The sequence below is a fragment of the Temnothorax longispinosus genome, chromosome 4 (genome assembly GCF_030848805.1).
Source record: "Temnothorax longispinosus isolate EJ_2023e chromosome 4, Tlon_JGU_v1, whole genome shotgun sequence".
NCBI lineage: Eukaryota > Metazoa > Arthropoda > Insecta > Hymenoptera > Formicidae > Temnothorax > Temnothorax longispinosus.
Genome location: NC_092361.1, coordinates 22,063,057 through 22,349,692, shown reverse-complemented (window position 1 = coordinate 22,349,692; position 286,636 = coordinate 22,063,057). Strand labels below are relative to the sequence as shown.

Sequence of the window (286,636 nt, the reverse complement as noted above, 5' to 3'; positions counted from 1 at the left end):
GTATTTAGCGAAACCTGGATTATCAAAGCTTAAATTATCGGAAATTATCCTTTGTAATCCAGACAAGATATTTTTTATAAGTAGTTCATAAACTAATACCTGCTATTGCGCAAATGCAACTCGGTAGTAGTCGGTGAGGAAAAGTTTCTCACTCATCAGATAGCGTGGCTGGCGTGTCCTCTTAGTTCCCGCACAAAAGCATACAAATTGCCATCTCGCACGGGACAATGCGACAAGCCTGGCACCCTTGGTTCCTCCGGGTGCCCCGCTGTCTCCCGCACGAACGCATAATCCGCGATTCAAGAACATCCATGTGGAATGCGTAGCGATCCAGCGATATATACCCGCACGTACCTACCTGAAAAAGCAACGAAAACTAATGTTACGTAAAAAGAAACTTGAGTATCGGCGAAATAGGGATTTGGCATACACACGGCGACGTGTCTTGAAACAAATTAGAATAATTTCTCTTTTGCAAAAAATATTGGAATACGAATAATTTCGATGTCGTGATTTTAAAAAAGTTGTAAGATACATTGCGCTTCAAAGCTGCAACGTCAGAGAAAAATACAATCTTGTTTTACAATCTTAAACTCTACAACAAGATACAATCTTGTTCTTTTAGCTAATCCTTTACTTAATCCAACTTCAGCGATAACTTCTATGGATTTATTCATCGAAACACATAACATCACACAGCATTATTATGAAATAATGGTCCAGAAGTCCAAATATCGGCAGTTGGTTTCTTCTATACAACTACGTTCAATTTACTTTATTTTCACACGTATATGTCCCTTCTCCGGTGGAAATACACGCTTCATATATCGTAAAACATATGACTTTCGCGGGGTACCACGAAGGAACAGCTGGACGGCTCCTCTTTCGCCCCGAAATCCCATTAATGTCCATAAAGATCCGTCGGATGACCAGCGGCTACAGTAATACGTGAAAATCGGCTCTCTATCGGCACAGATGTCACCGTGTCGCCGGTCAAGCGAGCAAATCGCAAAACCCGATCGGTCCGTGAATCGATTTCACGCTCCTACGATTCTCCATTTTTTCCTAGCTCCTCGCCGTCCAAGCAGTATCATGGAACTCATGGAAGCCGTCCTTGGGAGGTACCATGAATACCGCAGAAGGATTTTGCGGTTACCGAATTCAACGCAACCATTATGTACGCCCTTTAGCGATGTATACTTTGTGATCGGGATGGACGAAGACCTCGTCGAGAATCCTCGCATTTGGATTATCTATAAACGGACTATCCGCAAATCTGATCAGCCATAGTCGGATTTTGGCCGTGCGCATAATGAAATATCCTTTCAACGGTATAAAGCTTAAGTGCATTGATCAGAGATAAGATATTACCTTATCAGAAATCTACTTAAAATTCAAGAATTAATATTATACGATAGTTTAATTATACAATGACGCAACTGCGTAACAGTTTTCTAAAATTTCGCTATCGATTAAAAATATTTATATTTGAATATTGTATCTTTCTTAAAATTATAGAGTACTTATCCAATATCAAGATTGTCAAAAGAAAAGATGTACATCCTTTGATTGCATTATTATTAAAAAAATAAGAACCGCTGCTTGTGTCGCTTCTTTAATTACTTATAGAATTGATTTCACCGCAATTATAGCACTATTAAAATTGATTCCCACATCAATGGCCGTCAACAGTACGGCCGTAGGAAATTATGAATCCTATAATAGTAATCATTAAAGCGCAAAAAAATCACTTTTATTAGACTCGCGCGAAAAGCACCGCTTAATTTTATTACACTATTAATCACACCTATACAAGGCGACTCCTGAACGTTACGTCGTTACGCTCAATTAACGATAACTATTCGATTCTATTAAGTTCTCTTGCCTTTCGACATTCGGATTTCGTGGAAAGTATCCCCAGTAGACCACCACGTATTATGTTGGAGTAACGAATCAACAAATCACTCGTGGGGCAGCAAGCAACCGGTATCTTCGCGGATGCGTCAGCAAGCATAAAATCTTTAATGTTATTGTTATAGCTATGAAAACATACCACGAGGGAATTTGCAAACGGAACTTTCACGCCAGAACGGGATCGCAGGCCCTTTTGAGCGACGGCGGACCGCTTATTTGTCCGCGTCTCGTTTACAAAGTTCTCCCTTCAAATTTCTCAAATGAAAGTCGAGAGCCGCACATTGTTGACGCAACCCTTTGCCCGTCGAGCACCGGCACTCAGGATGGGCGGAGTATTTTCGATCATGACCATACGAAAGGGCCATTCGCCGACGATGACTCGCGATTTTACCGCAGCCCTTTTTTTCGATGCCGCTACGTTGCCGCGCGCACGATCCAAATTAGCCTGCATTTTTAACTCCAAAAAGTCGCGAGCGACGAGAATCAATACAATATAATAATTTCGTGGTATATTCTTCAATATCTCTTCGAAAGTTAGAGTTAAGAGATTGCTTAAAATGCGGAATCGAATTATTAGTATAAAAATGACCAGTATAATGCATCAAATTTTAATGTTCAGTTATAGGTATCAGAAATTAAAAACTTCAACTTAATACTTCGTTAAATTAAAATTTACCTCAAACTGAACAACAAATAATTTTTTTTTTTTTTAGTAGGTATTTATTTCCAACTAATTTTATTTTACTAATTTATAACTCAAGAATTATTATGCCAATATATTTATTAATAAAAATCGATCCTAAACTTTACTTTTGTTCAATTTTATGATAAAGTTTTTATATCTTTTTTTTTTACTTTTTCCACAAAAAAATTGACTCCAAAGTCAAAGAATTGATCAGTGAAATTGATCGTTCTCATTTAGACAAATAAATCGATTATCTTATCTCAATTATTTTTTATTCGCAAGAGAATCAAGGCGCAAATCTTTTCGGTACGACCACGTTGCATTCTCGGAGCCGACTGCAACGGGAACGACTCGGTGTGATCAAAAAGTTCAACGAGGGCTACCTAATTGGAGTGTATCGTTACACATTACATCCGTTAAACGGATCACGCACGCACGCGAGGGTTTTATTTCCCGCTCTCCGACTGTGATTATTACCGATAGCCAGGAGGGCCAGATGTTCCGCCAACGCCGCGCGCCGTCGCCGTCGGTCGCCGTGATCGACGCCGCCGCCGCTGCGCCGCCGAATCGCTGCCATTGCAGCCCGATGACGGCCCCGAAGGATCCTCAATCAGTTTTTATTATGTTTCCGTTGTGGGTCGCGTGGCACTTTCATGATTCGTTCTTTTTCGCCGTTCACCCGTTCCTAATCTCGTCGCCGCCGCCGACGCTACCCCGCCTCTCTCTCTCTCTTTACCATGCACTCCGACCCCCCACTTCGGGGGCCCAATCTTTATCCGTCGACGTATCTTCATATTTCTTGCCGTCTTCTTTTCTCTCGCGCGGGAGAGCCTTCGATCCTTATCCCAGTATCTTTTGGGGGGCCCTACGGAGGATGAACGACTGGACGTGGAAACGAAATGGACAATCGTACAGCTGTTCGCTCTCGGGGGCGCATCTGCCTCGCATCCAACGCGTGCAGTTTAAAAAAAAAGGAAACTACGGAAGGGGCCCCGATTTCATGTTTTCGAGTCGCTCCGATTAAACGCTCGGGAGGCATGTTTGTTATTCGCTATCGAAGCAGAAGAAAGATTAGTTGGTCCACGAATACTGAAATTGATTTCTTATTGGAATCAATTCCCAATTAACCAGATATAATAGCGCGAATGTAATATTTTTTTAACTTTATCACGTTAATTGGGACGGGAAATGTATAATATCAATCTTACCTTCATGCATGACAAAGCAAAGTCTAAAATCCACTACTTTACTTAATATTGGTTTCAATATAAAATGGATTTTTTCATAAGTTATAGTTTTAGCAAAGTAAATAATTTCAACAAAGAGATTCTGCAAGATAGATCCCAAAATGTCACAAAATTTTTTCAGACTATATAAAATGTAGAACTTACTGCAATCGTTAAAGAAAAGCTATTTACTATTATAGAAATAACAAGCTAAATTCATTAATTTTTTTCTAATTATAGCTTCGTAATTTATTTTTTAGCTTACCATTTAAACATTTTGTAAAAAAATTTAATTTTTGTATTAATATTATATTAATATATACATAAAATATTTAGAATAAGAATGAGACTGATACAATTTCTCAAAAGAAAAAAATCATTAATTATTATATTTAATTATTAAAACCTATGTTCAAAACATGTACGTCTTTGCATATAATATAATATAAGGCATATAATATAATGAAAAAAAATTCTTCCCGAACATGGCGCCATGTTTTAGGATACAAACGAAGCGAGAGACACGATCGCGGAGTACCGTTGGGACAATGGCTTTAATTGATGCGACAATATTTGTGTCGACCAAGGCTACTAAAAGTCGTTCGATTTATTTAGGATGAAGTGGGTCGTGTGTACATACATATCTACTTTGTCCCCCGGTAGTACGTACACGTAAAATGAACATCCGTTTTTCGGGTAGCTCCAAAGTCTTTGCTTTTAGGGAGCAGGAATATCCGCGGGAAATTTCAGTCTGTCATGCAAACGTCGTCGCAAAACACACATCTTTAAGAATAAATCAAAATTCTATCAAACAAATCATACATATATCTCTTTCCAAAAATATTAAGCGTATAACTTTATCTATTTCAGATTTTTATTGCAAAATATTGGCTGAATATATATAGCGAGCACATTGGAAAGTAATTATTTTATTTTTGGTTCAATGGTACCGTGAAATTTTATTTCCAGTACTCTTTCGAAATAATTGTGTTTGAAAAATATCACTTAACGAGTTGGTTTCTCTTTCTGCGTAACTGCGACTAATTAATAATTCAAAAAGTTACAAGCAACTTCAGTAAATTGCATCTTCAAATCGAAGAGAATCTCTTCCCTTCTCGACCAAGTATTCAGCCAAAACAGATACTTGGACCCATCAACTCGAACCTTTGTGGTAGCCGACCGTCCGATCGTCCATTAATACAATTAACTCCTAATTAGCGTCGGCCGTTGGAAGAAAGACGAAAGCCAGGCGGCTACCTGTCTTTGAACAGAAGGATCGTAATCGGCCTTAATTCGTGCTAAACCTCGTTCATCGGTGCGATCCATCAAGAAACTCCCGTGTGAAGCGATTCTTTTATAGCTACGAATGTACATCGAAATTGTATAAGAAGCACTGATCAATTAAAACCGGTTAGATTAAAACATATACTTCGCTACGCAACGCTTTTAAAAGCAGCGGTTGAATAGAAACAATTTTTGATGCGGCATCACAATAGTTCTTTCTAAATTATTTCTAACTAGCATAAAAAAACTTGCTTTATTAGACGACGTTGTATTATTATTCATGTAACTTCTGTTTGTTGTGTTTTTTTATGGATTAAAGTAAATTTCTATTCTCTGGAACAAAAAGTTTTTTATAAGTAAAATTATTTTGAAAAATTTCTTTTAAACGAGATATAAATTATTTCGATCCATATAGATAAAAGAAGTCATGTGTATTAGTTAATGTAGTATAACTTGTTCTGTCAATTAATTTGTATAAGTAATGAAGAGTAATACATCTGGTAACATATATGTAAGTAAAACTATAGCTTTTCGAATATCGTAGAGAGAATGCATATCTTGTTTCCGTATAAACAGCTTGTGAACGGATTACGTAATTATCGTCTCGGATATTTCCATAGTTTAAAGAATTTTACAGAAAAAAATGCAACGAATCAGTTGCGTAAGCAATGCGTTTATTTTCGTATCAGCTTTGGAGAAAAATATCATATTACTCCGAAAAACGTGTCAGCGTCAGCGGATGTAAAATACAAAGCGCGTAATGTTTCTGCTTTCAGTATTTGAAAAATGTACTGGGACAAAAAGGGACTGTTTTCAATAGCATTAATTGAAAAACGTAGGTATTCGTAGCGTGCATTCAGCATCGAAATTCGTATTTATGTTTCGCACTATGAGATTTTCTAACATTTCTCATGGCCCTTTGCGTAAAATGCCATTTTTTTGAACAACACATTCATAATTTTGCAGAAATAAAAAACGTAACTGCACGAAATATCCGACCTTCTCTCTTTCCCATCAGCGGAAACGTGTCGACAGACTCAATCTTCTCCCGACAACTCTCCTCGAGACGCCTTTAGCACTCGGAAGTGTACTCGAGGCTTTGAAAGTGGCTGCTTAAAAAAAGATTAAAGAAGAGGCACGATCTCGGAGCTCTCACGACTCCCCCACGATGGAGCCGATGGAGGGCCCATTAAAGCCGACGGGAGTGTCCTTTCTGTCGGAAGTCCCGGAAAATGGACACTTCGTGTGCACAGGACGCGGAAGGGGACGACGCGGTACCACGACGAAATTCGAGCCGCGGATCCGCGGGGACGAAAAACAGATTTCGTGCCTTCTCCCGAGAGAGAAAGAAAGAGAGAGAGAGCGGACGCGGCGCCATGCTCTCGCGCTTCTCTTTGCTCATCCACGCGCGAGTACAATGCACGCACGGGTGCACAATGCGCGTCACGCATGATGGATCGCTATGGATATTAAAGATTGAGATATACCTTCTCTCTACGTGTGCGTGCATCTCGATCGGACGGTCGATTTCGCGGCAGATACATCCTTTTAATATGAAGCAATCTTTCTCTCTTTCTCTCTTCTTGCAATAATTGCAATCATCCAGAAATTATTAAATACCAAAAATTATCAAATAAAATGTTGAAATAGAATGTGATGCAATAAAAAAAAAACAGCTGTTTCAAATAAATAAAACTTTATTAAAGTGATTTTATAGAAGTCAAAGTAAGATATTATTACCCTGTATATAGAACGCTATTATATCGAAAAATCTATTTTATTATTAAGAAAGATATCAAAAGAAAAAAAGGCGTTACCGTCTATTTGGGGATCGTAGAAATGTCTATCGGCGCGAACGCGAGTCGTTCTCGCGTCTTAAATCTCTCGGAAATAGTCAAAAGGTACCGCGGCTCATTTACAAATTTTCAATTCAGCCACTTCGAGCGTCGGAGCAAACGATTTTATTCCCGCCGGATCGGAAACCTCCATAGATTATCGCGTTATTTTCCTATCTATTCTAAAGACGAATAAAAATAAAGAAACGATGCTACATCGGAGTTCAAAGAGCTCCGTGTGCGAGGTAGTAAGGGGCCACGCGACTCTTTCGTGAGGCCCGGTCTGGATACTGCTCATAAATCCAAGGGCGGTCTCGTGGATCAGTACCCTGCTGTACGCTACTTGCCTTCAGGGTTGAATTTAGAGATCGTGGCTATCTCGAGATCCGTGCGTCTCCCTTTGGGTCCAGACAGAACAAAATATGGGCCGGCTTGGTAGCCCCTGATCTTTGTCGATCGTCATATCCTACGCCCTTAATTAAGACACTGAAAATGTATTTAAGTACCATTGGTATTATCTTAATTCTTGGACATAAATATATCCCGATTGTTAAGGAAATTAGAAACAAGTAAAATGTGAGGAGCAAGTATATATGTGAGATTTTCTCTAATGGCCTTGATATATATTTGTTTGCGTCGTTGGAAAGTATACGCTTCATATGTGGAATGTTGCTTTAAAACTAAAATATCGGAGTAATCATATGGTTCTAATAATCTGATATAACAAGATCGAAAGATGCCGATCGTAAATCCGAAGGCAGTTTCGTGAACTACTACCCCGCTCGTTACTTGCCCTCGGGCTCGAATTTAGAGATCATGGATACCCCGAGAAGCCATCATTATTGGTTCCCGTCGAAAAAGTAGCAGAAGGTCCAAGCCTGCGAGATCGTTGTGCGTAGAATTTTTATTTTAATTAATGCGTGCGCGTACATGTAAGTAAACGTTTCTTTTCATTTACTAAATGCCGATCGTTATTTAAAAATACATTGCAATTATTATAACGTCCAGTAGAGTGTGCCCACACGTGTGCTCCACGTGTTTTTCGAACACGTCAGAATTATTTTCCGTTGGGTACATCGATGCAATCTCGATCTGATGTAATAAAACCGCAATGCCGATCATAAATTCGAGGGGCGGCATTGTAGACTGCTACTCCACTCCCAACTTGCCTTTGGGTTCAAATTTGAAGATCACCGATATCCCGTGGAAGCCATCATTACCGGTTATGATCAAAACAATATGGCCCGTATCTACTACCGTAACACGATTTCGCTGCATTTATTTTCGCACGCGTTTACTTCGCAGAACTTCAAACCGATTTACGTTTCTCGATCAAGAAACGACATTTGTAGTTTTACGTTTACAGAATTCTCTACACACACTACAATATCCTACGCCGCGAATGCTTTTTTTATCAAAGCTTATGAAGGGAAGATGCACTTCGAATCTCGGGACTCGCTTCAAAATTTGATCGCTTCTTCCCTTTTTTTAGCTAAATAATAGACGATACCAGTCGGGGTTTACGCCCCGAAAAGTGTCCCATAAACCATCACTAAAACACCGACGGTGAGCTGGCTGCCGCGAAGGATAACGGTTTTACCTGCGCACCAGTATTCGTCGTCCCAATCTAGCCCGCTCGTCGATCACGGATATTTGGGGCAGGACTCCTTTTCTACGCGATATCATTCAACGACTTTTCTACCTGCCTACGTACCGCTCGTCTCTTATTCCATGATGAGCACGTGAAAAGCTCCGATCTGAATACAACGGGTGACTCAAAAGCACAATCAATTCACATAATATAAATTTAAGAAAAAATAAAATTATTTTTGGCAGGTGGAAAAAATATAATGAATAAATTATGTATATACTGTATATATTGAGTATTATAAATTTTATAAAAATAACATATAACACTTTAAATATTTCGTATTTTATAAGTTATAAAAAAGTAGATAATTAATTACAAATCAGTTTTTATATAAGAATTTATTTTTCTATTACAAATATTATAATTATTTTGTCGTAAAAAGCACAAATAAATCCTTATATCTAGAGTGCAAGTAAAACGGTCACCATGTATAGAAGATTCTCGACGGGATCACTAGGCATAACCTACATTTCGAAGAGTAGGGCTGTCTTCTTGACAACTCAGCGAAGTACCGAGCCCAGAAGAGAGAGACAAAAAATCAAGAAAAATACGCGCACGACACACGACAGACTCCCTTTTCACTCTGGAATCATACCGGAGTTAGAATCAAGGCTTAATGCCATTTCAGACGTGGCTCTCGCGTATGTGAACAATACACAACGACAATGATCGCTCTCCCTTCCGACCTGGATCCCAATCCTACACCGAATCTCCATCACAAAATGCCTACCTGCAAACTCAATATTTCGTGACCCTTATTTTTAAAAAGAGACCCGAAAAAAGTGGAAGTATGACGTTGCCTCTCATTGAATGTATGATTTTAATAAACCTTGGACACGACACGTGAATATCTCGATTTGCACGATTCACGACCGATTAGCTATAAACCTACACTCAGTCATTATTGTAACTTTATTTTTAATGTATTATTTATTTCATCGAAATATATATACGTATCTCGTGCGAGTATCTCACATCTTGTGTATTAAAAAATTAATCTGTGATGCTAGGATACAAAAAACTAAACATTTGAATAGAATACATAACGCGACGATATCGAAAGAGTTGAAATGAAGGATGCAGATTCAAGAAGCGCCCTTTCTCACAACAATAAGAACGAGAGCAACGGAAAGATTAATAACAATGCGCAATTTCGGAATCATGAATGGCAAAGCAACCCCCTTCTCGATCTGGATTTTCTTCCAGGTATAACCGTCTCGCCATTTCAGAATTCCGCGACCTTTGGATCAGAAGATGTTGAAGAAGCGAAAGAGGGGCGCATCCGATCGTGGAATGCATAATTACTCGGCAATCAGTTTTTTCGTCACTCCTTACTTCTCGGTAAGGGAACGAGCGATGATGCATTTACATACATCAAACGACATGGGCGTAGCATAAGTAAATGTAAAAGTGTGTCCCTAGACAACTGCAATTTTATGTTCTATTATTAATATAAAAGCATATAAAAATGAATAATGAAATAAGTATGATTGTACGACATATTATTATTTCGTCTATTACAAAAATATTATTATTTTATGTACAGATACATACATTTTGTTCGCAGGAATAAATAAAGCACGACCTGCATTCATATTTATTAAAATGACACAAAATGCAATTTTATCTCAAAGATTAATTCCTAGCTACGTCCTTGCCCGCGATTCTAAAGAGAATCCTGCGACGGAGTCCCGAAAATTTGTCGCGTAATTTGTCCGCCATTAATTCCACCCGATTCTCTCCCGTTGCCGAGCGCTGAATAATTTTCTGTCGTGAGAATTTCGCGCGAGAACGTTTTTCCACCCGACAGTCGAGCATTACGCAGTCAGGAGGGGTGACGCTACGGTTTCCGCTGCCGATTTCGAGATGAGGCCGCTCAAAGAGGTGCAAAAAGTGAGGTAAAAATATTTAGAAAGAGTTAGATGAAAGACGATGTAAACAAGAATAAAAATGGCAGATATAACTCAACCCTTTGTCCGTTTGTGAATCAAACTCGGGTGGGTCGTTTTGAAACAGCCCTTTGTTTGGCGGACTACCCCCTTTGCACTGCTTATTTGCAGAAGACGTTCTCTCGGAAAAGTCGGCGCGCTTGTGAGAAATCCCGGAAATTGAGAATCTGAAGAATTGTTCTGTCTATTGGTTCTTTAGAAGGGTCTTTCCGGTAATCAGGGTTTCAGCGAACGTCGAGACGGAAAAGAGCTTCATTTTCCTGTCAAGAACTTCAGGATAATTACCGCCGATTCCGTGAGAGACACTCGAACGATGAGTATTACGTGAAAATTCGAAGAAGGTCGGCGTTCTTTGAGCTCACTTCTTGTCGATCCGACCTATTTCCGCTGCACTCGAGTTTTATCTAATGAGACATTCAAGTAGTCTCACCATGCGTCTACCATACCTTCTCCACACGACTCCATTATAAAACTCATTTAAGTCGAGCATTTCAAAGGGATTTTCTTGATTGAAAGGATCACTTTTTGTGTAAACAAATTATTTTATATGCGAGTAATTGTTCGGTTTTGAGAGATTGAAGTAATGCGTTATACAAGAGGTTATACAACGTTACCTTGCGGTGTATAATCGATATACGTTGTTTTCTGTGGTCACTACGGTTTCTATTATACCACAGAAGATTGGTATCACATTACTGACATGAATGCCGATGCTAAGACGGCTCTCTCCGCGGATTAGGTAAATTAAGGGAGCGATCCGGAAGAGAGAGCCTCCTGCTTATTGAATCGTCCCAAAGCTGAAGTGGATGGTTCTTTGAAACGACCTGGTTCACATGAAACAACCTGGCGTAAACCACAAGGATAAACAACACCCGACGACACAATGCGAGAAATCGATACTCGGGTATAAAGCGTAACATCGGCATCTTTTGAGAATTAGAAACCCATTTTGAAAATTCGCTCGGCGAATACGTTAGAATTTTGCCGCATCCGTACATTATTTCTTCCTTTTGAAAGCATTAACTTTAACGTGAATAATTTTAAATTAATTCTTACATCGTGTCGATAATTTTGTTCTACGTGACGGTTTAAAATATTAAATTCAGTTACATACTTTACTGTAGGTGACATATAAATGATCACAACATAAATGGTAAATTCAAATAGCCACTGAGTTTGTCGATCGTCATAAGTTTTTTATCAGCTCTGATTTTCAGAAATTTAACACGGCCTCCGCAACGCGAAGTGCATCTGCATATTTCTGGTAACACGATATTTCACACGGTAAAAAAAGAGAGATGGGGAGAGGGGCTAATTTTTTACCGACTATTCGACAAACGACCGGTTCGGTGAAAGCAGAACGAAGTTAAGGATACGTGAAGATCTTTACTGCTTTCAGAAAGTAAAAGCAAAAACTTGTTACGATTCCGTTTGTCAGTATTACATTTATTATTCGCGCATTTTTTACGTCGATCGAAAAGTCATTTTTCTGACATATAAAAGACAAAGTTCATCTCTCATACTGCTTTCTTTCTGCAGACGACAGATTACATTAAATCAATTCGTTTTATTTCACGATCATGGCAATGCAAATGTTATTATTTTGCATCAAAGAGAAGAACATTGGGATTTCAAAACTTTAAACGTTCATTTTCTTGAGAAACAGAGTTCGATTCTTTTGCTTTTTAGTCGGACATCGATACGAAAAATTAAGAGGCAGATCTTGTCGACAATCGACTCAGGAAATCATCGAATCTCTCGATCTTCCCGCGACGACACGGAGAATTTACGAGAGAAAATATTCGAGCTGGCGCGGTTTAACGCGAGGCCCTCGTCATCGTCTCACTTAACAAACCGACTAACGCACGGAGGAGGGGGGGCCAGTTCTTGAATATTTTACGCGTAAGGCAGGCAGCTGCCCCGAGAAGATCGGATCGCTTTCAAATTATCCGGGCGACTTGCTTCAAGTGTCCCCCGCGCCTCGCTTCGTGTTTCGCATGCACACGCGCGCGAGCGCTCCTTCACGCGAGCGAGCGCCTTGGCGGCTCGAGGGACGCGCAACTCTGTTACTTTTCATTATTTTTAACCGACCGCGAGAGGTGTATGTACGTATAAATATTTTACCGGTATCGTAACACGGGTCTTCTTGCTCCGCTTTTTTATTTCAAAACTTATTGGTCGAGGCTTCGGTCGTAAAGTTTGCAACGAAATTCCGTCTACACATTATAGCTCTCGACAAACTTCACGCATCTCATGTTACGCAACGTTTCTCGATTTTGATTACTTCGGAAAATGCGTGCGTGTTTCGCGCCAGGTGCCGATGTAACTGTCCTACGAACCTGAGATTATGGAAGATAACTCAAATTGATTAATCGTTTCCTAATTAATATTATAAAGTAATTTTTTTATATTGATTTTACCATTTGTAATAATAAATACTTTATTAATGTATAAATGCTCCAATAAATGCTAACTAATATTGTAGTCGTAGTATCGTCGTACATTATACATTTCTTATTTTAATCACAATCTCGTGTGTCGTAACGTGCATATTTTACTGTTTCATCAACATTATAAAGTAAATTTATTTTTTTTTAATTGATCGTTGTATCTGAAAGTAATTTTCGAAAGGCACCTTTATCGACGGTATTATAGTAAGGACGATGCATCACAGTTTTTGCGGAACTTAATCTACATCGAGAGCCGCAGGGGAGTGGAGATAATTACTCAGATGAAAAACGCGGGATCGAGAAAGTTGTCGTGCAACGGGCCACGTGCCTGGCATGAGATAATGAAAGGTGCCATTTTTTTATACATTTTATCTCGGACGAGAACTCTTTTGGCCCGCCGGGAGGATAAAAATTTCGCCCGACACCGAAACTGGGAGAGTACGAAATGCGCAATTAATTGCGCGCGACAGTTCATTATTAGTAACCGCCGCGCACAAGTTATTTTGTAAATTAAAGGTGAGTTTTCAAAGGAACCAAACGTTGATTACCGATTAAGAAAAAGGCGAGCCCATGTACCTAATTATGAAGAAGCGAATTTCATCCTGAAGTACACGCAAGAAACATAAAAGTCTCTTATATCAAAAGTGACAACACAAAAGAAGAAGCAATTGTAAGAACTCTGTGAAAATTATTTTTCTCATTTACATTATAAATTTCAGAGCATTACTTTATAAAATAGCATATATCATGATAATCGTAAATGCCATTCATGTTTAATATTTTTTGTAATTAATAAAAAGTTTGGGAGACATTTACAATCGTCGAATAAAGATTCGCTCTTTCTCTCATTTTTCAGTATAATTGAAATACATTGATTAAAAAAATATATATAAACAAAATTAAGACAGAGCTAAATTTTATGCTGGTATCTAGAGCGTCTCGAATAAATAATTACATAAAAGTAATCGGTTCCACCCACGGAGGGTAATTATCAATTTCACTACAGTAAATTTTCTTTTTCTCCACCATAATATTTCTTTTTGTCTCGGTCGATCACGGAAGGTATGCTTGAACTACCTCATCCTCCGTCTTCGTAATTGTACTCGTGTTTCCACGGTCGAGCATTCGGGATCGAGGTCGACTTTCGTTCCTGAAATTCGATCGAGAAACGTCCGCAAAACGGTAACCAGCAAAAAGAACCTTACTCGATGTCGCCGACTTCTTAGTTCGAACACTAACGTGTTCACAATTTGTTACTCTTAATTACTGTTAAGTTGCTCAGCACCGTGACGATGATAATTACAGTAACATTTATGAGATGGTAATAATTTTCCTTGTCCGGGTTCTATTAATTTTCATTTTGTCTACTTCATTGTACTACATATCAAATTATTATAGATATTACGTACAAGTATCAACTTTATATGCATAGTAATTATAATAAAATTTACAAAAAAATAATTATATTTATTAATTTTTTCAAAAATAATAATCTTTATCAATCTTTTGCGAGATTTAAAAAAATAAATACAATATTCTAATTCATGGTAAAATGATATTACTGACAGGTACAAATATGCTGATGCTGAGATTCAATGATCAGAATCAAGTTAATTTGTTATTCAAAAATGTTTCACACGCTACCCTCGATAAAATAGTTTGTTAACGATACCTATTGATACATGTACAATGCTCATATCTTTGGAAATCCAAGCACCGAAAAGAGTTGCGGTTCAGCCAGCTGTACATCCTCGACAAATGGACTCGTTCGACGAATAGATATTTTCGATTTTTCCACGATGGAACGATCGACGATGACTAGGACATTTTTACGTTTTCAATCATTTCTCTCACTTTATCTTTCTAATATATCTACTGTTCAAATAACAGTATCAAAATTTTAAGCAAAATTGTCGATTATAAAAATCATTCGTAATTTGAAAATTCATGCAAAAATGTTATAATTGACGTAAAACAAATGTAAATTATAATAAATATCTAAAAAAGTTCTTTTTCGATAAACATTTATTTTGTACATAATGTCTTCTTTTATAAGAATACATTGTATGTCAACAACAAATAAATGATTAAAAAATAATTTCTCCAAAATAAATAATTCAATTAGCAAGAAAGTATTATTAAGATTTAAGATATAACCAGACAGTGATAAAGAATGGGAACGAGATATCTATAGGAAAGAAATAATATAATCCATTGATGATCATTCAATCGACTAGAATCTGATTCAATCGCTGACTATTCCAAAGCCAGGCGTTACGACGGACGCAATTAATAATAAGTTGTTATTTAACTCAGAATGGAAAAACTCAGAACGCGCGCCGTTCCAGCAGCCTATTAAATCATCTGAGAACGGGTCCATCCGCGGACGACCATAAAGATCCCTTCGATCATCCCGAGGCCTGGCACGGCCGGGGGTGAACGGGCCTAATTATTCACCCGACGAATCGGTTCCTGCCGAAAAGTGGATTACCACATCCTCCCCGGTGAGGAGCGAATAAGACGCGACCATTCGTTAGTATCCATTACACACTCCCCGCCAAGTTTGTATACATATTGCAGCTAACGCGAGTTAACGAGGCGCATTAATTATTTTCACTCGCTGACCAGGAGACACCCCGTCGGGAGAGCCCTCTACACGATTGCGGATCCCTCCGGCCTGGCCCTCATGCCTGTTCGCCCTTTGAAGAAGCGCACGGGAATTACGATTGCCTGAGAAATACAGCTATCCTGGTTATAATTAGTAACTAATGCGTACATACAGGATACTAATGACAATTTTTTCCCCGTTTATATATAATCTTTTATATTACATCGCAATAGATTACGATAACAAAAAATAAATATCGCTAACCTTTCTATTTATAGAAATATCAGTTTAGGGATCTAAAGGGAAGAAAACCACAAAGGGAAGATTCCAGACGTCAATAAAATTGGATCGCTAATGGGCAGATTTTCTAAAAGATTACGAATCGATTCTCGCACACTCAACCGTTAACGGAAGCGCCTATATCATCCTTCCTGTCCCGACCCCTGAAACTGCTGAATCGTTATGTCATGGTCGCGTCAAAGTTTCATCTTCGTAGCTGATCTCACGAGATTCCGATCGCGCGATGCACGCGAGGGACTTATAAAACTTTCGGAAATTTTTTGCCTCTTTCCATCTCTTCTTAAAACCATATATCGTCTCGCTGCAACACAAAGACAGTTCTGATCTACCATCACCCTTTCCGTTATATTCGGTTTGCTTTCAAAATTTTTTGTGCATAAAAAACTTTTTCACAGTAGATTTATCGCAACGTTATGAAAATAAATCGCACATGTATGCTAAAATTAAAATAAAAGCAATGGAAAGAGCTTGAAAAAATACTGTAAAAAATTATATATATATATAAATATATTAAAAATTTCTATGTTTAGAAAGTTTAACTAGATGCCTATTCAAAATTCCTATTCTATTTTTTGACACATTTATCATATAACAATAATTCTGTATATAACGGTAAATAGCAAAAACACCGAACAAAGCTTTGAAATTTCGGCGGAAGGCAGCGTGGAAAATATTTCGAAACGCATTTCACTTTCACATGACGCGCGGATACAGATCCATTTTCAGATTTTCCCACGCGCGCGAAGGCGGTCTTTTCTGCCGCAGGGTGAACCGCCGCAGGCTCCAAAACATTTGCCGTCGAGAAAGAGTATACGACTTCTGGACCACCGGGTGTGCACGGTAGAAGTCCATTTAGTACGAATTTCACACTAACATCAAATACTTATCGCTCACAGGTGCTTTAATAAACAAATATTTAACCGGCTACATTGCCGTCCATCGACCATCGTAAACGTCAAGCCCATTTCGTGGCTTGAAGTAGCGCGGTATGAAAAGTGTCGCTTCCCGAAATGGCGTTAATACGTCGCGGCGACAAGATGTTTATTCGCGTCTGGATGAAGAAACATTGACACAGGGAGATAAGAGGAAAAAGTCTGGCGCGTGGCAAGGTGTCTCCAGCTAGACGAGCGGAGGGCGCAAGCAGGAAGATAAGAAGAGAGGAGAGACCGACGCGCCGGCACAGCGCGTTTATTATTCCCGTTGCATCCACCAGGAAGGATAGACGCACGGGGTGCCGATGGAGACGCAGCCTGCGAGAAGAACTGCGTGGACGATTTACTAATTTCTGGAAGGACGAAAATGGCACACGATACCTCTATCGACGGTCTAGTCACGCGAACGCGATGGAATCCCGATAGCTTCTATTTTCCCGCGCACGTGCTGCTGCATCAAACGTCTCAGTGCACCGGAATGGTGGCACTCGCATGTCCGAGAATAACAACGATCGTCTGTCGGCCGATCGAAATCTGTAATTCAGTTAGCCGGAATTCAGTTTTCCATAAGCTCTTCTTAGCTTCACATAAAAGAATTCTGTAGTTAATCCTTTACTTAAACTGAATTCATTTCTATAAATAAGTCCAACATAAAGCATAATCTCATTATTGTCGTCTAATGTAATTTTATTTAAAGAATTTTTTAAGGAAATCTGAAAGATATATTTTGCTAATTACAATCGTGCAATACTTTGAGCATTTAAAGAGCTATATATACATATATATATATATATATATATATATATTAGGGTGTGTTATTTTGGAGCAACTTTTTATTTCATTTCACGAATAGCATATATACTTGCAGGAAGGTAAAATAAAATACCTGTTAAAATTTTAGCCCTTAATATTAATATTAACAGGTCGCTCATCACATTTTTTATTTTTCATTTAGTAAGATAGAAAAAATTTTATAACTATCTAAACAAAGTATAAACCTTAATATCGTCTAAATGGTTATATTTATGAAAAAAATATAAGAGACCTTTTTTGTAGATCGTTAAATTTTCTACAAAAATATGTATTGATTATTTCACAATTTTTGATAGTCGATATGATACAAAATTCATAAGAAGCAAAAACAAGTTTTATAAAATTTATCAAACTTTAACTTTGAATATCTTTTGAACGGTTGAATTTATGAAAAAATGATAAGAGATATTTTTTGTAGAGCGGTAAATTTACTACAGACAATCTATGTGGCGCAATGCTGTATTACTGTTTGTTAGATAGTTATAAAATTTTTTCTATCTTACTAAATGATAAATAAAAAATCGCGATGAGCGACCTGTTAATATTAATATTAAGGGCTAAAATTTTAACAGGTATCTTATTTTACCTTCCTGCAAGTATATATGCTATTCGTGAAATGAAAAAAAAAAGTTGCTCCAAAATGACACCCTAATATATATAGACAGAGAGAGAGAGAGAGAGAGAAAATTGCACGCAAGTTATGTTGAGTTCACAAGAATAAAATCATAAAAAGTTCGATAAGAGTGAAGTTACACAGCATTTTATAAAGACGAATCAAACTTGCCGATCAACATAACTTTGAAAATTTATAATTCTTGTTATCGGTATTGTACTAAAACAAAGCTTGATCCGCGTATTATCGGAATTTAACTTCGCCGTGCAAGTTGCAGAGCGTGATTTACAAAACGTCGGTATCTCAAATAGGTCTGTCCCCCCGGTATCAGTAAGAACGCGCGCTTAAAATGCTGATGCGGCAGTCTGTGCGCGGAGGACTTGGTAATTTCTGGAAGGACGAGAATCGGCACGAGACCTCCATTGAAGATTCAGTCACGAATGTTCGATGGCATCTCGGTAGTGGCGTCTGACGATAGTGCGAGCGCGCGCTGAAGGCTGAAAAATGCAAATTCAAACGAGTAGAGGAAAAAAAAAGGACGCGAGACGTACGTATAATATAATATACGTATGAATATTTATATGCTCATGAACTTTGTAAACTTCGTAAACGGGCCGCAACAGATATTTCTATTGTTCGCGATACCACACGAAGCTTTCGTGATACACAACATGCAGGCACAAAAATCACTGTTATTAGCGTCAACTTATGACATTCAGAAACTGCATTCCTGCGGAATGCGATATGATATATATATATTCCCAATTTAACAGCTCGCAACGAGTTTCTTCTTCGGGCGAAATCTCTATGCAATATCGCGATTTGGCACGAGACTCCGAGGTTGGATTTGCATAGAGGTAGTAGCCCCCAGCGACGCGCGCATACATGCTGCACAATTATGCACGTCAATATTTTCGGAACAACAATTACATGTAATTTCGGGGAGTTAGCAGCACTAATGCCAGAACCCCATAGGTAATCGAGGGTAGCAACATATACATGGCTAATTCATGTTGGCATATTATTCATGTAAATATCCATTAAGTAGATATTCAGACATTTAAATAAATTATGTTCAATTACTTTCTTATATATATATATATATATGTATATAAATAAAATATGAGGTTTCGTTTATATTTTTCCACTATATTTTAAGTCAAAAATATTCTGCGACGAATATTTCGATCGAAAGACATGTTTTTCCACATAAGGGCCATTGCACATAAAAAAAACTTAAGCAGTAAGACTTAAGCCGTATAAGCAAATTACATTCAAGTATTCTCGAAAACTTATGATAGCTATTGGTCAATTTGCTTACTGCTTAAATCTTACTGCTTAAGTTTTTCTATGTGCCATGCCATGACTTTAATAGTGATATAATAATATAATTTATTTGATACTTCTTGATACAACAGTGGCCTTGTTGATTTAAAAAAGCAGACAAATAACGCGCGTACAATAAAGAAGTGCTTCTAGGAAACTAAGGTGACTGAGATGATTGACTCATTACGTTGTTATTATTATCACTGCCAATCGAGACTGGAAACGAGATTCTTGACTCTCTTTCTCTCGCGCCGGGATTTATTTTTCCGAGGTAAAATGCATAGCCACGAGTTATGATTTGCATGAGGCACGGTCACGGTCAAGAGAGTTTTACTAAGGTACCAATTGTGAGCTGACAGGTCGCGCCTGTAAAAGCACCTTATTAACGTAAAACCTCGAATGAAGAAATTACTCGTGGCCCCGCGAGTAAAAAGCGGCGAGACCGCGTATATAAATGGCGGCACCTTGGTAGCGTGGCTTTGGGGTGAGACCTGTGAAACGCGTTAAGCAATAGAAGCGAGAGCAACGGCAAGTTCAACAGGATTTCTGGCGCCGTGATGCGTTTGCCGATGCAATTAGTACAAGAGAGCGATTTTAATAAACTGTGCGCGCAGTAACGTATGAGATGAAATATAACATTCGATAACAGCAAAATTTTATACCGGCACACCGGTTAGTTACATAGTGCGCGCTTCTGCTTATACGACGTTCAACGGTCTCGTCTTTCGCGCGGTGAGATTCGCGATTGGCTGGAAAGAAGTAAAAATCGAATATGTCTCATGCGACGACAGTCCGTATCGTCCGCATTTCGCGATAAATGTAATCTGACGTTAAGTTCCGTTTAATAAGATAAGTGACGTGCGTTATTGGATGTATCCGTCTCCTTCCGCCTATAGCTGGTCTTTCTCGAAGATACGTTTTGCAAACTGAACGATATAGCGAGTTAGAATCTTCTTTGAACATACTCTTCATGCGATTGCTCGCATAAATCTCCATTCCTCTTATCATTAGTAGATATATTATATATATTTTTCCCCCTTTTTTGATCCGCAATATATGTCGCTTTTAAACTACGCGTCAGCATAGCGTGAAGCTAAAGCGTTATTTAGCGTGTAATTCAGGTGCAACGAATGTCACATCCAACCGGAGAAATACCTCGCTCCTGCTGTTACGTGGCGCCTTATTAATGCATCGCACGTTCCGAATACACATGTTTAGACCTCCGAACAACCTAAAAAGACACTAACTTCTAACCGAATCGGTAGAATTTATTTTGTCATGTTAAATTTACCGCTAATATTCATTCCCTTATTTATGTTTTATATTAATCTGCAATATAATTCTTATGACTTATAAATTTAATAAGAAAACTCTGATCTATCTTTCAGATTACTAATAAATAGGATAAGTAAATTAAATGTGAAAAACGGAATTTTATATGTTTAGTAGCAGAAATAGCTTGCAACTTCGGTAAAAAAATACTTGTGTAGGTACAATTTATTTAGTCTTCCGTTAAATTAAAAATTGTATTTCTTTATGACTAAGCAACTTGATTTCTGACTTATTATTAGCGAACCATATAGTTTCTCTCGTTCAAAACATATATAAAAAGGACGAAAAAAATATCGCGCAGATCCCGGTTTGGCGTCAAACTGAAAATCGCTTTCCGTATATTTGACGCGCGAGGTGTGTACTCTTCTCCACGAGATAACCAGCGAGATAGCCGGCGTTTCCTGCGAGTAACTGAAGAGAGGCGAAACGTTCAAACGTTGGAGAAAGGGAGATATATAACAGAGCCTGATAAAGGAAGCCGGGAGAAAGAAAGAAAGAGAAAAACGCACGCGTGAACAGATAAAAACGCGAGAAAAGGGGCGGTTGAAGGAAGGGTGGCGGTGGCCAACAACGAGACGATTCAGCCGACTCTTTTACCACGTCCTTCCTTTCTCCCCTCGCGGCTCTTCTTTTTTTCCTTCTTTCGGCGAACAAATATCGCGCCGTATCTACACCCGCACCAACATGGCGACAAGTTATGCGTACGAGAGCACGTGCCGCTATACTGGTGTTACGTTGCACTTCGCTCGAGCTATGCTCGGTTGCACCGGTGCTCTATTTAGAGAATGCTGTAAATAAAGTTTTCGTGCAATTTAATTTTCATTTTTAGTTATTCAACCGTTTTCCGTAAAAAATAATCCTAATCAAATACTGCTGCTACTCTATTAAAGCTAAAATAACAATAGCAACAGCTGTTTGTCCTATTCTGAAAATACCTCCCTAAGACTATAAAAATAGGTACAGTAAAAGAGAAAAAATATTATAGCAATATTTCGAGATAATTTAGTAATATGCAGAAACGTAAATGAGGGAAAAAAAAGAAAGATACAGAGAGACCGCAAGTGTTAAGAATGAATAATACTGACAAGGTAACTGGGCGAGTATCTCGTTTCAATCCTGTTACGCATCTGCCAGCGTCTTTTGTTGCGCGTAACACGCGCGGTGAAACGATTTGAAAAGTGAAAGAAGGATCTGCGTGGCGTTAACTCTCGCGTTCCGCGTCGAAACGATCGGTTTCTCGGTTGAACTGATATTTACGGTTCCCCGGCAGTGTCGACGCTAAGTGCATTACCGTGCGCGGTGCGTGAGTGCAAACCATAACCCATCCGCGTGCGATCCCGCGCCGGTGTGGAACGTAAGAGAAGTAATTGAAGGGTGTCAGGATACGCGTCCGTACGCGGGTCAGCCGGTGTTAACGATTTCGACGCCTAATATTACAGGCTGTCTTTCTTCGCTTCCTCGAGACACGAAATTACGCATTCGTTTGACCTTGACACATTAGCGCGGTCCGCCGCAACCCCGTACTTCGAAATCAATTTCGCGTGCCTAATAAGTAACTTTACCCCTTCGTTTGCGCGCGTTATGCTTCAATAAAACACGTTCAGCATTTCTTACTCTCTTCGGCAAAAACGTCGACTTTGTCCGTGAATTGTGAGAGCTTCGACGATTTGATACGAGAGGCCAAAAAAATGACTGCGACGATTCTAAAGTTTGCATTTCAAATATTTCTTCCTCTCATATATGCCACGAGAAAACAGATATGAAGAACGAAATAATTTGATAAAAGGTGGATAAGTTTGGTGACGCTCGAACGATCCTCGGTGTCGTTACACTCCGATGATTTTCATCGACACATTTTTTTTTCTCACTCGGGATCTTTTACACGACAATACGTCTCGATACGTCTGAACGATTCCAAGAGCGATCTCGAGATCTGGGATGTACGTGGGGTAAATTCCGGACCTCCACTGAACGATGATTTTACGGTCGAAGGACGGTACGATACCCGTCGCGCTTGTGACTCGACCTTTCCCGGGGATAATAAAGGATAAGAAAAAAAAAGCCGTCGAATCCTGATCGGCGGAAGCCACTCGTTGTTAAACATTAACTTTCTATGATCCTGCCGCCTCGAATAAATCTTCCCCGATGAAGATCACTCGTCTCTTCCTTCAACATTTTTTTACGTGATCGTTATTTAACTCTCGGAAGAGGTATTCTTCGAAAGACAGTGGCTGGGTCATTTTTCATTCGTATTTTATTAGATAATGAAAAAACTACGCCGCGTATAAATACATAAAACAATAGTAAAAATGCAACAGTTTGCAAGTTTTGGATTTTTTACATCCTTACTATATAAAAGGGATGTATGAATAATTTACAAAAACTAACGAATACCCATCGAGTATGGAATGACCCAGCCACTGCCAGCCAAAGATTATGTACAAGAGGACCTAATAATATGCAGTTGTCCCTTACGGAAATATGAACCTCGCATAATCTCCCAATCGACTGTTGGACAAACCGTTCGTCCTGCGCGAGACCGTAGGAAATACAACGTCCGTAAATACGCGCATAAATATAAAACGCCTCATACCCTGCGAGTGCGACAAACGTTTGGCACGCGAGAGCGCATGTAACGCACGAAATTTCCATATTATCGTCCCGCGAGATACACCAATGCATCGCGATCGAGGGTGTAAAAGTCGGGCGGAATTACTATTATCCAGAATGCCAAAGTCCCTTTTTTATTCCCTCAACGAGGTCGTGTCCATAACTCGTGCAAGCGCTTAAGTAGCGCTCGAGCGGCACGGTCACCTGCCTTTCATGCTGGAGTGACTTGTAAATCACTCCACCGAAACTGGGGTACGTGCCGCCACGGGAGACAAAGGGGGACCAGTCGAGCCGACACGGGGAAAAAGGGCCCAATCTTAATCGAGGCAAAACAACTACGTTCGCACCGGAACGAGATGGTACTTACTCTTTCGCGCGTTTCCACCGATCTCGCGCGGTTCATTTCTCCGACTTTTTTTGCATACGTTAAGAGATCGGCTTCTACATCTGCGGGAAGCGAAAGTAATTCGCTGCGATTGTATATGACTACCCTCACATATACGTACGCTAGACATAAGATTAAAATTAAGAGTTTCATAACTTGATACAAGAGTGTGATTAGGAAACTACAGCGTATAAAACTTATTGCTATTGATATTGGAACGATAGCCATCATTAACAAGCCGTTTTCTCTAAAACTACCTATAATTAATGAAGATAACATTTTTTTTTAGGTGCATCAGTTTCAGGACATTGATATAGTTTATGTGACGATGGAGGAGGGAGAGGCAAAAGATCGAGAGGACCGAATCTAAATGAAGGAAATATACAAAACTCGAGTCCCTTTTTTCAGACGGCGCAGCAAATACACATCGAAAGTTAAATGGGATTTTTAGGTCACACTCGCGGCTCACGCGACGTTGCAATTTCAGGCGCCGAACCGGCCGCGGCTGGACGGCGTTGTTTTTCAGGGCGCAACCGGGGCAAAATAAGACGGTTAACGCAATATAAGGCGCAATGCCGGCCGAGTCACGTCCGCAATGGGGCACGTGCAGCACGCGTGCTTCGGCTTCGCGCACCGACAAAAGAATCCCGAGGGAATAACCTGCACCGGCTCTCTGCGTTCGGAGCACACCGACGGTACTGCAAAAATATATACGTTTGTGTTTGGGAACTCGCGATAATTCGAATATACAGGATGTTATATCATAAGCGTGTCGTATACGTGAGAATATTTCTTCTTTAAAGCTGAAATCATTTTCTCTTTAAAAGAAATAATATCAAGCATTAAAGTTCTTGAACCGCAGGCAAAAAAGAAAACTTTTTTCAAATTAATGTAAAATATTCTTTAATTAATGTTAGATGGATTTCATGTATCAGTTTTGACCTGAGACACAATTATCAAGAAACCTGCTTCTAAATTTCAAGAACTTTGTAAAAGTATCGTTTAAAATAAAATTGTTTATTTAAAAAATAATTATTTCTGTTTCTGATAGAAATATATCAAATTTTCTCAATTTTTTTTAGATAAATTCATGTATATGACTAAGATAACTAATACAATTTTCTTCACTTATTAAGCAATCATCTTGTACAGTCTGTCTTCCTGTTGCTGCTTATCTCTCAAGTCTTAAAGTCGAAGTATCAGGTTTTAATCTTTTTTCGTACGCTCGCTCGGATACTTGCCGTATGCCACGATGGATCACCAGATGGTCCACGATCGTCTGGTTCGCCAGCTCTACCATCTGATGCCGAACTTTCGCATTCTTTCACTTAGGGGTCCAAATCCGTCGCAAAATAAAACAACAATAGCATATATATTTATCCTATTATCCCAAATCTAGCAAACTACACAAGATGACTGCTACAAATTTTGTTAAAAAAGCGAAAAAATTGATGCATGACATAAAGAGATTCTAGTAAAAATCTAACAAAACTAAAAGAGAAATTTTTTTCTAGAATTTTCAGTATTTCACGATCAGGCGAATCGAACGGAATATCTCATACGAATGCGATTAACCCGACCGTCGTGCTTCTGAAAAAAAGAAGCTGCGGGACTTGCGGGAGCGACATGCCGTAATGTCGCGGTTCTTGAGGTCTTGCGTCGTGATGCCGCATCAAACGTGTTGAAAATACGACGATAGGTGCGCGCAGCACGGTGCAACGCAGCGGGGCGTGTGGCGTGTACTAATTCCATCATATTCCGCGTAAAAGTGGGCGCGATACGAAGCGCGCAGCATCTCCAAATTCTCCCGACTCGGGGTATCATTAAGGGCCCGCGCGAGAGGTAGATACCTATTAAAAGGCAGCCAATTTCTATTGCCAAGATAGATAATAATAGCACCGTGGTTCCTCTATGGGTTACGCCATAAAATCTCCCGTAAACCGCAACGGTTTTACTTTCGTGTGCTCGGCCTTCTCTTCTTCTCGGCCTTCCTCGTCTTCCACGCGTCCTTCTCGCTGCTTCTCGTCTATTGCTCGCGCCGGCAAGCTCGTAAACGGTATAAATGTTGCCCGTGAGGTGCTCACCTTCTCCTCCCTTTTCAGTCTTCCTTCTCTCCTTCGTCTCCTTCTTCTTCCTCTTTATTCTCTGTTTCCTCTTCATCTCTTTCTTCTCCTCTGTTCGACGCATTCGTTTTCCCCCCCGAGCGCTTTCGCGCGACTTCTTCGCCAGCAAAAAGTACTCGCACTCTCGGTTTCGACGACCTATTATTTCTCGGTCTCGCGAAGACGCGTATATGTTTCGCAATTCCTCACCGAGCGAACAGACGCGATGACATGTGGTTAGCGACCGTGAAATTGTGTCTCTTTTGTTTCAGCGAGCTTGAGACAAATCCCATTATCAGTTCGACATATTTCTTTCAATACTAATTTGATACATTATTAATTACATAACTATTACATCACTCAATTTAATAATAATCTCCTGTGTATTCTAAATTTTTTTGACTAATAAAAAGTTTATCTTTTCTATTTAAGATTATTGATTATAAAATACGTATAAAATATTTTTTGTATAATCTTCTGTCATAAAACTCGTAAAAATATCACCACAGATATAAATTTCTGATCTAAAAATTATGTAGATAAAATCACAGATACGTATAGCTTACATATTAGAACTTTACTGTCGCCTTTATCGACTACAAATTTTACGAGGCAATTTGCAGTGCTTTATGCTTATGCACAGTCCGATAACATGTGGTTGGCGATCCGGACACCATTTATAGACCTACTGTGATTCTGTGCTTCATGCGTCTAGACTGGATACATTTTCTTATATCATAGAGTCTCATAATTCTCATATTTTATTCGAAATCAACTCCAATCAATACAAAAACAGAATCCATCCATATCTGTATTTTCATAACGGAATGAAGTATTTTTCTTATCATTAAAACATGTGGTTTTTAAAACATTTGTAATCTTTTCCTCGATGACATTATAATAGGGAATATAAGTACTGGAAAAGAGAGCGGAGCAGCTATTTGCTTTCGGTAAATGCGGAAGACAGATTCAGCGAACACGACAGTTGCCAAATAATCTCAACGTAATGTTTTGTTCGTGGGAGCGGTAGGTGTCACATAGCAAAACCGTTGGGCCCTTTCAGGAGGAAGCGCCATATGGCATAAGCAGCGGAATCGCGCCGTCCAGGTAGTTCGCTGTTATTGCCCGGTTTTGCTCTTCGGCGTTTCGAGTCTGGCGACGCGGCCCCCACGCAAAGCTCGATCCCTGGGACCCTTTTTCACATCGGGAGGGCGAGCGAGGCTTGTTGTGGTCAGTGACCGAGGGTAGAATTTTGTGCGTGCTAGGCCGCGCCAACGCAATACGAATTGCGTGGGAATAGGGAGGATTGCTCGTTGCATTATCATTACATCATCCAACGTGCGGTTCGTTGGAAAAAAAGGAGTAATCACGCGCATGTAGATACGTTCGCACGACATAGTAACGATCGCGGCTTAATGACAAATTACATTTCTCGTTTCCGCACCACGTGAGAACTTACGTTATCGCCGAGCAAGCTGCGCTCTTTACCGGTAATTTCGAGTTTTATCGCGACGCACGGATCACGTAATTAAAAAATACTACACCAGTCGTTAAATAAAATATCGATAAAATAATATTATGGCACTGTGTAACGACAAATATTTTAACGCACTCTATTTCGCTGCTGTTCGCAGTATCGATGTATAAATTGCTCTCACCAGCTTCCATATTAAAAAATAAAGTTAAAACTCGAGATAGATGGGCACGCTCACATCGCAAATTCGCATCAGAGAGCAACAGTCAAAAACGAATTAATTCTGTTTTGACACGCACGCAGTCGGCGGTACCGCATCCCCAGGCGGCAAAGCCAAAATCCGGCATCTGCCCCTCAGCTCTCCCACGCTTCGCCGGAGGATCTCGATCCTCGTAATTCACAGTGGCCACTTCTCGAAAGGGTTCCCTGCGGGCACCGAAAAGGCCAACAACAAAACCGAGAACAGAAGAAAGCGTATGCATGTGGAAGGTCGCGTGCCCGCATCACCTGCAGCACGCAAAAATCTGGAAAAACTACGGAAGGCCGTAACGCGCCGTTCTGACAGCTGCGCCCCATCGTCCGGACGTCTTATTCAAACAGGAGCCGGGTGTTTCCGCGAGGAGTGACGGACAATCAAACGAAAGGGATGATTCCGCATTTCGAAGGGATATTTTCCGAGCGAGATCGAAGAAGGGTTGAAGTCCCCGAATCATTTACGATTGATCTGTCGGGACGACAATGAGCACTGAAACTTACAGCGCAGAAAGATATTTGATATTCCTATCGAAGACACTGTTGCACAATATCAATTTTAATATAGCATAATATAAAACGTTAAAAAATTATATATGCTTTTTATATTCCATATATACTTTACTAAATTTTATGACCTAAACTTTACACTCGCAAAGATTTTGTTAATTAGATATATTCCGAATGTAAAAACGCATGAAAAAAATAATTGATAAACATATAAATTTAAAAATACTGAAAAACAATTAATTTAAAATTAATCAGAATATTCCTGATGGCTGAAGTAATTTTTCAACACACAGTCTGCATAACATCAATTTCGTTTAATCCTTTCTCATCCCGATATACGATAAGATAAGATATTTTGTTTTCAGTCATCATGACACGAAAAAAAACTTTCTATAACTTTCTGTAACAGAAAATAAAATAAAACAAAAAATATTTTCAGTGGTTTAACTGAATATTGCATTTTCACGATGAAAATTTCGAATTATTCGTAATTTTTTATTATATTGCAAAAAATTAAAAGTAAAATCGACGTGTAATCGTGCGTTCAGGGATTAAAGAAGGATTGAGTACAGAATTCCACAAAAAACCGATCAACCGTCAACGATACGCATGTCTAGCGAAACCCTAAAATTCGAAAGGGGGGAATATTTCATTCATGTAAAATTCACCGCTCCCACAGGATGAGAGGGATGCATTCGCGGTGTCGTCTGGCTGTTTCTCGCTTTTTCGCGGTAGACCCGTGTGCAAGGGTTGAATACACACCTTCGCTGCATCTATTATTGACGATTATGCGTCGGTCGAAAGAGGCGACGTCGCGCGTATGCGCGTATGGGTGCTCGCCCATCTGCCGCGATCGTTACCTCGGATTTTTCTCCTTCGGAAATGGCGATTGTGGTTGCATGGCGTACCAGCATGCATGCAGACGAGTATCAGGGCTTCGGGAGGATGCCCCGTGGTTTGTTTGCCGATGACTTCTGGCCTCGGCTGTCAGTTGCCGGGCTCTCAGCAGTTTCGCTCGACAGCGCCTCGTTTCCTTCGATTTTGCTGCGATTGTCCGCGAAATGATCTCTCGATGGCTCTCGATAGCACCCAGCTATCGTTATTTATTAACCGGCTATTGTCGACGCGTTAATTGGACAAGAAGCTGCGATAATTAAAAGAAAAGATGTGGGCGGGCCACACACATTCTTATTCACACATAATAATGAATTTCTGCAGCTATTATTTGCGTACCTGTTTTATAAACCGTAATATATCACAGTATTGATGCAATATATTATATATTTTATGATATATTACAAAACGTGATATATATATACTATAATAGTTTATAATGTATTTTTATCAGTAATAAAATTGAGCGAAAGATTATGCAAATAATCATATATGTAGAAATTTAATACACTTCAAATATTTCAACATTGTATTGCCAAATGCAGCACTAAAAATCAAAATGCGTAGATATATATCTAAAAAACCAAACGAGTTAAATAAATTACATCTTTTTAAGCTTTGGCCGTGCAGTTCTGAGAGAGTAATACTTTTTTCGAAGGAAAGCATATGTCGGATTATGTGCGCAAGTATGCACACGTGTGCAAGTATGCATAGATCCCGGCAAGGTGGTCAAAAGGATAAGAACGCGTGCGGGGGTGGCCAGGTGCCTACTCCCGCATAAGTGATTGCTGGGAAAGCGAGGGTGGGTAAAGGGGAAAAATGTGTATATCGGCGTGCGGACCGTTGCGTCGATATAACCGTGGTCAGTGATAAAAGCAGATCAAACAAACTGAAAGAGATATCTTCCTAGAATTCAAAATATTGACACTGGTGTATACACGTTCTTTTTTCGGCCAGTAATATTTAGAAATAATGTCACCATCGTTTAAACTATTATAAACGTGTGGAAAAAAAACATTATTACTTCAGTAAACGATAAAAAATTTCTGTATATATAAAGTGTAATATTTTTAATGATTCGTCTTTATTTAATGAAATGTTCTCTTTTATGTGTTGATAAAATATATTGACAAAATTATAAACTAGCCGCATACGCTATTGCAAAATTATATATATATATATATATATATATATATATATATATATATATATATATATTATATATTCCACTTGCAATTAATCTTAAATTAATATTTATTGGAACAAATATGATACTCCGGAATTACTTTTACACCGCAGCTATGCAAATGAGAGTAATAAGATTGTCGATCGCGTTTTATGAAGTGTGATTATGGGTTGGGCCGCTTACGCGAGTAATACTATCGAAGCATGATTACTGACCAGTTATTCCCTAGTTGTCTACGTTTTTTTACCGATCACGAGCACGAGGATAAATTTCCTTGTATCGTGCGACAAACCGGCCACCTGCGGGGGGGGGAGGACAGGTGTTATCAAACGTAATCAGAACGGGCGCCACAATCCGCGTCACCCTTCCTCAGCACCCTCATCGAATCTCCGACACTCGTTTGTTTTCTACTGCGTCGCAATGCAAGTTGACTCACGGCGTGTAAAACGCACGCCCATAAATTTTATTCAAATAAGGGCTATCACATTTCGATGTATAATTTTAAGAAATATAAAAAAAATATAAATAATATTTGTAATAAAAGAATGGGAACAATTTAAAACAACACTAGTTTTTGAACTGTGACTTATTAAAAAAGATTTTGAAGTAAAACAGGAAAAATACAAGTAAACAAAGATCTTATTTCTCAGCTAATTTCAGGCTCTATTTAATAGAAAATCTCGCTAATAGTTATCTAGATGATCTAGACATTTAATTACAAAATTTCAGTTTCAAAATATATAAAATTTAATTGAAACTTAATCATCTTTTATCTTAATCTTTTATGTTGATTAAAAATGAACTAATCGTCAGTTAAGCCACGAAACGGAAAATAGCTAAAGCCGAGAATTGTAATCAACGAATTGAGCGTTCCTCCACGTACCACACGTCTCGTCCGGCAAGAAGAAGGGGAATCCTCGAGACGGCAGACTACAGCTAGACGTCTCTAGACCGGTCGCGAAGAAAAACTCTACTAGTCTCCAGCTCATGCAGCCAGACATCGCGTTCAGTAGGTTAGTACTGCCGACGTATAGTCGTGTCTTATCACCAACCCCACGTATCCCCCCGTTCCTTGTTTCCTATTCCTTCGGTTCAATCATATAGGCATCATCGACTCATATTCATTAGCCAACACAGACTGGTCTGGTCTCACTTCGTTTTTTTTTTCTTTTCTTTCTTTACATTGACTTATCTACGCAAGTTCCTGCCATAGATATCTTTTTAAGAAATACGATTGATCCCTCGATTCTTAACTCTTTGATCTGTGCGAAACGTGACGATTTAAAAAACAATAACGAACGAGAAAAATGACTGGGTAATACGATTTTTTTAGTTATCAGTGACAATATATGTATCAAATGCAAGTGCCAAACTCGCAAGGTCACGTAAGTGTATTTTCCGTTACTCAAATTTCTCGAAATAAAGAAGAGATAAAATCATGATTGCACGTTTTCCGGATAAGGTGACACACATTCGCTTAGCTATTTAGACCCAGTTTCACAAGTGTCGGTTAACTTTTAACCTTAGAGATTAAGTCACTTAATGTCCCCCTTAGAAAGAGAGGAAGAGTGAGTTAATCTCAGATTAAAAGTTAACCGACACTTGTGAAACTGGGCCTTACCCGATCAAAATAAACCAAATAATTTCCGCTCGCTGAATGAGGATACGTCGTCTTCGTCTTTGACTGTGCGATTCCTCCGCGACCGTTATCGCTGCCCGAGAGAATACGACGAGGCGAGACGATGGTGACGATGGTCAGGATGGGTGAGGGTCGAGGGAGCGGGGAGGAGCGCGGAGCTTTTGAGAGGTAAGGAATACTAGTTAATGACTCGGCTACTTTATGCGACAGGTACACGTGTGTCGCGCTCTTTTCTTTCTCTAGCCGATGATTTTTCGTGGTGAGCAGAGATGTGGGCATAGGGGCCCGACCGGGCAGACGGCCGGGACCAGGCGCTATGAGCGATCGCGGTCCGACACCGTGCGCCCGCGGCAGGTGCTTGCCTCTTATACAGCCTTTCTCGCTGGTGCCGGCGCTCCTCTCTCGTGCCTTCAATGCCGCCTTGGGTAAGAGGCAGATCCGAAAGAAGCACCATGGCATCTGCCTCCCTCTCGTTGTCTCTCTCTCTCTCTCTCCCTATCACTCTCTATCTCTCCTTCTCTTCATCTATCTCCGTCTCCTTCGGAACAGTCGCGCAAGTCGGCGATCGGCGGACGAGTCAAGGGACCAGGGGGGACGATCGGAGCCACGCGCCAACGATCCCCTCTACTCACGTCGTCGGCGCTCTGTTCACGCTGCTGCTCCTTTCGCTCTTCTTCACGTATATATCCACGTTCTACTTAAGCCGATCGCGCACTTAACCGCGCCTGGGAATCTTATGGTGCGAGCCGCAGTAAGTAGCATGGTATACACTCGAATTGAAGTACACGAATGTGTATACTTCATTTATCTAACGATGTCAGGAGTCCTAGTTCTTTCAAGCACTAATAATGACTAATACGCAGGTATAGCATGTATCAATTTTACAATCATTTCGGAAAACGTAGCAAGATAAGAAATAAAAAATCGAATTTATGAAGCTTCCACGGAATTAACTTAAATAACCGTTGACCCACCCGAGGAATATTTTCCAAATCTTTTCTCGTCTGGCTTAACGAAAGAATGTTGTAAAAACGATATTTTTACAAGGTAGGGTGAATCGAATAGAAGATTACTCGCGAGGCGATTTCATTCCTTTAATTCTTCAATGGTTATTCCTTAATATACGGCGACTTTACCGCTACGGAAACAATCTTGCCAATGTCTTTGAACCGATTCGGGTTCTCGCTGCAGGTCGCCGCTGGAAATATACTGCGCGCGATGTTGACACAAGAACACTTCGCAACAACTTCGCACGCTACTTTGCATAAGCGAGAGAATCGTTGGGCAACGCCCGTAACCAATTCTGCATAATAAAATTACTTTTGTACTGCTCTCGCAGATAAAAATCCATGTTAATACGAATCCCGCGATCTGGGGACCATATTAGCTCCTGTCGACATTTTTACAACAAGCAAAAGCGCTACGTTTCTTAATATATGAAGGGCTTGAACGGCGCACGAGTTTCGGCGCGGACAGATCTACCTTTGCAGTTTTGTTGGAAGAAAGAAACAAGGAGAGGCTTAAACTTGTAAAAAAAATAATGAGACAATAAAATTTCCTTATATGGTGACTAATATTTCTGGAGGGACTTAATTCCCAGAATCTTACTTAGAAGATTCCACCTGCGAAATTATATAAAACTACTAAAATATGATTTCTCTAATATTTCTCTCCCGGCGCATCAATGATTAAACAAATATTCTTTTTCTAACGTGAACATTCTTTCTCCACTTGATTTTCGTTAAGGTCAGACGATCGTCCATTCAAGCGGTTCCTCCTCGAGTTTGACCGAGGAATCGGCATACTGCTCGGTCATGTCAGAAATGCGGGGGAGGTTCGTAAAGAAGCATGAGTGAACAATACCCACCCCGCTATTATTTTCAATTCCTCGCCATTGAGCCTCAGCCATTGAGCCGACGAGACCGGATCGTTATTGCCACGGTTAGCACCGGCTTTATTACCGGACACTTGTGTGCACGTACGCGAAACTCCCGTCATCATTATTCGTATTGATAAACGATCGTCGCCACGTCACGAGGGATAATGTCGTAAAAAGTGTTCTGCTCGCCGATCACAATCGGTCGGTGCGAGGCAAGGGGTAGCAAAGCCGAAGAAGTCTGTCTTGTGAAATCGCAATCGCCACTCTTGACTCACTTTTCAACTTAAAAAAAATATATTTAAATAATAAATAATAAATAATATTTAGGACGAAACTTTGGGACGTATTTTGAGATTATCGAATAATAATCGAAAAGTATATAGGATGTATTTACAAAGCGCCATGTCTCTTAATTTTATGGATTATTCTTGAATGATTTCCGGAATTTTGTGAAAGTTGCCACCAGTAATATAGCGGCAGCCGCTTCTAGCCTAATAGTAAAAATTATTTAGTTGGACAGATGTATGATTTTAATATTCCCGGCGACAGCTCGTTTTTTCCCTCTCGTCATGACCCGGACCGAAAGTTTTTACATTTATAATTAATATGAACCCAAAAATGTCTCACTGTTACTTGCGTAATGTCGTAAAAAGTGTTCTGCTCGCCGATCACAATCGGTCGGTGCGAGGCAAGGGGTAGCAAAGCCGAAAAAGTCTGTCTTGTGAAATCGCAATCGCCACTCTTGACTCACTTTTCAACTTAAAAAAATATATTTAAATAATAAATAATAAATAATATTTAGGACGAAACTTTGGGACGTATTTTGAGATTATCGAATAATAATCGAAAAGTATATAGGATGTATTTACAAAGCGTCATGTCTCTTAATTTTATGGATTATTCTTGAATGATTTCCGGAATTTTGTGAAAGTTGCCACTAGTAATATAGCGGCAGCCGCTTCTAGCCTAATAGTAAATATTATTTAGTTGGACAGATGTATGATTTTAATATTCCCGGCGACAGCTCGTTTTTTCCCTCTCGTCATGACCCGGACCGAAAGTTTTTACATTTATAATTAATATGAACCCAAAAATGTCTCACTGTTACTTGCGCATTGACGAATCAAAAGTATGTTACCACATGTATTAGAATTTATGATTTCAATATGCGAAAATAATTACCGGAAACTATATATATATATATATATATATATATATATAAATACAAAACTACACACTTACTATAACGTTATAAAAAATAGTCTCCCTCATCGAATGAGGTATGACTCACACGGGCATCGATGACTCACGTCACGTCGGTTTTATCGATACGTCTAACCAGTAAAGACTAGGGTTAAAAGTTCCCCGACGGCATTCTAATTAGCAATGACTACACGATATTTAGTAGCTGGTTTATTCGTATATCCTATGAAATTCAAGATCGAAGCCGTCGGGATCGTAGCTCTCGGCAAGGATTCGTTTCTGATTCGCTAGGGCTTTGCCGAGAACCTTCGATCCTCCGATGCGAAATATAAGATCTTTTATTTACAACCGTGATCCACACACGCGCGTGACACGCACGCGCTGTTCACGGAAGGCGAAAGACCGCCGAACTCTGGCTGGCGGCAAAGCTAAGTTTCAACTAATTTAACCGAGGGACACGGGAGGTTACGAGCGTTTTGATAGGATGTTAACGTTGCACACCGCTAATTTGCCAGTTAACTTCCCGTCCTCTCAGCGTGAGCGGTGAATAAAAGCCGCCAGAAGCTGCCGGCTCTTATCTCGAGAAAAACGGGGTGTACCCCCTGTGCCGAAATTAATGCAACAGTCTATAACTTTTATACTATATTACATTTTGATCCGATGTTCTGTTATTATACTCTTCGTAGATACCTAGTTAATACTATTCCGTCCTAATATCCATGTCCCGCGGTGGGCCTCTACGATCGTGAATTTTTTTTCGCTACGGAAATGTAAATGTTTCCCTTTGGGCATCTCGTTTATATGTCAACGGTTCCATTCAACCAAAAAGTTATTGATCCGGCGAAATGCATTTTAAATATTGCTTTAAATACGAAATGAATTTTTGCCTCGAAACAAATTCGGAAATGCCAGCTTGACGAAGCAAACAGTTGTAATGACGGCCAAGCATGAGCATGCATGCTGTATGTGAATCGGCATGACGTTACAAATGAAAGCGCATAATCGTGTACGCGCCACATCGGACCAAATAATTACATGAAAAGATTTAAAATCTCCTTATATAAGATGCCGCGTGATCAAGATTACACATACAGACATATGCATCTCCGCCGCTTCGTCTTAATTAAAGCGTCCTCATGAAAAGTTTCTCTGTCCAGCTATGCCATGTATTTCCACCGAAACGGTATCTTTACAATATTTCACTTTTCTCCCGGTTTAAAGACGCTTGCTTCTTTCAATAATCATCGACTCTGTCTATCGATCTATCATTCCGAACATTCTCCTTTTTTATATGAAATTATTTTTAGAAATGTCAGATATATCAACGACAGCGCACATTATGGAACGTATAAAATAGCTCGGGAACTTGTAATGGAGTAATACTTTCCAAATTATTATTTATATCTGATTATATCTTGAGAAATGTTTAAATGTTACACTATATTACTTATCTTTTAATAATATATCAATTAATTCGTATTAATTACTTTTACCAATCATTTTCACACAAGGATATAAATTTTGACGATATTTTTTTTATCTCCGTGATTGCATTATTACGAAATACAGCAATTTTCAAGATATCGGCAACACTTCATAAAATTGTAACACATTAAGACGCTCACCTGGCACGCATTGCCAAATACTTTCGAGTTATTACAAAATTCATCAAGCAACATATCGGGATGGCCCGTCTTAATTAAGCTACCGTTATAAAAAACAGTTGTCGATCGTTGAAATCTCGATTGCGGTTGATGCAGCGGAACCAGACTGCGCAGGAATGCGTATACCACGTAATCACGAAACTTATCGTCGTTCAAGCATGCTTGACGTTATCCTTAGTTACACACGCCGCGGAATTAACAATATAATATCGCCGAATGGCGAATATACACGAAAGACACGCGTCACATAATTATCGCGATTCATTAATAATCTCCCTTTATATATTTACCGATACGCGTAATTCAACGATTATATGACCGCTCATTAAGACGTCGTATTAAGCCATGCGATTTTTGCCATTTGCAAATTAATATCGTATATTAATCCCAAGTCAATGAAGAATGAGCGAGGTGAGAAGCGAAAGGCGAACGCGTCTCCGTCGCGCGTATCCGCGCGAAAGTACGCGCGCCGCGCCGCGCCGCTGCAGTTTCGCGTTAATGAGTGTTGGCGCGCGCCACGGCACCGGCGTGCGGGCGAGCACGCGCGCGTAAGACCCGGCCGGAAAGGAGAGACCGAGAGAGATAGATAGAGAGAAAGGGACCGAGAGCGAGAGAAAGAGAGAAAGAGGGCCATGAGAAAGAGAACGCGCCAACGTCGGGCCCCGCGCGCGCGCGCCCGTGGTCCCCTCGCGCACATGCGGACGACGAAAACGGCAGCTGCAGCTGGGCGCTGCCACGCGCCCTCCGCCGCGGCCGCCTCGGCTCTCTTCGTACACCATTTTACAGGTTCGGTTCCACGGCGCTCGTTCCTGTTCCCCGAGCCCCCTCCCTCCCGCCCTCCCCGCGCGTCTTGCAACTTCGCGTACCCTTTTCCCTTTCTCTCTCCCTCTGTCGCGCGAGTCCGAATATTACTGTCCCTTTTCGTCTCCTGTCCATCTTGCTCTCTTTCTTCCTCGCGCCGATAAGTCGGGCACTCTACCGTCATCCTTCTTCATGTACGGTGACACGCATGCACGCACGCACACCGAAGCCGAGTCGTGCGCCAAAGAGGACCACCGGACTCGTCACCTGCAGCTTGGCAGACTCCCAACGTTCCTACGGCCACCGTCGACACCTTGCCTAACTTCTTGAACTCAGTGGCGAGAAGAGGAGGAAGAGAAAGAAACAGAGAGGGGCAGTAAAATTCCAAAATTGAAATTGCTCCCAGTTAGATAAATTTTTAACTGAATTATCACCGTTTGCACCGGTCATTTACATTAACACGTAATATCAAATATCGGGTGTGTATTATGGAGAACACAATCTAATTATCTTGAAAGAGATCGAAAATTAATTCGACGCAGGTGCACAATGTAAATTGAATATGGAAATCGTTAATTTTCATTTAATTAGTTTATTCTAAAATAATTATTTTATATCTTGCGCTTTCACTCAGATATCGATTCCTCTTTCAGAAAAACAAGCAATATTAAAATATCAAGAAAATATATTTTTTTTAGACATGCCATGTTTTATGCGGCTTAAATAATGCTATTAATATTGACAGAACTAATGCCAATTTATGAGTTTTAGTTTCACTCCCCTCTCCTCCTCTTTCCCTTCGTAAAGAGAATAACCATTTACACGTGTCGTTCCTTTCCTCGGCGAGGAGAACCTCGCTCAAAGTCTCGCTCTGACGTAACGCGCGACATTAAATGAGCTCCTGGGCCATAGGCAGGTGCAGATGCATCGCGCAAAGACGAATCCTGATGTACGAAGTTTCTTTCGCGTATGTGCATGCGTGATCTTGATGAAGCACGCGCTCGCGCGCGCAGAATCGTGTGTCGCGAGAGTGCGTGTCATCAATATATCTTTGAATTTTACGTATGGCAGTTCTTTCCTCTTCTGTTTGGGTTACACGAAATTGCATTAAACCAGGTGTCGCTGGTATAAAAATTACGAACCAGATTAAGCGAATGATATATTTAACAAGAAAAATTATAATACAAATATCTTTTTCGCATGCCTAACCTACGCAAAAATTAAATGCGTATTTATTTATAAATATTTGTGCATGCTTAAATGTACATATTTACTGATTAACATTTAGAATCAGATAACAATTAGATCTATTAGTATATATAAATGATTTTCTTATTCAGCATTATGATTATCAAGAATTTATATACTTAATGTATGTAATACAACGTAATTTGCGTATCTCCTATAACGGCAATAAAATGAATCTCCCTAGCTCGATATTGATAAAAAAAAGAAGTACCAAAGAATCTCTAGGAATACTCTGTCGAATTTTTTACCCAATTCCGAAAACATCAAGAAATTCTAAGCGCAGCCCAAATCTTGATAAATGGTAAAGATAATTCGAAAATAGCTTCCGAAGGTATGTATATGTTAATAAATGAACCCTCTAATTGCTTCACATCTTACGGCTTATCACTCGATATTCACGTTCATTTATCTATATTACGATTAAAGACTGTTAACAAAATGGAATACTGACTTGTTTTTCATCATCACTCTCCTACCGTTAAATGCAAATTAACATTTGAAAAGCTAACACGTACGCACGTGTTTCTGCAGGTGTACCTGTAGTAAGCGACATTTCTTAAGATCGAAGGTCCTCCGACATAGAATATCGAGAAAGTCGATTGGACCGTAGTCAAATATCGATATCATTCAGTCCGAATCACATGAATATCAGGTTATATTCGAGACGGCAGCTGCCATCGTAATTGGTAGCCTCGGAGGCCCGCATCCTCAAAGTGTCGTCTCGTATCTCTCATTATAATCGACGTAAAAGTTTCTTGATCGTGAAAAGCGACGGAAGAAGCCGCGGCACGCGTCTTATATATAGCATCGTCGACACGCCGCTTAAATTAAATAAAATAGAAGAATTCTCGGAACGTCACCGATAGCTTTCCGTGTTACACGCGAGCCTCCCTTCCGAAGGAAAACATTGTTTATCGCAATACCTATATCTATGTCTCACGACCCCGTCGCCCTAACGATATCCGACTGGATATTGGCAAATTAACGCTTCCGTGATTTCGGAAATTATTCAACAAAAAGTGCAATAACGCCGCAATCTGTTATTCGCGCGAACATATAAAACAGGTTTTGAAATATATGTAAATCCGTGGCATGCGGGCACTTTTTGTTCGTAGAAGCGAAAGCTCCGCGAAATACAAACAATACAAACAATATATATGAAAAATTATTAGCAGGCGTCCTTGCATATATCGGAGAATTATCGTCTCTCGTCACGTTGGAAGTTGGAATCCGCATAGATATATCGATCGAGTTATTGCCAAGGCAACTGAGACGAAAACATTTTATTATTGCACGCAATTCGACCCCCATAAAAATTAGCTCCCTTCTTCTCTTCACCGCGCGTATCGTACTGCGTGCCTCTCGCGTAATACGTCGCGCGGCCAATCGCGAGTAAATTTCGTGCGAATTCCACCTGCCGTTTCGTTTCCAGGCCGACTTTTTGCTTTCTCATCTCCTCCCTTCTTATGACGTCTTCCCTCATCTTCTATTCTCACGCATACCCAAAGTACATAACCGCGTAGCTTATATATAAAATTACTGTTTCGTTGACAAAGTAGCGCTATAATTTTTGTCAAAAATTTTTGTTACAACAGCGTGCGAGGTTTCGAAAAATGCTCTAAGCAAAAAGCTAGAGAAATCTCTCTATAAATCTCTTTGTCGATTAAGAGTTCTCAAAAATATGTGGAATAAGCGTTTCTCTTTTTTATAATGGCTTGATAATTAGTATTGGTAATAAAAAACATAGAAAAACTCACGAAGGAACAACCATTTTTCCAAAAATTTTATGATAGAAAGCCGATCGGTTTTTCATTCAATATGCCGTCTTAGTAATCGACTCATTATCTTACCGGAGATAATTATAATTGGACGATATATAATTAACGGAGCATTGGCGCTAAGAGAAGCGAAAGAAGAAAAAGCGCATGCCATACTCGTTATCTTCAAAATCTCTCTGCTAGTCTCTCTTTCTTGTCCTTCTTCCCCACGCCTTCCCCCTTCCCCTACGGGGCTCGTACTTATCCTTTTTCCCCTTTTCGAGTCCTGCCCCGCACTTTGGTATCTTTTTTGGCACGCCCCTTTCGGGGATCCTTTTTGAGGTTTGTCCTTCGTTATTACTCGCCGAGATTATCGAGGTTTTTAGCACCTCGGAACAGTGGGCACCCTCTTCGGGGCCGACTTTTTTACGTGCGACTCGTGGATCGATCGTGCCTTCTACGCGAATGAGCATTGTAACGTTTCGGGGTGACGCAGCAATAAAGTTAATTATATTGGAACACAAAGTTTATAAGTAGTCCCTGAATTTTTGCCGCGATCTAAAATATCGTTTTAGGTAATTATTATACTGAAGAAGGCAAAACATGCTATGCAAGCTATTTGTTTAAGATATTAAAATTATACTAGCAAAATAGGGATAACAAAGAAATTTTTTAAATTATTTTTATGCACAATTCTATGAAAAAAAAACCGTTTTCAAAAACTGATTTTTATGTTTAATTCAAATTTTTTATTCACGTTTCGTTTGGTATATTGTAAAAAAACAACGATTAAATACAAGTACGCTTTCACTAAAAAAAAATCCAAAGAATTTTTGTCATATGAATATTAAGACAAATCATGATTATGCAGCTAAGTACTATGACAAATCTTTGTCAAAATTTCCGAAAGCTACTTATCATTAATAATAATAGACGATATCTTTCAGAAATTTTGACATAACTTTACTCGACTTCATAAGCGATATTACCATATCGCTTATGACCTGCAATATTATTATATCGTGAGTCAAATTATTTCATCTTCTATAAAATCCCTTCATGTCACAATGTTCATATAGTTTATAGTTAATTAGCGGTTATTCGAGTTCAACTCGGTGACGCGAGACATGATTATCCGTCGATAATGATTACAAGGGAACAGCCTCCAGGAAAGCAAGATTCCTATACGTATTTTTCCGCGCGCCTTCATATACACACACACTCGCATTCGAGTATTTTATTATTAACCACGATCGCGCCGCTTATTCGCACGGGAGGCGGCGGCAGCGAAAGAGAAGAGATATTTAAGCGTTTTATTTCCCCCCGATCGTCTCTCTTCGTCGGTGGTGCCCCAAGTCGTGCCGTGGCAGACTGGCGCGACGGGATCCCGGGGCCCCGAGGCCCCGGAGCTCTCGCGGGTCACAGGTAAACGAGCGGGCTCGCGTGCGTGCGTCCTTGACCGCGAGACCTTGACATCCGAGCGATTGCATCCGACCTCTCAGGGTAGACCACGTCATTTCGTGAAAGTGGAAACGTGCCGCGCCGCACCGCGCGCGCGACACTACCACACGCACATGCATATGATACGCGTGTAGTCTTGTTGCATCCCTCGCACCCGACTGCGAGAATCACCACGGCCGTCATCAGCTGCCTGATATTTGCATGTCAACGAGGCACGCGTGGAATCGCGTGCCGAGAGCTCACAATAGAAGCCAGACGGAAAATTGTAGGTGGTATAAGCGGCGCGCGTGTTTACCTTGTTCCAGGAGCTACTACACTGCAATTTGCTTTCGCAGTATTTTCCCTTGTGCAATTCTCGAGATTAATCGACACATTAGGAATGTCTATATTTAGGTAAATATTTCATGATTAAGAAGACGATATGATTTTGTCGATTTGCACTGATGAAAGTAATAATGATTTTGTTCAATCAATCAATTGCGGTCATCGAAATTTCAATTATAATTTTCAACTGTTGAAAAATATATCCCTCCTCTTGTGTTATACTATCTGTTTAATAAATGGACCAGTAATGTGTAAATAAATTTAATATTGAATAAAAACGTTCAAGACAAATGTAGACAAAAAAATAAATTGATTCGTTTCCCGACGCTGCCGGCTACATGGACAGTGTGAATGAGGCTCCAATCGGCGAGTGCATCTCCATGATATTTCATCATTGCCGGTATCCGCCGCCGTGGTTCAAGGAGAAAGGTCTACCGCAGTTTCTTATTTCTCGCACGGCGTCTTGTTCTTCGACTAATGTATTCAAGGACCCACGAGATTTAATCGATTAATGCGTAAGGACACGATTCGATCCTCAACGTGGGCCACCACCGCGCAGGGAAAAGGATTTTACGATGGTCTTTCTGCTCAATCCTCCGACGCTTGTAATTAAGGCTATCTCGGAATATCTGAACATTCTTCGGCGTCCGATCGCACACGGTGACAATTTAGATAACGTCGTCAAAAACCAACCCTCCGCTATAACGCGGTGTATATGCGGTAGCAGGTAGGTGTACCGAAAAATATATTTTTTCCTCGCGCGATGGAAGACACACTCTCCAGCGTTCCGAAAAATCTGAGAGATCAAGCGACTCAAAATAACTGCAGTCATTGTTTGCGATAGAATCTTGCGATAGAAGAAATCGACGGAAAAAAAGAGGCAGGTTGTTTTCATAGAGAAGCTTGGAAGTTTTGAAAATTGCGAGCAATAAAATGATTTTGCGTTTTAAATTTGATGTTCGACCTTATTTTCTCTCTCTCTCTCTCTCTCTCTCTCTCTCTCTCTCTCTCTCTCTCTCTCTCTCTCTCTCTCCCTCTCTCTCTCTCTCTCTCTCTCTCTCTCTCTCTCTCTCTCTCTCTCTCTCCTCTCTCCCCCCCCCCCCCCCCCTAATCTTGTATATATAACAACGTGCAAACTGGATTTAATATTAGCCAGCGATAAAATGTGACGCGATAGAAAGCTGAATGGAATCATTGTCGAACGGTAACCACGTGATGATACAGAACGTAGTACCATGACGCAACATCGTAGACTGTAGGGCAATTTCTAAACGGCAAGAGAAACACATACAGCTATCAGTATCCTTTACGTATCCTTTTCAAGGTTTTATCTCTATAAAAGACGCTACAAAGAATAGTCGGAATTAAATGATGTATTCATCATTTAATATTCTTGACATAAATATGGCCAATCAAAGTTCCCTTGTAAATCGACTCGCGTAGCAGCATTTGGTAGCCGGGATTCTCATATTCTCTCCGACAGATATTGCCGCCTCGAATCATCGGTGACGATCAACGGTAGCTCTCGATCGGCCTTTCAACGGCTGGCCGAAACTCGTGGAGGATCGTGATTCCGCCTTTTGTCGGGCACGAAGAATTCCTATGAGACGTTCGTCGACGGTGTACAGATAGTCTAACCAGATAGTTCTGCAAGCGCGCGCCGTCTCCTCCCCCGGATGGCGTTCCCTTTGTGCGTTCACGTGAAAAATGACTCGTCGAATGATCCGCCGCAGAAGGACGCGGGTCCACCTCAGGGATTATGCCAAGGTACACAGGACCGCTCGCACGATAAATCTTTACCGAGGAGAATCGTCGTGTCAATCGTCGATCCACGATCTTCGATCCTGCGACTACGCCGTTTTTACGCATTGAATCGACGGAGATGAGGGATACCGCGATTAAAGTGGCCGGATTAAAGTGTACCAGCAAATTCGACATATAGGTACATAATAAGATAAAAAAGCGAAGAGGTACTACATGTTGTAATCTTGAGAACGAGGCCTGAAATATAATTATAATAAATTAACAAATAATATAGGTATTGAGACAAAAATGAAAAATCCAACGTGCGCACGAAAGCTTAAAAGAGAAAAATATTTGATATGGTCATCACGAAAAATTGTAAATTATCTATACGGGTCAAGATGCGGGTAGTTGAACGATATTGTTAATGCAAGTTTACCATTTCAGGACTTCACATAAGTATATGATTCTTATATCGATTAGCTATCTCATTCTCCATCGAGCAAGGCGACGAGTTTCAGAAATATCTTATAATTAGCAATTTTAACATCTCGCACAGGATTGAAATTGTAACCTACCGAAAGCCTAACTTTTCTTACGCTTCATCCTTATACGTCGCGCGCGGTATGTGCCGGTTTTGCGAAAAAGACATTTCCAGTGATAAAACCGGCAAGGTTGCTCGCGTGAGGCATGCATGGAAAACCGCAACCGAGCGGTTCGCGTGGAACGTGTCGTGGATCATTAATCAGAGTGGCGATGCGCTCACGGCGGCCGATGGAGCTGTAAAGCCTTTGTCGTTTTATGCTTAAACGAGGGGGGATTATGCATCGGTCGTCACGGCAATTGCGTTCGCGCGGACATCCGTCGCGTCGGCGTAATTACAACGTTTCACGCGTACGCAATTCGCCGGGTGCCGGTAAGCAAATAACGTATTTGCCTCAACGTGACAAATCCAGAATGTAGTGGATTCTAGAATCCCACCCTTCGGTCAACAAAAGTGATGAGACGATTCTCAATTTACCTCGAGGACCTCCCGCAGAGTAAACGCGAAATTCCGGAATCAAGGCTAGCAAACGAATATGATGAATAATGAATAATGTGAAGAATAAAACGAAACGATAAAACGAATTTTTATGTACGTATGTATATATGCAGTATATGCAGATGCAATGACTGTCACGTGCTTTAATATACCGCATCTTTTCGTCTTGAAAATTAATTTCATAACATTAATATAACAGTATTGCCGAAGATACACATGTTGCTAAAATGTTCTCTTTTTCTATAAACTTATTAAAATGTATTTATTTACTGGTTTATCTTGATAAAAGCACACATCCGAGTGGCATCTCATACGAATTAATTCGTCGCGGCGAAACTCGCCGACCATTCTTTTTTTCTTTTCCTCTGTGAGATGGGATTCAGGAAGGATGAGTTGGAAAGATAAATTCCGATAAGTACCTCCTTGTCAAAAATTTTTACGTGTCTTTTAAATAAAGTGCGTATCGTCCATTAATGCACGCGCGTGCTGGGATGCAAAGAGCGGTTTAATTACGCCGACATGATAAGTGCATATGCATATGCGCTTCTCAATGGTAATTGGCGCCATCTTAATAACGTGCACCGTTTATTCGAACAATTAATATTCTTCGATACGATTATTTTATATACTGATCGAGTTTTCTTTTATATTTCTTATAAATTGTTAAACAATTGTCTTATAAACTAATTATTACACATTACAGTGTCTTTTTTCACACGCCGCACATTCATAATTAATTAATTGTTAATATTTAATTGATTCAAAAATTAATTTAGATATTTTCTAACTACTGCACAATGTCCCTAACGATCATATAGAATTTTCCTAATCTCCATTATTATTAAAGGCTTAAAAAATCTTCGGGATATTGATACGAATGAATTAATCAGCAATGTCGGTATCCGGCCAACCTGCTGCGACATATGTTAGGTACGTTGGCTCACGCACCAATACGCACTGCCTACATGCGTTTGCACGCCATATGTGTCGCCGATTATATTCTGTGTTCGGCAACCCCACATGACCCTTCACGAAATAGACGTATGCATGAGTAAATTCTCTCCCTCGAACTGCCCTCCTCGTCTCCCTGCACATTCCAGAACACTGAAGTATTTGTACATTACATATGCGAGCCGGTGTCGACCTGCCGACACGTGAAAACACGTATTTTTCTGGCAAACCTGTGTGTTGCACATGTCATCTATCTAATTTTTTACAAATTTGATTACGACAATGTTAAGTTTACTGTTACGGTAAGAAACACGGCATTTTCATGAGCATAATTAATAATCCTTATAAAAAGTCGTAAAGATCATAAACTTATTCAAAGTTAATTAGCTGTTGTTAATTAATTATTATAATTATTACATATATTGTGCCCCCACATTCAATGTTACATTCATCACAACACTTGAGATTTGTAAGAAAATAAAAACACAGACTGTCATATATCCACGATGAAATTCGTTACTTTCTCTCTCGATATCTTTATTATTATAAATGATCTTGGTGACGATGCGTTTTGCTTTATAGTCGACGCAATTTTTCGAGGACGATCATTATCGGCCTTGTCGCCGTTATAAAGCGTCTGCAGTTAATAAGGGATCTAAAAAAATTCTCTTTACGCGTGACGTATCTGAATAAAGCACTTTACAAAGTGATTAATTTCACAATATCAAAAAATAATGATATAGACAAGTTAGATATACGTACATATAATATATATATACGTATTTATATATACCTGACAAAAATTATTTAATGTAGGAGAACAAACCATAACTATTATTATCATTTATACTTAGATACTTGTTAAACTGTTTATAGTACCGTGTAATAGACACAAATCAACACCGGTATATTATTACAACAACGTATTATAAAACTAAACTGCTCTAAACGCCTCCGTCGTGAAAATGATGGAGAACAAAAGGGCTGAGAGAAATTGTAACAACTGCATAGCGCTGCATCCACGGTCCATACTTCATCCGGCCAACCAGAAAGCCCCTAATCTCTATGATCGCGCGGGACAATGATCCGAACGATCTAACATCTAAGACCGTGCCCGAGGCGCGAGACGACTGCAACGCGCGTTTCGGATCGCAGTTGCATCGGAGTCGACGTACCCTGCAAGGGTTGACTTGGAGAATACAAACGTGGCATCGTTCATCTCACCACTCGACACGGTAATTAATTCCACGGTAATTAACGGCAAAGTGTTTGGCAAGAGAGAATCGAGAGGCCCCCGAGGAATATAATTACGGAATAAATTCTAATTCGGAGGTTTAAAGTAATAAGGCTATCACGAATTTACTTTCGTTCTTTCTTTCCCTCTATTTCTCTCGCACTCGAAAAATCTCCGCCCCGCCTCCATTCTTTATGTATACGATCACTCCGGTTCCTCTTTGACACCGCCGCGCGCCTAGTGATGCTTTTGAATTCCTTACTCTTTTCAGATTAAATAACACTTGTAATTTTTTCATTGGCCGTATGTGTACATGTTAAATACGTAGCAATTATTGACCATACCAATTGTATACAATAAAGAATATTCATGTAATATTTAACATGACGCAAATAATATTCGAATGTCATTTATATGATCAACGCTATGAAAAAGATGTACTTTTAATATCGATAAATTCCATTGAAACAAATTCAATGAAGACAAATGTAAAATTAATATTAACATAAATTTTGCAGCTCTGTAGTACCGCACATTAAATATTGCGTGTTTTATGTTATTATTTTACTGATTCGCGCTTCAACATTCGCATCGAGACGCGTTATCTCTTCCCGCGTTCCTACACATCCTTATCGAAGGCTTCAAAGCGCGCATCTATTATCTATCCAAACCGTCGGGCGTCCGCCTGACGTTTATTTATTCACGTAGGAATGTCCAGCGGGACCCTACCGCCCTATAACGCTCCCTCACGCGTCGCCTTTTCGACAAGAAGAAAGACAGACCCGCGAAGAGAGAGACGGGAAGAACCGCCAGAATCGAAAGGGAGAAAAAAAAGAAACGAGGAGAGCATATACCTGTTCCACGCGCGAGCACGCACATGCACAGACGTGTACGCGTACAGGAACGCGACTCCTCACGCACATCCCCCACACAAACGCCCTTAAGCACGAGGCCTGAGCAAGAACGCGTGCGCCCTCATACACGCATGCACGCACGCATGCAGACGCACGCTCCGTTCGGTGAGGATAAAACCGGACGAATGGGGAGAGGGAGAGTCGGTGGATGGGAGTAGGCGCGCGCCACGAATGTGAGGAAGGGAGGACGGCTCGCGTCTCTTCCCCTTCCTCTTTGTCGTCATACATGTCTTCTTTACTAGTGACGGCAGTGAACCGATATCATTGGTTCCATTTCTTTCAGACAACTTGGTATATCAAAAATAAAATTTTTTTCTAAGGCCTGTATATCATGGCCTATGCATCACCTGCTACCCCTTTCACGGTTTTCAATGTTTCGCGAAGAAACTGAACTTTTCTTTCGTATAGCTCTGCACTTTTATATACATTTCCAATTCGGTAATAAATTAGCAATATATTAGCTACTAAAATTTTCAAAATATTCTTCATCTTTTCCAATGTTTTGTAATGGGCTTATATCAAAATATGTGCTATATAAGATAAAGACACGTGCCGCAGTCGTGCCCATCGCTATACTCTTCTGCCGCTGCTTCTCCCCACTGTTGCAGTCGTCTCGGGTACTCGTATGTTCCGTGCCACCGGGCTCCCTTACCCTCCTCCGATGCCTCTTCGTCTTCTGCACAGCTTCTCTACAGCCGCGGACCTCTCCATCTCCTCCCACTCCTTGTTCCTCATCATTCTTCTTCTTCTTCTTCTTCTGCAGCTTCTGTCCTCGTCGTATATTCTACACTTCGCTCTTTCGCCATCTCACTCAGTCAACTTACCCGGGCCCCCGGACCAGCTTTTCTTTCTCCCGGTAACTGTTCAAATTTCGATCCCCGAGACACCGCGAGGCCGGTGGGGATGTGGACCCTTCATATGTGCACGCCAGTGTTTCTCACACGAGAATCGCGAAACGATTGGATATATAGACATTGGGCCTTATTTTACTTCAACTATTAATTAAGAAATTATTTATAAATAGATTTTGTGTAGATTGCAAATTAATTCTTATCTGTAGACAATTTGTAAAAATGTTCTTTAAAATAGTAACTATAGTATCAAAATTTTTATTCTATCTCTTTCCTTTCATAATCTCTCTAACTTTTTCCAATAATATCGTACCTGTACATTTTTTTATCAGTATTTTTGGTCCAAAAGCAAATTATTTGTTTTTTTCTTGCAAGATACATTTTTCCAAATCAGATTTTAGTGCACGTAACACATGCACATTTTGTTTGTTGTGTGGATATGAAGAGGGACAAGTAAAATATAGAAGAAAATGTAATTACTATTTATACACACAAGAGTTAATTGTCTAGTCATGTACAAACGTAATAAAAAAAAGAGTATATAAGCCACATCTTTTTCGATTTATCTTTTTCTAGCATTAACGTTAGCTTATCAATTCGTCAACTACTTTGACGGCACACGCCGACGATAAGTCCTATCATATTGATAACAGCGCGGCGTGCTCCAAAAGGTAAATCGGTAAACAGATCAGGATAGTAGCGGCGTACTAGGACGATCGAAGATGAGAATCTCGGGCAGCGTAGGGCCTTTGGGACCGCAGTAGTGGGGAATCACGGGGGTATGAGGCGCTGCGGGCCGGTAAAACGGGGGAAGGGGAGAAGACGGGGGTTTAGGACCCGAGATCGAGAGTGCGTGGGGATAGGCGCGTGCCCGCCCCGGCTATATAAGGCCCCGAACCCTCATTGGCTAAGCATTTCGGGAGCCAGAATCGTACCGAGAGCATCGAGGGTGCGGATTAATTTTTCTTCCCACGCTTTTCTTTTCGGTCGGTCGAGTAAACCACACGCTTTTGGTCTGTTTTTTTTTTCATTTTCACGATACGCGCGTACTACGAGGTGTTAACGAGTCGCATCGACCTCACCTCGGCAAAGTTTCTCTTCGATACGTCGAGCAGTGTACGTCGCACGAAGGTCGCCTGGCACGCGCTGCTACAATTCCTGCTCCCGGGTGGTGGGGGGATTCGTGATATGACCTTAGTGGGTTCCAAGGAGGAGAGCATCCTGCCCATCATGCTGAGTGTGCAGCAGCAGCATCATCACCACGGCCTTCACGCCACTTCGAGCGCGCAGACCCATCGCGGCAACGTGATTGTCTCCACTAATAGCATGCCAACCAATAACAGTACTCTACAACACGGGTGCAAGCGATCCAAGATCTACGGACAAGCGACTGGACCTTACGGCACGGTACCGCATCAGCCCGCCTCGGTGGCTAGGCGAAATGCGCGTGAACGCAACAGGGTGAAGCAGGTGAACAACGGATTCGCTACTCTGAGACAACACATACCGCAGACAGTGGCGCAGGCATTGGGAAGTAGTACTGCTGGGACTCATGGAGGATCCAGAGCCGGCAGCAAGAAACTATCCAAAGTGGAAACCCTGAGGATGGCGGTGGAATACATCAGGAGTCTTCAACGTCTTCTGGAAGAGCACGACGGTAGTTCCGAGTCCAGCGGGTCCACTTCTTCAACGTCCTCCAACTCATCCGAAAATGGAGTTAGTTCCGACTCTAATTCGGCAGAACTGAGACTACGCGGTGGCATCAATGAAATCCATCATCACGGTAGTCCACATGCATCTGACCTTCGGCATCAACACCTCAGGCAGAATTCGAGTCCAACGACTTTTGTCCCGACGACATGCTCAGAGGCGTCAAGTTCACCAACGCCAAGCTTCGTCTCTGAAACCTCGTCGGCCGGAAGTCAAGGTTACGGCACGCCTGGCACCCTTTACACGACGCATTCCGATAGTTACGACAATTACGAACCGATGAGCCCGGAAGATGAGGAATTGTTGGATGTCATCTCCTGGTGGCAGCAGAGTCAGTGAAGATATCGATATCGATTGGCTAGGCCCCTGCGTTCTTCTGAAGGTTAGTGTCGTGATCTGATGTTTTTCTTTTGTAGTTGTAACTCGGTCATTCACATTGCAAGATCTTACGGCCTTAGAGAGTTGCATCGCGTGTCATAATTGTGAATGTCAGTCTTATGTCGTCTTACTCAAAGATTTTTTGTGACTCAATTGACTGTGAATCTCACTTGTGATGTTGCATCAAAAGTAACTTCACTGCAATTTCTAATCAGCATATTTTTAATTTTCTGGATTATTTTTAGATAAAACTCTTCGGATAACATTATTGTCAAAATTTACTTCAGAACAATTGATTTAAGAATTGATAATTGATATTGATACATTGATATTGGATCTCAATTTCTCAAAAAATAGTTTTTTTGTGCTTGCCACCTTCACACCAGTTGACAAATATTCCGTCTACGGGAAATATCTCGCTACGTTACCGGGAAGCTTAAAGAAATTTCCGAGTAAATTTGTGACCTTGCCCCCTCACAATGGCGCGCACGAACCCTCGCTGAAACCATTCAAATCGCAGACTCCATTCAGAGGGGCACCGCGTATACATTCGAAGAGCGACGCTTTTGTACCGCGATTTCTTTCACAGTACGTTAATGCACATACGTGTGTGCGTGAGTGTCGGTCCCTCTTCTACCGTTTTTTTCCCGACTCCACCCCGCCCCTCGTCCTTCAGCGGCGTTTCCAAGTCGCTCGATCCGATCACCGGGGAACACCTTTTTTCGGTTGGATATGTACATTGTATAAAGTAAGCTCGAAAACATCGTCGTTTAATAAAAGTGACATAACATAAAGATCATTTCAATTTCTCACATCATAGTATTGCTCGAATATTAAAATTATTAAATGTAGCAAATAAAAAATATGTGAATATGATAATCCGAAGCCAAGCGTATATGTCAAAGAACTCTTAAGAGTTTTCTTAAGAATTTTCTTCGAGAAAGACTCTTCGTGAGTTCTTTTCCTAGTTCAAAGACCTCAACGACTCGCAAATACAGAAGGATTGCCTTCCTTCGCATTTAGCTCTAATCTTGACGGACGTAACTTTCGGATCTCTCGTCATATTTCTCTGTATGTGTGTAATCTTACCCATCTCTCACTTTTCCCCTGTCGCCATCTTTCTTTATCCACCTCCCGTTTCACCTCTCTTTTTCACGAGGACGATTTCGTCTGCCGCGTTTAACCTGAATGCATCTTTCAAGATATTCCCGTCCCTCGTTTGTCGGTTTTTGAACCGGTACGTTCTCTCTCTCTTCTCCACTCCTTTCCACTTTTTCTCTCGCTTTTGCCCACGAAGAGCGTGCAGGACTCCTTTGCAGTAAAACCGCCCTTACCTGAAATCATCCCCTGCTTCTTCCATCTCGCATACCTGCAGGACTTCTTTTTTATCATCCTCTACCAACAAGAAACCCACGATCTATTCGGAAGAATCGATATCACACTGAAAGCGCAAGCATTGAATGTCGCCTTTGAGTCGCATTATTCGCGTAAAGTTTCATGTATAACGTTCAGTATATATTCCATTAATTTCTTTATTCGAATAAAAATCATTATTTCATTTTATGAAATAATATTAATAATATTGGGTACGCTTATTGTAGGATCTCAACGTGATACGCTTTATCTCTCTTCGCATCGGCGAAATGTTCGAGCATGTTCAAGCGGGCTGTATGTGTTTATAATCGGTAATGTTATTGTCCTTGCATATGTTTGTCTTGTCGACGGGCGAGAGTTCGACCCGGTGACGGCGGGCGACGAGTCGTTGAAAAGCCCCGAAAGCGAAAAGATCGACCAAGCGAGTCGTGCGGAATATCGAAAGAGACGCGGTTCATCCGAATAAGATCCGAGACCCTTTTGTAACAATAAACTATTAACTTTATATTATACTTATTATCTTGTTTAATATAAAACCTTACATTATCTAATAAATCCCTTCCCATTTTCTGTTACAGCAACGACCAAATGCAAAGGCACGCGTGAGTCAAAAAACAAAAACAATACGAGCAAGGGAAATAAAGGTAACGAAGAAAGCGGCTGTTGCATTAACTATAATCTAGTCATATTACTTTGCACTTCGTCTAAACTATGTGTAATACGTTAGCCTCTTTTGTACAAATGCGAAAGACCTTTGAAAATATATTATCTCTAGAATTATGTGTCGCATTGATATCGAATAATTTTAAAACGTCAATTAGAAGTGGTACTTCAAAAGTACATGACAAATACATTGCAATTTCTAATTATGTTATTTTTCTATTTCATAATTTATTACGGCAAAAATATTTTCTCGTATTTCATTATATCCAAAAGTAAACCTATAAAATAGGGCGTGCATATACAATTATTTATTCAGGATGGCTCACCCATCTTAACGTCCTCAAATTATTTTTTAACTATTTATCGCGTAACACATAAAATATTTTAAGCAAAAGCGTAGTTTCAAGAAAAACACATAAATATATCCGAAGAAATGTAGAGATATAACATGTACATTCATGTGAGTACATTCAGTTCTCTTACTTTTACATGTAAAATATGAAAAATTGAATTATACAAAAAGTTACATGATTTCACTTAATAATTGAAAACAAGTCCATGCTATAAGATATTTCCCTCGAAATCATGTAATTTTCATTTAAAACGTGTCAACGAATAGTTCACTAATAATTTGAGGTTGTTCTTAAAATGAGATCCGTCGACAGGTATTACGATTATTATTGTGTATATTGAAACAATTATAATAATAATTTTATATATATTATATATCATATTATATATATTAGATTTACATTTATATATTATGTTGTATTATATATTGTATTGCATTATATTATTATTACACAATAATAATTATATATATATATGTGTATATATATTAAAGTGATTCATTCGCGGTAATTCTATAAAATCTGTAACGATTCTATAGAATCACTGACTGTATCAGCAAATGTAAGCGTTAGGGCTGTCAATATTCAGGTATCCGGATATTTCGGACGTTACCCGGTTATCCGTGTACTCGATTAATTAAGAATGTTACTCATTTCTTTCATAACTTCATTACATACTTATGTAATATTATATTTATATTATGATAATTATAATTATCATGTTATACTATTATGTAATAATTATTTACAGTGCTGTTAGTATGAATCGAGTAATCTCTATACCGAGTATCTACCCATCTCGAATTCAAAAAATTACATGTGTATTCGGATACATTATATTAAGTTACTTTTTTGGACAGAACTTCGGTATTTAAATTAAGTCCAGTTCCTATTTCTTTATCTTTATAGATATTTATTCAATGTATCCCAACTACACACAAATTGGTAATAATAATACACTAGAAGCGATATATGTTATGACATTATATTTAAGATCATTTATGTTCATATAGACTTATGTGTTTTAGGAATTGAATAGCATTATCTATAAAAAAAAAACGTTCAGGGAGTAATGCTATATATTATTTATATTTATTAAAATATAACATTATTCTCTGATTGGGCGTGTCTTTTCATGAATTGTCTTTCTTAAAGATATAAATGTATACATACATAAAAGATGTGATCGAGACATTATTTCGTTGTTTAGCATTTGTCTCCTAATCATTTTAAATAAATCTGGTGTTCCGAAGTAATACGCGGATATCCGAGTAATATCCAGAATACTTGCGTACTTGACTATTGACAGCACTTGTACACTGCGCCGTAAGTTATGTAATGTATGAAAATTTTGTATGAAAGAATAACGGATGAATCACACAATCGAGCAGACTTGTGTACTTGAGCGAAGCGAATCGATCGACGATGTTTCATGATCGGCAGTGCCTTTTTATAAATAAAAGAAACATTGTAATAATACGATTTGTTAAATATAACGAATGACGTTACAAATAATTTTACTAAACTGTTATTTATCAAGCTACCCTAATTCCAACTCCTTGAAAAATATTTTTAATTTATTGGTATCTACTTATTTCATCTCTATTTATTTATAAAATATATTTAAAACTATTCATTTGAAGTAAAAAAGTTCAGATAATCTTAATTTTAATCTTAAAGGCAAGAAGAAAAAGAAGAGCCAGGTGAAAAAAGGGAGATCAGAATCAATCATGAATATGTATAGAGGTACAATGTAATTACACATTTTGCATTTTTGATGCATTCGCAATATTTGTAATTTTAGTAAGTCTCGTAAGTACCAGCACGCACACACTTTACTGTAGTAAATACTTTTTACTGTGACAAGATTAAAACGGGTAAAGATAATAATACACGTATAATTTCAAACGCTGTTTGAATTCGTGACAAAATTATACGTGTATTATTATCTTAAGTACACCCCGTATTCCATTGTAAATTACGTACGATTACTAGTATCCAATTCAGCAGGTGCAGAAAAAACAACAAAATGTCACTATATACTACTGTCAATTTCTTTCAGTTCAATAAAATACTAATATTAATTATAGGAGTAAAAATTTTTTAAATTATTTCCTTTTTCCAAAGAAGTTGATGATATCATAGCAAAAAAAACAGGTCTAAGGTCGAGAGTTTAGTCTCGATTATTCTTGTCAGTGTCTCTCTCTCTATGGTCCCTGAGTAAATAATACGTGGGAATAACAGTAATTTTCTTGTCATATATACATCCCTCTGACTGTCTCACGATTTTCAAAACCGCAAACCGACTGAATTAGCATTAAAGATTTCGATGTGCCACAAATGACTTGCAAAATGCAACGTGTCAATCTAGCATAATACGGATAATACCGTGAACCATATAAATAATACATTAAAAAATAAAAATATTCTGTTTACTATAGAAATGTATCTGGATTTTAAATACAATATATCGATTGTACATATGAGCATTCAAAATATATCACTCTTATAAAATATATAAATTAATAATCAGTTATATTAGATTCATTATTCTTGGTTTTTGTCACATATATAATGATTTTTTAAAATTTATTAAATGTGTCTTAGTATAGTTACTATAGTTCAGATTTAATATATCAAGAGGCAGATTTGATGCAACTACAACTGTGTACTGCCCTTATATTCTCTTATCTCTCTTATCTATCTCGACAAACCGTGCGAGAGCGCAAAGAAGAAGGATAATCGAGGTTCAAGAGAATATACGGGGCCGATCGGATTGTGGGCCAGTTTTACTGGTGCAACGAAAGTTAAAAAGACGCAAGCTACCCCAATGACGAATTAAACGATGACGAATCCGGATCCGTTTAGCCGGTGAGAATCCTCGTCAAAAACAACTAGCAACTGGTCTTCGTTGTTGCATAGTAGGTCCTTTTAGAGACTCTTTCAAATTGGATTTTAAAGTTCAAGGATGGAACTTATTGTACATATCGCTGTTCCATGAGATCGACAAATAATTCTTTATTATTAAATTTAACTTTGTTAATATAATTTTCTACATGTAAACGAGAAACTTAAAATCTCTCATTGCGAAATTGATGAAATTTGTTATTTATATTAACCTCCATTTAATAAATTTTTCTATACTTTAATTTTCTAATAAATGGGGAAAATAAATAGTCTTATATATTGTTATTATTCAATTCACTAAAATTATAATTACGATATTCTACGTAACTGTCGCGTAAAAATCAATAATACTCCTCGCAATTTCCTGTCTACGTTTTTCAACGTTGCGATTTGCTCTGACTCCGCGATGTGACCATTTGCTCACCCTTAAGAACGCAGACCGATAGTACCAAATAATTCGTATCAATCCATAATCCACTTCCGGATGGATCGCATAAAAAAAGGGGAAAAAAGATTGACCGTTAAGAGGTCAACTGGAAGAAGAGGCAACCGCGTGTATGCGGCATACGTACGGCGCGCTCTCCCACAAAGTCCGTTTCAGGGACACTTAAGTTAACACGAAACCCAGAGCGAGATTTCAGCCCGGCGCGGCGCAAGTCGAAAGGAACGAGTCTATAATATATTCTGTTGCCGCCCTTCTCCTTGAAGTCCGGTCCTCCTCTCGATCGCGCGTCAGCGTTATACCCGTACGCACGCACGCACGAACGCACGAATGCACGCACGCACTCACGTACGTGGCGCAGCGCACGCGTGCATTCACGCGGCTACTATATGGCCCCAACAGGATAATTAGAGGCAAGTTTCCTTTCCAACTCTTCCACAGGTCAGTCGGGATCCGGCGCGTTCCGATGCGCTGTACCACGTTCTGTTCCGTTAGAAAGAGAGAGTGTGAGAAAGGACGCCGGGGGCTGTGCCATGGAAAGCATTATACCACCCCGGCGTGGTATCGTTTTCTTCGATTTTGCTTCCGGACGCACACTCCGCACACCGCTCCATACGTAATAAGAGATGCCACGGGGTAATGGGCGAAAAGATGACAGAGGAACACCCCGCGCGAACTATTAACCCTTTCACAAATTGCTTCGAAAAAGATGTCCAAATATCTTACGAGATTACGTATAGATAGTAAATATAATAAGCGTAATAATCATTGATTAATCATTGATTAGTCAAAAGACTCTCAAGAAGAAAATTTTTAATGCCCTCCCACGAACATTATTATTTACGATCATCGAAATCGACGTTTCATTAAAATTTATAATGCTTAAAAATTGGATTTGCACAGCATATACATAATTTTTAGAATAAACACGCTGTTCAAATGATATAATGTGTATATGCAGGTAATGTTATTTGTTAACACCTATATATTACTAAATTCGTGATCAGTAGCCATTAAAGATATCAAATTATGCGAATACACGCATGCATACATTAATGTAGCATGATAATAAAATAATATGCTGTGTCAGTAATAGAGACAATTTAACCCGCGCATTTCGACTGCTGCCAAGTCATTCAGCGAGAAAGAGTATTCAGTGCTCTTAGCATAATTATGGCCGCATGACAGCCAGAAAGGCTTAAGTCACGAAAGTCATCGGCACCGTCGCGTTTCGTCGCCGGGAATCATCGTTCCGGACCGGCTTTTCGGGAGCCACGAGAAGCGAGACGTGACACACGAATGTGAATGACACACGGGCGGTCGTTCCATTTCACTTCGATTCCATTTAGTCATTCAAGCGAGGCTTCTCGAGCCCGAGATGAGGATCCGGGGAGATGTCGTGTCGAGTGAAGGACGAGAAGAGAAAAAAAAAGTGAAACGGGAGAACTCGTGCCCGCTCGCGTCTCACGGATTCGCCACATTCGAGTGTCGTGGGTGGTCGTAGTGCCCGGCCGAATAGCGTCCCGGGAAACGCGTTTTGGATGTTGCGTTCTCTTCAGGGAAGAATTCACGTGCGACCGCAGAAGATGGGGGAGTGAGATACCGCCCGGGATGAAATCAACGATCGCGCGCCAATCGCTCTCGGCGAACCCGCCCAGCAGTCGTCCTGGCTGCCATTAAGACGTCTACGATCTCACGTTGATGCGCTTACTTGCATCGTCACGACGAATTCAAGTATATAATAATTTTTTCGCGATAATACTTTCCAACGTATTTAATTAATCGACAGATAAAAAAGTCAACAATTCAAAAATATATATGTGATATATGTATCTAATAGTAAAAGTAATATGTACGCCTATATATCTATACATTTAAATGCATAATTAGTTTTATTATCTAGTTTTGTTTCTAGTTAAATTTCTGTATATAGAACATCGGCATGGAAAGAGTTATTATCTTGACTGGACTCTCTCTTCAGGTGACTCTATCTATCTTGTCTACAACGTGACACATGAGATACGCGGGGTGTTAACGAGAAACAGGTTCGACTATTTGAAAATATATGAGAGCTCTTTTATATGATAAATAAGTAAACGACAGAGAGTCCGCTCCTCCTGAGCGTCCGGACCGATGTCTTTCGCGGAGGATCATCGATTATTTCCCCAAAATACGATCAGCCGCTGCGCGCTCTCCACGAATCTCACTTTTGTTTCGACGATAAGCAGGAAAGAGTTGTGAAAGATTCAAGATTTCAATCTCGGCGTCGCAGTGAGTTTACAGCTTCCAGGAGATCGCAACGGGAGATCTCTCTGGCCACCACTGAGAACAAGAAAATCAATCTTGTAATCCTTCGTTCGGTGTCATAACTGATCTGTGGAAAAATCTGCTCGCGACAAAGAAGGTATGATATCTTAGGTCATCTCTACTCTTAGCGCTCTCGGCTCTCTTGGTTCTCTCTTTTATGACTTTTAAAACAGTGGAAGGAATAATGCATCTTCCTGGCGTGCATGGCATGCATATACTCATATACTATCCGCCAGTTTCACATTTGTATTATTAATCCGATTCGCATTTACATGATTTCACTGCACGCATTGTAACGATGAATAAGTATCGATGTTTATGCAAGAGTATTGGTTCGTTACATGGTTGAAAAAAATGCCAGATAGGTAAACCGTGCTTGTCGAGTATAAATCGATCACAAATTGATTTTGTACATTCCTCTTATCGATTAAAGATACGCGATATGCGCAGATTCTAACAACTATATAATGATATAAGAAATATATTTCTTTGCAAATGATGCTAATTGCAAATTAAATCTAATCTTTTATTTCAGATTTGAGAAGAAAGATATGATTGTAAGGGCAAAGTGCTTCTAAAAATTAAAGATTTCCGTATATCTTTATTTTCCACGATTATTATAACTTTATCGCCAATCTTATATATTTTTTATATATCTTAATAAAAAAAAACGCATTTTAAAATTCCTCAAAGATTGCAACTTAATCCGTTTTCTATATAAATCCCTCGCAATAGATTGATCAGTTCCTAAGAACGTGACGAAAATCACTGTCAAAGCATTTCTTTCTGAACTTCAGCTCCGCGCGGTGAACGAACTGAGGTCGGGGCGAAACTGCAGCATGAATCGGCCAGGCGACTTTGTGAACGACGAGCCTCGAAGAACTTCACGCGGTACCTTCATCGACATCGGCAGAAAACTACCAGGACGGCCACAATATTACGGCATAACTCCTCGACGCGGTGTAAACTCCAGCGGAGCCATTGTCTGTCGCCCGAAGCGTCCGTTCAACCAAGAGCCAGCTTCATTGTCACGATCCCGTAACCCATGAATGGCCGGCTATCTCGTTTAACTTCAATTACCGTGCCTTCCCTTTCATTTCGCTGGTGGTAGTACCGGGAGAGACGGCCACGCATGAATGTCCTCCCTCCCCCCTTTTCCCTTTTCCCTTTTTCTTCTCGCGCCGTCACTATGTAACCTACGCCTTTGTCGCGGAAAAACCATATCCCGGCCTCGTTAGCCTGTACATTAACCGAGGAGAACATAATGCAATGTGTGCTTAGCCAAGTAAATCCATCCGTCTGCGATTCTCACAGACGATTGCATGCGACAGTCTCGAGGCACTCTGGGATTTGTTTGAAGGAAAACAGAGATACAGTGTTACAATGTTGCGTCCTTGGTCACAAGATCGTTGCACGAGACCGCCTGTGGCTTTGCGACCGGTATGCAAACCGATTTGGTTTTTCTTAAAATATTTATCTTGCCTGAAATTGTCCGAAACGAGAATGAGAGTGAGATACAGCGATTTCATTGTTATTTTGGCTGTCAGCAGATAAGATTCGCGACTCAATCGCTCTAGAAAGAAGAAGAACAAGTTTTGTGAGCAAAGCAATCTCAGGATAAAAGTAATTTTATAACCGGAGCAACGTTGTGCATATCGTCATAGCAAATGAATTTCTTATAGTAACGCAAGATAGTTAATGGCAACGCTTAGCAACGTGAGAAAGTGCTCAATGGAAAACAATAGATCCCTACTCCGAGGTATTGAACATCCGGTACGAGATGAGTAGGAACCGCAGGGGTTTGATCTAAGGATTGGCAATTATCGGGGCGCTAATTACTTTCTAATCGCTCATCGATGCAACAACGAAAACGACGGATGGGCACGATGTGACTTTGCCAAAAAACGATTGTTTACGCTTTGTATCCTGCCCGCCTTATCATCCCTTATTGATCAGTGCTCTTCGATATGAAGCAAACGCATCATCGAGAGCAGCCGCAAGAAGTCCTGCATCTTCAGACCACCTGGTGAACTTCAGAGAAAAAAAAAATTAAAAAGTCAGATAAATCTCTAACAAAGAAATATAAATGTCTCCTTCTAATTTTAACGAACTTTGGATACGTAATAAAAGTTAAAAATGCACGATATATATTTCTTTAAGTATTTAGTCGCACGTTTAGGAATAGAAACAATTCTTTAAAGTGTAAAGTCTATTATTGACTAAAGTTAACTTTTAATTGAAAGAAAGAGTTAGTTAAGGTATAATTAAAGATTAGACTATTTTAACTAAAAAAATTTTCTTTTCCTTTCCTCTCTCTTCTTTCCGATAATTTTTATTAGATTTGTTATATTTGCTAAAGAAACCAATCTCTTCTAGAATAGAATTCAACTAGTCTCTGTGAGAGAGCTCCAGAACCGGAAGTGACAAATATTTGCCAAACTAACTTTCGTTCACGACTGTATCTCGATTCCGACTGGAGGCCGATTGTGTTCGAATGACGTAACATGTGTGCTAATGCTAGTATAAACTTCAGGACAAGGCTGCATTCAGTAACATTAAACTTCGCACTATTAATTTAATCATGACAACGTGGTAGTTTCAAAGTAATCGCAAAAAATTCACAATCGAAAAAAAACTTTCGTCGTTATGTATTTTAATCATCTACATGCTCATCGCGACGGCCAAAGATCCATCGTGGTCATCATTGCCAATCACGGCTGCGAATTAGTCGCGATGCGATATCGTAGAATTAGGAACCCCTCGCCGCACCCAAGGGAAGGCAGCGGTAGGCAAAAAGGAGGCAAACATAGGGGAGGCGTTGCAGTTGTTGGTCGCATTATGGGAGGCAATATGCCGAAGAAGAGTTAATAAGCAGCCGCCTAGGAGCCGGGACGGACTAATGCTAGCCTAAATATACACGTTGCGAGCGACGTTGGTAGGCACCACCGGGTGCAGGGACCCCGCAAAAAGTCCACGTGGATTAAAAAAGCACGGAAGCCGGCTCCTCATGCGAATTAAGAAGATCTTTATATCCCGGCAACAACACGCGGCGATTCGCGACGAGCTCCTCTTTCTTTCTCCCTCTCTCTTTCTCTCTCTTCTCTCATTTTCTATCTATCTTTCTCCCTCCCCTTTGCCAGACTAGCGCGATCATCCTTCGTTTATCGCGCACGGACACGTGTCGAAACCACGAACGGATCATCCTGCATGTCGGCATCGTGCGGAAAGCGTAACGACTTGATTAAAGGATTCGGCGATGCTGCGGGCGCGCCGCTGACTATTTTCGTTAGTATACTAAAATTATTCATTAGCCGAACGTGCGAGATGCTCTCATTTGCCGATCGGTGCGTGTTACCTGATCAACCGACGCGGTTGCAACACGTTTACCACTCATTATTGCTTATCCTTTTATCGGTCTTATCTTCCGAGGTCGTCCTATACGCCTCTGGTATATGTTAATCAGTATACAATTAGCATGAATTATATATATTCTGTGGATATATATAGCGAAATCAACAAAACAAAATGGAGGACTTGCAACTGGATTCTTTGTATGACTTGTCTTTGTACGAATTTACGGATCAATGGATCGGAAATTGAAATTGCCACGAAGATATCGGTTCATTAACAAAACAAGCGTTCCTATCGCTCGTGAAGCGGTATAAGGAAACTGTAATGGTGTCTCAAAAAAGGAAAACTCAACGCGGCACGCAGTTGAATGAGAAGACAAACAGACAAGCTCGAGGACGTATCCGTTCTCGAATCGGATCCTTTCACGGTTACAATTCGTGCCTCGGTAATCCGACCGCGAGAGAAGAACGGTGGCCGGGGAAGATGAGATCGAAGGATGGATCGCCGTCCCGGTGGCTGCAAACGCGAGTATCGAGTTTTTCTAGGATCCTAGAAAAATATTATCGCAGTACCCCGAGCCGCGATTTTTCTGAGCCGCCAGGAGGGGCGTTTTTATGACGAGAAATCCTCGTCGATCTTCGCCGCCGCGCCGCGCGCCGCACCGTTTCCATATCACCGTCGTCGGTGCAACCGCAGTAGGGTCGACTAACTTCGCCTCGTTTGGCCACCATTCTTCCCCATTCAGTATTCGCGTTTTCTTCCGAGGACAATCCATGGTGTCCCGGGGTCTCACGCCTCGACATTGACCGTCGCCATACAGTCTGCCATTCTCTTTCTTCGACAGCGACTCTTTGTCACCCCCCTGCGAGAGAGACGTGGGCATACAGAGGAAGGGAGCTAGTGGCTCGCCGAAGAAATTGTAATGCGGAACGGGCGCGAAGAGGCGAGATGAGAGATGACCCGACCCGCGGAATTACCGACCGCTTGTGGTCCGGATTCAATAGAATGCGAGATCGGTATGCTATTTTTCTGGCCACTTTGCCGAAATCACGCCTTCGGCTCGACTGGCATAATGTCACCTATGATTTTGCCGAGAGGCCTTGAATCGTTCTCGAACAAACGGGGGACTCCCGTAAGAAATTATTGGAGAATTGAAGATGAACGTTGGAGACTGAGAGGACAACGTCCGCACGCGCCCATATCGATATATATACCTACTGAATCAGAAGGGACAAAACGATATAAAAATCTGGGGACAGGTTTTGGAATTTCGATTAACTAAACCTTAAATATAATAGATGTGTGTGTGAAGACAGTTTCTCTATATTTTATAACTTCGTGCAAATGTTATCGATAAAGTAGATGTAAATCTAAATAGAGATCATCTTTAGTAAAGTATATAATTTTATATAATATACCAAAAAAAAATTACTGATATATCTAAGTAACTAAAAATTACAATCTGAATAAAAAATGAGAATATGAATAAAAATGTGATTGTTAGAATAACATAAAACCAATATAAAAACCTGGTATAATTTTTTCTAAAGTGACACAAATAAGAGCAGGTAATTTCACGGAAAGAGTTTTACGTGCAATATCAATGATTTTTCGAACATCCTGTACACACGCACACACACATACACACACGTGCGGTGGTCGGATTTACGCAATGTAATTCAAAATTCTGTGTCTCGACTGGACAGTCATGTACGGCCCTCGTAGAAAGCACGTGCTCGATTTTCGGCGGTCAAGCCGAATAAGCTGAACCAATTCCGAGCGAATTTCGGCGGTGAAACCAGCGCGGAGTGTTGCGGTCGATCTGTGTGGTATCGGAGCTCTCCAGCAACAGCGGACCCACGACGAGCCAAACGGAGCGGATCTAACGAGGACCCGAAAGAGAGGCTCCGACAATTACCAGTACCTCAGACGAGCGGCAACGAGCAGGTCCGCATGCTACTCCTCCCTTTGCACTCCGGCCGAGTATAAACCGGACAGGTTTCGACGGTGCAATTATTAATGTGAGAAAGAGAAAGCTGAAGAAAGAAGATAGAACAAGATAAGGAGGGAGCAAAAGAGAACGAGAGGAAAAACGACGAAAAGTGAGAGAAGAGAGAAAAAGAGTAAAATAGAAATAGGAAAATGAAGAAAGAAAGAGAGAGTGCGCGTACGTGCGTGCGTGTGTGGAACAAAAGGAAAAAAAATACTAATTATAATAAATAAATTGATGTTATAATATCCTAAGTATAACAATATTTTTTGTAAAACTTTTTTTTTGTATATATGTTCGTGTTTTTTTCTCATTTTGACAAATTTTTTTGAAAAAACGAAATAAAAATATTTATTCAATATGAGTATAGGAATTATACGACGATAAAAAAAGGAGTTACTTATTGGAAGCTGACATTATTCTTATGCTTCATCTCCGTCCAATGACCCCGGTACGCAATTTGGATCAACGCGAATTAAAACCGAAGCGCGGCTCGTGCTCGCGGACCCAGTCGGATGCACACACGTGCTCACGGCCTGTCGACGGGAGCCTACTGGCCCCGTGGCATACGAACCTACAAACCGAGCCAAGTGCTCCCAATCATTTCGGGGCCCGAGCGGAACAAACGCCGCGGTCCGATGCCTTTTTTCGTCCTTCGAACTTATACGTTCGCGCGCGGCGAGTGCGTGCGCGGCGCGCGTGTGCATGGATAAACAACGGCGATCCCGGCGAGTTAGGTCCCAGTAACGAGACCTCGACGAACATTCGGCGCACCTTAGGCTGCAACGGGCATTAAAAATCGAAATTACACCCGGGAGCACCGAGTTGACCTTGGAAATAAGCACGACGAGCGCTCCCGAAGGGATTTAAAACGCTATTACGATCTCGCGAAAAAGCGTCTGCCGTATATACACGTATATATTATTTTCATGGAGATACTTAAGATCCACGGGTCGATTCTTGTGAGTGCGATAATGAAGATGTCGCCGGTAATTACGACTCGTCAAATCGCCTCGTATTACGAGTAACAAAAAAGTCGGATCGTTATCTCCCGCCTGCGTCTGTCTTTTTCATCGCTTGATACATCACTACAAAAATTGGTAATATTCTCGTTAGACTCGCTTTGCTGCCATCGCGCGTAAATTGTATCGGTATCGCGAGCAGGAAGTAATCTCCCAGGCAAAGTTTACGGATTCTATGGCATCTCTTTAAAAGCACGCCGCGGCGCCGCCTAGGTATTGCGAACCGGACGACTTTGGTGATTAATTTTTATACGAGTTTAACGTTGTCCTCAATCTTTACGAGTACATGGTAACTTTGCAAAGAGGAGATGTCGAACGGGAAGAAAAACGCCCACGACCTAGAAGCCGAAGGAGCCACGCATTCCTTCTCGACGATGCAAAAAAAAAGAGAGGTCGCCAATATATTTTATATCGTCGTATACTTGAACCGAATATCAAAACAAGTATTTTATAATGATATCAAGAGCATTATTTCTGCTCCGGCTATGATTAAACGAGAGGTAGTGAAATTAAAGAAGAGATTGGTGCACGATAAAAGCAAGATAAAAGCTCCCTCTTATTTAAATCCAATTTAGATGAGACATAAATGTCGCTAGAGAAAAACGGTCCCATAATTTTTGTTCACAAAATTTATAGATGAAAGCGCTGGAATCCCCTGGTGATTAAGTATGTGTGCCACATATTTTTGGGACACTGCACGCGACGCGCGAATGGAAAGACGAAGAGTGAGATGTCGAAGAATGCAATTAGTGTGAAATTGAACCATACATTGAATTAACTGAGAAATGTCATGGTATTACTAATGTTGGCGGAGGGCAACTCTCCCGTTTGTCGAAATGAGTTTCGATATACCGGCTGATAAACTACCCAACTGCAACGGAATAAACATCGTGATGAGTCTCTCGTGCACACGCGCGCGCCCGCGCCTCTGCCGGCCACGCGACCGCCACGTTCGCTCTATCTCGAGGCTTCATCTTTCTCTCTTTCTCTCTTTCTCTTCTTCTCATCTTCCCGCCATTCCCGCCATCTTCCTGCGCTTTCCTTCCACGGAATGCCGATGGCTATCTCACATCACTTCCACCCCCTTTCAAAAGAGAATCTCTTCTTCGTCTTCTCCTGATCTCTTCGGGGCGCTCGCGCGATTCCCCTTTCTCATCACTTCGAGTTGCTTCTTTTAGAGTCTGTTTATAATAGCCGAGATAATCGTATGGGATGGGTGCAGCCCGTCCGATCATCCACTCTTGTTTCTACAGTGACGGCAAGATACGTGGCAATTGCGAATCGACACTCGAATCTTACGTAATTGACGGAATAATACATTTTTTGCCGATGATATGCAGCGAGAGTGAGAGGATCGCACATTGATGCTGTGCGCTTGCGGTCGGTAATTGTTACTTAATACATTGTGGTTGTGAAGAGAAACGAGCTTCGGCGCGAGTAAATTTAGGACTACGCTCTACACGCCGCTATTTTTTACCGCTCCCAGTAATCAGGTGCGAAGGAAACTTTAGCCTTTAGACTTTAACATAGCAAGCGAAAAGTTTGATGCTCTATATATATAGTTAGCAACAGACCATTCAAAAATGACTTTTGTTTAGTAACTTCTATACAAATTTGTATAAATTGATAGTAATAATAATTGTTAAAACGCTAAATGTATTAAATTAATATATCAGGTAAAGCAAAAGTATTAAATTAACATTTGAAGAATTATTACTATTATTTTCATTTTCTTATTGAAGCTATAACTCAAAAGTGTCTCAATCATTTTAGCGCCGGATTTTTAATAAACACTCGTTTCTTTGGAGAAACAGAAAAAGTTATCAATCTTAAATAGATTAAGTAATCGAGAGTAAACGCGGCGGTAATGTCCGGTGTGTCGTTTCAAACTTTCCGTTAAAAAAAACTAGGAGTCAAGTGGTCGAGCGCGATTGGTTCCCATCGCTAGGAGCGGCAACGGCAGCGGGACCGGCAGCAACTTCTTGGGTTCCCACCGAACTCGGGTTCTTCATCTTTGTCCAACCCGCCGTGTGGTCGATCCCTTTCTCGGGCAGAGCGGCGTATCGTGAAATGCGCTCCCGGGGCAGTGGCGGTGTTTTATTTTCTCGACGTGCGTGCGCGCCGCGCGCGCCTTGCACCGACTCCACCGACTGCAACAGTGTTGCCCGCCGAAGAAGGAGGGATCGCGTACGTCGGGATGGACGGGAAAGTGAGAACTCGGTAAATGCCATGCCGCATGAGTTATATAATAAATATGCGACACATACCTAGTATAATATACGATGCGCGAATCGGAAATTAGATCGCTCGAAATATACGTTCCGAAAATCAATGTCTATAGCAATTAACGATTATGAGGTCGTAAGATTATTTTGTGAGTATGTATGTAACATGTAAATTTAGGTTGTGCTAGATCATACCGTTTCTCAATTTATTAAGTTGATATAAACAATGTATTTGTCAAATTAAAAAAAAATTGCACAATATCGAAATAATACTTTATTATTAATTAAAAAAAAAAAAACAGCTTAATCATTGACTTGCATTCTTTCGATCTAGTGAGTTTTCCACACTTCTTTTACGAAACTGAAGTTAGTATTATAATACATATTTTATTTAAATAGAAATTTATTAAAAAGAATCTTATTAAAAAGAAAGCATTATGGCGTTTCATAAACGTAAATATATCAGCAAATATCGAATCTTGTTTTTCAAACCAATAAAAAAAATACAACGCATTTTTTTATTTAATTAGCATTAGGTCTCTGTTTACAATTATACATTATTTAAATTCAACGACTTTATTGTATTTCAATTGTATTCAGTCATGACGCAAATACGACGAATAATTTTGCATAAATTTTCTTAAAGTTTTAAAATGACAGTCATGACCGGCGCAAACCGGTGCTAATGTTTCATATTCGATCTATTGAATGGAAAATAACGATATGTTTCAAAGTCATGTATGTTAAGTGCGTCAGTGTTGTATTTTGCTTACCCAGGAATCTTGCACCAGTACAATTACATTTTCCGTAGCACGCAATTGCGTTACACTCGTACATACAATTCTCTCGATCGCTAAAAAACACAGTATCGGAAATCGGCTGAGAGACCGTCAGTTATCTCTTTGTCTCTGCCGATATCTTCGCTCATGTTGCTCGTTTTTTTCTTTCTTTTCGTCCATCCCGCAATACTGTTTCATTCACGAAACTGGTTGTGGACACGTTGGTCCATTAAGAACGCGACCGCAACCGCACGCACGCGTATCAAAATTGCGGCATTCTTAGAAGCGCGGTAATTGGCAAAGTCGCGCTAAATTACCGGCCACGTTTATCTCCCGATAATTTACCGAAGCTGCATCATCTCTCGCGCCCGCGTGCTTCCTTCGTACCTTCCACAGTTATCCGGCGCATTACATGAATTACGATAACTTTTACTGCTACCCAACTTCGTCCTGCTCGCGAAATTTTCAACACAAATGTTTTACTTGTCGTCCGTTGTCGCGAGGGAAGAGATACAGGTAGGTATAAATTGCTACCTGAACGGTCAAATAAATTGCTATATACCTCTTCTTCGCCTAGCGAAGATTCGCTCTTTCTCGCTTTCTCTCTCTCTCTCTCTCTGCTCTCTCCGACTCTTCACGCGGAATCCAATTTGTGATAAAGGCGGCGCTCGGCCGAAAACACAACAACGTGGAATTTAAGATCTGCAAAAACAGGACTGCCTGACGCGAGGCGTTACGCGCATGGCGTCCGACGTGAAATTACATCTTGTCTCTACCTCTTGCACGCGATAAATACTTTAATATCGCGCGGCCGCATTAACCCATCGAACGTTGCCTGCCGACGACGCGTAATTACGTTCGCAGCGCATTTTCTGCTTGTTGAGAGAGCGGAATCTGTAACAAATGGAGAACACGTATGTACGCGCCTCTCCCCCTTATCACGTGTTACCCTTCGTTACATCTCCTCCCCGCCCTTTTGACGCACAGCGGCGCGCAGCGTTCCGACCGAGAAAGAACAGGTCACGTACATACGCATTCCCGCTTCGGATCCCGCTGAAACGTTGCCGTTTGCAACTTGCATTTGGAAATTGTAGCATTCGCGGAATTATGATAATTGACGACTTCCCTGAGAGAGTCAAATTATCTTCGTTTATCCGTCGACAATTTGTACGCCGTGTACGTAATTCCGGCGCGATACAATGTGCGACTGCATATGCACCCATCCCAACGGTGCCCCTTTCTCGCGTGATCATCGACGAATACCTGAAAATTTTCTCGAGCCGTTATTCCAGAAAATCGTAAATGATCATTCATGGTAACCATCGTATTTAACGCACACAATTTTTCAACGAAACGCATTGCTTCAAGTTCTATCGGTCCTACCAGTCTCCTTATAGATTTTATTCTTTCATATTTTGAATAATACGTTGTGCAGCGTAATAAACGATAGCACCTACATGCGACGCGATCTAATAAGTGAGCGAGTGCAACGCCATTCATGTCTGACTGACTGATACACATTAACCGCATCGAAATCGACGTGACGAGTGCATCCTCATATGGCTGCAGAAAGTCGAGCGAAAGGATGAAATGAATTTTGCCGGCGGGCGATTTCCCCGTCGCGTCCGAAAAGCTTTCACACGAGTGAATGATCGATCAGGGCGCGCGATCGAAGACGTTGAAGCTAAATTGATTGCCGCGATCCTGTTACAACGATATATCCCCCAACTCGTTCCCTTAAAGAGATCAAAGACGCCCTTTTTCGAATCGCGTGGCTTTCGACGAAGATTTTGCGGCTTTCTGGAGACAATTGATTGATTTTACAACAGTGAATCCATTGAATTCGCGAAGACGTCGACTCCGTCGAGCTTCGTCTTTTGGATCGACAAAATAATCTACGCTTCAGCGATCAATCCCGCTTCCATTAACGGCCACAATCTACTTTAGCGAGAATTGTTACTATTATGGACGAGAGGATACAATGCCGAATAGTGAAGCCGTAGAGTGCTTCTTTGAGAGCGGCCAGAATACTTCTAATTTACCACAGCCGTAAATTGAAAACGTTTTTTTCCCCCATCACGTTGGCGATCAGTGACGCGAGACGCAGGGTCGAATTGATTTTCTTTGGAGCCCACAAAATTTTTGTAGAATCTTCTACAAATGACATTAATATTGAATAACAAGCGTATTAATATTTCAAAAACTTAATAAAATCTATAGTTATCTATATATTTTTATCCGTATATAGTTTTAATTTTTACTTCATATTATTTTTTTATTTCTGTAAATAGCTTTTGAGAACTTTGGGCTTGTTTTTTCGGGGCGATTCCCCGATCTGATCGGTTCAACACTGGCGAGTACGTAATTCTGCACGCGAAATTCCGCTCGCTCGCGCCAGAGAGTGTCCACTCTCTTTTTCCATCGAGCTGGTCGCGAGCTCTATCCCTCCTTTCGGCGTATCATTACGGACTCGCGTGCGCTGCCCCCGGTCATTCTCGTCTCATCTCGAGCAGGATTCCCCATCTTTCTCCCTCTTTCGCTCGCTTCCGAGACCACGGGCACGCGTGTGAGTGCGTGCGTGCGTGAATGCGTGCGTGCATGCATGCATGCGTGCATGCGTACGTGCGTGCGCCCGTCCGGTCCTCTTTTTTTCGGCACCCGTGGCGAACGCAGCCGACGTTCGCCGACGACGCGGATATCGGGGCAGGTATCGAATGCACCACGTCTGATCGAACGATCACCCATAACGCCGATCGATCTTCCCGTCGCGGCGACCGCCGCGGCGCGGGCGCTCCTCTTTCGATAGCGCCGTGAAAATTGATACGATACACTTCCGTTGAGTTAATCGCGTTCTATCCTGGGTAATGGGCCGCATAAAGATCGAAGTGTGACGAATAGCGTTTGCAATACTAAACGTTACTTTGTTACGATACCGGCGTTTTAATATTTGGGAGCTCTTTAAATTCGTTTCATGTCCTTGCTAGAAATCTCTCAAAGACTGAAAGACAGAAAGAAAAGATCTCTTCTCACAAAGAATTGTACTCGTATAGAAAATTTGGACTGCCATAATCCCTTTAATAATATTGCAAATTTCTTTGCAAGTACTTGTTCTGCTCATTACTACCTCGTGTACTTCAAATATCTACCATATACATATTTGATTTTACTGTTTATTACTGGTTGTTTTAATAAATAAAGAAATATACGAAATACACACATAATCTTTAATTGTAACTCTATAAATTTTCGTGCATAAGAAATAATACTTAAATCTAATACTTGTAATTTCGAAAACAGATATCGATAGCACCGCTGGTCTTACATCGAAATCGTCAGGGGATGACGTTAGATTTCGACGAAAATTTTTGTCGGGGTGCCGTTGTAGATTTAAACTGCGATCGCGAATGATAAACGCGCCCGATTCATCGAAAGTCGCAAGGATGAGGGACCGACTCTAGAGGGACTCGTTTGGATAGGAAATAATGGGGGTCCATTCCTTCCCTTTATGTACCCTATTTGTAAAATGCACTGTTGCGCGCTCGGTCTCAATGTTAGATCGATATACATCTCTCTCTCTCTCTCTCTCTCTCTCTCTCTCTCTCTCTCTCTCTCTCTCTCTCTCTCTCTCTCTCTCTCTCTCTCTCTCTCTCTCTCTCTCTCTCTCTCTCTCTCTCTCTCTCTCTCTCTCTCTCTCTCCCCCTCCTTTTTTCTTTCTATGTCTCTCCGATCTCATAGATCCTCTATCCTTCAATCCTCGATAAATACATCCGGATCTTATTGGCGGACGTGTTTCAATCTACTCTGCCATTTCGAAAATCGATCTTGCCGCTATTCCCGATCTACAATGACCGACAAAGTCAATCGACTCGCTCTGCATTCATGATTTCTTTGTAAATTGTATTAAAATCTTATATTAGCATTGATTAAGTCACAACTTGCAACATTTTAAGTTAAGCGTACTGCATTAGAAACATGGGAAAATGTAACTTATTAAAATGAAAATAGCATTTTGTATATGCATTGACCTGAATGATATCGTTCCTCTCTTTATTCCTATGACATAAAAAATAAATTTACTGCACGTGCAATTTTTTCTTTTTTTAAATGCAAGTATATATGTGTATAGAAAAATATTAGAGCCATATATTTTCGTTTGCTTAATATATTATATATCTTTAAAAACGATAGAATACTTTTATAAAATTGTACTAGTACGTTCAAGTGTGTTTTCTATTCCGTTAAAGCAAGAGAAGTTCGGAGTAATGTTCTTCCTGAAAGAACTAATTTGGTTATCAAAGAACCCCGGTTTTCGAATTGACAATCGAATTAGGTAAGGTCGTCGAGAGATTTACCGTGGAGAATAATTATCGAGCGCCGCCGTTTTAGGGACTGACGATCGAATTAATTTCGGTCGATCCTGCATTAACCACGCGAAAGAGCGATGCCCCTTTGGCCCTCGTTAACAACTCCGAAATGATGCTAGATGCTCGGATGGGAAGCGCAGGAACACGTCCGAGATCGTTTTCAGCGATAAATCGAGTGCGCCCCGGCAGCGTGCGCGCCGAGAAAAGATGATCGCTGCCTCCGACGATACATAGCGCACACAACCGGACTATACCATCTTGATAATAACCGCCATCCCGCTGTTAGACAATTTGACAACGAATTCGTCTTCCAACCCCCGCGCAAGCTGGCTTCTTCTTTTCGAATCGTTAGCTACCCTAACGAGTTTTACGAACTGCCTATATGTTAAAATTGAAGTTCGATTCAACACCTTTATATCAGACTTGTGTGCTACTTTACGCTTTTATAATAAGACAACTTAGTTGGAAGAACGTAAATGTAACTGTGATAAATAAATTTTATTAACAAATAATTTATAAGTACGACAAATACGACAAGTAAAATATCTTTCAAACTAATTGTAAGATAAATATTGAAATATGTTCAAAATGTTTTTTTAGTGGAGAAGGATGTTCTACTTTTATCACTTCTAGCCGTTAAAAGTTAGCAAAAATTATTAATTTAACAGAGGTATACATATGTATAGGGATTAAAAAAATTATAGTTCTTACGAATTTCTTTCTTTATGAGTATTCATTTTATGTGTTTAATAATAATAGTAGTATTATTATTATTATTGCGTCCGATCTATGAAAAGAAAGCTTCAGATTAGCGAAAAAATTTCAACAGTAGTAATAACTGGTCAAGAATTCAGAAGAGTCTGAATTCTTTGTTACGTAATTACACAAAAGAATGAAAGATAGCCACGTCGCGTCGTAAATGACGGGTATCCTAGCACGTGATTAAGATTTTCTTGAAATTATGAAGCCGTAAAATTCAGTTACTTTATGATGCTCCTTCTTCCAACGTCCACCGTGCCGGAAGGCTTCGAAAAGTCTCGAAGACCCGCCGAAAAAGAAAGAAATATATAAGGCTCGAGCAAAGTTATAAATGTAAAACCAGGTTTACGCATTGTCATGCTAACCGATGTATTAGAATTCATGCGTAAGTTAAATCACGCTAGTGCAATTATATATACGCTTGCGTGTATTATCGTGGCAAACGGCATAATCGATCGAATCACATTTATTATCGCATAAAATTACCACGCTACTTTGCGACGTTATTTCGAGGTTTATATTTAAGTAACAGGTTTATATTTGAGCAACCATGCAGATCGATATCGCTTTAATTACGATGAGATTTATTCAAGGTTTCTTCAAAACAGCGACGTGCGTAATTAAATTCCCAAAAATGACGAATTTTTATTCTCACACGGATGCAACATATATTAAACGAGCCAGGAGCCACGTTATTGACTACCGACTTGTTTACGAAGTTGACTCGATTAGAGAGAGAGAGGGCTCGAGACCAAGATTAAAGAAACGGTCCATCGGGGCCCACCGAGACCGATCGCGTCACGCTGCCGGTGCATAAAATGATAAAAATGACGCGGCAGGAGCAAGATCGAACGCACGCTAACGCATGCGAGTCAGCAGGCAATTTGCGTATACGTGAAGAAAATAATGTCGGCGTGGCCATTTAATCACGATACTTTCTGCCCGTATACGATTGTCCTTTTTGTGGCTCGCGCCGCGCCGCGCCGGCACGACCGACACGCACACCCGAGACTAATTATCACGTTTTCAATTAACAGGCGCGCCGCGGTTGTTAAAGCCGCCCGAGATTTCCAGGCGCGCAAACGTTTTCTCGTTAATTTTCTCTCGGTCCAGGGCGATCCAGATCGCCCCATCGATACCACTTTTCGACAATGGCGAAAAAATATTTGAAAATAATTTATGGAACGTCAGTTAATAAGCACGCTCCGCAATGGCGTAAAACAGTAGCTTGAAAATCATGATGAGTCGCTCGTATTATAAAGAGGCAAACCAGTTGAATATCGAGAATTCGAGAATGACTGCAAAATATATTCACTCCATACATTTTAATGACTCATTGTCTTTGTGTGATTGTCGCAGTTATTTCAAATATATCTAAATATTTCAAACATATTGTTTTAGTTTATTAACATTGTAATTGTAAATAACGACGTTGCACGAAACTATCTCTCTACCGCCTGCGTAAGAGAAATATTTTCTCCACAGACGTATTGCGGTGCGGCCTAGTATCAGGCGTAAGTATCATCTCTCACAAAAGCTCACAAGAGTTTCATTACAATCGGAGGAATTTTGCTATAGTTATACACAACTAAATACTTTAATTCTTATTAATTATATTAACTATTACCACAGAATAAATTTCTCAGTAAAGTATGTAGTAACATAATTACTATTTTTTTCTTTTAACGCTTTAAACATGTCAATATACAAACATACATATATACATATGTTAATATTCAACAGCACGATTATTGGAAAGCGAGAATTTTAACGAAAGAATTCGTCGTTCGTCCGCTCTATCATCTGACTTATTCGTTTCACGCTCGCGCACGAAACATACAGCGTCATTATCATATTACTCGGCCGTTATCGCGTTACGGTGCTCGCGGGATCGAGTGTATCGGCTCTCGCCGATTTCTCCGGCGTGTTCTTTCTTTCTCGGGAACGCGCGGGAGCGCTTCCCGCAATTATTTCGATGCCACGTGCCCCGTCCCACCGACATGTCTCTTATTATCGGAGAAGGGCCGACGAGGACGGACGAACGCCGGCCGCCGTACGAAGACGGCGATACGAGATCGCACCTGTCGCCCCGTCGCGAGAAAGCAAGGTGCAAGAGCGAAGGTAACACTCGCGCCGTCCGCGCGATATCGGGCTAATGAGCTCTCGCGCGCGCGCTCGTACACGAGCGTTTCTGAGAACGCGTGCGACGCACGTGCGTCTACAAACGTACAAATGTATACCGATATCCCCGAGAAAACCGTTGGAAAATTAGTCGAAAGAAATTCGGTCACGGTTACGCCATCGAAATTTATAAACCACGATCACGCGCGCCAGTTCTCCCGCTCTTTGTGTGCGATCGTAAACATTTTTTTTTAATATTCCCGTAACTTTTAAAACCCGTATTTATAGTCGTTGCTACAAATCTCATATCAAGAGAAGCGTATCTATAAAAGCGATCGTAAAATATTTTTATCTTGAAATATATATAAAGACGGGTCGACACAGTCACATTTATTTGGATTAAAGACTGAGACTGTGCTCGTTCGATTGTGATGACACTAAAATATTCGGACGACACTTGTAACATGCCGCAATTTTAAGGAATAATTACACTTACCTCGTAATTGCTCCGTCGTCGCCCGATGCCGTCCGAGGCCTCCTCCTCCTCTCAGAATGAGCTCGTTCGATTGTGACACCACTGAAATATTCCAACGACTGTTTTGTAATGTATGTACTTCGCAATTGTTAAGAAATAAATAAACAAATAATTAAGTAGGTACACACTTACCTCGTAGTCGCTCCGCCGTTGCCCGATGCCGCCCCAGGCCTGCTCCTCCTCTCAGATCTCCTCGTCGCACTCGCACAATGATCACTCGCGGAATCGCGGAAGACGATTTTAATTCGCGCGACACTTTGCGAAGCACTCCCGTACCGCCCGTACGCGATACCGCGGAACACGCGAAACTTTACTGATAAACGAACGATTTTGCGTCGCTTGAGTCACTCGAGGCGGTCTTATTCGCGTTTTACCGCGAGATACGTATCGCACTCTCAATCCGAAAATCATAATGAACAGGTAACAATTTGTCAGAGAATCGTTCAAAGCGCGATGTGAAATACGTATCGAGTCGAAGAGTCGTTGTAAACAGGTTAACGTTCGGGAAGAATTCTCGCTCGGCCGGCTCGGCAAACTTCGCGACGCGACGGTGCGGTACCTTGTCGTTACCTGCCACTTCTATCTTGCGTTTAAATGAATAACGTGAGCGAGGCATCCACTTGGAGCAGTCGTTAATCGCGAACGTTCGTTAGGAGCACGGAGTAACAATGATTTTTCATACGGGATGATCGCGCTCCGAAAATACAGCGACGACGCACGAACGACGAAGACTACCCATAAGGGTCGCGGCATCTCGACAAACATGATTGGTGGGGTTGGAGGGGGTGGGGTGACTAGGCGCGGCGCGCCGGGCGCGCGTTCAGGTTGTCTAGTTACTTTACCACCACTCCGTCCCCACCAATCATGTTGCCGAGAAGCCGCGGCCCTGTTCAAACACCGACCGTTCGTTTGAATCTCGCGGCGCCTACGGCAGTGCGGCAACCTTTATGCGAGTAAAAAGAGCACGCTAAACGCCAGGCGTATTTAGGAAAAATACCTGACTTACAAGCTTTTGAGATTTATGTTTCTTGTTCTTTCCTTCAATTTGTAAGTAATGAATATCTCGCGGATTTCTGCTGGATAAGCTGGATTATTCGATTCGGCTATTCATATATGTATACTGTCATACTCTTAATCCGAAAAGAATGGGCAGATTACGTAAACCGTGAAAAGATTCTCAAAGCGCGACGCGAGATACATTCGAATTTCGATATCATGAAAATAATTATATTCTCTCGTAAATATTAAGAAGCGAATTTCCATTACCAATCGCTCCGATTCGATAACTTATTTCGTCTTTCTTCTCTTTACCTTTATCGAAACGAAGTACCGTAACTAATTAAATTCGCACTTTAATCTAGCAAATCACGCGTAGTATCTCCATAATAAAGAACCGTTACTTCGATATGCTTACGAATCGCTTCTCGTTGTAGAAATTTGTTAATTGCGAGCGATACTTGTCCATAAGTCGCGTCTCGATAACGATAATAGCACGACGACGATGCGAGATACGACGCACGAACGACGAACGACAACCATCCTCTTGAATCTCGCTGGGCGTATGACAGTGCGGCAACTTTATGTAAGCAAAAAGAGACGCGTTGAACGCCGCGACACAAATACCAACCGCCGCGTGTTTGGGAAATATTTAACTTACAAACTTTTCAGAAATTTACGTTTCTTGTATTTTACTTTAATTTGTAATGAATATTTCGCGGATTCCTGTCGGATTATTCGATTCGGGATTCGGCTACTCATACATACTGTCATATTTTTGATCCAAGAAGAATGAACAGTTTAAACTGCAAAAAGATTCTCTCAAAGCGCGACGCTAGATATATTAATTCGAATCTAACAATAAGTATCATGGAAATAGTTATAGCTCTCATAAATATCGAGAAACAAATTTCTATTATCTTCCATTCGATCGTCTTTCTTTTCTAAGCTTCGTTTTATCGAAACGAAATACCATAAATAATTAAATTCCTACTTTAATCTAGTAAATCATGCGAAGACCATCACCTCGGTAAGCTTATTACGAATCGCTTCTTGTTGTAGAAATTTATTAAATACTTGTTGATAATCACATCGCAACCGATGGTCCAATGAGAGAATTTCTTTTTCGAAAACGAATTTTCCTCATTGGACGATTGGCTGCGTTCCGACATCCGACTGATTGTAGAACCTTAAATGAATATTCGATTTATCACAGTCTTCTGTAATCTGAATAATCGGACCTGGGGCGATTCGTATATTATTCCGCGATGCGATCCGCGAGCAACAACATCAGAAATCAGAACGGGCCGCGAGCGCCACAGTAACAAGAACAGTGGGGATAGAGAGAGGGGTAGGCTTTATATACGCATATCCGGCATACCGAACTAACCGACCGCGCACCGTGTGTAGTCACCTTACCCCTTACCCCCACTCTGTCCCCACTACTCATGTTTACCACGACGCCCGTGGCCCGTTCTGACGTCATTACTCGATCCCGCGCTCCCGTTCCTGTAGGAATCGCATATATCGCGGAGTAAATACACGAATCGCCGCGCCGCGGCGCCGGGTCCAATTGTTTAGCTTGCGAAAAACTGATATATCGAAAGTTTATTTAATTCGTGTGCTTCGAGGAATTTAAACGGATACCGAGGTATATCGCATTCGATTACATTTTTTCAGATAATCGGTTTCGCTTTTCTCAACCGTCAACTTGACTCGCGTCTCACGTTGTATCGCGCAGCTTCAGAATAAAGTTTTCATTGTTTTCGGAACGGATAAAGGACCCGAAATCGAGGCCATCACATATAAAATGCATAACTTGCAATTATCATAAGCGTAGCATAAGACCAATGAGCATCCAGCATAAAGTCGCTATATATATTGATTTATGTAAGATGCAAGATGTTCATTGGTCCAGCGCGGCGGTTTTATGCTATGCTTATGCAGCCTAAGCAACTTTGTGCGATAGCCCTAATATATCGATTTTATTTACTACGCATGTGCTTCGCGGAATTGATACGGATTCCGAGGAATGTCGCATTCGATAATAGTGACTTTCTATATTACGTTCTTTCGGACGATTGATTTCGCTTTTCTTAATTAACTTGATTCGCGTCTCGCTCGCGTCGTGTCGCGCGATTTCAGAATGAAGTGGCCGTCGTCCATCGTTTTCGGAACACGGATAAAGAATACGAGTGGACCCCGAATCGAGTGAAGCCGCAAGCCGCGAGCCGCGACGTGTTTAATTAGCGACAGTATCTATTAACGATTTAACCTCATATTTAATCGTGTTTGACGGATTTGGCGATCGTGGAGGACAGATAATGTTCTAAAAAATTGATGATTTAATTGCACGTAATTTTAATCAAAGTCGCGTAATCGCGTTCTCGCGACAGTTGCTCCTGGCGAGTGAAGTTGGCCGTGCGCGATTTACGAAACTCCCTCCGCCACCTTCGTTTCACTTGTCGCGTCTACCTGCGCGCGGATCGTATAGTTTCGTTCGTAGTTTCTTCGACCGCGACGTAATTCTTCCGTCGCCGTGTAATTGTGCGCGCCGCGTCGCGAGATTAATACCGGGAGTGCCGTGCCTTTTAATGTCGCGCGATCATAAGAGACGATATCGTCAATTTTCGCTCGTGACCGTCGTCGCGTCGTGAGTGAGTGCGACAATGGACCAACGGAGGAGGATCGAGGAGAGGAGGAGGGGGCCTGGGAGGCATCGGGCGACAGCGGAGCAACCGTGGGGTGAGTAGTGTTGTTGTCCATTTATTATTTCGCTGTCCTGTCAGTCCTGTGACGGATGGCAGATTCCGCCAACTTCTCAAGCGCGACTTCGTCCATTACATGATACTCATTAACTCGTACGATACCGTTTAACTCCGGCGCAATTTCGGAGTTCGATCTAGCTCCGGGATATGCAAGAAGAGACATTGCGAACGTCGCGTCTCTCTTATTCGCACGGTCTTATAATATTACTTGCGCTCATTAATTATGCGAACGAGTTAATAAGCCAGCGGAAATATGAAACCGCTGGCGCGATAATTATATGATGGCTTTAATGTAAAAATATTTTTTATGTTACAGATCGACGCAGGGGATCAACAACTACTCCGCTGTTGCGCATCGGCCGGTGAGTTATTTTTTAATTTCAATGCGAGGCAATAAATTTGTAAAAATTTTTTTTGCAAACGTAAATAAAATAAACGTAACGTAAAAGATAATTAACGTAACGTAACGTATATTACAAATGAACAAATTCATTATATTATCTATTGCCTTGAAATGAATAGCGCGCTCCGCGCGAACGCACCCGAAATATGAAAAGCCTGGCGAAAGTGCAATTTGGGAGCAAACAGGCAAATATAGCACGACGACACCGTCTCGCAATCTCGCCGTACTAATGGTAATTTATACCCACAATCATACGCTACGCCTGAGTGGTAAATATAAGCGAATACTATTCTTTTTGTTTCTTTTGTTAATTAAATCTCCGCTCAAAGTGTCATCGTCGAATCGTTTATGTGCGTCTTGAGATATAAAATTCCGATCGGGATATCTCACTTGATACGCCCTTGAGACGAGATTCAAGTAACGAGTATAAATACGGCCTTTAGTGGCGTGCGAACAGCAGGTGCACGACCTCTTCTTCATGATCGTAGCCGCTGCGCAAAACTCTTCTTCCTGCGGCCGCGCCTTCTTCGTCCCTCTCGGACACGTCCCCCCTCGCGAATCCACGGGCTCAACGTCGGTCCCGTAGGGCCCCTCGGGTCCACTTCCGAATCTCGTGATAATTAAAGGCTGCCCGGCGGAGCTGCCAGCGGTGACATACACGCCCAAGATTTAATGCTCGGCCATTATTGTCGTTAAATGTTGCGGTGCGCCGTGCGTACCGTCACCGCGCGCCGTTTACCGAGATAAAATATGAAAATCGACCACTCGCGAGGCCCGTCTGTCTGTCAATTACGCGGGCATCTGGATCGCGTTAAAGCGAATTTACACGGCCGAATCGTCCCTGAGAATCTTTCCGCGCTCCCCTTCGTTGGCCGGCCAAGTTTTTTTTCTATAAATGTACATATGTGTCGCCAGAAATGGATGGCTCGAGTCAAGGTAAGTCTCGTAATTACCGACTTTTTAGAAACATTTAGTTTTCTCTAAAAACAACGCAGCGAATGACGCCGCCGCGCCACGGAGTACAGCAGTGAATCATCCAAAATAACATTCGTCGGAAGTAATATTAACATCGCCATTATTTGATAGGATGCACATGCTATTACATCAGTTTTGTTTCCCCATAATTATGTAAATTCTCTATTAAGTTCGCGTAAATCACATGGCAAATGGAGTTATGCGATGCATCGTCTCGCGGCGCACCGTTCTTTTTCTCGCTCAAAAAGTACCACCATTACTTTCTTCCTCTCCAGTATCCCGTCTATCCTCTCTTCCGTCTACTCTCCCCCGCTCTCGCTGGGGCCCTCAATCTTCCCCCTTCCTCGTTGCTCTCGCTTTCCCCCCTTTTCTCCTTCTCGCACGTGCGTATGTGCGCGCGCCTTCGGACTTTTTTCCTGTTTTTACGCACCGCTCGTTTTTTCCCTTCCGAAATATAATTGGCAGTGCGATGCACCTGTCTCCCTTTCCCTCTCCGCCCTCTGGCCCCCCTCGCTCGCCTGCTTCTCTCTTGGCGAGGACCGTGCGGCCCCGCTCGCTCACCCCGCGAGTCTGACTTCGGCGAATCCTGGACGCGTGCCGGCAACTCGCTAACTCGCGGTTGCCGCATCAGACAGGAAGCGCTAATCGTCCGATATCTCCGAGGCTTACTCCTTAAACCTTATAGCAGACCCGAATCTCCGATTGCAACATAGTGGTCCGAGAGTCAATTATTATCAAGCCATTACGTTGCATTTTGAAAGAAAGTAGATTGGTATAAAGATTATTTTGTGAATTATTTGTCAAAAGTGCTTCGTGATTTTGACCAATATATTGTGATAAATGTAATTAATTTTTGTCCATATTCTACTTTCCTACTTATTAAAAATGTAGAACAAAGTATAATTAGAGTATTGTTACGTTGAACGTTTCAGTTTACATCCCGTAAGTATACGCTTTTATTTTCTTTACAACAGAAGTATGAAATTAAGACACAAATTATTAAAGTAATATTGCGTTATACGAAAGAAAAAATTATTTCCATTTATCGTGTTTAAATTTTTTAAAATAAATATTTTTGGTTAAAAACGAAAGTGACAAACAGTGAAGGAAACCGAAGGAAAGAATTACACATGTTCAAGTCCGATTTCCTGTCTACTTTGTAGGATTTTTAGGTTTGTAGGTGAGTCAACAAATCAGTAGCCAGCGGATGGAAGTTGGCACAGCTACGCAAGCAACGTCTTTGCGGATTAAAAGGGACAAAAGAACCTGATCGGCGACCAAACCGAGCCTGTACATTGACCTTAGAGGGTCTCTCTTTTGCTGTCTGCTACCGAGTCCCACCATTGTACGAACGCGATTTGTCATAGAAGTAAGAAGGATAGGAAGAGTAGAATTTATAAAAATTAATTGCGACCAATTCTGTTCGATCAATCTTCCAACTCGACCAATTAAATTATCTGCTTCTACCAATATTATTTTTGCTAATTCCAGAAAAATAATGACAGTTTTATTAATTTGAAGCAAACGTTATTTCGCATTTCTGAATTTCGCATTTTCAGTAGCAATTTATCAATGATATTAATGGTGCGATTTGTCATAAAAGTAAGAAGGATAGAAAGAGTAGAATTTATAAAAATTAATTGCGACCAATTCTGTTCGATCAATCTTCCAACTCGACCAATTAAATTATCTGCTTCTACCAATATTATTTTTGCTAATTCCAGAAAAATAATGACAGTTTTATTAATTTGAAGCAAACGTTATTTCGCATTTCTGAATTTCGCATTTTCAGTAGCAATTTATCAATGATATTAATGGTGCCATCCCTTTCCTACATCAAAACTCGAAAAAAAGACTGGCGAGAGAATGCACGAAGAAGAAGAGACTGTACCGCTACGAGAAAACTTCTTCAAAGAAACGGATTTGAGACGGTCCCCGTGCCATCGGAGGACGGGTCCATTTCTTCATCCAGTCTTCATCTTCCTTTCATTCTTCTTTTTATCTATCCTTCTCGTGCGTTTATCCCCCGGACCCATCCTCTTGGTAGTCCGCAACTTCTTTCATAGCGAAGTAGAAATCATCGGGTTCCTTTTTCCGCGCTTCGCCCCACCCTCTCTGTCTCCTCCGGCGGGGATATTCATCCGTGGCTTACAGTAGAAAAGTGCCAAAGTGTTCCATTTCGTGTCAGATATGGAGATTTATTTCCACGTGGATTGGAATGTGTCTTTCTTTTTCTTTCTTTTCCTCTTTCTTCCGTCCTGCTCTTTTTCATCTACGTCTCTCCCGCGTCGAAGGATCTTTATTCTAAAGAATTGATCGTGTCATACCGATATCTACTTCTTACGAGTTGCTTTCATCGACGTCAGACAGTGAAAATTTTTCCCTGGCTTCTTCTCGTTCTTTCTCTTTCGCGCTCCATGCACCTCTTCCGAACCGGGCATTGCGCAACGACAAGCTTGCGTTTCATTAAGCGGCAAAAAGTAATAACCGCATTTTTATGTGTAAATTGATTTCCTTTATCCGCTCGGGAAAGGACTAGCGGCATGCTCCAAGTGAAGAATGAAAGTCGTTTTTCGATCTTTTTTTTTACGTCTTGAACATTGTGGCAATCAATATTTGATTTCGAAATCGATATGTGAAATCGTTTTAAGTAATTGTTATCCAACTGAGTCCGAAATCGATTACGTTATTCAGTTTGTGATTCCAATATCGAAATCAATGCATATATTCGGTTCTAGATATTAACCGTATGAAGCAATCGATTTCAAAATCAATGTATCAATTCATAAAACAAAAACAATTTCAATTATATATGTCAAAGAAATTTAAACTATACACATATCTCCAAAAATTACTTTAATTTTTTTAAATATATCGTAGCTTTTTTGGTGGACAAATTCACAACAAAATTATTAGAAAATATATGGATCTCTAACGATAACTTTACAATACACTGCATAATATAGTAATTTGTTTTAGACATTTTCGAATACCTAAAACATGTTAGACGTCTAATATAATTTGCAATACTAGGCGAACACACGGCAATAAAATATACAATGGATGCAAAAAGTAACAATGGCACAATGCTAGTGCAGTCGTTATTGTGCACCTAGCGTATTACATATACCCTCTTCTTTTACCCCCCTCCCCCCCTGAGTGGACCGGTGCATACAGTATCAAAAAAAACACCAAATTTGCAATTTATGCGTCTATGTGCGTGTGCGATGCGCCGTAACAATTGTGTCGAAGTGGCCACCGCGTTCTTTAACAATAACAGACGCCAGACCCCGTATCGATGCGTGGCGCGATAAATTATGTATGCATATATACGCGACTAATGCAGACGCACGCACGCACGTATAACGCACGCACGTACGTATGTAGGGGTAAGCCGGCGCGGCGCGGCGCGGTGTGTCGGCAATGGCTAATCTCTATTTGCATCCCCGAATTTCGACTCGATCCAGAAACCTGACTGCTCCCCCTGATTTTCGGCATTCAGGTGGCATATGTCGCCCCTGCCCAGGACTCCGGGACCGATACGTACAGACCGTGATCCGGAATAACTGCACTGATATCGCGTAGCGACACTAGAGGTTCTCAATGGAATACGCGGTCTCTCTCCGACTATCCGGAATTATCAGAATTGTCGACAGCCTCCTGACCTTTTAAAAATAAGGAATTGGCTAAACGTGTAACAAAACGGTGTTGGGATACAACTGAACTCAGTTTACAAAACACGACAAACGTTAAAATCTTGATGAAGAAAGGGTTTTATGCGTGAAAAGAAAAATGTAAATCAAAATACATAAGCTGCTTCTCTAAATTATATTTATTTATCTCGTATATAAGATTTGCATCCTTTTTTTCCTGCGTCAAGTGTTCGCCGTAGCAACGACGACAAGAGGAAAGTACGGGGTCTCTCTCGGCGATGGCGATAAATCACAGACACTCGTTAGCACGCCGCGAATACATTAAGCGACACGACAGTTTTACTCGCGCGCTTTCCCGACGTGAAATACAATATGAGATCCGTTGTCCTCGCGTGCGAACACGCATGTGCAGGCGCTTGCCCTGATAGACGGAGGGTTGCGGGGCACCCCTCGCGCACGAGCGCGGTCACGGCAGGGGCGAAGGGACGAAGGGAAGAAAGGAGGTGTACGCCGCGGCAATCGAAAGGAGGAAAGGAGAAAGAAAGAGAGAAACGAGAGGCAGTGTCGGCCTCGCTGGGGTCGAAGGCACAAAAGAATAGCGTCGCATGCCACGGAGCTGAATCCACCCCTAAAATTCACTCTCCTGCGCCACTCTCTCTCACGTGTGCAAGGTTGCCCGAACCTTACAAAACGCTCTTCTCGACAGAAGACGTGACGTGGCGACGAGTGAATCGATTCCCGAGTCAGGTCTCGACGGCAGTCGGAACTTGGCGTATCCAACTGCTATTGTGACATGTCGTGGAATACGATGGACGTTAATTGTTAATATAGATTTTGCTCAAACATTGATTACGCTGAAAGAGAAATCTACGATGGTTCTCCATAAATCAATATAGATAATTTGTTTAAGAATATTAGACAAATGAAGATAAAATATATGTATTTTCTGTTACTGAAATTAGTATCCCGTTATTGTCATCAGCGGAAACTCCACAAGTGGTTGACGAGTCGGGGGGAGAACCACTGCGCACGTTATTGATGAGTGCCGCGCAGGGTGGTTGGATGAGTCTTGGGATATTTTTGGGGTGGGCAACAGGCAAGAGCACTCGCGCGCTCGTAGAGGGTGCCCCGAGCTTTTTCGGCTCGGGTCGCCGCTCAGACGCGATGCAGCACGAAGAGGGGAGACCAGAAATCGAATGTACCGGGAAGGGAGTCGGTGCGGGGAGGTACAGAGAGAGAGAGAAAGAGAGAGGGTAGGTGGGGTACGGAGGGGGACAGAAACCATCTGCCCGCATATGTTATGCCCCGCGTATGTCGGAGCCGCAAGCCGTAAGAGAGAGAATCGCTCGTCCGAGACCAGGAACCGACTGTCTGCCCGATGAGAGGAAGTCGGAAACGAACCCCGTCACCTCCCCCCGAAATGTCCGAGGAAACGAGTGTTTTCGTAATTAGGAAATGTAGTAGGGAGGAAAATCGAGCCCGAGGGGTTGGCTCGTGTCGGCGCGGACGCAACCCGGCACGTTTTGATTTTGTTCGGGTACCCTGCCTCGGTAGCGCACGACTGCTCACGCGTTTCAATTTTTATTTGTACAGACAGACTTCTAACACATGATCTCAGTTACTAAAAATTTATCCGTATACGGAAAAAAATGCCTAATCGCATATTTTCTAATCTATCGATATATTTTATTCCTATATTTTATCTAATTAAATAAATTCTTGCAAAGACTTCGTGTGCGTCGTATCTTAATATTGTGAATGTATTGAAAGATTTTCAAGAAAGTCATACCGAACAATGTGTAACATTGTGACATGAGAAAGTCATCAGAGCGTAACTCGCTAGTTCATTAATTAATTAATTAATCATTTCGACTTACATTGTTGCAACAAATGTCGAGACGCTGTCGACGGTATACGATCGATATTTCATGTTGCTCAATTTCGCGATGCCTCCAGGTGCAAAATCGGTTACTCTCACCTGCGTTGCATCGCGTCGCGAGATCTGCAAGTCACAACGTAAATGCATTTCATTAACGATGTCGACTGGTTGTGTAAAAAAAATTTCGGAATCACTGTCAATCAACCGTTCCCATTCTGTTCGATATTAATTTCTCAAAGCTTTGTCTGTCCTGCCGGTGTGTGGCATTAATATATTTTTTGCTTCTTCGTAATTATCTGTCTCAAAGTATCCTGCTCGATTATGTCGAAACATCAACTTGCACTCTCTGCGAAAGAGGATGAAAATACTTGCAAATTGATTGGAGAACCTGCCCGCCTCTGAAATGATACTCGCCGGTCGCCGGCTCTCAGGCGCAACCTATATATCGTTTTTCATATACCAAACGTAATCTCGCTGACAGCGAAATTGCGAATCCCGCGGGAGACGGGGTTAAAGAACGCGTGTGCCCCGATTGGCCTGAATGGCCAGAAAAAGAGAGAAAGAGCGTCGGTCGTCTCCGGAAGATTGTCTCGTTCCCTTTAAAGCGGGAGAGGAAAACACGACACGTCGGCGATCGTTGCATTGTGACGCAGACCGAACGAACGAGATCCCGTTCGCGCGCGAGCACGAAGCGGACGAAGCGGGCACCCCAAAGCGCAGCTGGTCCCACGTCACTCGTTCCGGGCACACGAACGAAGTGCGCCTCTCATCGGTCGTCCCGCTCGCACCGTCGCTCGCGCGTATCTGCCGTCCCCTTCCCGTCATCCGGTTCCTTCCAACCGGCAGGATGAACGAGGACGGTAAGTCGCAGCCACGCTTCGGCCACGCGACTTCGAGCCGCACAGAAGCCTCCTTCTTGCACTCTCTATGCCTGTAGGTCGGAGGTTGTAAGTTATAACACACATGCACGCGCGTCTCGATAACAATCGAAACGAGTCCGACGCCGCGATGCGACGTTACATGCATCGGTAATTATCTTTATTTTTTTTTTTTTTTTTTTTGCTTCAAACAAGTTACCGTTTGTAATAATAATACACAATTATAACGTGTAATAAGCAATGGGTTTCAGCTATGATGACTGTAGGTGGACTGTGGGAAAAGTAGTTTAAATGACGTTTAACGTATTCCATTATATTTTTTAAACACATTACTCTAAAAGTACAAATAACATTTTTCGTACTTTTTAAAGTTGTTTTCATGTGTAGAATGTATATGTAGAAGAGCGTAGACAAGAAACGATCAAATTAGAATAATTTGCCTTTGTACTGTTTCTAATCATACAAATTATTGTATAGCGATTTAAAATGAGGCGAATTTATCGGTTCGCTGCGATCAAGGGTCGGTAATAAAAACATTAATGCATACACAACCACATGGTTTCTCTGAACAGTGAAGACATTTGCAATCGACGCGACATCAACGCGAGACAAGAGCATATCGCGAGCGGGATGCATATGGTTGCTTCCGGGAGGAAACCGCCGACCGCCATTTGATTACTATCATCGCTGCGTATCCTTGGATGACACGACTGACGACAGTTGGCTTCTTGTCGCGAGCGGCCGCGTCATACGCCTTCGGCGAAGCGACGCGTAAGATCGTCGCGGTGGCATTTTCGCCGAGGGTCGGCAAAAAAAGAGGAGCGTGAGATCCATTGGCGCTACGGATTAGTCTCCGCGCGAGTTGAACGGACTACGTGTGGCAAAAAAAAGGGAGAAAAGAGAGAAAGAGAAAAAAAGGAGCGATTTCTTCTCGGCTCTTTTCTGCGCCCTCTCTTACCAGCCACCGAATCCTGGAGCAGGAAACGGCTTGAACTTTTTGCGCCTTCGAATCTTTTATCATCGAAACGGTCTGGATTATCTTAACTTTTAATGGCGCAAGAAGAGAACTGTCTTCCAAATATTCGCGCGTAAGGAGGGGGGAGGAAGAATTTTTTTTTACTTTTGTTATCTTGAAGCGCAAAGGTACCGCTAAGAGATTGCGCGAATATTTGGAAGACAGTTCTCTTCTTGCACTATTAAAAGTTGAGATAATCCAGACAGCTGCAGACTGTTTCCGTACTCTGAAGATTTAGTAATCGCGTGAAGGTGACAGAATCAATAAAGCAATTAACTATTTTAATTTCCGTATAATTCAAAAACATTTACATGACGTAATGTAATTAACATTGACATGCACGTCTTTGATTCAAATACGTTTTTATATGCAATCGAATAATAGTAGGAAAAAATATTTTAATATGTCACAGAAGCATAATATTTGAATCAATGAGTATAATAAGGATTTTTATTGTCTTTACAGGGTGAAATTGATGAAAAATTCTGCACTTAATCATAATAATACTCAGACTTTTTTATTTTTATAACAAGTACATATTTAATAATGAAAATGTCTTTTTTACAATTGATACATTCATCATTACGTCATTTTAATGCCACTTCTTTGACGAAAAGGTCGTGTGTTCGTCGCTATACAAAATTTGATGCCAAAAATTTTCGTGTTATGTTGCACAAAACGTACGAGTATCATTTACAATCGACAAATTCAAGCAAAGTCAGCGTGAAACGCAGGAGAGGGGGAGAGTAGATCGAGCAGCCTGATCGTATAATTTTGCACATTGTAAAGCTCAGCCCGTGGCAGGGTGGGCTCGATAGAGAAAAGGGGAGTAGAATTACCTTTCGTAGTTGAATAGAACGCACCTACGTAGGCACGTAGGACGAGTTGTATAGCGGAGCGTAAGTGCGCCTCGAATCAGGGTCGGGGCGAGAAACAAGGAATCGACTATTTCACGTAATATATCTTGCGTGTCATGAAAACAACACGATGATATCGCAATTTCTTCCTTGCTTCTATCCAATGCACATTCCCTAAATTACAATTAAAATTTTTTTCGGCTAAAATATCTTTTAATGTAATTAATTAGATCTATCCTTACAATTAATTAAAATATTCTTAAATAGTGTTTTTCTTGTTATGATTAGATTTTATTATTTAAAGATAATATTAATAATAAATTTAGATGTTATTGTTACATTGTGATTTCATAGACTTTTTTAAATGAAAGCAAAAATTTGTATTCACTTTTGATTAATTCGACTGCACGATAATAATTAAATTGCAGGCAGAACGGAAGTGCAACTCATTCCTCCGAAGCACCGTCGCGCCGTTCGAATTTATCGCTTCGAAATCCGCCCCTGCAACGAAGCATGGTGCGTAACAGAAGTGCGTAGGCATTGGTCGTGCACACGTGCAGGGGCACGCGTCGTGACAAAGGGCCCGCACTGATCCACCCCCTTTCTGCCTCGTTTTACTCCCTACTTCCCCGTCACCACCACCACCTCTCCTTCTCATTCCATCCCTCTTGCCTCTTGCTTTCTGCCGCGGCTGTCGACCGCTTCGGCCGCTTAACGCAGACGAAGTCTGAAGCACTCGTCGTGTTATTAGCGCTTTTTAACCACGTGGGCCCCCGCGGCGCATCAGGCTGCACGAATTTTACACGTTGAACTTGCGCTCGTGCTGGCATGACTTGAGCGATAATCGTGAGTCGAGGGACTTATTACTCCACCCCGTCGCACCGGAAGAACGAGTCATGTTCGTGCCAGGCGGTGACGATCGTCAATACGAACGAACCTACAACGAAGCTAGCACTTTACGATCAATACTTAAATATAGTCAATAACGTTTATTTCGTTACTACGAATCTTTATGATAGTGTTCAGCAAGAGAACGGCGAGATCTTTAAAAGCGAAAATATATAGATTCGAAACATTCGAATTTAAATGAAATGTAAACTTAAAGGGTGCGCGCGCCGTATGTTGCGTGCAAGACGAAAGAGCTTACGTTCCGCCACGGCAATGTGATCAAATAGGCATCGCATTGTCACAATAATACGGTCATCAATAACCTCGACGGTTATCCCTTTAACAATAAATACGGGAAATTAGCGGGGGGACTGTCGGGGATGGTGCCACGCTCGCGTCCATATATAGAGCGCGACCGGCACTGCCAATACTATAAGCCGCGGTGAACGAGAATCGCAGCCGAATTTATAACGAAATATATAGAGCGGCGACCCTCGCGAGAGGAACTTTAATCTCCCGGTGCCGAGGGGCACCGAGGGGGCGCACACGCCTCGGCGGAATCCCACGAGAGAGAAGTGCTCGTGGGGATTATGCGCGAGAACCGGGGGACCGCCGTGGGGCCCCACCGAGTCTCCCATTGTTGGAGAATCTTCTCCGACGCATAATGCCCCCGGATGAGCCTGTAAACTTATCAGTCGGACGGTCGCGAGCGGCATCGATGCGCCGCTCGATAATACCGAAACTCCGTGATATACAGAGTGCCGTGGCGGGAACGAGGCCGATCGGGGGATATTACGATCGCGCCGCCTCGTCTGGATACGTAAATCAGGATCAGATCACTTTGTGCTCCGACGTGCACGTTTTTCCCTCTTCTCGCGCGCACGCAAAAAGCTCGGCTTCGCCGAGGCCGCGTATACGCCTTTGAAAATATTTGAGTCTGTTTGCGCGCAACTACCGGATCAACATATCCGGGGACTTTATGGGGCATGGTAGGTACCGCGATTTCGGACTCCACCTGGTTTGACATCGGTTTTAAATGGCAAGCGCTCGATATATGTTACTCTCGCAATGATAATCGCTGAATTACGCACATTTAACGCGCGATAAGACACGACGCTTAGGAGCTGCGGTCGTGCAACAACGAACATATATGCACATATATGCACATATGTGCCGTTTTATATTCCTTGCGTGACGTCCTTACATACGTATTTTTCTTATATACCACGTCATATAAATTCTCAATTGTGCGTTACGCGAAAAGCAAACCCGCATCGAATGGCCGCCTTCATCAATTTACTCGAGAAGGAAATATCCCATCGTCGTTAACGAGTATCATATGTGAGGATTGATCCTTTCCCGTTTTCAATGAAAATAATGAGGAAGCGAGAAGAGAAAGCATCATCCTCGAGAAAGATTTCATAAATCATCGTCTTAACCGCTAAGGACTAATCGGTGTCACGTGAAAACCGTTCGCGCACGAATTGCGTTAATCCCCTTACGGAAGGAGAGGATTTTTCTCGCATATGGGAAAACGACAGCACCATACGCGTTATTCCTATAAACAGATTTTTCCCAGCTGTTATGGAACGGAAAGTCAGTGTTCATTTCGTCCTGCTATACCATAAAAACTGCTAACTGAGAACTACTGATTATCAATAAAATATCAATTCAGATTTATGAGACATAAATATCTTGGACTCTAGACATTTATCGCATTTTAATAAATAATATTATCGCTTTGCAAATCTAAAATTAAAATTCTGCGCATGAGGTTTTGTAGGCACACAGCCCCAGTTTACATAATGTATTATATTATAAATTCGGGCCTCCGTTTTAATCGTACGGTCGGTTTAGGGGCTCTCAGGTTTGGGTGCACAAATGCAGACTAGATCTAGGTCGAATCCTACTGAACCCTCCGATCCCTTAGGCATAATCAGCACAGCCCTCGGCATGAAAAGCTTTTTATCGCGGTTGCTTTCTAAATTATAATTTACGTATGCGCATAAAAATTACAGTTAGGTACGCTCTAATTCAATATTCAACTCAATCACCATTTTGCAACTACAGCAATTCCTGATTATTTAATAAGAATCTTTAGGCGTTTTGAACCAATTTTTCTCACTTTTTTCTATCTTTTTATTTTAAGATAAGTAGATACCTTTAAAAATAATTGCTAATAAAACAAAGTCTTGAGACAATTTTTTTATGAAATAAAGCATGAAGCTTTTAAATAATGATATGTCCGCCAGTAGACAATTTTAGAACCGGTCTTTTTTATTTTCCCGAACAAAAATTATATTTCGCATTTGGTATGTCGTTCTCACGAGCGGTACGCCCCGAAACACGAAACTTCCGCGGCGCGACGAGCGAGTGTGCTTCTTCCTGTCTTTTGCCGCAGTAGGAAATATGCCAGGTGGAATTGAATTATTTTTTTTTTCAAAAATTTTTTTTATACAGTTGAAAGATTTGAGATGCAGTTCAATACTATTTGCAAGTAAAAGTGTACGAAGTCACTAAAAGCTACATTAAATTCTTATTATTTCGTCTCTCAAGTGCTATCATAATATACAAAATTTATGGAGTATTTTTCTCATGTTACATTCTATGCCGTACTTACAAAGTGAAAATTAAAATCTGACCGTAAAAAATAGAAATACAAGAACGAATTGCATTTGTTTGATACACATATCCATTATGTAATCTTTGATCACTATTATGAAGTTCGCAATATTCCAACAAAAGTAGTTCTTTATTAAATAAGTAATAGTTGTGATAAAATCAAGTATATATATTCTATATTGACCACGAAAATATTCTGAAATTAAAAAAATTCTATATAATAATGATATTGATTAAAATGCATAGGCAACTTAATGCCTCTCGATGACGAACCTCTAGCATAATATATTGTATGCAAGTAGGATAGGACATGCCGGGTAGAGACAGGCGCTAAGTAGACTAACAATATAAACATGACTACATAATAATAATATTACTTCGCCGTCGGCACGTGTATCATCGTAGGCCAATAAGGGCTAAAGTACATAATAATACAGATCCCTTTAATCGCGTATCGACCGCCGTTCAATTACACATTAGATTACCAAGATCACTTTGTCTTTCGTACAGTCTTCTACGGCCGGTACAAGAAGCGGTAATTGCGGGCAAGGTACGTACGCACGCACGCACGCTCGCACGCACGTACGCACGCACCAATATGCGCCACGCATTTATTGCTGGGCCGTAGACCCACACACGTAGTGGCACAACCGGCACACGCTCTCTCTCTACCCGGGCATATGGCGCGCACGGTCCCCCTTTTTCAGTTCCGGGGGAGAAGAAACGAGGGGCTGCGGCGCGTGCTGAAAATCCCCACCATTTCTTTCTCTCTCTCTTCCTCTCTTCCCTTTCACGGCTTTCGCTCCCTCTCGCGCACGGGCGCCCTTCTCCCTTCTCGCTCCAACCCCGCGATTCAACTCGGCGCGGCACGGCAAAATGCTGAAACGTAACCCATCTATCGATGTCCGCGCTCATTCTCGAAGCGGACGCCATGTAGTGCATACCACGGAGGCATGATCGGCGAACAGAGGTGCTGGTGATACGCGATCGTGAAGATCTCCCTTCCAGCGACGGTAAACGCGAGCTTCCAGCTAGTCCCAGGGGTCTTTGTACTCTTAAGGGCACCCTCGATATTTCCGTTCCGTTACCGCTCCGTTTCGTAAATCAACGTGGACCAGATTGCTCGCCACACGATCCATGTGGATCGTCGTAAGTGAAGAGTGAAGAGTGGTGATGAATGAAGATTTTCAATCGAACGGATTACTTGAGTGCGTATAGTTAAAGTTTCAAGAGAATCTTTTTCTCGTATATATTGGACATCAAAAATGTCTTTTTATAGAAAAGAAATACGTGTTAAATGTGTTTCGTGTGTGCCGGCGACTTAAAATACAAAACAGATCGATCCTGACAAATCTACATTAATATTACACCGTGCCAAAATAATTCAAATACGAATTACGGAGCTATATACTGTTTGTTTGGGAACATTAGATCAATATTGATCTCTAATTATTTGAATGTCCACGGTGTGTTCAATAATTTACAGTGGGTGACATAGTGACTGCTGCGATTTTGAGGTCGAAAGCTGGATTGTAATTCAATATTTGTGCCCATCGTAAGTGCAACATGCAGTACATCGATCAACGTTCTAATAAAGAAGAAAAGTGCGCTAATCGATAACATTGCGCGAAAAGATATCAATGAGAGACACATGAACGGATAAAATATCAAAATCTAAATGTCTTCAATTTTTCTCTCTCTTCAGTTTCCTATTTCATAACGACTGTTATTATTCATTTGTATAAACATTTGATGATCAAACGTGTGTTGTGTATGAAATCGTCAAACGATTTGTGTTCATGGCAAACGTTAGAGAGTATATTCATCAAGCGTCACCTTGATCTGCGGTAAGTATTCAACTGAGTAGCCATATCGCTTTAAAAATATAACGTCTTTATAGTGCGCTTAATAGCAATTGGCACAATAACAGCAATAACTTGTACTACACAAGTAAATTATTTTCAATTAAAAGTAAATTAAAATTATAAATAAATTTTATAATCGGACCCACCGTTTTAATTCAATTTTATTAAAAAATTAAATTAATTTAAATTAAACCCGCAATGATTCGGCGAGTGCTCAGTCGTGAGCGAACGATATGTGCACAGAACGAAATTTATAATATTTGATATTAGATAGAAATAAATTTTCCATCAAAATATACTGATAACGTGCGTTAAGACAGATTTGTTTTGAAAGATCTCGATAATAGTTTCCGAGGAGTCGACGACCGTCGCGTCGTGGAGAAGAATAGACGGTGACCTCATGCTTTACTTAAGCTGTGGCGACCGGCAGCGAGACAATTAGATCTCGGTTTGGGTCATCAGCTTCATGAGTTAGTAAAGGAAGAAGCTATAAGCTCTTGTAAAAGACTACAGTAAAAATTCACGCATTTTTATCTCGAATCGTCAGCTTTCGGGAAGAATAAAAGTATATATAAGATAGAAAATTAGATGTATAATATACTATTTCTTTACAAATAAACATTTAAGAATATCTCATTAATCACAATTTGAAAGTGTTATGTCTTCATATAAAATAATTATAATGCTTTTTTGCGAACACGAAAAGGGTCTGACCCAGATTTGAATTGATACCCAATCGTGGCGTCGTCGAACGGTCTACGTCGATAATCGCCTTTGTCTCCGAGAAGAGGACACGTTTTATTTATAAGCTCGGCAATTAGATTCGTCCTCGACAAGCATTAGTGTCGTTTATCGACCGCTGTGTCTCCTAACGCAACTCGTTTAATCAACATTATTGTGGAAATTACGCGGTACAATATTCAAAGCACAATAGTTCGTGGAATCCATAATTTATCGCGATACTGCATAATTTTTAACGTAGATGTAAAATTTATTATTAATTATATTCCATTTTTATTATACACATTAATTATTCTCATTAGATTTATTTATTATTCAATAAAAACGATAAAGATTCTTGATAACATTCGATAAATCACTTTAAAAAATTACTTACAACGTTAAAACTTTACGAAAGGAATTAACTTTTTCAGCTTGGAACAATATCGCGGTCGACTTCGCTGATAGTTCACACATTCTAAGGCCTTACGTTGATTCGTGTCACCGAAAAGAACTCGTTGAAACGAGCACAATGGCGACCATGGGGGTAACGGTGTTTTGCAATAGAGTACAGATAAACGGCAACGATCAAGAACAATTGATGTTGCTGCGAACGTTACAAGATAACGAGAACAATATCATCGGTAATCAACCAACGTTGATAGTCCCGAAAAACAACACCAGCAGTAACGCAACAAATTCCACGACAGTGTTACCCCCGTACGATCCCTCCAGATTGAAGAAGCACGGCAAGAATGGACAACCACCGCCTGTTGCTGTTGCTCGAAGAAATGCCAGGGAGAGGAATCGCGTGAAACAAGTGAACAATGGATTTGCTACATTGCGACAACACATTCCGAGCCACATTGCCGCGGGTTATGGTGACAGGGGTAAAAAGTTGTCGAAGGTAGAGACTCTCAGGATGGCAGTGGAGTACATCAGAGGCCTTCAGAGGCTCCTGGCCGAAGCCGATGGCGTGGAATATGATTCCAAGACTGCTGTCGGTGTACAATGCGCGCCTTCTCCGACCAGCAGCGTCATCTCTTCGACTCACAATGGCTCTGGCGAGAGACTTGTTCTCGAGGATGATGTACTAGCCGCGGAAGACGACGAGGGGGAACATGTGGATGAAGAAGAAGATGAAAGTGCTACCAAATCGAAAATTACATTATCCAGGTAAATTTTGAATGTTAAGATGAAACAATTGAAAGAAGACAGAAATTTGGAGAAAGACGTGCGCTTCTATTTTATTACTTATATCTTTAAAAAATAATTATGGATGATCACATTAATTATAACTTAATAATGTAATTAAAGCGCTTGAGTATAAAGAGCTAAAAGCATGCTTTTCTTTAAACATATTAATTTTATTTCTTTTTCTCACAGATTATCCCCCAATCGGACGGCTATTCCATCCCCACGTGACTACTACGCATCCTCGGCAGGCGATGAAGAAAACTTGGAACCGCGAACTATGACCGGTGGACAGAATTTCTCCAGACTATCGCCAAATTCGGTGGCCTCGCCGCCCTCGGAGTATTACGCTCAGAACGAGGAGAATCTGGAGCCGCAGATTCTGTCACCCTACAGCGGTGCCGGGGACAGCGAAGAGGGTGCGACGACCGTCTACGCGACCAGCCCGGAAACCTTCGCCGGGGCCCTCTACTACAAGCAAGAGATCACCGAGACGGGGGAATTCATGGATGTCGTCAGCTGGTGGGAACAAGAACAGGGAAGACTCGTCCATCAACAACACACGCAACGGCTGACGCACGTGTAACCATAGGTAAGTTTCCGACGAGTTTATAACTCAAGTTGTCTGTTCAAGTTGGGAGTCCGGCCGATAACAATAAATTACATAAAAACTCGCGTACCCTTTTAAACGCAAGAGTAATGGTCATAATTCGATAGCCATGTAGGTAGGTCTTTTAAATATTATTACATCGTATTATTTTATCATAAAAACTGTATTATTATTTAATGAAAAATTACATTATTATGACATATCTTTTACTTTTTTACTGTCGATCTCGAGTGGATGAAAAGGCGAATACTTAATGAAGACTACTCGATTTTGACGCAATCGATGATATACAAGTTTTTCGCAAAAAAGACGAACGTGATAAAGATAGAGGTGTTCGTTTGGGTGTCGCGAGTTACGTGTCCGATGCACACGTTCAGGATGCACACGTGATACCCGCGTCGCGGAAATGCCGCCAAGTGGAAACTCGTGTTCGACGCTTCGTCCCGAACACGTGCTATGTCGAGCTCGAAAATAAACTTTACGCATCGAACCACTTTGCGAAGTACGTGCCGACGTGACACTTGGATGTCACGGTCCCTCCTACGTTTTTGTCGCATCGTGAACCCCTCTCCTTCAAAGAATATTTATACTAAAGAGCATATCTTGCTATCGAAAAGGATATCAAATTTTTATAATGCTTTAATAATGCATAAAAATGTTGTTTCTTCTATTTAACAATCTCTCATTTATCATTTTTATAATTATCTTTACTTAACCCTAGCAATGATGATAAGAAAAGAACTTTCTTATAAAATGTCATTTCCGGAATTATTCAAAAAAAGTGATAATTTATGTTTAAATACCTAGATTTTCCTTCGACAATAAAAAGTTTCAATTGATTTACTTTTGCAATTCCAAATTTCGTTTCTCTGTCATATTTGTGCATCGAAGGTCAGCGTAACCTTAATGGTCGGCAGTATGCAATTTGGGGGACACATGGCTGGTGGATCATGGTGTGTCATCTTAAAAGCGTGCAACCACGAACGGAAGTGGCGGAACGTCTAGCCATATGTTGGATATTCTTCTTGAAATATCTCGCAACCAGACCTTCCTCAATCTTCTTGGTTTCCAATTGCTGGTCATCAATTCCCATGGATATCTGACACATGTTCGCTTCACGACCGAGCTACTTCTTTCAAATCCACTTATGTTAGAGGAACTTTAAATTGATATCCGTATGAGCATGTATAAATCATCTTATAAATACTTACCGATATTTTTGTAAAATATCTGTGTGAGTGTTTAAAAAACAAAATCAACGTTAAGAAGAGATTCATTTTCATTAATTTCGTTTAAATTCACTTATATTAGGCAATTTATTTAACACGCGTAAAAACACATAACATAAACAAATTTAAACAATAATAAAGAAAATGAAATTTCTTGGAAGATTCGCCAGAGAGTCTCGTTACATTTCTTTTCTATATTTTTACGACTTTTATAAGACTTATTTCAATTTCTGTATGGTAAATTTTAAATGAGTATATTTCTTAGAGGGAAGAAAGGTGACCGTTGTGTAGCGATAACCGATGCATTCGATTCCGGACGGGGGAAAAAAATCAGCTGGCGGGCGGTGCCAGTCGCCGTGCCACAAATAGAAGTCGCGGTTTCCTTAGAAACGTGCGTAGCGCCCACGTGCCGTACATGTAGCAAGCCGACATGTAGCGCTGGATGCACATACGTTGATCGACTGAAGGGCGACGGAAGCTGACTTGCTGCTCCCACTGACATATGCGCGGCATAACGATTTAAAAAAGTCGAGTCATAGGCCGTGAAACGCCTCGTACGGAATTGTTGCTTTCAAAGTCATTAACTCTATCATCATTATTGCATGAGAAAATTTTATTCTTCTATTTTTTCTAAGAAAATAGAAGAAATTATACGTTACGTAATAAACTTCGCGAAATTTTAGTTTGTCAAAAATATTCCTAATTTATGGATTTATCTTAATTATTTCTTTAGAATCTTTCAAATTTTACCATAAAATTTCATTTATCTTTCTCTTAACAAACGCGCCGCGCTTTTTTCATATATACATTTTCTCTCAGTGGAAATATATAGTTATCACAGAAACATATCGCGATACGACAAGAAGCGCAGGGAGTAAAAGGAGCTTTAGACTTTAGGCTCGCGAGGGCCTGGAATGAGCGGCCAGCAAGTAATTCTCGACAATTATAAAGTGAGGTCATCTACGAAGTTTACGAGATGCGTCGTCGCGTCAAATTAATTTAATAAATTCCTTACTCGGCTCCCGGTCACGTATATTGGTGTGTGCGACCACTGCGCCGGTTTTCTTCCTCGCATTTAATTCGCTTCTCGCGCGGGGGACAGCACCGCGAGGGGTACACGAGGCCCAGGTTTTAACACCGCGTTATTCCGCGAGGTGAAAGCCCGGATCTCTCCGTCCTCTCTCATCCGAGCCGCGGTCAGTCCAATTAAATCTCTTTTTTGGAATAACATATTATACCGATAACGGAAATGCGTTATGCGCGAATTAAGCGCGAGATAATCCACGGTAATCAAGATAATTAATCGAAGTGGCGTAACGTCGCGTCGGACACGGCAGTTTCTTGGTAGGAGCGTGTGCAGGGGTGGCCGGAAAGAGCCGTAGGCTAAAAGTTGCAGTAAATAATGGCCGCGTCTCGCTTTAGTAATTGAAACGTATTATAGAGATTAAATATGGTATGAGATACGGTCGTGCTGCGACCATGTAATCGTGAGAATTTTTCTTGAGGGCCCTTCGATGGCAGAAGAAGTCCATAAATTCGCTACACAAAAAAAGAAAATAGAAGAAGAAAAGTAGCTTTTCCTGTACTTACGCGGATTCTTCATATATATAAGATTACAGCAACCAAAAAAAAATTTTAAAAATCACCTATTTTTTATATATAACGAGCTTCTAATATATTTTACAGTAAAAAGAAATAAATCCTTTCTTTTATATAATAATTTGTCTTTTAATTTTTAAATGACAATGTAATATTTGTATTTAGCAGAAATTAGCTATTATATTTTATTAAAAAATATCAAAAAGTATATTCTCTGTTTTTTCTTAAAAAGAAATTAGTTTTAAAAAATAATATATAACTCAAATAGAGACTATTAATAAATTAGCGCAAACTGTGTTGTGAAATAAGCACGCGACGAAGTTTATGGCGATCGTCATAGTCGTTTTCCGCCTTCGACTTATTCCACAGACATTCAATACGTAGAACAAAGAATCCAACGAACAATATGCTGGTGGAACCCGCATGTTGGTTATCTTATCAATAAACATTACCAGCATGGCAGCGCGACAACTTTAAAACGACGGTGACGGTTTGGAGCCGATTTTAGTACTGCTAAATTCTTGATTTTTTAAATTAATTCTAGTGCGAAAATACAGGCATTTTGTTTCTATTTAATTATATACTTTTTTATATTTTGTTATTTTTATGATTATAATTCGATAAATTTTTCAATATTCTAAAAAAATATTAGATATCTAATTATTTTTTATTTTTATATATAATGACAGCTTAATTAAACTCTATATAGTGTTTAAGTTCTTTTAATATTGTCAAGAAAATATCCAACTGCATAAATCAATGCAGATAATTCTGTACTTTCTTTAATAGCTGAAATTCAGTTGCAGTTTAAAAAATACGTTTTTCTTTCGGTTATCGAGACGCAATATCGACGTGCGCCAGATAAGAAGGAATGAGTCTGAGGGTTTCCAGATTCGGGAGACAACGAATACTTCGCCAAAGAACACTTCACGTCGGTTCTTAGGATCTTAAAAGTACAGGCGTGGCAGATTCTCTAATTTATCTCTCGCCACTTATGTATACCATACACGCTTTCCTCAAACTTTTTTTATCGGCGTCTTTGCGGTTACGCAGAGAAAGATATTTCTTCACCGAACTCTTTACGAGACACCGTCCGCTTCAAAACGGATAACGATATATGCAGAGTTTCCTCGAAATTTATTTAAATTTCTGTTTTTGTTATTAAAAATCGCTATTTTTCTCTATAAAATTTACGTTGCTCGATAGCTTAATTAATACAATGTACATTCCTATAACACCTTTCTTAAAAGATATCCATTAAGATCAATGGTTATATAATTTACTGTTTAATTTTGTATGATAATTCAAATTGCATCACGTTATAAATTGACTCATAATACTGCTATATATTTATATTATTTTTTGAATATAATATTTAGAATCACAATTTGAATTATAAATTGCGTTGCATCTATTATTAATTATACGTTTCCATTTCAGGTCACTTTTTTTACAGCGCTTTTTAATTCAATGTGTAACATGAAAAGCAGGGATCTCTGACAGCTTTTTTTCTCATACCGAAACTATCCTCCTGTTCCTCCTTTGCCCCCTGATGCTTTCTTCCAAAGAAAAATGAGAATTTGCCACATTATTTGTACGTGCGTTTTTTCCCACGATATATCCGGAATCTACGGGATGTCCGCGACGTTTCGTCCGTCCGTTTCCGAATTTAATTCTTCCCCAATACAGCTAAACGAGGATCCGCGCGATCCAGTGACGGAACACAATAGCGAGACGGGACAAAAGATCTCTCGAGGATAGACGGGATCTTTTTTCCCTCCCTTACTCCCAGGATCACGAAATTGTGATGGAAACTGTTTTCTTTCGATATAAATCTTCGACAAGGGTTCGTGGATATTTCGGATAGTAACGGTTGTCGCGAGGAAGACAATTTTCGTACGTTCGCAGAATTTCACAATAAAAGGAAAAGGACTCGATTTCTATCGTAAAAATACACAGAATGAGCCATGTGAAATATTACGAAACTGTGAAAATTAATTCTCACAACAGAAAGTAATTAGAACATGGACCACTCTGTGTGTAACAAAATTAGTTCTATTTACATACCAATTTAATGTCTACACATTTAATTGCCTGCCTCACACACATAGAATGTTAATATTTCTTTGTGATTTTTTTCAGTTACAGGTTTCAATTAGGAAAGATCAATATTTGCAACAAAATTCGAAGCCTACTATATATAATATAATACGCCTCGATCGAATTTCGCATGATCTCACTAGACCTGGATGAGAAGATCCTCTCAACAATCTATCGACACGATATCATAAACACGAGTGTGTGTATTGTGGTTGATAACAAAAGTTGGAAAATCGTACTTACTGTTGTGAATACTTGTCCGCTGAGCAGATCTGTTCATTATTATACCTCGTCTTTCGGATTATCAACAGAATGTAAAGAATGTATCTTAATTTAACATTTTTATTTAATTAGAATAGATTTATTAAAAACAAATTAAATCTCGATATTACGTCGCCTTATCTCATATTTATGAACGGTTGCTTATTTTCATTGCAGTGTACCTTAAATCTTCTTTAAGCTTTGAAAATTATTTTATTTACAATACATACCAATACATATTAATTACGTTAATTTCATGAATTAGCGTACCGTTGCCCATATTCTCGACTGTACTAATCAATCGTCTCTTTTTTTAGACAATAGAGAAAAATATTTTAATTCTCTTTAACAATAACGTTTTGCGCTTCCAGAAAGAAAATACTTATTTTCTCGGCTCTTTATATTCCAAGAAGTACAATTAATTTAATTATATTATAAACATGATTGTATTTATACGAAACTGTTTGCCGCGAAAATGTAAAATTGAGATAAATGCGCATAACATCTGTTAATGCCATGCTATAGAATATAAACAATGATTCTTGTTGTATTAATATCATCATCGATCGTTGATACGCTATTTTATTAAACTTTTACAGTACACGTGTTTAAGATTTGAAAGATTAAATTATGACATTCTTATTTATAAAGACAATGTTTATAAAATATTTATTACGCCGTGTGTTTATTATTGCACAATTTAACATGTTATATATTTAAGATAATAAAAATTTAAAAAACAGTATAATGTAGGGTGTATCTATAGAAATGAGTTAACCAACGAGGAAATGATGCAGAGAACTACGTAATTATATTTGCTGTATAAATTATATTATTTTTATATTGGCTGTAATACTCCTGCAAATATTTTTTATGATGGACTATGAGTCTCATTGAAAATTCTAATTATCTACGTAAATATCAGAATATACAAAAATATACAAATATATAACTATATAAATAATAATTAATATGTTATATATATTAAATATGTGTATATATTCTAATATTTATGTGTAATAAGTATATATATATATATATATATATATATATATATATATATATATATACATATAAAGCAATCTACAATATATATATAGAAATATTTTATATGCATCACTCTGTATGTCCTCTATCATTTCCTCGTGTTTAGCTTTGTTAAGTATTTGATACACCCTGTATGGAAATAATCTGTGAATCGACTTAAATGCAGCGCGAGACACAATCAAAATTTGTACATAAAAGTGCCTTAACTAATCGTAGGCGGTAAGTTATATTAATATTTATATCTTTTTTATACTCGAAATTTTTGACGGATTTAAGGTACTAACGTATAAGAGTTACTGTTACATTTTTCTATACATGATGTCGTGCTACTTGTTTGCGATATTACGATCTATCCAAGAACGAAAGTAGTCATTCGTCATTATATTATATATGACGTTGCAGCAATCAAATAAACATTAGATATTTTTTAATGAATTTTTTAAGAGAATATTTAACAGCGTGATAGAAAAATGTGTATGTACACGTGCCTTAAATATGTGAAATAAAGCAATGCGAACAGGTTTTTAATTGTCACTATTATAATTAATTATTATTCATCAAGAGATACAATTCCTTCTCCCTCAAATACATAGAAATATTATTTAATATTTACAATATAAGCGTGATTCTCTTACCATCTAACAGAAACGATGAAATTGTTGCGAATGTATATTAATTTATGCGATTATATTTATCATAATACACGCTTCGTAATATATAATACGGTTTTATTGTATACATTTCTACAAGAGCGATGTCGATTATAAAAAATATTATATATTTTTGTTGTAAATTTTATATTACTTACAAATGCGTTACAATACTCGATCGTTCTTTCGTCTCGAGTTGAATCAAAGTATTATGAAAATGTCGAAAGTGTCATTTTAGAATTAGAACTTCCTGTAAATTATATACGGACGTAGACGATATTTCCATCGTCACTAGTGCTATCAACGTTCTTGTAAATATCAGTGCCTTGATTAAGCTTAAAATAAATATTCTACGATCTTGTACTTGATATATCTTTTTACGAAATATTTAAAATACATTTTACTCATTATACACACGTTGTTTAATTTAACATTCTATACTATAATAATTACTTATAAAATTAATCAAGTTTATTGAAAGATTCATAAAGATTTTTAATATTAAAAGAAAAACGGAAAATGCATTGCAAATTAAATACAATTTATAACATCTCGTTCATTGAATATAATTAAATAATATTACTTAATTTCACACTCTTTACGCGTATATGATAGTCCTCACCACCTCTTTCCGAATAATTTGATGTTTGGATGAGGAAAATGTTTTATATTCAAGTACATTGCAATTCAAATAGTCTGAATTTATTATACGTTTTATTTATTGTTTTTAATTATAATATAATACCGTAATAAATATTCTGCTTTATTATACAAAAAAGCGATTTGTATTAATTTAAAATTAAAATTGAAATTAACAATGACACGTCAATAATTACGATATACCAATAATTTCGTTACTTTATCATATGCCACAAAAATCTTTTTATACTTTTCAAGTTTCTAATGCTTCTTTTATAATGTTGACAGGTCGATTTCCGGTCGTTTATTAAAAAAATTGCGCTTACGGCTATTGCATTTCTAATGCTTCTTTTATAATGTTGGCAGGTCGATTTCCGGTCGTTTATTAAAAAGCGTTGCACTTACGATTATGTCACGTCTGGGGCAATGTTTCCACACTGACGAACTAACTTACGCTCGAAATCGAACGCGTGATGCTACACTGCGCTATAACAAAAATGCTTCCTTCGGAAACAATATCAGCCAATTTTTACTAATTTGGAGTCACTAAATCCGAATATGTTAGTAAAAAATTTTAATTAGTTGTAATTTCTATAATATATAGAGGGTTGAAAGTTGAAACCTCCAAAACCGCTTGTTTAGCTATATTTGATCATGAAAAAACTGTAACTGTAACTTTTCAACGAAACATGATAAATAATTCGGAAATGTCTTAAAAGGAAGCTCATATCTTCTTTATAAAAAAAAAATTCCAAATTTTTGCAAATATAATAATTGCATTCCTGGGGTGATTTTTAACTTTATTATTTGCAGTGGTTTGTGTACACTTGTCAGCTATCTATATCCGCTGCAATTTCCTAACGGGTCGAGTGCAATTTTGATATTAGATTCGTATTCAGAGACCTCAACAACTTATTTTATATAACAATTAAATAATTTAAATCGACTGACTGGCAATATATAACGTCTTTTCGATGTGAACATTGAAAAAACTGTGAGCCAACTCGTTTGTCGGATTCACACAGCACTTTTTCGAATCAATCATCGAGACATTAGATATTAATTTTGACCAAGGCTTTTGGTCAGATGATGTAATTTCTAAATTAAATAGTTTCAAATTTTATTGCGAAAAATATTACCCCAGCCAGAGTTTGAACCTGGAACCTCCCGTATACCGTGCGGGTGTCGTGCCAATTCGACCACTGGGGCACAGTGCCCCAGTGGTCGATTTGGCACGACACCCGCACGGTATACGGGAGGTTCCAGGTTCAAACTCTGGCTGGGGTAATATTTTTCGCAATAAAATTTGAAACTATTTAATTTAGAAATTACATCATCTGACCAAAAGCCTTGGTCAAAATTAATATCTAATGTCTCGATGATTGATTCGAAAAAGTGCTGTGTGAATCCGACAAAGCGAGTTGGCTCACAGTTTTTTCAATGTTCACATCGAAAAGACGTTATATATTGCCAGTCAGTCGATTTAAATTATTTAATTGTTATTCTATATACTGGCGAAGAAAATTCATTATTCTGTTTATTTTATATACATCTCATTCAGACACTTGATATTATAGGTTACTATTTCTCACCATAATGAGGTTCATTTTTAGGAGTATAGTTTGAAAAAGTTCAGAGTTGTAGCAAGGATAAAATTAATTTTTTCAATATTGCCAAAATATCTCATTAATGAATGACTAATATGATCCGTTAGGAAATTGCGCTGGATGTAGACAGGCAGACAAGTATACATAAACGCCTGCAAATAAAATTAAAAACTATCCCAAGAAAGCAAATGTTATATTTGCAAAAATTTGAATTTTTTCTTAATAAATTCTAAATTATAATAAGAATGTTAGACTCGTGAAAAGGTCAAAAACAAATAGGAAACGGCTAATGCGAGTCAGCGCGGGACTTGGTGCGCGATAAAAACAAATAATTTAAAACAAAGTTAATTTAAACGAACGTTTCGACTCTGCATCGAGTCATCTTCAGCGTTTATTAGGCAGATCTCTGCAAACCTCGGGGCCAAAGAGCTCCCTTTCCTAGGAGTTGTCAAGAGCGAGCTGAGAAGCAAACTCTGTGGACATAACCACTGTAAAAAAAACCGCATTAATTTAGAGAACGGTAAAATCCGGGGGAGTGGGCTTACCTCAAGATTTGCAGAAGTCAAAAATACAGAAAATCGTAGTCATGGTGGTATCGTAGTTACATTAAGGTGCACATCTCAGACAGATGCGGAAATTCTAAATTATTTGTCATGTTTTGATAAAAAATTATAATCGACCAAAAAGTGGTTTTTGGGTGTTCCAATCTCCTATATCATCGAAACTAGAGCTAATTAAAATTTTTTACTAACTGTTTGAGACCGTGATTGACTTCGAGCATTACATGTATCATGATTTTCGCGTTAATCATCTACGATTGTTATGACAAGGGTCTTTCGTCAAATGAGTCGTTCTGGAAAGTTCGTCTAACTTTCTCTTGACCAAATAAACAGCAAATTTATGAGACAACCGCGGTTCTATAGGACAAAAATAATCACCATGTCACAAACAGGTTTCGCCAAGTAACGACCATGAATTAACATAGGAAACTAACGAAGCAAAGGCCTTCCTTCTCGCGACAAGGACGTTTCGTTGCGAGAGACGAATAACTCAGGATTCTAACTCGTATTTCAATCGCTGATTCCGCTTTCAACCGCTTATTCGATCGCTCTATCAGTCGAATTCTCGCGTAAAAACTTTTGTGCGCGCGCCCGCTTTGCGGTATCTATCCGAGAACCTGAAATTCAGAGACTGTACATTCATTGTAAATAATTTTTGTAAGTATATTTTGTGCTTTATTTTTGGAACGTTGCTTGTGATAAACTCGTCTTAGTAATTGTCCTTGCCATCTTGCGCTCCTCTAATAAATATTAGCTGATTTTATTTTTGAAGCAGAAAATGAGTTTAATTTTGTAGAATAGTGTTATTTGCGTAATGAATATAGGTAGACATGAAAATGAGCAAGCAATAAGATTGCGAGGTCATTGTATAATTAAAAAGTAACATATACGTAAATTTGTCTAAACTACCAGCTTATAAAATATATCGGTCAGGACTGCGAGCGAGTTAGAGACGCATTTACCGTTGACAAGTGATTAACCCTTCGTGTGTAACGTCGGGTCACTCGTGCCCTGGCGAAAGTGACTGTCCCCTGTAGCTCGAAGGGAGGGGAGGCGGGACCAAACTATACTGAAAAAAATTGTATACTACTAAGCTACTAGCTTAGTAGTATATAAGCTATTCCCCAAGCGCCGACGGTCTAGTGCGTAAATAGCCATTGTGAGAGCCAGACGAAATTTTGAAAGTGCACGAGTGACTCGACATTACACGTTACAGGTGCCGAAAAAGACGTTACACACGAAGGGTTAATAACATGGCTTCTTCAGTCGTCAATAACGAATAAAATATTTCTATTAAAGCACTGTTATAGTACTATGATTCTTTTTGAATCTTGTATTTTTTTTCAATATCGGCACTAGTCGCTACGTCACTATCACGAGACAGTACTTTTCCTTAAATCACAATGGACACGGATCCAATTACGACATCTTATACGTCAATTGTAACTTTTTCTCTGTTGACGCTCGTTGCAGTGTTAATTGCAGTGTACTATTACATCGAAACCTCTCGAGCAGTTCGTCTAATAAAGAAACTACCAGGTATACGTATATATTAATAATAAAAAATAAATTTTAACTTTTTACTCGGCAAATATGTTTTTAGCGAATAATCTTCATCAATATTGATTATTATTCACTTATTAAATTATCCTACAACAAATCTTTTCTTCATTTAGGTCCACCATCCATACCTATTATAGGACATGGATTATTACCTCTGACATGTCCTCCCGAATTAATGGTAGAGAAAGCTATTGAACTTTATGAAAAGTATGGAAGTACAGGAGGTGTGTATTTCGGTACAAAAGCAGTAGCCTTTATATCAGATCCACAAGATATTGAAATAATCTTGAGTAGTTCGACGCATATCGACAAATCCGTGGAATACAAGTGAGATGTCGAATTAATAATTAATAAAATCACTAAAATGTATATTGCGCTTTGTTATAGTAATATGTAAAACAAGAGGTGTAAATTTTATTCTGGATATTTTGTCATTTATTATATATGTATAAGATATTGCTTACTAATATTACCTAAAATAATCCTCTTTATTTTCCATTGTAGATTCTTCAAACCGTGGCTTGGAGACGGTTTGCTGATCACAAAAGGCGACAAATGGCGCAGACACAGAAAAGTGATTGCGCCTACGTTTCACATGAATATCTTGAAGACGTTTGTACCTTTATTTTATGAAAACAGCATAGATCTCGTGAACCGGCTTCGCGATAAAGTTGGAAAGGAATTCGATTGCCACGATTATCTGTCAGCCGTAACGGTTGATATTTTAACGGAAACAGCGATGGGAGTTAGGAAGGAAAGAAGACAGAAAACCGGATTTGAATATGCTATGGCCGTGATGAAGTACACATTGTTTTTTTCTTGAAATTACACGTAGCGTTATTTTTTTATTATTTGCTTATCACATAGAAAACGCACTCACCATGATTTGAATATTGTAGACTGAGCGATATCATACACCGAAGACATTATAATATATTGTTACGATACGACATGCTTTTCAAATATTCGAAGCTTGCCAAGGTCCAGGAAAAACTGCTCCGTATTGTTCATACTTTGACAGAACATGTGATCAAAGAGAAAGCAAAGGACTTCGAAGAAAAACTTGTAAAAGATCAACAAGTAAAGGAAGCGCAGAACGGTAAACCAATGGAAAAATCAAATTCGACCGAAAATACAAAAAATGCTAAAAACAAGGCCGCTAATATGCATAACGTAAGAGATGACCTCAATGATATCGATGAGAACGACGTAGGTGAGAAAAAGCGACATGCTTTTTTAGAAATGATGTTCGAATTGAAGAAGAATGGGCAAATGACTGACGAGGAGATCTGGGAGGAAGTAAACACCATCATGTTTGAAGTATGACAATTTATTTTTGAGAATAAATGTAATTTTATCATGAATCTTTGGAACATCTACATTAACTTTATAATTTAAACTTTTTTTAACTTTTTTTTCTACAAAATATCTTATGCATCGCAAACTGCATTGCTATAATAAATCACGTTATTATTTTATACATCAAAAAGAAATTCATTGATTTATTACAGGGTCATGATACCACGGCGGCTGGCTCGAGTTTTGCACTTTGTGTCTTAGGAAATCATCCAGATGTTCAGGTATATTCATTATTACTATTTTCGATGATTGATTACAATAATTACATAATTAATAACATAGCCCCATGGTTATTTTGCAGGTTGCATTTGTGCAGCAAAATTGCTACATACTGTTTTATTAAAAAACGCGGTTATTTCAAAGTAGCTAAAAAAGTGATCAAATCTCTTCGATCTTCGGCCTTCTTAACGCCATACTATTTTTGTTCCCAGGATAAATTTTTTGGGAAATTCGAGGTAGTCGTTTAAGGTCTTCTCATCCCATACAATAACTCTTTCCTTCATATAGCTTCCATGAAATTAAATTCCGGAATAGCTAGAAAAACTTAATTAGTTAAAGCAATATAAAGGATTATATATACATATTTACGCATAAATATTATTATTATTATTAAACGATTGTTAAAACAATTTTTTTAAATTTATTTTTATTAAATTTTTTTCCCGATTAAGATTAGAAATTAAATCTAAAGTAGTAATTTAACATTATATTGCATCTTTACGATCTTCAATCTCTATATCGTTCCTGAGGAAAGTCGATTTATTGCTTGATTTCGATATAACAATTGTAATAATTTAATCTTTTTTTTCCTTTTCTTTTTAATTCAATTATTCTCATCGTGCAGGCTCGCGTACATGAAGAATTGGACACGATTTTTGGTGATAGCAACAGACAATGCACTTTCCAAGATACTTTAAAGATGAAATATCTCGAGAGAGTTATTATGGAAACTTTGAGACTTTTCCCACCGGTACCTTTAATTGCCAGACATCTAAACGAGGATGTAAAAATAGGTAAGTCATCTAATTAAATGCATTACTATAACAGTAATGTTAATCGGGTTATAGTAAGTATTTACTTAAAAAATGTGTGTTTATAAATTAAATAAAATACATTTAATATGTTATATATTAAAGTTACAGGTGATTATATTCTTCCAAAGTCTACCACAGTACTGATCGTACAGTTCATAACGCATCGGTTGGAGAAATATTATCCAAATCCAACAGTTTTCAATCCAGATAACTTTTTACCGGAAATAATGCAGCAAAGACATTATTATGCTTACATTCCTTTCAGTGCTGGGCCAAGGTATTTAATAATTAATAATATTTTTTAGTAGCAATTATTTTCTATTATCTCTAAGGATTTTTCTAAACTATAAGAGTTATATTTAAAAAATTACGTTTAAGTTTAATAAAATAAATATTTGTTCTTAAAACATCGATATCTACAAAATTTCTCGCGAATATTGTTACAATATATTTGTTGACAATAACACTTTTCAAAGGTCATGCGTGGGGCGGAAATATGCTGTGTTGAAACTGAAGGTTTTGTTATCGACGATACTGAGAAATTACCGTATTATTTCTGATACGCCGGACAAAGATTTCCACCTGCGAGGTGATATCATTCTGAAAAGACATGATGGATTCAAGATCAAAGTCGAGCCGCGTGAACCAGCATAATCTAATCAAATATAAATATAAACAAAAATTTTATTCTTTTTATTTAATAAACTTTCTTGAGTAAATACATTTCTCTAATAATTTGCTATTTGTTTATCTAGAATAATGAAATATTTTAGACAAAGAAGAAAATCAATTTTTGTAACTCACTTACATATAAGATATAGTTTATATTGCTAATATTAAAGTTTGAATTATTTTATTAATTATTAAGAGTTAATAATTAAAAGTTAATAATTGATAAAATAAAGTTACTACTTAAGATTAATCTACTTTATATAATTTGAAACAAATAAAACACTTAACAAAAATTACATCGTTGTTCTAGTTTATATAACCTTATATAACCTAAGTATTTGCTCGCAAATATTCTGTTATGTGCCTTTATGCATATTAGTATTGTGTTGTAATTTCAGTTTTTTACTGTTAATATTAATGAAACCATCGTTAGTTGAATCGATTTTCCACCGTAGTAAGTAGCGCGATCATATATTACGACCTACGTAAAATGATTACTGTAAAGAGTGTAAGAGGTTTAATGGTTATTTCATGATACATAAGTGTAAAGGGATAGTAAATGATAGAATACAACAAAATATAAATGCATAGCTCTTGTATTCTTTGTTTAGCTTGATATTTTGTATATCCCACCTGTTTAGGATATAGATGGCATTCAAATTTTTGCAAATATAATATTTGCATTTCTGGGGTAATTTTTAACTTTATTTGCAAGGGTTTGTGTACATTTGTCAGCGTATCTATATCCACTGCAATTTCTTAACGGGTCGATTGCAATTTTGATATTAGATTCGTATTTAAAGACCTCAAAAACTTCTTCTATAGACATCTCATTCAAACACTTGATTGGTTACTATTTTTGACCATAACGAGGTTCATTTTTAGGGGTATACGCCGTAATCGGTCAGGACTGGATCTTGCTTGTCCGAATAATATATATTAATTCTTGAGTGACTTTTTTACGTACAATTCTTTTGCCCTGGCAGACCACGCGCCGTTACTTCCGGACATAACGCAGTCTCAACCAAAGCCAGAACGGATACAATCACACGATTACATTGATATCAATTTAATCATATTAAAACATTATACATCACAAGAAATTTGGCAAAAGAATTGTACGTAAATAAGTCACTCAAAAATTAATATATATTATTCGGACAAGCAAGATCCAGTCCTGACCGATTACGGTGTTTTCCTCTTGTTTGATTGTATATCTTACACGGTCGTATAATCTCATACTTATTATTTAGGGATATAGTTCGAAAAAGTTCAGAGTTGTACCAAGGATAAAATTAATTTTTTCAATATTGCCAAAATATCTCATTAATGAATGACTAATATGATCCGTTAGGAAATTGCGCTGGATGTAGACAGGCAGACAAGTATACATAAACGCCTGCAAATAAAATTAAAAACTATCCCAAGAAAGCAAATATTATATTTGCAAAAATTTGAATTTTTTCTTAATAAATTCTAAATTATTTGTCATGTTTCGATAAAAAATTATAATCGACCAAAAAGTGGTTTTTGGGTGTTCCAATCTCCTACATATATCATCGAAACTAGAGCTAATTAAAATTTTTTACTAATTGTTTGAGACCGTGATTGACTTCGAGCATTACATGTATCATGATTTCGCGTTAATCATCTACGATTGTTATGACAAGGGTCTTTCGTCAAATGAGTCGTTCTGGAAAGTTCGTCTAACTTTCTCTTGACCAAATAAACGGCAATTTTATGAGATAACCGCGGTTCTATAGGACAAAAACAACCACACCCATGTCACAAACAGGTTTCGCCAAGTAACGACCATGAATTAACATAGGCAATTAACGAAGCAAAGGCCTTCCTTCCCGCAACAAGGACGTTTCGTTGCGAGAGACGAATAACTCAGGATTCTCACACGTATTTCAATCGCTGATTCCGCTTTCAACCGCTAATTCGATCGCTCTATCAGTCGAATTCTTGCGTAAAAACTTTTTGTGCGCGCGCCCGCTTTACGGTATCTATCCGAGAACTTGAAATTCAGAGACTGTACATTCATTGTAAATAATTTTTGTAAGTATATTTTGTGCTTTATTTTTTGGAACGTTGCTTGTGATAAACTCGTCTTAGTAATTGTCCTTGCCATCTTGCGCTCCTCTAATAAAGATTAGCTGATTTTATTTTTGAAGCAGAAAATGAGTTTAATTTTGTAGAATAGTGTTATTTGCGTAATGAATATAGGTAGACATGAAAATGAGCAAGCAATAAGATTGCGAGGTCATTGTATAATTAAAAAGTAACATATACGTAAATTTGTCTAAACTACCAGCTTATAAAATATATCGGTCAGGACTGCGAGCGAGTTAGAGACGCATTTACCGTTGACAAGTGATTAACCCTTCGTGTGTAACGTCGGGTCACTCGTGCCCTGGCGAAAGTGACTGTCCCCTGTAGCTCGAAGGGAGGAAGGGGGCGGGACCAAACTATACTAAAAAAAATTGTATACTACTAAGCTACTAACTCCCCAAGCGCCGACGGTCTAGTGCGTAAATAGCCGTTGTGAGAGCCAGACGAAATTTTGAAAGTGCACGAGTGACCCGACATTACACGTTACGTTGATTAAAAATAGCAGGTGAGTAAAATGTTTATTTTAATTTGGATGTTTTTTTTTACTAAAAATTCATGTTCTTTCATTGGGAATTGATAGATTAATCTTAGTTATCGATAAATAATATGTTTTGACTGTACACAATAATTTAGCCTCGATATAATTTTTTCATATTTTTGTACTTTTTTATAATTTTGTAATAAATAATTGTGATTGATTACATTTTCATGAATAAAATTGACTAAAAATGAATAAAATGTGTATTTTACTGTAATTTGTACCTATTTACGTACTTTCAAAAAACGTGATTTTGATGCTCAAAACTTAAGCATCCCATTAATTTATACATACTTCTAATATTTTTTTCTTTAAAGTACTATTCTTAAACTTTAATTTTTTTTTAAATATATTAATTTTTGCCAAAGTTACGATTTTTTGAAAAAAATGGTCCATTCTTCACGTTTTTATTTGTTTATATAAATATATTGTTTAAACAAATGAACAAATCGGCAATATAGCGATTGATCCTTAAAGTAGGATAGTTAATAAGGTAACATGAATTTTTTCAGATTTTTTTAGAACACTTTAAAGTATTTTTTAGGCGTCGTTTTTTTAAGGGTTAATAACATGGCTTCTTTAGTCGTCAATAACGAATAAAATATTTCTATTAAAGCACTGTTATAGTACTATAATTCTTTTTAAATCTTGTATTTTTTTCAATATCGGCACTAGTCGCCACGTCACTATCACGAGACAGTACTTTTCCTTAAATCACAATGGACACGGATCCAATTACGACATCTTATACGTCAATCGTAACTTTTTTTCTGCTGACGCTCGTTGCAGTGTTAATTGCAGCGTACTATTACATCGAAACCTCTCGAGCAGTTCGTTTCATAAAAAAACTACCAGGTATACGTATATATTAATAATAAAAAATAAATTTTAATTTTTTACTCGGCAAATAAGTTTTTAGCGAATAATCTTCATCAATATTGATTATTATTCACTTATTAAATTATCATACAACAAATCTTTTCTTCATTTAGGTCCACCATCCATACCTATTATAGGACATGGATTATTACCTCTGACATGTCCTCCCGAATTAATGGTAGAGAAAGCTATTGAACTTTATGAAAAGTATGGAAGTACAGGAGGCGTGTATTTCGGTACAAAGACAGTAGCCTTTATATCAGATCCACGAGATATTGAAATAATCTTGAGTAGTTCGACGCATATCGACAAATCCGAGGAATACAAGTGAGATGTCGAATTAATAATTAATAAAATCACTAAAATGTATATTGCGCTTTGTTATAGTAACATGTAAAACAAGAGGTGTAAATTTTATTCTGGATATTTTGTCATTCATTATATATGTATAAGATATTGCTTACTAATATTACCTAAAATAATCCTCTTTATTTTCCATTGTAGATTCTTCAAACCGTGGCTTGGAGACGGTTTGCTGATCACAAAAGGCGACAAATGGCGCAGACACAGAAAAGTGATTGCGCCTACGTTTCACATGAATATCTTGAAGACGTTTGTACCTTTATTTTATGAAAACAGCATAGATCTCGTGAACCGGCTTCGCTATAAAGTTGGAAAGGAATTCGATTGCCACGATTATCTGTCAGCCGTAACGGTTGATATTTTAACGGAAACAGCGATGGGAGTTAAAAAAGAAAAAAGGCAGAAAACCGGATATGAATATGCTATGGCCGTGATGAAGTACACATTGTTTTTTTCTCGAAATTACACGTAGCGTTATTTTTTTATTATTTGCTTATCACATAGAAAACGCACTCACTATAATTTGAATATTGTAGACTGAGCGATATCATACACCGAAGACATTATAATATATTGTTACGATACGACATGCTTTTCAAATATTCGAAGCTTGCCAAGGTCCAGGAAAAACTGCTCCGTATTGTTCATACTTTGACAGAACATGTGATCAAAGAGAAAGCAAAGGACTTCGAAGAAAAACTTGTAAAAGATCAACAAGTAAAGGAAGTGCAGAACGTTAAACCAATGGAAAAATCAAATCCGACCGAAAATACGGAACATGCTAAAAACAAAGCCGCTAATTATATGCATTACGTAAGAGATAACCTCGATGAGAACGACGTAGGTGAGAAAAAGCGACATGCTTTTTTAGAAATGATGTTCGAATTGAAGAAGAATGGGCAAATGACTGACGAGGAGATCTGGGAGGAAGTAAACACCATCATGTTTGAAGTATGACAAACCCGTTGAAGTCACACCTCCTAAAAGTAACGTAGAGGTCACATGGGTCCAATGGACCCCACAACAGTTTCCATTTGCGTTCTTTTTGATGTATCGACTCAAACGGGTTAAACTTTTTTTAACTTTTTCTTCTACAAAATATCTTATGCATTGCAAACTGCATTGCTATAATAAATCACGTTATTATTTTATACATCAAAAAGAAATGTATTGATTTATTACAGGGTCATGATACCACGGCGGCTGGCTCGAGTTTTGCACTTTGTGTCTTAGGAAATCATCCAGATGTTCAGGTATATTCATTATTACTATTTTCGATTATTGATTACAATAATTACATAATTAATAACATAGCGGAATAGCTAGAAAAACTTAATTAGTTAAAGCAATATAAAGCATTATATATACATATTTACGCATAAATATTATTATTATTATTAAACAATTCTTAAAATAATTTTTTTCTGAAATTATTTTTATTAAATTTTTTTCCCGATTAAGATTAGAAATTAAATCTAAAGTAGTAATTTAACAATATATTGCATATTTATGATCTTTAATCTCTATCGTTCCTGAGGAAATTCGATTTATTGCTTGATTTCGATATAACAATTGTAATAATTTAATCGTTTTTTTCTTTTTCTTTTTAATTCAATTATTCTCATCGTGCAGGCTCGCGTACATGAAGAATTGGACACGATTTTTGGTGATAGCAACAGACAATGCACTTTCCAAGATACTTTAAAGATGAAATATCTCGAGAGAGTTATTATGGAAACTTTGAGACTTTTCCCACCGGTACCTTTAATTGCCAGACATCTAAACGAGGATGTAAAAATAGGTAAGTTATCTAATTAAATGCATTACTATAACAGTAATGTTAATCGGGTTATAGTAAGTATTTATAGTAAGTATTTTTTACTTAAAAAATTTGTGTTTATAAATTAAATAAAATACATTTAATATGTTATATATTAAAGTTACAGGTGATTATATTCTTCCAAAGTCTACCACAGTACTGATCGTACAGTTCATAACGCATCGGTTGGAGAAATATTATCCAAATCCAACAGTTTTCAATCCAGATAACTTTTTACCGGAAAGAACGCAGCAAAGACATTCTTATGCTTACATTCCTTTCAGCGCTGGGCCAAGGTATTTAATAATTAGTAAAACTTTTTAGTAACAACTGTTTTCTACTATCTCTAAAAATTTTTGCTAAATTATGAGATATCTATATATGTATTTAAAAAATTACATTTAAGTTTAATGAAATGTTTGTTCTTGAAACGTCGATATCTGCCAAATTTCTCGCGTATATTGTTACATTTGTTGACAATACCTATTTTTCAAAGATCCTGCATAGGGCGGAAATATGCTTTGTTAAAACTGAAGGTTTTGTTATCGACGATACTGAGAAATTACCGTATGATTTCTGATACGCCGGACAAAGATTTCCACCTGCGAGGTGATATCATTCTGAAAAGACATGATGGATTCAAGATCAAAGTCGAGCCGCGTGAACCAGCATAATCTAATCAAATATAAATATATCGATGGATGTACTTTAAGGTAGTTTGATGATGAAGGGCTGAAGTTGAAACAATGTTTATAATTTTTTTATTTTAATGATTATAAAAAAAATAGAATAACGCATCGCAAAGCTTCGTAACGACGTAAAAAGACCATTAGTAAATAATTTTTACGTTGTAGAATAATATTTTGCCTGAAATAGATTATTAAGTGTGTTTTAACGCGTCGCTTGACTATAGTTTTCAACTTTAATTATTAATTTAAAAAAAACTGTACAGTGGATCGTGTTCACCTTCAACTATAGGCTTCCTCACAGTGTCCTCTTTCCATCGATATATATTGTTCGGACATTTTTGGCAAAAGATTTTTCGCAAACTCGTGTTATTCATAGGAAAATAACCTCTTTCCCTATTAGACCAATGTTAAAATCATTAAAATCACCTAATTTTAAAATTAAATATCTTGAGAACGGGACGGTGAATTATCTTTTTTCTGGGCTTAATCGATTCAAGAAAGTTCCTTTTTTCGATATAAAAAATGCAACCTATCATTTTTGGCAAAAGTTGTTTCATCATCGAACTACCTTAACAAGAATTTTATTCTTTTTTATAATAAACTTTCTTGAGTAAATACATTTCTCTAATAATTTGCTATTTGTTTATCTAGAATAATGAAATATTTTAGACAAAGAAGAAAATCAATTTTTGCAACTCACTTACATATAAGATATAAAGTTTATACTGCTAATATTAAAGTTTGAATTATTTTATTAATTATTAAGAGTTAATAATTAAAAGTTAATAATTGATAATAAAGTTACTACTTAAGATTAATCTACTTTATATAATTTGAAACAAATAAAACACTTAACAAAAATTACATCGTTGTTCTAGTTTATATAACCTTATATAACCTAAGTATTTGCTCGCAAATATTCTGTTATGTGCCTTTATGCATATTAGTATTGTGTTGTAATTTCAGTTCTTTACTGTTAATATTAATGAAACCATCGTTAGTTGAATCGATTTTCCACCGTAGTAAGTAGCGCGATCATATATTACGACCTACGTAAAATGATTACTGTAAAGAGTGTAAGAGGTTTAATGGTTATTTCATGATACATAAGTGTAAAGGGATAGTAAATGATAGAATACAACAAAATATAAATGCATAGCACTTGTATTCTTTGTTTAGCTTGATATTTTGTATATCCCACCTGTTTAGGATATAGATGGCATTCAAATTTTTGCAAATATAATATTTGCATTTCTGGGGTAATTTTTAACTTTATTTGCAAGGGTTTGTGTACATTTGTCAGCGTATCTATATCCACTGCAATTTCCTAACGGGTCGATTGCAATTTTGATATTAGATTCGTATTTAAATTGATATCAATTTAATTGTGTGATTGTATCGTTCTGGCTTTGGTTGAGACTGCGTTATGTCCGGAAGTAACGGCGCGTGGTCTGCCACGGCAAAAAAATTGTACGTAAATAAGTCACTCAGAAATTAATATATATTATTCGGACAAGCAAAATCCAGTCCTGACCGATTACGGTGTTTTCCTCTTGTTTGATTGTATATCTTACACGGTCGTATAATCTCATACTTATTGCAAATAAAATTAAAAACCATCCCAAGAAAGCAAATATTATATTTGCCAAAATTTGAATTTTTTTCTTGATAAAGTAGGAAATATAAATACTTTCTCTCTTGAGACGTTTCTAAATTATTTGTCATGTTTCGACAAAAAGTTATAAAATCGACCAAAAAAGCGGTTTTTGAGTGTTCCAATCTTCTATATCATAAAAACTAGAGCTAGTTAAAATGTTTTACTAACATATTCAAATTTAGCAACCCAAATTAATAAAGATTAGCTGATTTCGTTTTTGAAGCAAAAAATGAGTTTAATTTTGTAGAATAGTGTTATTTGCGTAATGGATATAGGTTAGACATGGAAATGAGCAAGCAATAAAATTGCGAGGTCGTTGTATAATTAAAAAGTGAGACCGAATACGTAAATTTTTCTGGACTAAAGCTTATAAAATATTGGTCACGACTGCGAGCGAGTTAGAGACGCATTTACCGTTGACAAGTGATTAATAACGTGGCTTCTTTAGTCGTCAATAACAAATAAAATATTTCTATTAAAGCACTGTTATAGTACTTTGATTGCTATCACGAGACAGTACTTTTCCTTAAATCACAATGGACACGGATCCAATTACGACATCTTATACGTCAACCGTAACTTTTTCTCTGCTGATGCTCGTTGCAATGTTAATTGCAGCGTACTATTACATCGAAACCTCTCGAGCAGTTCGTCTAATAAAGAAACTACCAACAGGTATATATTATATATACATAATATATATATATATATATAAAAAAAAAACAAGTTTAATTTCTTACTCGACGAGAAATAATTTTGGCGAGTAGTCTTCGTCAATATTGATTATTATTTACTCATTATATTATCCTATAACAAATTTTTTCTTTTTTTAGGCCCACCATCCGTACCTATACTAGGTCATTCATTAATACCTCTTACATGGCCTCCCGAATTAATGGTAGAGAAAGTTATTGAATTTTATGAAAAGTATGGAGGTACAGGAGGCGCGTATTTCGGTACAAAAACAGTAGCCTTTATAACAGATCCACAAGATATTGAAATAATCTTGAGTAGTTCTGTGCATATCGACAAAGCCAAGGAATATGAGTAAGATGTCAAATTTATAATTAATTAGATTATTAAAATGTATATTGTGCTTTGTTACAGTAATATGTAAAACTAGAGGTGCAAATTTTATTCTGGATGTTTTGTCATTTATTATATAAGCCATTGCTTACTAATATTGGCTAAAATAATCTTCTTCATCTCCATTGCAGATACTTCAAACCGTGGCTTGGAGACGGTTTGCTGATCACAAAAGGCGACAAATGGCGCAGACATAGAAAGGTGATTGCGTCCACGTTTCATATGAACATCTTGAAGACGTTTGTGCCTTTATTTTATGAAAACAGCATAGATCTCGTGAACCGGCTTCGGGATAAAGTTGGGAAGAAATTCGATTGCCACGATTATCTGTCAGCCGTAACGGTTGATATTTTGACAGAAACAGCGATGGGAGTTAAAAAAGAAAAAAGACAGAAAACCGGATATGAATATGCTATGGCTGTGATGAAGTACACATTGTTTCTTTCTTATAATTACACGTAACGGTTTTTTTTTTATTATTTGCTCATCACATAGAAAACGCACTCACCATAATTTGAATATTGTAGACTGAGCGATATCATACATCGAAGACAGTATAATGTATTGTTACGATATGACATGCTTTACAAATACTCGAAGTTTGCAAAACTCCAGGAGAAACTGCTTAATATTGTTCATACATTGACAGAACATGTGATCAAAGAGAAAGCAAAGGACTTCGAAGAAAAACTTGTAAAAGATCAACAAGTAAAGGAAGTGCAGAACGTTAAACCAATGGAAAAATCAAATCCAACCGAAAATACGGAACATGCTAAAAACAAAGCCGCTAATTATATGCATTACGTAAGAGATGACCTCGATGATATCGATGAGAATGACGTAGGTGAGAAAAAGCGACATGCTTTTCTAGAAATGATGTTAGAATTGAAGAAAAATGGGCAAATGACTGACGAGGAGATCTGGGAGGAAGTGAACACCATCATGTTTGAAGTATGACAATTTCTTTTTGAGAATAAATAAAATCTTATCATGAATCTTTAAACGTGCACATGAATTTTTATAATTTAAACTTTTCTTAAATTTTTTTTTACATCAAAATGCCACGTTTATTGCAAGTTATTATTTTATGCTTCAAAAAAAAATTAATTATTGACTTATTACAGGGTCATGATACCACGGCGGCTGGCTCGAGTTTTGCACTTTGTGTCTTAGGAAACCATCCAGATATTCAGGTACACTTTATTTTCAATAATTAATAACATTAATTAATTAATAACACGATCAATAACATACCCCAATGGTTATTTTGTATGTTGCATTTGAGTTACAAAACTGTTACATATTGTTTTATTAAAACGCAGTTACTTCAAAACAGCTAAGAAGGATCAAATCTCTTCGATCTTCAGCCTTCTTGACGCCGTAGAATACCATTTTTGTTTCCGGAATAAATTTTTTGGGAAATTTGAAGTAGTCGTTTAGGGTCTTCTCTTCGTATACAAAATAACACTTTCCTTCATATAATTTTTAAGAAATCCCGGAATAGTTAGAAAAAATTAATTAGTTACATATAAATTACACTATTATTCAATAGCTTTATAGGTATGTTTATTTAGGCATAAATATTATTATTATTAAACGATTGTTAAAGCAATCTTATTTTAGCTGAATTTATTTATTTTTATTAAATTTTTTATTACATTTTTTTATTAAATAATTTTTCTGATTAAGATATTGTCTAGATAGGGCATTTAATACACCTACTTTCACAAGTTTTGCCCATAATGCCGTGCAGATTAAAATCTATCTTATATTTTCCACCTTTTCCGTGATATGACATGAAGCGCACAACTTCATAAATAATTTCTTACCATTATTGCTGATCGCGTCATCCACCCTAACAGGTTATTTATTGGTTTCTTGCTAATTACGTTTATATTTAAATTAAATTAAGACTAAAATAGTAATTCAATAATATTGCATCTTACGATCTTCAGTCTCTATCATTTCTGAGGAAAGTCAATACATTACTTAATTTCGATATAACAATCATAATAATTTAATTCTATTCTTTCTTTTTTAATTTATGATTCTTATCGTACAGGCTCGCGTGCACGAAGAATTGGACACGATTTTTGGTGATAGCGACAGACAATGTACTTTCCAAGATACTTTAAAGATGAAATATCTCGAGAGAGTTATTATGGAAACTTTGAGACTTTTCCCACCGGTACCTGCGATTGCCAGGTATCTTAACGAGGATGTAAAAATAGGTAGATTATCTAATTAAATGCATTACTATAACAATAATATTAATCGCGTTAATACTTAAAAAAGTTGTTTATAAATTAAATAAAATACATTTAATATGTTATATATTAAAGTTACAGGTGATTATATTCTTCCAAAGTCTACCACAGTACTGATCGTACAGTTCATAACGCATCGGTTGGAGAAATATTATCCAAATCCAACAGTTTTCAATCCAGATAACTTTTTACCGGAAATAATGCAGCAAAGACATTATTATGCTTACATTCCTTTCAGTGCTGGGCCAAGGTATTTAATAATTAATAATATTTTTTAGTAGCAATTATTTTCTATTATCTCTAAGGATTTTTCTAAACTATAAGAGTTATATTTTAAAAATTACGTTTAAGTTTAATAAAATAAATATTTGTTCTTAAAACATCGATATCTACAAAATTTCTCGCGTATATTGTTACATTTGTTGACAATAACCCATTTTTTAAAGGTCCTGCGTAGGGCGAAAATATGCTATGTTAAAACTGAAGGTTTTGTTATCGACGATACTGAGGAATTACCGTATTATTTCTGATACGCCCGACAAAGATTTCCACCTGCGAGGTGATATTATTCTGAAAAGACATGATGGATTCAAGATCAAAGTCGAGCCGCGTGAACCAGCATCTCGTAAAGAAGAATAACCGAGAATTAACAATCCCATTATCCGCGCAAAGCATAATCTAATCAAATATAAATATATCGATAAATGTACTTTAGCAACAATTTTATTCTTTTTATTTAATAAACTTTCTTGAGTAAATACATTTCTCTAATAATTTGATATTTGTTTGTCTAGAATAATGAAATATTTTAGACAAAGAAGAAAATCAATAGATATTATTATATTTAAAATACCAAAAATATCTTCAAGACTATTTTTTGCAAATTATTTACATATAAAATATAAGTTTATATGACTAATATTAAAGTTTGAATTATTTTATTAATTATTAAGAGTTAATAATTAAAAGTTAATAATTGATAATAAAGTTACTACTTAAGATTAATCTACTTTATATAATTTTGAACAAATAAAACACTTAACAAAAATTACATCGTTGTTCTAGTTTATATAACCTTATATAATCTAAGTATTTTCTCGCAAATATTTTGTTATGTGCCTTTATGCCCTATTAGTATTGTGTTGTAATTTCAGTTCTTTACTGTTAATATTAACGAAACCATCGTTAGTTGAATCGATTTTTCACCGTAGTAAGTAGCGCGATCATATATTACGACCTACGTAAAATGATTACTGTAAAGAGTGTTAGAGGTTTAATGGTTATTTCATGATACATAAGTGTAAAGGGATAGTAAATGATGGAATACAACAAAATACAAATGCATAGCTCTTGTATTCTTTGTTTAGCTTGATATCTTGTATATCCCACCTGTTTAGGATATAGATGGCATTTTTAGCATGCGGGATTTATGCCATAGTACAAACACTATAAAAATCAAAATCTTTTATGTGTTCTTTTTCCTTCTTTTTTTTTTATCATATAACAATAACCTTTAATGCATCTATCGTTCGTCTATTTTCTTTTTAAATTTTTTCAATTTTATAATTTGTTTATCATTTTTACACATAGGATATATGGCAAAAATGCAAGGGTCTCTGAAAGTTTTTTTTTGTTAAGTACAAAGAATAAAAATTTCATAAAGTTTTTATTGGTATAATTTATTTGCCTTTAACATTTTAAATAGTACTTAATGAATTAAGTTTTCCTTAGGTGCGGCGTATATACCGGAGAGAGGGAGAGAGAGAGAGAGAGAGAGAGAGAGAGAGAGAGAGAGACGGAGAGAGAGAGAGAGAGACGGAGAGAGAGAAAGAGAGAGTTACCCTAATAATTACTTATAAAGTTAATAAAGAGTATTGAAATATTTATAAAGATTTTTAATATTACAAGAAAAATTAAAAATGCATTGCAAATTAAATACAATTTTTAATATCTCGTTCATTGAATACAATTAATAATATCACTATCTCTCTTGTTCTTAACGCGGATATGATTGTCCCCACCATCTTTTTTCGAATAATTTGATGTTTGCACGAGGAAAATATTTTATATTTAAGTATAGGTTGCAATTCAAATAGCCTTAATTTACTTTACGTTTTATTTATTGTTTTTAATTATAATGCCCCCCCCCCCTCTCCTAATAAATATTTTGCTTCATTATATAAGAGAGGGATTTATATTAATTCGAAATTAAAAGTGAAATCAACAATGACACACCATAATTACGATATACCAATAATTTCGTTACTTGCTGTATGCAACAAAAGTCTTTTTTATATTTTTCGCGCTTTCAATGCTTCCTTTATAATGTCGACAGGTCGATTTCCGGTTGTTTATTAAAAAGGTTGCGCTTACGGCTGTGTCACGTCTGGGGCAATATTGCCACATTGATGAATTAACTTACATTTGAAATCAAATGCGTGACGCAATTTTCTCATCCGGTCTGCGATTATTTGCGTAGTGGAAATGAACAAGCAATGCGATATTGACGAGGTCATTGTATAATTAAAAAGTGAGACCGAATACGTAAATTCCTCTGGACTAAAGCTTATAAAATATCGGTCACTACTGCGAGCTAGTTAAAGACGTATTTACCGTTGACAAGTGATTTCAGTCGCCAACGACAAGTAAAGTATTTCTATTACTGTTACAGTACTTTAATATCTTGAATCTTGTGTCTTTCAATGTCGACACTATAATTAGTAAGTTGCAAGAAAGAAGTGAGAAATAAGTGACTATTACGAGACAGTACTTTTTTTTAAATCATGATGGATGCGGATCCAGTAACAACATCCTATATGTCAACTTTAACTTTTTCTCTGCTGACTACGCTTCTTGCAGTGTTAGCTGCAGCGTACTATTACATCGAAACCTCTCGAGCAGTTCGTCTTGTGAAGAAACTACCAGGTATATTTACATATTAATAATAAGAAATAAGTTTAACTTTTTACTCGACGAATATGTTTTTGGCGAGTAGTCTTCTCATCAATATTGATTATTATTTACTCATATTATCCTACAACAAATTTTTTCTTCTTTTAGGCCCACCATCCGTACCTATACTAGGTCATTCATTAATAACTCTTAAAGCGCCTCCCGAAGCATTAATAGAGATAGGTCTTGATTTTTTTGAAAAGTATGGAAGTGTAGTAGGCGCGTATTTAGGTTCAAAAGTAGTAGTCTTCTTGGCAGATCCACAAGATGTTGAAATAATCTTGAGTAGTTCTGTGCATATCGACAAAGCCGAAGAATATGCGTAAGAAGTTAAATTAACAATTAATAAATTCATTAAAATATATATGTGCTTCGTTCCTATATTATATGTAAAACTAGAGGTGCAAATTTTGTGCTGGATGTTTTGTCACTTTTTATACGTAAGATATTGCTTAAAATAATTTCCTTTATCTCCATCGTAGATTGTTCAAACCGTGGCTTGGAGACGGTTTGCTAATCACAAAAGGCGACAAATGGCGCAGACATAGAAAAGTGATTGCGCCTACGTTTCACATGAATATCTTGAAGACGTTTGTACCTTTATTTTACGAAAACAGCATAGATCTCGTGAACCGGCTTCGCGATAAAGTTGGAAAGGAATTCGATTGCCACGATTATCTGTCAGCCGTAACGGTTGATATTTTAACGGAAACAGCGATGGGAGTTAGGAAGGAAAGAAGACAGAAAACCGGATTTGAATATGCCATGGCAGTGATGAAGTATATATTTTTTTTTCTTCTTAAAATTACACGTAGCATTTTTTTTATTATTTACTTATCATATAGAAAACGCACTCACCATAATATGAATATTGTAGACTGAGCGATATTATACACCGAAGACATTATGATATATCACTACGATTGGACATGTTTTTCAAATATTCGAAGCTTGCCAAAGTTCAGGAGAAACTGCTCAATATTGTTCATACATTGACAGAACATGTGATCAAAGAGAAAGCAAAGGATGTCGAAGAAAAACTTGTGAAAGATCAACAAGTAAAAGAAGTGCAAAACGATAAACCAATGGAAAATTTGAATGTGACCGAAAATACGAAAAATGCTAATAATAGACCCGCTAATTATATGCATTACGTAAGAGATGACCTCGATGATATTGATGAGAACGACGTAGGTGAGAAAAAGCGACATGCTTTTCTAGAAATGATGTTCGAACTGAAGAAGAATGGGCAAATGACTGACGAGGAGATCTGGGAGGAAGTGAACACCATCATGTTTGAAGTATGACAATTTCTTTTTGAGAATAAATGTAATCTTATCATGAATTTTTGAGAACGTGTACATGAACTTTATAATTTAAACTTTTTTTAACTTTTTCTTCTACAAAATACCTTATGCATCGCAAACTGTATTGCTATAATAAATCACGTTATTATTTTATACATCAAAAAGAAATTCATTGATTTATTACAGGGTCATGATACCACGGCGGCTGGCTCGAGTTTTGCACTTTGTGTCTTAGGAAATCATCCAGATGTTCAGGTATATTCATTATTACTATTTTCGATGATTCATTACAATAATTACATAATTAATAACATAACCCCATGGTTATTTTGCATGTTGCATTTGTGCAGCAAAATTGCTACATACTGTTTATTAAAACGCGGTTATTTCAAAGTAGCTAAGAAAGCGATCAAATCTCTTCGATCTTCGGCCTTCTTGACACCGTAGAATGCCATTTTTGTTCCCGGGATAAATTTTTTGGGAATTTCGAGGTAGTCGTTTAAAGTCTTCTCATCCCATACAATAGCTTTTTCCTTCAGAGTTTCCGTGAAATTAAATCCCGGAATAGCTAGAAAAAATTAATAGTTACATATAAATTGTCATACTATTATTCAATATATAGCATTATATACATATTTACGCATAAATACTACTATATAACTATTAAATAACTGTTAAAACAATTTTTTTCTGAATTTATTTTTGATTAAATTATTTTCCTGAGATATTGTCTATATATATTAAATTATTTTCCTGAGATATCGTGTATAATATGACATTGGGGCATTAGTACACCTACTTCCGCAAGTTTTGCCCATGATGTCATGCAGGTTAGGACCTATCTTATGTTTTCCACCCTTTTCCGTGGTATGACATGAAGCGCACAACTTCATAAATAATTTTTTGCCATTGATCGCGTCACCCATCCTAACGGGTTATTTATTTGTTTCTCTCGCTAATTACATTTATATTTAAATTAAATCGAAATTAAAATAGTAACTCCATAAGTAATTCAACGATATTGCATTTTACGATCTTCATCAATCTCTGTCGTTCCTGAGAAAAGTCGATATATTGCTTGATTTCGATATAACAATCGTAATAATTTAACTCTTTCCTTTTCTTTATAATTTAATGATTTTCATCGTGCAGGCTCGTGTGCACGAAGAATTGGATACGATTTTTGGTGATAGCGACAGACAATGCACTTTCCAAGATACTTTAGAGATGAAATATCTCGAGAGAGTTATTATGGAAACTTTGAGACTTTTCCCACCGGTACCTTTGATTGCCAGGCATCTTAACGAAGATGTGAAAATAGGTAAATTATCTAATTAAATGCATTACTATAACAATAATATTAATCGCGTTATAGTACATATTTAAAAGAACTCATTTATAAATTAAAAAAAAATACATTTAATATGTTTTATATTAACAGTTACGGGCAATTATGTTCTTCCAAAGTCTGCCACGGTACTGGTCGTACAATTTATGACGCATCGGTTGGAGAAATATTATCCAAATCCAACAGTTTTTGATCCAGACAACTTTTTACCGGAAAGAATGCAACAAAGACATTATTATGCTTACATTCCTTTCAGTGCTGGACCGAGGTATTTAATAATTAATAATATTTTTTAGTAATAATTTTTTCCTATTATCTCTAGGGATTTTTCTAAACTATGAGGTTGAAGAAGACATTTCTCGCCAATATTGTTACAATATACATTTTTCAAAGGTCTTGCGTGGGACGCAAATATGCTATGTTGAAACTGAAAGTTTTGTTATCGACGATACTGAGGAATTACCGTATTGTTTCTGATACGCCCGACAAAGATTTCCAACTGCGAGCTGATATTATTTTGAAAAGACATGATGGATTCAAGATCAAAGTCGAGCCGCGCAAACCAGCATCGCGTAAAGAAGAATAACCGGGAATTAACAATCCCATTATCGGCGCAAAGCATAATAATCTAATCAAATATAAATATATATATGGATGTACTTTAGTAAGAATTTTATTTTTTGTTTATTAATCTTGTTTGAGTAAATATATTTCTCTAATAATTTATCTAAAATTTCTCTAAAAAGCTATTTAATTTTTCTAAAGTAATACAATATTTTAGACGAAGAAGAAAATTAATACATTGTATTTAATGTACCATCAAAAATATCTTCAAGGCTATATTTTACAACTCATATATAAGATATAAGTTTATATTAAATTTTCAATTATTTTATTAATTATTAAGAGTTAATAATTAAAAGTTAATAATTGATAATAAAATTACTAATTAAGATTAATCTACTAATGTATAATTTTGAGCAAATAAAACGCTTAACAAAAATGATGTTGTTCGATCTTACTTACATAAACTCATTAATATATTTTATATTCATGAGTTCATTAATTTTCTGTAAAAAAATGTAAACAATTTGTGTGTTTTTTGTATAAGAATTTAAATCAAATTTATTTAAATGTATTTATTTGTATGTACAAAAAATTCAATATTTATTATAAAATATAAAATTTTCTATATTATAACCAGCAGATAGCTATTTTACATACATAAAAATTAACTTGCTTCATGTATGTACACCAAGAATAACTAAGAATACTAAACATTTTAATAAAGAAACAGCAAGAATGCAATTTGATAAGTGGATCAGTAATAGTCACTAATTCTCGAGATGTTCTACATCTCTTCATTCCCATCGACAGTCGATAGATTTTGTGTTAGTTTCTTGCGCGCGTTGCTTTCGCCATTTTCTGAAGTCTACAAAGATGAATTGCAAAGCCCAAGGTAAAATAAAAACACTATTTAACACTAGTAAAGAAATTTGATACATTTTGTAACTACCAGTCCAATCCTTAATAATTCCTGCAACAATATACACATATGTAGTTATATGTATTACGAATCAAAACTTAATACGGTCTTTCTCAACTTACCTACGATGGCGCCGAAAATTATCGTGACTAAAGTGCAGATGGCAGCGTTGAGGCCATAAGCCGAGGCAAATTTTTCTATTTGGAGATCTTCTATGATAACTAGAGGCTGCGGGACCAGCAGCCACGATCGCACGGCTCCAATTAACATTATTGTAATTAACGCGCCTTTTATCGTACCCTCATATAGCAGGAATCCTATACATATCGTGATTTTTATTAGACATTTCAGAAACTAAAAATTTGCGATAATTTATTTATTCAATTATAAAATTGATTGTACTCACCTATTCTTGCGAATCCCATCAAGATTGTGGCAATAAAGAATATATACTTTGATTTTACGTTTATTATTAGTGTAAAAATTGACAGTAAAATTTTCGACGCCAGCTCGGCTATTCCACTGATTGTGACGCTCAGTGCGGCATAGGCTTTCGGGTATCCCGCATCGGTCATCATAAGAGGAAGTAGAGAAGAGAAACCAAAGTCGGCAGTACACACGAAACTGACGCCGAAGCACAAATTTATGAAACAGATATTCTTCACCAGAGACATATCCACTAGATCTCTCAGAATGATTTTATACCTTTGGTATTGACAAAATAAATCGGAGCGTAAATTATATGAAGATATAGAATTATATATTATGATATTATTAAATATATAATAGCAGGACTATCAAAGTTTTACAGTCTTAAGATATATTAACCATAAATTATATAATTCAATTACACAAATAACTGAACCGTATACTTACTTTATTGCCTTTTGTTCTTTCTCAATGTCTTGTTTTTCTCCTTTCTCTTGGATTTCCTTATCTTGTTTCTCTTCCTTCTCCTGGGTTTCCTTTTCTTGTTTCTCTTCCTCCTCCTGAATTTCTTTATTTTCTTTCTCTTCCTTTTCCTGGATTTCCTTTTTTTGTTTCTCTTCCTTCTCCTGCGTTTCTTTATCTGTTCGTCTTTCACTATACTTCTTTTCTAGATGAAGCCGTATGTCGCTTAGTACATAAGTCGTGCGAGTCGCCAAATTAACTAAGCTAGAGGCCGAGATAGCCGATGTACGCCTCGATAAACTTTCCCATATAGATCCTGATTTCGCTCTCCAACGCATTCCGCTCTCAATTGCTGAGACTGACGCAACTCTTTGTGCAGAAGGCTAAACAAAGTCAATGTAAATATGAACGGACAAATATAATTAAATGGAAAAAAATTTTAATTTAATTGACAAAGAAATGACATAATCTTATCATCGAATTTCATGTCACCTTAAAAACTTCATTCAGCAATGGTGTATTTGTGTCCCTTTCTTCCTTGAGACTACGAAGACTGCTCCATTTAGTCTTGGAAGATGAGTGGATCACGTGGATGGTTGAACGACGATTCGATAGTGCCAATTCTCGAAAGACTTTTTGTTCCTTTTCGCGCGCTCTTTCAGCACGAACCTCTGCCGGATTTTTAGCGTGCCATTCCACGGGATGCATCATTGTCATTCCAACGACGCTATTAAGGCTTAGAGCACCTATGATTGCCGCAGTACCTATAACACAAACGACAAACAAAAATAAGTTGTAAATATCTGGAACTTTGCCTTTGCGACACTTACCGCGAAAACCGTACAACGCCAACATCCTTTCGCACAACATAGGATAAACAATTCCGCCTAACGCAACAATGACTTGCGACGCGTACATCACCTAAATAAGAAAGAGAAAATTTTTTTTAATAAACTGAGAATTCAGCGTTTTTAAACAGACCTGAGCATTAGCCATAATTGCTTTACTTTCGCTCTTTTCTTCACGAAGTACGAGTTGAAAACCGTATTAGTAATTGTCATAATCAAGCCCAATCCAAAACCTTGTAGAAAATAAATAAAAGCCATGTCATATATATTTCTAACGAAGACCAGGGCGATGTTCGATAACGCGAAGAAGAGTGCACCCACAGTTCCGACCGGTCTTGTAGAATATCTCTTCAACAGTGTATTGGTGAGCAAACCTGCACAAGAAATATTTTTTTGTGTTCAATGCATAAGTGGAAAAAGAAAAATTATGTTATTAGTTAGAATAAAATACTGTTTAACAAATGTAATCTTCCAAATACTAAAAACTTTGTGTTTAAATCATTTTTATAATAAGATCTGTTGTCTATTATTTATATTTTACTATCTATTAATTATCTTTAAGATACAAACATCTGTGTTTTGCAAAATATATTATTTTTAAATATTATTACATCACGGTATTCTATAATAGTAATATTAAATATTATAAATAAAATTGTGCGTATTTAAATTAAATTAAAAATATTATTTATTATGTAACGATAACAAAAGATGAATATAAAATTCTATTTAATTTCTTATTCAAGGATCGTTATTTAATTCATAGTAAAATTTATTATCTTCGCATTCGAGTGACAGTAAAAGCGCATTTTTTTCACTAGAAATAATGCTCTAATCTGATAATTGTGATATGTTCCAAGAATATGTGATAACGAAATGTAGCGTACGTTTTTTCGTAAACAAGAATTCGATTATAGTTAGATTCGAATAATCTATGCCGTGAGACTTTCATGTATCGGAAACGTATTAGGATTGCATACGTCGCAAATATGTGCCGGATCGAAACTTCAGTACACACGTTATTCGATTTTAATCCTTCGTGCAAAATGTCGACGACAGAAGCTGCAAATTTACAGCAAGAAGCTGATGGCTTAACTGACAACGTCGATAAGAGCAGAAAAATTACGCTTTGGGGACGTCACTTAATCTTCTTATCATGTGGATGCAAATGCAAATTTCTTCTTCCGAGAAAAGTTTCATACCAAGGAAAAAAGTGCGAAGATCACATATGTCTTTGCAAACACACTATTTAAAAATTGTTGCTAATAAATTTGTATAGAAATCTTTGATTGATAACTGTGCAAATATAATTTAGTGTATCACCATTTTTTTTCTTTAATTTTGATTATTAAACACATGTCACATGCGCGCTTACTGGCAATAGAATAATTGATCATAAAGACGGAATTGAAGAGACTTGATGCCATGCCTGCCTGGCCGGAATCTTCAAGGAAATCGCCAAAGATTATAGCAAAACACGATCCTGGGCCTATCGTGGTAAACTAAAACAGCAGGAAAGAAGTTGTTAATTACACGTCATACCTATATTTACATACAAACTCGCTCATGTTTGTATTGGGAAAGATTTCGAAATAATTTTTAAGTAAATATTATTATATTAAGAGTGATATAGCTGTTTCAATAGCTTTGAGCACTATTTTATCATTTATTATGCATTATTATTATTACTAACGAGAATTAATATCATTGCCAATGCAATCATCCATCCCCAGCCACCATCTGGCGCCAAATCTTCCAGAGTAATTTCATCCTCTTCATTAATCAGTTCTTCTATCTTTGCGGTTGCATTCTTCTTTTCACTTTCGACAGCGTTGTTCAAATTGGGCGCATTTATCGTCGTACCGTTGACTTCTGTCACCGTCATATTACGATAAATCGCGTCCCTGATTTATTTGAACACATTAAATAGCGTCACGTTTTTTCACAAAATAAGAAAGAATTATAAAAAAGTATTTAATAAAAGATAAATATATGCCAATACGAAAATAGTATTTTCATATAAATATATTCTACTTTAATTATTATTAAAAACAGTAGACATTAAAATAATAAAAAGTGATGTTTTACATTCAGTTTCTGCAATAACGTCTGACAGAGGTAATTCATTTATCCATAGAAAACACAAAAAGTTTTTTTTTAAATATTAATTTATTTTATTGGATTTAGTTTTTCCTTCCATTAATAAATACAAAAGTAAAAATTCTCCAAATAATAGTCAATTTATTGACATGAAATATAATTAAACAATAATTTTTTGAACAGAAACAGTTTTACATAAAATTATTTGTATTTTCGTTAAGCATTTACATGTAATTAATTTAAGACAGCACATTTTCCACACCAGATTTATTAGATAAAATTATATTTTTGCTATTTTCATTGCACCGGATTTGAAGATAAGATTTAAGTATTTACCTAGCAGAATATTGATAGATAAATTTAATGCAAACGTGAACGATTCCGATACACTTCCACGATAATCGAAGGTAGACAATTTCCGACTAAGCAGGGCATGCGACAAACGAGATTTTGAAGTTTCTCTTATCTTTGTACGAAGTGTCATCATACTAAACACCTATTCTTAGGCCAGAATGAAATATTAGCACTGTAGGATCCGTAATTACGGAATTGCGGAGAGAGAAGATCCGAATGTAAACTTGCCTCGTATACTCTCTGATTTACAAATGCTTCAATTCAGTTGTTAATCAGTTTATTATAAAAGAACATTCTTTAATTAGCATTCTTTATATCTAATCTAATAGATGATAAATATGAGTATCTTAATATGGATTTACCACTTCAAACATGACGATTTTTTAATAAAATGCAAATTAACAAAAATTTAAAAGTTAAACAATGATTCGTAATATAAATTATAAATTTTCTTTGATTTTTCCATAAAAAAAAACGAGATCAGTATATTTATAAAAGAAAAATACCGGTCGACGGATTTTAATAAAATTATTATAGAGGAGGACATACACTTTTTTTATGCTACTCTATTTGTGTGCAAAATTTAAACCCGGTATCTAAAAAATTGTAGAAGTAGATACGTGTACAAAAAATCCGTACACACACACACGCATACATACTTCCGGACATTTTCTACTAATATGATTTCTCGACATTTTGGAACATTCTAAACCTATTTCTTTTAAAATCTTGAAAAAATTTTTTTTTACCATCACAAAGCTTCTATGAAAAAGCAATATAATAACCAATGTTTTTATTGTAATAATTTTATAGAAAAGTTTGTGAAGATTGTGTGTAGAAAAATTGTGACAAAATAAAGGGTAAAATATAATCCATTTAATAATTATTAATAACATTAAAAAGAATAAGATAATATGCGTACATACTTTGATTTTTATTGTAATGTGATACGTTACAATTTCGGTTCTTATTAACTATTACTGGTTTACAAAAGCATGTAATAATTTTATATGTTTCAACAAAATAATATTTAACAAAGTGATATGTACATATAACGGTAATTTATTTTAAAATAAAAAAAATACTGTTTTATTAAAACGCGGTTATTTCAAAGTAGCTAAGAAAGCGATCAAATCTCTTCGATCTTCGGCCTTCTTGACACCGTAGAATGCCATTTTTGTTCCCGGGATAAATTTTTTGGGAATTTCGAGGTAGTCGTTTAAAGTCTTCTCATCCCATACAATAGCTTTTTCCTTCAGAGTTTCCGTGAAATTAAATCCCGGAATAGCTAGAAAAAATTAATAGTTACATATAAATTGTCATACTATTATTCAATATACATATATAGCATTATATACATATTTACGCATAAATATTACTATATAACTATTAAATGACTGTTAAAACAATTTTTTTTCTGAATTTATATTTTCGATTAAATTATTTTCCTGAGATATTGTCTATATATATATATAAGACATTGGGGCATTAGTACACCTACTTCCGCAAGTTTTGCCCATGATGTCATGCAGGTTAGGACCTATCTTATGTTTTCCACCCTTTTCCGTGGTATGACATGAAGCGCACAACTTCATAAATAATTTCTTACCATTGATCGCGTCACCCATCCTAACAGGTTATTTATTTGTTTCTCTTGCTAATTACATTTATATTTAAATTTAAATCGAAATTAAAATAGTAATTCCATGAATAATTCAACGATATTGCATTTTACGATCTTCATCAGTCTCTGTCGTTCTTGAGAAAAGTCGATACATTGCTTGATTTCGATATAATAATCGTAATAATTTAACTCTTTTCTTTTCTTTATAATTTAATGATTTTCATCGTGCAGGCTCGTGTGCACGAAGAATTGGATACGATTTTTGGTGATAGCGACAGACAATGCACTTTCCAAGATACTTTAGAGATGAAATATCTCGAGAGAGTTATTATGGAAACTTTGAGACTTTTCCCACCGCATCGGTACCTTTGATTGCCAGGCATCTTAACGAAGATGTGACAATAGGTATCTAATTATCTAATAAAATGCATTACTATAACAATAACATTAATCGCGTTATAGTACATATTTAAAAGAACTCATTTATAAATTTAAAAAAAAATACATTTAATATGTTTTATATTAACAGTTACAGGCAATTATGTTCTTCCAAAGTCTGCCACGGTACTGGTCGTACAATTTATGACGCATCGGTTGGAGAAATATTATCCAAATCCAACAGTTTTTGATCCAGACAACTTTTTACCGGAAAGAATGCAACAAAGACATTATTATGCTTACATTCCTTTCAGTGCTGGACCGAGGTATTTAATAACTAAACAAAACAATTTCAGTCGCCAGCAAATAATTCAAAATAAGTCGGTTTATTTTGACCCAACTGGCCAATTGATACAGGAATTGCACGACGTTTCGACCGAATTCCGGTCCTTATCGAGTGCCTTTGTTCGAGTTACACCGATCCGCATAACAAAATTAATTGCATCGTTGATGTGGTGTCCTGACTACATCAAGATAAACGCAAAGCTAAACACAAGAGAAAGAATTTATACATTTAACAATAGAAAAACTCTACAAAATTATTACAATATCGCGATAGTCAAAAACAATAAAGTCAATTAACATTATAAAATTAATTAAAGCTTACAATTCTTATGCGTTCCAAGACAAACGGTGATACATGAGATTAAAAACGTCACCAGCCATATCGAGGCAACAACGTCCGAACAGTAAGGGCTCAGTCACAATGAGAAAAATAAGGAATAAGATAAAGGAATAAGGAATAAGGGAATGTCGCATCTCACTTCAGTACACGTACAATAAAGTGAGATGCAATATGCCTTATTCCTAATTCCTTTATCTTATTCCTTATTCCTCTCATTGTGACTGAGCCTTAAGATAGTCAAAGTCGAACTAAAGTTGTCAAAGTAATCCGCGAATGACAAACAGCGCTCTGGTGGAAAAACGAGCAGAACCGAAATATGAAGAGCAAACTAAGTAATACCAATGACACGGTTATAAATAGATGGCAGGCTCTCAGTATCAGTTGTAAATTGATTGTGCAATCATGTTTTTTAATGAAAAACATTTCGAATATTTCTCTTTTTTTGAAATACTTTTCTCTATATAAAATTTCAGGATGCTGCCACTTGAAATCATGATTGTGTGCAAGCCGGTGCTTACTCACAACAGATTAACGAGATTCCCACTGTCCCTATCTATACTATCTAGCGAAACCACTGCCAAGGGAACGGGCTTGGAAAAATTAGCGGGGAAAGAAGACCCTGTTGAGCTTGACTTTAGTCTGGCACAGGATCTAAATCGTCTACAGACGATTCCGAGTCTCGGCATCGAACTCGCGAAACTCATGTTCGACCGTTAGACGCCGTGCCGTCGTAAGCGGTGAGATCCCGACAACGGGCAGAGGCGCCGTACGGCAAACCGGGCCGGGCCGTACGGCAAATCATACAATATTTTAGACGAAGAAGAAAATCAATACATTGTCTTTAATATACTAAAAATATCTTCAAGGCTATATTTTACAACTCATATATAAGATATAAGTTTATATTATTAATTGTAAGTTATATTAAATTTTTAATTATCTTATTAATTATTAAGAGTTAATAATTAAAAGTTAATAATTGATAATAAAATTACTAATTAAGATTAATCTACTAATGTATAATTTTGAGCAAATAAAGCGCTTAACGAAAATGATGTGTTGTTTGATCTTACTTATATAAACTCATTAATATATTTTTTATTCATGAGTTCAGTAATTTTCTGTAAAAAAATGTAAACAATTCGTCTGTTTTTTGTATAAGAATTTAAATCAAATTTATTTAAATGTATTTATTTGTATGTACAAAAAATTCAATATTTATTATAAAATATAAAATTTTCTATATTATAACCAGCAGATAGCTATTTTACATACATAAAAATTAACTTGCTCCATGTATGTACACCAAGAATAACTAAGAATACTAAACATTTTAATAAAGAATGAGCAAGAATGCAATTTGATAAGTATTAGTCACTAATTCTCGAGATGTTCTACATCTCTTCATTCCCATCGACAGTCGATAAATTTTGTGTTAGTTTCTTGCGCGCGTTGCTTCCGCCATTTTCTGAAGTCTACAAAGATGAATTGCAAAACCCAAGGTAAAATAAATACACTATTTAACACTAGTAAAGAAATTTGATATATTTCGTAGCTACCAGTCCAATCCTTAATAATTCCTGCAACAATATACACATAGGTAGTTATATGTATTACAAATCAAAACTTAATACGGTCTTTCATCTCAACTTACCTACGATGGCGCCGAAAATTATTGTAACTAAAGTGCTGATGACAGCGCCGAGGCCATAAGCCGAGGCAAATTTTTCTATGTTGAGATCTTCTATGATAACTAAAGGCAGCGTGACCAGCAGCCACGATCGCACGGCTCCAATTAACATTATCGTAATTAACGCGCCTTTTATCGTACCCTCATATAGCAGGAATCCTGTACATATCGTGATTTTTATTAGCTATTTCAGAAACTAAAAATTTACGATAATTTATTTACTCAATTATAAAATTGAATGTACTCACCCATTCTTGCGAATCCCATCAAGATTGTGGCAATAAAGAATATATACTTTGATTTTACGTTTATTATTAGTGTAAAAATTGACAGTAAAATTTTCGACGCCAGCTCGGCTATTCCACTGATTGTGACGCTCAGTGCGGCATAGGCTTTCGAGTGTCCCGCATCGGTCATTATAAGAGGAAGGAGAGAAGAGAAACAAAAGTCGGCAGTACCCACGAAATGGACGCCGAAGCACAAATTTATGAAACAGATATTCTTCACCAGAGACATATCCACTAGATCTCTCAGAATGATTTTATACCTTTGGTATTGACAAAATAAATCAGAGCGTAAATTATATGAAGATATAGAATTATATATTATATTATTAAACATATATATATATATAAAAATAATTATCAAATTGTATCAAATGTAGGAAAACACATCAATTAATAGCAGAACTATCAGAGTCTTTAAGTTTATAGTAAAAAAGACTATCAGAGTCTTATAGTCTTAAGATATATTAACCATAAATTAATAATTCAATTACACAAAAAAAACTGAACCGTATACTTACTTTATTGCCTTTTGTTCTTTCTCAATGTCTTGTTTTTCTCCTTTCTCTTGGATTTCCTTATCTGGTTTTTCTTCCTTCTCCTGGGTTTCCTTTTTTTGTTTCTCTTCCTCCTCCTGGATTTCTTTATTTTCTTCCTCTTTCTTTTTCTGGATTTCCTTTTTTTGTTTCTCTTCCTTCTCCTGCGTTTCTTTATCTGTTCGTCTTTCACTATACTTCTTTTCTAGATGAAGCCGTATGTCGCTTAGTACATAAGTCGTGCGAGTCGCCAAATTAACTAAGCTAGAGGCCGAGATAGCCGATGTACGCCTCGATAAACTTTCCCATATAGATCCTGATTTCGCTCTCCAACGCATTTCGCTCTCAATTGTTGAGACTGACGCAACTCTTTGTGCAGAAGGCTAAACAAAATTAATGTAAATATGAACGGACAAATATAATTAAATAGAAAAAATTTTTAATTTAATTGACAAAAAAATGAGAGAATCTTATCATCGAATTTTATGTTACCTTAAAAACTTCATTTAGCAATGGTGTATTTGTGCCCCTTTCTTCCTTGAGACTACGAAGACTGCTCCATTTAGTTTTGGAAGATGAGTGAATTACGTCGATGGTTGAACGACGATTCGATAGTGCCAATTTTCGAAAGACTTGTTCCTTTTCGCGCGCTCTTTCAGCACGAACTTCTGCCGGATTTTTGGCGTGCCATTCCACGGGATGCATCATTGTCATTCCAACGACGCTATTAAGGCTTAGAGCACCTATGATTGCCGCAGTACCTATAACACAAACGACAAACAAAAATAAGTTGTAAATATCTGGAACTTTGCCTTTGCGACACTTACCGCGAAAACCGTACAACGGCACCATCCTTTCGCACAACATAGGATAAACAATTCCGCCTAATGCAATAATGGCTTGCGACGCATACATCACCTAAATAAGAAAGAGAAAATGTTTTTTAATAAGCTGAGAATTGAGCTTTTTTATTAGACCTGAGCATTAGCCATAACTGCTTTACTTTCGCTCTTTTCTTTACGAAGTACGAGTTGAAAACCGTATTAGTAATTGTATGAATCAAGCCCGATCCAAAACCTTGTAGAAAACAAATAAAAGCCATGTCGTATATATTTCTAACAAAGGCCAGGGCTATGTTAGGTAACGCGAAGAAGAGTGCACCCACAGTTCCAACCGGTCTTGTAGAATATCTTTTCATCAATGTATTGGTGAGCAAACCTGCACAAGAAATATTTCTTTGTGTTCAATGCATAAGTGGAAAAAGAAAAATTATGTTATTAGTTAGAATAAAATACTGTTTAACGAATAATCTTCTAAATACTAAAAACTTTGTGTTTAAATCATTTTTATAATAAGATTTGTTATCTATTATTTATATTTTACTATCTGTTAATTATCTTTAAGTTACAAACTTCTGTGTTTTGCAAAATATATTATTTTTAAATATTATTATAATAGTAATATTAAATATTATAAATAAAATTGTGCGTATTTAAATTAAATTTAAAATATTATTATTTATTATGTAACGATAACAAAAGATAAATATAAAATTCTATTTAATTTCTTATTCGAGGATTGTTATTTAATTCATATATAGTAAAATTTATTATCTTCGCACTTGAGTGATAGTAAAAGCACATTTTTTTCACTAGAAATAATGCTCTAATCTGATAATTGTGATATGTTCTAAGAATATGTGATAACAAAATGTAGCGTACGTTTTTTCGTAAACAAGAATTCGATTATAGTTAGATTCGAATAATGCGCCGTGAGACTTTCATGTATCAGAAACGTATTAGGATCGCATACGTCGCAAATATGTGCCGGATCAAAACTTCTGTACACACGCTATTTGATTTTAATCCTTTGTGCAAAATGTCGACGAGAGAAGCTGCAAATTTACAGCAAGAACCTGATGGCTTCACGGAGAGAAATCGTTAGTAAACGTACATAGTTGCTAAGTAAAATTTACTAAAAAAGTTGCGCTGGACTGGCTAACAATAAGCTGTATTTACCAACAGGGTTACGTAAAAATTACTGAACGAATTGATAATTTTTACTTGATTAGTTAAGCTGCAGTAGTATATTTGGTACATTTTGCTTAATTTGTCAGTTACATTTTACTTAACTCAAATTCTGCAAAATTTGCTTAGCGAACTTAAGTAAAATTTGCTAACAATTTCTCTCCGTGTTAACTGACAACGTCGATAAGAGCAGAAAAATTACGCTTTGGATGTCACTTAATCTTCTTATCGCGCAAATACAAATGCAAATTTCTACTTCCGAGAAAAGTTTTATACCAAGAAAAAAAAGTGCGAAGACCACACATTTCTTTGCAAACACACTATTTTCAAATTGTTACTAATAAATTTGTATAGAAATCTTCGATTGATAACTGTGCAAATATAATTTAGTGTATCATCATTTTTTTCTTCCATTTTGATTATTAAACACATGTCACATGCGCGCTTACTGGCAATAGAATAATTGATCATAAAGACGGAATTGAAGAGACTCGATGCCATGCCTGCCTGGCCGGAATCTTCAAGAAAATCGCCAAAAATTATAGCAAATGATGATGATGGGCCTGTCGTAGTAAACTAAAACAGCAGGAAAGAAGTTGTTAATTACGTATTATATAACTCGCTCATGTTTGTGTTGGGAAAGATTTCGAAATAATTTTTAAGTAAATGTTATTAGATAAGAGTGATATAGCTGTTGCAATAGCTTTAAGCACTATTTTATCATTATTATTATTACTAACGAGAATTAATATCATTGCCAATGCAATCATCCATCCCCAGCCACCATCTGGCGCTAAATCTTCCAGAGTAATTTCATTCTCTTCATTAATCAGTTTTTCTATCTTTGCGATTGCATTCTTCTTTTCACTTTCGACAGCGTTGTTAATATTGGGCGCATTTATCGTCGTACCGTTGACTTTTGTCACCGTCATATTACGATAAATCGCGTCCCTGATTTATTTGAACACATTAAATAGCGTCACGTTTTTTTCACAAAATAAGAAAAAATTATGGAAAAAGTATTTAATAAAAGATAAATATATCCCAATACGAAAATAATATTTACATATAAATATATTCTATTTTAATTATTAGATATTAAAAACAGTAGACATTAAAATAATAAAAAGTGATGTTTTACATTCAGTTTCTGCAATAACGTCTGACAGAGGTAATTTATTTATTTATAGAAAACACAAAAAGTTATTTTTAAAAATATTAATTTATTTTATTGGATTCAGTTTTGCCTCTTGCATTAAATAAATTACAAAAGTAAAACTTCTCCAAGTGATAGTCAATTTATTGACATGAAATATAATTAAACAATAATTTTTTGAACAGAAACAGTTTTACATAAAATTATTTGTATTTTCGTTAAGCATTTACATGTAATTAATTTAAGACAGCACATTTTCCACACCAGATTAATTAGATAAAATTATATTTTTGCTATTTTTATTGCACCGGATTTGAAGATTTAAGTATTTACCTAGCAGAATAATGATAGATAAATTTAATGCAAACGTCAACGATTCCGATACACTTCCACGATAATCGAAGGTAGACGGTTTCCGACTAAGCAGGGCATGCCACAAACGAGATTTCGAAGTTTCTCTTATCTTTGTACGAAGTGTCATCATACTAAACACCTATTCTTAGGCCAGAATGAAATATTAGCACTGTAGGATCCGTAATTACGGAATTGCGGAGAGAGAAGATCCAAATGTAAACTTGCCTCGTATACTCTCTGATTTACAAATGCTCCAATTCAGTTAACCAGTTCATTATAAAAGAAGATTTTTTAATTAGCATTCTTTATATCTAATCTAATAGATGATAAATTTGAGTATCTTAATATGGATTTTCCACTTCAAACATGACAATTTTTTAATAAAATGCAAATTAACAAAAATTTAAAAGTTGAACAATGATTCGTGATATAAATTATAAATTTTCTTCAATTTTTCCATTAAAAAAAACGAGATCAGTATATTTAGAAGAGAAAAATATAATAACCAAGGTTTTTATTGTAATAATTTTATAGAAAAGTTTGTGAAGATTGTGTGTAGAAAAATCGTGACAAAATAAAGGGTAAAATATAATCTATTTAATAATTATTAATAACATTAAAAAGAATAAGATAATATGCGTACATACTTTGATTTTTATTGTAATGTGATACGTTACAATTTCGGTTCTTATTAACTATTACTGGTTTACGAAAGCATGTAATAATTTTATATGTTTCAACAAAATAATATTTAACAAAGTGATATGTACATATAACGGTAATTTATTTTAAAATAAAAAAAATAATTAACTACAAAAAAACTATCTTTATAAGTAAACTGGACCTAAGCAACGTTTACCCAGTTTGCACATATAACTTGCAGTTGCATAAATTAAGGCGCTATATCAGTGAATGTTATAACGTAATAGTAACATACTTATCTACGTACTTATCTACATACTTATCTATTCTACTTATAGTATCGATTGCGGCGTATTAGCACAGAGTACCAAATACATTGAATATAATATAATATTAAAGATTAAATTTTATTGTGATTCATAGCAATTAATTTTATTATCGGACAAGATTATAATGTGAAAAACACAATTATCGCATTGTATATTCCATCGTGAAATATTGTGAAAACTTTATTGCAATTATTGAAGCAATATTATTGATAAAAGCATAGGTAACGTTTTATATATATAACCTATCGCCTGGTGAGTGCTATCTATATATATGTATGTGCAATGTGGGCACAGATAAAACGTCCAACCAACGAAGGTCGGCCAGTGTTGCAAACGATTCGCATGTGACCACAGTGGACACTGGCGTTAACAATTATTGGCTAATTATATCAATCGTCTCCAATTGCTCGCCAAACAAACTACAAAAACATTTGTGTTGCTGACTAATAAGAAAGAAGTAAGGAGTGAATAATGTACGAATCGGGACAAATTAACTAACAATAAGTTGTTCGAAGCATTTTATAGAAAGATCAATTTTTTTTTATTAATGGTAAGTTTTATTATATTTATTATTTACATATCATGTGTCAAGTAATAATTTTGTATAGTTTCTACAGAGGCATTAAACATTGTGACACTATATAGTATAACACATACTTAATCGATAACGTAAAATAATGTAAATTTATGTATAGCTGTCACGTTATCATTTATTTAATAAAATTTATTTATAATCATTAATATATACGAACAATATTCAATTATAATTTTTTGCATATGTTATCTTTTATTCCAGATAATATCAAAAGATAAAAAGCGAGAATGATAATGTATTACTTGCAACTAAAGATAACTTATCGATATTAGAAGACAGAAAATTTACTAGACAAATTACGTGTACTTTTCCATCGACATGTGACACAGCATAGTAGTTATTTTCTTCGTCATGTTCGCCAAATACGGATTGACTACACCTTATATGTCATGTAACTCCCTCCATTTGCTAAATGCCAAAATAATTTGTCTTTGCTGTTACGTAACATATGCCTATTATATGTAACATTATTTATTGCTTTGTAGATTTTGAAGTAGGTATACGATTCGATCGACATCGCTACGCACACGTATTGATCATTTGTACTAAATCCCCTTCTTGACCGATGTGTTTTTCCACAGGAGTAGGAGTAGAAACAAGTGGAGAGGAGCAATAGGCAGCTTATATTATTCGATGCTTAGTCTGAAAGTCACACAGTAGTGGGCAAGCACGTGATTGGCATTTTTAGCGAGCGGTATCGGTATCGATTAGAAAGAGTTCATGTGACGATGTGATTTAAAGAAGATCGTTAGCAACTTAACTCATCTCGGTAGTATTTTTCAGCAATAATAATTTATAATAAGCCACATGAAAAATCGTTTTTGTAAATAATGACAGAAAACAAGAAAAATGATACTAAAGGACAAGCTCCAGATGGTGGCTGGGGTTGGTTTGTTTGTCTTGGAAGCAGTCTAATTGCGGTAAATGTTTACAAAGTTATTATGAACGCTGTTATATATAGCTTGAATTATTAATTTACATTCCTGAATAAAAATGCTGTAAAGAAAATGACGCAACATAAAGCTACTGTGATAAAAGATGGTATTATATACCGATGGAAATGGTAATACAAAAAATTATTTTTGCGGAACTTTGTATTCTTCAAAGTTCCTACTTCACAAAACCTATTATTTTATCTTTAGAATAATATATTATTGACTATTAAATGTTCAAGTTTTATTGATGTTACATGGTAAAAACAAAGTAGCGTGGAAGGTCATTTTCTTTATTTGCGATAATATAATTATTATATATAATATTAGAAAAAATTTTACTTGTTATCCCAACGCACATTGTAGCTCTCTTTGCGATCCTTGGATCCATCATTCGGATTGCTTTTCAAAGATCTATTAGAGGATCTCAATGTCGACTCCACAGGAACATCAGTTATAATGAGCGTCTTAGATGCCATTGTCAATTTTTCTGGTAAACATTATACAAAACTTATACTTATGTTACTTTAAAAGAAAAAATTATTTGTTCTTATCAAATCATAAATTTACAGGTTTCCTAGTCGGTCCATTACTAAAAAGATATTCTTACCGACAAGTAGCATTTTTTGGATCTTTATTAAGCTGCAGTGGTTTAATAATTACATCGCAAGCTGATAGTATGCTGTATATTATTTGTTCCTATAGCGTGTTAGGAGGTATACATATATAGAATCTGTTTATTACAAATTATATAATTTTGCTGTCTTGATATTAAATACATGTATTATTATAAATAATATTTCAGTGTCTTATAGATATAAATTTATTCTACAACAGGTCTAGGTACTGGCCTTGCCATGGCTTGCTCCTTCATCGCCTTGAATACGTTCTTCGACAAAAAACGTGGACAAGCAGTGGGTTTTTCCATGGCGGGAACGGCGTTGGCAATGATGGTCGTACCGTTGGTAAGTGGTATATTTGTAAAAAAAAAAAAAAAAAGAGAGAGAAATGTTATAAATAGCAATTCATTTATGCAGTTAATACATATGCTGCTGGACATATACGGATTTCGCGGCACAACGCTCATCGTCGGAGGATGGGCATTACATTCTGTGATAGGATCATGTTTGTTACGTCCACTTGAAGAACGACCATCGCCACCGCCAGTCAAAGTAATTATTTTATATATAATCCACAAAATATCGAATTATCACATAACTTGGAATTTTTAACATCTCGAATTTTTATATTAAACGAAATTATTAAGGTATACATTTTTTTTTTTTTTTTTTAGAAAAAGCCTGATAAAGACCGAGAGCACGAAGCTTTATTAATAAAACCAAATCCTTCTGGAGCACGAAGGATGTCAAATGGATCAATGTGGACCAAGGATCAAGATACAGAAAATGGATCAATCTCACCTAAGAAGGAATCGTTCATGACGAAGATAAAAGCAACTTTTGACTTGGATCTTCTAAAAAATTTCACGTACTTAAATGTCGTTTTAGGCTGCAGCTTCGTTTACGTGGCTGAGTCAAACTTCAAACTGATGACTCCTTTCTTTCTCTCGGATATCGGTGAGAGAATATGAGTTGTACAACTTAAACGTAATCAGTACCGTAGCAAAGGATGTCTATTACTTCGCTGTTGAAAGAGCTCCCGTCTCTCTGTTCTAAACATGAAAAGTTGTCCGCGCCTCGCATACATACAAATCTGTTTAGAACAATATTATGGAGACCTCGATGATCGATAAACACACCGATCTCAGCAAACATCCTCGCTACGGCACTGCTCGGGAGTTACATAAACTGCTCGTAGGAACTTGACGATCGGCAGGAATGACGAAAGCGGAGGTCGCCTTTTGCCTGTCCCTGACTGCGTTCACCGATATCCTCGCTAGACTTCTGTTGCCGACGCTATTCGACAAATTCGGCTGGAAAAAGCGCATAGTCTTTTGGATTTCCAGCCTCTTTATTGGGATCACGCGCTCCAGTAAGTCTCTAATTGAATTTAAAAAGAGCTATTGAAAGAAATTAAAAATTCTTTTTTTTTTACACAGTATTAGCGGAACAATCGGAAAGAACACCATTGATTGTCATGTTCGTAATAGCTGGATTTTTGCGTGGCGCTACATTAGTGAATTTAAATCTCTGTATATCCGAGTGTTGTACTTTGAAGAGGCTACCAAGTGCATTTGGAATATTTATGGTGTTTAAGGGCTTATGCGTAGTCACCATGAGTCCTTTAATTGGTACGTTTTTATACAATACGAGACAATAATGTTTCTTGCATTGTATTAAAATAAAACAGCATGCAAATTAATCCTTCGTATATTTATTTTCTGTTGAAAAAGGATACATCAGAGATGTCAGTGATAGCTACAAGATCTGTATTCACGTGATGACCGGCATGATACTTACCACATTTATCGTGTGGAGCATTGAATTTTTATATGGTATCTTTTATAGACAACTTATCATAGTTAAGAAATTGCAACAGCAAGTTGTAGCAGAATAGTATTTTAAATTTAATATAGTAAAACAAGTCCAATGTATTTATATTAAACACATGCGTCAAATTCTTACGATTTAGTACGTCACGAATACTAATCAAATAAATCATTCTTTTTCAAAATAATTTTTTCGTCAATTAATAATTCTCATATAATTAACAAACTAACAATTGCAAAACGACGATCAGTTATGCGTTAAAATTTTTGTCGTAACGCAATTATTTTCCTGATACTCAAAAAAATAATCCTTGTGCATTAAATCAGATCAAATTCTCAATGACTTCATAATTTGTAATCTTTCCGATGTACTGATATCTTATCTACTACAGATGCAGCGCTATATTGGTATTTTCACAGGTGCAAAAAACTCATTTCTCGTCTGTTTATCCAAAAAACTTCCTTGTCAAATCAGTTATCATTCTGCGTACAAATAAAAAATCTGATCATTGTTTTCAAAAAGCAGTTGTCGGAAAAGATTATCAAATTGGACGGGTCTGATAAATATTGACTCCTAATGTAATTGGAGTATTTATTTGCACATCTGTTTATGCTTCTTTTAAAACTGCGTTTTATATCAAATTGCAAGGTATTTGCGCGATAGAATCACAGCTGATGTAACATGATATAGCATAAGTCATCACTCGTGTCGTTGCACTTACGCGAGATGATAAGGTGCGTTTATTAATTTGCATTGAATCACATAAAAGTGACTATAAATTAAATACCCCGAGCGCAGCGCTGCATGAGCGCCTGTATTCAGGCTCGCGAGTGAAAAGATTACGAACGATCGCGCTTGGTCTCGGATGGAGTAGCGGAGCCGGTTTTCATCGCGCTTCCTCCTCTTCGGCCAGTCTCGGATCGTCCGCAGCTCGCGTCGGAGCATATCTGCCCTGGCTTTATATGCCAAACATTCATATTGGAGCATCTCAAGAAATCCCGTTGGGCATTTCAATGAATTTCCAAAATTGACACGCGTGAGTGTTAACGTTGTGATATTTATACTGCGGCGTTGAAAAACTTTCCGACTGTACTTAACATTAAATAATGTACTCCGATAACTGTTTGCCAACGCGGAGGCTTGACGACTCGATTAAACATTTTTACTTGATTACAAAGTAAGCAGTTGTCGCGGAAAGAAGGGAGAACGACTGAGTCATTAATACAGATAGCGCTGATGAAGAGCAAATAAAGAAACAAAGTTGTTACTTGAGATAATTATTTTTGTGCCGTTTAAATAACTGGTCGATCAAACCAGCATTCGTTTTCGTCACTTCATTTTAATCATTATGGATCTGTAAGAAACGTAAATAACTCGGGACAAGGTTAATCCAGTTGTCGACTTACAAGCAAAGTAAACTTGCAAAAACTATTAGGAGTTATTCTAGAAACTCTTTTATCAGTAAAGTTTTATTAGTTGGACCTACAACGTTTACAATTTTGTCAAGGTAATTGCTTTATTTTTTGTTATAAGATATAATTAAGATTGATATAATTAATTGAACTGAATTGCGACGAAGTTTGTTCTTGTTAGTAAACATCACTATTTTATTAATTAATTAATTGAAGAAGTATATGATAGTTCATACGGTTATTACAAAAAGTGTAAATATGTGAATATATAATAGAAGATGCAGCTGTTTCTAATATAAAAAAATATATACGATTCATACGTATGTATAAATTATATGCAAATGCATAATGCATAAGAGCCGAATCGAAATGAGGAGCCTTATCCGCAGCGCGTAGCTTATCACTTGCTCGATCTAAATTTGTGATCGTACGTTGTCCGAACGATTAGATTTGCAGTCTGCTGATGGTACGAGCACGGAATACAACTGGAAATCTTTAGGAACGTATTACTCCCATGAGACACTTGCGGAACGGTGATTGATACGATTGATAGAATGACACGTGGCGTAGTAGATCGGGGCTGGGCATGGGCGATCGTTATCGGCGTGACTGTTATTAATGTAAGTCTTTTTTAATTATAATCGCTTTTAGAAATTTAAAGTAATTAATTCCTATTGTTATGAGTGAGTTTTAATCTCCGATTGTAATTCTAATCAAAATTTTTCTTTAATATAATTTAAAGTTTCTTCTAACGAAAAATGGACTGAAAATTTATGACGGAAATCTTTCAAGGTCAAAGATTTTAAGATATATTCTGTTCATATTTGTAGTATTTATGATGATAATTGGGCAATTTAATTCTTCATACGGCATAAAAATCCAATGTTAATAAAAATTTGAACATTTCATGAAACCTATCAAATTTATATTTTTTATCTACTTAAAATGATGATCTTCTCATCTGGAGAATTCTGTAAAAACGTGAACGATGTTCAAAAAGATGCGAATATTTGAACAATATAAAATTTGAGCAATATATTCTCGTAAGATTAACTGTAATTTCCTTCATCACAGCTAGCCGTGCTCCCGGTCCAGCAATGTTTCGGCCTTATTTTCGCGGAACGTTTCGCAAGCCTCGGCATCACTGCGACGCAAACAAGTCTGATTCTTCATCTTAATGGAACAATAACATGCAGCCTCGGCCTGATAAGCGGTCCGATGATGAAGAGATTCGCCTTTCGTCAGGTCGCATATTTCGGCAGCCTAACAGTCGTCCTCGGAATCTGCGCCGCTGCCTTCGCCGTGTCTCTCTCGACTCTTATTATCACTTATTGCGTTATCATTGGTAAATAATTCACGCTACAGGATACCCGAATGAGAGCCGTAATATGACGAGCCGCTTGATCATTTGTGCTGAGCGCCACTGAACTCTAGAGCACAGTAGACTGATAAAAAGTAAGACATAGTGGTAGTACACGCACACAATGTGAAAGAACTTTCAGAATAGTTTAGAGCATGGGTTGCCGCGACGCACTCTTTGTTCGGCACTCAGCGGCGCTCAACGTTATAGCTCTCATCCGAGCTCCAGTCATTTCAATTAATAGAACAGACAATGATGTAATTGCATTCTCGAAGATCTTCAAGATTGCTCTGTAATTGAGAGATCTAAGACTCTTATGTATTAACTACGCTATTGTATCTTAAAAAGATGATAATTAATTACATTAATTACAAAACGTTTATGTTTAACAGGCATAGGCCAAGGAATCATTTTTCCAGCGACAACGTTAGCTTTGAACACATACTTCCGCAAGAAACGCAACGTGGCCATGGGTTTTTCAGTTACGTTAACCGGTCTGGGCCCGATCTTAATGCCCCTTTTGATAGACGTACTTCTCGGGAATTTTGCCACGACTGGCGCTCTCCTGATCCTTGGTGGAATCGCCTTGCACTCTCTCATTGGTGCGTCGCTATTAAGACCGTTCGGAAAGCAGAAAGAGGTGAGTTAAAGGTACGTGAGAAAAAGCGCAATCTTATTTCCGATCCTCTCCATTTTTCATTTTATGTATTTCAGTCACCTCATTGTATCACATCAACAATATGCGAAATGTAGATTATATTTGGAAGACTCTCTTTTTCTCTCTCTCTCTCTCTCTCTTCTCCCATTTTTAGCAGATTGTTCTGGTAGACAAAATTACCGATATATCGAAAGAGGAAAGTTCACGTGTTGATAATGAGGCAAATGTAGAAAATAACGCCGTTCAAAACCGGTTATTAAGTGACGAGAACAATGAAGAGGAAAGACAACCGAATCATCGGCCAAAGAATAGCGAGACTGAAGTGAAAAGTAGACATACCTCGTTCCTTAGAAAAATTGTTGCGAACATGGATCTCGATCTTCTTCGTGATAATCGTTATATAGCGATAGTTCTAGGTAGATTACGAACTACTGAATTCACAGGTCTTGCCGAAGTAGAATTAAAATTTTGAGAGATGCATGTAACGCGTGCCTAAAAAAAACAGGTATGGGCGTCTCGTTGGTGGCCGAAACGAACTTCAACGCAACGATACCTTTCGTCCTGGCCGAATTGGCGAATCTCGACCGAACGTCGATCGCTACAGTGATGTCGATTCAAGCCGCCGCGGACATCACGGGGCGCCTTTGCGTACCGTTGCTGGCGCAAAAAACCGGCTGGACATGCAGGAATCTTTATGTGATGTCCCTGCTGGGATCGATCCTCGGAAGGACTAGTACGTACCGCCACACATAAGGTATACGAACACGAGGGATCTCTTCACGAGGTGATATCTTTGGGGTGGGTTGATTAGCTGGCATATCGTAAGACAATCGATACCATCCGCAAATCGTTGATCGTAATATTTGACAATTATCAAACCGCGGCTGAAATTATGTTATCGCAATACACATCTCGATATTGTAATGTATTTTAACACTATGATATATTTTGATTAATAATATTATACGATATATCTTTTTGTATTCATTCACACTCTTATTGATCTTCGCGTTCCCGATGTTTTATGTAAACTTCTGTACAAAATCAATTCTCATGTTAATTTCTTGGCAGTTTTGTCGACGTGGGGTGATACCTACGTCATCGTGATCGGAGTAGCTCTGATCGTCGGAATGGCAAAGGGAACCAAAGCTGTCTTCCAAGCTCTAATCATTCCCGATTACGTACCATTGGAGAGGCTGCCGGCTGCATCCGGTATTCAGATGGTTTGTAACGGCATCCTGTCTATCAGCGTGGGACCAATTATCGGTAAGGAGAAATTCTAAGTGTACAATGAAAGCAGCCTGTAATTTTCTTGAATATTTAATTTCAATCGTACCCAGATAACCATAATGTTTAACAGAACTGTATCGTTATCATCTATCTAATCTATTTTATCATTATTTTCTATCTTATCTATTTTAATCGACATTGAATATTTTTTAGGTTTGGTGCACGATTCAACAGATAGTTACGTGGGTGCGCTTTATTTCACATCCTTTCTCAGCCTGTCCTGTGTCTTCCTGTGGTCGATAGGTGGACTATGGGCTCTCGGTAGAAATACTCTAAAGTTGAATCAGCGAAATCCATCGGGAGAACAAGAAAATTCTCACGAAAATACGTAAATCATTAATTTAGCGATTTAATATTTTCAATCTATGAATGCATGAAACATTGATGATTATAGAGTTTTTGATATGTTATATATACTTTTATACTGAGAATTGAATGTGGTAATTCTATGAAATCTCTCTGGCAATATTGTATAGAATTATTTATTATATTGATAAATGTAAAAAATTTAAAGTTTCTCTCGTATCAATAATTTTAATTCATCGATGATGTCATAAAAGTAAATATATGAAGCATATTATCACTTTAATTTTATGAAATTATCAATAAAAATGTACTTAATTTCAAGTTTCCATTAAAGTCATTAATGTACCTAATAATTCTATAAAATTATTTATATAAATATCAATTAATCACTTTTACCGTAATGTGTATATTGCGCAAGCATATACATTATTTTACCTAAATGTATTTAATAACCCAAGATTACTCGAATCTAAATAAGAGCCTTTTTTGACACACGCATTAATAATTGCTTATCAACGAAGAAGTTGATACGCGTAACAACAAGGCGACTCACTTGTACAAGAGATATGAAAGCATGTACACATACGAGCATATATTCGCACACATTCGAATATATAAATCATCACTTAATCACATATCATCGATTCCTCCTACTTTTCCTTCCTCTTCCTGCTTCTTCCTCGCCCGTCTTGCAATATATGCTGTTATAATAATCTGATAAGGATTAAATTACTATCTAAGTGTATTTGAAGTCAAAATTTTGCATCTATTATCTATTTTTATGTGTATTAGGTACAACAAAATCGAGTAGAATTCTGTGTAATCTTTAATTGTAATTTAATCACTATAATTTAAAAAATGCAATACGCAGTAATGAAAATGAGACTAAAGCCATTGATCAAATTGTAATATTCTGTGCTACGTAATATCATTGATTAGAATACGAAATTAAAAATTGATTATTCCCATGATATGAGATCTTTTTAATACGCACATAAGATTAATATAATGTAACTTTTTTTATATATAATAATTTATAAAGCAATTGATAATTGAGCAATCAATTAATATAATAAATGTAAATGTATATTACATTTCCATGGATTATACTTTACAATTATATATATTATATATAATTATATATAATTATATATATATATTTACGAGTATGTATACATTACATAATACTCATCTTATGGCAATGACCTTCCTATAAAGGTATTTCCTATTTAGTTTCATCTAACAATGTTCTCTCTTATTATCAAAGCAATCGTGCTCCGATAATGCATTGAACATCCATGGACTAAAGTGATCAGATTAGATTAATAGTAAGCTTAAGCACTTTCTTATCTTTCATGAAAGTGATGTCCAACGGCAGTGTAGCCTTTATCATTTCGCGAGACGCAATACTATTATCGGACTAGAAGAATATGCTAAGTTTTGTGCTATTTGCTTATGTGTGTTATAATTACTGATTCATTAGTGTTAGACCAATTAAATCTGTGAGTCAATGTACAAAAAGGGAGATAAGTGTAACAACTTATTTTTACATGCATAATATTTTGTAATCTAATAGAGGAAAAGAGAGAGAAAGAGAGAGAGAGAAAGGAGAAGAGATAGGAGAAAAAGCTTTTCTTACTATTATTAAAAATATATATCAAAAACTTAACTATAACCTTAATTTTATCAAAGATAATAATATATTGTATTAATAGAGTCTTGTAGAACTTATTTATTTATCACAAATAAAATAAGATTAATTGTAATTAAAAATTGTACTTTTCCGAATGGAATTATCAATGAATTTAAATAATCGCGGTATCGATCGATGCAGATAAGATTGACTACCTGACATCATCGGAAACTGCAAGTCATTATTACATAAAATCAGTATTATTACAGAATGATTAATCCACGAGACGTTGCAAGTTTTGACGTTTTAGTGAATAAAGTGTGCTGTTCACAATTGTGTTCAAGTAATTGTTGATACAACTGCTCACAAAAACGGACGTGAATAAGTGTGAAAGCAAGACTCCGTGCAAATTTTTATTTTACAAAGTGAATTTTTATTCTTGTTGCAAGTTATATTTCTATTATTTTTAGACAATTAATCAATATTATACTAAATTTTATTATACAATTTGACTTTATATTAAAAAATGTTTACAAAAGTGCCGCCGAATGGGGGGTGGGGATGGATCATTGTGTTAGCTGGAGCACTGAGTGGCGTAAGTTATCAACATCAAAACCCGAAAAATGTGTCAAAATAAATCAATATCTGTTCAAATATCAAAATTCTCACTCGAGAACCGAGATTAATTCGAATAAAAATTTTATAGCTATCAACTATCCCAATTTTGCAAGTATTCGGATTGATATTTAAAGATTCTTTTGCCACGCTTAATCTGACTGCAACAGACACGTCAGTTATAATCAATGTAAATTTGGCATTCGGTATGATACTCGGCTTAATCAATGGGCCTCTCTTGAAGATCTACGGTTATAGAAGAGTGGCGCTGACCGGAAGTATAATGTATGCAGTTGGTGTAATACTGACGGCATTTGCCAACAGCTTTGCTCTTATTATTATTTGTTATGGAGTGCTAGCCTGTAAGTAAAACAGAATCGTTCATCGGTCATTATTAATAACATTTTATATATATATATAGCAATTATATTGTGACAGAGAATATTATATTTTTTACTTTCAAAGTAAATACTTCAATTACAATTATAAACAAATATTTATTATTATGTAAATAAATTAAAACAATTATATTATTATTATATAAATTAATTACGAAGTTTGTCTACATAGCTATTGGTATAAGTATGTCGATGTCTGCATTCTCTCTGGCGACTAATAGTTACTTTACTACGAAACGATCACGAGCTGTAGGCATGGGAATGACTGTCACAGGGCTGGGTCCAATTCTTATGCCTCAAATAGCATCTTTCTTACTTTCATATTATGGTATTCAGGTATCGTAAAAGTTACGTTTTTTGGTAAAAAAGAATAAGTTTAACTAAATGAAGAACGCAATGTATTGAAGAAATTTAACGTTTTTTCAATATTCTCGACATGTATGAAATGAAAACATCGTGCAACTTGCAGAATTAATTCGGTCATATAAAAAATATAATCTATGTAAATACAGATTATAATATAAATTTATAGTTAAAAATATTTTGATAAGAGGCATCTCCTCCGATGCAGCTTTACTTTCAACGAATGTTGCCGATCGTAAAGTACAATGGCAACTGCTTATCGATGTGGGTCGGACGATGAACGTCTGTTTATTTGCAATTGTTAGTTGTGCAATCTATAGCTAACATTGAACTGATGTGATCTTCTATGCATTGTCGATCTGTAACATCAATAAGGCGTTTAGTGAAACCAACTTTTTTAATTCCCAATTAATTTGTCGAGAGTTACAACTACTTATGAATTACTGCTAAAACAAAAATTATTATAGATTTTATTAAACAAACATATATAGTACAAAAGATATAATTATAAACAGGGAACCATCTTGATACTTGGCGCTTACAGTTTTCACTCGATGATAGGCGCATTATTGCTACATCCGATCAAATGGCATATGAAAAACGCACCCATTTGCTTAGAGACAATCCCTGAAAATCCTAAGACTTTGACTGACATAAATGATAAACAAGGTATCTGCTAATAAATAAAAAAATATATATATATACATGGTAAAAAAAATATATACATGGTAGCAATATTTTGATTCTTTGTCAGCAATTTGGAATTGTTTGCAGATACATTGAATTGTTACGAGGAAGATGAAAGTATACACTCTTCGATGCCGGCAATAAATTATCAGAGAAAAAGAAGACTAACCGTATCCAGCATTGATCACGATGTCGAAGTTGGAAGCATTTATGGATTCGATACACCATTACCCCGACAAATTTCTACAGACGGAACCAGTAGGAGCCGACTTAATCGTAGGTTATTACAAATTGATAATAAATAAATTAGTTAACAATTGATTGGGACAAAAGCGATTCTAAGAATACAAATTTCATATTTCAGTATCGTACGACCCAAATTACGACACCGAAATGTTGATGATGAACGGTACATCAAAAACGAATTTACCAAAATATCCATGGTGGAATTTATGTAACTATGCCAAGAAGATTGTGTTGATTGAAACTAATTTTTACAAATGCGACAGATATTGAATACAAATGCAGATTTGTAATTAGATGCGTTGAAAATAATATACGTATTTTTTTATAGCAAGAAGCGTAGATAGTGTTCATCTCGGTAGTAGCATAAAAATTTTCGACGAGCCTATTCCAATAACGAAAAAATTGACATTTGTCGATAATGATGTAAGCAAAAATAATGGTACAAGTCAGAACGTTGTGGAAAAGGATTCGCTATTAGAAAAAGAGGCAGATAAATGTTCAATCAACGAAAATAATGACAGCAGGTAGGTATGAAAATATATCCATGATATAATAGTAAATAATAAATAAAATAAAAAAATATTTCATATATCTATTTTTACCCATCTTCTTAATGTTGACGTTAAATTATCACCTGCATCACAGAAATGCGCGATTACAATATATGGCTGTATTTATAATTACATAATAGAAGTTTTAAAGAAAATATATTAAGATACTGTTTTTGAATTAACAAATAATAGAACAATCACGTTGTAGCGACAAAAATAATTCGGCCTGTCACCGAATTCTACAACGAGTGTCTGACCTTTACGACTTCGATCTTCTGCGCGACCCGATTTACGTGAACATCATGTTGGGGATGTCAATCGCGATTTTCGCCGAGATAAACTTCTCCATGCTGACGCCGTTCATCCTCGCTGACATGGGCTTGACAACGGCAAAAATTGCCAACGTCATGAGTATCATCGCGATAGTTGATCTCGTTCTCAGAGGCGCGGCACCCTATCTGGGGGAGTGGCTGCGTCTATCGTCCAGGATGATGTACATGCTCAGCTTGTTTCTTCTGATAATTAGCAGAACCTGTAACGTATATTGATTATCTTTCATTATTGAGTTTTGACAAATGAAAACAAGATAATGTATAAGAAAAGCTAAAATTTTAATATAGCAATAGATTAATCTCTAGATAGATTAATTATTTTTTGGCGCAGCGCTGATATTTGCGAATAGCTACGCTACGATGGTGGCCGTCGCGATCGGTTTGGGAGCAGCGAAAGGAATTCGATCGGTGTATATGGTCTTGGTCGTACCCAGCTACGTTCCCATTCAAAAGTTACCCAACGCATCAGGAATTCAGATGCTGACCAACGGACTGTTCCTCATGAGCGCTGGTCCTATGCTCGGTTCGTAAACAATAATATTATATATAAAATGGCTAAATATACAACCACTGTTCTTCAGATATAATTTGTTAAATGTTGTTAAAGGAAACCTAAATAATAAATAGTCGATTTGTTTACAGGTTTATTACGGGATAATACTGGAAATTACACCATCTGTATTATCCTACTCAACTGCGTGACCGCTATTACGTTATGTATTTGGACAATAGAGATGCTTATTCGAAGGAAATCTCTTGCCCGGCAAAAATCACAATTATCCGGAACATCTTAGTAAACTCAATATAATTATGTATCTGTAAATAAATTATTTCCAATTGTACGTAAGTTCCAAATACGGTAAAAGCGTGAATAGTAAATATGCAGCCTAAATACACTTTGAACGTAAGAGAAATTGATTATATGCGGCAATTTTCGATTTCACGAATCATGAAAGGGAATTAAAAATTCCTCCGCGTTTCCTCCAAGCGGCACAGCCTATCAGCACGGTCGCAATTAAGGTCGGGTCCTTGTTCGATACCATTTACCATGGAAATGGATCTAATTAAAGCGTTAGTCCTCTCCAGACACGACTGAAGCCTTTAAGACAAACAACGGCGTACCGCCGTTGTAGACACAATGGTAACATCTTTTCCCACTATCTTCCGGTCGGAGTTCTCACGTTTCGCTGCGCGACAGGCAACGTGTGATCTTCCCGAAGAGACCTGAAAAGGAAGTTCGAAGGTCAATGAATTGTAGATATTGTTGCATCAAGCAAGTTAATCTATTCGACGCTGTTAGTTTTATTTTCTCCCGCATCAAGTTCTTGCTCATTAAGTGTAACACCTCTTTCATGACATCGAATGGTTATAATATACGCACGATATCACCTAATTTTCCTGTGACGAGCCTGTAGCACGGAAGTAATGTCGTTTCTTTTTTATCAAGGAAGAATCTAAATAAAGGAAAACTTAGAAACACTGAATGTTTTTGTTAAATATATTTTTAACACAATAGTAATTTAATAGTAATTTAACAATATAAAATATCGTATATATTTTTAAACGTTGATCGAATTATCTTTTCGTACGATTTTGCTTGATGTGAATGAAAGGACGAGCTCGGAATTCCCGACACAAAGTCCCGTTTCACCGTACAATTGGAAGAAACTGACTTACGCGATATGCATATAAGCGTATCACGTACGAATGTATATTTGGATGCAGCCGTACTCAGATAGTCGTGACACTTCTTGGCGGACGTCCAGCTTTACGAAATCGGCGAAAGTGATCGAACGCGTGGTTGGCAAATGCATAAAAGACGAGTTTTAAGTGACGTATAAACGCGACGGGATTTCGAAACAACCACGCCCGCAGTTTTCTAAAGTCGAGGTAATAAGACGTGTGATGCTTTTTAATTAAATAATTTATCACGCCACGTGAGTATGATTTAATATATTAATAGTCAAGAATATTGTATTGCATCGTATATGGAAAAATATGTGACATGATTCGCAAGAGTTAGAAATATTTTCTTAATTTGTTGAAGAAATATAAACTTATACTAATTCTTTTTATGTGCGAAATATTAAGTCATCCATTATTCATGATTTATTATTTCCTATCCGTTTTCTATTATTCATTATTTCTCATTGTTTTTTATGTCGCGCTAGAATTTATTCTTTTAGCGTTAAACAGAATATAGACTGGAAACAACGAAAGCTACTCCATTGGAAAGCGCTTAATATGCACGATAGACTCTGAGAACATCGACTCGAAGCCGGCTTAGATTTGGCTTACAGAATTGACGAAAGTGCTCCAGGAAACAACAGCGTGTTCACTTAAAATCCGGTTCGTGTAACGCGGACTGACCTGATTGATCAATACGCTTATATGTTGTCATCGGTCCGCTTTCAGCTAAAATGTATTTTTTTTGTAGCAAAACGCTTTTCCGTTAAAAAATCAGATTTCAATCTTTTAAAACTAACAATTAGTAAGAAATTTTCTGCAAATTATTTTCACTTCAAAATAATAAAAAAGTAAATTTCTCAACATGGGAATATAATTTAAAAAAAAATGCAATGTATGTGTGTGTGTGTGTGTGTGTTTTATATATAAAATATAAATATACATATATAGTTATAAAAATAACTCATTTTAATTCAAACAGTTTAAATGTGACTGAACTGCAAAATATACCGTATAATTCTTTCGGATTATTGAGATAAATTATTACTTTAATTTGTTTATGTATAAAAATTTATATTTTATATTTAAAATATTTATTAATGCAAATTTTATTAGGACAACTTAAATTTGCAAGTCACAATGCGATAATATAATGCAACCATATGCCAGGTTGTCTTTAGTTTCTTGCAATTTTTCATCTTATTTTTAAACTTATTAAAAAAGTATATAAAAAAACTTATAAAACTTATAAAATACATACGTCCGGACTATAAAATACATATTATCCGGTGCACTGGCCACGATAATCACTTACGCACGTACGTAGAATCGAAACAGTTCAACCGTTTGTATTAAAGATTATTAAGTTAAAAAGTTCGTTTGAGAATGAGGTCAAAGACTACTATTTTAATATAATTGTTCACATCGTTCACAGAAACACACTATCAAAATTATCTGCACGGGCACAAATAATCGTCTTGAGCATTTTCCACACTTGATCCGTCATCATTTGGCACGTGACCCCTGCAAAAATATTAAGCAGAAAAATATTAAACATTATTTAAAAAGTTTTAAATATTTTTATTATATCTTATATAATTATATAGAAGGTATATTTTTAAATTTAATATCGGGTATCATTGAAAGTTTTTGTTATATCTATGTTTACTAATTTTTTGAAGAAATTATGTATGGCCTTTTTTTTTTTTTTTTTTTTTTCAAATTATATTTTGTTTTAAAAGACATATTAGAAAATTTCTAACTAAATTTTGTAGAATATTAAATTAAAAATGTAATTTTATGAAATAAAAAGTGAATTAAAACAGGAATTATTTATATAAGTAATCTAATTATAAGTGCAAAATCAATAATGATATACGTGCTTTTGTAAGTGTTGAGTACAGCATGCAACGTTCGGAGGTTTCGGATGTGCATCTAGTCCCGGGAAATGTCTATATATCTCCTCGGGCAATACGTTCCACAAAGAACCGCTCTCAGGACCTGTGGAAGCCACAGCCAAATTGTTCACAGCCTGAGGCAACACTTGATAGGCTTTCTCGATCGACTCGAATGTATTAGACTTGTTCGTTTCCTTCGTGTCCGTTTGCGATGCTTTCTTCGATTCCTCCGTATTGCTACCTGCGTTCTCCAACGCTTTCTGTTTTCTATTCTCGGGATTCGATCTAGGAGTAGTTTGTGGCTGAGGTGTCACTATATAGACGCGTTCCTTGTTCACTGAAGAAACTCCCACGGGGAAGGCTCGCCACATATCCTTCTCGGATGTGGTGGAAGCATTGATGGAGCTTTCGGTCGAATTTTGAACTTGTATCATCTTAAATAGAAAATAGGAAAAAGAGATAAGATATTCGTTTTTGTTATTGATATGTCCTTGAAATTTTTATTAATTACTTGTATTTGTCGAGCTTCCATGCGGTGATTAACTAATTTTGGACGTTCTTTATATTCTTTATGTTCTTCATCATTGAAGTTGAATCCGTCCAAAATCTCAGCATTGTCCTTGAAAAGTTCAGCTACACGACTAATAGGCTTGGGGGTCGTAAAGTACTCTTTGGGAATCGCCTTTGGAACCGGTACCGTAACGTAATGGTTTGGGCTCTTTGAAAATTTCTAAATTGAATACAAATAATCATCATTATTATTATCGCATTTACTATAAATATGCTACAATCAACATTAAAATTTTCGACATTGATAAACTTTACCGTTTAGTAACAAGTTAATGAGATAATTTTGTAGTACAAAATTAGAATTAAATCTGTCAATAATATTTGATTTTTTAAATATATTGTAAAAAAGAAAAATTACAATATTATCTATACATATAATTACTTTGCACACTTGTAAAACTTTATATTGCATTATGTTTACTTGTTAAAAAAAATAGTAAAAAAAATATTATTTATCTGTAAAATTAATGTTTCTCTATATTGCAAGTTACCAGTTTATTCAACCAATCGGCATCCTACAGGATTGAAAGTTCCATTCATTGTAATCCATTGTAATCCAAAAAAAAACAAAAAAAATTATTTACAAACGCACACACTTATTTTAAAAAAACAAGACATACCTCTATCGTCCAATTGTCGATATTCTTTTGAAATCTCTCTAAGTTTATGGAATTGTTCGCTTTAGTATCTGGTTTCCTTTCGTAATATACCGGTGATTTAGTTGGTTGTTTCGTTTTGTAATATACGTATGGTGATTTAGTTGATGGTTGTCGGTTAGTAGTCGGTTGAGGAAAATCATCTAACACTTTCGGAGGTCTAACTATGTTGGGTCTGTTTTTTGATTCTGCGATGTCATAAGTATCATGATTAGATTCACCCATGTCAGAAAGCTTTCTTTCGTGCGACGGCTGGAACGGAAGTGGCGTGTATTGAATCGTATAGGGAATGATAAGCTGTACCTAAACATTTAAATCACAGAAATACAGTAAGTGATTTCTCTCGGAAAGATGTATTTTTCTATTCGAGAGAAACATCACCTGCGGATTCCTCTTCCGATCTTGCTGCCCGGACGTTCCGTAGTTCAAATTAACATTAATGTTGTCATGCAATATGTCTTCCGTTAGATCATCATCGGGATTCAACATCGAGTTCAACATGCTGTTTCGAATCGGTTCTCTAACTGTACTCGTTGAAGGGGTCGCAAAAATATTCCATAAAGACTCTACCTTATCAGATGGCGGAATATTTTCTTTCTCAGGAGTGCTATTAGTGATCTTCGATTCATTTGGCACGGGATCCAAAATGTCGTAATAATCCGTCGTATGGGAGTGAGACTCCGTTGAAGCGTCTTGACGCGGTCCGAAAATCTCGTCAACAGATGCCACGGCTGTCTTGACGTTCTCAAAGTCTGCGAACACGTTAGAGGTCGGTGGTATCGAGGACGACTGCGTCCGACTTTCATTCTTATGCGTGAAATCACTGAAATCTATCAACGGTGACTCCTCAATAAATATTGTATCTCCAATCTTCCCGGAAGATCCATCGGAGACCGGTAGATGATTTACGGAATCTAATGAACCTATACTAGTGCCTTCGAGCCCTTGCTCATCTAATATAGGATTAATATTACCTTTAGTCACTTGACTACTACTGGGGAGTAGATCGGGATTGATATGTTCTGGTTCTTGAGAGACAACTCCTGTGTAATAATCATATACAGATCCATCATTGGAAGTGGACCCCGTCGTATCTGGAAAAGAGACTGTAGATCCGGGAGCAACTTGTTCAGGTTTATTGAAATCTTCTGGTTTGAAGAGCGGCGGCATTACTCCGAGATACAAATGCGGGTTTGGCAACGGGCTGATGATGCTCTCTTGTCCGGGCAATGGCGGCGCGTAAGAGAAGTCCGGAGTTCTGATTTCTTGCGAGGCAGCGGAATGAACGTCATAGGGGGCTTCGGGATTTCTAGGTGGATATCCGCCATTCGAAGGATATGTCAAACGTGCGGGTTCACCTTGTTTTAACGGCATCCAAGGTTCTTTGTTGCAAGGATTACAATTTTTAGTGTTAGTCGAGGCAGGATATTCCGAATTACTGTTGATGGAGGACGGAGGTGGTGTCTCATAAATTGAAACGGAAGGACTATTATAAGTTGCCGCGGGCAGAGGAGCGGATTCAAGTGGTAGCGGCAACGGCAGTGACGGTGGCGAGTAAAAGGGATTCAACATCTGCATGAATCGCATGAAGTATCCTGGTTCATTGGATTGATCGTTCGCCAATCTTGGGATTCTGTTTGATGGATGGGACCTTGGCGGCGGCGAAGGTGGGACGAGGTACTCGCTGATTCTGCGAACGCGTCTAACGTTGTTCGGTCCGCCCCGGCCATTGTGAATGGAAAAAGCGTTGATTGTGCAGATCACCAGCAGCAAGAATGGCAAGGCCTGGAATATGAAAGCATTGCTAGCAAGAGTGCTTAAGAATGCTAATTAGTCTAATTACTAACTGAAAATAGTTTTGTTCCATCTGTACGTTATTTACACAATCAAGGAACTGTGGTATTGGAAGCGAAACCTTTGCTTAAAAATAATTAAACAAAATAATCACCAGTGATCCAAATTTTCACTACATAGTCCTAAATAAGAATGAGAGACTCAAAATGCTTTGTTATTAAAGTCGTTGGGTGCATGCTAAGCTAACAATTGTTTTTCTCTTTCTCAATATTGCAGCTATCATTTGTCCAACGAAATCTCGTGCGCATTACATTATTATGTACACTTTTTGCAACAGTCAATGACGTGACGGAGAATAACGTGCGGTGAAGCGAACTGGGTCGCGCCATGAGAATCATTCTACGCCGCCGAGAATTATGTATGCCGTGCGTGAAACTAGACGCCTTCTCCCTTGTTATTCCAGAATGGAGTCCTCGTTGGACTCGGTTTTCCTCTCCTTAGTCCTAAATTCAGCTGATTACCCCGCTTTAATGCGCCGCTTGCAATTTACGCACGTGCAAGGAACGAACAATATTGCCGCGCCGCAAAAATCATTCGGTCGCGAAACGGCTAACAATTGGTTTTCCGGCTGTGTTTCAACTACCACAAATCATACGCTCGTCGAGTTAGTTATTCTCAGGTTTCACATTCGCTTAATATTATTAAACTAAACTGTTATTAGATTTTGCACGGCGCTCTTCACATATCCCTAATTTCGAAATTGACTTTCAAACCGAGTGAAAAGTACTCGCGCAATTGTCGTTCGACGCTCCGTGATTCTTCGACCTCTTTAACCGACACTACAATCATCATTCTCCTAAAAATACAATATTCTGAGTCAATCAGTCATTACCGTCGGTAAAAGGTCATAAGCTATACCATAAGGAATGTGATATATAAGATCAAGAATGTGCCACGAGAAAGGGTCACGAATTCAATTCCATGCAGTAGAATTACTTCGATCTCCCTTATTCAATTGTTTGTATAGAATCATTATTTAATAGTTACATTTATTTAAAAATTTCAAGCATACATTTTACGTATTTTGTACATGATTTCTATATTTTTAATTTTGACATCAATTAACATTTATTATATATGTAACGCATTTACATTTTAGATTTTTAGAACATTATAACTTCTGTAATATAATATTTGAGTCATTTCTCATAAACAAATATTTGTCACTGAACTAATAACAAATTATAATTATTAAATTATAATTATTATAGTAAAATAAAAATATATCAATATATTAAAGACTGAAACATGTAACACTTGCTGTAATTTTAATTTTACTTTTTCTTTATTTGCTTAAAATAATTTCTGCAGCCAGATTTTTGTATTATTAACACAATCAAGTTAAACTCGATATAAATTCAAGTTTTGTTTCCGATATATGTTCCAAGGATTTCAAGGTTTTCTTTGAATCTTCACAAAATTCACGGTGAATTATTCTTTCAAAGGCAGGAAATTCATACTAGGAAGCCTTCATCACGGAAGGCCGCGACGAAAATGAAGGAAATGTCGAAGAAAGGCCGGGAAATTATCGCGATTCGCAGCACCCGCGACGACGACGGGTTGAGATTCTCCCACGTCGATTGAATTGCGGGGGAGAAAGAGCTCTCCACGTGCCAGTTCTTCGAGTACGTGCGCGTGCGGCCGCGGCCGCGGCGCCGTTCTCGTGAGAGAGAACGAGAGTAAGTCGACGGGTGACCGTGTTTGTCCCGCGAAACCGGAAGCCGCATAGGAAAGTGAAGAAACGGAAGAAAAGAGGAGGAGGCACGCGCTCGCGGGTTTCTCGTGCGCGCGCGCGCGCTACAGCGCGAGAAACGCGCCTCTAATAATGCGTTATGACGATTTTACGCGCGCACGGGGGCACGTTATGCAAATTGCTTCCCGACCCAGGTCGCGCTGCAAGTTGCGCTCTACGCGCAATACGCAATTCGCGACGCGATGTTTCGCGCGCACGGTTTCGTTTACGGCGCGCAGGTGTTCGACGTAAGGTAGTTTCTCGCCTGATGACTCTGACTGTAACGCGCGAATCGAAATTGTCACGCTTATCCCACGGAGATACTTCACGCAGTAGTTAGAAAATTTTCCCCCAACACTTACGTATGTATATGATTACTCTCGATGAGAATTTAAAAAAAATACCGAACCGGACACGACGGCATTAAAGCTCAGTATTTTAAATTTTCATTGAGGTATAACGTAAGTGTTAAATATAAAGAAAAATTTTCTAACTACGATTCTAAATTTTTTATGATTTCACGATTTCTATCGCGAGATATTTTACATTTGTATATATTTCGATTAAATTCAGCGCGCGCAAATAAACCTACTTCCTGCATTCTTTCGAATTTTATCTTCATCTATGAAACGATGTGGCACGACGCTATTTCCTAAGACGGACGTTAATGAGAAGTCAGTAGGCTAGCGAATACCCAGCAGGTATTAATCAAGCATGGATCGAGAATAATGGTGACTCCGCGCTCTTAAGTCAAGGATGGAATTAAGGATAGAAGAACGGGTCGAAATCTGCTAAGAAGCGGATAGGTCCGATTTCTCGGCTAGAGATCGTCCGGAACATCTGGAGAGCATCTATTTGGCGCACACAGGTCGATCGTTTACGACTGTATACGATCGAGGATACCGATGTATATCGATTCTCTCCTTCTTCCGTTTCAACAGTCACGTTTGAACGGGAGATTATATGGCTCTATTCGGATGCGCGGCAAATATACCGGCCTCGACCGCAACCCGGTGGGGTCTCGACCCAGAAGTGCAAGGTGAGAGGACGCGAATGTGAGAAGGCATCAGCGTAACTAGGATATTGAAGACCGGCGATGCACTCCGTTATAAATTCGCTCTCGAGGTATAGCAAACTCTTTAGCGCAAACAGAATCGATAAAATTCAAAAGCTGAAATAAAAATGCATATACAAAGTTACAATATAATTATATAATTATAAACATATTCCGTTATACACCTATATTTTATAAGTACTTTGAATTTGCAAAGACAATTTATCCCAGATACAAATAATAAACTTTCGTTTCGATGAACGCGCGCGTTCTCTTGTAGTTGCATAAATCATCAACTCGTAACAACAGTGTGCTTGCTAATAACGCGGGGTCGGTAAATTCTAATAATCGTTCCGCCCCAAGGCGGCGATGAAGTCGAAACATCTGCACAGCGCAGAAGTCGCCCGCGTGCTTTCTCATTAAGAACGTCCCACGCTGACGCAGATATTAATTATCAAAACGTCCGATTATTAAAATTGATTACGCCACTGTGCTCGCGCGCGTGTACAAACTCGTCACCGAAGATGCGAAGACGTAGCGCCCGCGCACACATAAAACGAGTAATGTAGGTAAGTGGGCTGTGGGTATTACGACGAGCTGGGACCTACAGCGAGAGAAGACGATGTAACGCGCGGGGTCGTATCACGTGCAATTCTGACGGCGCGCTCCGCGCGTGTGTGCGTGTCCCATACGGGCGCGTGCGTGTGTTGGAAAATAAATGTCGGCGCTAATCGAGACGAACCGCCGCGCGCCGCCGATAATGAGGCTGCGCTCTCATTACGGGATAATGTCGCCCGAAATGAAACGATCATCGCGTACGAGAAATTCTGCTTGATATCACCGTGAAATCGAGACCGAACGTCAACGAGATCGATATTCACAGGCGAAACTTTCGATGTTGCTCGGCAAAGGCCGTTGCTCTCTTTGATAATACAAAATAAAAGTTCATAATTATACCATTTTATTAAAACGTGTGTAATAATTTTTTCTTGAATGTACGCGAAATGCATTTTGAGAAACGTCTACGTAAAAATGTTAAAAACGTATTTTGCACGAAATTATAGAATGGCATTATCCTGTCACTTTCTAAGACAGAGTCTAAATTCCCGTGGGAATAGTCGGGTGAAAATCGGGAGATCTCAACGATCTTCTCGAGAAAAGACGAGCCCTAACGGTGCTTCAGCGGCGCAGAAGACAATTACAGGCGCGTCGAGACAGAGAGAGTTAACTATCGTATTTACATCGCGGGCTGCTCCAGTTCGACGTACGTAAAAAAAATACGGCATAATAAAGCATATTCGCGTCGTGACCTCTCATATGGACTTCTTCAGAAATCGCGATGTTTGACATTTCGCTGCGATTATTTGAAATCGTGATTTCGCCGAAGAAACTTATCTCGAGCAAATTATCGTCTCGTTTTAGAAAATGACAGAGATAGTATTGTGAATCTTTCCGTAGCAAGCATTCGCGATTATAATTCAGATCGTACGTGATAATATATTAAGCGAAAGTATATGTAAACCGAAAAAGGAACATACAAATTGATTAAAAAATGTACAAACATAATATTTGAAAATATCTCGCAAAGAAAGGAAGCACAATGTACATTTGCACAACGTCATTATTGACAATTCAATTTCATGAATTCCTAACAAACGGAAGGAGATTCCACCTTTATTTTGTCAATGCAAATGAATCTGTTAACTAGCACTCCTAACTCTTACTTATTGCATATTCAAATCGTTACTATAAAATAGATGTTAAAATATAAATTACACGCAAGTATATATTTATTTTGATTTTTAATATTAATAGATTATGAGAACCTTGCGCATCCATCAAAACAAGATACTACTAAATTATTAGAACTAATGTGACGCACGCATCTCGAATAGAAAAGCTTCATGTTTGCATGGATATCGCGTGCTCATAAAGATTCAGACATATTGACACTTTTCAAAAGAACTGATAAAGCGTGTAAATGGAAAACGACATTCCATTGTGTTTCTTCTGAAAAGATAATTTCTCACACGTTATCAGCGCTATGCATGTTTGCAGATAAGTTTAAACGGGTATTATCTAAAACTGAGAATTCCTCTGATACCTCTTAATTAAGTCTTAAATTAAAGTAATAACTATTTTGTGCAAAAATAATTCTTTCACTGTCTATTTTTTGTACTTTGCAGTTCAATCAAAAAAGTTACAACAGAATTTATCAGCATTTCTACGTTTTTGTCCTAAAAATCGACAAGTTTCACAGGCATGCAGTAACGCTGATATCGAACGCCGATGTCTTCTTTCTATTAATTACAAAGTATCCCGTATAACGCTCTTGATAATTGTAACCTGAAAAGAACTAATTGGGAAACATCTGCGCTACTGTATATATTTTTGTAATCGGGACTAGGTGAGACACGTGCAAACGGAAAGCGATAGATTTAGGTCGGTCGAAACATCGAAAGAGTTTCCCTCTTCGATGTGCCGAACGGCCTGATCGTTCGTCTCGAAAGCGGCTTATATGCCTTCGTCACTTATTCGTCGTTCTGACACGCGCTATCGTCGATTCACGATGTGCATAAATCAATCGTGACTCTCGAGACACAACGCGGGCGCTACATTAACATATTGCTCCGACGGTACTCTTCTGGCTAATTAAAGAACGTGACTGTGGCACGGATTTGCACAAACACCTTGTTCACAAAAATTATAATTTTGTAACTGAAACTCGACTATTAATTTTGGTAATTGAAATAATGAAAAACAAGAGGGGAAGGCTTCTCCTTGTTTTCAATAAATTATACTTGAAGGTATAAAAATACAAAATTACATATTTGCCAAAAATAGGCTGATAAAATAATAAGAAAAAATCAATATGTGTACGCATACGCACGGTATAATTTCCCAACGACAAAATAACTTGTGCAGTAGAAATGCGACTATATTTGAAAAGTATTGTTTAGTTTCTTGTTATTTCTTACTTTTTTACAATAGTGCATATTACAAAGTATATTAATTACTGACGAAATAATGTTTGATATTAACGTGGAGAATTCTCGCGTATTTATTTCATCCATATGTAATATAAATTAGACTCGAAAGCGGTGCACGTCTTTTCTATGTCGTCAAGGCTCTCACGTTTCTCGGTACATCATAATCGCGCGGCCCACACGATTCGCCTCGTTATCGATATCACGAGTAGAGAGAATTATAGCGCATTAAAATGATCCATCATTAAATTCACTAGAACGATCTAATACGCAAGGGCAACGATTTGCATTTTCTCAGCCGGAAGCTATTGCACACGATGAAGGTAATGAAGAATCGCCTATTAATAACGAATATTCTGCGTTGATTATTAACGTAATAAACTTATAGTTATTAGTATAATAAGCTTATTAAAGTATAATAAAAATTACTATTAAAATATTTATTGCACGAAAATATACGCTACCAAAAAATTTCTATGATTATTTTTTTTATAATTAATTTCTAATTAATATAATAAACGTAAGAAAAAATTGCTATCTTCGACTATCTATTGAATACTTTATATACATATCGAAAACATAATTTGATAATAATTTGGTAACAATTTAATAGCTGGTACCATGCAACATCAATCAATTAAATTTTGATCGAAAAGCTCTGAAACCTCCTAATTTAACGGCAATAACAATACCACAATTGCTCGGTGACTTTGTTAAATAATAATCTCTCGTTACCAATGTTACTCACTCTTCGAACATCCATTTCTCCTATAGTCAGGATCTCTCCGCCAAGAACATGTCACATGCACGCAAAAACCAAAATCACACTCGTCCTGAATCTTCTAAAGCAAATTGAATTTTCGCTGGCTTTCAGCCTCGTGCCATCGTCACGGCGCGTAATACAATCGAACGGACGCGAGAACCCAGTTCTCTTCCTCGCCGCGTGAAGGTGAAGGTTGAAGTGGAAGGACGCAGGATCGGGACGGCACGACCATGCATGGAAAGGGAGGTGGGAAGAAGAGAAAAAGATGGAAGGAAAGATGCGCACTTGACCAGGGTCAAAGAGAGAGTCCATTGGAGCGTCTTCAACCAAAGTTTCTTATATACATTTGCGCTTCTCTCCTTCCTTCTTGACACTTCTCTCTCTCTCTCTCTCTCTCTCTCCCTTCCGTAACACCTTTCCCTCGCTCCAGAACAAGGATTCCTCCGTGCGTATATTCTAACCGATCTCTCTCTTTTAGTCGGCAGTTGAATGCATCGTTTAGATGGAGGGTTTTCCGTATCTATTCAAGGAAATCTCTGCTTTTGATGACCCCCTACTAATGGACAGCGAGAAAAGTTATCTGGACCCTTAAGGGTCGTAGATTGGAATGTCGTAACGCAGGTCCTAATGCTCCTTTGTCCGGCGATATAGCTGCGACTTCTTCGTTTCAAATAATATTTTCTATTCTACATAATATAACGTTTTATATCTTACATCTTGTAAAATAAATTATTATTATTAACGATATTATACATCAAAGTTTATTAAAATTTATTTAATATATAAAAAACATATAAATAAATAATATAATTTTATTATGATAAAAAATAAATCTTTAATCTAATGGCAAGATGAAAAATAAATGTTTGATACGAACAAGGTATGCAAAATAAAATCTATTTTGATATAGATACAAGATGTGCATGCATAATTGATGCATAACGCCAGCACGCACGAGCCGACAGAATATTACGTGCGGACATTAAATCCAGTTGCAACTTTCTCGTCGCTTTCTGGCGATTTTGTATTCCGTAGACTTCACCCTCGATTTCCTCGTCGTAAGGCCGTCGCGTTAAAAAAAACGCGCATTCTGAATGTCGCGTCCGACATTTCACCTGGAAAGAATCATCGGGGATGCAGATGCCGTCCTGACTTTTCAAACGACTTCGTAAAAACGCGCACTGTTATATTTTAATCCCGTCGCATTTAACTTTCGATAATTACGTAACCTAATAGCGTTGATAAATTATGTATTAACTCCTTGAATTAGAAAATTGACGAATGATAAGAAGAATAAATGTCGAAAAATTAAATTTGTACGAGAATATTATTATCGATAAAATTAAAATTAGAGATTTGAAATTCCGAGAAAATGCACTAATTCGTGACAAGGCTATGGAGCCTTCACTTTATCTCGCTTTACATACTGATAAGTGAGGGTATAATTAACATAATAAAACCATAAACCTCTTCGCTATAAATAAAGCTGCACTCGCGTCGACCGGATATTTCAATCGCACGTAGCAATGGATCGTTTCTCGATAGTCGTTCTTTTGTGCCTCTGCTCTTCTCTCAAAATCGCCGAAGGTCAGACCACGGCAAAACCTACCTGCACGGAAATAGGCGCTTTTGAAATTAACGATGGGACTTGCAAGAACTATTATATTTGTGTGAACGACGGCGAGACCCTCAACCCGGTAATCCTGTCCTGCGCCAGTTCTGCCATATTCGACCCTTCTCAGGGTATATGCGTATCTCAGAACACGGCTACGTGTCAACAAACGACGACAATGGCACCGTCGACCACCTCAGCACCATTCTGCCTTCGCTACGGCAGGTTTCCGATACAGGATGTGGAATGTAAAAAATATTACTTGTGTTATTGGAACGGCACCCGCTACGCCATAATGGGCAATCTTACGTGCCCGAATACTCTGGTATTCTACCCATTAGCGGAAAAATGTGTATCGCCACGGACGTACAATTGTTCAGGAACAACCAAGTCGGGATAATGGAACAGTATACGACTATTGCATACGTCTATAAAATGTTTGTGTAATTCTACAGAATCATATATAATTAATCATTATAAATATTAAGAATTTTATTAAATTGTTTATTGAAATAGAAATAAATATTTGTTGCCATAAATAATATTTTCTCTGATTATAACGAATACGTGTTTACTGATTAATAGATAATTAATTGAAAACAATGAAAGGAAATATATGCCAAATAAATAAAAAATACTATATCAATTAATAACATTCGATAAAAAGAGGGAAGGAAAAAGTGCGAATGTAATTATCTATGATTATAAATTATATACGGATTTCCAACATGAGACAGATGTTATAGGCTGATAGAGAAATAATAAGGGGGCCTTTGAATACCGCGTGCTTAATAGTTATGTTTATCACCCGACGCATTATTTTCAACTTAATGGAAACAATAAAAGTGCGTAACAATTCCTCGTTAGCACGATTCATTATAAGCGCGATTCGGCCAATGCGATTGTGATTGCCGATGCCGGTGTTCATGATTAATTATTTTCTAACGTTATGAACGCGCAAGCTATAACCGTTCGCACGATAATCAAGCTCGTTTACAACTTTAAAGATTATTAAACGTCGTAAATATCAATTTCTCTTGCGGCACGAATGCGGCAGACATATATGTGTATTAAACTCAGCGTTGCAAAAATAATCAGTAAAAATTAATCCAATATACGGAAGAATAAATTTTTATTTCATATTAAAATAATTTTATTTCTTTTCTCCTATATTATATTTATCTGTAAATTCGTAAATACATTTATATAAATAAAAAACATATTCCTTTTTTTATAATCTCTCATCTGTTGTATTTTGAAAGACAAAAATTTAATACATATGTGAAGCTTCTTTTGATAATTTGTATGATTGAATTATAATGTACAATAAGATTCCTACACACAACACATAATCCCTCATTTCAGCTTCATTAAAAGTATCTTTTGACATTAAAAAATAGCAAAATGGAATTTAATCTTGCCGTACATCTAATACTCAAGGAACGACTTTGTATAGTGTGAATTCAGTGAGACTTCTAAGATTGCCACCCATGGGTGCCTCCTTGATTCTTTCGTTCGACCAGTGTCCGACCTCTTCCGCGGCCGCTCTTCTTCTTCTCGAGTGAACTCTGGTATCTTTGGGGTCCGCCAAAATACCCAATAAATTTGTTTTAACGGTTTCTGGAATGTTCTTTATCGAAGTCAGATTACCTTGTGCCAATTGCGACACCATATGCTGCAATCCGACCACAACATCCTGCTGTATTCCTGGTAACGTTTCTCGCACGACCTCCATTTTTGTTTCGTTGCTGATGTTCTCCTTCGTCAAAGATCTTGCGCTTTCATTTCTTTCGTTGGTTATATTTTTTTCACTTCCTATGTATACAGCATTGCTCGTTTCCTCTTCGGGTTTAATTGTAGTGGTTAACTGTATGTTCTCCTTCGTCTGATTAGCCTCGTGAGATTCCGAAGCATTTGAGAGATCAATGATGCTCATTGTTGTCGAAGGTAACGTCGTCGTGCTCTCATCTCTTTCCTTAGTTGTGTTTCTTTCATTTTCCGTTGTTTCCTCCTCGGTGTAATTTGTCGTTGTCGAAAGTTGCAAGTTGTCCTTTGTTAATTCAGTCTGCTGAGATTTTGAAACATTAAGAGAAGTGTTAAAAGAATCAGCCACAGAATCGGTGGGATCATAAAGACTTCGTCTAACAAATCTATTTAGCTCTTTCATTGGATTAACAAGACTTCTTCGTCTTCGTCTTCTTCGAGATGATACCTCGTGCTCTTCATATTCCGAATAATCGCTTTTAGCATCGACGTATCCAGAAGCGAACGGCTCTGAGATCGAATCCTCATCAGGATCAATATCCGAAAATTCCAATTCTTCGTCATTACCGTCAACAGCATCACCCGGTTCTCCGCTGACGAAATTCGAATCCCTTGTCAAATTTCCCAAGCTAGTACAATTCAGCAGTGCGCTTATGGTCTCCATATTGACGGAATCGTTCAGGGATTTCAATTGCTCGAGTAACTCGGGATTATCGTGCTGTCCCGGATTCTCGTCCAGCGACAAATGTTTCTCCACCTCGACCAAGTTCTGTTTCTCCTTGTTTTCGTTGATGTGCTCCAGGAGAACTTTGACTTTCAGAGTCAGCTTGTGCCGCGGCGTGCTTGTAGTCGTGCTCCTTCGGGTGTCCATCGTGACGGGAATGTTGACAGCCGTCGAAGTGTTCTCTCGAGATGTTAACACGGTCGTCGCGACATTCGCAACAGTCGTGTGCTGAGTCTCGATCATACCTGATTCCTCAGACGATCGCGAACTAGTCGCGGACGGTGGAACTTTCGTCATTATTAACGGAGGACTCGTATCAAATTTTGATTGATCCTCCGTGATCCCCTCCTTGGAACATTCCCCTGAATCGCACCTAGTGGTCGTCTCGCCACAATTTCCGGACGCGTCGCAGGCTTCCGAACTAGCGATGTGTTCGCACTCCTCGGAGTTTTCGCACGAATGGTCCACCTCGCTGCTTATCGCCGGTGACAAAGTCGTCGATCTGACCTCCTTCGGCAACGTTCTTGTAGACATCGAAACGAATTTTCCTTCGCTAGAGGTCTTTGGTCCTCCAACCAACGCCGTCCCTTCGATTGCAGATGTTTCGCTTTCCTCGCTTTCCTCGGAGGGCACTTCTTCGGACGTCGATGAGGACTCGCTAATTATAGGACCGGTTACACTCTCAGTCGAGATTGGCGATTCGGATAATTTATCCAAGCCCTGACCAGGTTTATCGGGTCCTTTCGTGAATTCGATAAATTCAACCGGTATCGCGGTCGTAATATCTGGTTCAGTTTCAACTTTGCCTGAAGTCACTTTACTCGTGACTTTACTTGAAGATGGAACATGGTCAATTTTATCTAAGTCTTCGCTTGTCATAATCTTCGTTTCCAATGAAATAGTACTACTATCATCGACAGATACTTGATCCGTTGACTGAGATGCATGTGCTTCTGTAGACTCCATGGAAATATCTGTTACAATTGTCTCTTCAGTTACTAAATCAGAAGTTACTTTTTTCTCTTCTCTAGACGTAAATGAAGATTGCGTGGTCTCCTTCAGTCTCCCCTCTTCTTTCGCAGTTATTTCTTTATCGCGTCCGATTGGAATTGACGTTTCGGCTTCCGTCGTAGAAACTTCAGCTGATAGTTCAGGAAATAATTGTCCCGGAGAAGGTGTATCATATTTACTATATTTTTCCGTTAAACACGCTGGATCTGACGAATTCTCCTCGCAGTCTATCTTCTCCTGATATTCCTGAATCGTAGTCGATATTTTAGGAAAGGCACTCGTCGATCTTCTGGATACCTCTTCATCAGGCAACGTTAATGACTTCGTAACAGGGGGCAAACTATAATCTTCTTCGCTCTCGCTCTCGGTTTTGCTCTGCAGCTTAGTAACCGTTTCTTCAGCTGTGCTGACTTTACCGTTTTTTGTTGAAATGCTTGGGGAGGTCACGGTTGTTTCGCAAACGCCATTCTCGCAGGATAGTCCAGTAGCGTGTTCAGTAGATTCGGTGAGTGTGCTGCTCTCTTCAGTTTCCTCGGAACTTTCCGTGCAGGGTTCCTCCTCGGTTGTCGTCGCCGTCAGTTGATGCATCTTGGGACTAACTTTGATCTCCACTCTTTTCTTCGGGTTCTTCGAGCCGTCGTTCAGTTCCACGATATTCTTACTGACCACCGGACCGACCCCGCATTTCACCTTTTTGTGTTGCCAAGTAGTGACATTACCAGCATGATTGACCGAGGTGAAATTGACGACCCTGCTGACCATCGTGTCTTCGTCTATGACTTCAAACAGGGCCGTCTTGCCGATATCGGGATCGTTCGCCGTCAGTTCGCCCTCGTACCTTTTACATTCGAGGTACCTTTCCGGTATAGTTACCGAGTTCTCAAAGGAGATCGTGTATTCGCGAATAACCAGTCTCTTCGGCGGCTGAGTGGTCTTGTCCTCCTTGATAGTCGTCATTTCGATCCAGCACAGAGTGATGTCCTCGCCCTCGTGAACGCTACCAGATTTCTTCACTTTGGAATTGTTGCCGACCACGTCGTGGAACTCCTTTTCCACGGTCAGCGCGTTGTCCGTCGTATTCTCGTAAAAGCTACTCGAGTACCTCTGGTTCATCCTTCTGGCGTTTCCACAATTCGTTGCTTCTTCCCTGGCTATTTCTTCCAATGTCCCGTATTCTGTGACCGTTGTAGTATCTTCCGTCGTCGTGGTTTGCTTATGACGCTCGCCGTTACGCGTAATGCGATGACGCTCACCGCGATTGAAGACATTCGTATTCATATTCATATTCATATTCTGATTTACATTGCTGGTGCTGTGCAGAAAAAATAAAAAATCAAATAGTTAACAATGGTAATGCAGACATTGCAATATAATTTAAGTTAATAAAATAATTATGTATCTTTCGAAATTCTACTTGACATTATTTTTTGTTATTTTTAGTATTATTGCAAATTGTATATATTATGTATTTTATTATATAGAGATTTGTTTTATTGATTATACTTTACTTTGAAATTTCGTCATTTTCGTCATCTTCATCAGTTTCTTCATGTTCGTCGTGTTTATCATCCTCGGATGTGTCTTCCAATGTTTTCGTCTCCCTCATGGAACCAGAATCCAAGGAATTATCATCCGAATCAGATTGGGAATCTGTTTTTTTCTCTTTGAATGCATCCTGCATCTAAAGAATTAAACAGGTGCCAAAGAACAGTTGACTACAAGATTAAACTGATTTGAAAAAAAAGCTCATTGTCAAATGCATGTAAAAGTTTTTGTGTTTAACATAATAGATCTTTATTAACGAAACTGTTAATATAAATACCCCAGAATGAGAAATAATTAGAATTTATCTGCAAAATCCACTTACGCTAAGCCAATGAATCCGAATCAAAGTATTGTAGTTTGCATGAAGCGTGATTGATGAAGAAATATTCGATGCATCGTTTTATGAAAGTAGTGATCATGATAAATGATATAATATATCAAAACTGCTGCATCCATAAAATTGTGAAGAAATAAGAAAATCTAAATAAATTATAATTACAGAAATATAAAAATTTTATAGCCATTTTTCTATATTAACCTGAAAAGAAAAAAGTTCAACAAAAATTTATATTTTATGACATAAGATATTCCAGATAACACAATATAAGAAAGATTTTTTAAAACGTATAAAAATATGAAAAGTGCGTATAAAATATTTCAAAAGTGTAATAATAAGAAAGATAAATTGAAAAGAAAATATTGGCATAAAGTAAGCAAAAACAGATATTGTATATTAAATTTATATTAAGTAAAAATAATTATATATAATGTGTGCAACACGCATAAATACAAATAAATTTTAACATAAAAAAATATACATTGTATATTTAATCTACATACTTGATTTGATGAATGAGAGGCAAGTGGAACTGCAGCATTATATCTAAACCAACTGCAGACCTGCTTCAATCAAACATAATATTACGTCGATAAAAATTACCATTGATAACATTACTGAAGTAAGTATCTATTAATGTTAATAATTTAATGTTAATAATACGCGTAAATAATTGAAATTGAAAATAATACACGTTTGTACGAGCCAACAAATAGTTTTCCAGAGATACATGGGAAAGTTTCGTGAAGACGCGTTCGATATCGTCTAGCGGCGATCATGTATACGATTTAATTTAGAAAATGTCGGTTTCACAATTGGTCTCCGATCAAACCATGCAAGCCCGACGATATCTCGGCACGCGAGATTAACCAGCGAAACAACTGCACAGTGCGTCGGCACGAAAGTGAGAATAGTCAAGGAATAAAATATATGTATGTTACAGCACGATAAGAACGGCGATATTTCATTGAATTAACAAATAATTTAACACTGACGTATTTAGAGCATCGAAGTGAAAAAATATAATTATAGTTACGATACATCTAATTAATACGACGAAATAAAAAGAGAAATTCATTGAAAGTGAAATGCGATGCTCTTGATTAAAAATACTTTTTATTCTTTACTTTAATAATACTTTTTTATTTTAATAATACTTTTCGTTTTTATATATATGCATATAAGAAGAATTCTATGCAATTCCTTCAAATATTGTATAAAAATTATTTTTGTGTTTAGTCTATTACTAGTTTTTTAAATTAAATGATATTATTTGTGAAGTAAACAAAATATTACTGTAAATTTAATTTCATAGTAGCTTCGAAATAATACAATTAAGTAGAATACGAGAAAAAGGAACCTACCGCAAGAATGAAAAGGAAGGAGTATGGCGCGCGAACCAGCATCGCCGCCAGAATGTCACTTCTTTGTTCTTTTCAGATCTTCTTCTTTGCTTTGCGGGCAGTAAACACGGCCTACATCCAATACCGGATCAGAACTCTTCGTCTTATCAACGAAATTCCAAATCCGTCACTGTATACTAATCTACCTGACAGGGCCAAATATTTAATTTCCAATTAAGAAATATAATCATCCAACAACTGTATCATGTTTCCAGAAAAGATCGAGCCGCTGTTTGTCATTGGTACTGACCACGATAAGTAATCGAAAGTCCCGATGGTGTTCCACGCTGACGGCAGCACCCGCCTGATGTCGAATCGAAGTCTGTTCTTATCGAATGCCAACTCGGCTGGACCTAGCGCCTTCGGTAAATGCGAGTCACCGCCGCCCCCCACCTATCATCAAATCCCTCCAACCCCCCGCTTCTTTTTAAGACCCCCCGACCCAGCATCTCGATTTTCCGGACTCGTTATCAGCAGCAGCAACGTCTCTTCTCCTTATTCCGCGTCTTAATTTCCCTAGCCGGTATTTTCCTCATCATCTCAATGATGGATTGATGAATTGATCAGTCGATTAAATACATCTCACTCGCCTATGCGAAAGTCGTTTGCTACCGTCGGAATAATTACCTCATCAAAAAGTCTTACGTGACTGAGCGACGAGTGTTTCGTATGATCGAATTAATTCGACACTTCGTACGATCTGTTAACAATTGTCAGACAATTAGCGTCTCGGATAATGAAAACATTATTTGCCATCATCGTACTTCTTATACAATACTTAAGTAACTTTAAGCAAATATCTGAAACTTTTTCTTATATTAAACTTTTTTAATATTTAAATGCAATTATTATCAAAAGTTATATTTAAAAATCTTTTGAAGTTTTGGAAGACCAATGCGTTGGTTTCCTTGGACTTAAGAGATTCTACATTTGGCTATATTGATTTCAATTTAACAGGCAATCGATAATTGACCGTGAAACATTTAATTTCAATGTCTTCGTTCGTTATGCACGATAAAGTCCTGTCGCTTTGTTCGGCTCTGTTCTCTATGTCAAGAAGGATATTTCGCTCGCGCCGCATTTAAAAGTTTAATGAATTACAGTTGTTCCGCGTCCTTGAATTATGATAATGTGAGTGCACACTCAAAAAAGATTCACGTTTTATTTTATCTCATAATTGCATTTGGTACCTTACTTGAATATGTATTACTTTTGTGATAAGAATGCCAAAATCTTTAAAGTCAATTTTTATTTATGCACATATTGTTTCAGAATTTCATTACAACCGATAACGTATTTGAAAAAGAAGCAGTTGCAAAATCTCATTCTTATGATTAAGAAAACGATTGCGTAATATTTCATCGCGCTTAAATAGATTTTCCCCAACAGAAATTTCATAATTTTTTATTGCAGCATTCTCTCAAGTTTTTAATATGAAAAAAAGCAGATTATCAACTCTCGTCCAACGTTTCGGCGAATAAGCATGGGAAAATTAAAAATCGCTCTTTTTCTAGTGATAATTAACGTTTATTCCCTCTTCTTCTCTTTTCTCTCCTTACGTTGCTACCATCAACTCGTGACGAGGCGATTGCTCGTTACCTGTATGTTACGCAGCTTCATCTATTGTGCATCGAAGGAAGTAAGGCTCGCTTTATATGTTCCTTTGTCTCTGGCTGATCGTTTTATCGCTACTGACGCCGAGATGCAATAATTTACGGACCATCACGCGCGGATGCTGTGATCTCTGGTCCCCAGAATCGTTGATGGCAGTCGTTTCCAATTTTACAACGTCGTTTCACCTTGCAGCGGAAGTTCTTCCGAGAGAAAAGCTCCAAAAGCAAAATATATTTCAAATAATGGTAAATTTTATTAAAATCTTTTTTTAACTATTTATATTTACAATAAAAAATCCTCTTAATCTGTTCAGAACTGTTATACTTATGAGATGAAAAATTAAGTAAGAAATAATTCTAATTTTGATATGTGTGGATATATAAGTTTAAAATTTTTATTTTGTTTTTAACTTTGTATCTCATTTTTTATCTTTTCCTGTACTACTGTAGCAATATCATGGATAGAAGAAACAGTTAAAACATTTTTTAAATCCTCGCATTTCTACCTTTACATCTAATTATTCTAATTATTTTTATTTAATAAGTGCCAACCAACGTCGCGCCACAGCTGTTGCACAAAGAGAAATAGTTTATTAACAATAATTATAACAGTGTCAATAACCTACGTATACTACGAACGATTCGGCAATTCAACCGGATAATCGCGGTCGGATTAACTCGATGATTTTAAGTGGTTCGCGGCGATCTTTATTACGTCGGGCCGCCTGCTCGATCGTTCTCATTTCGATTTGACGTTGCGCGCTAAGCGGAAGAGGCCGGTGGAAGACGGTTGTCGACGTGGGCCCGGGGAATAGAAGAGGAAAGGTGTGTAGGATCGCGTGCGAGCGCGAAATCGTAAACGCAATTGCGCAAGGTGTTAGCTGGACCACGAACGCCCGAAATGGCGAACGGGGATAGCGCGCGCTTTGATGTGAGCGCGATTGATTGGAATTGCGAATTTACGATTCCCACATCTGCCGCTTATAACTTCTGTGATTACCTCGCACCACTATATAATCGTCGATATTAGCAATGACCCAACGGCCGCGCACTTCGTCGTATATTCTCGTCCCCTAAGAAACACGCGTCCCTGCTTCCATATGGAGCGTCTTAAATCATTTCTTCATATCTCTAATCAGCTTTCTATCCTACATTGCAAAATAATTAACACATAAAAGTTAACATACATTCTCTCTTTCTGCTTATAATCCATAGGTATACAATAAACACAAATTATTCATAACAAACTTTTCATTACTTGTAACAAATTGTTTTGCCAAAACCGTAAGAAGATATTAGCTAATGAAACATTGATGCGTTCGTTGGAAGGATGTTGCATAACGTGTTATTGGAAACGGTTCGATGTCGCAGCTGTCGCAAAGCATTTTGTAGTAAAATGAAATTTAATGTAAGGACCGATGTGGAATAAGAGGTAGACTGTCGCGTGCATGCCTGCAGCAGCATATACAGATATATTCGACCACAGCTGAAACCTTGAGCCAAAATCCTCTTGCCTAATATCCCAGTGAAAGGAGGTGTTTCTCTCATATAACAGAATTTCCACGAGACTGATGCAGTTTCGATTAGTATCGCTTGCCGCGAATGACACTTTGATGCAGTCGATAAACTACATAGAAAATTTAATAAAATACCATATAGTCAATTAATAGTATTTATTACGTGCGAGATTTACTGATTCGTGGTAACATCCTCTTTGGATTTCTTTCTAGAAGATATAAAAGGTTCCTTTAAAATGTAAAAGAATTCCACAGTAAAACAAATTACTTAGAATATTTCTACCTTATTTTTATGATATTTCTCTATTGCCATTAAATAACAAATAAATAATGTGGTTTATAATAATTTGCCTGGCGATAACATTCACGATAAAGATTCTGTACGACTGGCGCCGACCATCAATGTTTCCTCCAGGTAAACTATATCGCAATTGTTTTCAAAAAGTCAGATTTATTCGAAAACGATTTGCTCCATAAATCCAAAAATATTTTTATTTTTATGTTGTAATTGTTACGATCTCACACATATGCGATAAATTTTAAAGAGTAATAATTAATTATTAGAACAAAATGGAGTAAGTTATTTTTATTAAAGTAAATAGATTATTGATATTTATCCTGCAAAATGTAACACGAAAAATGCTTTCATTTTATGCTTTTGCTTTAAAAAACACTTTTGCTTCTACTTTTTAAGAACATTTACTTCACTTTGACACACACACTACTCAATATTTTATATTATCGCACAATTTACATAAATATATAAGATATTCGCGAAATATTCTATTCGAGGACCTCGCGGCTTGCCGATCGTGGGAAACATATTGGATGTGAAACGTCTGGTCGATGAAACGAAGTTCTATTCTCATGCCTGGTGTCGGTTAGCCGACATTTACGGACCCATCGTCGGCTTGAAGCTCGGCATAGCCGAACCGTTGATCATTGTTTCCGGTAAGGATGCGGTGATCGAGATGATGAGTCGACCTCAGTTTGACGGCAGACCTAATGGATTTGTACATAGACTTCGGACGGGGGGTGAACGGAGGGGTGTACTATTCACCGATGGCGATGTCTGGCGAGACCAAAGAAGGTATTTTGCAAGGAATTATTATATACCTAAAGCTTCTTAAAAATCATACAATTTAATCTAAATGCACGAAACGCATCTTTGACCTAAATATAAATTAACGAAAAAAACTTCAATTTATATTCGATTTTTTTTTTAAATAATTATTACATAATTTCTCGATATTTTTAATAAAATTTTCTAAGATTAAATCTTTGAAATGTTGCTGTTACGTTATTTTCTTCGTGTATTAGAGAAAGATCAGATCAGATTAAGATTGATTACAAATTATTCAGATTTGCTCTGAGAACGTTGAAGGAATTTGGATTCGGAAATGGTACAATGGAGGATATAATATTAAACGACGCGGTTTCCTTAACGACCACGATTGAATCGCTGAGTAAATCGGGACCAATTACCAACTTGTACAATATTACCTCCATAGCTGTTCTCAATAGTTTATGGACATTAGTCGCTGGAGCCAGGTACATCGCAAAGCTATTACAAATTACATGCAATTAATCGCGTAACCGAAAATAACATCGGGATATATTGTTGTAGATTTGACTTGGAGAATCCGAAACTGACAGAGATTTTATCAGTGGTAAACGGGATTATCAGAAATAGCAACGTCACCGGCGGCATATTGACCCACTTGCCGTTTTTAAGATACATTATCCCAGGGTTAACCGGGTTTACTGTACTAAATCAAAGACTGACACGAATGTGGCAATTCATCGGGGTAACGCGATATATACCTCCATTAGCGATATAATTTCTATCTATAGATAGAAATAAGATATCCTTGTACATAAAATAAGATATCCTCTTTCAGTCTGAAATAGCGAGGCACAAACAAACTAGAACACACGGCGAGTTCAGAGACTTTATCGATGTTTACCTAGCGGAAATGGAAACCAAGCAATCAAGCTCAACCATATCGTCTTTTGACGGTACACAATGCTTCGTAATGTACATAATTACATAAATGAGAATTTTTTTTAACGTGTGGTGAGAAACGCAAGTTCAAATTTATATTACATTTTCTGCCAGTTGTTATTAGATTCTTAGATTAAATTTGTAGATTTCTATACATTATAATTCGTAAAAATAAAAAAATAGCATTGTGCAAAAACAAGAAAGCATTATTATTTAAGACTATTTTATTATAATAATACTGTAATTAATCCGTATCGCTATATCGTGTATTAAATTCTCATGATAAAAATAATTGCACAAATAATTTTTGACACATGATGGATAATACAGAATATTTCCAGAAGAGCAATTAATTAGCGTTGTGAAAGACCTCTTCAGCGCCGGTGTGGAAACGACAAACAATACAATTGGCTTCATTATCACGTATCTCATAGTGAAACAGGATGTGCAAAGAAAAGTGCACGAGGAAATCGACAGGGTGCTAGGCAAGGATCTCCTACCTCGTATAGTGTACAAAAATCGGTACAAACTTGAAAATATTGCTCAATACGCTATTAATATTATTTAATTCGCAAATTATCGCTCCAGAATTATGATTTATACGACCGACAATTTTCAGATTGCCATACTTGAACGCGACGATAGCGGAAGTAACGAGGCTGGCGAACGTCGGGCCTACTTCAATCCCTCATCGGGCGATGACTGACTCCATTCTACTGGGCTACGAGATAAAAAAGAATTATTCCTTGCTGGCTAACTTGCGAAGCGTACATATGGACGAGCAGCATTGGGGAGATCCGAAGGTGTTTCGACCTGAGAGATTTATTAATGACGAAGGAGAATTCGTCGAGGATCCGTGGTTAATACCGTTCGGCTTAGGTATGAAGAACAATATAAATCCATTTAAATGTACAAAGCTGAAAATCGTAACATTAACGATTTAACAGGTCATAGAAAGTGCCTGGGCGAGACCTTGGCAAGGAACAGCGTATTCCTGTTTGTCGCATGTCTACTGCAGAAATTTCAGTTTGTGTTACCTCCGGGACATCCTGACCTCTTTTTAGACGGTGTCGACGGCTTTACGATCGCACCACCTGATATAAGTGTCGTTGCTATCAAAAGAATATGACTGCTTAATTATTAACGTACGCGGCGCATAAACGCGTGCGAGATAACATAAAATTTGTATACAAGACAACATTTTATATATGGCAAGGAAATAATTGTAGTATTTTATAACAGTTATCTACGAAAATATAAAAATAATAAAATGCTATCTTTCAAAGGGATTGCGATAATTAGGCATCATATTTTTTTTACAATGGCGATTATCTTTATTTCGTTTTTAAATACAAGTTTCTATCTCAAATAATGTTAGAAGACTCTATTTACATTTGATATACAATTTAACATGTTTTCTATTCACAAGAGAAATGCTTACAAGAAGTCTTTTTATTACGTCCCGTAACACTCAAGGGAACGTTATTCGTTTTCGTCGTTGGCCACATGTTGTTTGGCATAATTCGATAAATGGCGACCCAATCACATAATTACTTTCTTTCGTACGTTTCATATCGAACGCGATAAATGACGGAAGATAACAGAATCGAGATAAAAGTCTTACCAAGTATATTTACGATACCGAAATAACTATCTATCGGACACTTGGAGTTTCTATGTTTGAGTCATTGAACGAATTAACCAGAAAATTATTGCGGAGATTATTTATCTCGAAAAAAAAAATTAATTAGCATATCATGAGTCGAAATTTAGAGTAAAAGTATTAAGAATATTTTTTTCGCAGTAAACAAAATATATATTCGTATATACAACCAGGAGATACATGACTGACACAAATGCCAGTTTTGATTGCAATACGTCAGACTAATATTTATAGAGTAGAAACGAATATGCTCCGTATAACCGGATGCATTATGATATAGACGTATAGAATCGTTACATGTCATGAGAAGTTTCGAGAAGTTCTATTTACACTAAGAATTTGGAGATTCATATGGTTCACACAGATGCAGGAGCACAGATGCTCCTCTCTATGAGTGATAATGTCGAGGTATACATAGTCATCGTGAGTCAACAATAAATTAATCGGAAGTTTAGATGATAATTTTATGTTCTCGAGTTTTGGTGGCACGGTACGAACACTTTAGAATTCCAATAAATTTATACGATCAATGGTATATTTAATGGAAGCCATTATTCAGATTAACAATTAACACAACGTATAATATATATCGATAAATTATAGACAACGAAACAACAAAAATCACTACGACTCGACACGTGACGGCAAATAAAAAAAACTGATCTGTAACAAAAACACAAATATAAATAATTAGCTAAACACGATTTTTCTTCTGTTCGGTGTTAATACCAAACCACGACATGAAGTGATCTCATATATATAATATGATTGATAACTATCTCATGGAATCAACGGCTCCATTGTCACAATTCGCATGAGTCTAACAATAAGTTCATTGAACTTCAGAAAACATGACACAATATCTCAAAAATCTTTCCTATTATTTACATTCCTCGTTTAGGAGAGCCATCGACAATGTCTGATCCGCATGTCAAGATCATTCACAGCCTTGTAATCAGCTTCATTGTCATCTTACAACTTGTTCGCAAATAATTAAATCTAGAATCTGCCATATGCGGCACTATTTCGGCAATATCTCAAAAAAAATTACGTGCGAAAAATTGACGTTTTACTGCAAAATTAATATCAAATTTAATCCTGAGTAGTTTTATATTTTATTTTAAAAAAGTAGAAAAATAAGTTGGTGTATATAAATTAATGTTATTAATCACACTGTAAAATATTCTTAATCAAAAGATGGAAGATCTGTTGTCAATAAATTATACTTCCTTTTTACGGTCATACAATACAGTTTTCTGAATGGCACGTAAATTTTTTAGAAATATTATTATATTATTATCAGAATTACTTAACAGAATTAGAGAGACTTCAAATATATATATCTGAAAGATATATATTGCAACATTGCACCCTCCCCTTCGCTGCACAAAGGCCGATAATCGACGAGAGCGTCGCTAAATTATTCTGCATAATTCACAGATTTCTATTTTCAAACAATGAACCCCTAGCTCGAAATGACTCGAGACTAGATGACATCCCGCCTACGCGAACCTCAAGACGACAATGCCAGACCCAACCGTGCAAAAACCATTTCCTTTCTCAGCCGCGTGATCTCCCAGTAAACGTCGTGAACTGCAGATTAATAAATTCCATTATTAATAGAAAAATAGAAATTATATACTTCCAATTTTAATATTTCCTTATAATTTTCAATATTTAATCCAAAGAACTATACATCGAAGCCATATTTGTTTTAAACTATTTTTGCAAATATTTAAGGGCATTATAAATATAAAAAATAAATTATTAAAAAATATATATAATTTTCTAATAAATTATATTAAACTATGGTTTATTATGTAACATACCTGAGCTCTTGACGAGACCACGCTCGACGTATCTCAGATAATTGAGAAAGTCACACACTGCTATAATCTGCAAAGGAACACACAATTCCTTACAAAACAGAATTTTTTAAGGTTTTTGAAATAAATTTAAATAATGATTACATGACTTACTCGATTGCGACAGATCTGCGAAATGCAATGCCATTGATTTTCTTGATCACCAAGCCGCATACGATAGTGACATTGCCGTGGTGCCTCCAACAGTGCACATTTCCTTAAATCGAAATATTTTATTGCTGTTTCATATATAAAAATTTTATAGAAACGTCAGTTTTATAAATAACAACCCAATCATAAAAATAATAGCATATAATCTTCCAGCTATTGTGTCAGCAACTTCGCGATCTTGCGAATTACAATGCAGTGACAATACAGTATTGCAGAAACATAGAATTGCAAAATTCCACGAATATTAGCGCATTAGAAACATTATGAAAATATTACAATGTAATAATTATAAAATGTATAATATTTGATTGTCCACTAAACGGCACATAAAAATATTTTTCTTTTACAATATGAAAAAATATTGAGTATTTTAAATATAATGAGAAACTTTAAGAACGTACTTGGGAAAAGCGAGTTTCGTTTTGTCGCTGACCGCCTCGATAAATATGATGCCATCCAGAACAGCTTGCCTGACCTTGGTTCCCAATTCCTTATTCGGGAAATCCAAGCAGAGATCGATATCCTCTTTAAATACCCTCGCAACGAAGGGATCGCTTTTGTCGACGCAAGGGTTCGTTTTCCATCTGAGAAACTCCGTATGCACCCTCGGGTCGACTTCCAGACCGAAGTCCTTGCACTCCCTCTCTTTCTCCTTCTCACGCTCACGCTTCCAATCCCTCTCGAGGGCTTCCTTATCGGTGGGCAAAGGTGGCCTCTGTTCCTTTACAGGCGAATCAGGCGGCGAGTTCTCTCGACCGTATTTTAAATTAAAGTGCGACGGCGACCTGCATCAGAATTACAAATTTTTAAATATATTATTAATTTAGCTTGCAAAAATAAACGCAACGACTTTTTTATATCTCTTTTAATTTAAAATCATTTCTATTTTTTATTCCGTATTTTTAAACATTTTTATTTTTATTTTTAAATCGACAAAATACATTGTAAACTACAGTCCTTTCTAGTACTTTGTAACACGTAAGAATACTTGTTCGAAATTATCGACAAACAATGTAGAAATGTATAGATATTATAAAATATTGTTTAAATTTATTATTTCCATATTCAAGAAGCACTCGGCAGTTTTAAAAACTTATAAATCTAATAGAAAATTGTCCATTACCTTCGGTGTTTCTTCGTAAAAAGTCCCTGCTGACTGTCCTCCCCATTGCTAACGCGTCCCTTCGTGTCGATTTGAGGATGCAAATGGGGATTGGGCCTTGACGGTGTAGATGTGAGCACCAAAGTTTTCAAAGCCGCTACTTCAGCTGCGAGCACTTCCGATTTCATTCGGCTCTCCTCCAGGAGACGCTCCGCCGTCGCCTGACGTACATTAGCTTCTCGAACCATGTTATGTGCCTCCTGAATATACATTTTATAAATAATATAATATTCTTTACAAAATTTATTTAATTTCTTTGCAAAATTATATCTAATACACTTTGATAAAATATCATTAAACGCATTAATTCAAATCCGAGACATCAAAAATTACGTTTTTCTTCTGTTAAGTTTTTGACAACTTCTGAAACCCTACATAAACATTATATAATTTTTTTTTATATTTTAACATTATACTTTTTAAATTAAATTTATACTTTTGTAACAAGTAAGAAATTGGTGACTAACTTGAAAGAGGCTGGCAGTGAGGTCCTCGAGCTCAGTCTCTACATCCTGCCTGATCCGCGAAAGTCTTGCCACTTCCTCGTCCTTTAATTTTAATTCTTCATGAGCCCTTTTAAGTTCCTCCTGTAACTTCGCCACTGCGTGTTCCTTCACCTCAGCCACTGCTCTTCCCCATTGCAGGGTAGTAGGCGATGGCGGGCTGTTGGTTTTTTTAGGAACACCCAGTAATTCTTGCTTTGATGGTTCTTTCGGCTGAAATAATTTTCAAAAACATCACGTAAGTATTAGTAAAATTTATATTTCTAATACAATCTATATTCAACGCATATGTATATATTTATAGTTATTATTTTTATATTCATTTCTTATTTCCATGAGATGTCTTATCAAAATCTGATAAACCGAAGACTGAAATTACCGGCGTATCTTTAGGAAGGGAGAGTCTCTTCGATGATTCGAGAGAATTGTCCTTCTTCGAGTCGACCGTATCGGGTTTCTCATCGCTGGCTTTTCCCGCAGACTCAGCTTCATTCAACCTAAAATCCAAAGGTTTCGCACGTTGAGCTTGAGATTCCGAGACTTCCAGCTCGTGAGATTTCAGCTTTTCGCAGGGCTTCACGGGCTTCTTCTCTTCCGATGGATTTCGATGTCGCGACAGGACACCTTGCAATTTTTCGTTGTACGTGAACAGTGGAGCGGTTTTGGTTGAGCTGGAACTAAAATATGCAAATCTCATTATAATTATTATATTATATATAAATATATACAATAATAATACAGTTAATAACTGGCAGTCTCGAACATCGATTGAAAATCTTGAATATGACACTCGTGTAGTTTTTTACCCAAAAAAGAGAATTTTACAGTCGCAGCAAAACCATTGCTGTTGCAATATTCGATGAAAGGGTGACTAAACTTCGTTACCAATTATTGGATATTATAGTTAAATCTTTTTTTTTTAATAGAATTATATTTTTTGTTGATTGTAAGTCAATCTCTCAATTAGAAACACGGATTTGCTGCTACAACAAATCAGTTTAGGAAATACATTTTGTAGCGAAATAATCTCTGCTTTGATGGGATAAAACAAGAATTAATTTGTTATTGTAACAAAATGCTTCTCATGTATAAGCAATTAAAATTTGTTTTAATAGAATAAAATACGTCAATCTTCTTTGTGCAACACACATATGAATTTCAATTCTTTGTTTAAATTGATATAAATTATTAATACAGAATATATTAATATTAATTTTTAATATTATATATTACTAAATTAATGTAATATTTATTAATTGAAATAAAGATTCCATCGCAATAAGTTCTATACATTTTAGCGAGCGCCCGTCCAAAAAGTTAATTAAATATCTACTTCGTAAGGAAGCGATTTCGATGGGAAAGTAGGAAAAAATCAATACACACCTATCATCTAGGAACTTGGTGTCGTCCTCGTCGAATAGACTAGTGGGCTCTTCATCCTCGTCCTCGCATTTCGTAGCATATCCAAAGAGATCCGTAGCTGCCCTCGCGAGGTCCGATTTAAGAATAGGATGCGGTGGATGTAGCGTGGCGCAATCAGTCTCATCCGTGTACAGCTCATCCTCGTCCGTGGTGTATTCCTCATCGCCAGTGGTTCCGGTACTCCCAGCTCTTCTGTGCTTCGTCGTGAGCGGTCGATAGGCGTATTCATTCGAACCGGAAACCGACTCGTTGGATTCCATTGACTCAGGCTGCTGCTGCTCCTGGACTTCCTTCATGGCGCCTCACTGTGACCGGATGTAGTCTTCAAGCTTGCTACAACATTTGATACCTCGATTACTTCAGGAGTAAAATTTTCCTTTTATTATATCATGGAAAGAGATAATGCGCTCTATCTCTTATATTCCTTTTAGGAACGCTTCAATATTTACGAATATTAATACTATAAATTCATCTTGCGGAAAATAATCAATTTTGTGCGTTAAGCAATCGATAAATTCCATTAAGCCAAATAATTGTAAAGGAAATAAATGTCCAAATTAATAGAAAAAAGATTTAAAAAAATATATATGGATAAAATAATATTTTTTTATCTTCAAAAAGTTGAATGTATGAAATATACTTTGAATGATTAATTATATTCTTACTTAATATACAATTTTTATTATTACTGCTCGCAAAATGGTGTTTATTGAATTTTCTTGCTGACAATATGTGTGTGATATACAATTGTGCGATTTGTAAAAAAATTGGCGGAGATCTGGCTTGTGCTAGAAACTATGCAAAAATCTTTGTTTTATAAATAACTCGCGAATTCCATGCATTCCTCGCATGTGAAGGGATGGGCATTAGCACGGACATGCGTGTTACACGCACGCATATGTCTCTATATACTTATTATGTAAACATACCGCAGGAAATTTAAGCTTATTAACACTCCGGCCACGTCAATTAAGCCCATTACTCGCCACGATCATTACGCAATCGCCGTAAACTTTATACGTGCAAAAATTTAACTGGCAACGGCCAAATTCAGCGTCTCGCTCTTTAATAAAAGATCGCCGTGTAGTGTTAATTGTTTTAATTATATTTATCAAATCAGGTTAAATAAATACGAAATACTACGCGTTACGCATTCAGCCACGAGACTGGTATAGAATCCTATTTTTACCGAATTATCTCTCCTGACACTGTTTCGTCTAACTACTCTAATAACTTCCAACTACCCTAATGCTTGCAGATACAATACAACTTGAGATAATGAAAAGGAACGAACGCGCGCTATCGTGTTGCACGCATATCCTTACGTCATCCTGCCATATCGTGCACGTGATACTTAAAAGGATATATCCACTCACACACCCTACTGTAAATCAGGAACAATTAGGAAACTCGGCGAGTTTCCGTTCTCGTCGCAGATCGTTAATATAACTTGTCTCAGGTTGTCTCAGGTGACACTGAAAACGCGACGATGATATCGTTCTAATTAAACGTAAGTATGTTATTAATTCTATCGTTGAATCTCCGATGGATATAATGCTAATTAAAACTCCCGACTGTGTTAATAATACGCTCAGTTTTAAAAGATAAACCGTTTTTTTTTCCCCTGGTAATTCAGAATATGGGTAAACTTCCGACTCTCTTAATTCCGCGGAATAGCGCTAATTGGCGTGTAAAGTATGCGGAAGAGCACTTTACAACTCAATTTGCATACACTCATCCAGTTGCTTCCATCGCTGCAAGAGGTCTATTATTTTCTGAGCCTGGTGAATTTTGAAATTATTCCATCACGACACGGCGACACACGGATAATGAATTCGTTACGATGTTATTTTACTACAAATCTTTACAATCGCCAATTAAAATATTGTACGCAATTTCAACGTATGTACCTCGCTTGTTTCTTCGTTTTCTTACACGACTGTGATAGGTGCTGATAGACAGACCATAATTTCTGCGATCGGAGACGCGGGACGACGCTAATGACTCGTCCGATATTCGAGGATATCGCGAGGATTGTTTTCTACGTATTCTCACGAGGCAGGCCATTAACAATGTAACAGGCGGTACCGCGGGATCCACGAAGATGATTTCCTTGGGGGCTATATAAGGGACGCGCGGGGGATTGCGTCACGGTTAAATCGTGATCGCGCGAGAAGGCGGCGAGTGGTACAGCCGGGCACACGCTATGCTTCTCTCTCTCTTTCTCTCGAAGATCATCGCGGGGCAGAACCACGCGATAAGCGTAAACCAAGGACGTAGTGTTTTTTATTTTTATTACTGAGAAGATTCCAAATCGTTTTTAAAATTGAAGAAGCAATACATATTGGTATTCAAATACAAAAGTTTAAGCTGCATCCTGTCTCTAATTATAGCTCGATTTTATCAGTTTCTTTATTACATAGGTATACAAGTCAGCAATAGAAATTGCAAAAGCGTAGAGGAAATACGTGCAGATCGACATCATGTGTTCGTATTTATAATTTAATAAGCAACGAGCACATGGAAGCCCGAACCCTGTTTCGCGTTAGTGAAAGCGTTAGCGAAGGTAATCCTGCGGCTAATTAACACGAAAGGGATTAGGGGGTGCGATTATTAACATTCAGAGAGGAAACATCGCGTTTCCTGCGAGAAACGCCAGGGTCCGCGATACTCCCTGGGTATACAGTCCTGGCCTTGCGCGCTCTCTAGCTCTCACGGCTCGCGTGTGCTAGTTAGCGTAACGTACACGCGAGTTCTGAATTGACAGCATCTCGATGGTGTGGGTGCGTGTGTGCGTTTACCGTTTCGAGCGTGTGTAAGCCGCGTGCGACCGCGTACCAGTCGCAGACACATTCTATGAACGGCGCACCATGACACACGCGACAGCGAAGGATAGGACTCTGTGCCTGCCACGCTTTCATTCGTTTGCCGAATGTGTTCCGAGCGAGAAAAAAACCTTCTCTATTTTGATGTGAGATCATCGGGGATAAGAACACGAGAAGCAGAAGTTGAAACCTCGATGTAACTTCGCTGAATTCAAGTTTCTATTCGCGATAAAAGTCGCGACGATTTAAAAGTCCTCTCTCGCTCGTAAAACTTTCTTGAGATTTAATTTTTGAAATCATACCGGTTTGAATTATTGGTTTCTCGGAGCAAGTTTCTCGGGGATAGTGAGTCAGAATTTTCGAATAAACTTCGCGTGGGTATCAGCAAAAAAAATGCCAGATATAAGTCAAGATTCTCCTCATAGTCCTCATATATGCCGTAGTATGTTCTCACCTGATTTCCTATCTTGACTCTTCTATCCGCGTTCTTCTATCGAGTATAATGTTTTATTCACGAGATAAATCCTAGTTATTGAATAAATATACTTGCTCTCTTTCTCACTTTACAATCGACAAAGAGAAAAAAGAAAACAGTACAAGTTTTACACGAATAAGTTACAATTCTTTGTTGAAGCTATAGTCAAGACTCTTGTGATCTAAACAGATGTGTCTATAAAAACAAGATGCAGCGAGATTCAATTTCACAGTGTGAACAATAAAGTACAAGGTGAAGTAATAATCCGAAAAATTGATAGCTAGAGAATCGATCGTGCAAGCTTGTCAATCAATGGATCAAGGTTTCAAATAATACCGGTGTAATATTAAAGATACTTCTGCCTTGAGAATTATATAGCCAATAGACCTCAATTCGTATGACCTAGATGCATGTAAGAGGGACGTAATTTAATTTCTCGCTCAGTGTAGTCATGCCTATTAGTAGTTAAGCCTATTAACGAAATTCGCAGTATGAAATTTCCGATTTGCCTAATTATCATTTATTCTTATTTTCTGCTATATTTAGCACTGTAATATAATCATGTAAACGCACCTATCAAGTTCACGGAATCTAGCACGAAATGTGTTATTCTAATTAAATGTGTTATTCACAAGAAAGAAAGATAATTAAAATTCTTTCGTAAAAAGATATGTGCGTAGGAAGTCGCGGGAACATAATGCATTTTGCCTTCGTGATGGCATTCTCTGATACAATATAACGTCGTCAGGATTGCTGTCGAAGCGGGTGTGCGAATGTGTGCAGAAAAATTTAGAGGCGAAATCGAAGCGTGTCGTTTTACACGCCGTTGCGCGATTTGACAGTTCGGGCAGGTGCGTCTTAATCTCGTCGCGCGTCTTCTTTCGTACTGAATAATTATCCGTGCGTTGATTGCGAGAGACATATGTATGTATAACTCCACCGCTGATACACATGTAACCTTCAGCGCGCGAAGTATATACATAGCTGCACCTTTCTTTATTGATAACGTATGGAGTTCGGGACCGATTTGCACAATTCGCGCAGCATTTATCGCGTGACGCACGGACGTGCGTAATGCCATTATTTTGCTTCTTTTTCCGTACACAGCACGACAAACACGTTTTCACGAGCGCACACCGCGCTGAGCGTACTCTTTTTGTTATTCTGTGATTCATAGATCGCCGCGGCACGGAAGCTACAATATAGAACTATTGTGTAGCTTCCTATTGTAGGATTGACACACCGCGCGTATTATAAATGATAGAGACAATGGCACGGGGTTAATCCAGCAGTGTTTCATTTCGCACCCTATAATACCTGGTGCGGTTGACTAACAGTATATCGGCTCACCGAGTAATTCATACGACATTCATATCCTCGAGATGAGCCACGCTTGCGAGAGCAATGATGCATAATTCAACGTAAGCAACAATGATAACGGGAATAATACGAGACATAAAATTTTCAGTTCTTTGCTAATGCATTGACTAATGCAAATTTACTCTATTCTTATATTATACAATATGGCGTATATACAAAATAAAAGAATATGTGTACGTGTGTATAATATTCAAAATATAAACAGAAAATATATATCATATATATATTGTGATGAAATTCATGACAGGAATAACTAAAGAAAAAGAAAGGGCTTCAAATCAACACAGAGAAATCATGCTTAACTTTTCCAACACTTGACCTTTGAAAAAGAGGCTGCTAAAGGTAAGTAGAAAGACAGAATGCTTATGCAAGGTGAATATATATAAAGGCCACAACGATGATATGGCTAACAACATAACTATAGCAGGAGAATTACGAGGAGACGGGAATATAAAAAGAAATGTAGAAGTTGTTTCCCACGTATGTTAGGACAATGCATTCGCTACTAAATCAACATTAACGATGCCTGCGGAACCTGCAAAACATCCCGAAGGTCGTAATGTTCTATCTAGATATACGAATTGAAGATCTGCAAATGCCCTAGTTCTTATTAGACGAACTAATCGAATTTGTGATATATGATAATTGAGCTTCTCGCGAATTGAAGCTACAAATATATATAGTAGTAATTGAAGGTATAAAATGGTCGTTTGGTGTTTTCTAACTTTTTAATATTTACTTTAAAATCTTATTCATTTTATTCCATATCAAATTTGATTTCTTTATTGCAATTCATCACTCAATTCATCAATCAAATTAATCACAATTTAATGAAAGCTTATTAATTCTGATCGGAATTGCTTTATTAATATTATTGGAATAAATATTAATTCGATATATTCGGAAGCACATACCGTAACCTGTCATACGTATATTTCGATCGAGCAATTATTTAAACCCGGTAAAACCCACATTTTACCTCGCCGCAACGACGGCGTTCACCGCAATCGGTTATTCAACGATTACAAGGCTTACGTATAGAACAAATGAGAGAGGAGGATAAATCGGAAGTGCGTTATCGCGCGACCAATCTCTGGTTTCCATTTGATAACGAAGCACCTGCTCAACACACAATGCGATCCCAAACAGATATATACCTCGAAATAGAGGACGAGCGGAGGAACCAGCGAAACGGGAACGAATAAATCGCGCGTATCCAGTGATTAAAATGTCCGGCAGCAATACGTATATTTAAAACGTGCGTCGACTCATCCCAATATCTCTCCTTTCTCCCTCTGTCGATACTTTCCAAATACTCTAAATCATCGTCCGGCAACGAGAGAACGCTGCGTTGCGTATTTCACTCCGCTTGACGCAATTTCAATCCGCGGCGACGCAAATGGAAAAAAATATTCCGGGAAAGTGCGCCGGAGTAATTTTCTACGATACGCTCCGTCAATCAAACCGCCCGGCCAATCTCGGAGCGAATTGCTATCGAGAGTCGAAGGTCGGGTTTCGCCAGATTCGACGTTTGACGCAAATTACGGGCGAGCTGGGGAAAAACTGAAATTAATATACGCGCATAATATATACGGCTGCCTTTCGAAAAATATGCGCCTGTATACCCCATTCTTTCCCCACCTTGATCGCAATAAATAAAATTATACGATCGACAATAGCATTGAATGCCAAACTCGTTGTCATTGCACTCGCTTGTATGTCGCTGTGCTCGCGTCCAATCCACTCTGCAAAATCCAATTTACGCTCCTCTGACGCACGATCAACGCAAAGGTCGAACAATCGCGATTCTATCCGCGTACTGCTCGCACGATTACATTTCTCTCGTAAAACTAGAATCGGGGAGAAGACTCGTGTCGCGCAGGTACGACAGGTGCGAGATGAGAATCAGGTTCTCGTGCGGTTATGCTAAAAAGAAACGTCAGGCGCGGAAAATCTAAGAAATATCAGCCGATATTGCTACAAGCAGAAGCCGAAGTGACAGCCGAGTTTCCGGCAGGGCGACCTACCTGTCAAGTGAAATTTTCTCGTGGCGCGTTCCGAAATCGGCGACATTCGTCACGTCGGTTCGCGTGGTGGATTATGGATAACGATCGATCACGACGCGGACGTCGCGAATGCGAAGTCAACGATAGACAAAGGCAGAACTGGTCGAACAGAGTGAGTCACTGAATCCGCGCTTCGCGGGCGGCGGTTCGGCGCGGACTGAACCTGCTATACTCTCCCACTCACACTCTCTCTCTTTCTTGCCCTCGGAGTCTGCCAATGATCTCTCCCCCCTTCGGCATCGCCGCGATCATCATCCTCCTCGCCGTACATCATCAACCTGCCGTGGCGATCCAAGAGGAATTACGTTGTGCAACCACCACCAACTGCGATGCACGAGTGGTGGTGTCGTATATAATAGAGCGTTTCAAATAGAATCGTAGAGCGAATTGAAGACTCTCTCGAACGCAAGAATGAGGAAGTTCGCAATTTGCAATTTTAGACACGACGTCACGTTCGAATCAAGCTCTAAAAATCGTGTATTTATCTCGTTGAGTTCTTCGATTCTTTAACCTTGACTAAACGTTACACAAGAAAAACGTGTAGTAAAGAAAAATCATTTTTAAAGACCATTTACTGTCCATGCTGTTAATCTAATAACAATATTTCTGTGTCAATTTTGTACACTCTTTTCCAAACTCAATAAACTGCGCGCCGATCTTTTGTCTTTAAAACACAGCTCTTTGTTGGAACAATAAAATCCCTCTCTACTTAAATCGATAATCGATTTCACTTTTGATGCTAAACATCCTTATTAAATCACTGTAAAAAGTTTATTGCGAGAAGTGTCACCCCAGCCAGGGTTCGAACACCTGGACCTCCCTACATTATCATCGATTTATTCGCATCTTGTAGAAAAGATCATCGACAGCTATCCGGTTCCACTTGCATCACGGATCGTCTTCAGCTGTCTTTTTCTACTTGTTCGAGTAACACTCGCCAGCCGTCTGTTTCTACTCGCGGAACGACAAGCACGCCATTGACTGGCCGCATCTTTGTCTGGCGGTCCGTCGGTTAGCTGCGCATTTTCGCTTATATATTTGCATTTAATACGTGACTCTCCTTACACGGATCCCCATTCCCGACCACTTGTCCGCTTGAGAGCTCTCCCTCCCACGCGAGATTTTCGATAATAATAACATCCCTCTCCCGTACCTATCAATGTTCAGTGTGCCTCGAGTAGGCCAACTAGCTGGAACGTTAATTATAGCGTCCGTAATTGAGTTTGATAGGGCTCAATGAGATAAGTGTGACCCTTGATGCAAGGCGGCCCCTCTGTACTACGTCTGGGGTCTGGGAGTAATAACACTAACCATCTACTGGTTTCTTCCTACGTGCGTATCTGCTATTAAAGTCATCCGACGTAATTTCCTTTTTCCAGGAAGTACGAAAATAGTTATTCCTGCTATAAGTCTACGTCGCAATCAATCATCTCCCCACCAGCAGGATTAGCTTTGTTGACACCAAATAATAGAAGGATTTTATTCGATCTCTCATTCGTGTGCAAATTTCTAAACGGGCGCACTTACTCCTTTACTTTGTAGCACAATTAGAGCTGGAAGCATTAGAACATTAAAAGCTTCTATCGTATCTCCCGGACGATTCTATCCGCTTGCAACGTGAATGTAACTGAAAACTCTTCTTACAACGCAACCGCGTTGTATTGTTCGTTGCGTTGTGCTGCAATTCCGCTGCTAAACAAACGTCAGCTTCGTGAAATCTCAGCTGTATCCTGCCCCGTGGCCGATAATAAAACTTCACCCGTCAATATAAAGTTTATCGTAGCATTCTTAATTTGTTATTTACAAATCGAGTTATTATCGAAGTTCTAATTGTTTGTTTCGAAAGAACTGACGCAAAAATAAATGTAACAACCCTGAAAAGAGGTGTTTGTTGGGGAAGAACATTTTTGTTTTCTACTCTGTAAAATTTAGCCAATTTTTCAAAGAAAAATTTTGCTATTAATATTTAATAATTAAACCGTTAAATACAAAACATGGAAAAATTTTAAGAATAATGATTTTTAACAAACAAGAGACCAGGAAAAATTCAGATCTTTTTACGAGTTATTTTCGATGGTATGCTTTTAAGGAATTAAATGTTTTTACAAAGGAAACAAAGGCGAGGAAACCTTACCAGAAAATTCTTTTCGTGTCACAATTGCAGAACGATTCAAGGTTTTTAAATGCCTTTTAAATGTCAGTTACCGCAAACGAGAACTAATGTCGAGAAATTCTTTAAGACGTTTGAGAAATTCGAAGGAACCATGAAAGTCACTATTCTTTGCGATCAACTCACACACACACTTATACGTCACGTCTAGATGTATAGCGCGCGTGAGACGTTATTCTCGGCTATTTGCGTGCGATTTCGTCACTTTCTGCGCCGATTTCACCTCGTCGAACAAATACGCAAACATACATGCGGATATACGAAATGGCTTAGAGAATGCGACGTGATGGAATTGGCAAATAAAATTTTTATCGAAAAACATTTTCAAATTTTGCTGAACTCCAGGGAATATTTATCGCGCGACGCCCCCGTAATAAAGTTTCAAAAATTCATATTTTGAGGTACGCGAACTACGCGGCGTCTGAGTTGCCATTAATATTTCAACAGCGGCTGCTGTCTATTAAATTACATCTTTCAATATTCACTATGCTGTGCAACGTCGAAATTCCAGACGATGAAAAACGTAGTTTTATTAACATTCTATACATTTTTTTCTTTTCTATTAAGCTCAAAGAAGTCACAATTTTTAATCAAAATATACTATTATAAAGTTTGCATGCGTATCTTCTATTTGCTTTAAAGTACCTAAATAGTTTTATATTTCAAATTGTAAAAATTTATTTTTAGATGTTTGCAGACGTATGAATAAATGTTTTCATATATCTATAATTCTTTTTCATATATCTATATTTCAGTGTTATCGATATCGTAAAACGCCGCATGTAAGTTGCACAAGAAGAAATAAATTTCTCTTGTATGACACAGGACATTATGAATGAATGATTAGGCAAATGTATGGGATAACAGGCTAACGTTTTACGCTGAGATCTTCCTGTGCCAACCAATTATCTGACTATTCATGTCAAATCAAGTCTCTTTTATCAAATAACAAATTCTTAAGATTCTCGAATTAAGTGCGATACAAGTGTATGCAAACTTATAAAAAATATAATGATGGAATTTATTTTGAGACGTAAAGCAAAAATTAATTAGATCATTGAATTCTTGCAAATATCACGTAATGTCGTTGAAAGGAACGGCTTGACGAGCAATCACTTATATAGCCGCATATATCCCTTTATTACCTATATTAAATCAGCAGACTGAGCAATTATCGATCTCGCAGACGTTTCCAACCCTAATTTTTCCCAACTTCCACTTTGCTATATGAGCCGGCATAATCGTGCGTAAACAGGGGTCGGAATGGGAACAAGACGGAGTACTCTATCCCTCGTGCAGTTTCCCAAGCTTATTTTTAAACGTGCAGTCGATGCACCTAGGCCTGCGCCAGCGTCTCGTTGCAGGAATTCCATACGCATACACGATATTACGTACGTCGCGTATAGGTATACCTATATGCCTATACCTTCGCGACAGTATCGCGCAGATCATGTGTAGATACGTGCTCTCACGTTCCCCTCGGGCCGTGACCCGACTGCGCACGAGCCGTGGTGAATTCCATCGTGCAAAAGGGCCGGCGGGGCCCCACGTAGAAGCCGATGCACGTGTGATGCGGAGTCGCGTTGTTAGATGGGTCACAAAGAGCAACTGCCCAGACAATGGGCCGGCGTTATAATGGGTTCGTTATTTTATTATAGCGGCGTCGCGCGTCTATCGACGTCAACGAACTCACGTAAGGTACTTCACTCCGTATACAGCGAGCCACAAAAGTATTTGTATACAATTCAATTTACGATTTCACGCACGTCACATATCCACAGAAGAGAAAATATGAAATACTTTTATTGACAGAGATATATGATCAACTTTCTTAAATCAAATTACGAATTTATTATTTTAGTTTGTAAAGGCCGAAGGAAATAAAAAATAATGGACAAAATTACATAGACATTATACATGTATATAAGATATTGTAAAATTGATGGGAAATAAGTTGTTTGTTGCAGATTACTCTTCGTTAAATTTTTCTCAGCGAAAACATCACGAAAAGTCTCATTGTTTTGGTCACAATTCAAATATCGATTTCAGAAACTTTTATTCAAATTATATACGTCAGAAATGATATATTATTATTCATTCATGTTTTTCAAGTGTAATTCACGAAAAACTGTTCATTTTTAACGTGGAAACTCGACAGCTTGCCCGAGAGAAAAAGACTAACGCTGTATGTTCGTTTCCGACACTTTGTATAATGTAACGTTATGAAAAATAGCAAAAAATATATCTTCAAGGTACACCGACTTATGTGTACGGTGCATTACATTGCACATATGATACACTGGTTTAAAGATCATATAGATCGATTGGAATAAATTCCTCTGAGAAAGTGCACTCAAGCGGATCTATTCCGCTTCAAAGAGCGTAAACGCCATACGGCGCACGAGATTCCACACGCGCAACCGTGGGATCGTAACACGTCCTCGTAAGATAGTTCTTGAAATCGCGTAATTGCCTTTGATTTATGCAGCATTAACCGGAACTGTCTGTTACAGACTTCGCGGTCTAAGTTAAACATAACTATCAGATGTAGGATAGAACACAGAATCTAACACTATTAATTATACAACTTATCACATTTACGAATATAAATTGAGAATATATTTGCGATAAATAAATTATTTTAACTGATCATAATATATTATCTCGAATGGGCGAATATGATCCAGAAATTTTTTGGTCGACAACTCTCAGTATACCATCATTAGTTTGATAATTGCATTAAAACGGATGTCAATATTATCAATACAAAATTATCAAACGTGATAATTCTAATCGAAAGAATAATGGTGGTTCCGCAGTGCTCGATATTTTTCGAATGCTCGATGTGGAATTGAAAAAAAACACTTCTTTTATGTCGAATAATATTTTTCTACGATCGAAGAAAATATCAACAGAAAAATAACGCTGTGAATTGTCGAGGATCAATTTATTAACTCGCAATACCTAGCTTCGTTTCAGCGACATAAAGACTCGATCTGTAGTGGTACAAGACAAATATCTAAAAGCTTCAGAGATATATCACGAACACGCGCCGCTTCCGACTGGATGCGATAAAACTTGTGAGATTTATGCAGCCAACAGTATCCTCTCTAATGTTGTAGTCGCGGTTTTTAGTTATCTCCACGGCGCGAACGCATGACGTTGCACGTGCACACATATGTAGCACGCATTCACTTTATCTCGAACGGGATAGGGATGCGCACCTTGCAAAGGAATCTCTGCAAAGCTATACTGAAATTGAAATGGAATCTACAACCGTAGCAATCTAATTGGACGATAAAAACCCGTAAACTCGTACAGCATAATAAAAGCAGCATGAGATGCTTCAGAATGGAAAGCGTCGTCGGATGTATCCATCGCATAGCTCGTTTTCTTTCAAGAAAGACGCTTTCAAGAAATACATTTTTATTTTTTATTATATACTTAACTTTGTTATCTTAATATACCGCAGTATTTTAAAATATTAACAGATATTATTCATTGATTGATTTGAAACTAAACTTCTCCAAGACTTTCTGTAATACACTATACATATATTAAATTCTGTATAAAATGAGAAAATTGTAGATGTAAAAAATCATGTTAAAAATATAGTAATATTCAAATTTTATTTGGAAGAAATTGATTGCAAATAAATTAAAGAACACATCTTCGCTTATCAATTTCTTCCTCTTTTCTATTTTCTTTTACATAAGTATGACTCTCTGAAAGGAAATGACTCGCATTGCGATCGACGATTTTCAGCTTTCCAAACTTTATGCTGATCGACGGAGAATGTTCAGGTCCAAGTGTAAGATTATCTAAATTTATACGTACGCGACCTGGTTAAATAAATGACGGGTGCACCGACGTGAAATCGTGGTCGGATGCTTCAGGGCTGCCTCGAGGGCAGGGATCGCCCCGTCCACGACGTCTTCCCGGTGCCGTCGAACCGGCGCGGACTCCGGAATCCAGCGGAAACCGGTACGACGGGTTCCACGGTCGACGGGTACCTCGGCCGATGCGCGCGCGGTGCACGACTTCCCGTACTTCTAACTCATAAACGAGACAGCTCTCGTGTACTTGCTCGTAAAAATTCTTACGGCGATCGTGGGCGCTACTCGTCGAGCGCGCTAACGCGAATACACGTGCGTGAGTGCACGTGCACTTTCGTGCGTGCATCCTTCACTCAACCCGGACACTCCAGCCCAAGCGATCCCGCTTATTAACCCATTGGATCCATCGTGTTACCGTCCATGAACGGGTTGTAACTTTCTTTCGCGTGAATGTAGGAAGTAGGCTTTTTTTTTAAGTGGATAAAGTATATCGTAACGGAAAAGTCTGCGTGAATGCGAAATGAAAGAAGACTAGTAATTAGCGCGGGCAATAGAACAGTGGGAGTAATACCGAAATGTGAGACGTCGTCGGCCAAAAGTTCGATGTTGGGACTCAAACGTTAATAATTATAAAACAACGCGATGGGAATCATAATCTTCTCTTTCTATTTTAATCATTCAATAAGAAAATGTTACGATATTAATGAAAAAGCAAAAATTAATTGATTTAATCAGTTAATGCAAGAGGCTGACTCGTCATTAAACTGAATCACGTAAATGCGTTTATTATTGTGCCAATAAAACAATTGCGGGGTTCATGTAAAGAATAGAAAAGAATAAGAAAGAAGATGCGTTAATATAGAGTGCAGTAATGCCAAGGAAAAACTCGTAACGGGGTTACACACCATGCGGAAGTAGAATAAATATATCTGCAACGCCAGTGGAAGAAGTGATTAGTTCCGCTTATCTAACTAACGACCGGTTTGCGCTCGAATGATACATTTGGAAATTCCTACTTCAATTAAAGCGCATTGCGCGTATTGTGTACACCGCGGTATATTAAAAGTTATGCACGTATTTAATTACTTTAATAAAAAGGAATGCACGCGCGTTGCACAAATCCCCGTCACGTGCCCCTCCCGTTCGTGCTTCAAAAAGCGGGAACGCCGCGTATATGTACAGCTGGGGACTAAAAGCCTTTTAACATTAATTGTAATCATCGTTCCAATAACCAGCGTTCCAAAACCCGGTTTTCCGTCGGATCGCTTTATAAACGCAAGCACGTTGACTTTATTGATTAAAAAAAAAAAAAAAAAAAAAAACGCAAGGACGCATCGAACCTTTATTACGCGCAACGTATGATAATTACGTGCACTTCATCATCGATTCCGTCGTTCGTGCGATTCCGTTATCGTCAACAATCCACGGCGGGAGAGCCCCGGCGCGGAGACCGGTTTCTCTCCACACGACCGGTTTTCGAAAATTGCAACGTGGACGTAAAACCGGTTGACGGAACAAAACACAATCGCGGATCGTAATCACTTTTTTGCCCCCGATGAAAAGTGAATGAACAGCGTCCTGAGGAACAGAGAGCGTCCGCGAGAAGTCCGCCGCTCAACCCGCGCGTTCGCGGTAAGAAACTTCGGGGCTCGGACTGATAACTGTAATTGCTTAATTACCGCAAAGCGTCGGCACGAGATGCAATTAACTCTTTCTCTCTCTCTCTCTTTTCCCTTCCGGATGCTCGAATAGGTATACAAAGCGAATTAATTGGACATCGGCGTGCACACGTCGTGTGCACGCGCCTCTCCATTGTGTTCTCTCATCCCACTTTTTATCCATTATGCAGCCGCTGCGGTACGTGCCGCGTCGCGAGTTTTCGTGATTACAACAGACGCCTGACTCTTTTCTATTCTCCTCGTGCCACTCCTGTATCGCGATACGAAAGATCCGTGACATTTTAGTAGAATTGACGCGTCCGCATACCGTTTTACCACGGTCCGAGATTTCTCTCGTTGTGAACCGCGAAGACAAAGTAATGTTCGCTCTTGTTTTATAAATTAATAATTTAAGAAATTAAAATTTTTTATTTATTATTAATTTTTTTCGTTTTCTTTGCATTTATAGATGCGTTTTTCGCAAAAATGATAAATGAAAATAGAAAAATGAGAAATAATTCACATTTTGCGACGCGCGACAGATCACTTCGAACGATCAATTCTTCATTTGTGTTTATTACGGGGATGACTAAAAGAATAGATAATAATATAATTGTATCGTTTGGGGTGTTATTTACATTGAATTTATAAAGCATGCTTATTTCCGACGCGCTTTCAAGGAGAATTGAGAGACGAAGATATTTTATAGTCCGTTGCCCTTAGAGGCAAACTTTATCGTACACCGCCAAGATGATTTGCGGATGCCTCGAGAATATTTCACCAGACCCGGGACTCTCAAGCGGCGCTTTAGAAAGGCTGACAAAGTCTCGCTCGGCACGAGAGCAAGTAGAACGGCCTGCTCGAATAACGGCATCCGGGGAATTCAGGGCCGTACATTGATAAGAAAAAAAAAATGATCCTCCGGTTCGAAACACCTGCGCTATCATTTTCACCGGCGGGCAACGCCGCGCGATAGAGCTGGCTGCCCTTCCGCGCGCTAATGGGATTACCGCATCCGACAATGGAAAAGAAGGAAGATGCGTCTTTCCGTAATTTTCTGTTGCCGTAGGTTACGTATCCTTTGTGTCTTGCCTTTCGTAAACGTTCCAGTGCTTTTACAGTTATCTTACAGCGACATTGAATTAAATCAACGCTAATTGGGAAACTAACGATATCATTTCCAGACGTGAAATTCACGTGTGTGAAAGAGATGAACTTGCGACATTTTATGCGAGTACAAACGCCTGACGTGCGTAACATTTTCCTAGCTGGATACACGCGCGAGAATAACTAAACAAAGGAACACAAACTTAATAAAACAGTTTCCTACGGCTTTCACGTAATTGCGGTCCACCTCACAATCAGATTTCGCCTCGCTATGATAACCGCTTATTATTAACAGAGCTATATTTCAGACTATCAAATGAATAATCAAACGCAATTCTTTTTCGGATTCTTTTGAGAGCCTGCTCATCAGCTATTACGCATCTTTATTGTGCGCCGCACGTACGATAATGGCTGCCTCCGAGATACTAATTTGTGGTGACCATTACGCGCGAAATAACAGCAATTACGCCGCCTATTAAAGACAAATGAGTGCAATGACTTCTGCGAATTGACTTTTGTCGCACTAGTACTTCATCGACATTACGTGGACATTAATTGCTTTTTATGCGAGCTTACCTAAGCGCAATTTTAAAACAACAGTTGAGTAAGTAATAACTAAATTAATAAAACATTTTGCATTTTAATTGAATTTAAAAATACTTTAGTTGGATTTAAATATTATTTCAATATTGCGCCATGTGTGATGCGAACTGAGTTACAATAAATGTTATTGTTTTAATTTAAAAGCTGCTTTATCCTGTCGAATTTCCATTATTTCTATGAAAAATATTATAAAAGTAATATTTATTTTGTTATGTATGCTTCGAAAAAATGTTTACATTAGATTTGCGTAAGTTCGTAAATAATATACTTTCTTCTTGACGATTAAAATTCACTAAGATTCAACGAATGTAACTAAACTTGATTCCACCGTATTAGTTTACTTTATATTCGTTATTCGTTAATCTATTTGTTTCCAGCTTCATGCTCCGGTAGCCACGTGTATCAAGATAGAGATCCAAAAGATACATTGCATTCCGATAATGCTTTGGATCAACGTTAACTCGATTTCTCACCGAAATGTTACGTTTCTTCGAATGATTTTCACATCGAGCCGTTTCTCGCTAAACGGCCGTTCTAACTTCTTCTGAAAAAATGATTAATGGCACACTCGGTAGAGAGCAATCAACAATTTTCAGCGATAAGACAGATATACCACGGTAAATACTCGATCGAGACACTTTGCACGCTCGCTGCACAATAAGTCAACTTTCACCTCGAGTAGAGCTAGTGCTTTCGCATTAAGAGAGAAATCTACGGGTATAACGAGATCGTGCTTTAGACCTTCGCCTCGCCTTTGTTCCGCTTCGCAAAATTTGAAGCGCAGACACTCGCCTTCGCGTGGCTTAAAATATTCGTAAACTGGACGTCCGATCGCGCAGGTGTTAGGAATCTCATTCGCACGTGCAGAACACCGCATAACTTGCGAATAAAATTAGACAACAGGTCTCCTCGTCTGGTTCTCTCCAATTTTGTTATTATGTAACAGCAAGAAGCAAGCAGTTTCTGCTGATCGTAGTTATGAAAATGCATTTGCATTAAGAGATCCATTTTTTATACATGTATCTGAACAAAAGTAAATAAAGATTTGTCAGGTCTCCGCATTTTTAATTAATTTTTCCGTTTTTGCTTTCTCTCACAAAATCTGTTAAAAAACACGCTGTGTTGGAAAAATTTTATTTCACACTTTTTACTTATTTTTTCACGTAAAATCATCAGTTTCCTGTATAGTTGGTACCATCAATAACGGACCACTTTATATGTCACATGCCATCACGCGACGCTTTCGTTTCATAAAAAGCGCATTTCCGAGTTCTTTTGCAGGTGCCATCGATCAAATGGTGCTCTCACGATCCAACATTCGCTCGATATAATTAAAATGTCACCGAAGATGTTAAATTACTCCCGAGAACTGTCGATTACTTCGCGGCGGGATTTCTTATAATTGATCCTATTAGTCTGCCAGATTTCATTTCTCATGCGTCGAACATCGCACTTTCTCTTTCATTTCCTGCAGCTAAATTAAAAAAACCGGAACTCCCGCGCATGGAACTTCTTCGCGATTTCCAGATACTTGCGGCTTACCGTCCACAAGTGCCATTAAATCTTTTAATTTGCTCGGAAATAGCGGAAATAGCGAAAACAGCGTGATAAATATATTCAATCGTTAGCTAAATTAAAAAATTCATTCCGCTCTACAAGCTATCGATTAAATTGCTTTTCTATTTTTATTTATTTCGTGCAAATATTTCAAATTTAATTAACACACAAAGGACGCATGAATGTGAAGAATGTAGGAAATATTCACGCATCGTGCGCAAAATGTATGCAACTCATATATATGCAAGTTCATGCGGTTCTCGTATCGGACATTGCGTAAATACATGTCGTTGTACATTGATGCCGAAGCACATTGGGAACCACGGATGCGTGTACTTCATCAGATTACATTTAAAGTTCGATGAACCGCATTCGCCATTCATGCTCGATGCAAAGATCATCGATACAGTTCACGAAATAGAGTTCGGAGAAATCGAACGCTTGTAAGAGATTCCATCCAGATTATCTACCGATAAATTGAAAAACATTTATTCGATTTTATAAAGGTAATAACTATATGCATCTTTATGACCGTACCTACACTTTATATCTGTATATGTCTGTATATCTTCGCTGACAAACAATGCAAAATTCACTATCGTGTGCACGACGTCATGACAGGATATATTTCACGTAACTGTATCAACAATTTTCAACAATTTTGTGCACCAGTGCACGCGGCGTAAGTATAACACTCATGAAATTGTTGCACGAATATACCGAGATATTAAAACCTGTTATATGCAAATTCAATTATCTCAACTCCCCTCGTCGCAAACGCAATAACACCTCGTAGAAAGGTAATTTTTAATTATTCAAAACACGGTTGCTTTTTTCCTTATCATGCAATTAGAAAGCGCGGAGAAACTTCCACGATGCTTGCGCGAACGGTGTTACATTTAAAGGTTTCGTCGGCGAAATATATTCAGAAAAATCGTGTGTAAACACGAACGTGTTGCGCATCGGGTGCAAGGACCTTGCCTCACTATAATGGATAACAGGCTCCGCCGCGTATCCATTTTTCTATGCACGGTCCACGTCTACGCCTCTCGTCACGCCTACGTACGATAAATCGCGATTTTATTCCGCGCTTTTAGATATCATAAAAAATTTTTATAAAAATTCACACGGAAGGATTTTACGAGTAGCTGGCGATTTGTTACGCAAATCACGTAATAACGTAATTACCGTTTAGATTTTTCGAGCAATCCGCACGCGGGTATTCGGTCCTCTTGCAGTTTCTCGCTTCTTTTCTGCCATTTAAAAAGTAGGATACTCCAGTGACACGTGAGAAATCCACGTAGATATAGTTATAAACGTTAATTTGCAGGTACGGCGACCAGGGATGCGTAAAATTTCTACGTTACACGAAATCATAAAGCAATATAGGCTCTTTAATTTTCTTTCAATCGCATGTCGAAAAAAAGTTTCGTAAGTATTAACACTTTCAATTGATTTAAATTTATTTTTTAGTTATGATATTAAATTTATTTATTTATTTGCCTTATATTGAAACAAATATAGGCAAGATGCATTATCATGCTGTTGAAATTCCTTGCTCGATAAATAAGTTTAAATTAATTCCAAAAATATATTTTCGGTAGTCTTAAAATGACTATTTGCGTTAAAAAATTAAGAATTAAAAGAAGAACGGCGTTTCGTATATATACTTTTATTTAATAGTTAAATGAGTTCAATCGTTGCGAGTTAACTCGCAATCAATACAATGAGCCCGTAATGCTCTTATCGGTTAGTAATAAACTCCTTCGTACCGAGACCCACCAATCGCAGGCGATTTCGCGATTGCCAATAACCGATAGCCCGCGCGTACATTAGCATAATTTTGCACGCATTGCGCCGCGACGATAGACGCGGGACCGGATGCAACGGGAAAAAAACGGCATATTGCGTCTTACGTAAGGCGCGCTGAAGGAAGCGAAAAAAAAAGAACGCTGAATCCTCATTGAAATTCCCGGGACAGCGCATTGCTCAAGGCGGTACACCACGGCATACCACCGCTCGGCGAGGACCTACTTTTTAAACGGCCACACGTGATATTTTCTCTCCCACATATATCTTTGCGAAATCTTTGCAACCGCGAAATCCCGAAATTCAACTTCGCGCACGACACGACGCGGAATCGGATGGCTAAATTGCTGGTTTCACACGTGAACTCGCTGATCGCCGCGGACAGGAAGAGGATATTGCATCTCCATCTCTAAACTTTCCAGATAAATAATTCCTGTCGCTTATTCACGCGTTATAACACGTAGACATAAATTCCAACATAGTTTCAGCTATTCCACATCATTTTTTTTTTCATCCTGATTCTTCGAAAATATAAAATAAAATTTATTGAAGAACTTGTTTCAAACAATACCAAAATTCCAAATTTTCAAAAGAAAAGAAGGAAATTCAATATGTGACTTGTTCCTTATGACACTTTTTTAACTTTTTCTTCTACAATAATTCATACTGTAAAATATATTTTTAAGATGTAAAATATCTTAAAATGTTTTTTATTATTTATTTAAAAAAAAAATTAATTTAAAAAAAAAAAGATTTTAATGACTGCCAATAATAAGAATTGAATTTCAAACTCCAAACAAGCTAACTCCAAGACGATCAATATTAAGTTATTTCTGCATTATAATCTCTTCAGAGCCTTAGAGATGCAGCATCACTATTATATAATGCCACAGAAATAATCTTGCGTGTGACAAATGACAAGTGCCATTTCTTAGTCCACCGCTTCATCCGAAACCGCACGCTCGTCAAAAAGAGCGCGTCACCGCCGGGATTTAATGCTGCTGAGAACACGAGTCGACGCGTCGATTGCGTCGGGGTGTATAAAATTTTTCCGCGACCACCCTCATCCGCACGTCAGACAGAAAATCTCTCGCCGCAGCATCCGTCGCGCGCGGTATCCGTCGTCGCCGTGAGAGACGACAGAGAATCAGTATCGATCCGGAGCACGGTACGATTCTAATAATGGGAGCAACCAGGTGTGTGTATAGGTACTTACCCGCGTGTAAGCCGCACGCACCTCTTTGCCATTCGCGCGAGAAGAGAAGAGTAGGAAGAGGATGGAAAAATCGGGGAGATCCGCGAAGCGACGCCAGGCGACTGCGGCCACGCTTCCGGTTCTCGTCCTCGGTGCACTCGCGACTGTCACACCGACCATATACAGGGCGACGCGAATCTACCCGATCCAAACATTCGCACGCCGCGGCACAGACCGCTACTGAAGCCTCTCGGGATGCAGGGTCGCGTCGTAGCCTCGTGATCCACCTGTTGGAGACGTCCTCAACTAAGGGAAACCCCTCTCGGGTGCGGTTGCAGAGTCCGGCGATGGGCATTCAATTCTTCCAATTGCAGGTCTTCCAGTTTTCGTTCAGTTCACTGGTTTCGCGATACACTGCACATTCGAAATACAATTCTTGTTCAGTCTCTACGATCGAACTAAACTGTTCGTTTAGCTGATGAACTAAAATGACGATGTTTAGAAGAAACTGTTTACTTCAAGTGTCGAAAGACTATTTGTTAACATTTGGAAAATATTTGGAAGGCCACCTATAATATATTCTTCTTCTTTTCGTTTGCTTTTATCGTTAAATGTTATTTATAGTCACTTGTCTAATTTAAAATTGAAATGTCTCTCGATTGATATAGTGTTCAAAATATTTCTACATTTTCTTTCACATTCAAAGAATATAAAAGAAGAATAGATCAGTAGAGAAGAAGGCAATATTAACATTTCAACATAGAGCTAAAAAAGAGAGACATTTTAAATAGAAATATTCGATTTTATTTCTATAAAAAGAATTTATAATCTCAATATGCATCAGAATATATTTATAAGATATCAGAGAAATATTATTGTATCGTGTAATAATAATAAAAACGCGATCCTAAAGAAAATGTAATATTTAATTACTTTTATAAGCATATTTTTATCGAAACAATTCACATTTATCATTAAAATTTCTTACCATTATATTATATAAAATTATAGATTATCAATTATGTTTTTCTAATATTAATTTTAAAATAAAAGAGTATTGTTTACATTATGTCATTTTAAATTTTTGCATATATTCTAATTACGTTATAAAATATTATATTTCAATCATCAGTGACTATCTAATTAAGCGAATTAATTATTTCGTATATCTCATAATTTTTTATCCTTGAATTACTTAAAACTCAAATTATACGCAAAACATTTTTAAAATTACACAGGTATACCAGATATTCTTAAGATAAGTATTTTATAATTGAAGCTACTGAAGCTCTGTTGAATTTCGAATTCTAAATCAGGATAAAACAGAAATTCGGAGTAAGTCTTTGTAGAAATTTTGAAATTTTTTCTTGATGCATTTGAAATCATGTTGCAACGTTTGAATTTAAATGTTTGCTTCGGCTTACCGTTCTTTCCGGCTGCAATATTTTTCAAAGCTGCGCAACTCTCGTAAAACGAACGGTCTTTATATCATCCGTCGGTGCTCGTATCGATCCTTCAAGATCCGGAATGAGGTAATGGTTTAAAATTGCAGGCATTATATCGTTCATGTAACATTTAAATAATTTTACAATTAGTCTTCATATTTTGTAATCATTTTATACACATTTTTTCCACGATATATTATATAATTTTACACAATTATATATTTTTCAGTTGTTATCATTCATGTTCATTTGGCTTATATAGGTTCTTTTATCTTCCACAAGTTTGTCAAGAGGTCGTTAGAGTACGCCAGTACGGGAAAGGCGGCTAATGATAAAATAACTGTTAAAAAATATCACTGAGAAGCCTCGTTAGAAATAATTTATTATAGATATTATCAACTATTGATATAAAAATTTTCAACCATCGCGCACCGGCATAAATACCTAAACAACTTTTTAAATTTTAGCAGTTACACGAACTTTCATAAGATTGTCGGTCTTTAGTACCTTGTCGGCTACTCAACTCCCGTCGATGATTTTATCAACGGTGCTGAGAAGTTCCGGAGAACAGAAATCAACCTAGGTGACGTTTCGCACAAACAAATGCATCAAACCGTAATATCTTACATTTCTACAAATATTTATAAAATTGTTTATACATATAAAAGGAAAATCCAAAAAAGATGCAGTAGAAAGCATCGTATTGTATCCTAAAAAGGATATGTATTCAAAAGGAAAAGAAAAGAAGAAGAAATGATAGAAGATAATAATGATAATGTGATAAGTGATAATATAATGATGATGAAGATAAATGATGACGATAACGGTAATGAAGAAAAAGGAGATATCTCATTTTCTCTGCAGTGATATCGAACATCGTCTACTATGAGGCTTGGAAAATGCAATTTCTCACAGAGCTGTACCACAAGCATATATAACACTTACACTTCTCCATGTGTATACTATAGACTCACGGGAGAGCGACGATATCGATTTGCCCTCCTTCCTAGTTGCGTATTTCCCTTCCGCTTGTGTCGATACAGATTAGCGTAGCTGCAAAGCGCATCACAGTGCCTTGTTTCTCGTAAAAATTTTATTCGAAACGAGGAAAAAACCTAACAGCAACAATTTATTTCATCTACGAGCATAAACAAATATTATTAAAATGAATAGGACACCCGGTTCTCTCGCTCAAATACAATTTATTTGCTGATATAGTTCATTCGCTATTTATTATTTAACAAAAAATCTCTATAATATAAACGCTTGTTCCGCAATCACATCCCTTCTTCTTCTTTTTTTTTTCACCGAGACAATTATGCCCGAAAGTCACAAGAGAAGAGGTACTTATATTAAATTCTATTCTATGCAAAATAGTTTGGCGATAGTGCATAGAAAGTTAGAAAGAGAGGCGTAGGTGTGTCAATGGCAAGCGGCGTGGAATGGTGCTGGTAGGTCAAAGTTTAAATTGACACACAGACTCGGCGCGGAGCGCGACGGCATCCCGACAGACAGCTCCGTTGTCGGGCAAAACCGATCGGGAACAACGGCCAGCTCTCGTTATCTAACGCAGCCACACTTGCGGACGCGACGTTAAGTAGTAACAACGTAGGCAGGATAATGGCATTCAAAGGGCTGTTTGCAGTTCAGTGGAGGGATGTGCGTCGTATGCAGTTACGTGGACAAGTGGAGTGGTATTTATACGCGTCTCTCGAGGCGAATGAGAGAATAGATTTATACGGAAACTGGTGCACAGCAAAATACGATCCCAATGAAACCTGCGGTGGCTGCAAAGGATATCTCATATTTAGATATTTTTGAATGTTCAAATTTTCACATATAAAGGAGGAATAAGTTTCAAATATATCCGAGATAATTAATAGTTCACTTGTTTCAAGATTTTTAGTTAAATTTTTGCAAACATTGCTTTCTTCTACGAAGAGAAAAGAAAAGAGAAGATTAAAAGAAGAAAACCAAGTTTAAATTGGACACACGTCTAAAATACCGGCCACGCGTTCTAGATATACTCTACATGATATATGAACAAAAATCAAGCTAGAGGCAGCTGTCAGATAAACGACCGAAATTATAGAGAAGCCTTCGAAGCGAGAAGCAAATGTTTCGCTCCAGTTCCCAATCATCCGGCGCCGCGCTCCGGGCCTACATTCTACATGGAAAATACAGAGTTCCTCGTACAACTTACGAAAACAGTATATGCCAAATAGTGGATAACAGTAAAAAAAAAAAAACGGGAACGAGCTGAAAGAACAACGTGGATTATTCAAATCGATAACTATATGCAAGTTTGCTTCTACGTTTTTGTAGAACGTGTTTGGATCGTTGTTCCAAGTTTTTACGTAGATTAAAAAAAAGAAAGGCTAAAAGAAAAACAGAATCCTTCGTCTAAAATGCTATCTCACATTATCAAACATTTCATTTTATATGTTGTAGATATCTTTCGTTAAATAATTTTTTTTCTTAGTTGGTTAAAAGTAGATTCTCTCAGTTAGATGTAAATCATTTGATTGCTTTTTCAAACATTAATTTTTGTTTAATCGCCGAAAATATTTGCACATATTGAGAGACATTACTTTTCATTCCGTTTAGTTAAGGGACGTGCAACAGCATAACAGGGGATGAAACAATAATCACTTTGTTACCTGTAGCTTGACAATTATCGGGATTGCTGCTGTAACATTATTCCATTAACCTGAAAATGGCTAATTTCCTTAACGAATCACGTTATGAGATTGATGAATTATTATTACAAACAGGATTATAAATCTGTGTTACATAAAGCGATATATTTTCACCTTTAGACCATGAAAAGAGCATCAGAAATACGATTAAAAACAGTAAAAATTGTAAAAATGTACAAAAATAATTTCATAAATGTTTTAAAAAATACATATTAGATAAAATAACTGAAAAAATATTGTTAATCTACATCTATTTTAGTATCTGTAAAAAGGGTTCGAGGTACGTACCACATATTGACTCCGAAATCCCCTAAATTTATGTAAATAATTAATAATTATCGTGTAAATATCATTAAACATTAAAAGTTATTAAAGTGTGAAACATTTCATAATTAAACACATTTATTGAATTTTTTATTGGTACGAGTAATACATCGCCGCGTCGACCAGCGCGAGACGAATATACAACATATGTATTTGGTTACGCATTTAACTGCATATAGACATTTACACAATCTATAATTTCATTCATACAGCCACGCACACAAGAGACTTGCACGACTCATGAGAACGATCGAAAATACTGTTCTCCAATCAGTAAGTTGCGCAGAACACATGGTTGACTAAACTATTTCCTGTATATTTTAATAGTAAAATTTTTTTTATGACTTTGAATAATCATCACTTTTAACAAACATTTTTATTAGTTAATAACTTGTACTCCAACTTTTGTATCTGCCGTATATAATTATACAGCAGCGATATTAATTGACATGTAAACTAAAATTACATCACACGTGCTAATCTTTAATCTTTAATGATCAGTCAACGATCAGTTTTTTATGATCAGTTAACGTGCGAAACTAGCAATCAAGATTTGGTAATCACAATATCTTTATGTGACGTCAATTCATCGACACATAGAAAGAAAAAGATTCGCTATTTTTGTTAATATACAACTTCAATTTATATCTTATGCTTTTGTAATTAGTTGTTCAAAGCATTTGATAACTACGATCATTAGGCGTGGACATTGAAGCAGAAGACAGCTATTGATTTCCTTGCAAACGTTGGATAACATAATTAGCGTTACATAATCAGTTTGACTACTAATAAGAGACACTAATAATCTGCCATTTACAAATGCAAAAGCAAGGAAAATTTTCAACAACTTGATGTACATTATGTACAATATGCCTTCAACTTTAAACATTTGTTAAATGATGTCAAAAACTAAAAAAGAACGACATCCAATATAACTTTTGTTTTTAATTTTTTTTATTCAACTGGGTATTTTTAATTTTAAATCACTCAACTCCAAAAATTCTGGAAAATCATAAATTTCCCAGAATTCTTTAAGAAAATTATAGTAAGTGATTATATGCGCGCATGTGATATGGGGATTCTCCTCATGAGTTATATAATACGAAGCGAAAGTTTGGTATTCTTTAATATAATGTAAAATTCTGTCACATACCTAGATAAAGATATACCCGATTGTAAATAATTGTCTATGTTGGAATTGGCACATGGTTTGAAATTCAAATCTTCAATTGATTGTAAAATCCTCCGGAGAAGGATAAACTTTTCCTCTTATTTTCCTCTTAAGGGAAAAGTTCCGTCTTATATCCAATGACGGTGTCGTAAACGCACGTGTAGTAACGTAAAAGAGACGTATCGGATTCTTCGATCGTGAGCATCATACTGATAGGCGTTTGAACAGACTTCGACCTTTCCCTCAGCCGTTTGCGACAGGTCAATCGTAAACGACAAATAGGTATGTATGATATAGTCATGTAAACAACGTTTCGCAGGCCAAAATCCACGGGCCCGTCTAGAAAAATATAGATATAGATATACATGTACAGGGTGGTCCAATAGACTTTCGACAGCAGCGGCCACGGTCGGCCGCACCATTTCTCGTCTTGTATTAGAAAATGGAAAACTTCTCAAGAGCGCACGCGGAAGCTCCCTGCAATCTTTCCGTCATCGCGGAACTTTCCTTATAACATAATAGTATTAAAAGATTGCTAGGATTGGATACCAACGATCTCTTCATCCATTTTGATCAACGTTACTTCCAACGTGCTCGTAATCAATCTCGTTCGTTTAATAAATGAGGGAATAACGACTGAGTCGCGAGTTACGGATTTAAATATTTTTCTCTGCCGTGCGCGCGTACGCGCGAAATTATGCTAATATTTTCCAATAAATATTAATATTTCCTACTTTCCTCTAACACAGAGACATATCATTGCCAATGCCACAAGGCAAGATTCGATCTCTACACTTTTTGTTTCCTCATTTATTTTTACGACTGATCGACCTAGTTGCTACATTCTTCAGAGCTTAAAGGAGTCGAACTAGACTGGAGGAATTTTACGAAACGGCGCCGTAGCCCGGTGCCGTTTTACCTAATCTAAAGTTGGTCGCTGTCGCGGCGAGATTAAAACTTTTTTGACTTGCTCATCCAACTTTTATCCAATTTTTATCCTTTTATTCAGATAAAGCTTCAATCTCAATTTCGTCGCGAGGGAATCTCCTGACAAACACCGTTCCCAATATGTGTAAAAAATATGAAAGACCATTGGAGATATTAAAAGTCCACATTAAATATTTCTTTTATATCGTCAGTCATTACGGCAAATTACCGAGGGGCTATTAATTTAAATTTATATTATATTCATATTTCGTATAAACAATATATATATATAAGTGCATTTAAAGAATAAGTGGAAACTACAATATACATAATCCTTTGCACAGTCTCGCTCTCGAGACGGTTAAATCTGTGAAAATTGAGAAATTGGAAAATACCTTTTCACTATTTCAACTAGATGAATTCAGATGTATGTACGATGGATTCGACAGCGTCGGTCTGTATTCTGTAACGTAATCAGACTCGCGATTCACTTGTCGCGGATATGTCATTAAATTTAGCCGCGCGTCCGCCGTCTCGCAATTCCAGAGAAGGATCGATCGCGCGGCGAATCTCACGAAGCGCCAGCGAACGCTTATGTTCCACTAATTCGATTGACCGCGCACTAACGTCAGGCTTGCACAGAGCCGATAGGGAGACAAGTCGAGCAGCAAGATATTTTCTTAGGTCTCCCAACAAAGAGTCTGAGAAAACTGAAAGAGGAATGGAAGCGATAGTGAAAGAAAGCCGAGGGCTTTCGAGTCCGCGATATCTCGAAAAGTGTCCGTTCCATATGTGAGTCACACAATTTTATATTTTTCTTCCCACCACTCTTTTTCTCTTCTTTTTCTCTAGCCTTTTTATTTTGTTTATTTACTTCTTCTACTTCTTTTACTATATTGCGATTCCTTTTCTATTTCTCGATTCTAAAAGTATTCTCTTTCAAACAATCAATCAGTAATTCGATACTATGACAAGATAAACAATTAACGACCTGACTTGCTTCCTTATTAGCTCTGCGTATTCGTGACATTAATAATTGCAGTCAAGCACGGACCCCTCCGCGAATCGTAACATTTAGGATCAAGTAGGGAAATTGAAAACCTTACCTGACTTTTCGATAATTTAATTTTATCACCAAGAAAAAAAATCACTGCGTTATTTCACTCATCCGGAGAGAACTTGTAGAAAAAAAGTTTATAATTACATTACCGTAACGACGTATATATCCTTGCCGTCAAAAGAATGTATCCCCTTAAAAAAAAAAGAGTTAACCTGATAGTCTAAAATTAAGATGGAAAAATGTCATTGGACTCGTTGGTAATATTGATTTTGCCTCTCTCCATTGGCATTTAATAGCCGTTTATTAACCATTGGCCCTCGATTTACCCAACGGCTTCAATTACTACTCCGCTTACATCCTTCTATATCTTCGCACAGATAAGATAAACCTTTGTCGAGTTTCTCCGTGTCGAAATTCAAAGACAAAGCGGGAAGACGAAATGGACCTGTCGTGATATGTTTTGGACTTTGACGAAGGATGCGGGACATTATTTTCGTGGGATGGAAGATCGATCGATTCAGGCAAGACGTAGATACTCGACGTCATTAACGTCTTGCAGTTTCATTTAATTATTTCCGGATAGAACACATTATATCTAGATATTCCCGTCCGTATATTATTCAGTTAATTGATTTAATGCTTTATTTATTTTTAGCTTTGGGTTTCATTTTCCAAAATTTAACGATGTCAAACTGTCGAACACAGCTCTGATTCATGCTGCGTGGATATTTAGATACAAAGCGTTCGATTGGGAAATACCTAATAGTGAGGAAATGGAAGGTATGACGCCGTTAATGTATTTAAACGAGAGATGAGCTCCCCAAGAGAAGAACGCTTATCGCATTATTGTAAGATTACACATTGACACATCCAGGATTAACTGTCACTAAGTTATTATTAATTATCGGTTATAAATAGGCATTCTCAATTATATGCCAAACGCAATTCACCGACGAATTGTTTCGACTGCTGCATCGAATGTATAGAGAAAACGCAAATATGCGTCGGAATGCAAAAGTGCGATGCGGAAAAATTATTTCGTCGAAAATCTATCGAGAATGTTATTGTTTTTCCCGGAGGTTCAAACCGAAATAATTTCAGGCAAGTTCACGCCTCGACGCTGCAAACGCACACGAAAATAACTTTCTCCTTACTCAGAATGACGTAAGATTCTTTTGTACTCTTACAGAGCGTCGAAAAGTGAGTCGCCGTAACCGCGCGCCGGTTTCAACTCCCGGTTTTAGAGAAGCAAAACGCGGCTAATTGGCACGCGCGTGTCGTTATTTAACAAAACGGAGGAGAGCCGTCGTCGTAATTGTCGTCGGAGGTGAATGACGTATTTTGCGTTTGACATCGGACACAGGTACAAGTGCGCCATCGTCGATCTGCTCCATTATGGAAAGAAATACTTAAGCTTTTCCGCAAAACGTTAACCCAACGTTCCGTGGAATTGAATCCCTGAATTGGTGTCGTAGCGATAATAGTCGATCGAATAAGTCCTCGGAGAGAAACGTTGAAAACGTCAATGCCTAGGACAGCTTCACAAAATCTCGATAGCAACACTTATTTCGACAAAATATATAATAATATAGACATTACATTTTAGATATAACATTTTAATATAAACTACTCTACTTTTTTATATCTTTATCTTACATTCTGATAGAGAGCTATATATTTAGTTACGTCTTTTCATTTAAAACATCATATCTAGTGAAAACTCGACGTTTGCAACGTTTGTGGTCCGGGATTTCGATTCAGTCGTTTTGCAATTCCGGTCGTCCAATTTTGTAACCGCACTGTGCATACACGACATTTAAAGTCGATGTCTTTAAAGTCGACGAAGCGTAAGTTACTCCCGTAAGCGTATCGTAAGCGACGGTCGCCTATTTAATCTTGCGATGAAAACCAATTATACATTGATTAATACTTGAATTGCCGATAATCATGACGATGAAATTCCGTCCGTGGATTCACGAAAAGCAGTCTTTCCTTTAGCAGACGCTCAAGTATTTCCTACCAATGTGTTTACGATTGAAACGACCAGTTAACCACTAGCGGAAAATTCATTCGCGGGATCACAGATAAAACTATACTGTCCTTGACACTACACCGTTTAACTTCTGTCGCTAAACATCTCGTAAGATCAAGAGACACACATAGAATGCGCGATCGAGAGAGACTCGACTTACACATTATTTCCAACCGGTCAGTCGGACGTTTAATCGGGAGACTTCAGAAAGGGAGTTTAAAATAATATCAAACGTCCTCTTCCCGCGTTCCTCGATCCCTTTCCTCTCGTCGTGCTTAGTATAGTATAACAAAATATAAATCTGAAGGCGACATATACGTGCGCGCGATCGCGAGCACGTACACGTGTTCCAGGGCGGTTTGTTGAATCGAATTGACATGCATCGTGAACGATGAAGAAATAATCGAACGACGAAGCGCTTTTCCAAGATGGAGAACATCAATACAAACGTTTATTACGCGAAGTTTTTTCGAAGAAATATATACGATCGTTCAATCGTTTTGTCGAAGCTACATCGATGATAGACCGTCACGTCCGCAACTTAATACGTGGTGACGCAAACAATAAAGGTCTCTTGATGCGAAGTTGCATGTAAACGGGAAGGTAGAAAACATAACAAATTGCTCGACGGCGAGCGATGAAATTCACGCGTCTCTCTCTCTCTCTCTCTCTCACCTCGCCATTTTACGAAGTACGCGAATGTGCTGTACACGCCAATGCGACTCGACCAACGCCCCGTACACTCATATACAGGTGGTAGATATTTGTCTAATGCAACATGTTCCTGTTGTCATAAGGGCATCCGGTACAATGGAGTCGGTTCCGGTGAGAATTACGCTGGGGACCTTTTAAATTTCGTAATTGCGAAACTTACTGACGACCTCGTTGGACTCCTGGTAGAATGGGACGCCGTGGCCCGAACGGTAGTAGAGATTCGTGGCACCACCCTCCGAAGCCCTCCTGTGCGCATTTGTAGGATGACCTTTGAGGTGAGCTGGTGAACCACCTGCCTCTTCGGTCGTATCCGGCAGCATTCTGTCCTTTGTCTTCGGCGTGCTCCAGTGCATGGTCTGCGAACAGAACGAGATTCGGTTAACTTCACAGAATAGGTAACATGAAATTATAGGCCTTTGGACCCTTATTATTGTTACATAGCAGTGCTTCTATTTTCAGTGGAAGAGAATCTATTACAAATTAGTAAAATAATCTACAATTTGAGGAAGAAATGCTCAGGAAGAGACTGCAGATTCGTACAATAAACTCGCATCTTCCGCTATATATGAGATAAATTATTACGATCGATATAATAGATTATCAAAATATGTTTTAAAAACTCCTCTTTTTTGTCTTTATCAATATAAAACTAATTAATATAATTTTACTTTTCTGCATTTCAAACGAGTTTTATAACAGCTATTTAAAGTTATGAATTTGTAAAAGAGAATCGTCAACACGTTTTGTAAGCTCGCTCCATTAAACATGACTGCGCGTGTAAACAAATTTAACTTTTTCCAACGTGCGTTGAAAAAGAAAAAATTACACTGTAATAAACTGCAGCTTATCGTTCAAAATTGACAATAGCTGCATCAATTATTGCGCCTCACCTGCTGCACATGCTCCTTCATGCCGAGCCATTGTTTGTAACTGATCTTGATACCACTATTCCGCCATTTATCGTAATTGGTCCTCTTTTCGGGATCGCATAAAACCTCTTTTGCGTACTACGATATAAACAAACCATCAAAGTTCTCCCTCTGCTTACGCACATTTCAAGCGAAATTAATTAGACTCAAAATTAATTAAAATCAATTAACTTTTGCCTGTGCGAGAAGCTTACCTTTAGTTGTTGAAATTTCTTTTCGGCCTCCTTGTCACCGTCGTTCTTGTCCGGATGATACTGAAGAGCTAATACCTTATACTCCGCCGTAATTTGCTCGACCTAATTTTTAAAATGGAATGTAAACTATCTACAGCATTCAATTACGAGAATGGAGATTAATCTTTCATTTCGGAATTATGTATTCTCCTGTTATTCTGTTATCCTTTCGATTTAAATACGCATTATATAGTTAAATGTCAAATCTGAGAGAGAGGCACAACATATTAAACTTATTAAACTTTAAATTGATTAATTTACTTTTTACAGCGAGATGACAGAATAAACTTTAAACTTTAATTAACTTTAATTACAAATATAAAAGACTTATGAAGAAAGAAGAGGGCACGGTTTTCGACATTCTCGAATCTAATCATTTTCGCTGTACTTAATACTTTGATATTTAATTAATTTTTCTCAACCATCTCAGCTGTCTGCAATAACACAACGTAGTATCTTGCCGATGAAAACGATATATCATGAAGACGCTAACGCGATATATCGCGACCAGGGATGACATTTTCTTATCGAAAATTCTCGATGGAGATAACAAAACGTAAACTAAAGAGGAGAAAGGCAAACGACCTATCCATCATAATATCTTTACTGAACTTCTCGATATCTACTTACGTATTGCTAATAAAATGGTGCAGAATCAAATAAATACAAAAAAATTGTGTTAAAAAATTTATAAACCGTAATTTTTCAATAAGCTCGAATTATATTGAAACGAATATAATTTTCTCGTGCATCTCCAATGTTTCATTGTAATTGGTTTGGAGAAAACGATGTATAAAATAACACACGTAGGCGTTTAAACCTATCAAGACAATCTCACGCTCCATGTATCACGAAGATGTGATTTGATTTCGGCACGAATATTGTTGTGCGCAACTTTAGCATACCGTAAACTAGAAGCAGATGAGAGACTACGCCTAATTGTGTCGATCGAGAATTCAATTAATGGAGAGTTTAAATTGCAGATTCCTACTGGGATTTAATTATTACAGAAGCATCTCGACATTTAATTTAATCATCTCAGGACAGATGTAGAAAATTAGTTTTATATACATGTACATCGTTAAAAGACCACGGTAAATGCGTTAAAACACATAAAACTTTCACAATTAAAACTTTTAGATGTTAAAATTGTGAATTTTATATTTTGACTTGTAAATTGTATATTTTGATGATATTAGATCTTGAATTAAACTGTAAAGACATTTGTGATATAGATAATAGATAGAAATATAACAGTTATAATTAAAAATTAAATTCCTATCAATAAGCAAAGTAAGTAATTGTTGCACAACGTGTTCAACAACATTTTTAATTAAAACTAATTATGTAATTGACTTTTTTAATTACTTCAATTAATTAAGATGTCAAATTATCAAACAGTATTTTTCTGAACGTATGATCTTTACATTTTCTCTTATTACATTTCATATCAAATGTACCAGACCATTTATCTGACTTTTACTTTGTAAATACAATTTTCGCGATAGACTCGTTTCTCGATACGGATATTTCGAGCGTAAAAGCTTGATTGGTCGACGCCTACATTACGTGTGCGATTTGATCGACAGAAGTAATAATGCATTCATTTCATAGTGAATTAAGAAGTGAAAATTATCTTTGGTTCCCTATTTGAAAGACATTTCACCTGAAATAAGTTCTTCGAATTGCAGCTATAATACTCCGAATGCACTAATAACTGACGCACGCTAATTAATTTAAAGTTTCCTGTTTGTATGTAGGAAAGCGAACAGAAACGATTAACTTGACTTAATTATCCAATAATCTACGATGCAACGTGGCCTGAATAATTCAGAAGCAAACGTTTCTCGCAAGACAACAAACCGCTCCACAAGATGCGCAGATTTAATTCCATTTAAACAATAATGATTGATCTAACAGAACCAACATAAAGGTAAAGAATATCTCTAATTCTAACGAGGTTTGATTTCGCCTTGCTACCGCATATTAAGTAATCCTCTCCTTTGTTGAGTTTTATTTTTTTAATATTATGAACTATGTATCTCAAATGTCAACGTGGCATGTAATTTAAATGCTACATTATCACAGCGATCAGTTCATATCGGGGACACAAATTTTAGTTCGCAACAAATTCGCTTCAACGTGCTAAAATCTCACCGTGGAAGACTCGTCGCAGGACAATAGAGCGTAATAGTCCTCGTCCTCGCTGGGCGAGTAATTGATGGCGTCCTCGACACTCATTTTGACGACTCCTTGCAACCCCTTTGGCGTATCCCTTCCCACCCTGTTCCTTCGGGGATCCCACGAGATCGTCTACACGCAAAAAGAGGTCGCAGCCGCTATACTCGGTGCTCCTCGTCGAAGATCTCTCGCCTTTTAAACCCGGTCAGTCGAGATTCCGTCACCTGTTGCGAGAGAACGAGCGAGCTAGTCCGTGAGTGTCGGCGTCGCGTTGTCGACTACAGCACGGGCGCCAAAGTGAACCGAGTAAGGGAAAACCGTGTCGCAGACCCGGAAAGACCCGATTCCCGGGGAATCCCGCGCGACTGCGTACTCGCCATTCCGGCGAGCCGGCACCCTCTTTACGAAACGCGCAATTCGTATCATTGCGCAGTTGCGGCTCGCGATTCACCCTTGTCCCCGTCGCCGTCGCCTCGCCCCGTAAAAGGACCTAAATCGTATCCCCCTTGATCTTGATATAATTCACTGTTCAACTCCAAAATTCACATCCCATTCTTTGAAACGAATTGAATTTAAAGCAATCTTTTTCTGAGTCTCGCGGTCGCAAGGATTATACGGAGTCGACGTTAGAAAAGCGAGATTATCGTGAAAAATTACGTGGAATCTCTCTTTCGATGTACATTGAAATAAATGAGGCTTCTTGTGTCCCGTTGCTCGTTTCTTCTAACTAGACTAGATTAGACCCGAAGGATATAAAGCAAAACTCCATTTTCTTCTCGATATTGAGTTAAGAGTGCGATTTAATTCTGCGCCTCGCGCCACGCACCTAGCCGTCTCTGCACAGAGCGAAGGTCATTTCGTGCAAATGCATAAATTTGAAAAAGTAATTACGAACGCTACGGACATACAATCGCAGTTGTTCACCGCGTCATTCTTCGATGAAAAATCTTTAAAATTAAAAGAAACGTGTTTCAGTAGATGAAGTATTTAAAAGATTAACTTTTAACGATTTATCGTCAACTGCAATCATCATGTCATTATGTCGTAAAAGTGATCGTGATAGTGATATTGGCAGAAAAGGGCTTGTAGAAAGCTTAAACCTTTTTAATACGCTAGTAGAAGAATTTTTGGTATGAGAATTTAATTTCATTTTCCCGTCTCTATTTTTTTTCCAGAAAAAAAAAGAAAAAGAGAGAAAGCGTGACAAAGAGAGTTAAAAATTGTTACCGAAACCAGAAAATTACATTCACGCGCGCATATTTGTTTGAGAATATTTTAAATATCAAATCGACTCAGCACAAAATGCGTTTATCCAATGTCTGTCAACAAACTGTGCCGACGGCATAACAATCTGTGCATTTGTGCTCTTACGTAAGCACCGTTATCGCCGAGATTCTTGACGCGTTGAAATCGCATTCGAGACTAACGACTATCGCTCTGCGGAATCGCCTTTGCTTTCGAGAAACCGCGTGTGGAAATCGCGGAGGAGCACTTACGAACAGGAAGATCAGTCCTGACGATCCTCCGCAGCGAGACTACAGTGACGTTTCGCCTCGAAATATGCGGTCGTACGTGTGGCAAGGAGCACCGCATGAGACATTGTGCTCCATGTCCCACCGCAAGACTCCAGAGACTCGTGGCTTTCACTCGCGGTTAAACAACCTTGAGCCTCTTTTATATACCGCGACTTTACCGACCGTGGAAGCGGGATTAGTGCGGCTTATTCGTTCTCCGCGATTTTTAATCGCGAAAACATAGTTGTTTATGGAATTTTATCGAGCGCGGTCGAGCCAGAGATGCGCCCCGCATCTCTCTGACGCTCTAAGAGTCGCGCATGATATACTAATATTATTCATTCATATACTAATATTATTCTCATAGAATAATATTAGAAAAATATTATGTTAAACGCGTCAAATCTGTTAAATCTGATAGATTTTCCTATACATTTCTGCTGTCTGATAGATTCGTCACCCAAAGAGATTCGATTTGCGAGACAACGCTAAGCATGAATGCTTGTCGTGCCTGGGACGCGGAAACTTGATTGGAAATTCAAATTTTCTGAGGAATCGACGAGAAGAGACGAACGGGAGACAGACATCAAAACGTGAATGAATGTGTGGCATAAATTATGCATGCCTCTTGCTTCTGCGTGGAGACGACAGTTATCGCCGGCACTTTCATTTACAACTGCTGCTGCCACTGTACCAACTCTCTGGCGTATCCTCTACGGACAACGATATAAATAATAAAGTTCCACAATTTTACATATGCATATGCATGAATTAGAAGTAATTTTATATGCAATGTTCATTTTGATATTTATGTACAAATAAACGTTTTCTTGCCTCGAGAGAATATTTATTCGCGAGATGGTTGTGTAAAAAAAAATATATTAAAAATTTAAATTTATTAAATATATATAAAAGTATATTAAACATTAAAAATTATATTAATGTATATATTATTGTATATTAATATTATAAAAATATATATCCCAAACTTATTTTATAACAAAATTTATAATAAATTATTATCGAATTTAAGAATGACCCAAGAAATAAACAGTGACCATTAAAATTATAATTTTAATAATGTGTTTAATATTTTGATTGCCGAAGTAGGAATAGTTTTACGATATTTATTCCCTGACATGTTATTTAACATTTAATCCTATCTCATTACACTGCATATTGTGTTGACCTGTCAATAAAGTTTGTATCTAAATCGAAAGATTAATTAGCACACGATCTATACATTTTTTAAATCAAAGATCCTGTAACGTTTCTCTTACAAAATATCAGTAGTTTAGAATCAACATTGAGAGAACACAAATACTTTTGTAATTTACTATGAATTCGCAGAAATAGGTCATGTCTCTGGAAATTCACTGGGTGCACTACGCCACTACGAGCATGTCACGCGAAAAAGAAACGAAAAATATGGACGTCGGATGTAGCAGCACCATTCAACAGTTTATCATGAAAAGACGTATGACCATTTGGCCGACACGTGTCAGGCGCCTATATATTACGAAGTCGCTTACATATACCTAAGGTTCCTCACAAATAAGACCGTCGAATTTGGGAAGAATATTTTCTCGACCTTCAATTTCTCCGCGGCGGAATAAAAATATTCTTTGATAAAATGACAAAATATCAAAGAAAATATAAGTCGATTAAAAAGAAACTTAAGCGTTTGAAATGTTTTTCCGACGAAAATGGCTTACAGGTATAGACGGTGTATTAGTGTTTGATTCTTGCTGGCAGGAGATCGCGGTAATTGCGGAATTATAATTTCCGCTTTATGAATATCGTTAATTTGATCAGATCCGATCAAGATGTTGCAGCACGTGTTCCTTCCGTGCGGTTAAATCGAGCAATCACTGTCGGTGAATTACGGTACAGTAATCACTCAAAGGGTATCACGAGACACACGGCTGCAGGGAGAAACGTGTCGAAAGGGTCGAACCCTTTCGCCGACTCAAGGAGACGTATATACATATGCTTTCCGAGGGCAGGAAATACATGCTCCGCTCGGCTTCCGCACGCATATGCGTGACAGACACGCAAGCGTGCGCGCGTGGCGCTATTCTTACCTCAACAGAAATTGAGGTAAGGCATCGAGATACACATGCGTGTACATATACATACATTTTAGTTATCACAGAAATATTCCCTCCCAATTGTTGACAGTTAAAGTCCTAAAAATGATATCTTTTAGGAATATTACGAAATCTTTATCGGATGAAGAAACGAAATCTTGTACGAGTTTTAAGAGAAGCACACGTTATAATCTATCTTTCTTTATTCTAAATTGTCTTAGGTATTTCTTTCAATATTTCAAGAAGATAAACTAATTTTTAAAAATTTTATTAATTTTCTACACGTTGCGTTAGGGTTCTAAAGGGTTTTGCTTTCGTACCTCTGTAATCCATTCCCCAAAAAAGGTCTACCGAATAAATAGGCAGAACTTGCACAGATTGCACAAACGTGGTGGATTTTCCCTTCAAATCCAAGGGAAAAACTCGTGCGAGGGTTACTTAAGGAGGACGCACGTGAGTCCGTTTTTCTTTACCGTCGATGAGCCGTCCTTCGACGTCTCAGCTCTACCGTCCTTGTCTATCCCGAAATAACGTTTCATACGAAGCATACATGGGCGTTCCTTTCGCACCACTGCCAGATGCGTGGGTGGTGGTAGTGAAGAAGAGAAGGAGAATGTGAGGCGAACGAGCGAGCGAGCGAGCGAGCGAGCAATCATATGGTAGCGCCGACGACAGGGCTCCCTCCTGGTCTGGCTTGTCAGTGCTTCATGAAGTGTTGCGCCGTACCCGTGTACGATCCCTGACCGAGCATGACCCTGACGGAGTCGAAACCTTCGGATCCCTAAGTAATAACTGGGAAATCTCGGAAAAGATCACGTGGCCACTTTCCAGCGCGTTCCTCTTCGTGATACGGATACGGTAGAGATGATAACAATGTTCGAAGTGTGAAGAAGAAGAAGAAGAAGAAGAAGAATTAAGAGAAAACTGTTATCTTAATGTTTCGATCTTAATTGCTTCGTGATCGAGTGGAACAGCAGTAATCGTGATGATCGATTGTCGTCGGTGATTTCGCGAATCGCAATTAACTATGTCAATTAAGTGTCAACAAACATACGGATGCGTCAAATAATTTTAGTAAACAGCATCTACTCTTATACTAATTAGACATTCTTATACAGTAAAAAACTCTTGAAGCTATCCTGATGCAATCACCGATCAGCTTGACATGTGACATGTAAAATAATTTGTGTGTAATTTATATTCGAGCTGTCTTACCATGATCAATGAATAAGACTGGCTTGAATCTGCGATCTTCGCAAAGAAACCTTTTTTTGAACATACTAGAAAGCATTGAAGAATATTAAAGTCCTGAATAAATACAAAGATGATTGAAATAATTATGGATTACAAAACGCAGATCAGTTGTGCGAAGGAGGTATTATGGATTACGAGCAATTCAGGAAAAAAAGAAGAAAAACGAGAAGAAGCAAATGGGAATTGGCAATTTTTCACGAAAGATACGTTTACATCGTTTATTCGGTAGTGTTAAAATGATGTGGCTCGTAGTTCATTGCAAATATCAGCTCTCAAGGATCATCCCAAGCGAATTATAGAACAACCAGAAATTGAATAATGAAAGGCTGTATTAACGGTGAAACACTGAAGGTGAGTTCGCAGGCCGCGTGAGATAAATCGATTAGACTTGTATTTGCATATCCGTACTCTCCGGCGTACTATGCAAAATTGATTTACGTCGAAGGGATAAATCTGTCTCACGAAAATTTCCACTTTTATACCGACTACTTCTCCTTTACATTTTAGCAATGAATATTTTTAGGACGTCCGTACAGAACGGGTTTATATATAAACGGATATTTGATTAGCGATATATATATATAAAGCAATCTGCGTACAGCATAAATCGATACGCGTGGATATAGGGTTTATTAAAACATGCCTCTTCTATCTTTTTTATTATTTCTTATTTAACATTAATTTAACGATATTGCGATTAATAAGGATTTTAGATTGGTTTGTTTATATGTATATTATAAGTATATAATATAATTCATAAAATGAAAAATATATCGATGGGAATGTTTTAATAAATATCCAAATAAAAATCTTCTTTCAAAATTTGTAAAAATACACATTTTCTAAACCTCTACATATTTCTTAAATCTACAAAAATCGTTTTCTCCCATCTATCTGTACACAATCTCTTTCTTATATCTTTTTTTATTTTTTCTTATCTTATAGACACAAATTACCCGAAATAATCTTGCGATAGCAAGTTAAGTTATCGTTTTCCTAAAAAGATACAAATTCGAGAAACAAATAAGACGATAAAAACGGGATGAAGCAGAAGTATAAAAAAATAACCAAGAGAGGAGTCAAGCCGTTTTTCCAAGGCAAGAGCCCCTTGATTACGCTCGCGCTAAGTCGCGTCTTTATGGTCTCGAACAACGCGGTACATTCTGGATATAGCGTGTGCCGCACATGTGCACGTTTACAGGGGCACGTGCACATCGCCGGATACAGGCTTCTTTTTATCAGACGACCATGCGTCGTTGCAGGTGCAGATGCACGGCGCGACGCAGCGCGGCGTTCTTCGCGACGACGCGTCGGTCGCAGGAACAGATCTCTATTAATAGCAACGAATGTGCGTGATTTGTTCGGGAAACCGTGTTTAACTTTAGGAGCGGTGCTATTTGAACTTTTGCAAAATATGACGAGCCTTCGGCATTTTTAAGAATTTTGTGAATCAAGCGAACGCGATGCAATGTGTAGTTTGAGAGATGCGAAATTATCCGTGGTATTTATGTTAGAGAGATAATCGATAAAGAACAATTGAAATAAAAGACATTATCGCGCTTAATAGATTTCTTATTTGCGAGATGTGTCATTACCCACACACACAGCAGTCATTTGTAATATATTATTTCCGTTTCAATTATTTCTTTCAAAATAAACAGGCTATATAAGAAGCAATTAATTGCGTCTTCCAATGTCAACCTGAGATTATAATTTTGTAAATTTTTTTTATAACTGCATTGAAGATTAACAAGTAAATTTTTAATGTAATTAACGATTTGTACGTCTTTTACCCTAATATTAATTTAAAAATGTATATTTTTGCATTAATTAGTAATAATTGTTTGTCACGTCATTTTACAAACATATTACAAATTAATATTTAATTCTGTTAAAAACAAATATTTAAAATTTTCTACTTTTTATTTTTATAAGTAATAAAAAAATTATTGCTTTTATCTTAAAAATATTACATCTTGATCCTATTAATGCATACTGATCATAATATTGATCATAATAATTTCATTTCTTCAGGCGCACAATTTGGCAAAAAGAATATATCGAAACTCGAAACATTCGACTTTTCATGGGTACAATCACCTTATTTCCCTCTCTTTCAATCTCTTGCTACCCTTCTCCCTCTCTCTCTCTCTCCCCTCCCCCCTCTCTCTCTCACCCTTTCTATTTATCTCTACCTCTACCAGGCACACGTTCTGCCTCTCCTGATCGTACGAAAATAGTAACTGTTGCGGCAACTATGAGAGCAGAAAATTGTCGCTACATCGCGCATTTGCTGAACTAAATTCGAGGAAATGCACAGATTCTCAGCTAATACTATCAGTCATAGTCACATGAATTGACAAAAATAATTATTATATAAATCTAACAGAATGCAGGGAAGAATAGATTACTAATTTTGCATGAAAATAAAGATTATAACTGTATCAAAACTGTATTATAAGTTTCGTATAGTTTGGATGAAATAATTATACGTCGGGTAAAAGAAATAAATATTGTGTTACTTTATAGGTAATAAGATTTCAATTATTATGCACGTGCATGGGAAATCCTTTCATAAAGGGGAGATTTTCTCGTAAAGCAACTTGATAGGCACCATTGTACGGATAATAGCGGCGGATGCGAGATACGCGGAGGACAACATGATAATGTCGCGTGCATATAGCACGTGAATGAATCGCATTTGCACTCGACCCCCATTTCTTCGTTCACCACCCCCTTCTGCGCGCAAATGTAAACGGGTCGCGTTCCCCGTGCGCGCAATGCGCGGTGTCTCTCACCGTGCTAAATATAATATTCGCGTGTATTTTCAGCGATGAATGAAAGTGTCCGACACTTTCCCGCGTGAGATTTTCTGAATTAGGAGAGAAAGGGTTCGCGATCGCGGTAACGAACTCTCTGTCATCGAAATTTCAATACGAGTATGCATCAGCAAACGGGATAAAACGCGCGAAAAATGTTATGAATAAAATCTGTACCTGAAAAGTAGAAGAATCTAAAAATTTAATATTATTAGAAGTCTGTAAGAAGATTGTCGCATTATCGATCAGTATTTCCTTCTTTTTATTAAGTTAAATAATGACTATATTATTTCTAATTGAACACAGAAAAAAAGATTAGCTATACTATAGCTAGTTGTAAAATAGAGACAGCTAACATTTTTTTGCAACGAGAGCAAAAGGTTTTGCTACTATTGCTAAATTATAGCTCTCGCTGCAAAAAAATGTTGGGTGTCACTAAATTTACTTTTCAGCAGCTAATCTCTTTTTCCCGTGAAGCAATAAAAAATAGACATCATCGTCGACTGGTTTTGAATTATTTTTAAAATAATTTTGTGAACATTCAATATAAAAATTGTTCGCGTTTATTTTTCTGCTTGTCAGATATAGAAATATTTGTGTAATAATAATACGAAAACAAATACTATAGTACATATTTTGTATTGCAGGTATCCTTGGCATTCAATTGAGTCCTTTTACAGAGAAAGTCATCATCATGGCACTCGGTGAGTTTTATTCTCTCCCGGTGCAATCGCAGCGGAGATCGCAAAGATCGCATACAGATTTCAGAGACGCGCTCGGCACGCGAAGCACGTAGTTCACGCATAATCGCGCGTCCCTCACATCTCTCTCTCATTTTCATTCACAGACAAGCAGTAGCTTGCTCACGACATTCGTTGGTCGAAATTGCGAATGTAATCCGCAATGCAGTTTGTCGGTGCAGTATCGGATTTAAATTTGCGAAACACAAGCAACAATATAATTTGAATATTTCTCCGCGCTTCAAAACCTGGTTGTGATAAAATTTTTTAGCTAAAATTAAAAATAAATTTATACATCTGTAGGTATTTTTCCTAAAGATTTTGAGATTTACTTACAGAAAAAAAAAATTTGCTCTAGATTATTAAATTCTTAAATAATCCCGAAGTGTCAGAAGACAATGAATGAAAACAATTAATGTTAATAATGAATAATGTGAATAACGGATAAAATTTCTTAACCGAACAGCAAGCTACATAAATTTATCCGGGTTAATGCCCATCTTTGTCGGACTCAGTAAAGCGGCTCGCGAATTGAGGTGGTGCATTTCCGGCGCAGCTACCGCGTATTCCTACCGGTTCGCCGGGTGGGGGGAACAATGCAACGTCCGGTCCGATGTATCCCCCCACTGTGGCCAAACCCAATGGTCGGAAGGCTCGTCCATGGTGTCCCATCAACATAACACAGCTCCCACAGTCACAGGTGGACTCGCTATTAGCCTAGTCGCGACTGTGGCACAAACTCGGGTCGTGATAAGAGCAAATGTCACTTCGAATGACGTTTTAATCTCACAATCAGATTAGACGAGCGCCTCCTTCGCAATTCCGTGCGCGATGTCGCGGCGGTGCACAGATCGAACGGTATTTGACGTCTAGATTTTCATTTAGATTCTGATTCGCGGTGGAAAATCGAAAATCAAACTCGGAGATTTTTAATGAGACAATAAAGAGTGCTACATTGGACTAATTAATTAATTATTTATACTTTATTAGTTACTCCTTCCTATTAGTGATTTGAATGTGGTAAAAGTGATGTTGAAAAATGTTCCTCGATTAATGTAACAGTATGAACTGTACCAATACAGAACAGACATCCTTGGTGTTAATTGTACAAGTTAATGATGAACATGCAATGGGAATTCGCGCAATCTCGTACCTTTTGCAACGCCGATTCACCGCGAAGTAGTGTTGACTGTAACAACTGTACGAAGATTACATCACGACGATAATCTAATAAATTTCGTAGTAGACCACTGAAGAAGGGAGTATCCAGTGAGTGAATTAAGCTCGTGACCCGGATCCGTTCGATACGTATGTTTACAGATAACCCGTCGTACTTCTCGATCGTCGGGACGTCATCGTCGAAAGCGACAGCGACGACGACGATATCGGCATCCCCGACGTCGCCTAGGGGTTTCTCCGCTTTATTTCGCCGAAGAGCATGCAAGATGGGCGCGGCAGCTTCGTCCCAGGGTGGCATCCTGATCTCGGGATCCACGTCCAGCGTGCACCACGGTAACGCGTCAGGCACGTCGGCGCCGTCGACGCCGACGGAGGAGCGCGTCCCGATGCTGTCGCGGAACGGCGCGATCCAACCCGGATGCAACAAGAGGAGGAGCTTCCGCAATCTTTTCCGGTCCGTGAGCGCGAACGCGGAACACGAGAGGAATCAGAAGTTCCTCAAAGGCGACCCGAGACCGTCCGACGTTGCGCCGCCATCGCCGTACCTTCCTCATAGGTAAAAGTCGTTTCTTTTTCCACGTATATCGAAACGCACAATCCAAATAAATTTAATTTATTCAGCTGACTAGCGTTTCAATTCAGTTATTAGATGTACTTATTATGGATTGTCTTGCAGGTCGCATTCGCACTCCGAGAAAGATCGACGTCATCTTGGTCGGACCAGGAGAGTCTTAAAATCTGCCGGTGAACTTCTATCCAATGATATGATCTATTGCGGTGTAGAAGGAGGTAATTCCAAGGATCACAACGGTAACGAGGACAACAGCAATGACAATACCGCAGAAGTCTTCTTCGATGAGGACGATAAGAGGTGAGTGATAAAATTATCGTTTTTTTTTTTCTTGAATGAGATTGTTATTTATATCAACTTTAATCTCATATCTTTGTAATTAAGCTTCAAATTTCGTTCATCTACAATTTTATTACCAAATGCCGTTAAAAAATAATTTGTGACAAATGGGTCATCCTGTATACGTTAAATATAATCAGAAGGATATTTAAAGGGAGGAAAGCTATATGGGGGGGAATAATGGGAAATCTTTTCCAGATATTATAACGTTTCCTCCACTCTTCCCACAACCGCCAGTCGAAGGAGGCACTCGATCGGCACTTTTCTCGGAAAAGAAACAGGCGGTAATATAACGGCTCCTGGACGACAAACAGGAAGATCTAAGAATCTGTTGGAAGCAGATACGGTGGCAGCCTCGATACCGCTCGACGATATCGATGGCATGCATTGCAATGAGAGCAAACAACCGTCTTGCAACAGAACTAAGCGAAGAAGACATAAGAATTCATCCAATAGAGGTGAGTACCGATCAACGTAGATTCTCTTCATTGAATGCTCGTGAAATTATCGTTAATCCTTATTATTGAACGTGATACGCTTAATAATTGCTTTTAGATTGTCAGGATCATAATTATAGGAATGAAATCAAGTTTAATACGAATCCGAATCAATCAAATTCTAACTCAGGTTTCACTTGAAAGTTCCTTTCGTTTTCTGCAAGCGTTCATAATAAGTTCGTAGATATCTTTTGTAAGCTCGAGTTTACATGGAAGTGTTTTCATTTCTTGAAACAGTCATAAGAAGATTGAAGTTATCGTGAAAGTTCGAGTCTAGCTGTGAGATGTTCGATTTTATCTTTAGTCCTGTGACGTAATTCTAGTTTCTTAATTGATAATCTCCTATTCAGTAATCAGGTAAGTTTCCCCTTCTAGTACTTTTCCCCGATCGAAGATGTCCTTTCAAATCTCGAAATGACGTAGAATCGCTGGGGAGAATCACCGAGTTGCGCGAGTCGCACGAATTCTTTTTCTATCATGAAAATTGATAGTCATTTCTATGAGGATAGCGCACTCGATTGAAGAGTTCTCGCATTCCCACGTCCCGTTTGTCGCACGCCCGCATGAAGCGCGAATCACGCCTGCTGTGTTATAAAAGTCGGAGCACTGCGACACAATTTCGATCGCTACACAGCATCGATTGTTCTCCAATTTCTATTCATATGACACTTTTGGGCCGCTCCGGCTTTAATTACAGCGCTGAGGAGTGACAATTGTAGACAGTGTCGTATTTATTGGACGAATTTCACGCGAAAAGAGCTAAGTGCCTCTATAATATGTATACAAAAAGTATAAAATTATCTTTATTGCATTTAAATTGATTTCACTAATTGACTTTAACTTTTGGTTAAGATTAAGTATCAAATCTCTTATTGGTGAAAAAATTAATATTACAAAAATATTATTTCAACAAGGCGTCAATAATGTGCTTAACGTTCGACAAAAGTGATCAATATAAAGTAAAAAATTTTCTTTATAAAAGAAGACATTTTCTGACCTAAAAATAATTCAAATTTATTTATAATTATATAAACTTTCAAATTGTGTTTAAAGAATTTGAAGAGGAATGTGTTATCGATGATAATGATATAATGTTATTATTAATTTAATCATACACACATATCCTATCTAAGAACAGACACACGAGATGTTGCTGTAAATTACTTTATTAAACGAACTTTTCTAAAATTTAAATTAAAGTTAACATAAATAGCCTATAAAGGATATCCGGCGATCTCGCGATCACGTAACGGATAAAATCCGGGACCGGTTCGCAGATGAACGCGTACGTAAGTCAGATGAAGTCCGCCCCGGAAGTTAACAACCTTTAGTATTCGGCGAGCGACTTCGTCGTTTTCCAATGGTCGATCGTGCCGGTTGCCACATACGCGATCATAAAACTCCCGAAATTTACGATGTTACGTGAACATGAACAGCGGAAGATTCTCCGATGCATGTAAAACTCATTTTTTTCTCAATAAAAAAGTCGGAGCCTTAACTTTATAATAATAACATTACATATAAATTTGTAATAAATAAGCGATTGTAAATGCGAATAAATTTACAAATCAAGCTTCTAAACAGCAATCAAATAAAAGATCTCATTGCTCAAATCCCAATAAACTTAACTTTCTTAATAGCAACAAATGAGTGAATAAAAAGCCTAAATGTGTTAAATATTAATATATAAAACAAAGCCTAAGTAAAGTAGTGCGATTAACATTATTCCATCGTAAATCTATTAATTGCAACGAATCATATATCGTGTTGTTGTGCGATACGAGAAGTTTACTAAACTTTATAATAGTTATTAAAGAGGGTTAACATTTCGATTACCATTCGATTAGACAAAGAATATCTATAAATAAAAGCATGAGCTGCTGAGCAGTCTCTTAATTAAGAAAGTCAAGCAGGCGACGTTGTAGCACATGTGCATTTAACAGCGAAAATATGACCTCAGCCAGCATCCGGCCGTGCTCTAATTAAAACCGGTAATGAATCGTAGATATTCACGCAAAAGTCAAAATTAACAATTCCATCTGCGATACCGGCAATAAAATTTATACATGTATATAAAATAAGTAAGACAAAGATCTGTGGTAAATATAGTAAGCACAATCATCTTCGTTATCTGATCGTTAATTGACTTTACAACTAACTAGGCCACATCAGTACATCCGGTCGAGAATTTTTTTTACGTTCTCTGCGGATCAAATATAATTTTCGAACTGCCAACTATTCTGAAACGATATGGAGGCAACGTAAAACAATTTTGATTCAATATATAAAGTGCGAGAAACTTTTATATCGCAAGAGAAACAGATAGAATCGAATCTCGTGAAATTGTTTTTACGACTACTGTCCAAAGTTGGGCGTCGGAAAACTTTGTGCAATTTAAAGAAATAACATTTTATACGAGTGTCCGTCCGAGAAAGCAATATGTCCAACGACAGAACGTTAATTTGTTCTTCCAATGAATCCGTCGTTTACGACGTGTCGCGAAAGGTGCGGAGAATAGATAAAATGTATTTGTGAAACTTAGATTCGTTTCTGGAATGTGTTTTCACATGTCTTCCGTTGCGAGCGTCGCGCAGCGTGTCCCTACCAACACGAAACGGAAATATCCGTCCATATGTTGACACGAGGTTGCAGGCAGTTGTATTGGCGCACATCCTACGACCTCATCGAAAGAATACGCTCCCCCATGCCATAAATTTCTTCCCTCCCGTCTTCCCGTCTGGAGCAAAGACCGTTTCAGAAGAAAAATCACATCTTGCTTCGCAGTCTGCATTAGCAAACACTATTCAGTATCATTAAAAAAACTTCATCAATTATTTGATTGTCAAAATTGATTTCTGTTAAAGAAAGCTTCCCACGAGAAGATTTTTTTGTTTCTATCTTATTCTTTTACGTCAGATAAGTATCTTTTGGCCGTAGCATCAAAATAACGCGAACCTATATTATATTTAAAAAAAGCTTATAGTTACATCGTATCGTACATCAATGTAATATAGATATACATCATGTAATGTGTTTTATATCGATTTATGTTGCGTAAATCTGCGGAAATGCACATGTCAAAAAGATCAACTTGCAGCGCGATATCAACAAACAGGGTGCGTCGAGCGATAAACCGAGCTCACATAAATCTAGTGAAAGACGGAGGTCAATAACCGCGGGATTAAGCATTCTGTCTGCATATTTGATTCTATCCTCATATTATTTACCGGTCGTACTTCCTGGTGTTACACCAGCACAGATCTAGCGCTTCCGGCGCTGACAGTTAGTTTCCGTGGGGCGTCTCGTATCGATCTCCCCGACGCAATAATAAATCAAGAAGCGTGAGGAAAAGTGAAACGTAAAGGCAGCTAGTCTTAACTAATCAAACAGAAAATTACAATAATTAAATTAATCTGAATTGAAATCGTTCTCCATTGGAAAATAAAAGATTAACAATACATAGTGCACATTTTAATAAACAATATCGTGATCTTGAATCAGATTTTTCCATATTCTTCTTTATCTTTTGTTTGTTGTGATTTTTAATATACGCATAGAGATAATAACATTATTTAATAATGTATCTTTAGAATTAATCATTATTATTCCTTCTTTCAAGCTACAAATTCAGAAGTTGTCTTGATTAAGTTGCATTCGAATCGCAACAACCACAACCACCATAATTAGTGCAATTAGTGACCGAGTCTGTGTATATTGAACCGTGTTCCACTTGCATCCACGCATGCTTCTACTTTGTTCGGATTTACTACAGATTATCATGGAGTCATGCACGTCTCGCTATTCGAGGAACGACAAAAACATCCGGGAAAAAGGAAGGGCTATCCTTTTGCTTTGATATTTATTCGTGCTATAAATATTTACGCTTTGAGATTTTGTCCAGAAACTGGGATGAAACGGAGCTTCTGTAAACTGCCTGAAAGCTCGCAACTGCTAATTGTTTACGTCTTTCATTCCCGATGTATGATGATGAAATGGAAAAAGAAATCAGTGCAATTTATCATTTTAATAAAAAATTAAGATCCATTACGAAACATTCCACTAAACTTTCTCAAACATTACATAATATTACATAAAATAGTTATGTAATTTTACCATTAACAAACGTGTAAATATTTTAATAGCGTTAGCATTAAGTTCAAATAAGAAAGGATGTTAATAACACATTACATTTAATCCATGATTAATATAAAAATATTTTTACAAACTGGGCTATCACAATAATGTCTACAGTGTTCGAAAGGGTTCAAGTATAATTAACTGATTAGTATGATGTGTTTTAGTTCGGAAGGGTAATACCGGAAATTTCTCTCACGAAAATACATGTCGGTTTCGCTCGATTCGAAACGTCAATTTAGATTCATGCTCGAAAAGGGATTTGAGAGGCGCGATCGGAGTTGGAACGACCATCAAGTACATAAACGAGCTTTGATTGGTCAATACGCGATGTCCGGTATAACTACGATTTATCCAGCGAACCAAAAGTCAAGTCCGTTTCTCTTCGATAATTCTCCCTCGCTTATCGATCCCGCCGATCGTCCGCGAATCAACTGAACTGCATTTGTCGTCGAATTACATACATCTTATTGTTAGTATTTGTAAAATGGGTCTTCTCTCAGACTCTATGCATATATTTTATCAGAGTTCTTACTTTTTACTAACTGAAACAAGAATCAGGCTACAGATATTGTTATTATAATTCTACTATTGATATTTTACATGAAACGTATCTATGATTTTTACATCCTTACAAGAAAATAGTCTGGTTTATAATTAAAAAAAAAAACAGAGTTCCCCTTAATCATGTTTAACTTAAACCAATTCACTTTTAATTTAACTTTCAGTTTCATAGAAAATCTTTATCTTAGAACGAAGCGTAAATAATAAAAATTCACAGAAAACTTCTGCACGCCATATTTCGCGTATAACAGGATCTATAAATCTGAGCTACTGCTTCGTAAATGAAGTTGTTTACAAGATGTATCGATAACATAACGTGGGTGTGCATTTATAATAATTCGCATTTATAATAACGGCAAGTGATTTCGCGATACTTCTCACAGATTCGCGATTCGCTCAAAAGCAGATATATATAAAAACATGTCAAACTGAGAAAAATTCGAAAGAAAAGTCTTTTCGTCTTATTAAATATTAAATATGTGAAAGGTTAAAGAAGGCATATCGTCATGGTATTTTGTAAAATTTTAAACATTTTCCTGAAGCGGAATTCTTTCGTAGAATCTGACGACAAAAAACACCACATTCCTCTTTTATTATTTAATATTCCTTTTGTTTTCAATAATAATTAAAATTTTATTTGACATTTTTATTATATTTTGTATTTTACTACAAAAATAGACACGATATTTAAATACAAATTATGAATATTTCATCTCGACTTTTCGAGATTAACCATTTACGACGATTTTCTGTTACATCGTCGAAAGTATAAGGCTGAGAGAAGATATAACTGAACTATATTTAGCATTTTATTAGATAGAAAGATACTATTTGCTTTCAGAAAAACTTTGATAGCGTATCTCGTGACATGACAGTTATATCTACGAATCATCCTTTTAAGAGAGACTTCTCATGTTCCAAGTAAAAAAAAGAAAGAAAAAAGACTTTAAAATTACTTCCAAATAATTTCTTATAAAGATCCTCTTTATTCACGGATCTAATTTCGTACTAACTTTTCCTTAACCAAAACTATCGAAAGAAATGGATAATCTATAAATTACCAGAAATTAAAAAACAAAAAACAATATTTCTTAATTTCTTTAAAAGTGCAATATATATGTGCATTATTTTTACAATTACAGTATTATAATAATTTTCTGTTTGTACAATTATACATCTGAAGAGATTAGATAGAGACAAGACATGTCTGAATCATTCTGGCGCCGGATATATCTGCAGACTTATAGGATTTTCGAGAGCGGATATCTAGTTAGAAGTTCTAATAAGCTTACAGAGATTTTATCTTTCAATAGACTTGATCATGGCCCAAAACAATGATGCAATAGAATTCGAGAAGAATAGCTTATTATCCCTGACCACTAATGTTACTCTTCTCCTTACTCTTTCAACTTCTATTAATGTGTTTATTAACCTGATGCGTGTTTATTACTGATTCTTTCGTAAAAACTCTAAGTTTTTTATTTAATATTTCCATTACTTCTAATTTCAAAATTATCCTCCTTATTCTTAGTAAAAAAAAATTTCAAGTTAGTCAAGAAACTCGTGAACAAAAAGTAAAAAGTGGTTTAACTGATCTGGAACACCCTATATAAACCGTAAATTATAATTCAACGAAAAAATTTTATCGGTCATTATTCCCCGTATAACGGCTAATGATTCTCTTGTCAGTCGAGATTTCCGAGAAAGCGGAGAACCTATAAATGCCACCGACTACTTATCATCTTCTGTCCCTCCGAGAAATTTATAAACAGCACATATGCCCCGAATGCAACCGTTATGTGCACCGCGCTGCGTTGGCGTAAGCACATATGATTTCTTACCCGCCTTGCATTCCCGCAATATCCGTCACGTTTCCCGTGACAGAAATATCCTCAACATTCGTCATTTCACATTGTTATTTCTGGGGTCGGTGGAATAAATGCGCTCATGAATAGTCAATAAAAAAAATATCATTAGATAATTTGATTTTCTGGTTAAATAAAAGCATTTTCGTTGCCCTTTTGACTTGCACAGATTGCTTATTATGCTATCGTAGTTACTAATTAATCTGATTTTTTTCTTCTTTACAAATGTCATTTATCGTAGATAAATACAAATTGGATAAGAGAGAGTTCAATTCCCTAGTTCTGTCAGATTTAGAATAAAACGTTGTCCATCCTACTCTCGACATATCAATGGACCGTGTCCCACAATATATGCAAGTGCGATAGACATAGTCTCGAGTGTAAGATACGAGGAACTGCTCTCGTGAACCTCAAGATGATTATTATTCCCTCGTCCGAGGGACCGAGTGACTCAGTCTCCTCTTCTGATCTGATTAATTGAAGCAGCCTAATTTCTGTATCAAATACAATGGTTAGATATGCGGCGCACATGTTACTAAAAACAAACGAATAAATGTGAAATATTGTGGGTGATTCTGTATACATGGTATACAGCTGTATATATTTTTTTCTTCAAGTTACATTCAAAAACATGTGGAATATCTTAGAAATATTCTCTATATATAATTTATAAATAAAAATTAATATATTTTTTCAAAGGTGAGCGCTCGGTTGCAAAAAATAAAGACAAAAGGAATGGATTAACGCTAGCTCGAATAATGAGATGTAGCGAAATAAAATACTTCTCTATTCTTCAGATAAAAATACTTGTTTAATTCTATTATGGAAAAAATCATCAATATAGTATAGAAGATGATTAAATGATTAGAATGGTAAAGGAAAGAGTAAAAGGGCAGCGGAAATAAAAGATCCAATAAATGACCGGCGTTCTTTAAAAGCCGCGTTACGCCAGCGGAATTTCGATTCATCGTGAATGGGGTCCCTGTTTTACGTCTCCGCATTTAGGAAACTATATGAGATCCAGAATAGACGATAAAAGCGTCGAAAGCCTTTCGCTGGCAAATATTACATACTTGAACAGATAAAATCCTTTCTACTTCAATTAATCGTTATTTTTCATTTACTAATTATTGAGAGATTTTAATATTAAACTGTCAAGTGTCGGTAGCTCTTTGTATAATCTATAAGCAAAAAATGGAAAAATTAAAAACAAGCTATGAGAAACAAAAAATGCATGACATGCTTCGGTTAAGACTTTCTCAAGAACTTTTAGTCAGTTAATTGCGCGATAATTACAACAGTTATGGTTTTATAGTTATAAAAAGCTTTTTACTGATTCCGTCACGATAATGATCAACGGATCGCCACGTGAATCCAGAAAATCTCTCACTATAATACGAGCGATGCCGTCTTCGCGACGCGCCTGCGCCGAGCACGAACATCGCGATGGTCGGTTTATCCCCGAGAAATATTCGAATGTCCGCTCAGTTCCATCGCGCCTCACGCTAGAGATCGGTTTTACACTCGTCGACTCCCGTGTACTTCTTTCTTTTTAATTTCTCAACTAGATACCGGCACAATGTCGATAAATGTAAAGAAATAACATCTCTGTCGCGTTTCTATTAAAAAATAGTATTTTTAATATATCGAAAAGTGTCATTTATATATTAAAATTTAACATTATTATTATTACATCAGTTTTGATTTGTGTTCTTAAGCGGAAAGCGCCTCAACGAATCGATCATGTATTAATTGGTCGTTTATTTCAACAGCGATAATAGTGGTTCGAGATGAACGGATGGAGCCGATGAGTGCATAGATCGTAGTAGCGAAGTGAAAATGAGGATAAAAGCGGAAGATTATTATGCCAAACGGAGCGCCGAATATTTCGGTAATTATCTTCCGACATTCTCATCTTTCTCAGTCGCAATGATAAAGTTAAATGGTTGATTAAGGGAATGAATATAATAAACCGATCTTTTGGTTTAGAAACTTCTTTTTCTAATAAAAAACCGATCTGGTTGTTATTCCGAATAAATAAAAATAAAATCGATGAAGCACCGTACAAATTTTGCAAAACATTCCATATATTGCGTAATTAATACCTAATATGTACGACAATAAAAATGTAGAATTTCTAATCTTCTACATTTTCAAAAATGTTTCTTTGCGACGCGCCCTCGTTTGCATCTTTCACAGATTCTTTATGAAGGCGTCAGCTATTGCATCCAAATGTATCCCGATGCAGGATACGTGGTATGTTAATGAAATGCAAAACCAGTTGTGTGTGAGTCGAATACAGATGATATTGAAGTAGCGTCAGATTTATACGGACTTTTTGTCAATTCTTTGTTCAGAAATTACTTTATTGGAACTTTAGGAGTTTAAAATTAAAATAACTTAATTATCTTTTATTAATTATTCTGTTCCTTTAATATAAAATTCGTATATAAGATCTTGTAAATTATTATTTGAGACTTTCTAAATAAAAAATCAAATTTATTTATCGGTATTACACTGTTAAAACTTTTACTCTTAAAAATCCTTAAAATAACCTTTAATCCAAATATTAATGTAAATTATATAATTAATAATGACAAATATATATGTTAATTTTGACATCTCTAATTTTTTTTCTTTACTAAAAAACTTTACTAAACTTTTATTCAAAATTATTTATAATATAAATAGAAAATAAGAAAAAAATAATAAATATCTTTAGAATTCTCTTCATAAAAATAAATTATTTATAAAATTAATTAAGGAGCATCTACCTCAATATAATTTCAAATATTTCCTGTATAAATCGTGACACGAAGGACCTAGACGCGATATCAATAAATTATATTCTAAATTATACAAATACAAATAGTGCAAACGGATTATACTGGCGAAACATAATGAAGATTTAATTCAGTCGCGCATATTTGGCCCACAGTTGTATAATACCGTCATTGTTTGACGTAGTCGGCGCGGAAACGGACGATTCGGATGGAAAACTCGGAACTTGGCATGCATCACGCGTACAGGAAAAATTATGGGCATGACTTAATTCGTCTTGCCGAAGCCGAGCGTGAAAACAATGCGCGCGGGGTGGGGCTTCGAAATAAACGGTACGATTTCCTTTGCCGAGTGGCTTCGAGCAGTCGTGCTTCGACACCCGTGGGATCGTCCTCGTTGAAAGTCGTCCTCGATTGGGAAAGGCAAAGTTCTAGCCAGGAAAAAAAAATGTTATCAAAGTGCGCGAGGGTCGTACAACCGCCAGCAGCGACACTCAGCCGCGATCGCGAATAAATAGAAGATTGGATTTTAGACTCTGTTACTCAAACGGAAACAAGAAACAAGAGGGGTGCGCGTCTCTCCAACGATTCGTCTTTTGAATACAATCGAATGCGTTCACAGGAGAGAATGATCGATATCTGTGTCAGTCCTCGACCGCGAAGACGAGTCCGGCCAAATTTTTTAGATCTTTCCGCGATAACACGTAAGTCGAAGCGAGAGAATGTGAAATTGTGAACTCTTGAGAATGCGAATGAGAGTCGCGAAAGAGCGTTGCGTCTCGGCATAATCTTACGTGCGCCTCTTCGAGTGCGTTGATCTTTTTGCAGCAATTATCATCATTCAGGAGCGACCCGCGGGCCGCGACCCACGTGCGTTACAAACCGACTGTATTTCCCGCGATATTATCGCCGCAGTTTCTCGCTGTGGTTGTCGGCCATCAGTGACAGTTAAAATTGAAATCCACGAAATATTTTATAATATAATAATTATAATTATTATATAAAACGATAGTGCGACATAATAATTAAATATAATATATGTAATAAAATATTTCTAGTAACATAACAAACTTAATTGAAGGATAAATTTGAGATAATATTAAGATTATTTTTCGCTACGCGATTAGGATAATGAAAATACTAGAATTTCAGAAATTTTGGAGAAAACAAACAAATAGTGTTATGAATATCAGTAAATAAGACAAAAAGGGCGGACATTGCGTGCGAAGGATGTTGGAGCAAGTAATATTAACGCCGTCAGTTAAGTAATTAAAACTCTATGTAGGGACTATGTGACATACATGAAATTTATTTCGAGTCTAAATAGGTTTAACTTAGCATGAGTAATGAATCCAATTTAAAACCGGAAACACCAAAAACGGAAGCCACGCGCCTCACGTATTATACCTTAAGTAAAAGTTGTCGCGACAGTCCCTCCGTTAATAGAATAAAGACTACAGAACTCTCTCTTTTTTTATTCGTCACTGTTTTATTGACAACTACCTTTATTTCTTATTCTATAAAATATAAAAATGTGCAATCAAAAACTGGAAAAATGCACTTTTCTTTATTCGATCTAGAATCAATTTTTCTTTAAAAGATTTTTCCGTAAAATTTCTTAAAACATTCCTTCAAAATATCGGAAAATTAATGAATGATTATTATCTGCTGTTATGAATGATTATCCGTTGTTATACTGGCATTCAATTGGAACGCGTATTGTGTGCATCCACATTATGTATCAACAATATCACATTAAACTCGTTCAATTGACTCGAGTCACATGCTGATTCCGCGCAGCCGCGTTAGAATTTTACAGAAACCGTTTCATCATTTTATGGTCCTTGTTTTCGCGTAGTACGAGGTACCTATAGTCACGTTATTCGCGGCATTATTTCATCAAACATATTACAACCACGTCGCGTGTTCTGTGATATGCGTCACACGAAATTAAATGCATTCCCCGTACGTTACGACAAAGCTAAATCAAGGTTGCTTGATGTGACATGTACAGGAAACATTTTGTAAATTAAAGAGCGGTCAAGTAGAACAGAAAATTAACGCAGAGAAGGAATTTAGATAAATCGCTAATTAACCTACACTGCAAATAAATGTTAAATAAAGTTAGTGAAATAAATTATATTAATAAATCGCAATATTATTTTAACACAATCGTTTAGCAATAAAATTATCCACAATCCAGTTATCTCCATTCGCCAGCTTTCAGAAAGATATATTTTACTATCTACAGTTTTATTTTATATTATTGGTGAACTTTTTTTTACGTCGCTATATGAGACGCAATCTTGATACTTGAGTCAATTAATTTGATGTTTCAATTGCTTGTTTCAGGGTCGCATTCAGCTACGGTCTTATCAAGGGACGGGCACGCAGAAGACGATGTTGTCTTGGTCTCTAGCAAGGAAAGCGAGGCTTCTAATCTGTGGGTTGACTACCTCACCGGATGTTTCGAGCAAATCAGCCGTCAACAAGGACGACCGCCGTTCAAGTAAGTATAATAAAGCGAAATATTTTTATCTTTGTGTGCCACAATTTGGAATCTAAAATTATAATCGATAACATTTCTGACTCAGAGTACGTCACATCGCGATCGAAGAACCGATAGCACCGAAAACGGAAGAGGGGATCCGATCCTCTCGCCTCCAGATCGTCATCGTATGCCCGATATTGCTGGAACGCGTCCGGACCAGTCCGGAGCACGCCGTCCATCTGACCAGCCACCTGGTCGCCGAGAAGGTGCTGGCGATGATGCTGGGCGTTCATGACAGTCACATCAACGACACTCATAGGTCCAGCCTGGTCTCCTATGACCAGTGGAGGAAATTCTTTGTGAAGGACCAGAACGAGACGTTCGTGAGTGAATTGCTGGGCGCAGCGGTCGCCATTCTAGGCACTACGCCGCCGCCAGCCCTAAGAAGCGATAAAACTGCATTCTCCGTGCATCCGAAGAAAGTCAAATTGGTAAGTGTCATTATCATATATGTTTATAGAAGAAAATTCTAAAATACTTCAAGATTGCGGGAGATACAGAAAAAAAGACAAGAGATTTATCGTTAGAAGAACATTCAGTCTTTTTGGGATATCCATCCATCCTCAGTCCTATTACTCGTGTCCGAACGTAATGACTTCTCTTCATATACATATGCATGCACGCGGATTATACACATTGTATATAGGACCTACAGTTTAACGCCGATTCCGAACGGCTATATTTTTTAGAGAAGTTCTCTTGGCAAGATATTTTGGAATATACTGACTTCATATTAGTCAAATCTATTGTTAATAAATAATGCTCGAGTAATAAACGAGAGGGTGAGGGAATTATATATATTTTTACCTTTGCTCATAGAATGCTTATAAAATTTATATAAAAAACGATGGAAAAACACTATATTTTTTATACTTGAATATTAAAAGAATTTTGTAAAATTCGAAAAACGTCAACGAATCCAAAATAATTATTTAAAATTTGAAAATGTTGCAAAAACTGAAAGATATGTGCATTGTGTTCGCAGGGACAGAACAAAATAATCGTTTTGCTAAACGATCCGTTGAGTCCTAGGGATAATGTCTCCGTAATCGTCGATCGTTGCGGCGACGCGATCGACATAAGCAACGTCAAAAGAAGAAATCCTTACGCGCTGCAATTTTCGATACCAGAAAGATGTCTCGAGGTCTCCATGCTGGTCGGCGTGAGAATAACCAAAAATGGATGTTCGCTCGGCGTTAGGCAAGTCAAATGCGAAAGCAGACTCAGGGAATTAGATCAGATTCTCAGGGCGCACGACAATCCCCTCGAGTTTATGTGCCAGACTTTCGGCTTCAGTTCTACTGACCGGGAACAATTGGACAATTGGATGGTCCATGCATTTCAGAAGAATATCCCTCCTCATTTTAATCTTTTGTCTACTCCGAGCGGTATGGTGCCTACCAATAAAAATCATATAAGTAAGTAGCTCCCAGCTGAATGAAAGTTACATATTCGATCCACATTTTTATTTCACTGACAGCATACATTTGTTATTGAGATACGTTACAACGCAAATGTAAACTTGTTGAGATTGTTATTTTTGATCGATCGTGAGATTCAATCTTCGGGTTTATTTTAGGTTCAGAAGAGAATCCAACATTGCTGCATTTCGCCGCGCGATTTGGCCTGGAAAAACTAGCGTGGCAATTATTGGACTGTCCCGGTGGCGATCTAGCGTGCGACTTGAAAAACGTTTCCGAGCTGACACCGGCCGATCTTGCCGATCAAGCTGGACACGCGAGACTGGCCCATCAACTGCGGGGCTACATGGTACAAAAACCTCGCCTTTAGACCGACATCGCAATTAATTGAACACAATCGGTACTACCGCGATATTTTTTTCTTTTCTCAAGGCATCCATTATACACGTGTCCACTTTATAAAATTTCCAAAAGTAAGATGCGCACTTTTCAAAAAAAAATTAAAAAATTTATTTAATTATTGCATGTGTCAAAATAAAAATTACTTCTCAATTATTTCTTCATTTAATCTCGAAATACATATGAAGAAAGTGAGAGGTGAACTTTATTTTGCTATATCAAATAAGAATTTTTATCCTTTTTTTTAAAGTCTATCTTGCTTTTCCGCAACTTCCTTCGCCTATCTCGGAGCAACAATATCTCGGGGAAAAAATCTGCACGAATTCGCATATCACTCAATTTAATACTTTTCGAACCATAAATGATCGATGAATTAACTGACAAATTAACTCTACGTTGCATGTTTCGATCGTAAATTCCGATGGGCGAAACTTCAGCAAATGAACGAGTTCACCAACATGTACAGCTACCTCAAAGTTATGAGTCAGACGACAAATAAACCAGGTATTAAAAATATATATATCGCTAGAACAATATTACGAAAACACAGCAATTCTGTTATTCTTTAAAAATTCTGAGAAATTTTCTTGTTAGAATGATCAAAATTTTTTTACATGAAAGTGTATAATCATAGCAAAGTATTTAGCACAAACAAACAGATGATAATTCTACGTTAAAAAAGAAGTTGGAAAATATGAAATAAAATTTTTTTATACAAGGTTCCATTTTCAAATTTTGCAAATTGGAAAATTAGTTAATAAATTAGTTAATAAATTTATATAACTTTCTCTCTAATTTTCACTCCGAGAAATTTAGAGAGTTCAATAATGAAATACTATCTGTGTATATGTGTCTCGTAAATTAAAAAAAATTATTTTAATTTTCAGTGAATCTTTTTACATAAAAATATCTTTTATACGAAAAATAACAAACTATCTTATATTTTACAATCTCCAATAAAAAATTTAAAAAGGAGTCACTCTCATTAGTCTTGAAAGGAACTTGAGGATAATGTAAGTGTGTCTTTAGGAACAAATTCAACTACGGACGTCCCGTCGACCATCACAAATGAAACTAGCGGCGAAAAGGAAGATTATTGTCGACCAAGGCCCTTGAGCGAGGCTTACTCGGTACCACCGATCGCAAGACCGGTAACGATTCTGACCCCAAGTCTGCAAACAGCGAGTACCTCTAGCACGACCACAAGTACCTTAGCCGCAAATTACTCGATCGTGCCGACGCCTACGCCAGTAATTAATAACCAGCTGCCATCCACACCCACAACCTTGGTCACGTCAAACGGACTGGATACATCTTTCCAAGGTTACATGAAAATGCATGCCACCGGTAAATATCCTCAACTGTTATACACATAATTCACAGAAAGTTATTACATAATAATTATTACATATAATTCACAGATTATTCATTTACCACAAATGCTCTTCACCATAACATAATTGGCAAGTATACTAAAATTTAACATACTTTTCTACTAATTATTAATATATTAATAAATTCATCGATATTACATTCTTGCATAATAAATAAAAAATCCAATAATTCTACATAAAATTATAACAATTATTTTGTTTCAATTTTAATCTGATCACGATGAAAAAAGAATAAACGCGTGACAAATATTTCCGACTAATTAAAGGTTCAAAAGCAATTACACCGAGTACGACGAATCTACCACCGTCCCGAACGGGTACACCTACTCGTCAGGAATGTCATCAAAGTTCATCGGGAGCGCGAGAGGATAATTACGGACAGAAAATGTGTCAGAATCATCCCTATGGCAGAACGTCATCCAATAGCAGTACTAAATCCAGAGAACCGTCAGGCCCCCAGGACGAGCTCCTGGAGATAATAAACGATTTCAAAAACAATGTCTTCACGATATCTGAGGTAGAGAGGCTTGTTGAAAATTGGCAAAAGCGAAACGACGTTCAGCAAAGTTTCAAAGATAAGCAACGACAGCTTATGGCAATGCGGGAGGAATACGACAGAATACAAAAAAGAATGAAAGAAGAGATGAAGACGCCGACGCCTTTTGAGAAGATACGAAAATTCTTCTCCAAGGGGAAGAAAGGCGAGTCATTGCACTTTTAGAATATAACTCCTGAATTATTTTTATCTGATTGACTGGCGAAAAACAACTGAAGAATTTTCCGACTAATTTTGGTTACAGATACGAAGGAATCTATTGGCGTTGCCACCGATTCCTCTACGAGCAAATCCGAAAGTATTAACGGTGGATTAGCTGATCGCCGGCCTGTCAGCAGTTTAAGTCTTCGTAGTGTCTCCAGTAAGTGTACATCTAACATACTAGATTATATTATATAATAATTTATTAGATTACATTATACAATAATTCAGAATATCTTTAAAAATGTTTTTTTAAGACACACCCAAGAATTCGGAAAAGACCTTACAAAATATTTAGAAAACAATTCAGAAATTAAATACATTTTACAGATCTTTTAAATATTTGTATAGAACTTTTATATTGTTATGTAAATAATTGGATATTTTATTTGAATTTATGTAATTTTACGAATTTCCTTAGGTTCATCATCATCTGGTAGAATGAGCACTGTCAGCGGTTGCAGCGGTGCAAGCTTGGGCGACAGTGGAACCCATTCCGATTCCGAAGACAGAAGAGTACGTGCGATATCACAAATCAGAAATAATAAATCCAGCTAAATAATTATCGATCGACAGAATAAATAAAAAAAATAACAATCACTTGAAAAGAAATTATATATTTAAAAGGATATATAAAATAGCAATGTTTTTGTATTATCAAGTTAGATCTCTACAATTTGTTTTTTAGCTCCAGAATGCCAGGGATGAAAAAACTAGCATGACGTCCTACGAAATACCACCTGCGCCTAAACCGTTCACAGGCAGGTATTCACCGGCGTCCGGGTATTCCCCATCACCGAGTCTTTCAATCACGCGTGATCTTGATCTGCGACAAACACAATCACCGTCCAGGGCCGACGATAACGAGTACTACATTGCGTTCCCACCATCGGGATTACCTGTTCATGGTAAATTAACCGAATCGAACGTTCTCATTTCTATTTATTCCAGGCATCGTCTCGAACTATTCCGAGCAGCATAGCAGTTCAGAAAATATTTCAAGAATATCCAAAAAATGGCAGGCATTGTTCAATCTCAACAATATCTTATAGACGTTTTTAACCATTAAAAATGCCTAGCCATTTAGAGTCACAATTTGATTACTTGGAGATACTTTGGAATCTTAAAAATAAATAACCCCCGCAATTTTTAACTTTCATAGCGTTTAAAGCGGACGGTTCTCCGAGGGAATCAGAAACGCCGAGCTCGCCGTGCGAACATCCGAAGTATCACGACTTCGTCCAGAACGTCACCGTCTCGTCGGACAAACGTCAGGGGGAAACCGAAGTGACGAAACACGCTGTCAACAACAGCTACACGAACATCGAACCGGTGGCATCGAATTTCACTCCAATCGCGCCGCCAGGAATGTGCATCCCGGACTACAAGAGCAACGAATCGACATCCATCGATTTCGTTCACGTGGATCGGGAAGCCGCGAAGGAGCACCTTGACGATACCACCGAGGCGTGTTCCAACATCGTGAAGCCGCCGCTCGCTCAACCTACCGTTGACGAGGTCGACTCTGTGCCTACTGTTCGAGGTCAAGAGCCCGCCGGAACAATACGCGATGAGAAACACGTGCCGGCGAACTCGGCGAACATTTCGAAGAACACGAATGAGGCCACCGAGACTAGAATGCCAGAATACATGAACCTTGCCGTTAATATGGGTCACGATGCTGCCAAGGTTCTCGGCGCAATACCAAAGAAGTTGCCTGCACCACCCGTGCCACCGCGAGGTACAATCTTTCACACTGTATAATTTCACGCGGACATGAACACGCGACTTTTGTAATGCAAAAACATAGATAATCGTTATGTTAAGAATCAAGTCAATAAAAATATATGTATGAGGATATTAAACTCACAGCGAAATTCTCCTATTTCCGGTATTTTTTCATATCTCTCTTGTTTCATTCTTATAACGCGAATGAAATAAATTGCGAATTTTATATTAAACAAAACTCATAATGAAAATTAATAAAAATTAATTCTCGCGTTAACACAGTTGATATCGTGAGATTATTTAAGGCTTTGTTTCTAAACCGGTATATTCGATCTAAGATTCACACAATTCTTTAGAAATGATTTCCTCTCAACTAAAAAGATCAAGAAAAAAGATTACGGGAATTTCTGATGAGTCGTGATTGAAAAAGATGTCAGTGACTCATACAGATTTATGTAACTGCGAGAGCAGAGCTATTTATGTCACAAATTGACGTAGACTAATTAAATCACCTAATATTACAAAACATAACATAAATACAAGTTCTATCGAGTTTCTCAATGCTATAATATGTAACGCACAATTTTGTGATTTTCAGAAATAACGAATTAAAAATATATTTAGATTATGACGTATAAACATATACGTAATAATCTCAACGTAAAAAAATATCATAATTAAAATAGAGAATAGATACAAAAGATAAATATGATTATATAAACTACTTTATCAAATTTATTTTCATTGAATTTTTATTATCTATTAAAAGTGCGACTAAAAAGTAAAACCCAATAAAATCGAAGCGTATATAACTATTTTTGTTAACAAATTTTTATACAAATTATACATCATGTCTTTTATGCATAAAAAATCACGACTGAAATATCGTAATATTAATAATATTAATTTAACGAGTAAAACTTATAAGTGTCTCGTCGTACTCAATAATTGTATGTGGCATAACATATCTATCTACATAAAAGAATAATGTTAAGGACGAAACAATGGTTATTGCTAGTACCATTGATCAATCTCATTTCTACAGATATGCAGCGAGAATTCGCAGATATTCAAAAATATATCCGAATCCGCCCACCCGATATTATCCATGCAAGATAGTAATATTAATTCGATTACTCTCTTTGCATGGATTAAAATATTGCAGAATCAATTACGTATATTAATTATGTCCATTAATTTCGGCATGCATGACTCAAACTGAGATCGTAAATTGTACAATAAAGCGGACTTTTTCTTGAATCCCGCGTATGAGAAATATATGCTATTAAAAAAGATGATTTAAGTAACCAGGGGCGTAACCGAAATTTTTACTTCATAATACAAAGTCGATCGTTAATACAAGAAACGAACGTAAAAATTTATAATATGCTTCTTTATTTATTATTATACGTAGTGTGTGTGTACGTATGTAACGATAACGAATCACTTTTGTCTTGTTACTTGTTTGCACGACAATAGTGGAATACTATTGTCGCAGACGTTTGCAAATTATAAATGTATCTCTGCACCCCCCTGGCTTACGTTCGTCTCTCTGGTTACGTTCGTGCAAACATCGAATTAAATTTCCAAAAAATATGGTATAATTTTTACATAGCACAAAAACGCGATATTAGCGTTAAATTAACTAGCAGTAATTATAGAATTAAATCGATATATACTATCTGTTGTCTCGATTTCTTCTCAGGTACGGAGAGGCTTGAGTACCAAGAATGCATTTATCATTAATTTTTAAGACTTGTAGCGTAATCGTAAATATATTTGATACTATATGTATTTTTTATTACGCCCGCCGACAATTTTATTTTATATTTATGTATGTGTATTAGTAAATTGATTTTAAAAAATATACAGAAACATATCCGAGACCCAGTCTTCATTGATTCACGTACACTTCTGTCGCATTTCAAAAAGTGCAGCAACAATAATAAATACGAGACTGACGATACTCGTTAACGCAAGTTCCTCTCTTTATGAGTAATATAATCAAGTCTGTTATGTAATGTCGAGTACTTAATCTAATGTGCAATGCCACCTTTGATATTTACTATTATGATTTACAAAGAATTTACAAAGAATTACTTTCTCAGGATCTTCTCTCTCTCTCTTCCGGAAATGGTTCCCTCTTATTATTATTAAAATTGAACAAATACGATTTTGTTGTCTATTTGCAACGTAGATTCCATGATTCGTTAAAATTTCTTCTTTTTTAATTAATCAAATGCTATTCATGGCTTGATATTTTTAAAGAAAGAAACATAAAACTTTTTTATTTCAAAAGTTTTGATCAAAAACAGCACGCTCTAACATGCTATGTAATAATAATTAAATTAAAAAGAAAGCAAATAACTTTATCCTTTGAAACAAAATAATACTTTTCAGAAAGGAAACCTCATTACGAAGGAAACAGTCTCGACCGAAACCGCGTCCTTCCGTCCGGCTGAATCAGCCTCTAATTAATTAGGGCTTTAATTACAGTTGCGGTTATGGTTCACCGCCGACGTTTTCCGATTATAGCGGCCATATTCAAAGGCGTATCTGATACGAATATTACGAAGAAATAACAGTCTCTAAAACAGAGACAGCCCCATGCGCAATTGCAAGAAGCATTATTTCAATATAATTGCATATAAATAAATGTTATACCGGAAACAAAAGACAAAAAATGACGTTGTTCCAAAGTAAATTATAATTGTAAATTGTGACAATTGTACATGGCGTTATAAAGTTGCGCGTGGGAAAGGAGTGAGAGCGGTGAGATGTTTAATGCTCGCCTTTGGAGGGGGAAAGACGAAGCTGATGACGACAGGCATATATATCAGAGGTACCATTCATGTTGAGTGGCAAAAACAAGGAGACATTGATCACCTTTGCTACTGGCTGTATTCCTCGAGTATAAAAGTATGACATAAACAAATCATATATATACTTCAAGTGTACGTTTTATGTGAGGAGCGTGGTTTCTTCTATCCGCACGTTTTTCGTGCAAACAGTGCGTTGCGCATTATTACAAAACAGTGAAGCGCGAATGTCGAGGGCAAGATAAATATACGGAAAGATAAGCCGGCATGTAGCAAGCGATCTTTCAGTGTTGCGTTGTTTATAAACTCTAGATTAGTCTATTAACGTAAATCATTTAATTTTTTTTCCCCGTTTTTCCAAATTCGCGTAGGAAAGTGTGAAGGATAAGGGATGCGAAAATTTGGCTAGTGAAATTAATTATTCTGCATTCCTTAAAGCGGGCTTAAAGCAAAAGAGGAAATATAACAAAAATGCTATTCTGAAAAATGCATTTAATATGTTTATTTCATACCGGAAAAATAGAAGCGTATACAATTCTGTTTATTTCTAATAAAATTGTAATTGCTCCCAAGGATATTGACAGGATAAAAATTTTAAATGCATTTTTCTCAAAAAGTGTTTTCGTTTTATATCCTCTTTTCTATAACCATTATTCGAATTAATTATTAAAATTGTATTATAAAAGTGTTATTAAAATTTATTAAAACATCTTTTTAAATAAGTTTCTCGATTTTTAACTAAAAAATTTCATAAATTTATTGCTCGATACGACCTTCGAGCAGACCGAATTATCGAAACTTTTAATCTTTTATTCGTATTAAAAGTAAAATATTTTTCATGCGTAGCTCCTAATACTGTGCTATAGTGTCCGGCAAAAGAATGAAGTTGCTAGTCGTGTCTCTAGTCTTTGTGGCGACGATCGCTATTGCGAGAACGCAAACCAGATACGCGACCAAACCAGGCTCGTGTCCACCTGCCTTACCTGTACAGTTCTGCGGACGATCCTGCTACGTTGACGGACACTGCGCAGGAATCGGCAAATGTTGTCCGACCCGATGCGGTGGTTCCATCTGCTCCATGCCTGTCACGATGACGCGACCTGCCCAGACAGGTGAGTAATCTCCTCGTCACACATTACGCCTAATTTGTCGACCTGAAACAGAAACATCAATTCGTCATTTTAAAGCGATTGTAAAATTCATCATATTTTATGTGATATTAAACATTTAATTAGTAAAACAAAGTGTATATTATTTTATCAGCACGCTTCAAAAAAGTCCATGTAATTTTGTATTTATCTTTTTTATTTCTATTACAACTAATATAGAAAGAACTTTCAGGAAGGAAACTATTCTATTAATAACTCTTCTGAAGAGTTACAATTTTGGCAATTTTTTTATTGTCACCGTCATAATTATCGTATCACGTATGGTGATTGGAATATTGTGATAATATTTATATAAAAATATAATAAATTAATCATAAAATTCCCAAGCTTGTATATAAAAGAATGAATAATCTTTTGTGCAGATGAGAAACCAGGATCTTGCCCATCGGTACCGAAAGGAAGATGGGTGTGCTCATCAACTTGCAATGGCGACAACGATTGCAGAGGAGACTTAAAATGTTGCAAAAATAGATGTGGAGCCCTAGCTTGTCAGAAGCCGGAAACTGAAGTACTTGAAACCCTCGAAATTCCAATTCAACCGGTTGTTCCGCGCATCGGAAACGATTACATTGATTACTATCCCTAATCTCGATTTTTACGTGCCTATTACATTTATAATAATTAAAACATCCAGCACTGATTTCATAATGATTATATTATTGCATAATAAGTGTAATTTTAGTAATAATTTTATTTTTGCGATCTTAACGTTTACTATTTTATATATACATGTTCTATTAATAATTTTTGCCTGCAATTCGGAATACAATAGAATATTTGTATCGTAATTCCCGCAATTATATTTTTATCATGAAAAAATTAAAATTAGCGGAGACTATTAAACTATCATGTACACGATTAATAACATCATTTTTGTGTTTATATTCCTTATTTTATACCTGTCGTATCTCAAGATAAATTTATCAATTATTAACAAAAAAGATAAATAAATTCATGTAAATAAAATGACAAAAAAGAAGCTATTAAAGTATCCCAGACGGACATTTAAATCTCTACTAATCGATAATTCTAATAAACAGATTGATATAAGCAAAGGCCAAGGTTACGCAAGAAACAGCATCAAGGAAAATGCACTGTTACCAGTGGCGGATCTATTGACACGATTCAGAAATGCTCTCGGCATATAAATATGTATCGACGCAATTTAATTGCTCATTAACCTTCATTTTTTAAGTGATTGCTTTAGTAGATAATTTGATAAGTATCAAAACAAACTCCCCATCAATTCCACATAATTAGCCTTGAATTTATTTGACTAATCAATAACTATTCGAGGCATTAAACAAAGGTTCAACAGCTATGAATACTAAAGAGAGAGAGAGAAGAATACTAAACGAACGTCTCAAACAGCTATTCATGAAGTACGGATTTGAAATGCTCACAACAAGATTCGTGAGAACAGTTTTACAATTCGGATAAAGCTCTATAATTAATTACACTTTTTATCATCGACTAAAAATAATTAGTTATAATTAATAATTTAAATATTATTTATCTCATCTGAAGATATTCGGATTTTTTTCCTAAATTTAAATTATTTTTTAAAATATAATTAAATTACAGCTGTTCAAATATTAATTAAGTAAGGCATGAAGAAAAATAACCTCATGCTGAACTAAATTAAGATAAATGTACAAGATTAGAAGCTATATATAGACTTTCAGCATAGCCTTCATCAATAATCAATGGTGTCGTTCAATTTTAAGAAGCACGCAGATATTTCTTATTGCAACGTAAACGAAACTGTAATGCAAATTACGTGATTGTAGCGCATAATATTCGCACTTATATCTCTATCATTTACGTCACGATGCAACGTGCGGAGAAAGAAAGAAAAAGCGCTCGAGTTCAAGTAAACGGTATCGACAAAAGAGTTGACTGGACCAATCCGCACTATAGACGAGCACGAGTCGCGATTTATTCTGTGACCATCGTCCACGTATTCATACCTTACGAATATGATAACATTAGGAAACCCTAAAACAAACTTTTCGTAACTATCTTTAAAATGCGATAACTTTCGAAACTTAATCTCTGGTTTTGACTTAATCTCTTCGATATCATGTGTTTTTCCGATGTCCATTGACTCCAGCAATGAATCATTTAGAAATATTCCAGAAGACAATAAGACCCTTTTAGGCTCTATAAGAAAAAAAGTCTCGAACTACAAGTTAGATCACTGCAATTCCTTGACATGTTAAGCGTAGTATTGTGTAAAATTATAAATATTGATGTAAAAGTTGTGAATAAACTGTTTTTCTTATCGTAAGAAATATCTCGGCTCTTACAATTCGTTATGTATCGCACTCTCCTTTTGTCGTGTACTCGCTCAATGCGTAGAGTAGAGGTGGAAAACATTATAAAAGCCGGTGCTCTTATCACGCGTCCAGAAGTCTCGTTGAAACCTCGCCGCGGAGTTTTAGTCAAGATTATTCAAGAACGGCTCATAAAATGAACCGTAAGTATTTGAATTGCGCAGCCTTGAAAGTTACAGACGACGCTTCTCGTAAACGCGCCACACGGCTCCCACGTAACATCGTTAGCATAAATCTTATTGTTAATTATAGTACGCGACGCTTCGGAAATTCGGCGACAATTCATTTGTGATTGCGCCACGAAAGCACCCCAGATCAATTTTAAGTATTACATATATAGATATAATTAATTATGGACTCTGAAAGTAATTGTACATTTGTGTAATTAGTTCTACATTCAAAACAATTAGGTGATGATGTGTTATCGATACTGTAACTATAATTCATGTAAATGACACGTTTGTGGCGAGTCTTCCTTTCAAAGCCCACTTCAAATTGGATTATGGTCTCACGTTCCCTCGAACTAACACCGAGTTTGTGTAATATTTACTTTCCAGGAAGCTTATTAGCGTTCGCGGTAGTGCTGATTCTGCTGGTCGCCGGCACGTTCTCTCAGACGTTTTGTAAGTAAACACCACCACTTATGCGCGGGAGCACCGAATGCGAACATATGCAATTGCATTTTTGCATAGCTTTCACACACGAGTCTGGGAAAACCGTTTTATTTTCAGCTTACGCTCTCTCTGGTTTTGACTTAATCGCAGAATTGGCCAAAAGTGAAATAAAAGCATCGTGTCTTATATCTTAACAGAAAGTTGAACTTTTAAAATAGAATCTATCTCTCCTCCCCTACGAATCGGATATATAATGTTAGCACCTCGAACTTTTTGCTAATAAGAATTTGCTAATAAGAAGTTAAGACATTCTATTATGTATGTAGACTTGAAAATTTCATAGTTCAGATTTAGTTTTCTCACGAAACGCATATCTGCATATCGGGAAAAAGAGAGTGACGGTGCAACACGAAGAACTTTAATGGATACTTAAAGCTACGTAATATTCAATTATAGCATCCTCGCGTGCACGCGTCGTCAACAAAATAAACGTGTCGATTGTGACTCTACAACTTGCGATTAATTTGCAACGCCATTAGCAATTAACCTGCGTCATATAATCAAAATAATGTTTAGGGTGCGGAAAGATAGAGATTATTTTTTAATAAAGTAATGACGATGATGCAAGTAATAAAGTAAACGATTAGCGATATTCATAACGCTAATGATAATTATATTAACAGACTACGCTAATAGCACCGAAAAATTAATCGCGAGAATCATGAGAGCTAAGAAGGAACGATCTGCAAATTAATCTAAAAGTCACGGAGAAGTTCCTTATTAATTATCGTCAATCGTTGCTAATCGTTCCTCAGACAAAAGTGGCAATTGCCCGATGAGGAACACCGTGAGCAATTGTGGCTCCAGGTGCATAGGGGACGGACAGTGTCCATTCAATCAGAAATGCTGCCCGAACAAATGCGGCTTCACGTCGTGCGCAGATACCAGCCCCGTTAACACCGGCAGTGATGGCGGTTACAAGGGCTCGAGCAGTACGTACATATACATACGACATCCTGTTTTCACGGTAGAGTTAAACCTTTTGCGGTCGAGCGGTCCCGCGTGGACTAAACTCTCGACGCAACGCTTCACAGCCTACTTAGATTATAATCGGCAAACTGTGTTTTTAGAATCATCCAGAAAAATTCCTCGATTCACGAGACTCATCGATCAGATGAGACTGAAAATATAAAATATACTTGTGATTTTTGCTCATTAGCGAGAAGTAATTTCGACCGCAAAGGGTTAAAACGCGTTCAAACGCAACAAATGTATCTCATGTATCTATAAAGTTCTAAAGAAACTTACCTCGTGATCTTTTGTCGACTTCCCGAGCGTCTCGAATCACCATGAACATTATTTCGTTGCGTGTTCTTGCAGATCAGCAGGCTGTTTACTGCAACGGAGTGAAGTGCGCCGCGTACGAGAAGTGCCAATACGATCGCAACACCAGGCGCGACAAGTGCACGCGCGTCTAGAAATCGAATTTCTCCGTTATATTTTCGCTGGCAAACGAGAACTCGATCACACATTACGCAGGCAATTTTTATAGTAAAGGGACAGATCAGCCTGCTTAAAATATATATGCAAAATTGGCCCTTTCTTTCTTACGTCGCGGCGAATATACCCAAAGGACAGAATTCTCTTATTTTTATCGATAAACGGCACGATTAATATTGATTTTTACATTAAATGTAAATTCGTTATTTTCTGAATTGTAGTATACAGATTATTTTCTAAAAATATTTTGCTACGCCGTCTTGGTCGCGCGAATTAAGGTCTAAAAGATGCTTATATTTAAACAAATGCTTCAAAATTAAAGAATTGAGTTACGCCTTACACCATATGTTTAGCGTACATTTGCCTACAATGCCTACATTAACCCTAACAATGACAACAATGAGATATCTCCGCGAGTCTGTTTGACGTCGACTGTATAACATTCACACTGAAATAGAAGTCAACTGCAATATGAGAAATATCTAATTTGTTAGACACACACCTGTATTTGCGTTGATTTGTCAATAAAATCATGTAAAGGCACTAAATATACGTGTCCGTCGTTCGCGCGCCTTCGCCGTCTTCCCTTCCATTCAGAGTGACTTCGGTTAGTTCGATCCAACTTGAATTATATCTATAATCGGCGATTAACTTCAATCAGTTCAATCCGACTTTCATCAAATCACCCCCTAAACGCGTTTCGATAGTCGCGCCGTTCGACATCGAGCGCTCGATGGCTCGATCTGTCAACCGCTCGGGGAAGGGATCTAGGTTATGTACGTCCCAGTCAGGCCTGTGTCTTTTCCGGCTCACCGATAAAATCGTATCCCGTGCGCGAGAAACGCGCGAGACGATGTGAGGGCGAATCAACGTCGTCGTCTCGACCCGCAAGATGGATCGCCAATGCCGCGTCCGCGCCCGGTAACCGCGCGAACATCCGTCTTCCGGCTACGGAGGAGAGGTTAGCTCTCCGTTCAGTTCGGCCGACCGAGCCGAAAAAATGGCTGTGGAGTTTCTGATGAATCGGCTTAAGGCCCTGCTCGTGCTGCTTTTCGGGATATTTAAGCGCGCGATGTGCTGCCTCCGACGTCGAAGACGATCGTCCTGCGACTCCGTGCCCCTGTCCACCGTCGGCGTGGTGCCGAACGTTCTAACTAGCTCGACGGTACTTGTCAGTCATGTGTCATGTGATACCTCCCGTGTCAAGTATATATGAGAATAATGATGTTGCAGGAATATATTTTTCATGCAGTTATGTAGATATATCCTGGTTGATATTGGTAGAAATGTTACGGTGCTTTAGGTTGTCGAAGGCTGCGTTACAATATTCACTGCCAGTGATATAAACTACTGAAAATCTGTAGTTTATATCACGTCACTGGCAGTGAATATCGGAACGCAGCTGAAACAAGCCAAGAAAATTATAACGATGCCTTCATAGGGTATAGTCTTCGTGGATTATAAAATGGAGAACATATTGCTGCTTATGTATCTGAGTTTTAAAATAACGCTTATCGAGTATGGTATCGTTTAAGGAAATGGAGCAGTGGGACAGGTGGGAAGAAAATCCAGTTGTCGTTATACCGGACAAGCCGGTTAACACGGTACAAGCGAAGATAGAGCAGTATCGACAGCAAGTGATCAAGCCTCCCGATTCGCCCACTGAGGAACAGCTTAACTTTTTTGAGGTAACTCTAAAAGGCTAGTTTTGGAACAGTCGATAAGAACACTAAAGATTTTACTTTTGGACCTCGTATAGGATATGACTCCAAGAATTACTAGGCAGACGAAGATTTTAATAAAGGATAAGCACGCAGACGGCTCTTGCAACGTTGCACAGTTCACGGCCATGGATCCTGTTCCGACCGTAAGTTTTATGCTTGAAAGCAAGCCTGTAACACTCCGGAGACTTATGTTTTTGTTGTGTGTCCAGAATGAATTAGAAGAATGGGAGGAAAATACTGCTGGTTGGGAAGTGGACGATTTTAGCGACGCTACCAAAGTGCTGCGAGAGCAAAGAAGGAGAGAACGGGAGCAGCGATTAATAGAACAACAGCAGAGAAGACTGGAGCGCACAAAACCACAACCCTTAGGTGCAAAACTGTGTTCCTGATGCGAGACCACGAATATGTGGGGATTAATATCAAAACACACAATAATGTACAACTCACAGTGGGATATTCTACATGCCAGATATTTTTAATATAGAAATTGGCATGTTCACATTAACTCTCTATTACTCGATGTAACTTTTTTGGTACGACGTGACAGTTTTATTACTTTCTCAATTCTTCTTTATGATTGCCAGTCAATCGTTGCAAGTTGAAAAATATGACGCGAAACATCCTTCTCTAAATCTTGCATATTCAAAAAATGCAGGTTTATTGTTTTATTGTATAGTTTTATATATTCATTTTCCAAAAGGGCAATAGAGGGTTAATCGTGAGGAAAAAATGCAATACTTACTTCAGAGTGATAAAGTTGCATTTGTATTATGTTAATGCATTAGATTTACTATTAACTATTATCTTACGAGATTTACTTGTTTTGTTATACCGTCTTATCGGAGCGTGTAAATGTTCGCGAACATTTCTCCAGTATTTAAATATCCGCACGGTTTCTCGTAAATGTAAACGAAAGAATAACGTGTAAACAGCGTCGATATGACTATCTCTCCTAAAAATAGTAGTATTTGTAAACATTCCATCTGAATTTTATACAAATCTCGAGTGTGATACTTCTGAGCTTCCGTGCAAGCGGAATAATCTGTTTTGTAAGTTTATAACAAGTCGATATATGTATATTAATCAACTGGGAAATAATTTGTCATTTTACAAGTATTTTTGTTATTTTTACAAATCTGTGTAATTTCCGCGAGTTTTGTTGGAAATTTTACTGAAATTCCGGAAAACGAAAGACGACGCTTTGCTTTGTTGCATTCTTTTCCTTTTGTTATTCATGCACGATTGCTGAGATAAATGGATCGTGGATTTTAAAGTGTTTCGTAATAAAAAAAAAAAGAGAATACGTTTACGTTTTAGACTTGGAAATACCCCGCTCTCAAACGTTCCACACATGTTCACGTATCGAGGTTGAAAGATATCTTTCTGTAATGTGCTGAATGTGCACGATGCAAAATTGCCTAAAATCCTACGTTGCGAAAGAGATCGGATTGTCAAGCAGCCGCGCGAGGAAAGAGACACCTGAAGAAGTTTCCTAATGATCTCGATCACAAACTCCAATTAACTTATCGGGTATAACCTGCGCTATTTTGTCAACAGAATGATTCATTTTTTTAACATATGGAAAAAGGGATTACATCAGGCACGACGAAGTATAAAGTTGGAAATTTTGCTGCAGGCGATTCCGCCGGTTGAATTAATCGCCAATTAAATTTAATCAAAAGTCGCCTTCGGTCAATCGAGTCCGTCGAAAGGTCATCCACGACTCCACGTCGATCCGATACTCGTCACGCGCGTTAACGTAACGTCAACGTCAACGAACGTCAAACCGCGAGAGGTGAGCTGTCCGAGTGCATCGGTGGCGCATCGGACTTCGGAGTCGTCAGTCTCCGATAGCCCGATCCCGAGAGACCCGAGATTCTCCCGAGGGCCCGAGGGGGAATCGGAGTTCGAAGTATAATCAGATCGGAAGTTCGGAAGCGCGCGTCGCGCCACACGGTCCCGCCGGATACAGCTGGAGGACAGCTGGGACTACCGACGATCGACCGTTTACGTGTCCGGGAGTTCGAGAGACGTCGGAGGTCGGAGGATTACCTGGCGGGGAACTTGGCACTTGAGGAGTGATTTCAAGGACTCGAGGCTGCGAGCGGTATGTCGACTCGGTGAATCGCCGCTGGATTCCTGGTGGAGGGAGAGCGAGACGGCCGCGCGGCGGGGGAACGGCGGCCGCGCGACGACGAGATAACCAAACCGAGATAGCGGGCCGACGACAGGTTCGGCTCGTGTGTAAACACAGACGCGTAGACGCGAGCTATGAACGACCGCGGCCCAGTCGGTTCGTCCGGTGAGAGAGCGAGAGGGTAAATTTCTGTTTCCCTGGAGTCTGGCCGAGCGGGGAAAACGGCCGCGAGACGCGTATACATATACGGGCTCTACGTGGTAACGCGGAGGATTGATTTCCAGGTACCGCGGTGCCCGCCTTATCTGAAGCCACGATGTGCCGCGCGATAAGACCCGCAGCGTAACTGGGGAACCTCGCTGTGACTCATTGTGCCGTGAGGTAGAAATCTGGAATCATGTAAAGTGACGTGGAGGAACAGCATCGTCGCAGCGTAGTTCGTTTAGTCGCGAAAGATAGAGAGAGACGCAACAATGGGTTCCATCGCTCTGGAGGAGTACGAGTTGATGAAGGACTCGAAGTATCGGGTGTAAGTAGATTAGCATGTTTAGCATCACTGGCACATGCGGCTCAGTAATAATTGTAATGGTTCACATTTTATCACTTGGCATTTGTACAGTTTAAAGAACTTGTTGTGATATGTTGTACATTTGTCATACAGCTATGTGTCCGCTGTCGACAAGGCCCTGAAAAGCTTCGAGTACACGAGCGAATGGGCAGATTTAATTTCTGCCTTGGGAAAGCTCAACAAAGTGCTGTTGAGCCATATGAAGTTTCCCGTTATTCCAAGGAGAATCAAAATATCGAAGAGATTAGCCCAATGCATGCATCCGGCGTTACCTTCTGGTGTTCACTTAAAAGCTTTAGAAACGTACGACATTATTTTTAAGTGTATGGGCACTAATAGGCTCAGCCATGAGCTCTTCATTTATAGCGCAGGTAAGTGTTACCTGTCGAGAAACGTGAAAGAAATGATAGGCTACTTTGGTATACATTCTGTATACTTGTCTGTTCTCGATTAGGGCTATTTCCGTTATTGGGTCATGCTGCTATGAATGTCAGGCCGTCATTGTTAACTGTATACGAGACGCACTTTGTGCCACTCGGCGAAAGGTTGAGACCAGGATTAAGTGGTTTTTTAAGCGGCGTCCTCTTGGGCCTAGAAGATGGATCTGATCATTTTGACAGGTACGATCTACGTTATTATCTTTGCAGCATTTTTTGGTGTTATAATCGTAAATAATATGTAGATTTGTGCGTGAGTAATATAATAAATGTATGAGGACATTATTTTACCAGAACTAACTCCTTACTGGAGAAAGTGTGCGAGGGTGTGGGTGCGGAACACTTTTATGCATGTCTCTGGGACTGCTTGGCTTCAAACTCTGGCATTCGATTGCCTGCGATATCGTTTGTGCTAGCACATTTCAACAAGAAGCTATCAATGGAGGAGCAAAAATATATTATGGGTACTAATACTAAAATTATGGTGAGAAAAATTTTGCGTTTAAACAAGGGATATACATCTTGCAATTTGATCCTCTAATGTACTGTTTTATAAAAGATTTCAGCCTTATGTGCTGGAGTGCGAGACACTTCGGTGTTGGTGCAGAGAAGCGCACTGGATTTTCTGTTGATAGGCTTTCCTATGCACAACAGTCAATTAACGCATCAAGATATGATATTGTTAATAAAAGCTGCTCTAGTTACTATATTGCGAAGAGACATGAGCTTAAACAGGTAAAGGAGGTCGCAATGTATGACAGTCTTCTTCAAATTTTTATACTTTATATGTATATTGTATATATTTTCTGTCGTTACAATTGTAGACGTTTGTTTGCTTGGCTGTTGGGCACTGAAGTGAGCACATCGATTTTAAAGAAGAAGACCCATGCAACTGCAGATACTAAAGAGGATGTAACGTACTTTGATATGTATTCGAAGAAAATGCTAGTCGAAGCGATAAAATATCTGCTTAAAGAAGTGTGTGAAGAAAATTCGCAAGATTTGAAGCCATATAGGATACTTGTCTCGTTACTTGATAAGGTGGATATTGGACCAATAATTTTGGATGACATTCTGTTTGAAGTGTTTAGGTAAAATCGTCTATGCGTTGTAAAATAAAATTATGCCGTTGAAATCGAATTCTTCAACATGTTTTCTAACAATCGCACGTTACATTTTAGAACATTTTATAATGCATGCAAACAATCCGTGTTGAGTCACGCACCGAAAGCGAATGAAGTGGTGAAGTCAGCGAATCTGTTATTTTCGACTCTGGAACCGTCGTACATATGGATACATTGCGGGCATCTGTTTGAGAAAGCCTGTAATACCAGAGCGAAGACACAAGTCGCGATCGAAGACGTCGCTGTCAGACCGGTCGGTAGTGGAATGCCGAATCTCGTGGAAGTATGCGTGCTAACGGAATTTTTACTTGAGACTGTGTCGTTGGACGCGTTTATCGACACGCCGTCTGAACATCTTCCTGGCTTATTTTACGAAATAACCAGCAAGCTTTTATATCACAGTAATATCCTGTCCCCGATGGAAATTTCGAAAAGCCTCAAATTGTGCGGCAAAATCTTGTCGAGAGTGCAACCAACGATGATAACGGCTCATGCGGACAAGTGTGGTGAAGTAGATACCAAGTTGGACACATCTCTGAATAACATTACAGTTCCCAGCGATAATTCCTTAACGGCGATCCCTTTAGAGAAGAGTCAGTCGGATAGTAAATTGAATAAGCCCGACACGTCCAGTATCCCCTTCGTGGAGAAAAGCCCAAGTACAAGGAGAAGAGCCAATTCCGGCGGTGCCGCTAAAAGGAACGAGAAGAAGTCGAAGAAGAAGGCGAGCAAAAGCACTCCCAAATTAAACGACACATACACTATACAAGCCGATGGCAGTAGCATATCTGTTATAGTGAGCGAAGACCCGAAACCTTTATCTAGAAATAAAAGCATGGACGATATTAAAGCGAGCTGCATTGAGACCGATGGAATCTCTTCGAAGAATCAATCTTCGGACAGCCGTCTAGCCACGTTGAAAAACTTCAAGAATGTTACTCCAATGGGATCGACGGGATCCTTGTGTAGGGGACCATCTCCGGCGTTTCAGGCACAGCACTCCATGTTGGAAAAGTGCCTGCGGCAATACGAAATATTTTATGTTAAATTAATTAGCAATCGGATACTTAGCAAGGAGAGAACAGTACAGGATATGTTCGATCATTTAGTGGTGTCTTATCCGAGAAAGAGTTTTGACGAGAGAATGCGTTACTTGGAATTCTTGCTGAATTCCAGATTAAACATAGACGATTCCGGATTCTTTAGTCAAGACACATCCGTAACCGAGGATACCAAGTGCCTGGATATTTTTCACCTATTTCTCGATATGGCAGCGCAATCGGAGTGGATCGAAGCCATGAAAATAGCGTCCAGCTTGTTTGTCGAGTTGTCCACATTTCCAAAGTACTTTTTGCCCGGCGACGACGTACTCGTGGAGGAGGAGCCAAAGTTCGAGCACGTTCTTCCGGATTGGTTGAAAGTTTTAATAGTCTGTTCCTGCTGGTTGCAGAAACAACCCGCGTTACAGTTAACGAGCATCGCCACGTTATTGGACTTGGTGGCATTGTTGAAGGCACACAATGACGTCGAGACACATCCGAAAAGTGGAGAAGGTGTGACGACGGTTATTATCGTGCCTCTGTTAAAGCAATGGCATGTAACTTACTTGATGCAGTATACTAATGTGTTTCAGGTACACCTTAATAAGATTTCTGCATTCGGTATATCGCATTAAAAATAAAATATTAAACATAATTACTTTTAACATAAAGGTATTGGCACATTCCTTGTGGAATCATTTGGGCGAACTTCCCGCCCATAAGTTCAGGATGCGTTGCGTAGAACTTTTGCACGAATTGCATCACGCTTTATACGATTCCTGCGACGCGGTCGAAGATCTGATAGGATCTGCGCTCATTTCTGAGAATCCCGAGAAGAGGATCGAGGCATTCGGTAGATTCGCCACTTTGTGGCATTTAGGACGAGAAATCGAAACGAATCCAAGGTTGCGTGGCTGTCTCAGAACTTTTGACCAGTAAGTAAAAAGGTTTCTAATGTTTGTCCAGCTTTAATTATGTAACATTTATGGTTTTCACGAAATATTGCTTTTGTGTTCTGTCGTGTTGCTTAGATCCTTATTGAAAATATTGGACAATCTTCAGCTTGCGGATAATTCGCCGTTAAAGCTGCAGGCTCAATCGTGGCTGCTACATTCCTTGATGCGCGGCGACATATCGCGCGTAATAGATCCCCTGCTGACAATACTATTAGATCCATCCACATGTCGTATGAGCGTCCTTCACGTCAGTATACAACACAGTAATACCGTCCTAACGAAGAACGATCCCGTGGAGGAGAAATCGGAGGTACAAGACGACACGGAGGGTGCAGCGAAAATTTACGCGATCAGTTCGGTCGATGGTAATGTGATATATCACGTGAGCGATAGCATGGACGAGGATAAAAGGTGGAAGAAGGGTAAGAAGAAGAAGCCGGCGATAAATCCTGTGAAGATAAAACGAATTTTCGCGGTGACAACGCTGGCGACTAGTGATAATTGCAATCACTATGTCACGGAGAAAAATCAGTTTATGAAGGAACTCGAGGTACCGCCCAGTATATCCGGCAACAGGAAGATTTCCGTGTTTGTAAATCCCCTCTCGATCAACTGTAACGAAAATTCAAATGACTCTTTGACGGAGGACGATTCGTTGCCCAGTATGCGTAAGGGAACGGAGTTGCTGAAAAATGCCACCCGTTTCAAAAAAATTGATTTCGACAAAGGTTCTACTGCCAGTTTAGACGAGAGTCTTTTCGAATCGACGAATTCTAGTTTGAAGGCAAAGGATAAGAGTAGCTACAAGAAGTTGAACGACGATGTCGATTCGTCGTCGGATTCTATAACGAATAGCTTGGACTCGAGCAGTCCCGAAGTAACTAACAAACAGTCGAAGCAAAAGAAGGAAACTGTCATAATGCCGGGCAGTTCCAGGGAGGTGGCGGGCACTATCATAAAAGGCAGATATTACAGCACGAATGAATTCAGTGCGAATTACGATCATGATATCGGCAGTTTCGAAGCGAGCGCGGAGGTGCCCAGCTGGACGATGGACGACGACGACGGCGAACTCGATGTCAGCACCACTGCGGAAGAGTACTTCAGCAATTCCAGCTGCACCAGCATAGTCGAAGAGATTCTGAACGAAGTGCTCGATCGTGCAATGCAATTGTGCGACATCGCCGAACCACCTAAAAGCGTAAGTATCTTGTTATTTGGCTTGGCGAAGTGACAAACGTCGCAATATCTTTTCGTTCAATACTTTCTGTTCTGCAGGAGGAAATTCCACAGCATAACGCGAAAACTAATCGAAATGTCGGCCTTGGTGTTCACAACCTTCACTCTCACATGTTGCTCTACTGTGGGGTGTACGATTCGGCCAGGACTCTTTATGCTCTGCGTACCCTTAGGAACGAACTATTGACGAACATGCGAATGTTTCTGTGTTGCGCGGCAACAACCGGTGTGACGAACGCAACAAAGAACACAGTGTTATTAAACTTGTTGGCAAGACATAGGAAAAGTGTTTTTGGCCGGAACTTTCATGGTGATGTAGCTAATACGGAATTCATAGCGGCTTACAGGAGTAGCATGTATCTGGAAGTGTTGATAAGCGTATGCCTGTACTTCGCGAGAAGCTACTATCCAAATCTGGGACAGATGAGACTTACGTGCGAAGAGATCGCTGGTAATCGCCAGGTGTGTGCTCGATTTAAAAAAATGTCTTAATTTAATATCTTAAAAAAACATTGAAGGAAGATATAAATTAAGAAGTGTTATAAATTTTTTTTTTTATTTATTTATTTATTAAACTTATATATTCTTTTTAATGGATATTGTTAATTATGTTGATAAAAATATCTCCCACATAGGTACAACTTGCGAGTGCAGAGTTACTGACGCTAATATTTTCCGAATTAATCCCGATCGTCCGCGATTCTGGGAAAGGCTTTAGCTGCTACATAGTTGATTTATTGACTAAATGTAAAGTACAAAAAGTTGCTCTGCACTGTCTTGTGTCCAGTGTTATGAGCATGAAGAACGCTCACAAGGAGACTGAGGATGTCTCCACGTTTACTGAAGAAATCGTGTTATTTAATGACCCGTTTGTCGACAATGATGTTAACAAATGTAAATATAGAGCAAGCGATCATACGGAAGCTTTTCAGATACAGTTGTTACGGTAAATATGCAGCAAATATATTTGCAAGAATATTTCGCTAATTCGCTACTGACGAGACTATTCAAAATTCACATTAGCATTAAAACCCGTTTCAGTTGTAATTGTGTAATTTTTTATAACGATTGATTTATTATTTTCCTAGGTTATTATTAGCGTTAATTATGTTGGAGCATCAGTGTAGTAGTCAAAAAGGAGAGGAAATTAATTTAACGACGTCGCCTATACCAAGTTCGCCGACACGGACGTCAAACTTGATCGGGAACAGTTTGAAATATGTCTCTGGGGCCGCAATACCACAGCAACCGATGTTCCTTGCTAGTATTCTTAGCGCCCTGCAACTCGTACGTAATTTATGTCAACGTACATTGTCAGATCGGTTCAAAAGTTTATACCCATTTTTTAAACGCGATAATCAAAGCACGATATAACATTTTATTAAATTATGTATAATGTTTTTAAATTATAAATATTGATTGTATAAATTACGAACTAATGTGATTAAGTAGAAAGTGATGATCGGTCCAACAAAATCACTAACAAAATAAGTAATTCGTATATGAATACAAATTTTGTAGGATCACATGAGACATCTTCATCAACATTGGACCACTCTTGTTACGTCCAGTCTACCTTTTATGGGACCGTCTTTAACATCCGTTGTAACGTCGGTTATTCATCAGCTGTGCTGCAATATTGAGCATCTAGCGTCATATTACATCAGCGAAGAAGCAACATTGACATCAAAATTACAGGATATAAGCACAGTGGAATGCTGCTTGCCTGCAGATTACACCGTAACACATTTGGAGGCTTTGACGTACTTGCTGCATTACTGTCTGTTGGACACCTCTCAGCAAGTTGGATTCTCGTTTAATCAACCGTTAAGTGGTACGATACAAACGGGAATTCCCGGTGCTAATCCCGGGCAGATATTCAACAATCTCATACACGTCTTTATGCCCAGCCCACTTTCTCCGGTTAGTTGGACAAAATATATTTTTTAATTATGATACAATTAATCGATATTTGATTTATTCGGTACAAAATAGCAAAGTTTTTGTTTTTTTATAGGATTTATCCACAGCGAAGGATAAAACTGGCGCGAACGAGCTGCAGCAACACGCCAGAAGAACAGCATTAAGCCATTTACCAAGAATAATAGCATCATTGTCTGCTTTATGGCAAGCGGTTCTGGCAACAAAAGACAAGTATATACTTATTTGTACTTTTTAATCAAATATGTAGAAAAATGGTTTATATGGTATTAATGCAATATCTTTTTAATGATATCGTATAGCGAACAAGCTAGCTGTGTGGTGGGCAGTCCGAGAATAGTCAAATATCAATTATTGGAGCTCCTGTCTCCAATTTCTTTTCATCACGGAGCCAACTTCTTGGCTGCAGTCGCGGTTGCATGGCACGAAAGGCGTCAACCATCCGCTGCGTCAAAGAAGGTACCGACGTTATATATCTTTAAAAAGATAATAAAATGAAAAATAATAGTATTATCAGTTTTGGAAAGAATGCTGAGTTGTAATTATTTCGGTATTTCCAGATACTTCCGGAAGCCTGCCCTAATCAGCAAGTAATGGTTCACCTTGTTAGTGCGATTCGTGTTATGCCCATTGATACTTTGGTGCACACCGTGCATCAAGTAGTGAAAACGCCACCGCCGATACATGGAATCAAGCAAGATTTCTCACTAGAAGTCTCGGTGCTGGAATTACTTTATGTCTACATGCAGAGTAACACGTCGCAATCGCTTATCGAGTCTTGGGCATCCTTGCTCAGTTTATTAAAGGATGGTCTATCGCTAACAGCACCTGCCCAATTTCTCTTGCTGGCTATACTGAACGAATATGTACAAAAGTGCCCACCTATGCAAGAGAAGAAAGACATCAAAGACTTGCAAGACGTGTCTGCGAAGGTTATTATCTTGTGTAATTCATTGTACAATAATTAATATAACACAGTTGCTTAATAAACTATTTTTAATAAACATTTCAGTTGATCGAATCGTGTTCGCAAATAGCCGGTGCCTGTTTAGAGCAAACAACGTGGCTAAGAAGAAATTTGGCCGTCCGAGAAGACGTTTTCGAGGTGGTGGAAGGCTCTTCGGAAGGTAAAGAGGGAAAAAATGGTGCTGGTGCGTAATGTGCAATTTATTTTGTAGACATATTTAAAGAATCTTTAACGTAACGGCAAATTCTGTTTTTGTTCTCGCGCTTCATCTTTCTTTTTTCTTATGCAGTCTGGCAATTGCAAACAGCTCTATATTCCTCCCGCAATATATTCGTGATTATCATTGAAAACTTTGCGTTACAGTAACACCCGGAACCCCACCTAATGCGGCGTACAGCGTTCAAGCGCAAGCGGTATTAGCGGAAATACTCGCACCACTGTTGGATGTTGGTTACGGTTCGCAAGAAAAGGAGCGCGTGGTAACGCTCCTGACAAATCTCATGTACAATGTTACACCTTACCTAAAGAATCACACGTAAGTTTAGAAAATAGCTGCGCTCTTCAACCGTAGAAATTTTATTTGGATTTCTTTGAGATTCGGATAAGATAGAACAGCGTTTGAGAGAGAGAACTTTGCCTACTTTATCTAATTTTACAGGATAAAAAATATCGCCTCGTTCACCGCTTGCTCTCAACTATTGGCTTCCTTATCGGGATATCAGTACACGAGAAAGGCATGGCGCAAGGACGTTTTAGATTTGTTGCTCGACTCGGCCTTTTTCCAAATGATACCGGCCTGTCTACCGTATTGGAGAACCATAATAGACAATTTGATGACACACGACAATACTACCTTCAGAGATTTAATGAGTAATGCACATTTTACTACATTTTCAATACGTGTGTCTACCATAATCATAAAAATTAACACATTACGACTGTTCCGTTAAATAGATCGCGTCTCCATGGCTCAAGGCAGCGGGATCAGTATATTTTCTTCGAAAGAACAGGAGTACGAGCAGAAAGCACAGCTCTTGAAACGTCTGGCGTTCGTCATTCTTTGCAGCGAAATGGATCAGTATCACAAATATATGCCGGAGATACAAGGTGAATATTCGCGGAGTATATAAAATGTATTACGTATAATTATAGGTTTTTACACACATACACATATATACTGATTGTTTTGCTTTCAGAACGTTTAGCAGACAGTTTACGCCTACCCCAAGTAATCCCGTCTATTCAGGCGCAAGTGTTTCTCTGTTTTCGCGTACTGCTATTGAGAATGTCACCACAACACGCGACATCCTTATGGCCGGTCATAGTTAGCGAGCTTGTTCAAGTATTCCTCTACATTGAACAGGAACTGAGTACAGACAGCGAAGAATTCAGGTACGTAAATTCTTCTGATTCGTGTGCTTATTGAGCAAACTTGCTTATGGGACGCTGTTGCTTCGTATGTGCATGGTATACGTTTATTTATAATACGCAGTTATTTATCTTGAGGTATCGAGAGTCGAGAGTACTCTTCTCGTTCTTTTAATCTTCTTTCAAAAACTTACGTTTTGTCTCCAAGACTCGTGAACATCGAAAAAAAACGCTATAATGAAAATCTTTTTATGCAGATATATTATTAGTATATTGGCATCGATGATGGTTCGCATCAATTTTGGGATCAATATTGAGATGATATTCACCAATATTTTCAAAATGCTCGAAACGACAAAAACCGCAATCTTATAATATGTAGAATAGAAACGCGAGACAAAAGTATGCGATTTACTTCTCGGGATCTAAAATATATGTGTAGAGATAAAGGATGTTAAATAGCATAATATTTGTGTATGTCTCCCCCACTAACATGGATACTATCTAATATCGTACTGTTTTGGCTCTGTTTCGGCATCTTCGTGATTTGATGGGATTTGTGGTGCCTCCGTAACTTGAATGGTGTTGGGACGGCAGTCGTCATAGCAGGTAACTCGATGGTCCAATGCATATTCGACATACCGCACGCGTATGCATACTGTTAATGTTGTAAGGGCGCTCGAGTACAGTGATGTAAAAGATATATTTTAGTTACAGTGTCTAGGAGTATGTTTAGAATAAAGTCACAATGCTTGAAATTATTTTTATATTATATTAAAATTATTTTTACATTATACAAACTTTTGCTTTCAAGTATAAAGAGGTGAATTTACTTAAAAAACGGATAAATAATCAAAGAACTAAATATAAGTACTTGCTGTGAAAAGTACGTAGCCTTATTAGATACAAATATTCAAAAGAATAACTAGGACCACAGGAGAAAAGACTTTACACCACTGTGTCGAGAATGTCGAGAATGTCAAAGGGTATTACTAATAACAATCTTGTATCTTGTTGATTGAGCTCTGCGGGGAAATATTGCATATTATTTATACCTTGCGGAATCAGTTAAAGTTCCCAAGAAACTTTTTCACTTTGCCGCGATCTAAATGACACAGCATTTACATTTCTTTGTAGCTCGCACATCAAACTGTTGTCCGCTCTGGACTCGTCGTGGGCTGTTAACGCCAGCAACGGACTTCAGGCACACGGGCATCCTCACTGGTTGCAACTGCAGCTGGCTGCCGCCAAGCTGTTAGACCTCGCGTTGCTGTTGGACGCGCATAGATTACCACAATTTCAGATGTAAGCGGAGAGAGAAAGATTTTGAAGCAGGAGGCGCGTATTTCATTGCGAGATAATCTGTATTGTCCCGCTTGTTTACAGGTATAAATGGGCATTCGTCGGAGATGCAGCGGCAGGCTGTATGGATAACAATAACTTATCTTCAGACTTTGTGCCGCATATTACGAGAATAGCAAAATTGATGGACAGTAAGGTGAGCTACCACGATTGATGCTTTCGCGACACGATAAATTATTTGACGCGATTGCCGGCTACACAGTCGACCTTATTTCCCGCAATTGCGAAGAAGAGTAGCTCAATAAACGTTGAGAGCGTAAATATATGTCGATATAAAGTTTAGTAATTGTAATTGTAATTTTTCGTCGAGCATTCCTCGGGTAACAGGCACCTCTGTATTTTCTCGTCAAAAACGTACTCTTCCTTGCACTCGCATCCGCTTCTGCATGGCGTGTAACAGTCTACTTCATCCGGTTTCGAACATGTGAATTGGCAGAGACAATGCGTCCAGACCGATCTGTCGTCACACTCCTGAATATTCTTAGAACGCATGTAACCGAATTCGTCGTAGTCGTACCCGGGAATTCGATGTTTGGTGTATCTGTAAACTTTCTCGGGCAGTTTGTGCCAGTCAAACTGCTTATTGAAGGGACTCCTTTCAAAAGAACCGATATTGTCTTTAAAAACAGCGAAGTTTGAGCTAGGATACGCGCCGTCCTGATATTCTGCATCGTCGAAATCGTTTGCAACGTAAAAATTGTCTTGCGCGACATTGTTGTATTCTTTATTAATACTTCTCGAGTGGTCCGTTGATAAATCTTCATAGAAATCAAAATCGTTGTAGTCGGAGTCGCCCGTATATTCTGTAATAAGTGCAATAATTAAATTATCGCAATATTCATTAATTGAGTACGCACATTAAAAGTAAATAAAATTAATTACTTTTATTTTATTAAAATAGGAGAAGATGAAATAGATCACTATGTTATAAGTCGCTTCTTGTTTAAACGTTTTAATTTTTATTTGTCTGATGTTTAAAAGACTCATTTTAAAGAACTCAGAACAAAAAATTTGAATAATTTTTTTTTATTAGAAGGAAATGGAAGTAATTAAATTAATTTGGTAGGAAAGGCCGTCCCGTCACAGCCATCCCTTCATTAACAATTGGCATCAATTAACTTACATTAAAACCATTTAGAGCATTCAGAATATAATCATAAACGAAAAAGATGAACATTTATGTCCATAAATATTTCAGGATTATATTTATACATTCTGTATAAATGAAAGAACGTGCACAGATAAAATATTCAAGATTTAACAGAGAGAAAGCACTTTATATAAGTCTATGTTTTTCTTTGAAAAAAGGAGATAGAAGAAAAATATGAATCGTGTATCTCTTAAATGATCATATTGCTTTAGTACTCACGTGCAGAAAGAACTATTACGGTGCTCAGACTGTAATAAGATAAGATTTTCAGCCAGGTCATCGCTGTGATCGCTTCTGCACAGACTGTCTCGACAAACTCGGTGTACACTGTTAGGATTAAACTATACGAATAGTCTCAATTATCACTGTGACCCTGCTCTTATATCGGTTCCACTTAAAGACGTTGCTGTTGCTACGTTACGAAAAAATTCCACTTAATCCAACTTAGTCGCTTGTGTATTTTAATTAGATTTTTTTTTCCGAGAAGCATATAAAAATTTTTACTAAATAACGGTTATTCAGATCTTGCGTTCGTTACATTTAATATATGTGTTACGAGAATGAAAATTATAGGAACTTGGTGTAGCACCACTGCGACAATACTGAAATACTTATTTTATTTTAGTATCGTGAGAAATCGCATATATATATTCGTTTTTGTACCTAAGCCAATGCGCGATCTCGAGTCGAGCGGTATTGTGCAACATTTGGTGTTACAAATATAACTTTTCTTTGCATATTGTTTCGCGTTGCTCCTTTATAATATATAATCAAACAGAGATATTTCTTTCCTTATTATTTTCTTAAACTTATACCGATCTCTTTTTGCAGTTCAAGCCAGAAGGTCCACCGCCGAAAAGGAATCCGGGGGAGCTTCTATTAACGTCGAATAACGTTCGCTCTTTGCAAGATCTGCACCATTTCTTCTCAAGCCTTAGTCGTGCTACGTGCGACACATACGTGCCGATAAATAACACGCAACTGGAGACTGTAATCGAGCAGGACTTCCTTGAGAAAATGCCGGCCGTGCCAGCGAGATAGTAAGGATGCTATAGTGAAGCTGTATGAGTAATATTCGTTCGTCAATCGGGAAAAAAATGTCGTTAAGACGCTTTATCCTTTGATATATTTATAAAAAATATATACAAGGTATCAAGGAAGTTCGCCGCACTTAATTCTATACGTAAACATTATATTGTATAAATGTGGCACAATTAGAATACAGACATCCAGAAAACGCGCCAACTGCTTCTGTTATTAAATGTTTCGAAGCGTTTGCTTGACAAATAAAGAAAAAAAAAGAGAGAAAATTTATTCTGTATCAATGAAAAGTATGCTAAATCTGAGGACAAACGAATATTTGAACGAGTTTTAGTCGCACAAGGAAAAAAAGGATTGATACGTCGAGAGCTATTAAATGGACAAATCGATCGTGAACGAAATAGGAAATTTATTTTATAATTAAGAATCAGGAGTGAATTTGAAGCGTGTAAAATAATCGACATTTTCTGTTACTGGTTTTTACTTGATTAAGCTTTCGATTTGTCTCCTCATTCGGTTGTGAATAGTTATCAGCATGTATAATATGGCAAGCTAAACTCGCTCGTTGGCCTGCTGTTGTAAAATTGTATGGAGCGTGTACAGTGTAACATAATATTTATACGGAACAAGGTCTTCCCACTATTTTCTGACACACAACCGTCATAATTTTCCCGCCGATAGCTTTATTTCTCTTTCTTTAACTTCCCATGTTATCGTGCAATTTAAAGTGACAGATCGCAGGAGGTATCTCCACAGGTCTGAGTAGCAAACCCCGCGCTGAAATGCAGACCATGAAAGATGGATGAACGGAGAGATAGAAATTCAATTAATGCCCCCTCCCCCTCCCCCCGCTTGCAATACGAAGTGTGCGAATATTGATTGTAGGTGTGGAAGTTCATGAGATTTCACAGTGAAACCCCAGGCGGGGTGGAGTGAAGATACATTGGGACGGTCCAGTTATGTTTTCGACGATGTACCTGCATTGTTCTCGCATGCGTCATCAAGCCATAGTCTGCCTTTCGTCGCGTTATCGAAGCAGCTCGCTCGCTTTTATGCGTTTCGAACTACCTGATCAGGAAGGCACACCGTGAAGACCTTATGAACTTCTATCTTAGTTGTCTAACGTTATTCTTATTGCCGAACGCTCTTCATCTTAACGAACAGACTTTGCTATATGTAAACCGATAAATCGATATTACATAATGCAGTATAATATATACGCCGTATAAATAACATGTGCTTGAAATAAGACATTATATTTTTATGAGAAATTAATATATACTGAGAAAAAAATCTAATACCAAGAATATCTACTTAATCCGTACGGCATGCCCGTGCAAGCTTTTCTGCACACAGTTAGGAAAAATATAAGAACTCGAAGATAAGGGGTCTGTTTTCTGTTGCTGAACTGGCTGCACTGGTTCAGAGTTTATCTTTTTTACTCCACATTGGAAGGAAAAAGAGAAACTCTGAACTAATATAGTGCAGAGCCAGTTCAGCAATAGAAAACAGATCCAAAATAATGGAATATATAACGGGAAAAAATGTACGTTATCTATTTTGCTCAATAAAAGTTTTAAAGTTGTCCGTTAGGACGCATATTGTTACTACCTTTCGCAAATGAGCTTGTATATTGCTAAAAGATCTTTTCTTTCCAACTGAAGTAATTCTTTTAATCCAAAGTAGTTCTTTCTTCAGTTTTTCGACCAATAAAATAAACCAACCGATAAAATAACGAACGAATGAGATGGCAGAATCACATTGATAGATATTCTTTGTCAATAATAAACGATCGTGTCAATAAAGTGCTATATAAAGTGACATATAAAATTTATACTATAAATTTATATCATATATTATATATCTATGTATATTCATATCTATATACATAATATCAATGTTATAAATTTATATTATAAATTCTATATACTCGCGACTTGTATGTATCTAATATAAAAGAAAAAAATCGACGGCTTACACAGCGGATTTATTTTTTTATACGCAGCATTTTGAAAGCGTGCGAATCTGCAAGTCGCATATATAATATACAGTAACGTAGCGTCGAATTATTAGACACACTAGCTCGATTTATTTTGCGTCGCTATTACTTCGAGATTGTAATTAATTTCTGAAAGGATAATTATGTATCGCAGTATTAGTTACTACTCGGTGCTAAGCCACCAGTAGTTTATATACGAATAAATTTATTCTGACTGCTTTAGAGCAAGGGCTTGTGCAAGGATCTGTTGTTTATTGAACATAAAAGGAAATGTTTATAAATCTAGTTATGTACATTTATATATATATTATACACATCAGTTATACGAAACGTCGGTGATACGATTTTAGTAATGTTTATTCCTTAAATTTTTCTACGAATTTAACCTTTTTTTTTATCTTAGCGGTTTGTGAGTGTCAGGATAGTATAACTATATGAAGATATTTTCTCGGCTCACAGACTAACGCGGTTAGTGTTAGTGTCGGAGAAATGTTATGTACCTTTGTCGAAGTTGTGTCGCTTTTATGTAACAAATATTCGACAGATACTGTAATTCATTGCGATTTTAGCAGTGCACTCGCTTGTACCATTAATAATCTGTTATGTTACGTTGAAAGAAATAAAGATTACACTTGAAAAAGAAACAAAAGAGCTTGGTCAATCAATGCTGCCGCAAGTTTTATTAAAAACAGAACCTATTGTAAAAGATATAATAGTATAAGATTAAATAAAGTGTTCTTTTCTTATTGTGTCCTTTAAATCATAGCTTCGACTCTGAACAGCAATTGCTTTCAGTCGCGAAATTGAGTAAAGAAACTGAGACTGCAGTCCACTTCTCTTTCCTTCAATGAAAGAAAGAAGAAGGCTTCAAAGCATTTATTATAGCATCAAATGGACTGCAGCCTGAATGAAGCTGCAAGAGATCTTCAACAACTGCATCGGCCATCTTGAGTAAGGCTGAAAGCAAAATTTTCAGAGAAGGCTGAAGGTGCGAACGCTGGGGAAACTCTAATCTCTAATGACGAAACGACAACGAAATCTTGAGACTATTGATATTTAACGCGAGGAAGATGAGTAAGCAGACAGATTCCTGGAAGTAGTTGGCCGTCACCCCGTCGGAACAGCCGAGATCTCGGATTTCAGAAGAAGACAACCGGATGAAGGTCATATCCTAGGTCTAAGGTGGTGGCTGCTAGCTTTCTGGCGAGAGGATCAGAGAGAATCGCACGGAGGATCTCGCCTGTCGTCTCGCTTGTCGTCGTTGACGTCACGATCCTAAAACGGCTGTCGCGAGAAGGTGTCCCATTTCTCGCTTATCCGCAGACGGCGACGGCGGCTCCGAGCTCCGATTCGAGCAGGCTCGGGGCCCGAGCAACAGCAACGCCGAAGAGAGAGAGAGAGAGAGAGAAAGAGAGAGAAGGGAGGAAGGAGTGGAAGAGGCTGAGGAGAGCTGGCGAAGCCGAAGCGAAGAGTGGCCGAGTCAGCCGAGTGGCGAGTGGCGTCCGCATACTCCGCATGACGCATGGCGAGGAGGAGCCCTGATGCGAACGGCCCCGCGCGAGAGTCTCGCGAGCGCTAGGACGACGCCAGCACGACCTTGCCTTCTTCCTCGCCTTCGTGGGGCGGGATGTCCACGGGACGTCGGTGAACGGCGAGCGAGCGTGCGCGCGCTCCTCCACGCGCGTGGAACCGGTTCGGGTTCGCGCAGCTCCGTTGCTCCGTTGCGTTCACTGGCGTTCACCGAGGAGGCGAGAAGGCTGAGCGAAGAAGGAAGGTGAAAGCGAAGTAGCCGCTAGCCGCTCGATTCCTCGGACCAGGTGCCAGGTGCGCGCGTGCTCCTCGCGTTTCTTCCCGCGCGAACGTCGCCACTCGCCAGGGCATGCCCGCGCGAGCGCGCCCCCCGTCCCCCCCGGCCGTCATGCCAGCGTCGCGCACGGCGCGGTTCGTCGGCTAACCTCCAATTCGCGGATCGCGGAGTCTCGGGGTCTCCGACGGGGAACGGCGTGGCTCCTGAGCTCCTCACCTTCCCTTCGCGATGAACGTGAATTTCTACACGATGGCCGCGGGCAGCAAGTGGGACAGGGTCTGCCGATTGTGCTCGGAGGAGAGGAACGAGATGCTGCCCATCTTCGGCGACGAGGGTATGCAGCGCAGGGTGGTGGAGAAGCTGCGCGCCTGCCTGCCCGTGCTCGTGTACAAGACCGATCCACTGCCGAAGCAGATCTGCCAGTTCTGCGCGGCCAGGTTGGACGACGCGTACGAGTTCAGGCAGTACTGCCTGAACGTCTACAGGGGCATGCAGGCCGTCTTGCTGAGGCACAAGCAAACGGAGTCCGCCCAGATATACCTCGACGCGATGAAGAACTCGTCGGATCCTTGCCAGGTTCGTCAAACTATAATCTGTCCCAGTCAACACAGAAGATAAATTACTTTATGTTATAATTTTGCAACAAACTAAATGTGATATAATAGCACATGTTTTTTTGTATTATATATTCTCGTTTTAACACTGGCGTCCTGCCTTTATTTGCCTTACAATTTGATAGCACATGTTGCACCAAAATTATAACATTGATATAATGTAACTGTGATGCTCTGTATTGACTGGGATCTTCGGAGAGATAATCGCAAATGTTTTATTGCAAAGAGAATCAATTTGCAGAGCAGATGCCTTCTTTAACCGTTGCTATTTCAAACGCCAGGTACAGCTCTGCAAGGAGAAGTCTAGAGCTCCGCCGCCGTTAGTTCCTTTGTCAGCTACCCTGCCCTTCGACGACTCGGCGACACCGATCAATCAGGTTATCCAGGATGCCTGCATGGAGACCTTGTCCGAATTGCCATGCGAGGTGGAGATCAAGGAGATGAATATGGACCCAATTTTGAGTGCCGAAACCGCCTTTAGTGAGACGTTGAACAAGAAGCGCAAACTGTCGGAGATGTTTGGCATGGATATACAAATAAAAGCGGAGTCCGATATGGAAGGAGCGAGAGCTCCCAAATTGGACTATCAAGTCAAAAAGGAAGAGAAACGAACGAGTATTCTGGAACAGGTACTGACCGGCAGTCTGACGATGAACAATCATCAGCAACTGCAGTCCGTAACGAAGTTAACTTCCGAATGGTGGTGTGCACCTTGCAACAGTTATTACAGGTACGTGCTCTGTAACAACGCTCTCGTCGTGGATTCGCTTGGTAACAAAAATTTATAAATTTCCAGAACGAAGGACAGTCTAATGAAGCACATGCAGTTGCACTGTCCGCGTGTGTATACCTGTAGAAAGTGCTCCGCATCCTTCGAGTCTGTCGAATTCTTAGCGAAACACGAAGCCAGTAACCATTTGAAGGTCGAGCTGGATTTCACGGGGAACTTGAATGATTGTGATCAGTGCGAGCGGCAGTTCGTACGTTGGGAAATGCTGAAGCAGCACAGATTGCGCGATCACCTGGCCGAGTCGACCGAGATCGGAAGTAACACCTGGTGTTCATTATGCAATAGGTAATTTGCGACTTTAAGAGATACATTCGTCTCTCACAGGCTGCTTCTCTCAATATTTTAAACATATATTCGTGTTTTTTAGATTTTTCCCTACAGTAGAATCTTATCAAAGTCACGTTCAGTTACATCAAACAAACTCGATAGTGACGCAGAAATTGCCATCTTCGGAATCCATAGTGACAAAAATAGCGGAACGACCGAGAGAGATTAAACGAGATGATCAGTACTACGAAAACGTGAAATCTCTCAGGTGTCCTACTTGCGGGAAGGTAATGAAATCGCAATTAGATTTTTATATGGAAGTCCTACGTGTTTCACATGCTTTATGATTTTTGTATTGTCTACTATTACAGAGATGTACCCAGCAGAGCGCATTGTCGAATCACATGCGCACTCATGAACCGAAGAAGCACAAATGCAACATTTGCGGCCGGTCGTTCGGACTTCTTATACGCCTGGCTGGACACAAAATAGCCGAGCATAATGAACAACCACTAATGACACCGACCTTGTCGGCAGTCGAGCAAGAGGAGGCCTTAAACGCTGAGAGGGAAGCGAGAGAAGCAAGGGAAGCTCGCGGTGCCAAAAAATCTTACTCCGAGGTTCGTTCAATCTCTCTCCTCTTCGTGATTAGAGATTATTGTTTGCTTGGATCAATACTCTAATTTATAGATTTTTTTTTATTTATTACCTTGAATTTATTTATATTTATTTCTGAGTACTCGCGTTTCAGACATTGAACTTGTCGTTACGATACTTTTAATTCCTGATTTAAGTTACGATCACTTTTTTTATTCACAGGTAATGGAGAGGAACGACGTCCCGGTAGACGATGAATCTCTAACGAAACGTATTTCTAGTGGACATAAAAACGTGGCGAGATGCGGCATTTGCTCACAATGGTTCAGCGACCACACGACAATGTTAACGCACCTGCAGACGCACT

The 286,636-nt window shown here is 37.8% G+C and overlaps 25 protein-coding genes across 43 annotated transcripts in view; 16 read left to right on the top strand and 9 right to left on the bottom strand.

Moving 5' to 3' along the window:
• The first annotated feature begins 49,965 nt into the window (after positions 1 to 49,965).
• LOC139811826 (achaete-scute complex protein T3) lies at positions 49,966 to 55,026 on the top strand. The gene is made up of 2 exons (XM_071776247.1): positions 49,966 to 51,134; positions 53,083 to 55,026. The coding sequence occupies exon 1, from the start codon at positions 50,231 to 50,233 to the stop codon at positions 51,089 to 51,091; it is 861 nt and encodes a 286-aa protein (XP_071632348.1). The 5' UTR covers positions 49,966 to 50,230; the 3' UTR covers positions 51,092 to 51,134; positions 53,083 to 55,026.
• Positions 55,027 to 79,401: 24,375 nt separating this feature from the next.
• Positions 79,402 to 104,940, top strand: LOC139811835 (uncharacterized). 2 transcript variants are annotated; one of them, XM_071776261.1, is made up of 5 exons: positions 79,402 to 80,060; positions 80,400 to 80,445; positions 96,273 to 97,014; positions 97,225 to 97,624; positions 102,613 to 104,940. In XM_071776261.1, exons 3-4 carry the CDS (start codon positions 96,371 to 96,373, stop codon positions 97,616 to 97,618), a joined length of 1,038 nt encoding a protein of 345 aa, XP_071632362.1. In that variant the 5' UTR covers positions 79,402 to 80,060; positions 80,400 to 80,445; positions 96,273 to 96,370; the 3' UTR covers positions 97,619 to 97,624; positions 102,613 to 104,940. The 2 variants fall into 2 exon arrangements, with proteins under 2 accessions (XP_071632362.1, XP_071632361.1); XM_071776260.1 differs by lacking the exons at positions 79,402 to 80,060; positions 80,400 to 80,445 and adding an exon at positions 93,977 to 95,100.
• Positions 104,941 to 109,057: 4,117 nt separating this feature from the next.
• On the top strand, positions 109,058 to 111,966 carry LOC139811171 (cytochrome P450 4g15-like). The gene is made up of 7 exons (XM_071775293.1): positions 109,058 to 109,224; positions 109,402 to 109,698; positions 109,797 to 110,217; positions 110,409 to 110,477; positions 111,101 to 111,269; positions 111,393 to 111,567; positions 111,767 to 111,966. The coding sequence occupies exons 1-7, from the start codon at positions 109,073 to 109,075 to the stop codon at positions 111,942 to 111,944; spliced, it is 1,461 nt and encodes a 486-aa protein (XP_071631394.1). The 5' UTR covers positions 109,058 to 109,072; the 3' UTR covers positions 111,945 to 111,966.
• A 3,328-nt stretch (positions 111,967 to 115,294) lies between these two features.
• Positions 115,295 to 118,888, top strand: LOC139811210 (cytochrome P450 4g15-like). 2 transcript variants are annotated; one of them, XM_071775338.1, is made up of 8 exons: positions 115,295 to 115,470; positions 115,608 to 115,821; positions 115,999 to 116,295; positions 116,394 to 116,808; positions 117,042 to 117,110; positions 117,490 to 117,658; positions 117,804 to 117,972; positions 118,173 to 118,888. In XM_071775338.1, exons 1-8 carry the CDS (start codon positions 115,335 to 115,337, stop codon positions 118,348 to 118,350), a joined length of 1,647 nt encoding a protein of 548 aa, XP_071631439.1. In that variant the 5' UTR covers positions 115,295 to 115,334; the 3' UTR covers positions 118,351 to 118,888. The 2 variants fall into 2 exon arrangements, with proteins under 2 accessions (XP_071631439.1, XP_071631438.1); XM_071775337.1 differs by having other exon boundaries at positions 117,798 to 117,972; positions 118,173 to 118,886.
• A 1,524-nt stretch (positions 118,889 to 120,412) lies between these two features.
• Positions 120,413 to 124,133, top strand: LOC139811190 (cytochrome P450 4g15-like). 2 transcript variants are annotated; one of them, XM_071775313.1, is made up of 8 exons: positions 120,413 to 120,697; positions 120,856 to 121,069; positions 121,240 to 121,536; positions 121,636 to 122,059; positions 122,233 to 122,301; positions 123,171 to 123,339; positions 123,457 to 123,625; positions 123,822 to 124,133. In XM_071775313.1, the coding sequence occupies exons 1-8, from the start codon at positions 120,559 to 120,561 to the stop codon at positions 124,012 to 124,014; spliced, it is 1,674 nt and encodes a 557-aa protein (XP_071631414.1). In that variant the 5' UTR covers positions 120,413 to 120,558; the 3' UTR covers positions 124,015 to 124,133. The 2 variants fall into 2 exon arrangements, with proteins under 2 accessions (XP_071631414.1, XP_071631413.1); XM_071775312.1 differs by having other exon boundaries at positions 123,451 to 123,625.
• Positions 124,134 to 125,967: 1,834 nt separating this feature from the next.
• On the top strand, positions 125,968 to 129,801 carry LOC139811189 (cytochrome P450 4g15-like). Its single transcript, XM_071775311.1, has 8 exons — positions 125,968 to 126,300; positions 126,436 to 126,649; positions 126,810 to 127,106; positions 127,205 to 127,628; positions 127,821 to 127,889; positions 128,787 to 128,955; positions 129,076 to 129,250; positions 129,376 to 129,801. Exons 1-8 carry the CDS (start codon positions 126,159 to 126,161, stop codon positions 129,566 to 129,568), a joined length of 1,683 nt encoding a protein of 560 aa, XP_071631412.1. The 5' UTR covers positions 125,968 to 126,158; the 3' UTR covers positions 129,569 to 129,801.
• On the bottom strand, positions 127,827 to 128,560 carry LOC139811442 (cytochrome c-like). Its single transcript, XM_071775728.1, has 2 exons — positions 128,434 to 128,560; positions 127,827 to 128,202 (listed from the first exon to the last, which is right to left on the bottom strand). The coding sequence occupies exons 1-2, from the start codon at positions 128,558 to 128,560 to the stop codon at positions 128,018 to 128,020; spliced, it is 312 nt and encodes a 103-aa protein (XP_071631829.1). The 3' UTR covers positions 127,827 to 128,017.
• A 443-nt stretch (positions 129,802 to 130,244) lies between the features above and the next one.
• Positions 130,245 to 134,778, bottom strand: LOC139811580 (uncharacterized). Of its 2 annotated transcripts, XM_071775852.1 has the most exons (11): positions 134,644 to 134,778; positions 133,901 to 134,111; positions 133,583 to 133,709; positions 132,367 to 132,581; positions 132,190 to 132,280; positions 131,852 to 132,123; positions 131,345 to 131,742; positions 130,875 to 131,173; positions 130,591 to 130,785; positions 130,486 to 130,519; positions 130,245 to 130,414 (listed from the first exon to the last, which is right to left on the bottom strand). In XM_071775852.1, exons 2-11 carry the CDS (start codon positions 134,090 to 134,092, stop codon positions 130,375 to 130,377), a joined length of 1,863 nt encoding a protein of 620 aa, XP_071631953.1. In that variant the 5' UTR covers positions 134,093 to 134,111; positions 134,644 to 134,778; the 3' UTR covers positions 130,245 to 130,374. The 2 variants fall into 2 exon arrangements, with proteins under 2 accessions (XP_071631953.1, XP_071631952.1); XM_071775851.1 differs by having other exon boundaries at positions 130,245 to 130,519.
• Positions 134,779 to 135,660: 882 nt separating this feature from the next.
• On the bottom strand, positions 135,661 to 136,388 carry LOC139811581 (cytochrome c). Its single transcript, XM_071775854.1, has 2 exons — positions 136,163 to 136,388; positions 135,661 to 135,949 (listed from the first exon to the last, which is right to left on the bottom strand). The coding sequence occupies exons 1-2, from the start codon at positions 136,287 to 136,289 to the stop codon at positions 135,765 to 135,767; spliced, it is 312 nt and encodes a 103-aa protein (XP_071631955.1). The 5' UTR covers positions 136,290 to 136,388; the 3' UTR covers positions 135,661 to 135,764.
• Positions 136,389 to 138,523: 2,135 nt separating this feature from the next.
• Positions 138,524 to 143,583, bottom strand: LOC139811200 (uncharacterized). Of its 2 annotated transcripts, XM_071775327.1 has the most exons (10): positions 143,375 to 143,583; positions 142,626 to 142,836; positions 142,335 to 142,461; positions 140,862 to 141,076; positions 140,686 to 140,776; positions 140,351 to 140,619; positions 139,844 to 140,241; positions 139,287 to 139,585; positions 139,003 to 139,197; positions 138,524 to 138,928 (listed from the first exon to the last, which is right to left on the bottom strand). In XM_071775327.1, the coding sequence occupies exons 2-10, from the start codon at positions 142,815 to 142,817 to the stop codon at positions 138,753 to 138,755; spliced, it is 1,962 nt and encodes a 653-aa protein (XP_071631428.1). In that variant the 5' UTR covers positions 142,818 to 142,836; positions 143,375 to 143,583; the 3' UTR covers positions 138,524 to 138,752. The 2 variants fall into 2 exon arrangements, with proteins under 2 accessions (XP_071631428.1, XP_071631429.1); XM_071775328.1 differs by lacking the exon at positions 142,626 to 142,836 and having other exon boundaries at positions 143,375 to 143,578.
• Positions 143,584 to 144,688: 1,105 nt separating this feature from the next.
• Positions 144,689 to 153,690, top strand: LOC139812136 (uncharacterized). Its single transcript, XM_071776757.1, has 18 exons — positions 144,689 to 144,916; positions 145,163 to 145,881; positions 146,260 to 146,386; positions 146,466 to 146,609; positions 146,731 to 146,858; positions 146,931 to 147,065; positions 147,188 to 147,470; positions 147,730 to 147,885; positions 147,953 to 148,144; positions 148,247 to 148,409; positions 148,869 to 148,897; positions 150,275 to 150,375; positions 150,830 to 151,100; positions 151,508 to 151,755; positions 151,931 to 152,189; positions 152,279 to 152,506; positions 152,845 to 153,039; positions 153,217 to 153,690. The coding sequence occupies exons 2-18, from the start codon at positions 145,792 to 145,794 to the stop codon at positions 153,393 to 153,395; spliced, it is 2,928 nt and encodes a 975-aa protein (XP_071632858.1). The 5' UTR covers positions 144,689 to 144,916; positions 145,163 to 145,791; the 3' UTR covers positions 153,396 to 153,690.
• Positions 153,691 to 154,626: 936 nt separating this feature from the next.
• On the top strand, positions 154,627 to 159,678 carry LOC139811156 (uncharacterized). Of its 2 annotated transcripts, none has more exons than XM_071775273.1 (11): positions 154,627 to 154,871; positions 155,272 to 155,597; positions 155,709 to 155,979; positions 156,188 to 156,351; positions 156,894 to 157,047; positions 157,153 to 157,341; positions 157,430 to 157,519; positions 157,640 to 157,835; positions 158,071 to 158,396; positions 158,526 to 158,717; positions 158,837 to 159,678. In XM_071775273.1, the coding sequence occupies exons 2-11, from the start codon at positions 155,529 to 155,531 to the stop codon at positions 158,986 to 158,988; spliced, it is 1,803 nt and encodes a 600-aa protein (XP_071631374.1). In that variant the 5' UTR covers positions 154,627 to 154,871; positions 155,272 to 155,528; the 3' UTR covers positions 158,989 to 159,678. The 2 variants fall into 2 exon arrangements, with proteins under 2 accessions (XP_071631374.1, XP_071631373.1); XM_071775272.1 differs by having other exon boundaries at positions 154,627 to 154,901.
• A 1,201-nt stretch (positions 159,679 to 160,879) lies between these two features.
• LOC139812054 (uncharacterized) lies at positions 160,880 to 171,953 on the bottom strand. Of its 2 annotated transcripts, XM_071776686.1 has the most exons (7): positions 171,380 to 171,953; positions 163,979 to 164,789; positions 163,386 to 163,756; positions 162,969 to 163,307; positions 162,290 to 162,508; positions 161,764 to 162,212; positions 160,880 to 161,404 (listed from the first exon to the last, which is right to left on the bottom strand). In XM_071776686.1, exons 1-7 carry the CDS (start codon positions 171,392 to 171,394, stop codon positions 161,332 to 161,334), a joined length of 2,277 nt encoding a protein of 758 aa, XP_071632787.1. In that variant the 5' UTR covers positions 171,395 to 171,953; the 3' UTR covers positions 160,880 to 161,331. The 2 variants fall into 2 exon arrangements, with proteins under 2 accessions (XP_071632787.1, XP_071632786.1); XM_071776685.1 differs by having other exon boundaries at positions 163,386 to 164,789.
• A 935-nt stretch (positions 171,954 to 172,888) lies between these two features.
• LOC139811657 (uncharacterized) lies at positions 172,889 to 174,169 on the top strand. The gene has a single exon (XM_071775982.1). The coding sequence runs from the start codon at positions 172,921 to 172,923 to the stop codon at positions 173,404 to 173,406; it is 486 nt and encodes a 161-aa protein (XP_071632083.1). The 5' UTR covers positions 172,889 to 172,920; the 3' UTR covers positions 173,407 to 174,169.
• Positions 174,170 to 174,236: 67 nt separating this feature from the next.
• Positions 174,237 to 180,193, bottom strand: LOC139811656 (uncharacterized). Its single transcript, XM_071775981.1, has 5 exons — positions 180,041 to 180,193; positions 179,752 to 179,936; positions 178,891 to 178,950; positions 178,014 to 178,186; positions 174,237 to 177,817 (listed from the first exon to the last, which is right to left on the bottom strand). Exons 2-5 carry the CDS (start codon positions 179,791 to 179,793, stop codon positions 174,442 to 174,444), a joined length of 3,651 nt encoding a protein of 1,216 aa, XP_071632082.1. The 5' UTR covers positions 179,794 to 179,936; positions 180,041 to 180,193; the 3' UTR covers positions 174,237 to 174,441.
• A 2,776-nt stretch (positions 180,194 to 182,969) lies between these two features.
• On the top strand, positions 182,970 to 186,114 carry LOC139812166 (methyl farnesoate epoxidase). Its single transcript, XM_071776805.1, has 8 exons — positions 182,970 to 183,335; positions 183,713 to 184,010; positions 184,283 to 184,471; positions 184,548 to 184,728; positions 184,822 to 184,939; positions 185,267 to 185,447; positions 185,545 to 185,804; positions 185,873 to 186,114. Exons 1-8 carry the CDS (start codon positions 183,251 to 183,253, stop codon positions 186,052 to 186,054), a joined length of 1,494 nt encoding a protein of 497 aa, XP_071632906.1. The 5' UTR covers positions 182,970 to 183,250; the 3' UTR covers positions 186,055 to 186,114.
• A 121-nt stretch (positions 186,115 to 186,235) lies between these two features.
• LOC139812164 (guanine nucleotide exchange factor for Rab-3A) lies at positions 186,236 to 212,646 on the bottom strand. Of its 2 annotated transcripts, none has more exons than XM_071776802.1 (9): positions 212,414 to 212,646; positions 191,673 to 192,044; positions 190,669 to 190,966; positions 190,254 to 190,502; positions 189,748 to 189,986; positions 189,026 to 189,409; positions 188,568 to 188,670; positions 188,418 to 188,484; positions 186,236 to 188,181 (listed from the first exon to the last, which is right to left on the bottom strand). In XM_071776802.1, the coding sequence occupies exons 2-9, from the start codon at positions 192,005 to 192,007 to the stop codon at positions 188,102 to 188,104; spliced, it is 1,755 nt and encodes a 584-aa protein (XP_071632903.1). In that variant the 5' UTR covers positions 192,008 to 192,044; positions 212,414 to 212,646; the 3' UTR covers positions 186,236 to 188,101. The 2 variants fall into 2 exon arrangements, with proteins under 2 accessions (XP_071632903.1, XP_071632902.1); XM_071776801.1 differs by lacking the exon at positions 212,414 to 212,646 and adding an exon at positions 198,419 to 198,632.
• Positions 212,647 to 216,920: 4,274 nt separating this feature from the next.
• On the bottom strand, positions 216,921 to 227,747 carry Jdp (DnaJ domain-containing protein). Of its 2 annotated transcripts, XM_071776804.1 has the most exons (5): positions 227,604 to 227,747; positions 226,084 to 226,331; positions 223,888 to 223,989; positions 223,655 to 223,771; positions 216,921 to 223,120 (listed from the first exon to the last, which is right to left on the bottom strand). In XM_071776804.1, the coding sequence occupies exons 2-5, from the start codon at positions 226,165 to 226,167 to the stop codon at positions 222,899 to 222,901; spliced, it is 525 nt and encodes a 174-aa protein (XP_071632905.1). In that variant the 5' UTR covers positions 226,168 to 226,331; positions 227,604 to 227,747; the 3' UTR covers positions 216,921 to 222,898. The 2 variants fall into 2 exon arrangements, with proteins under 2 accessions (XP_071632905.1, XP_071632904.1); XM_071776803.1 differs by lacking the exon at positions 227,604 to 227,747 and having other exon boundaries at positions 226,084 to 226,479.
• A 2,673-nt stretch (positions 227,748 to 230,420) lies between these two features.
• Positions 230,421 to 256,589, top strand: Stumps (DBB domain-containing protein stumps). Of its 4 annotated transcripts, XM_071775609.1 has the most exons (17): positions 230,421 to 231,316; positions 234,432 to 234,488; positions 235,845 to 236,259; positions 236,380 to 236,574; positions 236,812 to 237,071; positions 248,806 to 248,962; positions 249,048 to 249,435; positions 249,990 to 250,422; positions 250,584 to 250,774; positions 251,262 to 251,328; positions 251,854 to 252,171; positions 252,246 to 252,287; positions 252,485 to 252,919; positions 253,019 to 253,135; positions 253,397 to 253,491; positions 253,664 to 253,883; positions 254,138 to 256,589. In XM_071775609.1, the coding sequence occupies exons 2-17, from the start codon at positions 234,479 to 234,481 to the stop codon at positions 254,737 to 254,739; spliced, it is 3,945 nt and encodes a 1,314-aa protein (XP_071631710.1). In that variant the 5' UTR covers positions 230,421 to 231,316; positions 234,432 to 234,478; the 3' UTR covers positions 254,740 to 256,589. The 4 variants fall into 4 exon arrangements, with proteins under 4 accessions (XP_071631710.1, XP_071631712.1, XP_071631713.1 ...); XM_071775611.1 differs by lacking the exons at positions 230,421 to 231,316; positions 234,432 to 234,488; positions 235,845 to 236,259; positions 236,380 to 236,574; positions 236,812 to 237,071 and adding exons at positions 245,163 to 245,264; positions 245,446 to 245,564; XM_071775612.1 differs by lacking the exons at positions 230,421 to 231,316; positions 234,432 to 234,488; positions 235,845 to 236,259; positions 236,380 to 236,574; positions 236,812 to 237,071 and adding exons at positions 245,192 to 245,209; positions 245,446 to 245,564.
• Positions 256,590 to 257,470: 881 nt separating this feature from the next.
• On the top strand, positions 257,471 to 259,561 carry LOC139811365 (WAP four-disulfide core domain protein 2). Of its 2 annotated transcripts, none has more exons than XM_071775630.1 (3): positions 257,471 to 257,622; positions 258,389 to 258,634; positions 259,054 to 259,561. In XM_071775630.1, coding segments are annotated over exons 1-3 (471 nt in total). In that variant the 5' UTR covers positions 257,471 to 257,621; the 3' UTR covers positions 259,278 to 259,561. The 2 variants fall into 2 exon arrangements, with proteins under 2 accessions (XP_071631731.1, XP_071631730.1); XM_071775629.1 differs by having other exon boundaries at positions 257,506 to 257,545.
• A 1,466-nt stretch (positions 259,562 to 261,027) lies between these two features.
• On the top strand, positions 261,028 to 263,689 carry LOC139811368 (waprin-like protein). Its single transcript, XM_071775632.1, has 4 exons — positions 261,028 to 261,170; positions 261,585 to 261,650; positions 262,457 to 262,633; positions 263,022 to 263,689. The coding sequence occupies exons 1-4, from the start codon at positions 261,164 to 261,166 to the stop codon at positions 263,117 to 263,119; spliced, it is 348 nt and encodes a 115-aa protein (XP_071631733.1). The 5' UTR covers positions 261,028 to 261,163; the 3' UTR covers positions 263,120 to 263,689.
• A 192-nt stretch (positions 263,690 to 263,881) lies between these two features.
• Positions 263,882 to 266,168, top strand: LOC139811363 (receptor-binding cancer antigen expressed on SiSo cells). 2 transcript variants are annotated; one of them, XM_071775627.1, is made up of 4 exons: positions 263,898 to 264,306; positions 264,677 to 264,829; positions 264,901 to 265,008; positions 265,075 to 266,168. In XM_071775627.1, the coding sequence occupies exons 1-4, from the start codon at positions 264,142 to 264,144 to the stop codon at positions 265,252 to 265,254; spliced, it is 606 nt and encodes a 201-aa protein (XP_071631728.1). In that variant the 5' UTR covers positions 263,898 to 264,141; the 3' UTR covers positions 265,255 to 266,168. The 2 variants fall into 2 exon arrangements, with proteins under 2 accessions (XP_071631727.1, XP_071631728.1); XM_071775626.1 differs by having other exon boundaries at positions 263,882 to 264,306; positions 264,901 to 266,168.
• A 287-nt stretch (positions 266,169 to 266,455) lies between these two features.
• Positions 266,456 to 282,843, top strand: LOC139811356 (protein DOP1 homolog). 5 transcript variants are annotated; one of them, XM_071775606.1, is made up of 27 exons: positions 266,456 to 267,183; positions 267,287 to 267,531; positions 267,664 to 267,941; positions 268,025 to 268,190; positions 268,302 to 268,491; positions 268,567 to 268,742; positions 268,832 to 269,098; positions 269,189 to 270,764; positions 270,844 to 271,106; positions 271,203 to 272,328; positions 272,406 to 272,828; positions 273,002 to 273,312; positions 273,455 to 273,653; positions 273,888 to 274,289; positions 274,384 to 274,520; positions 274,610 to 274,766; positions 274,868 to 275,239; positions 275,320 to 275,458; positions 275,638 to 275,809; positions 275,933 to 276,144; positions 276,229 to 276,381; positions 276,471 to 276,666; positions 277,240 to 277,251; positions 277,780 to 277,947; positions 278,029 to 278,140; positions 279,986 to 280,194; positions 281,081 to 282,843. In XM_071775606.1, coding segments are annotated over exons 2-27 (7,473 nt in total). In that variant the 5' UTR covers positions 266,456 to 267,183; positions 267,287 to 267,475; the 3' UTR covers positions 281,082 to 282,843. The 5 variants fall into 5 exon arrangements, with proteins under 5 accessions (XP_071631707.1, XP_071631709.1, XP_071631708.1 ...); XM_071775608.1 differs by having other exon boundaries at positions 275,320 to 275,434; positions 279,986 to 282,843; XM_071775605.1 differs by having other exon boundaries at positions 266,457 to 267,167; positions 279,986 to 282,843.
• LOC139811364 (uncharacterized) lies at positions 276,389 to 279,740 on the bottom strand. The gene is made up of 2 exons (XM_071775628.1): positions 279,374 to 279,740; positions 276,389 to 278,807 (listed from the first exon to the last, which is right to left on the bottom strand). Exons 1-2 carry the CDS (start codon positions 279,432 to 279,434, stop codon positions 278,284 to 278,286), a joined length of 585 nt encoding a protein of 194 aa, XP_071631729.1. The 5' UTR covers positions 279,435 to 279,740; the 3' UTR covers positions 276,389 to 278,283.
• Positions 282,844 to 283,309: 466 nt separating the features above from the next.
• Positions 283,310 to 286,636, top strand: part of LOC139811359 (uncharacterized) — a 5,334-nt gene continuing 2,007 nt past the window's right edge. Inside the window, exons 1-6 of the mRNA XM_071775613.1 lie at positions 283,310 to 284,577; positions 284,897 to 285,345; positions 285,412 to 285,690; positions 285,773 to 285,959; positions 286,044 to 286,292; positions 286,492 to 286,636. The exon at positions 286,492 to 286,636 is cut by the window's right edge and continues 80 nt beyond it. Coding sequence (XP_071631714.1) covers positions 284,230 to 284,577; positions 284,897 to 285,345; positions 285,412 to 285,690; positions 285,773 to 285,959; positions 286,044 to 286,292; positions 286,492 to 286,636 — 1,657 coding nt within the window. The 5' untranslated portion in view covers positions 283,310 to 284,229. The remainder of the gene's footprint in view (positions 284,578 to 284,896; positions 285,346 to 285,411; positions 285,691 to 285,772; positions 285,960 to 286,043; positions 286,293 to 286,491) is intronic.

What these genes read in the sequence shown, in the direction of transcription:
- LOC139811189 (XM_071775311.1), top strand. Translation starts at nt 126,159, where the DNA reads ATGATGGATGCGGATCCAGTAACAACATCCTATATGTCAACTTTAACT. An exon ending in TGAACACCATCATGTTTGAA is followed by an intron (nt 127,629 to 127,820) that starts GTATGACAATTT and finishes GATTTATTACAG; the next exon opens with GGTCATGATACCACGGCGGC. An exon ending in TAACGAAGATGTGAAAATAG is followed by an intron (nt 128,956 to 129,075) that starts GTAAATTATCTA and finishes TTATATTAACAG; the next exon opens with TTACGGGCAATTATGTTCTT.
- LOC139812164 (XM_071776802.1), bottom strand. Translation starts at nt 192,007, where the DNA reads ATGAAGGAAGTCCAGGAGCAGCAGCAGCCTGAGTCAATGGAATCCAAC. An exon ending in TCACTGCCAGCCTCTTTCAA is followed by an intron (nt 189,987 to 190,253) that starts GTTAGTCACCAA and finishes ATGTATATTCAG; the next exon opens with GAGGCACATAACATGGTTCG. An exon ending in TGGTCTCGTCAAGAGCTCAG is followed by an intron (nt 188,182 to 188,417) that starts GTATGTTACATA and finishes ATTAATCTGCAG; the next exon opens with TTCACGACGTTTACTGGGAG.
- LOC139811210 (XM_071775337.1), top strand. Translation starts at nt 115,335, where the DNA reads ATGGACACGGATCCAATTACGACATCTTATACGTCAATCGTAACTTTT. An exon ending in TAAACACCATCATGTTTGAA is followed by an intron (nt 116,809 to 117,041) that starts GTATGACAAACC and finishes GATTTATTACAG; the next exon opens with GGTCATGATACCACGGCGGC. An exon ending in AAACGAGGATGTAAAAATAG is followed by an intron (nt 117,659 to 117,797) that starts GTAAGTTATCTA and finishes TATATATTAAAG; the next exon opens with TTACAGGTGATTATATTCTT.
- LOC139811442 (XM_071775728.1), bottom strand. Translation starts at nt 128,560, where the DNA reads ATGGGTGACGCGATCAATGGCAAAAAATTATTTATGAAGTTGTGCGCT. An exon ending in CATGGGCAAAACTTGCGGAA is followed by an intron (nt 128,203 to 128,433) that starts GTAGGTGTACTA and finishes AATTTTTTCTAG; the next exon opens with CTATTCCGGGATTTAATTTC.
- LOC139812136 (XM_071776757.1), top strand. Translation starts at nt 145,792, where the DNA reads ATGACAGAAAACAAGAAAAATGATACTAAAGGACAAGCTCCAGATGGT. An exon ending in TATTGGGATCACGCGCTCCA is followed by an intron (nt 147,886 to 147,952) that starts GTAAGTCTCTAA and finishes TTTTTTACACAG; the next exon opens with TATTAGCGGAACAATCGGAA. An exon ending in TTATATAGCGATAGTTCTAG is followed by an intron (nt 152,190 to 152,278) that starts GTAGATTACGAA and finishes TAAAAAAAACAG; the next exon opens with GTATGGGCGTCTCGTTGGTG.
- LOC139811365 (XM_071775629.1), top strand. Translation starts at nt 257,521, where the DNA reads ATGACGACAGGCATATATATCAGAG. An exon ending in GACAGGCATATATATCAGAG is followed by an intron (nt 257,546 to 258,388) that starts GTACCATTCATG and finishes ACTGTGCTATAG; the next exon opens with TGTCCGGCAAAAGAATGAAG. An exon ending in GACGCGACCTGCCCAGACAG is followed by an intron (nt 258,635 to 259,053) that starts GTGAGTAATCTC and finishes TCTTTTGTGCAG; the next exon opens with ATGAGAAACCAGGATCTTGC.
- LOC139811656 (XM_071775981.1), bottom strand. Translation starts at nt 179,793, where the DNA reads ATGCTGGTTCGCGCGCCATACTCCTTCCTTTTCATTCTTGCG. An exon ending in CCTCTCATTCATCAAATCAA is followed by an intron (nt 178,187 to 178,890) that starts GTATGTAGATTA and finishes TTAATTCTTTAG; the next exon opens with ATGCAGGATGCATTCAAAGA. An exon ending in GAAAATGACGAAATTTCAAA is followed by an intron (nt 177,818 to 178,013) that starts GTAAAGTATAAT and finishes TTTTCTGCACAG; the next exon opens with CACCAGCAATGTAAATCAGA.
- LOC139811156 (XM_071775273.1), top strand. Translation starts at nt 155,529, where the DNA reads ATGTTTACAAAAGTGCCGCCGAATGGGGGGTGGGGATGGATCATTGTG. An exon ending in TTTCATATTATGGTATTCAG is followed by an intron (nt 156,352 to 156,893) that starts GTATCGTAAAAG and finishes AATTATAAACAG; the next exon opens with GGAACCATCTTGATACTTGG. An exon ending in GAGCGCTGGTCCTATGCTCG is followed by an intron (nt 158,718 to 158,836) that starts GTTCGTAAACAA and finishes ATTTGTTTACAG; the next exon opens with GTTTATTACGGGATAATACT.
- LOC139811368 (XM_071775632.1), top strand. An exon ending in CACGTTCTCTCAGACGTTTT is followed by an intron (nt 261,651 to 262,456) that starts GTAAGTAAACAC and finishes ATCGTTCCTCAG; the next exon opens with ACAAAAGTGGCAATTGCCCG. An exon ending in CGGTTACAAGGGCTCGAGCA is followed by an intron (nt 262,634 to 263,021) that starts GTACGTACATAT and finishes GTGTTCTTGCAG; the next exon opens with ATCAGCAGGCTGTTTACTGC.
- Stumps (XM_071775609.1), top strand. An exon ending in TAAGAATTCATCCAATAGAG is followed by an intron (nt 237,072 to 248,805) that starts GTGAGTACCGAT and finishes TGCTTGTTTCAG; the next exon opens with GGTCGCATTCAGCTACGGTC. An exon ending in CATGAAAATGCATGCCACCG is followed by an intron (nt 252,172 to 252,245) that starts GTAAATATCCTC and finishes TATAATTCACAG; the next exon opens with ATTATTCATTTACCACAAAT.
- LOC139811657 (XM_071775982.1), top strand. Translation starts at nt 172,921, where the DNA reads ATGGATCGTTTCTCGATAGTCGTTCTTTTGTGCCTCTGCTCTTCTCTC.
- LOC139811356 (XM_071775606.1), top strand. Translation starts at nt 267,476, where the DNA reads ATGGGTTCCATCGCTCTGGAGGAGTACGAGTTGATGAAGGACTCGAAG. An exon ending in ATTCTGTTTGAAGTGTTTAG is followed by an intron (nt 269,099 to 269,188) that starts GTAAAATCGTCT and finishes GTTACATTTTAG; the next exon opens with AACATTTTATAATGCATGCA. An exon ending in CATCCGCTGCGTCAAAGAAG is followed by an intron (nt 274,767 to 274,867) that starts GTACCGACGTTA and finishes CGGTATTTCCAG; the next exon opens with ATACTTCCGGAAGCCTGCCC.
- LOC139811835 (XM_071776261.1), top strand. Translation starts at nt 96,371, where the DNA reads ATGGCGACCATGGGGGTAACGGTGTTTTGCAATAGAGTACAGATAAAC. An exon ending in TCGAAAATTACATTATCCAG is followed by an intron (nt 97,015 to 97,224) that starts GTAAATTTTGAA and finishes TTTTTCTCACAG; the next exon opens with ATTATCCCCCAATCGGACGG.
- Jdp (XM_071776804.1), bottom strand. Translation starts at nt 226,167, where the DNA reads ATGAGTGTCGAGGACGCCATCAATTACTCGCCCAGCGAGGACGAGGAC. An exon ending in AGAAATTTCAACAACTAAAG is followed by an intron (nt 223,772 to 223,887) that starts GTAAGCTTCTCG and finishes TTTATATCGTAG; the next exon opens with TACGCAAAAGAGGTTTTATG. An exon ending in TGAAGGAGCATGTGCAGCAG is followed by an intron (nt 223,121 to 223,654) that starts GTGAGGCGCAAT and finishes TTCTGTTCGCAG; the next exon opens with ACCATGCACTGGAGCACGCC.
- LOC139811190 (XM_071775312.1), top strand. Translation starts at nt 120,559, where the DNA reads ATGGACACGGATCCAATTACGACATCTTATACGTCAACCGTAACTTTT. An exon ending in AATAAAGAAACTACCAACAG is followed by an intron (nt 120,698 to 120,855) that starts GTATATATTATA and finishes TTCTTTTTTTAG; the next exon opens with GCCCACCATCCGTACCTATA. An exon ending in TGAACACCATCATGTTTGAA is followed by an intron (nt 122,060 to 122,232) that starts GTATGACAATTT and finishes GACTTATTACAG; the next exon opens with GGTCATGATACCACGGCGGC.
- LOC139812054 (XM_071776685.1), bottom strand. An exon ending in ATCGGAAGAGGAATCCGCAG is followed by an intron (nt 163,308 to 163,385) that starts GTGATGTTTCTC and finishes TTAAATGTTTAG; the next exon opens with GTACAGCTTATCATTCCCTA. An exon ending in TGTACTCAACACTTACAAAA is followed by an intron (nt 161,405 to 161,763) that starts GCACGTATATCA and finishes ATATTTTTGCAG; the next exon opens with GGGTCACGTGCCAAATGATG.
- LOC139811364 (XM_071775628.1), bottom strand. Translation starts at nt 279,434, where the DNA reads ATGACCTGGCTGAAAATCTTATCTTATTACAGTCTGAGCACCGTAATA. An exon ending in CGTAATAGTTCTTTCTGCAC is followed by an intron (nt 278,808 to 279,373) that starts GTGAGTACTAAA and finishes CACTTATTACAG; the next exon opens with AATATACGGGCGACTCCGAC.
- LOC139811200 (XM_071775327.1), bottom strand. Translation starts at nt 142,817, where the DNA reads ATGACGGTGACAAAAGTCAACGGTACGACGATAAATGCGCCCAATATT. An exon ending in TGGCAATGATATTAATTCTC is followed by an intron (nt 142,462 to 142,625) that starts GTTAGTAATAAT and finishes CTGCTGTTTTAG; the next exon opens with TTTACTACGACAGGCCCATC. An exon ending in GATGGGATTCGCAAGAATGG is followed by an intron (nt 139,198 to 139,286) that starts GTGAGTACATTC and finishes CGATATGTACAG; the next exon opens with GATTCCTGCTATATGAGGGT.
- LOC139811363 (XM_071775626.1), top strand. Translation starts at nt 264,142, where the DNA reads ATGGCTGTGGAGTTTCTGATGAATCGGCTTAAGGCCCTGCTCGTGCTG. An exon ending in ACGTTCTAACTAGCTCGACG is followed by an intron (nt 264,307 to 264,676) that starts GTACTTGTCAGT and finishes GTATCGTTTAAG; the next exon opens with GAAATGGAGCAGTGGGACAG. An exon ending in AACAGCTTAACTTTTTTGAG is followed by an intron (nt 264,830 to 264,900) that starts GTAACTCTAAAA and finishes GACCTCGTATAG; the next exon opens with GATATGACTCCAAGAATTAC.
- LOC139811171 (XM_071775293.1), top strand. Translation starts at nt 109,073, where the DNA reads ATGGTAGAGAAAGCTATTGAACTTTATGAAAAGTATGGAAGTACAGGA. An exon ending in GACAAATCCGTGGAATACAA is followed by an intron (nt 109,225 to 109,401) that starts GTGAGATGTCGA and finishes TTTCCATTGTAG; the next exon opens with ATTCTTCAAACCGTGGCTTG. An exon ending in GAAATCATCCAGATGTTCAG is followed by an intron (nt 110,478 to 111,100) that starts GTATATTCATTA and finishes CTCATCGTGCAG; the next exon opens with GCTCGCGTACATGAAGAATT.
- LOC139812166 (XM_071776805.1), top strand. Translation starts at nt 183,251, where the DNA reads ATGTGGTTTATAATAATTTGCCTGGCGATAACATTCACGATAAAGATT. An exon ending in GTCTGGCGAGACCAAAGAAG is followed by an intron (nt 184,011 to 184,282) that starts GTATTTTGCAAG and finishes CAAATTATTCAG; the next exon opens with ATTTGCTCTGAGAACGTTGA. An exon ending in GAATGTGGCAATTCATCGGG is followed by an intron (nt 184,729 to 184,821) that starts GTAACGCGATAT and finishes ATCCTCTTTCAG; the next exon opens with TCTGAAATAGCGAGGCACAA.
- LOC139811580 (XM_071775851.1), bottom strand. Translation starts at nt 134,092, where the DNA reads ATGACGGTGACAGAAGTCAACGGTACGACGATAAATGCGCCCAATTTG. An exon ending in TGGCAATGATATTAATTCTC is followed by an intron (nt 133,710 to 133,900) that starts GTTAGTAATAAT and finishes CTGCTGTTTTAG; the next exon opens with TTTACCACGATAGGCCCAGG. An exon ending in AATTTTCGGCGCCATCGTAG is followed by an intron (nt 130,520 to 130,590) that starts GTAAGTTGAGAA and finishes ATATTGTTGCAG; the next exon opens with GAATTATTAAGGATTGGACT.
- LOC139811581 (XM_071775854.1), bottom strand. Translation starts at nt 136,289, where the DNA reads ATGGGTGACGCGATCAATGGTAAGAAATTATTTATGAAGTTGTGCGCT. An exon ending in CATGGGCAAAACTTGCGGAA is followed by an intron (nt 135,950 to 136,162) that starts GTAGGTGTACTA and finishes AATTTTTTCTAG; the next exon opens with CTATTCCGGGATTTAATTTC.
- LOC139811826 (XM_071776247.1), top strand. Translation starts at nt 50,231, where the DNA reads ATGACCTTAGTGGGTTCCAAGGAGGAGAGCATCCTGCCCATCATGCTG.